General features: G+C 43.4%; 9 protein-coding genes and 8 long non-coding RNA genes across 23 annotated transcripts; 9 read left to right on the plus strand and 8 right to left on the minus strand.

Annotated features, from left to right (window-relative positions):
• Nucleotides 1-323: 323 nt before the first annotated feature.
• On the plus strand, nt 324-51,055 carry LOC127590289 (uncharacterized). The gene is made up of 2 exons (XR_007959574.1): nt 324-955; nt 50,998-51,055. It is a non-coding gene; the product is annotated as an uncharacterized LOC127590289 (long non-coding RNA).
• Nucleotides 1,676-51,055, plus strand: mettl22 (methyltransferase 22, Kin17 lysine). Of its 2 annotated transcripts, none has more exons than XM_052049745.1 (12): nt 1,676-1,818; nt 8,053-8,216; nt 11,130-11,310; nt 11,476-11,618; nt 12,185-12,225; nt 18,451-18,595; nt 22,891-22,962; nt 23,870-23,923; nt 24,674-24,754; nt 27,771-27,873; nt 41,709-41,877; nt 50,391-51,055. In XM_052049745.1, the coding sequence occupies exons 2-12, from the start codon at nt 8,111-8,113 to the stop codon at nt 50,394-50,396; spliced, it is 1,101 nt and encodes a 366-aa protein (XP_051905705.1). In that variant the 5' UTR covers nt 1,676-1,818; nt 8,053-8,110; the 3' UTR covers nt 50,397-51,055. The 2 variants fall into 2 exon arrangements, with proteins under 2 accessions (XP_051905705.1, XP_051905704.1); XM_052049744.1 differs by having other exon boundaries at nt 45,789-50,471.
• An 8,153-nt stretch (nt 51,056-59,208) lies between these two features.
• LOC127590313 (uncharacterized) lies at nt 59,209-60,288 on the minus strand. Its single transcript, XR_007959596.1, has 2 exons — nt 59,690-60,288; nt 59,209-59,613 (listed from the first exon to the last, which is right to left on the minus strand). It is a non-coding gene; the product is annotated as an uncharacterized LOC127590313 (long non-coding RNA).
• Nucleotides 60,289-60,296: 8 nt separating this feature from the next.
• On the minus strand, nt 60,297-61,313 carry LOC127590312 (uncharacterized). Its single transcript, XR_007959595.1, has 2 exons — nt 61,055-61,313; nt 60,297-60,565 (listed from the first exon to the last, which is right to left on the minus strand). It is a non-coding gene; the product is annotated as an uncharacterized LOC127590312 (long non-coding RNA).
• Nucleotides 61,314-65,460: 4,147 nt separating this feature from the next.
• abat (4-aminobutyrate aminotransferase) lies at nt 65,461-103,592 on the plus strand. Its single transcript, XM_052049679.1, has 16 exons — nt 65,461-65,762; nt 68,907-69,044; nt 72,686-72,783; nt 72,913-72,942; nt 80,744-80,861; nt 84,618-84,667; nt 84,790-84,870; nt 85,052-85,144; nt 85,565-85,627; nt 85,741-85,804; nt 87,812-87,960; nt 89,158-89,295; nt 90,213-90,380; nt 95,356-95,502; nt 96,322-96,433; nt 101,252-103,592. The coding sequence occupies exons 2-16, from the start codon at nt 68,975-68,977 to the stop codon at nt 101,371-101,373; spliced, it is 1,503 nt and encodes a 500-aa protein (XP_051905639.1). The 5' UTR covers nt 65,461-65,762; nt 68,907-68,974; the 3' UTR covers nt 101,374-103,592.
• Nucleotides 103,593-104,287: 695 nt separating this feature from the next.
• On the plus strand, nt 104,288-111,170 carry rcn3 (reticulocalbin 3, EF-hand calcium binding domain). The gene is made up of 8 exons (XM_052049758.1): nt 104,288-104,414; nt 105,251-105,484; nt 106,107-106,300; nt 106,371-106,543; nt 106,835-106,895; nt 106,981-107,072; nt 109,889-109,996; nt 110,421-111,170. Exons 2-8 carry the CDS (start codon nt 105,270-105,272, stop codon nt 110,526-110,528), a joined length of 951 nt encoding a protein of 316 aa, XP_051905718.1. The 5' UTR covers nt 104,288-104,414; nt 105,251-105,269; the 3' UTR covers nt 110,529-111,170.
• Nucleotides 111,171-112,448: 1,278 nt separating this feature from the next.
• On the minus strand, nt 112,449-136,991 carry nosip (nitric oxide synthase interacting protein). Its single transcript, XM_052049761.1, has 9 exons — nt 136,600-136,991; nt 134,549-134,654; nt 133,965-134,046; nt 133,229-133,364; nt 132,968-133,119; nt 117,378-117,494; nt 113,912-113,982; nt 113,715-113,823; nt 112,449-112,759 (listed from the first exon to the last, which is right to left on the minus strand). The coding sequence occupies exons 1-9, from the start codon at nt 136,667-136,669 to the stop codon at nt 112,688-112,690; spliced, it is 915 nt and encodes a 304-aa protein (XP_051905721.1). The 5' UTR covers nt 136,670-136,991; the 3' UTR covers nt 112,449-112,687.
• LOC127590317 (uncharacterized) lies at nt 117,965-119,400 on the plus strand. The gene is made up of 2 exons (XR_007959600.1): nt 117,965-118,214; nt 119,268-119,400. It is a non-coding gene; the product is annotated as an uncharacterized LOC127590317 (long non-coding RNA).
• On the minus strand, nt 123,907-131,116 carry LOC127590296 (uncharacterized). Its single transcript, XR_007959581.1, has 2 exons — nt 127,801-131,116; nt 123,907-124,036 (listed from the first exon to the last, which is right to left on the minus strand). It is a non-coding gene; the product is annotated as an uncharacterized LOC127590296 (long non-coding RNA).
• Nucleotides 136,992-157,604: 20,613 nt separating the features above from the next.
• Nucleotides 157,605-181,460, plus strand: bcl2l12 (BCL2 like 12). The gene is made up of 8 exons (XM_052049748.1): nt 157,605-157,731; nt 159,751-159,916; nt 164,395-164,602; nt 169,979-170,219; nt 170,603-170,710; nt 175,279-175,355; nt 177,444-177,707; nt 179,175-181,460. The coding sequence occupies exons 2-8, from the start codon at nt 159,753-159,755 to the stop codon at nt 179,214-179,216; spliced, it is 1,104 nt and encodes a 367-aa protein (XP_051905708.1). The 5' UTR covers nt 157,605-157,731; nt 159,751-159,752; the 3' UTR covers nt 179,217-181,460.
• LOC127590305 (uncharacterized) lies at nt 159,938-161,896 on the plus strand. The gene is made up of 2 exons (XR_007959589.1): nt 159,938-160,410; nt 161,319-161,896. It is a non-coding gene; the product is annotated as an uncharacterized LOC127590305 (long non-coding RNA).
• Nucleotides 181,461-185,936: 4,476 nt separating the features above from the next.
• Nucleotides 185,937-210,693, minus strand: tspan4b (tetraspanin 4b). The gene is made up of 8 exons (XM_052049795.1): nt 210,403-210,693; nt 204,708-204,777; nt 204,425-204,616; nt 204,224-204,298; nt 199,037-199,132; nt 193,331-193,444; nt 186,887-186,970; nt 185,937-186,412 (listed from the first exon to the last, which is right to left on the minus strand). Exons 2-8 carry the CDS (start codon nt 204,774-204,776, stop codon nt 186,344-186,346), a joined length of 699 nt encoding a protein of 232 aa, XP_051905755.1. The 5' UTR covers nt 204,777; nt 210,403-210,693; the 3' UTR covers nt 185,937-186,343.
• Nucleotides 210,694-215,910: 5,217 nt separating this feature from the next.
• On the minus strand, nt 215,911-251,231 carry LOC127590228 (oocyte zinc finger protein XlCOF6.1-like). 5 transcript variants are annotated; one of them, XR_007959564.1, is made up of 3 exons: nt 250,793-251,231; nt 245,366-248,731; nt 245,054-245,270 (listed from the first exon to the last, which is right to left on the minus strand). XR_007959564.1 is itself a non-coding variant. In XM_052049736.1 (2 exons), exons 1-2 carry the CDS (start codon nt 250,821-250,823, stop codon nt 217,190-217,192), a joined length of 903 nt encoding a protein of 300 aa, XP_051905696.1. In that variant the 5' UTR covers nt 250,824-251,231; the 3' UTR covers nt 215,911-217,189. The 5 variants fall into 5 exon arrangements, 2 of the variants coding, with proteins under 2 accessions (XP_051905696.1, XP_051905695.1); XR_007959563.1 differs by having other exon boundaries at nt 245,366-248,788; XR_007959565.1 differs by lacking the exons at nt 245,054-245,270; nt 245,366-248,731; nt 250,793-251,231 and adding exons at nt 215,911-218,061; nt 233,649-234,645.
• Nucleotides 234,981-236,286, plus strand: LOC127590290 (uncharacterized). Its single transcript, XR_007959575.1, has 3 exons — nt 234,981-235,114; nt 235,947-236,100; nt 236,195-236,286. It is a non-coding gene; the product is annotated as an uncharacterized LOC127590290 (long non-coding RNA).
• On the minus strand, nt 245,054-248,194 carry LOC127590273 (uncharacterized). Of its 2 annotated transcripts, XM_052049804.1 has the most exons (3): nt 248,053-248,194; nt 247,113-247,556; nt 245,054-245,221 (listed from the first exon to the last, which is right to left on the minus strand). In XM_052049804.1, coding segments are annotated over exons 1-3 (588 nt in total). In that variant the 3' UTR covers nt 245,054-245,219. The 2 variants fall into 2 exon arrangements, with proteins under 2 accessions (XP_051905764.1, XP_051905763.1); XM_052049803.1 differs by lacking the exon at nt 245,054-245,221 and having other exon boundaries at nt 247,093-247,556.
• A 222-nt stretch (nt 251,232-251,453) lies between the features above and the next one.
• Nucleotides 251,454-254,668, plus strand: LOC127590297 (uncharacterized). The gene is made up of 2 exons (XR_007959582.1): nt 251,454-251,782; nt 254,079-254,668. It is a non-coding gene; the product is annotated as an uncharacterized LOC127590297 (long non-coding RNA).
• A 5,168-nt stretch (nt 254,669-259,836) lies between these two features.
• LOC127590215 (zinc finger protein OZF-like) lies at nt 259,837-273,770 on the minus strand. The gene is made up of 2 exons (XM_052049708.1): nt 273,361-273,770; nt 259,837-262,384 (listed from the first exon to the last, which is right to left on the minus strand). The coding sequence occupies exons 1-2, from the start codon at nt 273,461-273,463 to the stop codon at nt 261,081-261,083; spliced, it is 1,407 nt and encodes a 468-aa protein (XP_051905668.1). The 5' UTR covers nt 273,464-273,770; the 3' UTR covers nt 259,837-261,080.
• Between the last annotated feature and the right edge of the window lie 14,588 nt (nt 273,771-288,358).

A 288,358-nucleotide genomic window follows, 5' to 3' on the forward strand; every position in this document is an offset into this window, starting at 1 on the left:
CGCCCAATTAATGTACAAAGCACACAATAACCTGTTCTGCCAAAACATTCAGAAGTTTTTTGAAATTCGAGAAAGCAACTATGAATTAAGAGGTACCAACTTATTCAAAAAACTCAAAACAAGAACAAACATCAAGCAACGAAGTGTATCTAGCAAAGTTGTTAATCTGTGGAATAATCTCGAAACGGACCTAAAAATGAGTAAATCGCTTGCTGAGTTCAAAAACAAATTCCAAAAAATAGTACAAACAACCTACATCAATCAGAGTTGAAATGATAAATTCTAAACATTAAATATAATGATAAATCAGAACTAAGTTGATAAATAGAGAAAGGTATTGCAATATCCATTATGAATACAAGAGAAAATTGACACAAGAGTGTCAGGGTGAGGATGTGTTGGATTTATTATTTTTTAGTACTCATTCATTCGCGTATTATTCGATTGATTCTCGCGTCGTCAATTTATGCTTGCAAAGAAGAATGCTTCTGCCTGTCATGATAGTTTGATTTTGCTTGCAAAGAAGAACGCTTATGCTTGCAATCATTAGTTGGCTTTGCCTGCAATGAAGAACGCTTATGCTTTCAATAAAGATATATCCTTTATTATTTACTCACATCTATAATCATTATATATTCTTCATTATATGCTCACTTTTGCTTGCTGTACTGTGTGAAAGGTTAGGGTCGCAACCACCTTTCCGAGGACGTGGTTGGGAAGAGATAATTGTTAAGACTAAACAGTGAGCAAGGGTGAACAGTGAATGGAGACATCAACACCAGCTGCAACGTGATGTTTATGTGACATTTGCACACATGTACGTAATTTGCACTCACATACACACACATAATCAAACAAGTTCAGTGTGTGTTCAACAGCCCCCACCCTTTAGGTTGGACACACCTATGTAGTAGCTTTCCCAATAAATGAGGAGGTGAAGGGGGAGATCGTTAGGGTTACGTGCCGAGAACTGAAACCGAATGCTTCTCCTTGTTCCCTCCTGGTACCAGAATCGAGTCTCCTTTCTCCTCCTTTTGGTTATTCCTGAGTGTCAAATTGGACCAACCTGACAGGATGTATATAATCCCGATACAAACCAAAAGTTGTAAAAATATCACGGTTAAGGGTAAAGTATGAGCCTTAATGGAGACTTCTTCTTACTTTTTCTTTTCGATTTGATATAAAAAATGATTTAGTAGATATAAATACATAACGGGGTAGGACTAGATAAGTTTTTTACTTCATCCTACTCCCTTGAACATAATAACTGTGTTGAATGAAGACTGATTTCTTTCTTTTTACTTTTTTATCTACCTTATTTTCTGTCAAATTATTACTGTATATGTTTTATGTTCAATAAACAATAAACAAAACAAAACAAACTTAGGTTAGTTTGACATTTAACAGCGATTTTTTTTGCCGCGATGGCCCTTTTTTTTCTCCATTTCATTGTTGATAATTCTGACAACCTGATGCAGGCGAATCTTTGCGTAGCACTCAAAGATATAACTTGGGTAAGAGAATTCCAAAGTTTTAATTACATTTTTAAATATTCACGTAGTGGTTCTCCCAGACATATTGGTACCACCCTACGCTTACACGAAGGAAATTTTTGACGTAGAGACAGAAAATAACTTAAACAACGTATTCATATAAGGCGGCTGCGCAAGTGGCAATGTCAGATGGCTGCTCGTGGCTTCACTTTCATGACGGCCCGTAAACGAAGGAGTGTTTTGTTTAGTCCGGACAAGTTACGATGGTACATCATGCTGTGGACCATCATGAAAATGTGTGTCGCCTGCCAGTCACTGCTCAGAGGTAGGTAATGTTCACGTTTTAAAAATTGTATTATGCTTGTTTTTATTTTTTGGTATGACAAAACGTATTCGAGACAACTTTGTCGTCCGCACATTTAATGACGACATCCGGTTTTGTTGTTGAGGCGCGAGATTGTCGCGTCTCAAGACGGTTCTCATCAGGTGCAAAGTTTGAGATGTTTAGAAAAAAATGGCAACACTCAAAGCTCAGAATGTTTTTGAAAAAGAAGTGCAACGCTTTAATTTATTTATAAATTCTAAAGAGCCATTTTTTACTCACACAAGACATCACAGACTTCTATTTTGTTACTTCTTAATCTCTTGAATATGGATTTTGAGATGACAATGTGTATAATTGACTCTAAATGAACAGCATTAAAAAAAACAGAAATGGGTACTTAGCCTTGTTTTAACGGTCCGCTCTCTGTCCGCGACCGGGGTACCCTTCATAAAATAATCGTCCTCTGTCTGCGTCTGCGCCCGTCCTCGTGCTTTGAAAACTCCTGCGTCCCAGTACCCCCGACAGACCCCCGAAAAAATGTGTGTGTTGTGCACGAGGAGCGATGCAAGAAGTGGTTGAATTATGAGAAAATGAGGCAATACGTTTCTTTCTCTCCATTTCATGGAGATGCCCAGAAAGCGACATCACATAACGGAGACATCGAGGAACTATGATGTAGACCAGTGGTCCTCAACTAGAAATGCTGTCGGTCCACTTTTTTTTTTTTTTTTTTATAAGACCAAGGTCCAGTCCCATGCACGGTGGTCATGGGGAGAAGGGCTATATGTCCATTTAGTATGGTCAAGCCAAGCTTATACAAATCAACACTCCTCACAACCAACCAATAATGGGGTGCATGAAAATAACAATTATTCACTTTGCCAGTACACAGCAAATAATGAGAGGTATTGTGTTGAGGCAGAGGAACTCTTTTATTTTGTTAAGTTGTGCCTGCTTAATAATAGAAATAGCCCTTTTAGGGAAATAAGACATTTTTTACTTTAACTTTGTTAAACAGTAGTTGTCTTTTTTTCCCTTAATTTATCCATCCATCCATCCATCATCTACCGCTTATCCGGGGCCGGGTCGCGGGGGCAACAGCTTTAGCAGGGAAGCCCAGACTTCCCTCTCCCTAGCTACTTCTTCCAGCTCTCCCCGGGGGATTCCGAGGCGTTCCCAAGCCAGCTGGGTGACGTAGTCTCTCCAGCGTGTCCTGGGTCTTCCTCGGGGTCTCCTCCCGGTGGGACATGACCGGAACACCTCACCGGGGAGGCGCTCAGGAGGCATCCGAATCAGATGCCCAAGCCACCTCATCTGGCTCCTCTCGATGTGGAGGAGAAGCGGCTCGACTCTGAGCCCCTCCCGGATGACCGAGCTTCTCACCTTATCTCTAAGGGAGAGCCCGGACACCCTGCGGAGAAAACTCATTTCGGCCGCTTGTATCCGGGATCTCGTTCTTTCGGTCACGACCCATAGCTCGTGGCCATAGATGAGGGTTGGGACGTAGATCGACCGGTAAATTGAGAGCTTCGCCCTTTGGCTCAGCTCCTTCTTTACCACGACAGACCGATACAACGTCCGCATCACAGCAGACGCTGCACCGATCCGCCTGTCGATCTCTCGCTCCCTCCTGCCCTCACTCGTGAACAAGACCCCAAGATACTTAAACTCCTCCACTTGGGGTAATATCTCCTCCCCGACCCGGAGGGGGCAATCCACCCTTTTCCGACTGAGGACCATGGTTTCAGATTTGGAGGTGCTGATTTTCATCCCAACCGCTTCACACTCGGCTGCGAAACGCTCCAGTGAGAGTTGTAGAGCCCCGTTTGAAGGAGCCAACAGCACCACATCATCTGCAAAAAGCAGGGATGTAATACTGAGGCCCCCAAAACAGACTCCCTCAACGCTTCGGCTGCGCCTAGAAATTCTGTCCATAAAGGTTATGAACAGAATCGGCGACAAAGGGCAGCCTTGGCGGAGTCCTACCCCCACTGGAAACGGTTCTGACTTACTGCCGGCAATGCGAACCAAACTCTGACATCGGTGGTATAGTGACCGAACAGCCCGTATCAGGGGGTTCGGTACGCCATACCCACGAAGCACCCCCCACAGAACTCCCCGAGGGACACGGTCAAACGCCTTCTCCAAGTCCACAAAACACATGTAGACTGGTTGGGCGAATTCCCACATACCCTCAAGGACCCTGCTAAGGGTGTAGAGCTGGTCCACTGTTCCACGGCCGGGACGAAAACCACATTGCTCCTCCTCAATCTGAGGCTCGACTTCCTGACGGACCCTCCTCTCCAGCACCCCTGAATAGACCTTACCAGGGAGGCTGAGGAGTGTGATCCCTCTGTAGTTGGAACACACCCTCCGGTCCCCCTTTTTAAAAAGAGGGACTACCACCCCGGTCTGCCAATCCAGAGGCACTCTCCCTGTTGACCACGCGATGTTGTAGAGGCGTGTCAACCAGGACAGCCCCACAACATCCAGAGCCTTGAGGAACTCCGGGCGGATCTCATCCACCCCTGGGGCCTTGCCACCGAGGAGCTTTTTAACCACATCGGTGACTTCAACCACAGAGATAGGAGAGCCCACCTCAGAGTCCCCAGGCTCTGCTTCCTCAAAGGAAGGCGTGTTGGTGGAGTTGAGGAGGTCTTCGAAGTACTCTGCCCACCGGTTCACAACGTCCCGAGTCGAAGTCAGCAGCGCCCCATCCCCACTGTACACAGTGTTAGTGGTGCACTGCTTCCCCCTCCTGAGACGTCGGATGGTGGACCAGAATTTCCTCGAAGCCGTCCGGAAGTCGGCTTCCATGGCCTCACCGAACTCTTCCCACGCTCGGGTTTTTGCCTCGGCGACCACCGAAGCCGCGGTCCGCTTGGCCAGTCGATACCCGTCAGCTGCCTCTGGGGTCCCACAGGCCATAAAGGCTCGATAGGACTCCTTCTTCAGCTTGACGGCATCCCTTACTGCTGGTGTCCACCAGCGAGTACGAGGATTGCCGCCACGACAGGCACCAACCACCTTACGGCCACAACTCAGATTGGCCGCCTCAACAATAGAGGCACGGAACATGGTCCACTCGGACTCAATGTCCCCCGTCTCCCCCGGAACATGGGAAAAGCTCTGTCGGAGGTGGGAGTTGAAACTCCTTCTGACAGGGGATTCCGCCAGACGCTCCCAACAAACCCTCACTATACGTTTGGGTCTGCCAGGACGGACCGGCATCTTCCCCCACCATCGGAGCCTACTCACCACCAGGTGGTGATCAGTTGACAGCTCCGCCCCTCTCTTCACCCGAGTGTCCAGAACATGCGGCCGCAAATCCGATGATACAACTACAAAGTCGATCATCGAACTGCGGCCTAGGGTGTCCTGGTGCCAAGTGCACATATGGACACCCTTATGTTTGAACAAGGTGTTCGTTATGGACAATCCGTGGCGAGCACAGAAGTCCAATAACAAAACACCACTCGGGTTTTGATCGGGGGGGCCGTTCCTCCCAATCACGCCCCTCCAGGTATCACTGTCATTGCCCACGTGAGCATTGAAGTCCCCCAGCAGAACAATGGAGTCCCCAGCAGGAGTACTCTCCAGCACACCCTCCAAGGACTCCAAAAAGGGTGGGTATGCTGAGCTGCTGTTTGGTGCATATGCACAAACAACAGTCAGGACCCGTCCACCCACCCGAAGGCGGAGGGAGGCAACCCTCTCGTCTACCGGTGTGAACCCCAATGTACAGGCACTGAGCCGGGGGGCAATGAGTATGCCCACACCTGCTCTGCGCCTCTCACCGTGAGCAACTCCAGAGTGGAATAGAGTCCAACCCCTCTCGAGAGTACTGGTACCAGAACCCAGGCTGTGTGTGGAGGCAAGTCCGACTATATCCAGTCGGAAATTCTCTGCCTCACACACCAGCTCGGGCTCCTTCCCTGCCAGAGAGGTGACATTCCATGTCCCAAGAGCTAGCTTCTGCAGCCGAGGATCGGACCGCCAGGGTCCCCGCCTTTGGCTGCCGCCCAGCTCACATTGCACCCGACCCCTTTGGCCCCTCTCATGGGTGGTGAGCCCATGGGAAGGGGGACCCACGTTGCCTCTTCGGGCTGTGCCCGGCCGGGCCCCATGGGTGTAAGCCCGGCCACCAGGCGCCTGCCAACGAGCCCCACCTCCAGGCCTGGCTCCAGAGGGGGGCCCCGGTGACCCGCGTCCGGGCAAGGGAAACTGAGATCCATTTATTTTTGTCGTCATTGGGGTCTTTTGAGCTGTGCTTTGTCTGGCCCCTCACCTAGAACCTGTTTGCCATGGGTGACCCTGCCAGGGGCATAAAGCCCCAGACAACTTAGCTTCTAGGATCATTGGGACACACAAACCCCTCCACCACGGTAAGGTGACGACTCACGGAGGGGTCCCTTAATTTAACAAAAGCAAAACAAAATACTCATTTTACCAAAATAAATACTAAAAATGAAAACAAAAATATTATTTTCATTTGTACAATTCCCCTTTTCACATCCCCTCTGAAATCATTGAAAAATATATCAGAAGAGGAGTTAAGAACCATTTTAAATACGGACACAAGGGAGCACAGGAATGTACAGTGCTGTTCTTCCACTAAAGGTGAATGCAATGTCTGAGGCATGCAAATAGTATTTGCGGACGCCATTGGGATGTTCATTTAACATGTTGCGGTGTTCTGCTGTTAAACAGCTGCAAAGATCCCCGGGTAGACGGGAGCAAAACTGCACACAATCGAAACGTCCCACGATTTGTCTTGTCTAATTAGGGCCGTTCACACGGCACACATTTGGTCCGGCGCTGCACCGATATAGAGGAGGTCGGCGGTCCGGTCGTGGATCGCGGTCCGCCAGTTGAGGAAGAGGGATGTAGACAAACAATGCTAACTATGATGTCATGTAATTGCCGCACATAATAAATTGTCAGTTACAATATTCAACCATCCATCCATTTTCCCGATCCGCTGTTGCGGGGCGTGCTTCAGCCTACACCAGCTGTCTTCGGGTGGTTGGCGGGCTACACCCTGAACTATGGTTGCCAGCCAATCGCAGGGCACACATCTAAAACCAATCGCGCTCACACTCGCGCTGAGAGACAATTTAGAGTGTTGATCATCCTGCCATGCATGTTTTTGGAATGTGGGAGGAAACCGGAGCACCCGGAGAAAACACACGCAGGCCCGGGGAGAACATGCAAACTCCACACAGCGAGGTCTGAGCTGGAATTGAACATTGGCACTGTGAGGTCAACGTGCTAACCAGTGGACCATCGGGCCGCCCGAATGAATAATGTGTCCATTGTAATCGCTTAGAGCAGGGGTGTCCAAACATTTTGCCAAGGGGCCAAGATTTTATGTGGTAAAATGTCGGGGGGCCGACCTTGGGTGACATTCTTTACATTGAACAACAATATTGTTCAACAAATTTTAGTAAGCCAGTCTGTTTCACATTTCCATTTTTATTTTAATTTCAACAATCTTAAGAATTTCTTTTGGTTCATTTGAAACGGGTATATCACACGCAACTGCTTATTCACTTGACTTTTTCTTAAACAGAAGTCTCCTGAGTGCAAATTGATTGATTTGAAATGTAAAATGTATTACCATGACTTTTCAATAGTCACAAAACCTTTGACTCGAACAACAGGGAAATGAACAAGCAGTACATATATCCACAACTGCAAGGATCATTTGAAATATGACATATCAGTCAATATAAGCACGGAGTGATGTCTTGTTAACTCGTGAGTGATGCCCTCTAGTGTCTAAATGCTATTACTCATTTAGTGAATGCTATTAATCATTCAGCCACTAGAGGGAAGCAGTACTCTATGAAACATCACTCACCAGTCTACGAGACCTCAGTCAATGCAACACGTGTTCCATTGCGCCCAACCTGCGGGCCCGACGGCACTGATTTTATGACAGGGGCCGAGGGCCGGATGAAATTCGACCGCAGGCCAGATTTGGCCAACGGGCCGGACTTTGGACATGCCTGGCTTAGAGTGTCCAGTTGTACAGATAACCGGCATATAAATCTGTTGCATTTTGAATAGAATTCTTTCCCCCGTGGAAAATTAACTTTCAAGCAGTGGAATTAGGATTTGCTATCAGCAGAATCAATCTTTTTCTCCCTGGAATTACAGCACTTTTTCAGTACAGTCAGTCAGTTACAGTATTGTAAATGACTATCAATTTTTACTCTCACAATTCCCCAGACATTTGAAAGCAGATGACTCAGAGGTTCTACTGTTCTCGGACCATGATTGAAAAGCCATGAACCAGATCGTCTTTCAACATGATAGCGTGCTATCAGATGTCCACATGTTCCTACCCAATGCCCGCCACCTAATGACACGCCTTAACAATGTGGGACAGCCAGGTATGTTGAAGGCAAATATATTTACTTTTTGAATGCAATGCAATGAAATTACAAGGAGTCAAATACAATTCTTGACAGTTGATCTTGTTGCTTTTTATGTGTACTTTCCGTAAGCATCGGCCTGATATTTGACACTGTGACATGGTTATTAATATATTTGAGTGACTGAGTGTATTTTTGTTTCTAGCTCCAACACCTCCTGCATCGTCCTAAATTATCACAAAATTGAGCGAGTCGATCAAGACCATTAAACATATGAGAACAGCAAAATGTCTTTTGACCATCATGATCACACTAAACTAGGATAATCTAAAATTGAGTATTGTTGAGTGGCTTGATGTCAACCCAGTCCAGTAGCGTTTCCCGACTTGTACTGAGCCAAGGCAGCCATTTCACGTAAAAAAATTCGCATGAAATTACTATATATATAAAATAAAATTCCTCGTCTCACCCCTCGGGTGGTGTCTGTCCTCCATTCAGCTCGGGTCCTCTACCAGAGGCCAGGAAGCTTGAGGGTTCTGCGCAGTATCCTTGCTGTTCCCAGCACTGCACTTTTCTGGACTGAGATGTCCAATGTTGTTCCTGGGATCTGTTGCAACCACTCATCTAGTTTGGTGGTCACTGCCCTGAGTGCTCCGACCACCACTGGCACGACTGTCACCTTTACCTTCCAGGGTCTCTCCAGCTCCTCTGAGCCCTTGGTATTTCTCGAGTTTCTCGTGTTCCTTCTTACTGATGTATCCATCACTTGGGACCGCTACATCCACTACAACGGCTTTCCTCTGCCTTTATCTATGATCACGATATCTGGTTGGTTCGCCATTACCATCTTGTCAGTCTGGATCTGGAAGTCCCACAGGATCTTTGCTCTGTCATTGTCCACCACCTTCGGAGGTGTTTCCCATTTTGACCTTGGGGTTTCCAGTCCATACTCCGCACAGATGTTTCGGTAGACTATGCCAGCGACTTGGTTATGGCGTTCCATGTAGGCTTTCCGTGCCAGCATCTTACATCCTGCAGTTATGTGTTGGATCGTCTTAGGTGCCTCTTTGCACAACCTACACCTTGGGTCTCGTCTGGTGTGGGTATATCTGGGCCTCAATGGCTCTGGTGCTCAGGGCTTGCTCTTGAGCAGGCAGGATGACTGCCTTTTTTTAATATATACACACTAAGATAAGATATACTTCATTTGTCCGACACTGGGGGAATTTACAGTCTACAGCAGCAAAATTGGGGGATAGAAAGAGGAAAAAAAACAAAAGTGTTTGCATGCACAAAAATAAATGTTTCAGAAGAGGGTTGTACACAGTTCAATATAAGTTCGATATAGATATGTATATGCATTTTTACAACTGGTATAAGGTGGCTGTGCTATTTACAATTGTTACTGGTTTTTCACGCATTTTATTTTTTATTCAGCAGCCTGACAGCAATCGGTAGGAACTAGCGGCGGCATCTCTCCTCGCAGCGCGAGTGTAACAGTCTCTGGCTAAAGGAGCTACCCAGTGCTGTCAGGGCGGGCTGGATGGGGTGGGAGGGACTGTCCATCATAGCTTTTAGCTTAGTTAGCATCTTCCTGTTGCCCACCTCCTCCAGAGTGTCCAGAGAACAGCCCAGGACAGAACTGGCACTCCTGACCAGTCGCTCCAGTCTCTTTCTGTCCCGGGCCGAGATGCTGCTTGACCAGCAGACACTGCCTTAATGGATGGCCAAAGCCTCCATTTTTGAATTGAATTGAATAAAATACAACTTTATTGTCAAATGTGCTGTATGTATGTGTAACATACAGCACAGATGAAATTTCTTCCCTCTCAAAATAAAACAAGAGGAGCCGCTGCGGGTGTCCGCGCCGCCATCAAAAGAAAGTTTTTTTTTTAAATGACAAAATAATGCAAGACAACACATGAGACTAAGAAAACCTTTATTAGTCTCGCAATGGAGAAATTCCAGATTCACAGCAGCAAAGTTATGAAAGGAAGAAGTAGAACAACAAAAAAAATAGGAGCTGCTGGAAAGGCAGCCACTCTCGCGGCGCCATTTTGAAGTCAAAATAACAAGAATTACACAAGACAACACATAGGACAGAGACAGTCGTGCAATCTTCACCACTTTTCTGCATACACTTTGTTGTCTGAAGCAGTTATAGATGAAAGAGGAGAGGATCAAAGTGTCCTTTCACCAGTGGATCAGCGCTTACAAATGTGATGTATTATTATTATTATTATTATCATGCTGAAAATGTGCACACGTCTGCTACAAGCAAAGTTTTGAAAGCAAACACGAAACTGTAGCGTCCATTGACGAAAAGAGATTAGACACAGACAATCGTGCAATCTTAACTTCTTTCCTGCATACACTTTGTTGTCTGAAGCAGTTATCGATGAAAGCAACCAAATAGCTAAATACTCGTATTTTCATGACTATAAGGCGCCATTAAAAGTCTTACATTTTCCCAAACTTTTTGGATGGAAGATCTACTTTTCGATCAACATATGGTCAGGTCCACAAAGGACCAGCGTGTGAAGGCGGCTACAGTAAAAGCCTGACAAAAGCATCTCCACGAAAGCAACTCTGAATTTTAAAATGTCGATGGGCTGCATATTTCAGATTTCAAAGGATTTTTGTCAAAATGATTTTTTTGGCGAGCTTCAGCAAAATTCCTCAAAATGGAGATATCCTGCATTAAATCTCAATATGGTAGTTAACTTTTTTTTTTGTGCGATGACAATGATTTTGTTTGTTTGTTTCTTATCATTTTCTTTAATTAAAACTAAAAGTCTTTGTGGGTCAGATTTATTAAATCCATGGTAATGGTAAAAAAATAAATTTATATTTCTGAACCTCCATCATTCCTATACTGCATGTATACAGTATTGTCTTTTTTAATATTTATTCTTTTATTTGTTCATCCAGTTTTCATCTCCAAATTCAAGTTTTTGTCCAATGCGGAAAAGCAGGAGAGGAACGATGAGGCCACAAGGGAAAACGGTGACAGCAAAACACATCTTCTACGTGCGAAAGATGACGAGGAGGGGAGTGACAGAAACGAAGAACCAGCTTTGGATGAGGACGGAGATCTCGACGTCGTACATCGGTAGTGTCCCTGTTACCTGTTCTTCCAAAATATATGGTTTGGTCTTTGCCCTTCATTTACATAGCGTTGTTCATATTTGACAATACTTTTGTTAGTTTGTGCCATTCATTCGGCCAGGTAAAATGTGATATTGGATATTTACAGTCCTGTTTTGCTTTTCTTAAGACCGAGGAATAATCCCACAGAGGAGCGCAGCAGGGAAGTCGTCTGCCCCGTCATTCTCAAACAATCACAGAATGCCACACTACAAGACGAAGAAAATACAGACGATGGAGCGGATGATTGCTTTGATGATCACATTCGGATCGGTAAGTAGCAACCCCTTTTGGTGCTGTTGTATCTGGTGTCGTTATATTTGGTTTTCTTTCGTCATTATTTGTCAGTGTTTAGAATGTTGATGCAATTAACATTTGAAAAGAAAATGTGAAAGTGATGATATTGTATTTTAATAATATTGGCTCACTCCAGGTATGCTTATTTTAAGGGCTCTTGGTCCACTTAAGCCTCCTTGATATACTGCATAACATATGACGACGACTACTCCTACTAATAATTCAATGTTTAGAAGTAAGGCATCATCTGCACAGTTTAGCTAAACTTAAATTGCCACATTTGATTAATTGTTTGATTCATGTACTTCTTGATAGAAATAGGGTTACCATGTTTTATTAAGTTCTTGCTAGAAACACCTACTATTTTAACAGAACATCACGGTTTGCTTGAACTGTATAATCATGCACAAATACAGTATGAAGCCCATACTGAGACAGATTGTGTACAGTTTTCATTAAAATTGTGATAAAATAGGCAGGCTAAACATTTAATTGGGGGACATTAAAAGAGATTTTTCTTTTTTTTGAATGTATGATTGCAGAACATACTATGTCAACACCCTTGGAAGATGTTGGCAAACAGGTTAGTAAAATTTGACTCATTCATTTTGTAGATTTGTGGCAACTCCAGGCCACAATCTGTTTTTTATGAGTGGTTTGTGATTTAAAAGGCAAAAGCAAACGTTTATATGACATTATATAAGCCTTCTGGTTTTATACTCTCCCTCTCCTCCATTTACTGTTAATCTCCAATAGAGGGCAGTATGCAAAATGGGAACTCAACTCAACTCAAATGTATTTGGAGAGCACTTTCAAACAGCCATCGCTGCACACAAAGTGCTGTACATGGAGCAACTAACATACACAACAGTAAAGCAAAACAATACATCAGTATCAATGACAGTAGAGAGCACGAAACAGTATTACTAAGATCATAACTTCGGTCATGCTGAGTTAAACGCCAAAGAATACAAGTGAGTTTTCAGGTGGGTTTTACAGATGGGCAGTGAGGAGGCTTGCGAATGTCAAGTGGGAGGTCATTCCATAGAGAGGGACCAGCAACGGAAAAGGCTCGATCCCGTCTGAGCCTCAGTTTAGTTACTTCTAATTATTACTTCTAATAATGTTTGTTCCGCAGACCTGAGGCGCTGGGCAGTTGTGTAGGGGTGGATGAGCTCAGAGAGCTAAGGTGGCGCGAGGACATTTTGAGATTTGAAAACAAATAATCAGATCTTGAAAATAACTCTAAAATGTATAGGGAGCCAGTGAAGGGATGCCAAAGTAGGAGTTATGTGCTCCCTCTTATGAGTACCAGTCAAGACGCGAGCAGAGGAATTCTGGACCAGCTGGAAGCGCTTAATGTAGGACTGGCTGATTCCAAAGTAAAGGACATTGCAGTCATTGATCCGGGATGTGACGAAGGCATGAATTACTGTTTCAAAGTGTTCTTGAGAGAGGAGAGGCTTTACGTTGGCCAGCTGTCTAAGATGAAAGAAGCTGGATTTAACAACGGCACCAATTTGACGGTCAAGTTTAAAATCACTGTCCAGTTTAAGACCCAAGTTTGAGACTGTTGACTTAAGATAAGGAGACAGAGGGCGCAAGTTTTGATTTCTTCCGGGCAGGATAAAAGTGGCCTTAATGAGAAATGACTTTTTTTTGTTCAGTGGGACATAGTTCTGACAGTCATCTGTATAGCAGTGGAAGGAAATACAATGTTTCCTTAAGATAGAACCCAATGGGAGCAGATACAGTGAGAATAGCAGAGGCCGCAGAATTGAGCCCTTTGGAAACACCACATGACAGAGGAGCAGTACGTGACTCAGAGCAGCCAATGCTGACACAAAAGGTTCTATCAGTTAAATAGGACTGAAACCACTCAAGAGCGCTTGGGGGTTGGGGGAAGATGCTCATTTTTCAATTCAAATAAGAATGCACTAAATATCTAAAATGTCTGAAAAATCATTGAGTTAAGATGGCAGACTTTCAGATTGCATACCAGAAATATATGTGTTGATAATGAGAGACTCTTCTATTCTTTTAGCACTCAAAGCCTCCTCCTCTTCACTTTTCTTTCATTCCCACAAAATAAGCCTTTTCATGAAAATCACTTGGAATGAAAAAAAATACATTTGTAGGTTGATGCAGTGTTTTTTAATGCTGTTGGATTAGAGGTAAAACATGTTTGGAATTGCACGTGGCTCAACTGCAACACATTGAAGGAAGGTTTGGCTTGTGGCTTCCCTTCCCTTCCCTTGGTAAGAATTTTCACAAGTTAATCACACCTGGCCTGCTCTGTCCATTCAAGTGACGAAGTATGCGTCATGTTCTGCGAGGTGGTAGTTGGAGGACCCCAAAAAGCAGGGAGTCAGGGAGGAGCAGGTCACCTGCTGGAGTTGGGCTGACCAAAATGTATTTCACAAAAATGCAAACAGGAATTTATTGGAGAAACTCAAAAATTCACTCAAATAAAGTCCAGCAAAATCACAAGAAATCAAAGTAGCAAAAAAACTAAGACAAAAACCAAAACATGACACGTGCACACAGCAACAATGACCCGACACTGAGTGGTCGGGCATCAAGTCTTTTAAAGTGGCAACTAATGAAACAATGACCAACAGGTGTGCAGTTACAGGCGGAGTCCTGCAGTGCCACCTGTTGGTCACAAACAGATGCATGACAGTATGCGTTCCATCCGTGTTTCAAGAAGTACCCATTTTTGTCACCACAGCATCTTTATGTAGCAGCCTGTGTGTTCCTTGAATGTCATCGCTGACTGTGCGGCAGCCCTAAAAAAGAAACTTTGTATTTGTAGAAACACGATGCTCTATCTCATTCACTTAAATTTATCCGGTGACATATGTGCCACTCGTGAACATTTTTACCACAAGCATCAGTATTTCATCCCCAGTTGCATTTGATATTGTAAATATAATTACCATATTTTCACGACCATTCGGCGCACCGTATTGTTGGGCGCAGTCTCAATAACGAGTGCTATTTCTGTATTTGACACATACACAAAACGCACTGTATTATTGGGCGCAGCCAGGCATGGTAAAACAGAGGCCATCTTAAACATACGGCATGTTAGGGGCGTGCCTTTAGCGTCCTCTTACACACTCACCCATCACTCATTGGCTACTGGTACCTGCTAGGGGCGTGCCTTTAGTGTCCTCTTACACGCCCACCCTTCACTCATTGGCGACTGGTACCTGCTAGGGACGTGCCTTTAGCGTCCTCGTACATGCCCACCCTTCAGTCATTGGCGGACTTCCGCATGCCTTTCGCCTTTTCTCTGTATAAACAGCGTGTCGGCCAGAAGTGCTCTCACTCAGGCTTTGGAACTCGGCGCATACACTCGACGCTCCATATTATAAGACGTCCTGTCCATTATGGAGAAAATGTAAGACTTTTAATGGCGCCTTATAGTCGTGAAAATACGGTAAGTATTATTGTAAAACAAATATTTGTGGACTGTATTCAATGTATTTTTATGATTTGGCTGCGGCCAGCTGTCTCTTGCTTGATTAAAACCAGAAAATGGGAGTGTGCAGTCAACTTCTTTGCCAATCAGACGACATTGACATCATGATCATGATCATGATCATGATCTAGCACTGGAGCCCTACAGGGATGTGTCCTCTCTCCACTGCTCTTCTCTCTCTATACAAACAATTGCACCTCAACAAATCCAGCTATCAAACTCATAAAGTTCGCAGATGACACCACGGTCATCGGTCTCATCAAAGACGGCGACGAGTCTGCGTACCGACAACAAGTGGAGCAGCTGGAGCTCTGGTGCAGCCGAGACAACCTCGGGCTGAACACGCTCAAGACTGTAGAGATGATCGTGGACTTCAAGAAACATCCTTCTCCACAGTTGCCCCTCACACTATCCAACTGCCCTGTGTCAACCGTCAAGACCTTCAAGTTCCTGGGAATCACAGTATCCAAGGATGTGAAGTGGGAAGTCAACACCATCTCCATCCTGAAAAGGGTCCAGCAGAGTATGTACTTCCTGAGGCTGCTGAGGAAGCATGGCCTGCCACAGGAGGTGCTACGTTAGTTCTACACGGCAGTCATCGAATCAATCCTGTGTTCTTCCATCACAGTTTGGTTTGGGGCCGCCACAAAAAAGGACAAAATCCAACTTCAACGGACAGTTAGGACGGCGGAAAAAATAATTGGCACACTGCAAGAATCAAGACAAGTGCATGGAAAATCCTACTGGATCCCCCGCACTCTGCCCACCACCTTTTCCAGCTAATCTCCTCAGGCAGGCGCTACTGATCCATGCGTACAAAATCCAGCAGACACGTAAAGAGCTTCTTCCCTCTCACCATTAACTCCCTAAACAGTCACTGACATAGTCACTCTTCTTATACAACAAATACTGCTACTGGTCACTCTAAAATGGTTCAATGATTGTCTGCACCAACTGTACAAACTGTCATAGTATTGTATTCTACCACTGATCACTTTAGCTCTGCTTGATACTTTGCACATTCTCACAGTTGCCACTGGGTGGTGCCACCGCACTACGGTTCACTTGCATGTCCTTCCATACCTATTTGTCATGTCCTTGTTTACGATGATACTAATGCAGCGTTTTACCTGAGACAAATTCCTTGTGTGTTTTACATACTTGGCCAAAAAGATGACTCTGATTCAGATTTAACCAGTGTATTTATAAAGAGACCTAAAATCTCTTTAGATCTACTTTTCGATCAACCAACCTCCCGGGATCGCCCCTTACCGCACACGCACTCACACACACACGCAAATACACGCGCGCACGCCTTGATGAGAAACCAAACACAGAAGCAAGCGATGCACTTTTGCAGCCTGTTGACTATCGTAGCACTGATTGGATGATTACGATGATTAGGGTGCAGTGTACATTAACACAAAAAAATATATTACTAACATGTGCAAAGACACAAAAATGTTTTTTTGTTTTTTTCTCCTCTACACCTTTTGGATCTAATTGGGACGAGTCCAAGATCTACCGGTCGATCAGGATCAAAGTAATGGGCACCCCTGCTGTAGTGTATGCGCCGAGTTCCAAAGCCTGACTGAGTACTTCTGGCCGACACGCTGTTTATACAGAGAAAAAGCGGACATGAGACAGGCAGGCATGCGGAGGTCCGCCAATGAGTGAAGGGTGGGCGTGTAAGAGGACGCTCAAGGCACGTCCCTAACAGGTACCGGTCACGAATGAGTGAAGGGTGGGCATGTAAGATGACGCTAAAGGCACGCCCTTAGCAGGTACCAGTTGCCAATGCCGTATGTTTAAAATGGCATATGTTTTACCATGCCTGGCTGCGCCCAATAATGCAGTGCGTTTTGTGTATGTGTCAAATACAGAAATAGCACCCCGTTACTGAGACTGCGCCCAACAATACGGTGTACCGAATGGTCGTGAAAATACGGTATATTCGGACAAATCAATAATAAATGCTGCTCTTAAAAAAGAGGGCAATTAAGATAATAAACTTTGCAGATTATCTTGCATCCACGAATAATTCATCCATCCGTCTATTTTCTGCTGCGCTTATCCTCACAAGGGGCGCAGGGTGTGCTGGAGCCTATCCCAGCGTTCCCAGTGTTCTACATACTTGGCCAAAAGAGATGATTCTGATTCTGATGATCCTCCTCGGCCTGTGATTTAAAACCAGGTTGGAAGACGTTCTGAGGAAAGGTTCCATTGTAACTACCTAACCTCAAAGAAGTATAGAGTAAATATTCTCTAGTACAGACTCGTGTTTGCACTGTCCAACTTGTCCTTATAACAGAAATTCCTCATTTGGGAAATGTGCATGGTACATGTCCTTTATGAACCTGCAAGTATGTTGACAAAATGCATGTGTAACAACACAATCAACAAAATACAAAAATATACTGTCCAAAAACTGTTTATATAACAAGAACTGAAATACAGGTGTATCCCCAAAAAAATCACAACAGTAAAATACATACAGTATTTTAATGTTTATTTTTTTCTGTCTTGGGGAAAAAAAATTGTATTTTGGATTGTTTTGTTGGATGCATTCTTATGCTTCTTTATGACAATGTTTGCCTGCGTGTCATACAGTTTTCTTGCTAGTTGCAAATAACAGTCCCGTTGATCACTGATGTCTGGTAATTCTTGTGCATACTGAAGGATTTTTGTTGCCATTTGCATTGCTTCCTTGCTGGATGGTGGCTTGTCATCAGGATTTGAATCAATGCCTTGTTTTTTAAAGTTTCGTAAATTTGCACCTTTCTGACTCCAAGTGTCTGCTGGATCTTTTTAACTTTGTGTCCAGCCTCGCTCAAACGGATGCATTTCACTCGCTCCGCTCCAGTCGTTAACAGTTCTTCATGCTATGATCTACACGACGTAAGTGAATAAAGTTAAAATCATTCACAATTACAGTAAAACGCACAGCAATTAAAAACTAACTTACATGTCGTCGTTTAGAATCTGATTATCGAAAAACGCGAAGTGAAAACTTGTTTCAGCATCAGTCTTTTCCGTTGCATCGGGTAGGCGTTGCGTGTATTTAAGCTCCCGCGGCATTACACCTCCATCCGGGTTACGGGTAGTGGAATTTCCACTTACGCAACTTCCGGTAACACGCAATATCGTAGTCAAAATGTTAATGCATAGGTTTTTATTCCGGGTGAAGGATATTCCTTTCCATAGAATTCCGGGGATGGGAATATTTACTGTAATGGACAAATTCATGATGGCTTAATGGGCGGACCGGTTGGAATGAAAAATGCGTCAAAGCACCTTTTTTTTTTTTTCTCCTCCCGCCAGGTTTGGAGAGGAGCGTTAGTCTTGGCTGACTTCATCCTCTCAAATCCACTCATGTTCAAAGGGGCAACAGTTGTGGAACTAGGAGCTGGTTCCGGTTTAACCAGCATCATCATGGCTACTTTAGCCAAACGAGTGTACTGCACAGGTATTGGGCCTTGAAGCTATGCTTATGCTAATTCATTGTTTTATTAACAACTCAATCGGGAATACAGAGTGACCCAAAAAAAAAAATGGGCCCCAACTCTTATTCGGCCCCGTTTCTTAGTGTTTTGTCCAAATGAAATGAAACTTTGGCCATAACTAGTTTATTAATTTCAAAACATCACATCAAAACACTAGGGTCTTGGCCCTTCTTTTGTCCGTTCTACGGCATATGTTCTAGATGGCCTCTATTTAGCTCCGTGCATTTCTTGAGGCGCAACACGAAGTTGTCCATGACGTTCTTACAGACTGAATTGGTAATGGCTCTCATCTCCTTACTGATGGCTTTCTTGAGTTCCGTGATGGTTCTGGGTTTGTCAGAGATTTTCTCGGACAACGTTAAAGAAATGACTCGGCACACAGGAAAATTGTCTTCAATATCGGCGGGAGCGGCTCTCTGAGAGCGAACGACGGTTTAGTTGCCCCGATGATACACACTCGGCTCCCTCTCCGCCTGAACTTTTTTTGCAAAATACAAGAAAGACACTGCCCCAGAGTATTGCATACCTCGCCCCCCGGTCTGGCCCCTCGGTAGTGATCTGATCTTCCCGAATACACAAGTCACAGACTTTGCTAATGACAAATGTCCACCGGGGCGTGGCAGCTGTCCCCAAACTCTTTTGGTATTCAACAACTCTTTGTTCCCAATTTGTTTATTCCCACTCTGTGATTGAATCTAGTCTTCGCCCCCCTTGCTTTGACGTGATTACTCAAAAAAGGCCCTCCGCCCAAACGGCCAACACCTCTGCGCTGAGTATGTCCAGACATGCCCAAATTAACCAAAACTTTAAACATGATACAATTTTCTTCATAGATTTCTCTATCAGTTTCCCTGCGTAGACTCTGTCCTTAAGATAGCCCCAAAGAAAAAAAATCTTGGGGGGCTTAGGTCCAGGGTTTGGGATGCCCACTCAAAATCAGGCTTGAGACTGATCACTCGGCCTCCGAAGTTCACTTTCAGCCAATCTCGGAACAGGTTTGAGGTGTGAGATATTGCTGGAACCAGAACTTGCTCATGAGCGACGGGTAGATGGTCTGGAGCTCATTCTTGAAGGTTTTGAGGACCTCCACATACCGCTCCTTGGTGACTGTCACTGCTGCGCCAGATTCTTCGATGAAGATTGGTCCAATGATGCCTCTGGCCGAGATTTCTGGTTCCAGCAAGACAGAGCAAGTTCTCACACCTCAAACTTGTCCCGAGATTGGCTGAAAGAGAACTTCGGAGGCCGAGTGATCAGTCTCAAGACTGATTTTGAGTGGGCACCCCATAGCCCGGACCTAAGCCCCCCAGATTTTTTTCTTTGGGGCTATTTTCACTGGAGCAACCCCCTCAATCCGTCACATTTTACTGAATTTTGACTGATTTGCAGGTCCCACAGAATTTTCTGTTCTGTGCCTATATATACATGTAACCTGTCAAAAGAAAGGAGAGACTCGTCTTTCGGCAGAAAAAAAGTTTGTTTCTATCTTTCTCCGTTCGTTGGCAATCAGCATTAGTAAACTGCTAAGTTTTATGGGGAAGGCCGATTTCCATATCCAAATCCAGAGAAAATGAGCTTTTTGTAAAAGCATGCATTTCAAGCATCATTTCAAGTTTTCCACTATTTTTTGCTTTTGTGACAGCTCAAATACCTAAATAATGTGTTCCTACAAAAGAACATTACAAATAATGTTTTTGTAGCAAAATAATTTATTTGCACACAACAAAACTATTGAACTATGAACTAAAGTGCAAATTGAACAATGAACGAAAGTGCAGCTGTGGAGAGGATAGTTTTTGGCTTCCATCCAGTTTGTTACCACATCGATTCATCCCACCACATCCAGATGCACGACCTATAAATTATAGAAACAAAGAGTTGCAAATATATCTTGCTGCAGAGTGAGGTACAATAATTTTATTTACCTTTATTTCCACCACCAAAACAAGGAGTCGTCATCTTTTGGCTTCTGGTTGGTCTGTAATCTATAGAAGTATGTACAATTACCACACTTTTATTTTTAATGTTTTTTTATTGTGTCTTTCCACTTACATTTCAACATCTCTCACACACATACATGCTCGCACACTGCTATTTACACCATTCATTCCACGTTGCTCAGCATCCAATTAGAAATGAAATGGAATATGAATTTAACACTAGTGGTTTTAGCAGAGCTGAGCGGACCAAATGTGTCCTGTTTTTTTTTTTGTTTTTTTTTTAAAACCGATGGCGACATGCAAGTCAGCACATTTACGACGCATGTTTTCATCCTCATCTACGAGATGCATCAACCGTACATAAATCATGAGTGTTACTGGCAACTTTATAATATAGTGGGGAATGTAGCAATGCATAAAAGTGACTGATGAGGCATAAGAAGTGATGAAGTTTTGAATGGGAACTTGCGAGCTAGTCAGCAGTTACCTCCTCGTTCCAGCGGCTCTGGCAAGAACTCTCAGCTGCTTTCCGTTATGTCCGAAGGCACGTATTCGTCCGACAGATCGGGATCCAAATCGCTCTCCAATTCATCGTTTTCGCCGTCGTCATTATGAGATGATTCCAGCCAATCGCTGACGTGTGCCCGGCGTCGGCCATGCGAAGCAATGCAGCCTCTTTGCCGTCGTCGCTGGAAGTCGCTGGAGAGACGATTTGTGGGCGATGTGCCCCACGGGAGGCACAATATGTTCTGCCAAGCAATGGTCCCTGACGTGGAGCATGTTCATCTTCATCAGATGAACTCGAAACTCGGCGTGAGCTATGCAGGCCACGTGCAGCACGCCATCTTTGCACAGGCTGACGTTCGTTTGACGGGTGCTGCTTTCGATTACGTGACCTCAAGCGTCATCTTCGCTTCCACACAAACACCATCTCCTTTGTTGTTTTGTTTCGAGGACACTTTTATACCGAAAAAAACCTATCCTTTTTAGTTGGTTGTTTGCTTATCACCATCGTTGCTAGTTGCTAATGTTCCAATCCACTATCCACATACGCCCCTCCTCCACTATACGCCCTTTCTACTACTTCTGCGGTTAATGGGAGGAGAGATTGACTAATAATGAGATCCTCACCCGGGCTGGCCTCACGAGTATCGAGGCCATGATCACCTTGGCCCAACTGCGGTGGGCCGGCCACGTGCAGCGGATGAGCGACAACCGTCTCCCGAAGCAGCTCCTCTACGCGGAGTTGCTGCAGGGCACCCGTCCCCGCGGAGCCCCGAAAAGATGTTTCAAAGACCAGCTAAAGGGTCATCTTCAGCGGTGCTGGATTCCCCGGCACAGTGGGCTGACCTGGCCGCGGATCAGGTGGCCTGGCGTGGGGCTGTGCGGGGCGGGGTCCAGGTCTTCGAGACTCGACGCGTCGCGGAGGAGGAGGACCAGCGAGCGCGGAGGAAGGAGAGGGCCCTGCAACCGCCCGGCCCCACAACCCACTTCTGTCAATCCTGCGGGCGGGGTTTTCGGGGAAGACTGGGCCTCCACAGTCATCGGAGACGCAAGCACCAGGAGCCGTCGCCCTGTCCTGGGGGCCGCATTCCTCGATAACGAGGGCCTTCACCGATCCGACTACTTCTGCGGTTAATACTGGTGGATTTTTGCACCACTGACACCTGATGGCCATTTTTTTGCTATTTAACATTGCCACCAAGCCTAATCCTTTGGTGAAAAAAAAAAACTTGATTGACACATTAATACGTCATGGGGAGGGAGCGGCTATGCGCTAATTGACGTATTTATACGTCAAAGGATGTAAATGAGTTAAGGACAGAGTCTACGCAGGGAAACCCAGAACCATCACGGAACTCAAGAAAGCCATGAGGGAGGAGATGAGAGCAATTACCAATTCAGTCTGTAAGAACGTCATGGAAAATTTCGTGCTGCGCCTCAAGAAATGCACGGAGCTAAATGGAGGCCATCTAGAACATATGCTGTAGAACGGAGAAAAAAAGGCCAAAGACCCTAGTGTTTTGATGTGATGTTTTGAATATAATAAACGAGTTATGGCCAAAGTTTCATTTCATTCGGACAAAACACTAAGAAACTGGGTCTAATTAGAGTTGGGGCCCGTTTTTTTTGGGGGGGGGGGTCACCCTGTATAAAGGGAATGTTAACATCATATACAAGGCGCATCGCATTATCGGGGCACTGTCAGCTTTTGAGAAAACGGAATGCTTTGAGGTGCGCCTTATAGTGCGTAAAATACGTCTTTTATGTCTTTTTCTTGTTTAGTATAGGTATAACCATCAAATGTTGTGTTTCAGATGTCGGAGAGGACCTTCTAGGCATGTGCCAGAGGAATATAACTTTAAATGAACACATGATTGAGCGTGCCGGTGAGGAATTTGCAAAATCTCAAATTACCTATGGTGGGCTAAACTCTGAAATGAAATACTGTGGTCACTGTGGGTGTAGGTCTATGTCTGTTTCCATGCAGTAAATCTTGTGGACTTTGTCAGCTTTGTCAGCATCTATAAACGACAGATGAACTTTGGAAGGCTATGGAAACTCATGTAATGAATTAAACCTTTAGACAAAATCAGAAACAGTTTTCAATTGAACGTAGTTGCTTGCAATATAACGCTGTGTTTCCCTTTTGTATGCACATGGTGAGAACAAATGTTGCAACATCAAAACACATTTCTGATTAATTTTAAGACTAATGAGAACCATTTACAATCTGTACTTGACATTGTACCTATCATACGCAATATGTGTCTTGATATATTATTATATACGTCTTTCTCTTCCTTGGTGAAGTCTGGGTTTACCCTTGTTGCTACATTTGTGCAGGAAATGTGAGTCAGTTTTTAGCACTGACAGATCCAGGCAAGTCCTAAAATAAATTGCTTTGAACAAGACTCTGAAAGCTTAATTATCCCTGATGCCAAAATCAGCGCAAATTGGTTACAATTGCTCAAATTAGCTTTCTATGATCATGGGCACCACTATTTACTACCGGTATTTTGGAGGTGAAAATGAAGCATACTTTGTATCCGTAGCTCCCTTACACTTTTGGTGTTTGTGAAACCTGTCTTGTATTTTTCAATGTTATGCTGGAGGCAGCTTGATAGACAAGTGAGACTTTTTTTTCATTACCAATATATGCAGAACAATCGCAACACAAATCATGACATCCATAGATTTTCTATTATGTTTGTCCTTTCTTCATACATCCCATCTTTAAAAAAAAAAGAAAGATGTATTGTTTAATTCGTCTGTTTCTTTATCTCTAACCATCAGGTGGTGATGTGAAAGTAAGACTGTTGGATTGGCTCCGTTCTGACCTTTGTACAGGTAATTAATTATATTAAATAAAGTCATCGAACAGAAATAAAGTGATCAGTGATTTGATACTGACAATACTATGATGGTTGTGCAGTTGGTGCAGCTAATTGTAGCACCCTTTTTTAAGTGACCAGTCGCGGTAATTGTAGTACAACTTTAGGGGGGCAATTATGCTGAGAACAGCTCCTAGGGTGTTTGCTTTTGTCGGCTTTTTACAATCCTTTGAAAATGTCCAAGGCAAACATCAGCATAGAGTGATTGCCGGACTGGTGAACACTTTTTCTGGGTGATTCACATTTACGTAAAACTATTGGGACGTCTCAGGGCCCGAGGGGCGAATAACGAGGATGCTGCATGGACACAGAATTCCGCAATTGTACCATAGAAACCATTGCTTTGAAAGGAAAATAGCTCTGAAAATCCTCTCCACCGTAGTAATCCCAATGCACTGGAAGGTTTTAAAATGGCACAAGATAAAAGGTAACCCTGATTCGTGTCACAATTTGCGAACTTGACACCGAGTCTGTTCTTTTTGTGAGCTGTCTATACTAATGATTGTGTTGTGGATGAGTTACATGTTTTAATTGCAGCCTTTTTCCATATTGTTCATGACAAATGCCCCCTCAGGGAAGTTTATCCTTGATCCTTACCGGTAATAAAAAAGTGGTCTTAGAAAACTATGTTGCAGCGTGCCCTTTTGTAGACTGCAGTTATATGTTTCTTATTCAAATACAATTTGTCCATTTTTCTCACCTGTAGATCCTGATGTGGAGTTTAGCTGGACAGAGGAGGAGATTGCTGATATACACGACAATGCCAGCGCCATTCTTGCTGCTGATGGTTGGTCAATAACAATTTTAACGAACTGACTGCTAGTTGGATTTTTTGTTATCATTCCCAAATTTGCAGTTCCTGTTTTGTTCTGTCTTTAAGATAAGATAAGATAAGATATCTTTTATCTGTTCCACACTGGGGAAATTTACAGCCTCCAGCAGCAAGAATGTGGATAGAAAGAAGAAAAAACAAACGAACACCGTTCAATTAAGTGCAATATAAATACAAAATGGATAAATCGCAGTGCTATTTACAATTGTTTTTCACATCACACACATCACATCATTTAATTATTATTATTATTGTTGTTATTTACCAGCTAATAGTTCAAAGCACACATTGCAATCGATTACCAAGGGATTAAGTTGTATGGAAAAATTACCATATTTTCCTCACGATAAGGCACACATAAATGCATTAATTTTTCACTGATGCGCCTTATATATGGATCAATATTCAGATTTCTTGGATGGAGTATTTTATATGTTCTGTAAAGTGCTTTGTCACAGCCGCAGCAGTTGAAAACTCTATATCAGGGGTGCCCAAACTTTTTGGATCGAAGATCTACTTTTTGATCAACTAACCTCACGGGATCTACCCTTACCGGCGCGCGCGCACACACACACACACACACACAAATTTAAGATTTCCCTGCTTTATTTTATTTTTTAAATATTTTTTTTGTGAAAATGAGACTGATTAGTGTGCAGTGTATATTAACACAAAAAATATATTACTAACATGTACAAAGACACACAAATGGTTGTTTGTTTTTTTTCTTCTTGACACTCCTCGGATCTACATGGGACCTGTCTTAGATCTACCGGTAGGTCAGGATCTACCTAATGGGCACCCCTGCTCTATATCAATAAAGCTGCATCGTATTGTATTCCCTTTAACATAGCTCCATCTCGTAAGGGGGTTGGCAACCCACGGCTCCAGAGCCGCAGGCGGCTCTTTAGTGCTGCCCTAGTGGATCTCTGGAGCTTTTTCAAAAATGTTCGAAAATGGAAAAAGATGGGGGAGGGAAATATATATATATATATATACAGTGCACTCCGCTTAATAGAACACCGGTTAATAGAGTAATCCGCTTAATAGAGCAAAAGGCTCTGGAACCGATTTGCCTAATGCAATTTCCTATAAAGATACTCCGCTTAGTAGAACAGATCTCCGCTTAATAGAACAGGCCGTAAGCAATGAACATTGTAAACTAGTGGTTTTCGAAGTGTAGCTATCGCGATACTGTACCACTATCGCGAGAAAACGCGGTAGTTCTAGCCGTATACAGTAACAGGTAGCACGCGTCACTCCACACATAGACACACGCACGTCACAATGGCTTCAACTTCATTCAAGAGACGAGAGGGAGACAAAGTGTAGCTATCGCGATACTGTACCACTATCGCGAGAAAACGCGGTAGTTCTAGCCGTATACAGTAACAGGTAGCACGCGTCACTCCACACATAGACACACGCACGTCACAATGGCTTCAACTTCATGCAAGAGACGAGGGCTATCACCTGCGGATAAGAAGGACATACTCAGACGATACGATGCATTGCCGGATTCTCAGAAGGGACGCCCGCGGTTTACAGGACTTCCCTCTTATCCAGCGCATTGAGAGGGAAGTCAACCGCAAAATTACGGACTCCTGTTTCCAGACAAAAGTAACGAATTTTTTCTTCTGAAGGTGTACCTAATAAAGTGTCTCCTGTTAATAGAAACCCCGCTTAGTAGAACAGAAGCGCTTCGGCCCAATGGTGTTCTATTAAGCGGAGTGCACTGTATATATATATATATATATATATATATATTATATATACACACATTTGTTTTAATGTGGTTTCTGTTTGAGGAAAAACATGACGCATTCTTCACGTTTTCCAATGCTGTAAAAATATGTAGAATAAATATTCAATTTCAACGTTTCTGTCAACGAAGAATTGTGTCATAGCCTGAGACAGATGTTTCTCTGAGCAGAGCGGGATGCCAGGCAGGTGGATGTTGCAAAAAAAAAAAATCAGCATTTCATGTTCAATTCACCAAGGGTAGTGGCAAAGAATGAGAATGTGGAGGCCCGAGAGAAGCATTTTAAAATGGCACACGTGAGTTACGAAAAGTACAAAAGTGCATGCCATGCCTCCGCGTCAGGTCTCTATGGAGGATGTAGTGCAGGGAAAAAAAACATTTCATCATGAAGTCAAATCAAGTCAACTGTATTTATAGAGTTGATGAAGTTAATGAAGTCTCATTAGTGTATTTGTAGCCAAATTACTCATTTTGATAGGCTAATATAGCTCACATAGATACAGCATGTTTCCTTCGTTATAAGGCCTTTATTTATTATTTATTTTGCGGCTCCAGACAGATTTTTTTGTGTTTTTTTGGGGGGGGGGTCTCTTTCAACATTCTGGGTTGCTGACCCCTGATCTAGTGGATGCATAACGCGACGTGAGCCACAATCGTGGCTTCTATTCTATGCGCCATATAATGCGGTGCACCCTATACAGGATATGAAAACACTTTTTAAAATAGGCCATTCATTGAAGGTGCGCCTTATACGCCTAAATGCCTGATAGTGCAGAAAATATGATATACTTGTATATAAGTTTAGTTGTTGAATTATTACTTCCAAAGATAATTACCACAGAAATTTCACATTAATTTGTCAGATAAATTTTTGTTTTAGTATCTTTTGATCATGCAATTTGATCCGACCTGCCATGTTTTACAGCAGACCGGCATTCATGTGTGCATATATTTGTATTTTCACATTTAATTAAATTAGAAATGAAGTCGAGAAAAATACGAACGGTCCGTCTTCAATTCAAGGTGAAGTTGTTGTTTGTTAATTACATGACGATTTTTTTTCCATCACATAACTCTTTCTATACCTAGTAATACAAAAAATATGAAAATTTTGTCAACATTTCCCCTTGATCCTGTATATTTCAGTTTTGAATAATACCAGCCTCTGGTACTGATGAAAAACACAGAATATTTATTTTGTGTCACCAGTTTGCTATGATGATGAGCTGACAGATGGCTTCTTTCGAACCCTCTACCGACTGTGCAGTAACTTTGCTCATGCCTGCAACATCTTTATTTCCATTGAAAAAAGGTATGGACATCACCATCCCATCCTTTTACTTAATACAGTCCAGAATCACTGAGCATTCCATCATTTGACTCCACTTGCAACAACATTCAACTCATCGTTTTTGGGAACATGGCACACACATCAAATAATTTCTGATCATTTAAAGCTGGGGTGTCAGACTCATTTCTGTCTTTGGAGCACTGTTACAACAGGGAAACAGAATAAAGGTTTAATATTCAGTCAACTATATATATATATATTGCGCGTCGTCCCGCACGCAGTCTGTCCTTCCGTCTGTCCCTTTTCAAAACGTACCTACTTCACCGCGCCGCCACTGCGCCGCTCAGCCAGTGGCTCACTACGATCGCGCGGGCATCTTAGCGAAAAAATGTTGTCTACCCACAAGCATTGCAATGAAATTGTTAGTTATTTAGTAGAGCTAAACATCTCTTTATTTTGCGATAAGCAATGAAGACAACACTTTTGTGGGCCGTAGGCCCACCTTACCAGCCTTCCGCAGGAACTAGCTGATAAGCCGCCCGGAGGGCGGCGAGCCACCATAATTTAATGCGCGTTTTTATCGGCATTAAATTAAATGAATTTTAACGAAATAATTTTTTTTTCTCGCGAGATTAACGCGGCACACGTCACAAGCGGATGTTACGTTGCTCTATAAATACACCAGAACAAAACAACAAGCGCGCTGCAGAAGTCCATGCCCATGTCTGTTTTGCCAGCCACGGCAGGACGAGACACCGAAAACGGATACTTAAAGAGTTTATGAATGGAAAGATTACTTTTAAAAAGTTGCCTGATTGCTCCACTGACAAGACCAAAGTTATCACAGGTATACGATGTATGCCACTGACACGATTGTTACTTGTTTGGAACTATTGTGTGTGGAAGGTTACAGTGTTCTGCGTCCACATAAATAGAGCGGGTGGAGCTTCTCTGTGTTTGTCTGACAGTGGTAGCGACCTAGCGAAAATAAAACGTCTCCAGTGTTGTCATCGAACCAAGTGTAGTCATTCGAAATGAGGTCTACACAAAAACCGTAGAGAGACTTCCGCACAAGAAGGATCAGCACAATCAACATAGCCTGACTGTGTTAGGGGGAGTGATCCCCCCCCCCCCCTTTCAGAATGGTTTGCCCCAGCAGCACCGGGGAAGTGCGTGCACTTTTTTGTACGGCAGACAGTTTTGAATACAGCGGCACATTATGAACACTGGTGTCTGGTGTCTCGTTATTCTTCAACAAACATACAGAAACAGACTGCTGTGTTCAAAGCAAACTTGAAAAAAACGAAGTATGCAACCATGGTTTAAATGCACTATAGGCCGAGTACTAGTTTACCTTAGATGTGCACTTTATAATGTTATATTGCTCTGTTTTGATTTTATAAAGAAGCTGTTAAAGCAGCTGTTTTGTGACAAAATATTGTTTTCACTGTTGTTGATGGAGAGTAATATTGTGTGAGAGATTATGTGTGAATAACTGCTCCAAGTGAAAAATGTTCATGTAAAATTGAAAATCGAAATTGTTATTTCGGTAAATATTTGCATTTGGCACATAGAAAACTGATTCATGATTCCATGTTGATGAGAGCATTAAAGTGGGGGAAAATGGGACAAAAAATATATAAAAGGAAATTCAGACACAAGCAAAAATGCGTGAGTAATTTAACGATATTTTTTTTTAGTGAATTTGAGTTAATTGTGACAGTTGCATTTTTTATTAGATTAAATATTTTAATCGTTTGACAGCTCTAATATATATAAAAATTCTCATCTCACCCCTCGGGTGGTGTCCGTCCCTCATTCAGCTCGGGTCCTCTACCAGAGGCCAGGAAGCTTGAGGGTTCTGCGCAGTATCCTCGCTGTTCCCAGCACTGCACATTTCTGGACTGAAATGTCCGATGTTAATCCCGGGATCTTTTGCAACCACTCATCGAGTTTGCGGGTCACTGCCCCGAGTGCTCCGACGACCACAGGCACTACTGTCACCTTTACGTTCCAGGCTCTCTCCAGCTCTTCTCTGAGCCCTTGGCATTTCTCGAGTTTCTCGTGTTCCTTCTTTCTGATGTTTCCATCACTTGGAACAACTATATCCACTACAACGGCTTTCCTCTGCCCTTTGTCTATGATCACAATATCTGGTTGGTTCGCCATTACCATCTTGTCAGTCTGGATCTGGAAATCCCACAGGATCTTCGCTCGGTCATTCTCCACCACCTTCGGAGGTGTTTCCCATTTTGACCTTGGGGTTTCCAGTCCTTACTCCGCACAGATGTTTCGGTAGACTATGCCAGCCACCTGGTTATGGCGTTCCATGTAGGCTTTCCCTGCCAGCATCTTACACCCTGCAGTTATGTGTTGGATCGTCTCAGGTACCTCTTTGCACAACTTACACCTTGGGTCTTGTCTGGTGTGGTATATCTGGGCCTCTATGGGTCTGGTGCTCAGGGCCTGCTCCTGAGCAGCCAGGATGAGTGCCTCTGTGATGTCCTTCAGGCCAACCCTCTCTAGCCACTGATAGGACTTCTTGAGATCGTCCACTTCAGTTATGGTCCGGTGGTACATCCCGTGTAGGGGCTTGTCCTCTAGTGATGCGTCGTTCGCGAACGAGCCGGCTCCCGGGGCCGGCTCCCGGAGCCGGCTCTTTGAAGTGAACGATGGGAGCCGGAGGGGGAGGGTTACACACACACGCACACCACACACACAAACACACACACATGCGCGCGCTGCAGATCCCGTTAGAGAAGGCGTTAGAGAAGGGGGAGGGGTTAGAGAAGAGACACACACAGCAGCACACTGAGCAACACGCGAACAAGACAGACGAGGAGACGAGAGAGCTAGTTAGTGAAAAAAAAACAACACGGTGGAAAGTGGAAAGGTGAGAAAATGGATTGGACACACAGTGAAATATGGACTCATTTCAATATAATTGATAGTTCAAAGGCAGCGTGTAGACTGTGCAAGGTTAAAATATCCCATAGATCAGGCTCCACAAATAACCTGCACAGGCACATCAGAAATGTCCACCCATCAGTACAATTTGAAGAGAAAAGACAAGCAAGGGAACCAGCTATTAATGAAGGTGCTAGTGTGTCTGCAACTGTTGCTGCTGCTGCAATGTCACAACTGCCTAGATGTACAGCCCAGAGCTCTATGAGCCACTTTATGCAAAAAGCTATAAAACCAGCAAAACAGAACACAATTGACGAGAAACTGGGTAAAATGATTGCAAGGGATTTTCATCCATTTGGTGTTGGCTGTGTGTTGTCGCAACATCTGTCCCCTCAGAGAGAATCTTCTCCAATACAATACAATACAATACAATACATGCTGATTTATATAGCGCTTTCACAACAGCGGCAGCGCAACTATTAACAGAGAGGAGAAACAGGATCAACCCCTCAAAGCTGAGGCACTTGGTTTTTCTTCATGCCAATCTTCGCTAAAGACAAGCTAAGACCTTTACCTGGATGCTGCTTTTTTTCTTTTTGTTTTACAAATGTTAATTTATAATTTGTTGCGTCGTATTCAAAGCTTACTTTTATTTGTAACTGTACTGTAAATAGTTAAAAGCTTATAAATATACACATTCAGAGATTGGAACTTTTTGACGACCTTGTTTTGAGATGGGTCTTTGTACTTTGTTTTTATTTTTGTAGCACTCCATGTTGAGTATGTTCAGAAGAATATAAATAAAGCCATATAAATAATAAATATTTGATATCATGTCTATTTTTTGCATTAGTACTTCATTTTACACATAATATTACGTTATTTTTGGTATTAATTTAAGCAACAAAAAACTGAGGAGCCATTTGGGAGCCGAAACAGCCGGCTCTTTTTAGTGAGCCGATCCAAAAGAGCCGGCTCTCTAAAAGGAGCCGGAATTCCCATCACTATTGTCCTCCCATGATGGTCCCTCTTCCAGCGCCTCATCTTCTGTTCCCCATTGTCTGAGACATTCTCTTAGTACGTCATCCGTTGGAGCCATCTCCTAGATGTATTCATGGAGCTTGGATGTTTCATCCTGGACAGTGGCTCTCACACTCACTAGTCCACGGCCTCCTTCCTTTCGGCTTGCATACAGTCTCAGGGTGCTGGATTTGTGATGGAACCCTCCATGCATGGTTAGGAGCTTTCGGGTCTTAACGTCCTTGGTCTGAATCTCTTCCTTTGGCCACCTTATTATTCCTGCAGGGTATCTGATCTCTGGCAGGGCATAGCTGTTCATTGCCCGGGTCTTATTCTTGCCATTGAGCTGGCTTCTTAGGACTTGCCTCCCTCGCTGGAGGTATTTGGCCGTAGCCGCTTTCCTTGTTGCCAGTTCGAGGTTGCCATTGGCTTGTGGTATACAGAGGTACTTGTAGCTGGCCTCAATGTCTACTATTGTTCCTTCAGGAAGTGAGACCCCTTCAGTGCGGACTACCTTTCCTCTCTTAGTCACCATCCGACTACATTTCTCAAGCCCGAATGACATCCCCATGTAGCTGCTGTATATCCTGGTTGTGTGGATCAGGGAGTTTATGTCCCTTTCGCTCTTAGCATACAGCTTTATGTCATCCATGTAGAGGAGGTGACTGATCGTAGCTCCATTTCTGAGGCGGTATCCATAGCCTGTCTTGGTGATTACTTGGCTTAGGGAAGGGGTGCCCATTAGGTAGATCCTGATCTACCGGTAGATCTAAGACAGGTCCCAAGTAGATCCGAGCATTGTCGAGGAAAAAAAACCAGACATTTGTGTGTCTTTGTACATGTTAGTAATATATTTTTGTTAATGCACGCGCTGGTAAGGGTAGATCCCGGGAGATTAGTTGGTCGAAAAGTAGATTTCGATCCAAAAAGTTTGGGCACCCCTGGCTTAGGGGGTTCAGTCCTATCCAGAACAGCAGTGGGGAGAGTGCATCACCTTGGTATATGCCACATTTGATGGACACTTGGGTAAGTGGCTTGCCATTGGCTTCAAGTGTGGTTTTCCACATCCTCGTCGAGTTCGCAACAAAGGCTCTTAGGTCCTGTTCACCTTATACAACTCCAAGCATTCAGTGTTCCATGTATGTGGCATCGAGTCATAGGCTTTCTTGTAATCAATCCAGGCTGTGCACAGCTTGGTACGTTGGGACCTGCAGTCTTGTGCGACTGTTCTGTCAACCAGGAGCTGATGTTTGGCTCCTCTGGTATCTCTACCAATGTCCTTCTGTGCTTATTGGCCGATAGTTGGATGGGACTGCACCCTTTGAGGGATCCTTCATGATCAGGGTCGTTCGCCCTTCGGTTAGCCGTCCGGGGTGAGTCCCATCCCTCAGCAGCTGGTTCATTTGTGCTGCTAGGCGCTCATGGAGTGCTGTGGGTTTCTTTAGCCAGTAGGTGTGGACCATGTCCGGGCCTGGTGCTGTCCAGTTCTTCATATCTGAGACTCTTTCCTGTATGTCTGCCAATGTTATGGTCACTGGGTTCTCTTCAGGGAGGTTGGTGTGCTCCTCTTTCAGGGTCACCAGCCATTGTTCACTGCTGTTATGTGCAACCTCCTTCTCCCATATGCCTTTCCAGTACCTTTCAGTTTCCAGTCTTGGTGGGTCAGCTCTGTTGTTATGACCCTGCCACTGAGCGTACACTTTCGCAGGTTGTGTTGCGAACAGCCTGTTTATTCGTCTGGCCTCATTCTCTTTCGTGTACCACTTTAGGCGGCTGGACAAGGCATGGAGCCTTTGTTTGGCAGTTTCGAGTGCTTCAGGTATGGTCATCTGGATGTACCTCTCGGGTATAGGCCTTTTCATCACAGGTCTCTGGGTCTCCGTCAATTGACTCACATCTTTCCGAGCCGCCTTGATCTGAGCCTCCAACCTTCTTTTCCATGGTGGGTAACGTATCTCATGGCTTCCATGGTTGCTTTTATAGCCAAGCATCTCAAGGCAGCCTTGAGTCCGTGGCTTGTGTCTCTCAAATGGTGTCGATTAGCCAAATCCGCGATTTCTTTCAATACTTGAAATTTTATATACTGTATATACTTTGATTCTCTCCTCTTTCATTTCAAACTGCTTCAAACAACAAAGCGTGTGACAGAAAAGTGGTTAGGCCTGCGCAACTGTTTTATGTTCGTTTTATGTCCGTGTTTTATGTTATGTGTTGTGTTTATTATTTTACTTTATTTTAACTGTTTTGTTAAGCGCTTTGTTACAGCTGCCGCTGTTTTGAAAGCGCTAAAAATAAATCGGCTTGTATTGTATTGTATCACTGATGCTGAAGCGTGTATCAGCTCATTGGTTTCTGTGATTGTTACGGTAGGGATCGCCTTCAGTGCTGCATTCACACTTTCCATGAGACTTTCAGGTGGTACTTCACATAGCCGTTGTAATCGGTTTCTAGGTTGCCCAGCTTTCATTCTCGCCATGATCTTAGCTTTCAGGTCAGTTGCTGCCTCGCTCAGCATTTCATTCATTCGGGCTGGCCTCCCAATCTCATCATCTGCATTCATTGGGGCTTGCCTCCCAATCTCTGGTATGACCTCCTCCTCTGATCTGGCAGCCTGGGGCCCTTCACCATGGATTCTGCGTTGTACCTCATCAATCTCAAGTTGTGACAGCGGTTGCCGTTTGTGGATGTTGGAACACTGAGTTCCTAGTATTTTCGTGGTCAACCGTGACTGTGGGTTTCGAAGTAAACTTTCAGCCCACATTCTCTGCATGTAACCCCTCTGACTAGGGTTGCTTGAATAGTAGCATTCCAACAGAGCCATGTTATCGCATCTCGCCCATCTCCGCTTTGTTCCAGTAGCCCATTTTTCATCAAGTACCAGTCGCCCGGCCAAACAAGGTCTGTGTCAGGTGCTGAGGAACCAGAGCACCTTGGGGCAGAGATCCCCAAACTAGATGAGTGGTTGCAACAGATCGGATAACATCGGACATCTCAGTCCAGAAATGTGCAGTGCTGGGAACAGCAAAGATACTGCGCAGAACCCTCAAGCTTCCTGGCCTCTGGCAGAGGACCCGAGCTGAATGAGGGACGGACACCACCCGAGGGGGGGTGAGATGAGGATTATTTTTTATATATATATATATATACTAGCTGGTTCGCCGCCCTCCAGGCAGCTCATCAGCTAGTTCCTGCGGAAGGCTGGTAAGGTGGGCCTTCGGCCCACAAAAGTGTTGTTGCTTGGTTCAACTTTTTGTTCATCTTCATTGCTTATCGCGAAAATAAAGATGTTTAGCTCTACTAAATAACTAACAATTTTATTGCAATGCTTGTGGGTAGACAACATTTTTTCGCTAAGATGCCCGCGCGATCGTCGTGAGCCACTGCCTGAACGGCGCAGTGGCGGCGCGGTGAAGTAGGTACGTTTTGAAAAGGCACAGACGGAAGGACAGACCGCGTGCGGGACGACGCGCAATATATATATATATATAGATATATACATATATCTATATATATACACGCACACCTCCGTGAGCCGTCACCTTATCGTGGTGGAGGGGTTTGTGTGTCCCAATGATCCTAGGAGCTAAGTTGTCTGGGGTTTTATGCCCCTGGCAGGGTCACCCATGGCAAAACAGGTCCTAGGTGAGGGACCAGACGAAGCATGGCTCACAAGCCCCTTATGATAAATAAAATCAATGGCACTCAGTTTCCCTTGCCCGCCCGCGGGTCACCGGGGCCTCCCTCTGGAGCCAGGCCTGGAGGTGAGGCACATTGGCAAGCGCCTGTTGGCCGGGCCTACACCCATGGGGCCCGGCTGGGCTCAGCCCGAAGAGGCAACGTGGATCCCCCTTCTCATGGTCTCACCACCCATATGAAGGGTCAAGTGGGTCAGGTGCAATGTGAGCTGGGCGGCAGCCAAAGGCGGGGAGCCTGGCGGTCCGATCTTCGGCTGCATTCCATGTCTAGCTCTTGAGACATGGAATGTCATCTCTCTGGCAGGGAAGGAGCATATGCACCAAACAGCAGCTCAGCATACCCACCCTTTTTGGAGTCCTTGGAAGGTGTGCTGGAGAGTACTCCTGCTGGGGACTCCCTTGTTCTGCTGGGGGACGTCAATGCTCACGTGGGCAATGACAGTGAGACCTGGAAGGGCGTGATTGGGAGGAACGCCCCCCCTCCCACCCCCCGATCAGAACTCTCATGGTGTTTTGTTATTGGACTTCTGTGCTCGTCACGGATTGTCCATAACGAACACCTTGTTCAAACATAAGGTTGTCCATATGTGCACTTGGCAACAGGACACCCTAGGCCGCAGTTCGATGATCGACTTTGTGATTGTATCATCGGATTTGCGGCCACATGTTTTGGATCCTCGGGTGACGAGAGGGGCGGAGCTGTCAACTGATCACCACCTGGTGGTGAGTGGACTCCGCTGGTGGGGGAAGATGCCGGTCCATCCTGGCAGACCCAAACGTATTGTGAGGGTTTGTTGGGAGCATCTGGCGGAATCCCCTGTCAGAAGGAGTTTCAACTCCCACCTCCAGCAGAGCTTTTCCTATGTCCCCAGGGATGCGGGGGACATTGAGTCCGAATGGACCATGTTCCTTGCCTCTATTGTTGAGGCGGCCAATCTGAGTTGTGGCCGTAAGGTGGTTGGTGCCTGTCGTGGCGGCAACCCCCGTACTCACTGGTGGACACCAGCAGTAAGGGATGCCGTCATGGTGAAGGAGTCCTATCGAGCCTTTATGGCCTGTGGTACCCAAGAGGCAGCTGACGGGTATCGACTGGCCAAGTGGAACGCAGCTTCGGTGGTCGCCGAGGCAAAAACCCGAGCGTGGGAATAGTTCGGTGAGGCCATGGAAGCCGACTTCCAGACGGCTTCGAGGAAATTCTGGTCCACCGTCCGACGTCTCAGGAGGGGGAAGCAGTGCACCACTCACACTGTGTACAGTGGGGATGGGGCGCTGCTGACTTCGACTCGGGACGTTGTGAACCGGTGGGCAGAGTACTTCGAAGACCTCAACTCCACCAACACGTCGTCCTTGGTGGAAGCAGAGCCTGGGGACCCTGAGGTGGGCTCTCCTATCTCTGTGGTTGAAGTCACCGATGTGGTTAAAAAGCTCCTCAGTGGCAAGGCCCCAGCGGTGGATGAGATCCGCCTGGAGTTCCTCAAGGCTCTGGATGTTGTGGGGCTGTCCTGGTTGACACGCCTCTGCAGCATCGCGTGGTCAACAGGGAGAGTGCCTCTGGATTCGCAGACCAGGGTTGTAGTCGCTCTTTTGAAAAAGGGGAACTGGAGGGTGTGTTCCAACTACAGAGGGATCAAACTCCTCAGCCTCCCTGTTAAGGTCTATTCAGGGGTGCTGGAGAGGAGGGTCCGTCAGGAAGTCGAGCCTCAGATTGAGGAGGAGCAGTGTTGTTTTCGTCCCGGCCGTGGAACAGTGGACCAGATCTACACCCTTAGCAGGGTCCTCGAGGGTATGTGGGAATTCGCCCAACCAGTCTACATGTGTTTTGTGGACTTAGAGAAGGCGTTTGACCGTGTCCCTCGAGGAGTTCTGTGGGGGGTGCTTCGAGGGTATGGGGTACCGAATCCCCTGATACGGGCTGTTCGGTCACTATACCACCGATGTCAGAGTTTGGTTCGCATTGCCGGCAGTAAGTCGGAATCGTTTCCAGTGAGGGTAGGACTCCGCCAAGGCTGCCCTTTGTCGTCGATTCTGTTCATAACCTTGATGGACAGAATTTCTAGGAGCGGCCGAAGCGTTGAGGGGGTCCGTTATTGTGGCCTCAGTATTGCATCCCTGCTTTTTGCAAATGATGTGGTGCTGTTGGCTCCTTCAAACAGGGCTCTCCAACTCTCACTGGAGCGTTTCACAGCCGAGTGTGAAGCGGTTGGGATGAAGCTCAGCACCTCCAAATCTGAAACCATGGTCCTCAGTCGGAAAAGGGTGGAGTGGCCCCTCAGGGTCGGGGAGGAGATCTTGCCCCAAGTGGAGGAGTTCAAGTATCTTGGGGTCTTGTTCACGAGTGCGGGCAGGAGGGACCGGTAGATCGACAGGCGGATCGGTGCAGCGTCTGCTGTGATGCAGACCCCGAGGAAGACCCAAGACACGCTGGAGAGACTATGACACCCAGCTTACCTGGGAACGACTCGGGATCCCCCGGGGAGAGCTCGAAGAAGTAGCTAGGGAGAGGGAAGTCTGGGCTTCCCTGCTAAAGCTGTTGCCCCCGCGACCCGGCCCCGGATAAGCGGTAGAAGATGGATGGATGGATGGATGGAGTGTGAACGCCTTAAAACTATTGCAAAACCTCACTACAAATGACAATTTGACATTTTGGTTCAGATTTTAGCGACGATCAAGTTGACAAACTTGATTTGCTTTCGCAGACCACATGAAATTATGTGGCGGGCTGGATCTGGCCCCCAGGCCTTGATTTTGACACCTGTGATTTAAAGGTTCTCACATCACTCTGGTAAATACAGTCAAACCTCGGTTTTCGAGCGTGTCTGTTCTCGACCAAATCGGTTTTCAACCAAAAACCTCAAATTTTTTTTAATGCCTCAGATTATAACAAAAATTCGGTTCTCGACCAAACTGAGCGCCCTTGAATGCGCCACTTGACTTCTCTCGACTTCCTTACACGAGGAAGTGACGCCTCCGCTGTGAGCAGACGTGTTCAATAAAGATTTTGAAAAAAGAGCGTCCATTGTGAGCAGACGTGTTCAAAGATTTTTTTTAAAAAGAGCGTCCATTGTGCATCCGTTGAGCAGACATGTTCAAAGATGGAAAAAAAAAAAACAAGAGCATCAATTGGCTGTGCATTGTGATGAGACGTGTTCAATAAACTGCTTAACCCTCGTAGTGCACCGCTTGCGATAAATGTAAAATGATGTCTTTGAATCAAAGGCAAAGGCATTCAGAAAAACACGAGAGAGCTGAAACTTATGGAGGGGTTCTAAAATGGCCTAAATTTCATGACGTCACCGGCTGATAATTGTCAGGCATTGCAGCAATAATAAAAAAACGTTTTGATACCTTAATCTTCACAATTTACATATTTTGCACCATAGAGACCCATTATAATACATATTTTTGGATGCATCGTAAACCTAATGTGTAAACATGCATTTCACGCGATTTTTACGTCAATCGCTTTGTTTTCGCTTGGACAGACGTATGCATGCCACATTGTTGGGTTGAGGTCATTCCAATTGTGCAACTTTTAGGTGGCGCCAGAGGATCGCAAATGAGTTTGCCTTTTTGCAGGAGGCTTCAAACCAATGCATTTACATGAACACGTCTGGTCGGGATTGTTAGTAGGGCTTGGTTGGGACCTCCAGAAACAATTTTTTTTTCCTTCTGCAAAAAATAAAGAATAAAAAATCCCAAAGAACTAATAAAAATATATATATATATATGTATGGATAGCACAGATGCCTCTGAACATTTTGAATGTTTGAAAAAAAAAGAATGTTTTTATAACACAAAATACATCATTACAAAAATTGTAAAATGCGTAACTTCAGGCCTTTTTAATTTGGAGCACACAAGGGTTAAAAAAAGCAGACGTGTTTGTTAAGAGCCACGCAAATTGGACTGTTATTTCTGCATTGCACCAAAGAAAGCAAGTGGAAGTAGTAAAGCTTCTGAAAACAGAGGAAAATAGTGCGCAAACCTATTGAATTTAAGCAAGATTTGATCGTGAAATATGAATCAGGTGTGCATGTGTCTGTGTTGGCTCAGGAGTTCGGCATGCCGAAATCAGCAGCATCCTAAAAAAGAAAGACCATCATAAAGTCAGTGTTGTGGCTAAAGGATCTTGTGTGTTTAGTGAACAAAGGCCATAAATATTTGAGAGAGTGGAGAAACATTTGCTTATTTTCATAAATGAGAAACAGCTAGCAGGGGACAGTCTTAGCCAAGATACGATTTGTGGCAAAACAAAACAAAAAAATGTGTGGCTTTTCTGCTTGGCTCTCGACGAAGGCGGACGCTTTTTTGCACAGCTCCTGCCCTCTCCCCCACCCTCTCCTTGCTTGCCACTTAGTCTTTGTGCTGTCTTTGTCTAACTTTTCCTAGCCTCCTACCGTATTTTCATCCGAAGAACTAACCATGGAATTAGTTGGCTGGTCTCTCGATGTAATCGACAAAATTTTTTTGACGAAAAGAGCAGGCAGTGGGGAGCCTGCTCGCCCTCCGGGGACATTTGCTGCCGGATACGCCGGATCCATGGAGAAAGTGAAGACCGGTGTGCGTGGCAATACTTTCCGTGGAGGATGTGGAAGACATCTACATTATTGGCCTTTTGATAACAGGAATGCTGCTGTTTGGTTTGGCAGCTTTCTGTTCTATCGCAAAATTCAACCGACGGGAGCGGCTTTATTGAAAGTGAAGAAGCTGCCGGTCATTCTGGATGGTTTGGCGCGAATGTCCAACACTCAGACTCAAGCGGTGACTGAGCTCAAAGGCAATATTGATGCGGTTTTGGAGCGACTCCGCGCGATCGACAACATCATGGAGAAGTTGGAATCTGCGCTGCGGAAAGAGTTTTCGGATACGGCTAATCGGCGGCAGTGAAGAGATACATGCCACAGATTCAAGGCTGTCTGAAATTGTTGGTGGCCGTCCATCCAAAACAAACAACGCTATCTGGCCTTTCCTCTGGATGGAAGTGTACGCATGGAATCTAGGGCCCCCACCATCACCCCCCTCCTTCTCGGCCACGGACTGATAAGCCGGGACTGTCTTTATGATGAGCAGACCTCGACGAAGCAGCTATGACCTGTACACGCATACACATACACAACTGGACAACCACACGCGCATGAACATCCTTGTTATCACCGTCTTCATCGCTCCGATTCTTTTTTTCCCCCCGTGACCGCGGTTCGACATGTGAGCGCTCGTGTGTCCGTGCAGCTGGTCATTTTCGGCCGCGTCGCGGTCACCCCCCCCCTTCCCCTTCCCATTCATCCTTCCCCTTATTACATGTTATGTCTTGTGACTTGTTGTAACTGTCATATGCTTATTTATGTGCTAGGGTCTTTTTTTATCCTGGACTTAAATTATCCTCAGAAGAGGATAGTTCGAGCGTGTGTTTTTTTTCCTCTCCTTACCCAGCGTTTTCCTTTCTGAATTCTGATTGTAATTTCCCCATTGCGGGACAAATAAAGGATATCTTATGGAGGGTTGTTACCTCGTAACGTAGGATACGATTGCAGACAGAGCGTCCATAGTTATAGCCATTACTTTCGGGTTTATAAATTCAAGGTGTAAAAGAATGCAATCTACAATTGTCACGATGAGAGAGAGAGAGATTCAGAGATTTTCAATTTTTATGTTACAATGTCAATGTTTTTGTTAACATTGCTCAAAATAAAACATACAAAATGTTTGTAGTTTGTTGTTACTTGCTCTCTTATTACACATGTATACAGTTTATGGTGTAAAATAGTTTAAAAAATGTTTTAAAAAAAGTTGTTTTCTAGACTTGAATGCATTAATTTTTTTTACATTGATTCTAATGGGAAACTTGATGTCGGTTTTCGAACAGCCTTCTGGAATGGATTATGGTCGAAAACCGAGGTTTGACTCTTCTGGACCCTTGATCACATTTGGTGCATAAAAACCAGAACTGAAACAGGATGGGCCCATGTTTGGTCCTCATTCATTGCTGATAATTCAGGCACAATCATTTCAGTCTGAAGATTGACAACATTTTTTTCTTGCAGCCTTCCAAACATGTCATAGTGAGTGTATTGACCTATCAAAATTAATTTAACCCTTTCATGCACCCCGAAACCTGATCACATGATAAGCTGTCCACTCTAGTAACCACTGCCCCTGAAAGCGTTAACATGGGTTGTTATTTTATAAGAATCTATGGAAAGCAGAGTGACTAAGTAGTAATCTGGTGTTCTTAAGGTTCAACTTCACCCTGCGACAAATGGATGTATCCTGTGACGCCTACAATCATTTTCAACATTGCCTGTCCCAGCTTGAGGACCTGGAGGATGGACAGCGCAGCTACACAGTAGAACAGCTCCCTTGTACATTCCCACAGTTTCTTCAGTACGAACGCATTGATCATCTGGTAAGAAACACACTTGGCTTCTACCTTCTTCTAGCGTATGAGGCAGCTTTGCGGTGTTAAATGTCCAGACGTTGCAGCCATTGGACAGTACATTAATTAGGTGCTGTGAGGTTCAAGTTGCCATCTGGTGGTCGATGAATGGGACAGTAGTAGAGGAGATGTTCTGCAGTTTGGAGTTCTGGTCCACAGTCGCAGAATGGTGATTCGACGAGACCCCATCGGAACATGTTGTCATTGAAACGGCCTACCCTAGTTCTTAGGCGGTTGAGTCGTACCCAGACTTTCCGGGGTAGCGTTGAGCCAGGTGGGGGTTCGGTGTTGGGTTGGACCATGAACTGGTTGGGTCTTGCAGTTTTATCCCAACTACTTCTCCACATTTCCAGGATGTTAAAGTTGGAATCATGGAGTTCTGCAGCATGATGAGAAAAAGGGTGGCGAGATTTTAGCCTTTGGCGCTTTCCAGGTTGTACCTCGGCGATCAACTGGTTTAGGGCATGGATTTTGTCCAGCACAGCATGTTAAGCAAGGCAGTGGGTAGCTTTTTCTCTACGTAAGCTGGCTGGGGCAATGCCTGCCATAACTGGTAGGAACTCCGTGGGGGTGGGTCGCAGACATCCGGTGATTATCCTCAAGGCAACATCAATCTTCTTTGAATGGGTACTTCGGCACCACACTGGTGTTGCGTATTCAGCTGTGCTGTAAGTAAGCGCAAGAGCACTTGTACGGAGTGTGTGAGTGCTTCCGCCCCAGGATGAGCCAGCTAGGCGTTTCAGCAGATTGTTTCGAGCTGTTACTTTGCCCATCTTTAAAGCCCTCCTCAAAACTCACTTGTATTCTTTGGTGTTCAACTCAGCATGACTTAGATTTGTTCTTGATTTTACTTCTTGGTGCTTTCTACCGCCTTTATTACGGATTCGTCTTACTGTTTATTGTGTATGTTAAATCGCTCTATGTACAGCACTTTGTATGCAGCGATGGCTGTTTGAAAGTGCTCTATAAATACTGTTGACTTGACTTGACAAAGAGCATCTATGTGCTGTTCATATGTGAGCTGTCGGTCGAGCTTCACTCCTAGGTACGTGGGGGATGGGTTATGTGGGAGTGGAGTCCCATGCAGGTAGACAGTGAGTTGGCGCTTGGATTCCATGTTGTTTAGGTGGAAAGGTGTGGTGGTAGTCTTTGCCAAGCTCAATTTAAGTCTCCACGTTCTCAAGTATTCCGCTATCAATGCCATATTAGCAGTTAGTGATTCTTCCACCATGCACCAGCTTTTGTGGGAGTAGCTTGGTGCAAGATCGTCAGCATATCCATAATGATGAGACTTGGTTTTGGGCATATCGCTGATATAGATGTTAAAGAGCATAGACGAGAGGCATGATCCCTGTGGTACATTTCTCAAGCGGCGGGGTCGGCTGCGTTGTCCGTCGCTGGTCTTGAGCACAAAGCTTCGGTTTGCCAGAATATTGCTCAGGAAGCAAACTATTTGCTTGTCCGGAATCATCTGGAGAAGCTTCAGTATCAGGCCTTGATGCCATACAGTGTCATATGCTGCAGTTAGGTCAACCAAGATAACTCCAGCCTTATTTCCCTTCTCGAAGCTAACTTCAATAGTACTTGTCAGCTTGATTATTTGCTGGGTGGTAGAGTGTCCATGTCGGAAGCCAGCTTGTTCTTTAGGCAGCTGGGGGTCAACCACTGAGTCAAGTCTGGTCAGGAGAAGACGTTCCAAGATCTTACACGGAACACATAGCAGTGAGATAGGGGGCAAGCTCCTTGGGTCATTGGGATGTTTATGTGGTTTCAGCAGGGAAACCACAGTAGCTTTCCGCCAGATCTTCGGTATAGACTGGTGCTTCATACAGGCTGAGCGATATTTGCATAGCCAGTTCATGCATTTTGGGCCACAGTATTTCAAGAACTCAGATGGAATATTATCAGGGCCCTGGGCTTTGCCAGTCTTGATCTGTTTGATGACAGAGGTTAGCTCTTTGGTGGAAAAGGGAGCTGAGAGGAAGCTATCAACGCTTGGAGCATTCCATAATCTGGTGCATTCTTGTTTCACTCGGAGGTCATGGACTTTGTCTGCCTCTTTATACTTTCCATTAGCTAATAGCAGGTGTGCAATCGAGTTGGCAGTGACAGGGCAGCGTTTGGGTTGAGAGCACCGTCCTGTGAGGCGATTGAAGGTCTTCCAAGCTACTCTGCTGGAGTGAGTGAAGTCTATGCTTTGGACCGTGTCTTCCCAACGTTTCTTACGGTTCGTGTCGAGGCAATACACTAGGTCGGTGGAGGTCTTGGTTGCTTCTTCACTGGTTGTGGCAGACAGGAAGTCTTTGTAGTGGCTGTCACACTCCTCGTCCCATGTTGGTATGAGTTGGTGATGGTAACCGCGTGGGATTGTTCTTTTTGCGGCTTTTTATAGGGCTTTACAGAACGACATATAAGACGTATTCAGGTCTGCTGATGTTGGGTCTGGTAGGTGACAGATATTGTTATCAGCTAAGCGCCTGAATTTAGGCCAGTTGGCTTTTCGAAAGTTCCATCTCCTCACAGATTTGCTTGGAGTTGGCCTGATTGGATTAGCCGGGAGTATGAGTGATGGTCTATGCTGTGACTTGGGAAACGGACTGGGGATCAGCCGCTCTGGAATGGGTCCATTAATGTTGGCAGATGGCCAAGTCCGGGTTAGTTGTTGTGTTCCATCTTCTGGAGTGGAAGCTGTCCGGTTCTTTTGGATCGTAGAGCAGTTGCAAGCCAGCGGCCGAGGCCCAGCTTTCAAGTGTTTGACCATCTGGATTAGTGGTTTGGTAGCCCCATTTGGTGCTATGGGAATTGAAATCTCCGCTGTATATACAAGGAGAGGCAAAGCGAGAGGAGAGGCCTTGCAGTTTTGTGCTTTGTGGTTATACACATTTACTACGGTGGTGCCTCCAATTTCCGTTGCCGTCCATTCCACATTTCACTTTGTGATGAGTTGATCGGCTTCTAGGTGGCAGAGTTCTTCACAAAAGTGGCTATTCCATGTATGCTGCTGTTGGTGCAAGCAGCCAGGTTGTAACCGGAGATCTTGAGTTTGGAATGATCCAGTGAGTGGGTTTCTTGCAGGAGGATTGCTGTTGCATTGTGCTTTTCCATAAGGTGTTCTATGATTGCACATTTTGCTATAGTAAGGCCTTCCACATTTAGCTGCATTATTGTCACTCCGACCCATGTAACAGATGGATTTGCATGCCCTGATAGGGGCACGTGCTCTGGTCCGGTTCTTCTCACAGCTCTCCGAGGGTTTATCCTTTTACCACCCCGAAGGGGGTTGCTGTCTCTGATTGTTGACATTCACTCTACAGATTTGTAGATTACCAGGGCTCACCACGTGGTGGTTGTCAACGTGAACCCCGGCTTCTACCTAAGTAATTTACCACTATTCTGCTAGTTAAATCGAATAGTTCAATATAAGACCTAGAAAGATGCGGAGATACAGACCAAGGACTCAAGGCTGTCTGGAATTGTTGGCGGCCGTCCCTCCAAAACAAACAACGCTATCTGGCCTTTCCCCTGGATGGAAGTACGCATGGAGTCTAGTGGGCCCCCACCACCACCCCGCTCTTTCTCGGCCATGGACTGAGAAGCCGGGACTGTCTTCATGATGAGCAGACCTTGACGAAGAAGCTATGACCTCTACACGCATACACATACACAACTGGACAACCACACGCGCATAAATATCCTTGTTATCACCGTCTTCATCGCTCCGATTCTTTTTCCCCCGTAACGTGGTTCGATATGCGGAGCGCAACGGTGACCGTGCAGCTGGTCATTTCGGCCGCATCGCGGTTACCCCCCTCTTTGACTTGACCCAGCCCATTTCCAAGTTTGTTGAATGGATTCCTATCATCATTATGTTTCAATTTCAGGAGATATGGAAGGTGACTGCTAAGAGAGTTCCGTTTGACCAAGCCCAGTCCAATTCTGAGCAGGCTACATCTTGACATGCTGTTTTCATCACCACCATCAACCTATTTCCTGCCAATAACTTCTCAAATCTTCACGTTTCAGTTTCCTGTTGGGTATGTGTCTCTGAAAAGTGATTACAATAATTATAATACGGGTGTAGTTTGAGGGTTTGTAGTTCTGAACCAATTTTGCTCACATTCAAGTGCGCAATTCAAGCATTGGAGTAAAAGAAATGATTTTTTTTTATTGTTTTATATTTATGGATTAGAAGTGTTCTTCAACATATAGTTATTAGGGGTTTTCACACGCAACATTTGTCCGGCTGCCCCAGTAGAACGTTCACACGTGCAAAGTTATTCCGATGTCGCCCCTGAAAACCGCTTAAACCGGAGCATATTTAACCACGCACGCTCAAGGAGGTGGTTTAAAAATTTGCTCCGGAACAAATGCTCGTTTGCGGGGGGAGTTGCCTCGCTACACATGAGAAGAGTTGATTACATACGGCTAGAATGCGTTACTTTCGTGCTCTGTTGTACTTCCGTCATCTTTCCTTTTGTAAGAGACGGTTTGTGTAGTTTGTTCCTCTGTTGTGTGTTCACAACACCCCCATAGAATTTATTTTGTAATTTCCTCTCTTGATTTCTGTTTGCTTTTCTGAGTGTCATTGAAGTCATCGTTGATTTACATTTTCGGGGGCGGTCATTGAACACCTCTCGAAGGCACGGAGACCGAGAAGGAGAAGGACGTGCTTGAGTTGTGTATGTTTTAAAAAGAACCAACACGACATCGTTTTGCACCGCTGCAGAAACTGCCGTGTGAACGCAAGTGGGGCTGCACCGGGGTTAACACGCTTCTCTTTAGTCAGCGGCTTTGTACGTGTGAACGCGCCACAAAATTTGCTCCGGTGTAAGATATATCGCAATAGAATACATCGGTGCAGCACCGAAGCAAATTTGTGCCGTGTGAACACCCCTATTGTAATTATGACGTTTCTACTGCGAGTTTGCATCGGCTACTGAGAGAAATATGTGTGCTTTCTGAAGTACAAATTGTGTCGTCGCAACGGAACTCGTAATTCAAGGCTCCCATGTAAATTGCAACTTGAAAAAAATGACAGAAACCATTTTATGTTATGTGTTGTGTTTATTATTTTACTTTATGTTAACTGTTTTGTTAAGCGCTTTGTTACAGCTGCCACTGTTGTGAAAGCGCTATATAAATCAGCATGTATTGTATTGTATTGTATTGTATTGTATTTGATGTCTGGGTGGATAGATAAACAAAAATTGAATATTTTAGACAGGGAAAGTTAAAAACTGTTGAGCAAGGGTGAATCCGCTTAAAATTGGGGGTGTAACTGTTCAGAATTAACAAAACACACTCAAACTCATGTTAATGAGTAGCAGGTGTGTGTGTGTTTATTCTCATGTAACACAAGTTAATGAATTAATGAATCACAAATTAATGTGATTTATTAATTTGAAAAACAGCCAAATCTTCAGTTATAGAACAGTCTGCACACACCTCTGCAATACTGGCTCCGTTGTTTATTTTTACTTCCCCTTTCTGAAATGCTGACTTATTAATGGTGGAAATTATTTCTATTCTCCTTCCACCGAGCATTTAAACAGGGTTATGTGTATACTTTTTAGATCCACTCTAATGACAGCAATAGTACTTTCAAACTATTCATTTTAGAACAGAATCAATTTTACTAGACGATTGTACAAGCACACTTATATTTACAAGCTTGAGTGATATTACCACAAACACTATTTGGGGTCTTCAGAAATTGAAACAGAATTGTTTCTGACAGGGTATTATTTGGGCAGCATGGAGTAAATACAGAATTTTATGATCTCTGAATTAAACGTGTTCTGTTCTTTTTAGTCAAAGAATGAAATGTGGGGCAAGACATTTTGGGAAATGGATTCCTTTTCAGACTTGGGTGTTTGTCAGGTTTTAATCAGACCCTGAAAACCATCTTTAAAAAACATCAGAGAGACAAAGAGGCAAGCAGAGTTGTCTTTCTTGCGAGGAGTGTGTGCTGAGACGTCTCAGTTCACAATCTCGAAACAGCTCTGCAGCTAACCAGGATGTGTAAACTCTTACCGTCCCTGGACAGCTCTAAAAAAACATGCCTGTCTCCTTTCTTTTATCCCGCCTGGATTACTTAAATGCACTTTACTTTGGAGTCAGCCAATCCTCCATGAAGCATCTCCAGTTGGTCCAGAATGCCGCTGCTCACCTCTTTACTGGTACTTGTCAGAGGGAGCACATAACTCCTACTCTGGCATCCCTTCACTGGCTCCCTTTACATTTTTTGAATTATTTTTAAGATTCTATTATTTTTTTTAAATCTTTAAATGGTCTCGCTCCACCTTACCTCTCTGAGCTCATCCGCCCCTATGGACCTGCCCAGTGCCACATGATTGCGGACCAGACATCATCAGAGGTACCAAGAACTAAACGGAGGCTCAGAGGGGATAGAGCCTTTTCCGTTGCTGGTCCCTCTCTTTGGAATGACCTCCTACTGAACATTCGGCAAGTCCCCTCCCTCTCTGCCCATCTTTAAAACTCGCCTCAAAACTCATTTTTATTCTTTGGCTTTTGACTCATCATGACTCACTTGATTTTAGATTTACCGGTACTCTTTTTGTGCTTTCTACTGTCTTTATTAATTTGGTTTATTGTTTATTATTGCATAAATGACATTTGCTCCATGTACAGCACTTTGTATACAGCAGTGTTTTAAAGTGCTCTCTATATACAGCTGAGTTGAGTTTATGAAAGATGTCCCTGACACACAATCTTCTAAAGAGGTGTGGGGAGTGTTCAGAACAACAATGAATTCTCCAAGTGGGGCATTCAATCATAACACCCAATGCATTCCTGAGGTGATTAGAAGGTTCACGCAGGAGGTCGGTGCCCCGTGATAGCAGATGTTGACGTACCACAGATGGGACGTCCTGGGGTTGATGTTCACGAAAGGTTGTGAACACCATTTGAGGGTGTTAACTTTAAGGCTGTGAACAGGAACCTACTGGTTTCTCCCAAACCAACAAACCACGCATAGTAAACGTATCTCATCGTAAATTGTTTTTGCAAGGTCACACTCCTGAACAAATATTTTGTGATTTCAATAAGAGTAAATATGGGATCATCTATGTACCGCATTTTCGGGCACACCAAAAAGTCTTCAATTTTCTTAAAAAAGCTCACAGAGCACCTTAAAATCCGGTGCGTCTTTTGTATGGTCATTACAGTAATACGTCGACTCCAAGATGGCTCATTCCTGGAGACATGCTTCCAATGTTATAACTTGCTGTTGGTTCAGTGAACTGTGTCGCTGCTTTATTAAATAAGTATATGTTGAAGCTCCGAAAAAAGGAGAGCTCTGGTGTTAATTTTCTCAACAAATACAGGTACGTCTTTGTCTATGTCCGTGCTTTCTTCCGTTCGACTCGAGAGGCGTTAAAGACCGCCACCAAAAAACGTATACTAACGATTACTTGAATGAAACTCCAAAAATTGAAAATAATACATCCAAACTGAAAAGCAAGTCAGGATATAACAAAATAAATACTCTCCCCCCTACAGAATTTATATTGCGATTTCATCATTTGTGAATACACAACAAAGGAATAAGTAAGTAACTACGACTGACATCTTGTTGTGTTATTTGGACTTCAAGATGGCGCCGCGAGACTGGCTGCCTTTCCAGCAGCTCCTATTTATTTTGTTCTTCTACTTCTTCCTCTCATACCTTTGCTGCTGTGAAATGGGAATTTCTCCATTGTGAGACTATTAAAGGTTTTCTTATTTTATCTTATCTGATTGTACTCTTGGAGCTACGATAAAGGAAATGCCAATGAGTTTTTCGGAGGCGGTCATGAACGCCTCTCAAGTTGACCGGAAGAAAAGAAGGGAAGGAGACGGACAAAGACACACCTGAGCTTGTTGAAAAAATGAGAGCTGTGGTTGTGGATTTATTTTTCTAAACGTAGACTTTATTAATGGTTTTCACAGTCTCAGCAAGTCCAGGTACGTCTTTGTCTGTCTCTGTGCTTTCTTCTGTTCCACTCGAGAAGCGTTCAAGGCCGCCTACGAAAAACGTAAATTAATTCTTACTCTTAAGAAACCATGAATAAACTCTTATGAAATCCAGCGAGGAAATCACAAAATAAATTCTGTAGGGGGATATAGAATTTATTTTGTGATTTCCTCACTTGATTTTCTGTTTTAATGCATTATTTTCGATTTTCGTAGTTTCATTTAAGTACAGTAATAGTTAATTTACATTTTTCAGAGGTGGTCATTAACGGCTCTCAAGTTGAACGGATGCCTCTCGAGTTGAATGGAAGGAGTGTAGCACCATCTAGTAGACGCATTGTAGATTCCGCCTTTTAGTGCGAGGCGTCTAATGTATGAAAAAAATTACAAACTAGCCATTCATTGAAGGTGTGCCTCATAATCCAGTGTGTCTTTTTGTGTGGAAAATACGGTACATATATTCTAACTGGTATCAATTACCTCCAGCTTTCCTCTCGTTTCTTCCCAAGATCTAACCATGAAATTGGTTAGCTGGTTGACATTTTCTTGATGAGGAGAACTGGAAGAAGGGAACCTTCCTATCCCCAAGGTACATTTGCTGTTGGGTTCACCCCGGATTCCTTGAAGAAATCGAAGATGGTGTGCCTCTCTGTTCTGTCCATTGAAGACGTTGACGACATCTACGATATTGGAATGATGACAACAAGTGTCAAGCAATTTCCCAATTTATCACAAATTTCAGAAGACCGAAGGATCTCTATTGGAAGTGAACAAGCTTACCAGTCTTTTTGGACGGTGTGGTACGAGCAATCAACATTCGGACTCAGGCAACAAGTTAGGTCAATTGCGACTCTTGAAACATTGCGCAAGGTGTGAAAAAATGTGAAGATTTTGGCGAGCTATCTTGAAGTATTGATTGTGAATCCGCTGAATTGATACACCCCGGGAGTCTCAGTAAACACTAGCTGACCAAAATTATTGTCGGTGTGTTCTCAAAACAATCCTTACCTGGACTTTCTCATTGATGTGATGTTGCCGGGCACTTATCCCTTTCTCCCTCATTCTCCTGTGCTTCATGTTTCCCGATTGGACCAGCCAAGGCTGTCTCCTCATTAGGGTGACGTGCGGAGAACTGAAACCGAACGCTTCTCCTCGTTCCCTCATGGTACCAGAATTGAGTCTCCTGTCTCCTCCTTGTGTTTTATTCCTGAATGTCAAATTGGACCAACCTGACAATCCCTCTTCATCCTTCATCTTCCCTCTTCAGCCCTCCTAGGCGTCCCTCCTCAACCAACATCACCCTATTGTTTGTATTTCTCCATTTTCATTTTAACACCCCCCGCCCTCCAGTAAAGAATATTGAAACACCCCCTGGAATTCCTGTCTCTTCCTACCTGTGCTCTGCTGTGCACACCATCTTGTCTATAGTTATCTCCTTAAACGAATCAGTCCTATTGCCTCCCCAACACTAAAGAGCATGAAAAAATAAATTATTTATTAAATTTGACAAAGTAATCATTTTACCAAAGTGAGATCCTGACAAGCACCAAATCCGGAAGTGTGACTTCACTTCAAGACAATAATGGGGCTCACGCTGGAAGGTGTACAAACCCAGTCAGAAATCTATTCAAAAAGCAAAGTTTCAAACTTCAATGAGGGGATCCTCAACGCCCGGACATGGAGTAAAGACGAAACCCATCGAGATTGGAAGAACTGTAAGCTATACAGCTGTACAGCACTTTGTATGTGCCGTGGCTGTTTGAAAGTGCTCTATAAATACAGTTGACTTGACTTGCACAGATGTGAAACTCAAAACAGAGGTCTTCTAAGTGCTTGTAACAAAGAATGCTCGCTGACACCAGTGTGAAATTAATTTGCTTTGCGAGAATAAAACTGTATCGTTCCAATTTTCTGAGCCATTAATATGCCCTATTTTTTTTTGCCTGAATGTGAACATCGCCACACACGCTGAGATATTTGGCAAAATAGCATGATAACAACAGCAAAGAGCAGTTAAAGAGACAAAGCAAAGAGACAGCACCAAAAATGCATTACAATAGCCGACTGGCGACATGGCATTCTGTTTATGACATCACTCACCTGAGATTGCTGAACAAGAGCATTTTCATTCTTAAGCACGTTGCTATGGGTCAAAGTATGTTCATACATTTGGGAGGGTTGCATTTAAAAAAACTAAAGTATGATCAAAATACTTTGTCTTACTCAAAAGATGGTTGGCCGAGGTTACGGTACTTTACACCTGACCGTTGAGCTTACCTCGGTATGCTTTTTCAAGTTTGAGAATGAATTTGTGAAATCCATTCGCCGGTGGCACTTTGGTTCAGTTTGCAAAGTTTGCAGCGGATTCAGAATGAGGTCTTTTTCAAAAACACCAATGACCAGGGATATGGGATGGTCGGCTGTTTTTTCTGACCATGAACGTCCTCGCTGCTGGTTTACTCGATTGGGACAAAGCGATACGTTTGCACTAGTTTGAGTGGGCCATGTTGTCATGTGCGGGTGCAATGCATCATGTACAAACTAAAAAGTCCAGTCCTCGAGAGCTCCTATCCAAATGTATTTTATGTCTCCCTCCTCCAACACGTCTGATTCAAATGATAAGCTCATCAGCAATCTTTGCAGAAGCTTGAAAACGATCCTGATCATTTGAATCAGATGTGTTGGAGGTGGCCGGCATCTAAAACAGGGTCCATCGGGGCTGTCCGAGGACTGGACTTGGTCAGCCCTGTAATAGGATGTCGAAATGGTATATCTTTAAAATTCTCATCCAACCACAATCAAAATCACTCAATCTATCATACTGTGATTTATCCAGAGTGGTGGTTTCTGAGCAATGAGTAACTGAAACGAACACAATCCAGAATGAAATAGTTCTGAGGCTTTTTTTCTGTGTAAGGATTCTAAAGTATATATATTGGTGTAAAAATATCAGATATACATGCACAGAATGTCTACTTAAGTCAAGTCACGTAAAACTTGATTCGCAACATACAGCACAGATGAAATTTCCTCCCTCTCAACCAGACAAGACAACAAGAGGAGCCGCTGCGGGTGCCCGCGTCGCCATCAAAAGAACAATTAACACAAAATAATACAACACAACACAGACAGTCGTGCAATCTTAAACAATTTTCCTACATACACTTTGTTGTTTGAAGCAGTTATAGATGAAAAAGGAGCTAATCAAAGTGTCCTTTTCACCAATGTATCAAGACGTTATTGATTTGTTAAGAATTTTTGCTTAACAAACAGTGCTGAATGGTGTTTAATAAACACACTGTTGAAACTCGCTGTTTCACTCTTGTTGATTCCACCCTATTAATACCTCAAAATAAGTAGATCAAATAAAATAACATACCAAATATATTGAATTAGTTGCAAATTTTCATTTTACTTGCAGATCTGAATGAAGATTAACTGCATTCTTTTTAAAAAAAAAAACAATTTACTATTATTAACCCTTTTGGATGAATAAGGTACAATTTTGCGGCCGTCCTCAACCCTGCATGAAAATTGGAGTTTGCAATTCTCTTTCTTTATTATTTAAAAATTAAATTATTTAAATGCTAGTCGCTGATAGTGTAGTGCTACCCTTTGTGTACGGCCAGCGTGGGGTCGGTTCCTACGTAGCCCCTAAGGCAGGCATGTCCAAAGTCCGGCCCGCGGTCGAATTTCATCCGGCCCTCGGCCCCTGTCATAAAATCAGTGCCGTCTGGCCCGCAGGTTGGACGCAATGGAACACGTGTTGCATTGACTGAGGTCTCGTAGACTGATGAGTGATGTTTCATAGAGTACTGCTTCCCTCTAGTGGCTAAATGAGTAATAGCATTCACTAAATGAGTAATAGCATTTAGACACTAGAGGGCATCACTCACGAGTTAAGAAGACATCACTCCGTGTTTATATTGACTGATATGTCATATTTCAAATGATCCTTGTAGTTGTGGATATGTGTATTGCTTGTTCATTTCCCTGTTGTTCGAGTCAAAGGTTTTGTGACTATTGAAAAGTCATGGTGATACATTTTATGTTTCAAATCAATCAATTTGCACTCAGGAGACTTCTGTTTAAGAAAAAGTCAAGTGAATAAGCAGTTGCATGTGATATACCTGTTTCAAATGAACCAAAAGAAATTCTTAAGATTGTTGAAATTAAAATAAAAATGGAAATGTGAAACAGACTGAACAACAATATTGTTCAACACATTTTAGTAAGCCAATGTAAAGAATGTCTGCCAAGGTCGGCCCCCCGACATTTTACCACATAAAATCTGCCCCCCTTGGCAAAAAGTTTGGACACCCCTGCCCTAAGGGGACATGGAAGGGGAAAAAAAACTGTGAGATCTCGCAATCTTTATCTTTTCATGCGCGTTGATCTTCTTCCGGGTCAGCTTGGCGAATGTTGACTGTCGTGCGCGGCTAATTTGAGAGACGACACGACTTCGGAGGAGGAGAGAATCACTTGCGCAGCCTCCAAACTCCTTGGCTTACTCGCAGTTGGAGGGTTCCCCCCGAATGGTGGGACAAATCAAGGAACCAATCCCTGCACCCCGAACGGGGTGCCCTTACGGCCGTTTTTTTTTTTCGGCTAACCGCCCCCTGAACCTGGCAGGGTGGCGGGCGGACCTTTTGCTCCAGGCGGGGGACATAGAGACAAATCCGGGGCCCACACAGACACTCTCACGCGCGCAACAAACACACACACAACAAACTGGACATGCGACATTTGCACACAACAGATTACAAGAAGACAGACATCCTTCAGATGCAACCACCACACACCACACTGGGTACACAAACATTGCACAAACATAAACACTAGACAATACAACATAACATGGAAATGCAGACTACATCCCAAAACACCACCACGAACAACAACACCTCGTAGGACACCAACAGGCAGCAGAGCACAAACAGACCAAAACAACACACTCGCCTCACCAACACTACCCTCAAACGCAACACGGACAGACAACTCCAACAGAGACACAACAAACACAAGACCACCCCCCCAAACCTGGACCTGCAATAGCTGCAATAGAATCATCACACGCAGACAAACCTCACTCAGATGCAACTCAACACACCCACACTGGATACACAGACATTGCTCCGGCATCACCACCCGCCAATACACGAACACGTGGACATGCAGAACACACACGCAAACAACAAACACCCCAACACCACAACCCCCGAACAACCCACAAAGAACAACACCCACCAACAAAAACAACAAACACACACTGACCATACTACAAATAAACATCAACGGCATCCAAAACAAGAAAACAGAACTAGAAGAACTCGCCTTACAACAGCACGCAGACATCATCACCACACAAGAAACCAAACTAGAAAAACAACACAACACACCTCGTCTCACCAACTACACCAGCATTAGGAAAGACAGAGAACACAAGGGAGGAGGAGGACTGCTCACATACATTCACAAATCAGTCACATTCACTCCCATGAACATCCCCAACAACATCAACACCAACACTACAGAAATTCAAACCGTAAAGATTCACATAACCAACCACAAAAGACTACACATATGCAACATGTATATACCCCCCAGAGATACCACCCGACCAGACCACGCCACAGAAGACACAGACATCACCAACACCTTCCAATACATAAACTCGCTGAACAACACCGTTCTAACCGCAGACATCAACGCTCACTCAACACAATGGCACTCTCCCTACGACGACCACAGAGGCACCCACATTGCAGACATACTACAGAACTCCCAACAACTCACTCTAAACACAAACACACCCACCAGAAAACCTACAAACATCAACCAACAACCAACATCACCGGACATCACAACAGCCAGCAACAGCATCACAAACAGAACAACATGGACCACAATACACGCACTCAGTTCAGACCACCTTCCTATCAAAATCACACACAACACGCGTGCTCCTTTCCGCCTACAACAACACCTTCAAACTTACACAAATTACAGGAAAGCAGACTGGGAAGGATACACCTCTGAAATAGAATCAGCACTGGAGAACATAACCATACCTGACAACATCCACACAGCCAACACCATGCTCACAAACCTCATACTTACAGCAGACAAACACCACATACCCCACGGAAAAATGAAAAGCAAATCACTTCTCCTACCACAACACATCAGAACACTCATCAGCCAAAGAAACGATATCAGACAACAAAACCACCAAGATCCACGCATCACAGACCTAAACAAAGAAATAGACACACAAATCCAAAAACACAAACAAGAGCTATGGAAAGAACACTTAACGGATGCATGGAACCACAGACACAAACAATACATACTCTGGAACACAGTAACAAGACTATCAAACAAAGAATAAAAAGCACCAGAAAACACCACAATACAGTTCGGACAACACACGGCAATATCCAACAAACAGAAAGCACGAGCATTCAACAAACAATTCACCAACATAATACAACACAAAACCAACAGAACATACAGACAACTACAACGCAAAATACGAAAACTCAACACCACGCCCATAACCATCACAGAACAACAAGTCAAACAAGCACTACAACGCTCCAAAAACAACAACTCCACAGGCCCAGACAACATAAACATCAGACATCTGAAACACCTAGGCCCCAAAGCAATAACACTACTCACACACACTTACAACACATCACTCAACACCAACACCATCCCCGCAATATGGACGACTGCAAAAATAATCCCAATACCAAAACCCAACAAAAACCACGCACTCGGCCCATCTTACAGACCAATAGCACTACTCAGCCCAATAGCCAAAACAATAGAAAAGGTAATACTACCCTTCATTACCAACAACACTCAACTACCCTCTCACCAACACGGCTTCCGAAAACAACACTCCACAACCACAGCACTACACCACATACACAACATCATAGCCACAGGTTTCAATCAACAAAAACCACCACAACGAACAGTTGCCATAGCCCTAGACATGTCCAAAGCCTTTGACGCGGTAAACCTACACACACTCACAAACAAACTCAACAACACTAACACCCCAAACATCATCATCAAATACATCTTCAACTACATAAGGGGACGCAGACAATACACTCAATACCGGGGGGAAACATCAGAACATAGAAACACGAAAACGGGGGTACCACAGGGGGGAGTACTTTCACCAACACTATTCAACATATACATGGCAGACTTACCACAACCACCTCCAAATGTACACACAGTTACATATGCAGACGACATCACCATTCTATCCACACGTCAAACCACAACAGGCACAACAACAAGTACAAAAATATCTCCACGACATATACAACTGGACAAAACAGAACCAACTCACACTCAACGCAGACAAAACCACCACCACTCTGTTCACACCGGATCCGGCAGAATACAGCAACAGGCTCACTTTACAAATAGATAACACCACCCTACCCACAGTCCGCGAACCCAAAATACTGGGATTAACATGGGACCCCAAACTCACCTTCTCAAAACACACACAACACACTCTAACCCGCGCCAAGCAATCAAACAAAATACTTAAAGCCTTAACAACCACTCACTGGGGAAAATCCAAAGAAACTACACTCACCACATACAAAGCAACCACACTCACACGCCTCGAATACGCAAACACTATATGGTCACCAACACTATCGGACACAAACAAGACAAAACTCCAGACCACACAGAACACAGCACTCAGAATAGCAACAGGATGCACACAAGACACAAACATACAACACTTGCATGAGGAAACAAAAACTCTCCCACTGAACACCCATCTAAAACTACACGCATCGCAAATCAGACAAAAAGCCCAACACCCAACCCACCCACTACACCCACTCACTCAACAACCACCACCACCCAGACAAAAGAAACAAACAATCTTCCACAACAACTACACACACAACAAAGACACAGCACCACAGGACACCAACAACGACACCATAAAACAGAACATGAAAGACATACACACCCACTTTGTACAAACACACTTGGACACCAGACAACACAACAAAGTAATACATGCACCAGCACCAGAAATAGACCCATCAGAGCAAGACCTACCACACAGAACCAGACAACTCCTAGCACAACTCCGAACCAACAAATCACCAGCCCTCCACTCCTACCTACACAACATTACACCGGACACACACCCAACACCACTCTGTGCGCTATGCGGCACGCAAGTGCACGACACACAACACCTGTTCACCTGCACAAACATACCCACCACACTGACTCCGGAGGACCTCTGGCGAAACCCAAGCGGAGTGGCGGCCCTGCTCGCCCGCTGGGCGGAGGAGGGGGGTCTGGGGATCCGGGAGACGGAGTGAGGGCCCGGTCCCCCAATGTCGGGGCACGGGTGGGGTCGACAACAACAACAACAACATCACTTGCGCGGCTCATTTGAGAGACACTACCTCGGGTGTTAATCATGGAGGAGGACTTGGAACAAACGTTTGTAGAAACAAACGTTGCATTGTTTGCCGTTTTTATAGTTACTGTATATAGAAATAACTTGCATTTGGTGTTATATTACAGTAATATACAGTTCTGGGGTTTTATATACAAAAAGGCCAAATAAGTTATACATAACCATTGGATGGTTGTTTCAACAGCTATACTGTATTATTTAGGTCCATGCTTCTATCATTAAAAGAATTTATTTTGTTCAATAAACTTACTCTTCATTCACAATGTTTTTCTGTCCACACATGAATGTTGACGGTTAATATACTTGTGTGCAACGGTGAATGGTTTAATAACATTTTACAGATATTTCCTAATGGCTGTGAGGCACGTCGGCAGAGGTGCAGGATTCGAATCTGGTTCCGGCCTTCCTGTGTGGAGTCTCCGGCTTCACCGCATCCTCCCACATTCCAAAAACATGCGGGGCAGGTTAATGGAACACTCCAAATAATTGTCCGTGATTGTGAGGGCAGATGGTTGTTCATCTGTCTGCACTGCGATTTGCTGGCAACCTGTTCAGGGTGTCCCCCCCCCCCCTACTGCCCAACAACTGCTGGGACAGGCTGCACAGCATATCTCGTGACCCTTGTGAGGATAAAGCGGATCAGAAAAAGTGTGGAGATGTTTTCTATCAATATTAACAATAAGACAGCCATCCACTTTTGACCCACATATCCTCCAGGGTCACGGGACATGCTGGAGCCATGGCACTGTTGTTTAAAATAAATGTTTCAGAAAGGGCAAGTCCGTGTACTTCCAGCCCACTGCTGAAAAGAGTGCAATCTGGAGAAGTCAAAAAACAACTGGTTTATGGAGCAAATTTGAAGCTTCATTTTCCCAAAATTGCATCAGTACATACTGTATGTCAAATAGACTTCAGTAATTCCTCTCTCAACTTAACATACAAGTCACTTGCATCCAATGGATCTGATGGCGCATGCCATTCATTTTCCTCCATAAGCAAACAACACAATTCAAATAGTTTCATCACAAGGAAAATTGCCTTTTGTAGTGCACTCTTCCATACATGTAGTGACCTCTTCCGTTCCAACAGGTTTTAATTGATCCTCGGCACTGTGCATCGCAGGGAATGAATACATGACGACTGGTCGACCTGAAGCTGTATCATGTGCACCATGATACAGCTTCAATCTTCAATCTTGGTCTTCTTTTGTGTGCGTTCCACGTGTTCACAACTTCATCCAGCTCATCCTGAACACAAAGCAGCATAGTTAAGTCTTATATTTTCATTCGTCCAAAAACAATTTGTCCAGAAAAATTATTCTACCTGCACAAGATTAAGAAAACGGAACCGGATAAGACTTTTATCCAGAAAATCTCCTGAAAAGTGGCCATCATCTTGAAGAGTTTGAAATAAATTAATCCAAAACTGTGCACTCTGTTTGCGAAGGGTGGACCACCACCCTTCAATACGCTGATTGGCTGTACTTCTTCCGTAAAGGAAACTTTTCTCCGCAGCAAAATTGTCTGAGTGGTTTCTACGCAAAAACATCTGCATCTGTTCAACACAAACATTTTCTGTGCCCCTGTCTGCACGGATCCTCTCTGGACACCCACCAATGCGTGAAACTGTTTTTATAAAATAACTTGCAACCACCTTAGGGTCACTGTATGTGGTATAGGCTTCCGCCCATAACACATACCGGCTAAAGCCATCAATACAGCCATTGATGCCAATCCCGTAGGGCTTTAATTTGTCATAGCCATCCAGGTGCCAAAGAGCATTTGGCCCCCGACAGTTGTATTGGCGCCTTCTTAGGCGTCGTGCTCTTCTTACTCCCACACCTACAGGGTCAACAAATTGTATAATTTGTTTTATTGTATCTTGTGACACAACAAATCCTTTTTGAATGGCACGCAGATGAAGCCACCAATAACCTTGCATCTGTCCACTAGTCATGATCTCGTGCTGGACAAAAGCCAACACGTCTCCCAGGTCTGACTGGTTCTTTCTTCGAAAAAGACCAAGTCTTTTGCATATCCTTTTCAGAGTCCGAATACTTAAAATAGTTTCAGCATTATGTGCTAAAATTGCAAGTATTTCCTTATTGCTAAATCCAAGTCTAAAACATAGCTTGATCATGTCATCCAAATCTGGATTTCCAGCCACTGTTTGAGTTGCATCCTCCATCAGTCACTTTATCTGCACAAGAAGAGAGACAACAATTACAATCTGACAAACAACGGTGGACATTTTGAAAACATGACTGCATGACCGTATGCTTGTTAAAGTTTTTTAATAATGTTCTCGCTCATGGTACCGTGTTAGTTCAAACTCAAGTATACTCATATTCAGTAAATAGTCTAAAAGTAAATAGAGGTGGGTGTGCACAAATTTCCTACGACACGACCGCGTGATCAGTGTTGTTCAGTTCACGGCAATTAGGCTGCAACGATGCTCCAGACGGCCACTGTCATCCACACAAAGGGGTTCGATGTCGAGAGTGGTGTTGTTTTTAACAAGGTTATGTGGCGTCACAGGAACGTACCCATTTAAATTGGTTACGTTCTACTTATTCACGAATGTAAACTGGGTGCATCCATTCATGACATTCGGACTAGCAACGGAGCTACAAGCTTCATGGAGCACGTTAACTCCAAATGAAACAAACACGACGCACTGTTTACTCACCCTCTGCTCCACCAAAAGTGAAAGGATGTCCTCCGACACTCCTCGGCCACGCAAAAAGTCGCTGGGTGATGACATGATGTACTTTCTTTCAAGTCACGCCACACGCTGACGGTCCCCCCACAATTCATAGCTCCACGAACGTCACAAAGTCAGAATTCTGAGATTAAAGTCAGAATTCTGACTTTAAAGTGAGAATTCTGAGATTAAAGTCAGAATCTTGTCAACCTTATTTTTTCTTTCTTCATTGGCCCTAATCCTCTTCCGTTTCTTTCCCTACTGTTAGTTTTCTGTTTTGTAAATATGCTACTGTAGTGCAAACCGTTTGATTCTTTTGAGAAGTAAAAGCATTACATAAATGTTATTATTATTAATCATAGTAGTAATTGGTCATGCAGACCTCCAAATACAGAGAGAAACTAACTTGGCGGGGAAAGTGAAGCTAGCATTTCTATCTACTCTACCTGTATTGTTGATGTTCTTAGTTCTTACAATAATGACTTTATGTAACACAATTTAAAAAAATACATCACTGTTAGTAAACGTGCTGCTGCTTCCTGATGTATTATTATTATTATTATATTATGTAATATTGAATACAAATAATGATGACTGCTCTGTACCATCACTCATGTTACATTTGTTAGAAATTATTAATTAAATCAAAATTTCAAGTATTCATTTTCACAATTTATCTTTGCAGGTTGACATGGCAGTAATCATGCATCTGGCATAGTTAACCACGTGAAGGGCAGTCTGCAATTGTTTTCCATTTGTGTACTGTGCATTATTACAATGCAATCGATTCCATGTTAATTCTCCATTCCTTCCATTTTCTGCACCACTTATTCTCATGATGGTTTCAGGCAAGATGGGAGTTTTCAGTTTTACCCAAAGGTCTGAAGTTTTATATTCCATTTAAAATGTTGAGATTGATGTTTGTAAGAATTTGTCAAGGTGAATAAAATTTGTTCCAAATCATTAAGTTTTTTTAAACACAAGAAACCACCTGCTGACAAAAGTGAGGAGTGACAATTACGTAGTCGTCATTTACAGGCAGGTGAAAATTCAATTGGGATGATGTACAATTATGCAGGAATACTCCTCAGCATCCACATTGGTTAAGTATTTGTGGATAAAGTCAGTAACCAAGAAAGAATGTTTATTTACACCAATAATGCTTTGACAAACAACCATTTTATATTGTAGATCAAATGTGTTGTCCTTATACAGGTAGAAAAACGGCAGATAAAAAATGCTTTTAATTATGATGGCTATATATTATTTGTAAACAAAAGTGTTTCAATTATCCTTTGAAGGTGAAGTGATAAAAGAAATGACAATGGTCAAATTCAGGCTTCAGTAAATAAGATAAGATATCCTTTATTTGTCCCAAACTGGGGAAATTTACAGCCTCCAGCAGCAAGAATGTAGGTAGAAAGAAGAAAAAAAACAACAAACACCGTTCAATTAAGTGCAATATAAACACAAAATGGATAAATCGCAGTGCTATTTACAATTGTCTTTCACATCATTTCATTATTATTATTGTTGTTATTTTTATTCAGCAGCCTGACGGCAGTCGGTAGGAACGAGCGTCGGTATCTCTCCTAAATGTTACTAATGTAAATGTTACTTCTCACACCAGTTGAGGGAGCCGTAATATAGTTTGGTCCAAACACCAAGCAAAACATAGATGGCTGTCATTTATAAAGTGTATGCAGAAAATTGGTGAAGATTGCACGGCTGTCTGTCCTATGTGTTGTGTTATTTTGACTTCAAAATGGCGCCGCGAGAGTGGCTGCCTTTCCAGCAGCTCCTATATTTTGTATATTTTATATTCTTCCTTTCATAAATTTGCTGCTGTGAATTGGGAATTTCTCCATTGCAAGACTAATAAAGGTGTTCTTAGCTTATCTTAAAGAGTAGCGTTGAGGGCCTCTCTGAGGTGTAAATACAAGTTCACAGCCTGAAATGGCTCTTTTGGTGGCATTAGATCGGACTGGGCCATTAAAAAAGCACACAATGCAAATACATCTGGATCACAAGGCATGATTAAACGAAAGACACACTGGCTTTTGCACAGTTGAACTTGTTCATTGTCAACTGGGGAGAGGAGGAAGTCCCTTGTAACATAAAGTTCAGGTAACGTATACATCACGTTGGGCCGACCACTGGGGACATTCATGTTCTTTGAGGGCCTGATGAGATGGCTGTTCCAAACTAGGGCCGTGTCATCCAACTCATCCTGTTGAAAATAATATACAGACAGATTAAGAGTTGCAGTCATATCAGCTTTTATGACCAAGAAATTTTAGCATGAAGCTGCTTTTTTTGTCTCACTCCTCCCCTCTCATGTGTACCACATCTCACCACTCCCCACTTTTCCTTCACCTTCACCACACACCATTATCTTCTTGGGTGTCTCTGTCCACTTTCCCATCAACTCACTCTCACATACAAAAATACACATTTAATTAATGAGTCTATCAGAATGTATGAACTCACCTGAATAAGTCCCATGCAACAAAATTGTAGGATGTTTTTGTCCAGAAATCCACCATCAAAGAAGCCATTGTCTCTGAGGTCTGTGAAGAGGGATAACCAGAACTCCATGCACTGGCTGCAAAGAAACCGCCACCAATATTAAATTCTTTGATTGGCGGTGCTGGCTCCATCCAAGTAACTGTCAAGAGTGCTGCCTGGCGGTATTGGCACCAGGAAATGCTGAAAGCCTTTAACGTGACCATTTTCAGTCCCAAGATCAGCTCGAACGATTCGAGGACAACCCCCCAAACGGTGCACAACGTCGATGTAGTAACCCCCAATCAACTTCGGGTCACTACTTGTTATGTAGGCATTGAGACACATTATTTTCCTTGAAAACCCATCAATAGCCCCATTGATACAAATTCCAAATGGTTTCAGTAAAATTTGGCCCTTTGGAGAAGTAGTTTCGCCGTCTCAGACGTCTTGCTTGCCGTAACGACACTCCTCTCGGATCCAACTCTTTCAGGACCAGACGAACGTCCTCTTTCCTGACAAGAAGTCTATATTCTCTGCACTTACTGTACATCCACCTGTAACCGTGTAGTTGTCCGGAATGCTGCAATTGGTTGCGAATGAAGTCAACCAAGACTGCCAAGTCATTGAACGTTTTCTGACGAAATAGTCCTCTTTGGTTCAGCACTCGCTTCAAATGTCTTTCACTTATTTGGAAACCGTACTTAACATCCAGAACATATTTAATGTCTTTGTATTTCAAGCCAATTTCAAAGTAAAATTCTATTAAACTCACGAACGGTTGAACACGCTCCATAACTGTTGTCTGCGCTTACACGTATGATGACCCGGAAGCACGTCAACGACCATTAAAAATAAATAAAGTATTGTGAGATCTCGCAAAGTTTTTTGTCCCCTTAGGGCAGGGGTGCTCAAACTTTTTGGATCGAAGATCTACTTTTCGATCAACTAACCACCCTGGATCTACCCTTACCGGAACGCGCACGCACGCACACACACACGCACGCGCGCGCCTTGATGAGAAACAGCCTGAAACTGAGACATGCGACGCACTTTTGCAGCTTGTTAACTATCGTAGCTCACACGTACCGTTTTAAAGTGCTTCCCTGGGCCCTCCTAGATTACTATTCTTTGCTCATGCCCTCGGTGAATTGTACACGAAGCAAACTCTGAATGAGAATAATGACGATAAAAGAAAGTGCAACCGTTCTGATCACAAGCTGCAATTGCAGACTGCTGACTTCAAGCTGAGAGCTAACAACTTCCGGTGACGCAATCACGCGCCACCATAAATTCAAGATTTACCTGCTTTATTTTATTTTTAAATATTTTTGGGGTAAAAATGAGACTGATAAGATGATTAGGGTGCAGTGTACATTAACACAAAAAAATATATTATTAACATGGTTGTTTGTTTTTTTTCTCCTCGGATCTACTTGGGACCTGTCTTAGATCTACCGGTAGATCAGGATCTACTTAATGATCTCCCCTGCCTTAGGGGCTGCGTAGGTTCCCACTTAGTGACAGTGTGGATGTGGGCGTAAATGGTTGTCTCCATGTGCCACCTGCACTCCTCCCTGCGTTCCTGGCCAGGACAAGTGGTGTTGAAAATGGATGGATGTTTAAGCTCTAAGTTCCTGAAGGTTAAACATGTCATTTACCGGACGTTATTATAAAAACTGTATTTTTTTTCTTCCATTTTTGTTCTACAAAGGCTAGATCACTGAAGTTACCAATAGCCAGGAATGGCCCATTTAAAATTACTCGAGCACCCCCAAAAGTCTCCTGTCATTTACAGTCGAAATCGCTGAAAAGTGGCTTGAGAATGTGCTGACCACTAGAGGGCCATACGGATGGAAAATGGGTCTGCAGCCAATCATACGCGGGTCGACTAGGGTGGGGGTGGGGGGTACAATTCTGCATGGGGGAAAACGTATCTCGGCACCATAGAACGCAATCATCAAACCGCATTTGAAACGGCGTAATCGAACGGAACTATTTCTCCAGACTAGCTGGCACCGGAGACGCACAAGTTTGTCAGCCCGACCACCAGGAGGTAACCACAAAGACGAGAAACAAGAAGCTCCTTCTTCCCGAAGCGACCAGCGCGGCTGCTGACGAGACTGCGCGCTGCAGTCGAGCCCTCTGCACCAGACGCTCAACCCCCGATCCAAACGTCCGATCAGCGGTGAGTGTTTGAACCGTGCATGCGCCGTTGGCTTCTGCGGCGACGCGGTGCTGCAGCAGCTCGCCGTGTGCGTCACGCCTCCGAGTCGAGGTTGAGGAGGTGACTGCAACGTCCATGTCAGAAGTACAGCAGATGATGAGCAGCCTGCAGGATAACGGTAACCTATTGCAAGAACCTTGGCAACTGACCGATATTCTCTAATCATTCATAACAGCTCATGTGTGAGCCAGTCAGATCCAGTTGGAACCAGATTTTAATGAGGACCACTTCGGAATAGTTACCCAAAAAATAGAAACTCTTGAAAACAAGTTATAAAGGCATTAATCATCACACACTTTATGTGTGTGTGTGTGTGTGTGTGTATTTATATATTTATTAATGTGTGTGTGTGTGTGTGTATACTGTATATATTGTATACAGTACTGTGACATCTTTGCAAAACCATGAAGAGGGAGCAGTCTATCAGCTCTGCTGTTTGGTAACGCCACACTGCAGCCAGGATTACACAACAGTACACTTGTCAATGCACTTTCAGGTCACAGGACTGCCCACTGATTTGATTGGCCCAGGCCAAAAGAGTAATATGCTACTGTACTGTGTGTAAAATCCTGAGTCCGTAGTGTGGTCTATTGCGACCTGATATATTTACATTTGGGTCTTTTTTTTCATTGAATGATTGCTCACTTTTAAAACAATGTTCTTTTTTTATTATAATGTCTACATCCAGTTCTGAATGTTGATGAAACACAAATTTGTCATCCATTTGGGCGAGTAATGTGGATAGGTGCAGTTTGCCATTGGCAGGTTATCTCACTTAACACTGCTGAATAACTGGAGCAAGCAAAATAAACATGGCAGCTGTAGGATTGTTGTGGGAATTTGTACTCAGTCAATCATTTTCTAGAGTACTGATTTCTTTTACAAAGGTGAAGGTACTTTCTTTATCACGCCTATACAATGTACAGCGAAATTTGTACATTGCAAAATGTGGGGGTGTAAAAAGAGTTAGGGAGAGAGCCATGTCTTAGTGTATAGATTAACCTGAACCAACCTAAAAGTGCACTATAATTTGATGTCAACAACATCAAGTATGTAAATAATTTACACACCACAAAGTTCCAAACATTGATTAATCCTTTTTTCCTGTGGTTTGAAGTAACATTAAACTCAGTCTTGCAATCGCAAACTGCTTCTCCTCTTGTGCTTCTAACTGATCACAGTTCATAGCTCAAGAGGAAATGATATTCCAGCAATATTTTCAACAGTAAACAAAATATATACATGCCCGCTTTGTGAATCGAATCAATTTTTGGAGAAAGTCAAACGTGTTACGTTTGTCTTCATCTGGGGATTATTGTGAGTCTTAAACGTAGATGGCCAAAACGTGCCTAATTCAAATTAAACTACACTAATAAACTAACCACCAGAGGATGTTTAAACTGCATAAATTAAAAATAAAGTAGCCTATTTCACAGATGTAGTGCTTTTTATATGATGACAATGATATTGATATTTTAATATGGCGATATTGCCATTATCATTACATCTCTATTAATTACTGTGTTGTTAGCACCAAGCCATGTGATTTATTTGCTCTCCAACAGGATTCCCTTTGTGCATGAGAAATTGTGTTCTATATTCAGTGCAAAAGCGTGGACAATGGATGCTTCGGGATAGAAAGCTCAGAAAAAAATATGTTTGCTCAAGTTCAAAGTCTGAAGTGCAATTTTATGTACAAAAAAAACAGAAGGCTTTCACTTCAAAAACACCTCAAACATTAGAATCAAAATGCACTTTGACTTCGCACTCCCACCTCCAATATTTAATCAGGCATCTCTGAATTCGTCTCATCCTCGATTTTATAACTCTGGCTTAATCCAGTTCCAACTTGCTGTGTGCCATCACTCAGATTATGTTTTTGGCACTAGCGTGACACCCACATATCATAATGATAAAATAATAATAATAATAATACATTTTATTTATAAGCGCCTTTCAAGACACCCAAGGACACTTTACAATAACAAAAAACACACAACAAAAATCAACTCGGTAACTCAATTTAAATCGCAACAGCAAGCAACCTTTTTGGCTTGCTTCCATTTCAGATTTTATTGGATCAAATTGCTTTCTTCTCCTTTTCATCTTTAGTGCGCGATTGTATTGTTTTAGTGATCAGCTTGTATCTTTAGCTTTAAAAGGTGTTAAAGAATGTTTCTGATATTATTCCCTCATCCTACAGCTCTTATTTTTTTCCCGCGCCACACATCAAAAACATTGCTCTTCCCAAGCATACGAAGATGCAGTCTTGTGTAACACTCTCTAAACCAGTTTCATCCAGTTCACGAGGTGTTGCCAAGTAACCGGCTGTGTGATGTGTGCGATAATCGGGGTGTCCACCGTGTGAAAGCAGAAAGCTGGAGTTTTCCCCTATTTTCTGGCCAGTATTACATAAGGATCCCAGGGATAAGAAACAACACACACACACACACACGCACACGCACACGCACACGCACACACACACACACACACACACACACACACACACACACACACACACACACACACACACACACTCTTTTCTCATCTGTTTTATTTCGATTTTTAAATATAAACCAGCTTTTCCTTGTTCATCTCAGTGTCACAGTGCAGTTGACACTTGGAGCTCCGCACACCCTTGTCTAATCCATACTGCATATTGTTCACAGTTTACAAATAAAACACAAATCGAGTCAAACCCACATGAGAGAAAGCAGGCTTTGTAGACTTCAAAAATGCACGACAAAGTTCATCGTACAAAGACAAATGGGGAAATAATATAAATACATTCCATGGCAGGCATACAGGATATGATATTCTCAATGACCTGTTTGAAATGGGGTCTGATTGACCTCACTTTTTCCTCACACTGTCATTATTCCTCAGCGCAACCTGAAAAAATGACTTTTTTTTTTCCAGTGGCATAGAAGCATATCACGTGTCGTTAACCAGAGTTCCTGTTTTCACACGTCAAGCATGGAATGTCAACATTGGTCAAGTGACTGAATTTAGATATTGTTGGACTGGGCAGGTTTACCGCTTGCCAAATTGAATCCATATATGTTCATGCCCTTCCCTCCCTCTCCCATCTTCTCCTACCATCAGGTGACCTGGTTGGAGAAGATAAGATAAAGGCAGCCGCTGCCTCTCTCAGATTTTGTCTGACTCCTGTCATGGCATACTCTGTGATCAGTCGTCGTCTTGCGCTGACCCTCAACACAAACCTACGACTCACTACTTCAGGTAAAATGAGACAAACCAAAAATTAAATGTCATGTTGTCACAGAAGTCCTATTCTCTATGAAATTAATATTTCATCGAAAATATACCTGTATTATATTGACAGTGAACTATATTCAGCTAACAACATTGATGGAAGGTCAATTTTAGGTCAAGAATTTTAGCCTCTCCTCCAGGGCTGTTCAAACTCAATCCTGGAAGGGCCGCTGTCCTACCAGTTTTTCATCTCTCCCAGCTGCAACACACGAGATAATTTGAAACATTCGATTCAAATCATCAGGTGTTTTGCAGCTGAGAGAGATGGAATACAGGCAGGACAGAGGCCGTCCAGGCCCGGAGGTGCACATGTCTACTCTGTGACACAAAATAAGACCAAAATTACAAATACTGATGGCATTTATATCAAATTTTAACCCTTTGTCAGGAAAGAATCATGATTTTTATTTTTTTATTTTTAGCCCAAGTAATGAAGAAATAATCATGAAACATTTCAAGGAAATGTTTCCTACTGATAATTATTGGAACTTAATAACAATATTAATAACAATGATGATGATGATGTACGCTAATATTTGACAAATTTTTGAGATTTTTGACTGTCCAAATATTTCAGTAAGTGCTCTCAGAATTAGATACATTGGATTTTTGACGAGTCTCAGCGTGGACACAATGAAAGTGGTTGAAGAGGTTATGTAATGAGTTTGACTCACCTATGTAGAATGGAGGACTGCAAAAGATCAACAATGTGTAGGAGAAAATGTTTGTTGGTCCCAAATATATTTACCTTTTGAAAGAGTTGGACCATGGACTGTATGTGAATAGGAAAACTCCGGAACAGTTGTATAAGACAATATTGCTAAGTACTATGCTGAAGCAAAACCAACCGGTGTTTTCAGTTAGGTAAACATTCTCGAAGATGAGGCATCCGTTGATTAACTACTTCAGCAATATTTTTTACAATATTTTTCACACCAGTTGTTCTGAATAATGATGTGAAAATCCAACTCCAATAACTGATATGCAGTAAAGCAGGGGTGAACTTGAAATTGCAAAAATGAACACTGTGGCGGTATTTTTTTTTAATTAATAAAATGAATATTACCTTTCTTAAACTGCTACTGCCATACGCTAGCTTCTGTTCGAACAGTGACTCATTTTTGTCAGTTATAAAAAAAAAAAAGCCCTCTGCTTGGGGAAGGGCCTCGGTGACAAAAGGGCTGTTCACACGGCAAGATTTGGTCCGGTGCTGCGCCAGGGCTGCCCCAGTAGAGCGTTCACACGTGCAAATTAGCTCCGGCATAGTGCAGAAAAGAGTTTATACCGGACCAAATTTGACCCACCTCAGGGAGGTGGGTCAAATATTTGCTCCGGAGCAAATGCTCGTTTGCGAAGCAGCACCGGTGTAAATTTGCACGTGTGAACGCAACAAGGTTAAATTTGCTCCAGAGAAAATGCTTGTGAAGAGTACGTATGGCAAGAATGCGTTGCTTTCGTGCTCTGTCGGACTTCCGTAATATGTTTGTTTCATAACGACACAAGACTTGGCTAGTAAAATCTTTCCTTTTGTAGGAGACTGGACTGTCTCGGAGTTGTTTGTTCCTTTGTTGTTTGTTCACAACCCCCCGCCCCCATAGAATTTATTTTGTGATTTCCTCTCTTGATTTTCTGTTTGGCGCATTAGTGTTTGCTTTTCTGAGTGTCATTGAAGTCATCGTTCATTTACGTTTTCTTCGGCGGTCACTCTCGAGCAGAAGGCACGGAGACCGAGAAGGAGAAGGACGTGCCGGTCCAGTAGTCGCTTGAGTTGTGTATATACAGTACGTTTTAAAAAGAACCAACACGACAGCTCGTTTGTTTTCTGTCGTTTTGCTCCGCTGCAGAAACTGCCGTGTGAACGCAAGTGGGCAGCGGCTTTGTACGTGTGAACGCTCCACACAATTTGCTGTGGTGCAAAATATATCGGTGCAGCGCCGGAGCAAATGTGTGCATTCATAAGACCTTACAAGTAAACATTAAAACTCAACACTCACATTGTTGACGGATTAGATCAGATTAAATTAGATTACATTAGATTAAACACACAAAATATTTTGTATGTTGAATTTGTGTAATGGACATCTTGGACAAATATCTTCTCTTACATTAAGATATCCTTTATTTGTCCCGCAATAGGGAAATTACAATCAGACTTCAGAAAGGAAAAACGCCGGGTAGGGAGAGGGGAAAAAAAACACGCTCGAACTATCCTCTTCTGAAGATAATTTAAGTCCAGGATAAAAAAAAGACCCTAGCACATAAATAAGCATATGACAGTTACAACAAGTCACAAGACATAACATGTGATAAGGGGGAGGATGAATGGGAAGGGGGGGAGGGGGGGGGGGGGCTCTGCAGATCGAACCACGTCACGGGGGAAAAATAATCGGAGCGATGAAGATGGTGATAACAAGGATGTGTATGCGCGTGTGGTTGTCCAGTTGTGTATGTGTATGCGTGTACAGGTCATAGCTGCTTCGTCGAGGTCTGCTCATCATGAAGACAGTCCCGGCTTATCAGTCCATGGCCGAGTAGGAGGGGGGTGATGGTGGGGGCCCTAGATTCCATGCGTACTTCCATCCAGGGGAAAGGCCAGATAGCGTTGTTTGTTTTGGAGGGACGGCCGCCAACAATTTCAGACAGCCTTGAGTCCGTGGTCTGTATCTCTTCACTGGCGCCGATCAGCCCGAATCCGAAAACTATTTCCGCAGCGCGGATTCCAACTTCTCCATGTTGTTGTCGATCACGCGGAGTCGCTCCAAAACCGCAACAAAACAGTGTTTCGTTTTCTTAATCCACTTTTGCTCGTGAAACATGGCCAATTTCCACCTTGTGGTACAAATAAAGATTACAGTAGGTAATCACATCATATAAATATACAGTACATTATATAATTATAATACATTTAACCTCATAGTTACCTTATGTGGTGAGATAGTAATTCATTTCGTGTCTCATGTTGCTGTGTAACATTATTTGAGATTATTTTCTCTCCAGACACTTATTAACTTGCCTGTTATTTTGCTGTTCAACGTTGGTTAACTCTCCACAATAAAGTGATTCCAGCCAGACCCATTTGACAAGTGTACTGTATCACCAAAGCACTTACCGGTCTTTGTTTTTTTTTTTTTTGCATCGACAGGTCTGTTATGATAGCTTAGCAATTAGCATGGCTTCTATGTCCTCGTTTTGTGACGATATTAGCCAGAAGTGGTGCTTATTCGCTGCAACGTAAGTGATGATGAGGGAATGGTGCTTTGTTGACACTGGAACTTAAATCCCGGATATGTTTAATCTGGCAAGAATGAGGTGGTGCTCAGTGATTTCCATCACAAAAAAGGAAAATGTGTAACATTTGATAGCCCTGCTGAATATCAAAGTTTGACCAGTTAGCCAAACTGTTATTTTCAACTTTTTAAAAATATTCATGTCAACTTTTTCAACCAATAATAAGAACATTCTGGTATGCTAAAAGAGAGTGAGGGTCAACTTTCATCTAACCAGCATGCTTTTTTTCTGATAAATCTATAAAGTTTCTATCAATCCTTTAAAATCGCTTTAAAATGTAAGATATTATCCGTTTTTGAAGTTGTTCTATGTGTTTTCAGGATGCCGATATGCAAGCAAAGCAGCAGCAAAGGCCCAGTTGGACTTTGACTATGATGGACCTTCCATGAAAACTGAAGTTCCTGGGCCAAGATCCCAGGTAAGGCATGTGCACATAAACTTGCATAGCTAAATTTGCAGAAACCAGTGGATAGATGGCAATATAATACATAGTGTATGTGTAATATATAATAATATGACCATCACTCTCTTTTATTTCCATCTTTAGGAACTGACAAAACAGCTGGGAGAAATTCAGGTAAATTAAGGTGTGTGTTTGTGCTCATGTGTGTGCATGCATGCACATGTGTTGTGGTCCGCAAGGTACAGTTTTTCATTCAAGCAGCAACACCATTAAAATTCCTGGCATATTAGGAGTTAAACACATGCTAGTGCCCATCAGTAAAGACAAGTTGTCTGTTCATGTCCTGTTCTAAAAAATAGCTCACTGCGGAGGTGATCAGTTGAAAATTTTTTAAAAGGTTCATAGAAATATAGTGTTGCATATTGATATGTAACTTTTTCCCACCGTGTCAAATCATTGTGAAAAATTACTGTCAGAAGTCACGAACAACGATCAATGCTTTAACCTACATGAATATAGTAAATGTTTAACATAGAGGTATCATTCTAATTCATTTGAGCAAATTTGTTTTTTCAGAAGTGTGGATGAAACTGCTAGCCCTTTGCATTAATCAGTCCCCGAAATAGCTCTCAGTTTCAAGGTTTGTGACCCCTGGTCTACACACTCCTTCACAAATCTGAGATTTTTGTGACATTAAAAAAATAATAAAGAAGAGACACCAGGATAAATCAAGTGGAACTTCAAGTTTCGAATAAACCTTTTTACAAACTTTTCAAGTTATGTACACAATTTTGAAAATATGTCTCATAGTTGCAAACTTGTTTCATTATGCAAACTGTCCCTGCGCTTCTTGCACTCTTTAAAGTTAGGAAAATACCAAATGAAATATGTTTTATGTGACAAGTAATTAAACAAAATACATTAATGAAAGCAAGAAAAAATAATCTGCGATGGGCTGGCAACCGGTTGAGGGTGTCCCCCACCTACTGTCCCAAGACAGCTGGGATAGGCTCCAGCATGCCCAGTGACCCTTGTGAAAATAAAGCAGATCATAAAATGGATGGATGGATCAATGAAAAAAATAATATCTACATTGTAAATTTCACAAAGTAATCGTTTTCACAAAGTGAGATCCTGGCGAACAAAAAAACGGGATATGTGATGTCATTTCAAGGACAACAAAAGCAGGGCTCGATATGGAAAATGTACAAACCCTGTCAGAAATCGATTCGGAAAGCAACGTTTCAAACTTAGATGATCGGATCCAGGTGTTTGAAGAGTTGGAAGAAGAGGACATTGTTGGCAAGATATATATGTATGTTGGACCATACATGTATGAGCCAGATGGTCAGAATGTAGAAAATGTTGTGCCCGAACGGCTGGAAATGGAAACCATTCAAAGATTGGAAGAACAGTAAGCTATATGAGCTGCGATTATTAGCCTAGCATTATTGTTTTCAATTTGATACTGTGCCATGCTTTAAATTGCTTACAATGAGATTCCCTACTTGGTTCATGTACCGGTATTCCCGCAAGCACTGAGAGCATGCGTGGGTTGGTGTACTACATTGTCATTGCTCAGGTAGTTCTGTTGTGTCCCAGACAAGTCCGCGCATTATATTGGCAGCATTGTTGGTTGAACCCCATTATAGAGGATTCCATTCATCGTCGTCTGATTGTTTTTGTTCAGGATTCCAACCATGTACACCAGGGGTGTCCTTAGTCGGTCCTCAAGGGCCGCTGTCCTGCCTGTTTTCCAGCTGTCCAAGGAGCAACACACCTGATTCAAATCATCAGGATCGTTCTAATGCTGCTTCATAGCTGGCTGATGAGCTGATCATCTGAATCAGGTGTGTTGCAGGCGGGAGAGCTGGAAAACGGGCAGGACAGTGGCCCTCCAGGCCCACAGCTGGACATGTCTGATGTACACATATCATATTTTGAATCGCATATTATCGTAAACAACAGCCAGTTATTGATTAATTATTTATTAATTAATTAATTAGTGAGTAAATAATACTTATTAATTAATTAATTAATTAATTATTACCACACCGGCCTTCTTGCAAACCCTTGAGAAAGCAGAGGTCTTCGAAGTGCTTTGAACAAAAAGCGCTCGTTGAATTTCATTCGAACAAAACCATGTCGATCCAATTTTCTGGTCCATTTACTTTTCTTTTCTTTTCTTTTGGCCACTCAAACAGCTGTTTACCTGAATGTGAACAGTACTTCGCCACACAGCGCTGAGGCATTTCGCCGAATAACTCGATAACAATGGTGAAGAGCAGTTAACGGAACAATCAACAATGCATTACAATGTCTGACTGGTGACTTAGCATTCTGTAAATGACGTCACTTCCCGGTGATTACCGAAAAAAATAATTTTCTTGCCAAGCACGTTATTATAATATATAATGTAATAAATTCCTCATATATATAGTATATCAGAAAGAAGGAACATGAGAAACTCGAGAAAACCAAGGGCTCAGAGAGGAGCTAGAGAGAGCCTGGAAGGTAAAGGTGACAGTCGTGCCTGTGGTGGTCGGAGCACTCGGGGCAGTGACCCCCAAACTAGATGAGTGGTTGCAACAGAGGTGCACCATTCATCACTGTATCTTTAGTGTTCTTTTGCTGATGAGCAGTGTTTTGTTTGCACCAGACATCCCTTTTGGAATTATGGCCAAAACTTGGTTTCATTGGACACTAGCACATTTTCCACACATGTGAGATTTCACTGGAAAATAAATATAGCGTCTTGTCACCCCAGTTACACAGCCCAGAAAAATAATGAAGAAGAGAAATACTTGTCACGTGGCAGTATACAGCCAGTGCTTGCCAGAAATTTCTGCAGTTCCTTCGATGTTGCGCACAGCTTTCTTGGCAGCCTCCCTGATCTGTTATCTTCTCTGGTTTTCATTAATTTTGGAAACACATCCAGTTCTTGGCACTGCCGATCTTTTGCCTTACTTTCTCCACGTGGTGAAGACTGCCAAGATATATTTATTCATTCATTCATTCATTCATGCATTTCATGAAAAAAATGAAAGATATATTTCATTCCTTGGAAATTGTATTGTATACTTCTCCTGACTAATACCTTTGAACAAGGACGCTGTCAAAGCTGTCATTAACATACCGGTAATTTTGAATGTGATGGTTTAATGGTGAGCACAGCTCCATCCCCAGTAATAACAGGATGTTCACAGTTATGTCACCAGTTTATCTTAGTTTTTTAAAATTGGTTGTCAAATATTTATTCGGCATCAAGTTATCCCTTTTTTTCAAATGTGTTTTTTTCTGCCTATTTTTTTATATTTCACTAAACCTTGACATTTGAAGAGGGGTGTGTCGGTTTTTATAGCCACTTCATGCGTGTGTATATGAGTGTCTGGGGCGAAATGGCATCTTCAATTGTATCTGCCCAGTGAACTAGTTAAATACAGCCTGTGGCGCAAATGTTGTTCCTGTTGTTAGACCGTGACACTTTGTCCTCTTTTCCTTTTGCAGTGCTGTTGCACATGTGATCTGTGTATCATTTCATAAGCAAATTATTGAAAGTTTTATTTGCTAAATGTTTTGGATGTGAAGCAGTCTCATTTACATGTGACATATTGACATTACAAGGTGGATTTACCTCTCCGTGAGCCGTCACCTTACCGTGGTGGAGGGGTTTGTGTGTCCCAATGATCCTAGGAGCTAAGTTGTCTGGGGCTTTATGCCCCTGGCAGGGTCACCCATGGCAAACAGGTCCTAGGTGAGGGACCAGACAAAGCACGGCTCACAAAGCCCCTTATGAAAAATAAAATCGATCCTACTCAGTTTCCCTTGTCCGGACGCGGGTCACCGGGGCCCCCCTCTGGAGCCAGGCCTGGAGGTGGGGCTCGTTGGCGAGCGCCTGGTGGCCGGGCCTACACCCATGGGGCCCGGCCGGGCTCAGCCCGAAGAGGCAACGTGGGTCCCCCTTCTCATGGTCTCACTACCCGTGCGAGCTGGGCGGCAGCCAAAGGCGGGGACCCTGGCGGTCCGATCCTCGGCTGCAGAAGCTAGCTCTTGGGACATGGAATGTCACCTCTCTGGCAGGGAAGGAGCCCAAACTGGTGTGTGAGGCAGAGAAGTTCCGACTGGATATAGTCGGACTTGCCTCCACACACAGCCTAGGTTCTGGTACCAGTCCTCTCGAGAGGGGTTGGACTCTCTTTCACTCTGGAGTTGCTCACGGTGAGAGGCGCAGAGCAGGTGTGGGCATACTCATTGCCCCCCGGCTCAGTGCCTGTACATTGGGGTTCACACCGGTGGACGAGAGGGTTGCATCCCTCCGCCTGCGGGTGGGGGGACGGGTCCTGACTGTTGTTTGTGCATATGCACCAAACAGCAGCTCAGCATACCCACCCTTTTTGGAGTCCTTGGAGGGTGTGCTGGAGAGTACTCCTGCTGGGGACTCCCTTGTTCTGCTGGGGGACTTCAATGCTCACGTGGGCAATGACAGTGAGACCTGGAGGGGCGTGATTGGGAGGAACCACCCCCCCCCCCCCCCCCCGATCAGAACCCGAGTGGTGTTTTGTTATTGGACTTCTGTGCTCGTCACGGATTGTCCATAACGAACACCTTGTTCAAGCATAAGGGTGTCCATGTGTGCACTTGGCACCAGGACACCCTAGGCCGCAATTCGATGATCGACTTTGTAGTTGTATCATCGGATTTGCAGCCGCATGTTCTGGACACTCGGGTGAAGAGAGGGGCGGAGCTGTCAACTGATCACCACCTGGTGGTGAGTAGGCTCCGATGGTGGGGGAAGATGCCGGTCCGTCCTGGCAGACCCAAACGTATTGTGAGGGTTTGTTGGGAGCGTCTGGCGGAATCCCCTGTCAGAAGGAGTTTCAACTCCTACCTCCGACAGAGCTTTTCCCATGTTCCGGGGGAGACGGGGGACATTGAGTCCGAGTGGACCATGTTCCGTGCCTCTATAGCTGAGGCGGCCAATCTGAGTTGTGGCCGTAAGGTGGTTGGTGCCTGTCGTGGCGGCAACCCTCGTACTCGCTGGTGGACACCAGCAGTAAGGGATGCCGTCAAGCTGAAGAAGGAGTCCTATCGAGCCTTTATGGCCTGTAGGACCCCAGAGGAAGCTGACGGGTATCTACTGGTCAAGTGGAACGCAGCTTTGGTGGTCGCCGAGGCAAAAACCCGAGCATGGGAAAAGTTCGGTGAGGCCATGGAAGCCGACTTCCGGACGGCTTCGAGGAAATTCTGGTCCACCATCCGACGTCTCAGGAGGGGGAAGCAGTGCACCACTAACACTGTGTACAGTGGGGATGGGGCGCTGCTGACTTCGACTCGGGACGTTGTGAACCGGTGGGCAGAGTACTTCGAAGACCTCCTCAACTCCACCAACACGCCTTCCTTGGAGGAAGCAGAGCCTGGGGACTCTGAGGTGGGCTCTCCTATCTCTGTGGTTGAAGTCACCGATGTGGTTAAAAAGCTCCTCGGTGGCAAGGCCCCAGGGGTGGATGAGATCCGCCCGGAGTTCCTCAAGGTTCTTTGGATGTTGTGGGGCTGTCCTGGTTAACACGCCTCTGCAACATCGCGTGGTCAACGCGGAGAGTGCCTCTGGATTGGCAGACCGGGGTGGTAGTCCCTCTTTTTAAAAAGGGGGACCGGAGGGTGTGTTCCAACTACAGAGGGATCACACTCCTCAGCCTCCCTGGTAAGGTCTATTCAGGGGTGCTGGAGAGGAGGGTCCGTCAGGAAGTCGAGCCTCAGATTGAGGAGGAGCAGTGTGGTTTTCGTCCCGGCCGTGGAACAGTGGACCAGCTCTACACCCTTAGCAGGGTTCTCGAGGGTATGTGGGAATTCGCCCAACCAGTCTACATGTGTTTTGTTGACTTGGAGAAGGCGTTTGAACGTGTACCTCGGGGAGTTCTGTGGGCGGTGCTTTGTGGGTATGGAGCACCGAAACCCCTGATACGGGCTGTTCGGTCACTATACCACCGATGTCAGAGTTTGGTTCGCATTGCCGGCAGTAAGTCGGAATCGTTTCCAGTGAGGGTAGGACTCCGCCAAGGCTGCCCTTTGTCACCGATTCTGTTCATAACCTTTATGGACAGAATCTCTTGGCGCAGCCGAAGCGTTGAGGGGGTCCGTTTTGGTGGCCTCAGTATTGCATCCCTGCTTTTTGCAGATGATGTGGTGCTGTTGGCTCCTTCAAACAGGGCTCTCCAACTCTCACTGGAGCGTTTCGCAGCCAAGTGTGATGCGGTTGGGATGAAAATTAGCACCTCCAAATCTGAAACCATGGTCCTCAGTCGGAAAAGGGTGGAGTGCCCCCTCCGGGTCGGGGGGGAGATCTTACCCCAAGTGGAGGAGTTCAAGTATCTTGGGGTCTTGTTCACGAGTGAGGGCAGGAGGGCGCGAGAGATCGACAGGCGGATCGGTGCAGCGTCTGCTGTGATGCGGACGTTGTATCGGTCTGTCGTGGTGAAGAAGGAGCTGAGCCAAAGGGCGAAGCTCTCAATTTACCGGTCGATCTACGTTCCAACCCTCATCTATGGTCACGAGCTATGGGTCGTGACCGAAAGAACGAGATCCCGGATACAAGCGGCCAAAATGAGTTTTCTCAGCAGGGTGTCCGGGCTCTCCCTTAGAAATAAGGTGAGAAGCTCGGTCATCCGGGAGGGGCTCCGAGTCGAGCCGCTTCTCCTCCACATCGAGAGGAGCCTGGGCTTCCCTGCTAAAGCTGTTGCCCCCGCGACCCGGCCCCGGATAAGCGGTAGAAGATGGATGGATGGATGGAGGTGGATTTAACAATACAGTAATTGACAGGGTCACTTTATTAGCCTTTTGAGAAGACGCGTTTAAACACCGTGACCACATTCCCTTCCACTGCCAATATTGCCGTAATTGAGTTTAGATCCATGGATTTTTGTAGACCTCATTGAATAGAGTGGTGTGGCTAACACCACTCTATTCAATATCCAAGCAAATAATAATAGTAATAATAAATACAACTATGACCAATGGATCCAATAGATTTCTGAGTTTGAAAGCACTGATGTCAAAATCAGAGCCCTGGGGCCATTTTATGTGCCCCCATGAAAGCAAATAATTTACTTAAACTTCATGTTTCTTACAAAATACCAACATTGTATTTTTGTTTTCACGTTTTTACTGCTGTATATCCATCCATTCATTTTCCGATCCGCTTTATCCTCACAAGACCAAATATTGTCTTTTTAGAGTAAAATGCACTCCACAAAATTTACTGTGTACATATAGCAATAAATTAAACTTAGAAAAAATTGACTGAAATCTGAGTCCTTACATTCTTGACATTTCTTGATAGTAAACATTAAATGCAGTGGCGTTCTGTCAGGGCCAGCAATGCCTTCTCTGCTGGCCTAAACATTCTCAGAAAAGTAACATTAATAAATGTACTTTTCTAAGAATAACATAAATTTAATTTAGATTATTTTCATAAATATGTCAACAAAATGATTCTCTGTATTCTTTACATCAGATTATTTTCACTTAGTCGAGTGGTCGATAAATAACTTATTTATTATGGTAGAGTTTTTAACCAATCATATTTCAGCTAGCTTGTGTTGCCGGGTAAACTAACCTACTGGCACTGTGAAGGAGAGAGGGCACACATGGGAGCACTCTGCTTGGCATTTGAATGTGACCACAAGGCCCAGGGGCTAAATAGTAATGGACCACGATAACAAAATGAACCTGAAAAATAACTCATTCATGGGAAGTGAGAGGAGACTAATAAGACATATGCACAAGCTAACTGCCATCTGGTGTTAGTGAAGTCCACATTTCTCTCTCTCTCTCTCTCTCTCTCTCTCTCTCTCTCTCTCTCTCTCTCTCTCTCAAAAATGTTCCGGTTTGTTTTTGTACTGTTTGTCCTCAACCGAGGAATTAAACTGGCATCAATCTTGTATGTTTGTTTTGAAATAGAAAACATGTGTCTTCCCAGAATGTTGCCGCCGTCAACTTCTTCTGTAACTACGAAGAGAGCAGGGGAAATTACCTGGTGGATGTGGACGGCAACCGGATGCTGGACATCTACACTCAGATCTCCTCCATTCCTATTGGTTCGTAACAACACAGTTTAAAGATACGTAAACCCTCGCGGGTGAGTTATAGACCACAGTCCACTGGTCTCAGTGACATATTAACAATAATTCCTTTTTGAAAAGGGTTTCAACACGGTTTGTAGGTCGATTGTAAATCTTTTTATCACATTTATGTATGGATTAGATAATAATACTGTTGATGCATTGGTCAGCCTTGTGATGGGGTGGGGGCATTAAAACCAGACTACACTCCTGGAATATGCCAGCTTGTTTTATTGACCCTCGTATTACTGAGTTGTGGCCATGTCCACAATAAAGCAATCACATTCAAACTTGCGTTGAATGAGAGCCAACATTTAATGTGCCTCTGATCAACCCCACATAAATGCCCCCATAAATTTGTGGACTTGTAAAGATTAACCTTGAATGGTTTGTTGGTTGCAACACTGACATTCCATGTAAAACAATTATTTTATGTTATATATTGCTTACATAACTAACATCAGTCTCCTTTATGAAAACATTGTTTTCTTGGTTTTCTTGGTGAAATTGAAACGAAACTTACTCTGGTCTGCTTGCAATATATTCTTCATGATCATCATTATTTTTAAGCCTTAGTGTGAGGATCCAGGCTTCAGGCAACTTCCAAAAAGGGGGTTTTGTTCTTGCCAGGGACTTACACATTCATTAATTCAGTAGCTTAAAGGCTAACTGCTGTGTCTATTGCGTTTCACAAGTTATACAACCAGGACCAACCTGCTCAATATGCATCTAGATCTAATCTAGTTGATTGAAATGCCTGGCCCACTGTTTTCTCAAATGAATAAAACGTTCACGGTGGTCTTTGAACAAACTCGCCACATGAATAGCAATGGCACTTCTAATCTTACAAAAGAGAGACAAAAAAAGCAGGTACATTACAGTAGGCCATGTTTGGATGTGTGTGTCTTTGGGGGTAGGGGTGGAGGACTTGTTTTAATGGTCCATATTTAAATCATTAACAGGCTTATTAATATATATATATTTCTACATATGATTTTTTTTATCTTAAACATAAACGCCAGTCTCATATTCCACTACTTCCTTCTTCCTCAGACATTACATGAACAAAATTAAGTCATGTCTGAAGTCTTGTGGGATCCTCCAATGTCGCATGTTCATTTTGTTGTCTAAAAATAATCAGCTCTGAGACGCAAACGAAGAATGAAAACATGAATGTGAATGTCATTGTTGTACTTCACTGCGCTCTGCTGGTTAGAAGTGGGAGACAACTTCAATTTATGTAAGGCAGCGGATCACTTTACATAAAAAAGAAACATTCAAAGCTGTATTGTGTAATTGGAATAGATCAGAACCGAAGCTTGAGTTATTCGATTGCTTTTTGAAACTATATCATTGTTTGATGGTGTTAACTGTACAAACTGTCACCATGCCCATATTTGCGATTTGTTTCTTAATACTACTAACGCATATCATTATGGATTTTTTTGTTAAAAAGTGTTTTAAAATTGTTTTGAATGGTACGCTGCTTTTCAAATTCCTGTCATTAACTCAGTGGTACATCAAATAAATAAATAAATACTTTGCTTTGTAAGTACCATTTAAATGTGGTCGCCTTGTAGACGTATATCAAAAGCAAGGCCGGGTTTTTACTTTAGGGCCAATTCACAGATGTACACCATTTGCAACTTTAAAAATTTAATATTTTGCCGATTCTTAATTTGATAACCTATATTTTTCATCTATATTTCTCAACTCAACTGTATTTATAGAGCACTTTCAAACAGCCATCGCTGCATATAAAGTGATGTACATGGAGCGATTTAACATATACTGTAAAACAAACAGTAAAGCAAATCGATAATATTGATATTTTATATTATTCATCTATATTTCAACCTAAATAGGTTGACTGCACAACGATGTATACAAACATTTATCCATTCATCCAGCCATCCATTGCTTATTCTGAACAGGTTTGTGGATGGTGCTTGAGCCTATAGCAGCTGACTTCAGGCAGAAGGCAGACTATCCCCTGAACTGGTCGACAGCCAGTCGCAAGGCACATATAGAGACAAATGACCATTCAAGCCCGCATCCACACTGAGTGGGAACCAATCCCACCCTGCCCGCAAACAAGTCAGGCGGGTGTACCACTACACCATCAGCAATTTATGCACAAACACTGACTAGAATTCATCACCAGGTATAGCGTTAATCCTGAAATAATGAAGCCATATCATTTCCAGTCAGGAATATAAAATAAGTCTTATAAGTGAGATTTCATTGGAAATATTATGCCTTCCTACCTTGTGTGCATGATGAACAGAGTGCTGCTTTGGTCCAGTGTCTGAGTGGCTTAATTTACGAGCATGGACTTCACATTCTGGAACGGGGGTGGCGATCCTCCCTCAGGCAGTTCAGCTCAGCTCTGGCCTCTCGCTTGTTATGAATACTTGGCATGGCATTAGTTTCTTCATACATATCAAGTATCAATTCATTTTACAGTATTTTCCACATCGTAAGGTGCCACCTAAAAGCATTCAATTTTCTCAAAAGCCGACAGTGCGCCTTCCATATGATCAATATTCTGATTTCTTGGGCGTTGTGTTTTCAATATTCTATCAAACGCTTTGTTACAGCTGCAGCTTTTGCAAAAGTTCTCTATAAATAAAGCTGTATTGTAATGTATTGTATTGATTCCCTTTACAGTGGCTCTATCTAGTGGATGCATGCCGCAACTGCAGCCACTATTGTAGCTTGTATTCTATGCACCTTCTAATGTGGTGCGCCCTACATATGAAAACAAATTTAAAATTGGCCATTCATTGTAGGTGTACCTAATACGGTAATTTAGATAACTATATCTGAAAGATAATAAAACCCCCAAATTCACTATCTCAGAAAATTAGCATATTGTGAAAATTCTATGTGAGACATGGGTTTTAGCCATTGCATTCCTTGTGCCAAGCCACTCTTGAACAACAAACAGCGTCAGAAGCCTGGGCGAAAGACAAAAATGACTGGACTGCTGCTGAGTTGTCCAAAGTCATGTTCTCTGATGAAAGCAAATTTAGCATTTCCTTCAAGAACCAGGGTCCCTTAGTCTGAGGGGAGCGAGGGGAGTCACAGAATCCATGCTGCTTGAGGTTGAGTGTCAAATTTCCTCAGTCAGTCATGGTTTGGGGTGTTATGTCATCTGCTGCCTTAGTGTTTCCTGATTGCCAAGGTCGATGCGGCCGTCTACCAGAAAATTTTAGAGTACTTCATGCTTTCTGCTACTGACCAGTTTTTTTGAGATGCAGATTTCACTTTCCAACAGGACTAGCTATCAGTACTTAGTGTAAGGACCATGGTTTTTCTGTTCTTGACTGGCCAGCAAACTCGCCTGACCTAGAAAATCTCTTGGGTATTGTGAAGAAGACAACGCAATGTGCGAGACCCAGCAATGCAGAAGAGCTGAAGGCCACTATCAGAGCAACGTGCGCTCTCATAACACCGGGCATTGATCGACGACCATGTCTCGTCGGATTGCTGCACTAATTCAGGCAAATGGAGCCCCAATTAACCATGGAGTGCTGGACGTGTACATACGTTTCATTGTTTATACATTTCAGTTGGCCAACATTTCCAAAGGTCCTTTCTTTGTATAGTCTTAAGTATTAGTCTAATCTTCTGAGAAATTGTGTGTTTTATTAGTTTTGTGTACCTGCACCCTGGATGCATTGGGTGTCAACTTTATCCAAACCCAGCCCTCTTTCTGGCCTCTTTCAGGATACAATCACCCTGCTCTCCTCAAACTAATGTCCAACCCGAACAATCTGGTAGGTCCGTTTCTCAATCTCGTTGGATGCAATGATGCATTTGTTGCTCTACTATGTATATGTATATAGCTAATGATGTTGTTGAATTAACATCACATCACTGATTCCCTGTCCTGTTTCAGAGTACAGTTGTGAACCGACCCGCCCTTGGAATCTTGCCACCTGAGAATTTTCCGGACAAAATCACAGAAAGTCTTCTTTCTGTGAGTTATTTGTAAATAAACATGCTCTACTACATTCAATCGAGTATCGATACTGTAATTGACCTCCTCTATAAAACATGTATCATACGAGTACAATATAATGTGCAATATTTTGTCTTATCTAGGTAAGTAGCAGCACCGCAATGTGTTGTTTTCTTTCTCTTCTCTTCCCCTTGTTCAGGTGGCTCCAAGTGGAATGACTCGTGTGCAGACAATGGCTTGTGGCTCATGCTCCAATGAGAATGCTTACAAGGCCATGTTTATCTGGTACAGGGTGAGTGAATTCCCTGCGGCAAAAAATATGTATTGTCGTGTTTTGTTCTGTTGATTATGATTATGACTACGATGCTGGTTTGCTAACTGCGCTAACTGATAATCTTGATACACGTAAAAGCTTTGTTGGCTTAAGCAGACAGTATAAATGACAGAGAGGATGTTTCGGGGTGAAGGGGCCATCATGGGAAATCCACCTTCTATCCCGGCATTACGTTTCTTAACTAATAGATTAAGGACAAGCATTCGCTACTCCTGACTGGAGGCCTTATCAAAATTCAAGGTTATTGGTCGTTTGCTTTATGCAAATGTGAATCTTTAATCACTGTTCTGGCAAGTACAAATTCAAGTAAAATGTTATGTCGTATTGAATCAAATGTTCATGCAACTGGATTTCAAATGTGTTTGGTTCTTGGTGCAGAATAAAGAGCGTGGCCACACCTCACCATCCGATGAAGAGCTCCGTACCTCCATGATAAACCAGGTGAAAAAAACACTTCCCAGTTGATTTTCGTTTATATTCTGTATTGTTCTGGGTCTGGTGAACAAATCTTTGATCGTTATAGTTTTCATCCTTTGATTTTCCGTTTTTCTCAGGGCCCAGGTTGTCCAGACTTGAGTATTTTGTCTTTCATGGGGGGTTTCCATGGTAGAACTCTGGGTAAGTGTCGTGGGCAAAGTGAGTAACTTTAATCTACACAGTGCTTCAACTACTGTGAATTTCAATGTCATGTTTTGTCTGCCTATCTCAGTGGTGTCAAACATACGGCCCGCAAGGAGGTTCAATCAGGCCCACAGAATAATTTAAAAGTGAAAAAATGCATAAAAGACACGGAATGAATATTTTTAATAAGGTGCATTTCGGGGAGTATCCGCTCGGGGGACACACTGTTTTGATCAGAGAAGAAGACAACGTCACTGAGACAGACCCAACACTGCAGACGCTATCAAGGACATGTGAATACTTTATTCTTTACACATTTAATAGCACTCTCCTTAGTTTGTATGTCAAGTGTAGGCGAGGATTACATTTAGATTTTATATGCACATGACTAATGTTTGAAAAATACCTTTCTTTATAAATCTCATTTAATCTTCAAGGTGCATGACTACCGGTAATAGGAATGTGAATCTCAGCACTGAGGACGATTCGATACACATCTCGATGCACTACCAGCGATGCGATACTTAAACGATACATGGAATTTTCTGGCGACGCGATGTGATACGTTTCACCGTTTTCACGATGTGATATGACGCGATACACATTTAGTTCAAATCAATGCAATCCGATACGATACAGTGCAATTTGTTGTGATATTGTGCAATTAAACATGATGCAAATACGCAAATAAAAAAAGTAAAAAAAAAAAGATGGAATTCAGTATGGTATTGCAAAAAGTATACCACTTTATTCCTTATAAACAGTAGAACGTGTAAAACAGGTGTCACCAACATTTTTGAGGGTGAGAGCAACTTCATGTGTACCGATTGTGTGAAGGGCTACCAAATTGATACACGTCTGAAATAACATATTTGTCCAAAATACCTTCAATAATATGAGGATGGGTTATTTTTAATACTTGATGATTTAAATTGTCAGACTTTGATCGTGTTTCGAAATGTCTCACAGTACTGCCAATGTTTGCATTTTTAAATCATAATTTCTACTAGCAAATCACAATGTCCAGGCACTGGCGGGCTACTCAAGTGGTCTTCACGGGTTACCTGGTGCCCGCGGGCACCATGTTGGTGACCACTGGTGTAAAACAACTTATTTAAGCCCTTTCACAATTGGTTTTTGTGCAAAGAAATTTATCAATTTCAATTTAATTTATCAATCTTTCCGTCTTTCTTTTCCAAGGCGTAGTATTTCCAAACATGAGATCTGAATGTTGCGGGAGCATTAAATACAGTAGTTTCCTCGCTGCTGCTTGCGCGAACTCCACAATGTATCGCTAGTTGTGTACTGCACTGTATGTGACTCACGGCTTCCGTCCGTATTCAACACAAAATAATGATGGTGCATTCACAGCGCCTAGGAAAGGGCAGAAAGGTGACCGATACCCACCAATGCATCGTGATGAATCTTGATTTCACCCGCCACCGCGTCATACCCAGTGAATGAGCCCATGCACTCGCGTCGCGCACGTGCATCGATTAATATCGATTCTTTTCCACACCCTTATATTTTTCAATAGCAATTACTTGTTAAAGTTGTGTGCCTTTGTGCAATCAGTGGGATCAGTGCAATGCATATATGTGAATGAACAAAGTAAATTGCACATTTGTCTGAAAAAAATCTAAAGAGCTTCATGAAATGTTTTGTAAAAGATCTGTTAATTAAATTTCAACATTTTCCGAATGTTCTTATGCTTCTTTAGACCAAAACAAATGAAATACATTATTTTGGTTATTGATAGCAGAGTATAGTATCATTTTAATGGTCTGGTCCACTTGACATCTACCGAGGCCATATGTGGCCCACAATGTGAAATGAGTTTGACACCCCTGGCCTATCTCCTCAAATCAAAATTGATTGAACGACTACTTTTATCTATCCGAGCCATGAGTGACACAGCCTTAAGTCATCACACCAAGGCGTTCAATTCTAAATATATTGACGTTTTTATTTTTACTACATGGTTTTTAACTTTGTCTTTCCCAGGGTGCTTGGCGACGACACACTCCAAAGCAATACATAAGTTGGATGTGCCCGCTTTTGATTGGCCTATCGCCCCATTCCCCAAACTGCAGTATCCATTGGAGGAGTACAGCAGAGAGAATGCACAGGAGGAGGCTCGCTGTTTGGAGCAGGTCAGCTCTCCACATGTGTTCTAATAAGGACAACCTAGATGTAAACAAAATGATAATAAGAACAGCCCGAATGTTTTGACTGACTGTAAATTTCAATGGCTCATGCTTGGCTACTAAATTGTGTACAATAGAGATAGACCGATTCGTAGTCAGGCCGAGTACACTGGTCGACAACGTTTTAATCAGAGATGGCTAACATATTTTTGATGCTGATTTCAAAAATGTCAATACGTTTTTCCTTGTACATCAGGTTTTTGAGATATTTTCATTTTTTTTGTTTTTTAAGTTTGACCTGTAAAAACTTGCTTCATATGGATTTTACCGTGCGTTGTAATTTCTAGCTATAACGTTTCAGAAAAAAATCACCTAAACCCTTAATTCATAAATATTTAGTAATATTTGAAAAATGATATAATATGAAATGTAGTAATATATTTCATAAATAAATGATTCTATTACATGTTATATTATCCATCCATCCATTTTCTGATCCGCTTATCAGAAAATGAGTATAATAGTGTTGCGGGGTGTACTGGAGCCTATCCCAGCTGTCTTCCGGCAGTAGGCGAGGGACAACCTGAACTGGTTGCCAGCCAATCGCCGGGCACACAGAGACAAACAACCATCCGCACCCCTTCTCACACCTAGGGACAATTTAAGATGAGATAAGAAATCCTTTATTAGTGTCTCAATGGAGAAATTCCCAATTCACAGCAGCAATGTTTTAAAGTACTCCATTAACCTGCCATGCATGTTTTTGGAATGTGGGAGGAAACTGGAGAACACAACGCAGGCAAGGGGAAGCTTGGTGCATGTTCTTTGGGTTTCACCCTTAGAGATACTGTGAGAAGCTCAACCATCCAGAAGGGGCTCTAAGTAGAGCCGCTGCTCCTTCATTTTGCGAGAGCCGGAAGAGGTGACTCAGCGTCTCTTTAGGATGCCTCCTGGATGCTCCCCTAGGCCCCGGGACAACCCAGGATGCGCTGGAGAGACTGTGTCTCTCAGCTGGTCTGGGAACACCTCGGGATTCCCCCGCAAAAGCTGGATGAAGTGACTTTGGAGAGGGAAGTCTCTTCTTCCCTGCTTAAACTAATGTCCCTGTGACCCTTCCCCCGATAAGCGGAAGAAAATGGATGGATGGATGTTTTTGTACACATTTATAAAACTGTCCATCTTGCATCTTGGATGTGTCTTCAGGTAGAGGACCTGATCGGAAAGTGGAGGCAGAAGGGTAAGCCTGTTGCCGGGATTGTAATCGAACCCATTCAAGCTGAGGGAGGAGATAATCACGCCTCTGCGGAATTCTTCAGGAGCCTCCGCAAAATTGCCAGCAAGGTAACAGTAACGGCAACAGTAACAGCAATTGGGTCTTTTACAAGTGTGTCACGTGCCACAGTATCAATCTGTAATGGATTCTGGTGTCCAACGGCATTCAACATTGTTAGGGATCTGCTCCGTTTGTCCAATGTCGCACCTGTTGATGAGCATATCATTAGCTCTTTTCTGGCAAAAGAACTAATACTTACGGTCAAATTGTGCAACTGTCACGTGTTTTTATTTGTTTCATATTTTGAGTTGTCTGATTTTTCAGGACTTTTTTGTGTTATTAATTTTGTTTTTCCAGTGTGCCCCTGTAAGTGTTCATGTTAATATAATTTTGTTCAGTGCGTCTTGCTTCTCATGCCTCTCTGCCTTTTTGTTCATTTACCATCACACTACATGACAAACGTAGACCATTTTTACATAATGAATTAGTGACTACGGTACTTAGAGTGTAGAGTTACACTCATTCTTTATAAGTTTTATTTGTGTGTGTTCTTCAAAATATGGAAAGGTCTGGTTGCAGCAAGTAGGTTTTATGGGTACAACCAGTGTTTCATTCTGGGATAGTCAAGTGTTACAAATCCCGTGCAGGCTTATACTGTATTGTAATGAGTCACTTTTGAAGTTCTACAGGGGACAAGTGTCTTTCCCATTTTATACTGCATCATTCTAGCTAACAAGCAATCTAACTTGAAGATGTTTGTTTGATTTGTTTGTTTGAGATTCGTGTTTTGATGTAGAAAATAAAGTAAAGAATAGATATTAAATGTGGCGTATGTGAAGGGATAATTAATTCTCCATCACTGTAGTGGCCTTTTTATGAAATTGAAGAGCCAACTGAATTGAGATTGTAATGGTCAGGTTGTTTTACTTTGCAGTGTTTTCTCAAGTATCATGTATCAATCCATTGGTCTGTTTTCTCCATGCAGCATGGCTGTGCGTTCCATGTGGATGAGGTACAAACCGGAGGAGGGTGCACAGGAAAGTTCTGGGCCCACGAGCACTGGGGCATGGACGACCCCGCTGACATTGTCTCCTTCAGCAAGAAGCTTCTGACTGGTGGCTTCTACTACAAGGATGCATTTCAGGCTGATCAGGTTTGCCATTTTCCAGATTTACTCAAATAAAGACCAAAGCCTTTATCTAATCCTAATAAATCAAAATTAAAAGTGTCAAACGATTAAAATATTTAATCTAATTAAAAATGCAAATGTCATAATTAACTCAAATTCACTAAATATTAATCGTGATTACGCTCACGGTTTCTGAATTTACTTTTATATTTTTTGTCCTATTTTTCCCCCATTTTAATGCCCTCATCAACATGGAATCATGAATCAGTTTTTTTATGTGCAAACTGCAAATATTTACTGAAATAACAATTTCGATTTTCAGTTGGAGCAGTTATTCATACATAATCTCTCACACAATATTACTGTCTATCAACAACAGTGAAAAAAATATTTTGTCACACAACAGCTGCTTTTACAGCTCTTTTTATGGAATCAAAACAGAGCAATATAACATTATAAAGTGCGCATCTAAGGTAAACTAGAACTCAGCCTATAGTGGATTTAAGCCATGGTTGCATACTTGTTTTTTCTCAAGTTTGCCTTGAACACAGCAGTCAGGCTATGTTGATTCTGTTGGTCCTTCTTGCGCGGAAGTTTCTCTATGGTTTTGTGTCGACATCATTTCGATGACGACACTGGAGACATTTTATTTTCGCTAGGGCTACCACTGCACCGCTGAACTCTCGACGTGCCTCAGCACACCGTCACTGTCAGACGAACACATAGAAGCTCCACCCGTTATATTTACATGGACACGGAACACTGTAACCTTCCACACAAAAGAGTTCCAAACAAGTAACGTATTTTCACGACCATTCGGCGCACCGTGTTGTTGGGCACAGTCTCAGTAAGCAAATACTATTTCTGTATTTGACACATACACAAAACGCACTGTATTATTGGGCGCAGCCAGGCATGGTAAAACATACGCCAGCTTAAACATACGGCATGTTTGTTTGTTTGTTTGTTTGTTGAACATAAAACATATACAGTAACAATTTGACAGAAAATAAATTAAAATAGTAAAAGTAAAAAGAAAGAAATCAGTCTTCATTCAACACAGTTATTATGTTCAAGGGAGAAGGAAGAAGTAAAAAACGTATCTAGTCCTACCCTGTTATGTGTTTATATCTAATAAATCATTTTATATTAATCAGAAAAGAAAAAAGTAAGAAGAAAAACGTCTCCATTAAGGCTCATACTTTACCCTTAACCGTGATATTTTTACAATTTTTGGTTTGTATGGGGATTATATACATCCACACCCTGGCACTCTTGTGTCAATTTTCTCTTGTATTCATAATGGATATTTCAATACCTTTCTCTATTTATCAACTTAATTCTGATTTATCATTATATTTAATATTTAGAATTGATCATTTTAACTCTGATTGATGTAGGTTGTTTGTACTATTTTTTTGAATTTATTTTTTAACTCAGCAGGCGATTTACTCATTTTCAGGTCCGTTTCGAGATTATTCACAGATTAACACCTTTGATGGATACACTTCTTTGCTTGATGTTTGTTCTTGTTTTGAGTTTTTTGTATAAGATGGTACCTCTTGAATCATAGCTGCTTTCTCGAATTTCGTAAAACTTCTGAATGTTTTGGCAGAGCAGGTTATTGTGTGCTTTGTACATTAATTTGGTGATTTTTTTTGGTCATAAAATTTCATCGTATTTAATTTGATAAATAGTGGATTTGTGGGTTCCGTATATTTTGATCTAGTAATAATTCGAATAGCTTTTTTTGTAGTTTTAGAATAGGGAGTGTGTTTGTTTTGCAGGCATTTCCCCATATTTCCACACAGTAGGTCATATATGATAATAATAATTAACTGTATAATGTGTACAAAGATCTCTTATTTAGCACTTCCTTGGTTTTGCTAGGGGCCTGTCTTTAGCGTCCTCATATTAAGGGTGTGGAAAATAATCGATATTAATCGATACATCGATGCGCACCTCCGCGATCCGAGTGCATCGGCTCATTCACTGGGTACGACGCGATTGACGGGTGAAATCGCGATTCATCACGATGCATTGATGGGTATCGGTGAAATCGCGATTCATCACGATGCATTGATGGGTATCGGTAAAATCCGATTCAATCGCCGTTTTATTCATGTTAAACGTCACATATCTGCCCTTTCCTAGGCGCAATGAATGCACCATCATTGCTTTGCGTTTTGTGTTGAATACGGACGGTAGCCGTGCGTCACATACAGTCCAGTACACAACGAGCGAAACATTATGGAAGTTAGCGCACGCAGCAGCAAGGAAACTACTATATTTAATGCAGCCGCAACATTCAAATCTTATGTTTGGAAATACTACGGCTTCGAAAAGAAAGACGGAAAGCTTGATAAAACCTCCGTAATTTGCAAGGAATGTCGCACTAAGAAGCCATACAACGCCAGCACCACAAATATGCAGACCCACTTAAACCGATGGCACCAGATCACCGACAAGTCTCCCTCCCGCTTCCCCGCCCAGTTCCTCGTCGGACACCGGAGAAACTCTTGGTAAACCAGGTCAGGATCAGAAAAAAATTGCCTCTTATTTTGGGAGTCCCCTTGCAACTCACTGCGACCGCGCAATGGCTATAACTAAGGCCACTGCTTATTTCATATGCAAAGACCTCCAGCCTTAGCGTGGTGGACAACGAGGGTTTCAGACAGCTCGTGCACGTTTTGGAACCCAGGTATAAAATACCAGACAGGTCTGTGTTCACTTACAAACATATTCCTGATGTGTACAACAAAGTGAGAAGTGAGATTACTGTGTCGCTGAACAGTGCGCAAAGAGTTGCACTTACAGTGGATGGGTGGACATCTTGCGCTATAGATTCATATATATATATATATATATATATATATATATATATATATATATATATATATATATATATATATATGAATATTTCATATAAGACACTCAGTGAGAGTCTGTTTGTGTTTACACTATAGCAACAGCTGTGAGTCTCAGGTGCCAAATTGTTTACATTTTCTTTGCACAAAACCCAATTGTGAAAGGGCTTAAATAAGTTGTTTTACAAGTTCTACTCTTTATAAGGAATAAAGTGGTATCCTTTTTGTAATACCATACTGAATTCCATCTTTTTAAAAGCTTTTTTTCTTTGCTTATTTGCATCATGTTTAATTGCACAATATCGCAACAAATTGCATTGTATCGTATCGGATCGCATTGATTTGAACTTAATGTATATCGAATCGTAGCGCATCGTGACGACGGTGAAACGTATCGCATCGTATCGCCAGAAAATTCCATGTATCGTTTAAGTATCGCATCGCTGGCAGTGGATCGTGATGTGTATCGAATCGTCCTCAGTGCTGAGATTCACATCCCTACCTCATACACGCCCACCCTTCACTCATTGGCGGACTTCCGCATGCCTGTCGTCAGTCACTCCGCCTTTCTTTATATAAACAGCGTGTCGGCCCGAGGTGCTCTCAGTCAGGCTTTGGAACTTGGCGCATACACTAGCCCAGGGGTGCCCAAACTTTTTGGACCGAAGATCTACTTTTCGATCAACTAACCTCCCGGGATCTACCCTTACCGGCACGCACGTGCACACACACACACATGCACACACACATGCAGGCACGCCATGATGACAGCCTGAAACTGAGGGATGCGATGCACTTTTGCAGCCTGTTAACTATCGTAGCTCACACGTACCGTTTTAAAGCGCTTCCCTGGGCCCTCCTAGATTCCTATTCTTTGCCCGTGCCCTTGGTGAATTGTACACGAAGCAAACTCTTTAATGAGAATAATGACGATAACTGATAGAGCGCAACAGCTCTGATCACAAGCTGCAATTGCAAACTGTTGAGCGCTAACAACTTCCGCTGACGTAGGGCATGCTAGGTTAAAGATTTACCTCCTTTATTTTATTTTTAAATATTTTTTTGTGAAAATGAGACTGATAGGATGATTAGGGTGCAGCGTACGTTAAAACAAAAAATATATATTTCTAACTCCTTGACACTCCTCGGATCTACTTGGGACGTATCTTAGATCTACCGGTAGATCAGGATCGACGTAATGGGCATCCCTGCACTAGACGCTCTGCATTATAAGGCGTCTTTTCCATTTTGGAGAAAATTTAAGACTTTTAATGGCGCCTTATAGTCGTGAAAATACGGTAACAATCGCGTCAGTGGCATACATCGCATTCGACAGGTTACCTGCTCTTTATTCACCAGAGGCTCATCAACCTGATCTCTTATTTCTCTCCCGAAACAGTATCTTCTCCCGCTTGGTGTACCTTAGCCTTCTCCACTACATACAGTCTCTGTACACAGCTTGTAATGGAGGCTCTCGCTGGCAATCCGTAGTGGAGTCATTAGATGCGATGTGAATGATTTCAGCTTGAGTCGAGCTCTGGACAATGTTGACAGGCTTGCATGCCGTAGCCATACATTTAGCTATGGCTTCAGCAAATTTGTTCTTCGTTGTGTTCTTCATCCATTTTCTTCGCTTTGAAATGATCCATAGCTGTCTGTCTGAAATGAGGGGGCGGAGTACTGACGTCAGCTGTGTGCTTGGCCATTAGGTGGTATTTTAGACTCGACGTGCTATGATGATAGCTCAGTTTACGACTGCAAAACACAGGTAACTTTGGTCTTGTCAGTGGAACAATCTGGCAACTTTTTAAAAGTAAACTTTCCATTCATAAACTCTTTAAGTATCCATTTTTGGTGCCTCACGCATGCGTGGACCTATTTAGCGCGCTTGTTGTTTTGTTTCTGGTTTATTTATAGAGCAACGTAACATCCGCTGTGACGTGTGTTGTGCTCATCTTGCGAGAAAAAATGTAATCCAGTTAAAATTAATTTAAATTAATGCCAATAAAAACACGCTAAACTGACGGGCTCGAATCAAAATATATGTATTTATTTTTGCAGTCTTTGAATCCCCCTCACTGTCATAGCTGTGTCACATTGTATTCTTTTACACGTTGCTTGCCTGTTGTCAGCCCTACCGCATCTTTAACACATGGATGGGAGACCCTACAAAGAACTTGTTGCTTTCTGAGGTCCTCAGCGTGATTCGCAGAGAAAACCTCTTGGTGGAGGTGAACCGTTCAGGAAAAGCCTTGATGAACGGCCTGAATGAGTTACAGGTAATGTGTTTCTGTGTTGATTTCTGTGTGTTATTGAATGTCAAATGATTCTGTGTAGCTTGCCTGAAGTGTTGTAGTTGTTTATTTACACAAGATTTGTATTCATTATTTCAAGCATTTGTAATCGTATTTATATTGGCTGCACTGACCAAGTAAAGGATCCCAAAGTGTGTTATACAATATATTTGTATATTCTATATTTGTGTTAGGCTTATTTTAAGACTAGCACAGGACCCACAGTCAGACACAATGAACTCAGTACTGGTTTATTGGGAAGAAAAGGGACAGGTCAAGGAGGCAGGAACCAAAGGCAGTCAGAGAAATCAAACGCAGGTGTACAGGAAGGCTGAGCGTAACAGCTAAGAAGCAGCAAGTACGGCAGAGAAGACAGCTAACGAACTGGCAATGGGTGTGGCTGACGAGGTGAAGACTGGCAGATGTGTCGTGAGACAGGTGCGATGATTGGAGAGACTGAATTAAGGGAAAGGTAACAAAAAACAACAGAGGGAGGGGCCACACAGTGGAACACTAAGGACAGACAATGTGTTCTAACAATTTATGTTTGAACTTCTCCATACTGTCCGTTCCGTCCGTCCGTTATCCGAGCCACTTATCCTCATAAGGGTCGCGGGCGTGCTGGAGCCTATCCCAGCCGTCTTTGGGCAGTAGGTGGGTTACACCCTGGACTGGTTGCCAGTCAATTGCAGTTCTCCATACTGGACTTTACTTATTTTTCCAATTCACGGTTCAGAACATGAACAATGCTGCTCACGAGCTCTTGCTCGGTTAGAGTATGACCTAGATGCCTCTTCTTCTCAGGCTCAGTACGTCGGCATCTTGAGTCGAGCTCGAGGGCAAGGAACTTTCTGTGCCATTGATGTCTGTGATGATGCAACACGCAATAACATCCTTCAGAAGGCCCGGAACAAGGGTATGTAATGTGTCACTTTTCATTTATTTCATTCTTGACTCTTGTATTTGCTTCATTCTTGATCATGATGGAAACAAAAGGGCCATGCAAACTAAGTCGACATCTACCTTATCTTCTCACTACTCTGCGGTCACATGCGACACACACGCACGCACACACACACAGACACACAGACACAATCTATGCCACAGCAGGGAGATGGTGCCTTACTCAGAATGTATACTGGCATTTGTCATCCACACTTGGGTCTCAAGCTAGATATAAAAATTGGCACACTATTTCCAAAACTTACTTTTGAAACATTCTGTTGATTTGAATCAAACTGAAATCTAGTACATTAAACATGTCAGACCATTAAAATTTGTAATTGTAATAATCACGTGATTTCTGTGGTTTAAGTATTGGAACAGCAAGATCCATTTCATTGTCCTTGGTGTAGACTGAATATATTTGGGTGTCAGATTGAAAAATTAATAAGCGACAGAATTTCAAAATGACAGCTTTTGTTTGATGGTATTTTAATATTTTAATATATTTTTAAATATTTTATTTAATTTTAATTTTAATTAATTCAAATTGTAAAAATGTAAAATGTAATTTAATTTTAAATTTAAATTTAATGTAATACATTTTAATCTCGATGTATTAAACGACTCAGCACAGAGCACCTTTTGTTTGAAGCCATTAACTTTTTAAATGAGCAAATGTATTTAAACTAGAGCTGTCAGTTGAGCGCGTTTTTATTGGCATTAATTTAAATGAATTTTAACGGGATTCAATTTTTTCTCGCGAGATTAACGCGACACACGTCACAAGCGGATGTTACGTTGCTCTATCAATAAACCAGAAACAAAACAACAAGCATGCTGCAGAAGTCCACGCACATGTCTGTTTTGCCAGCCACAGCAGCACCAGACACCGAAAAACGGATACTTAAAGAGTTTCTGAATGGAAAGTTTACTTTTAAAAAGTTGCCAGAGTTGCTCCACTGACAAGACCAAAGTTACCTGTATCATACAGGTATACGATGTATGCCACTGACACGATTGTTACTTGTTTGGAACTATTTTGTGGAAGGTTACAGTGTTCCGTGAACATATAAATAGAGCAGGTGGAGCTTCTCTGTGTTCGTCTGACAGTGACGGTGCGCTGCAGTGGTAGCCTTAGCGAAAATAAAACGTCTCCAGTGTTGTCTTCGAACCAAGTGTAGACGAAACCGTAGAGAGACTTGCGCGCAAGAAGGACCAAGAGACTCAACATAGCCTGACTGCTGTGTTCAAAGCAAACTTGAGAAAAAACGAAGTATGCAACCATGGCTTAAATCCACTATAGGCTGAGTACGAGTTTACCTTAGATGTGCACTTTATAATGTTATATTGCTCTGTTTTGATTCCATAAAAAGAACTGTTAAAGAGGCTGTTGTGTGACAGTAATATTGTGTGAGAGATTATGTATGAATAACTGCTCCAAGTGAAAAACGTTCATGTAAAATTGAAAATCGAAATTGTTATTTAAGTAAATATTTGCATTTTGCACGTAGAAAACTGATTCATGATTCCATGTTGATGAGAGCATTAAAATGGGGAAAATAGGAAAAAAAATATAAAAGGAAATTCAAAAACGATAAAAAATGTGTGAGTAATCACGATTAATTTTTCAAAAATTCAATCAAAGGTGTGTATCAGTAATAGGTGTCAATCTATGGAATAAGCTTGAAACGGACCTGAAAATGAGCAAATCGTTGGAGGAGTTCAAAAACAAATTCAAAAGATTAGTACAAAAAAACTACATGAATTAGAATTAAAATAGATAAATTTGATATACTTATAAAATATACTAATATAACTGTTTGTTCTTGTTTTGGATTTTCATCAACTTAACAATTGTATTCAAGAAATGCTAATTATAATGAAGATCAGAAAATTGAAACACAAAAGAAGAATAACAATATACATACAAACCAAAAGGTCTATAAATAGAATAGTCGTATTTGATGATAGGTAGATTTTTCATTTCTTCTTTGTAGTGAAAAATGATCAATTCAGCTACATAATAAGGGGTAGGACTAGATAAGTTATTTACTTCTTCCTACTCCTTTGAGCATACAACTGTGATGATGGTGTGTGTTACGTTCCAAAAAGAACAAAAAGAAGAAGTGATAGGTGAAATCCGTGAAGTAGTGAGCTTTATTTTTTTAGTTATTATACAATCCTGAACTATGTATACAATGAAACCAAAGACCAAAACCTGTTTCAGGCCCAAGCACAAAAAAACAAATGTTTTCGACAAATAACTATAATAGTTTTTGGAAATACTGTACTGTAAAATATTATTGCTTGAGTGTGTCCTCGGGTGCCTTTGCCGGTGCAGAATGTTTCGTCGACATTGTGGGTGTATGTATGTACAAAGACGAGGTCCGGAGACTGTTCACGTTGGTGAGTGCCTTAGCCAATCCGGATGCAGCATGCAATTCACTTTTTAAAAACATTTTAAAAACTGCACAAAAAAAAAAATCAGTGAAACAGCGAAGCCACGGAAAGTGAACCGCGTTAGAGTGAGGGATCACTGTTTTGCATGATGAAGCTTCTCCCCATTAGTTTGAATGGATTTTTCTGTAAATTGGTGGGATCACTGTTTTGCATGATGAAGCTTCTCCCCATTAGTTTGAATGGATTTTTCTGTAAATTGCCCGACAAATTGGTTTTGTAGACTTTATTCTACTGCTCCTGTCATGAGTTACATCCTCAATAAAGACTACTGAGCCAGTTTCGGAAGCAGCCATGCAAGCACAAGCATGACATTACTTACAAATGAGACCATACAAATGAGCTTTTATGTTTTGGAATCTTAACTCTTTTATTATCCATGACGTATAAATATGTCTTGAAAACTCACTATGGCTGCGTACCCATGACGTATTTTTAGGTCTTTTGCGTTTTTTTGCGTCAGAGTGTCCAGAAGGGTTTGACGCAGCCTGTGACTCAGGATCTGGCTTGTTTGCTTTGTAAATCATTTAAAATCTGTCCAGCAGGTGGCAGCCAGTGTAAGGGATAAGCCACGATCATGCTGCAGAAGAAGTAGAAGTAAGATAAGACAAGATAAGATAACCTTTATTTATTCCAGACTGGGGAATTTTGTAGGCTACAGCGGCAAAATTGGGGGGAAGAAAAAGTGTTTCATTGCACAAAATAAATGTTTCAGAAAGAACTGTATACAGTTCAAGAAAAATGCAATGTAAAATATAGCAGTAGCAATACACTATATGTGTAGAATAAATATAATAAATTAGCAGTAAAATAGAAAACACAGCATAAGGTGGCTGTGCTATTTACAATGGTTACAGGTTTTCATGTATGTTTATTCAGCAGCCTGACAGCAGTCGGTAGGAAAGAGTGGCAGTATCCCTCCTTCTTGCAGCGCGGGTGTAACAGTCTCTGGCTGAAGTAGCTACTCAGTGTGGTCAGGGCGGGCTGGAAGGGGTGGGAGGGACTGTCCATAGCTTTTAGGTTAGCGAGCATCCTCCTGTTGCCCACCTCCTCCAGAGTGTTCAGGGAGCAGCCCAGGACAGAACTGGAGGGGGAGGGATGCATGGGAGGATTTGTGGAGTAGCTTGGAGTCCTGTGGAGTTACGTAGTAGAGAGTGCATTTGATCCAGTGGCAATGGAGAAATCAAAACAATTAACCCTTGCGGATTGCTTTTGGAGAAGAAAAGGATTCAGCGGCCATCAAAAGAAGCTGTAAGTGCTAGAACACTGTGGCGTACGGCTAGTGCAGCGAAGGTGCTGGGTCTACCTTTGCAAAGGCAAGTAAAGTGAAACTAAAATGTGCTGTATATAGATAGTGTGTGCCCTTGCATCAGGGCAATTGCCCCATTTTATATCACAACCCAAAAAATTATGCAAGAATAGCAGGGTGGAGGGGGAAACACACATGCACGTACGTGCTGTCACCACATGCAAACATGCACTTGCACAAACTCACTGAACTCAATGGTTCACTTCTGCTTATAGTTCATTTTAGCAGTTCAATCAAGTGCAAATAAATATTTTTTAAGATCAATGCCCTTTTTACGGTGTTTTTTTCTGGAAGGAAAGTCTTCTTTAGATATATGAGCTCTCAAAAAAGCAACCAAAAAAAGTAGTGATACTTGAAATACATGTTTTTTACTAAAAGGTATTTTTATCAATTTTTTCGCCTCTGAAACTGGAAATCTGATGGAATTTTGCTGTTTTCGAATGCTAATAGCTAAATAATAGAAAAAGATTCTATGTATGCTAAATAATAGAAAAAGATTCTATTATTTAGCTAAAAAAGCACTTGCAAACTTTTTTTCAGCTAAAAGAGAATCTCATCTTTCTTTTGGGCCAGCTTGCCCAAAATTGTGCCAAAAAAAAGAACTAAAAAATCTGATTGATTTCTTCCCCTAGACAGTTCTCTGGTATTCATGTTTGCTTAAGAACAAATGCAGTTTTCACAAGCGAATTCAAAATCCAAAACCAATCACTATTTAAAGTTTAAGCAATCTAAGAGGTAACACCCGAGGAACTAAAAACACCCATCAGTCACATGTTCCAATACTTTTGCTCACTTGTCAAGTCGGTGGGTTCAAGCAAACGGTTCACAAATTTCTTCAGTATACAACAAAAAAAAAAAGAAATTGACCTTGACGTTCCAATGCTTTTGGAGGGGACTGTATATGTACACATTTATTTGTTGTTAATTTAAATAGATGAGTTTTGTCTCAACAAAATGTGATCTGCACTTTGACACGACAGGAACTCTGTGAACATGGATGTCGTCACTGTATTTTGTCAATAGGTATCCTCTTGGGAGCCTGCGGGGACCGGTCAATCCGTTTCCGTCCAGCGCTGGTCTTCAAGGAGTACCATGTGCACATGTTCCTCAACCTCTTCAATGACGTATTGGCCCAGATCAAATGAACAAATGACAGGCAAAACAACAACATTCCGAGACAGAATTCTGAATAGAGGGAAGGAAACTTCCTTACCGTCCATGACAAGAAATGCACAAATCACACAAAAAAACTTTGACAGGGCCAAGGTCAGTTGAGTTTACCCAAGCCACAACAATGATAACAATGTCTCCGTACATGTGATGTCATCAAGCTGTAAATTCATTTTGTATTTCAAATCATTGTCATAATTCTATAAATGTGTGGGAATGACACCATAATGAAGCAGAGTAAAATCTGTCACATTTGGGTAGATGCTAGTGGTGAGTGGGTGAAATAAGAACGCAAAGCCCATCACCAAATTCTTCAACAGCATCACTCCTCTTGAAACGAGCTTTTCTCCAGGTATACTTTCGTTAAGATATCATACACTAACTTTCACAAACACAACCTGATGCGTCATCTGTCGTATGTGCACAATATTCCACTCAATAACTCCAATGAATGTGGTGGAATCTGATATCATCACATGAAAACATAGTAAAGCAACTTATTTTGAGTTAAAAGTCAGCACTAGCTAATCTCTCTAATGTAGGGCCTTTTCTCACTGCACTTGGGGCAGCAAAAGGACGGTAAAGGCTTACCCATATTTGGAAGCGCTTGCATCAGTAAAGTAACAGGGAGGCTTATTCTATGAGCACTCTGAAATCACTCTGCCAACCAGTTTACGCATGGATGCGCCGCCTGACGTCGCCGCGGCATCGCTCTGGAATTGAACATTTTTCATTCACAATTAATGGGTTCGTTGCTGAGTGCAGTTTGAAAAGCCCTTTACTTGTCAGAGCCTTGACAAGAAGTGTTAGGCCCGCGTTGACTTCTAACAAACAGTGCAATTAATTTTGTCCACAATTTGTGGAGGGTTTTTTTTCTTTAGTTCTGAATGACTTGTGAAACAGGCAAGAACAGCGCAACACCATCCCTTTTAAAACTAGCCATCTTAAAAGTGTCAGACTGTTATTTTAGACAACATTAACGACATGGAAATTATGCCAATTAATATTCCGACCTCCAACTATCTGCTCAGAGCAACATACAATTCATTTTAGCACTCATACACTGATAGGCCATCCAATCACTAAAGTTAGCGCGAATGCTTTTTTTGAGATGGCAAATAGTCATTCATGATGCAGGAGTTTAGTGTTAGTGGTGAGTACAATGCCAGGCTGCATGTCAGTGTCCCACTTGAAATGTCCATGCCATGATTCTGCCTGTTATCTTGCTACCTGTATTAATAGAAATGACTCCGCTTGAAATGTTGTTGCCCAGATAAATGCCAACCTTAAATTGACCAGGAAAATGTCTCAAGATATTTAGTGCCTGCATGATATTTGGTATATATACATATTTTTTCAGTATTACTTTTGTATACTCGAGCATCAATTGCGGCTAGTCATGAACACCCTTTCACATTTGTTTCGATGAATGGAACAGACTGCATTTCACAGCTAGCACTCTGTAGTGCTTATTTCAGAAATAACATGTTTAACGAATAAAGTAAATAAAGACAAAGCCCACATGTAGTTTACTAGCTACGGCTAAACTTGTCAATGATATGTAATCCAATTGCAAAGTATTTGGTTTTTTTTTTACACAAACCTTGAAGGATAATGATGCTCTTTTGTAAACATGGACTTTTTCTGTGCTCAAAGATTCTACCGGTGCAAATTTAAACCAAGTGGAATAAAGTTATTGAACTTAAGAAAGTTGTTCGTGGGTGTGTATGAAAACGTGATTTTGACAAAGATGTAGCACATAATGTCTAACAGCTTTATAGTACGGGCATACATAAATGTTGGTGTAATGTCAAAAGATGCAGGAAATGTGTTTTAAAGATTGCTACATGTCAAACCATCTTTCATGCAATCTTTTGAGCAAGTGTCAGAAATGTGTATCCAGTAAGATAACATCTGTCTTGTATGAATTATCTTAACTAAGTGTATGTTGAAATCTCCGGAGAAGCCGTTTGGTTGCTTAACACTGAGGAATATTATGGTAATAATACTGCTCCACTCCTAAGTCAGGATCATAAAGAGGAAAGGGATGCAGATAAGCTTCTTTAAGCATTTTGCACTCATGATCTGATCTAGATGATTATTGATGTAATTATTTTAGATGGCTATAACTGTTGTCTCTAATCTATACACTGTCAATGTACTGTGACAAATAAATGACATTTTGGCTAACTTATCTCTTGTTTTTTTTAACTTATTTGTGTTCATTGGAATAATATTCAATTTGATATGAGTATTCCATTCAGTTGATTGTACTGTTGACTGTATTTTTGTGGTAACTGTTAAAAAAAACTTCTCATATGTCGAGCATAGCCCATGGGCACGTGGTCACGAATTTCAAGTACTTTTACAGTGTTTCATCACTTTTCTTGTGATCCTTCTTGGCCTACGTCAGAATAAGCGTAACACTCGAATAACAGTAGAAACAAGCTTACACGCCAAGTTCCATATCCACAAATCCAGATGGAGTGATTCAAAACCTATTTTCTTATTTTTTGAAGCAGAAACAAAGCATTACCTGAGTTCTATTATGGATTCCAAAAACAAGAAAGCTGTTAAGACTCTGGCTATATGCTCCTTATTTGATTTTTTTGTTTAAAAATCCCCTGGCTTCTTTTTTGTTGAAATGTTTGTAATATATGTATGTATTAATAACATGTTCGTTTTGTTTTCTGTTTACTGAGAATTGTATTCTGACTTGTTCAATAAAGATTCTTTTAAAAAAAAGAAAACAGTAGAAAGCTAGGAGTAAAAGTCAAGCACAAGGATGTTCGCGTTGCGTGACAACGTGGCGCTTCACACCCAATAAGAATGAGCAGATTCAATGTCGTTAGTGTGATTGGTTAAAAATCTTCCTTTTGGCTGTTTCATTGGTTACTTAAACAACAAATCCCGCCTCCTTGACAATGAATTTAAAAGGTACAGAGTGCCAACGCGGACAGTTTTCTCTGAAGCGCTTAATATTAACGAGGTGCCGTAAGCTGCTCGCAAGAAGGCGGTAAGTGATTCAGAAAATTGGTCTTTTGCTTCACGAGATAAACTCAATTAGGCAAACGCTGCCTTTGTTTTTTAATCTTAAAGTTTGCGTAGTCTACTTTTTTTTTGCACCGCTCTGAAGTGACGAAGTTTGTAGTGGTGGGAGTCATACGATGGTCCTGAGGATAAGAGAAGGATGCGAATGCTTTGCGAAACATTGTTTTTCTTTTTTAGAAACCAAAGCATGCAATTCAAATGACAGACGATGTTTATGTTAGTTTACGATTAATTAAACATGTTCCTTGTTGTCACTGATACAGGAATGCTGGGTAAAGTTAAATACTGACCAAGCGTACGGTCCTTCGATATTCTAATTTGCAAATTATCAACTGGTAGTGTGGAATATCTTCCTTGGATGTTACTGAGCATAAAAGGAAAAAAAAGGGTGACTCTCGCCAAAGTATATATGGGGATCATTCAACTCGTGTCTGATTTGATGCAGTTGGCTTATCAATGATATCTAAATTAACATTCTGATTCAGTTGAATGACATGTTCCATGTTTTCTGTCCTGACTTTCCTACTACTGCACTGGGTGTGTCCCTTCTCTTCCAATGACCCATTCAAAGTAACCAACTGAGCGGCAAATCTCATTTTGTTCCTTTTGCTTATGGTCTTTGTTTTGGGATGCATTAAAAAAATTGTGGTTGCAAACAGCAATAAATAAGATTGAAACAATAGCTGTAAAGTTAATCATGGTCAATTTTGAATTACATAAACATTCCCCTGCTGTAAAATTCCCTTAAAATAGCTAGTTTGCTCAGAAACTATTACTTTTTATTACCATTTCCATCCTCAGTTGCTGACAGCTAACCACAATGCTGCTGCAGTCCCTCGCATCCGTCTACCTCCTGGTTGCTGCCACCTTGGCAGTTCCCGCTCAGGAGAAACGCGTCCATCACCATGCCGACCTGAGCGACCACGCCCACAACGACGCTCACGACTTTCAGTACGACCACGAGGCTTTCCTGGGCAAAGAGGAGGCGAAGACCTTCGACCAGCTGACCCCGGAGGAGAGTAAAGACAGACTGGCGTAAGTTATGCTTGACTAGGCCTAACACAAGGTGTCACGCGTTGTATCTCAACAGAAATTTGGACTTCTGTTTTTGTGTCATGTTCCTTGTTACCTAAACAAGAGGTTTGATAAAGTTTCAGACAAGGATAAAGCAATAGTTTTATAGCAGTGCTTTGACCGAATTACAAAATGAGCGAATTTTTCAGCAAAAACGAAATCTGCAAATTCGTTCGTAGCAAATCGCAAATACAGTACAAGATGTAGGGAAACACTGAACAGTGTTTTGCTATTGCTAATTGATACGTCCCCTTAAAAATGTTTACAATTGCCTATATGTGCCACAATAGGGTAGCAAAGCACTCTTGGAACGAAGAAGCCACAAGAACTACAAATACTTTTGCTTTGGCTGCAGAACAACAACAAAAGGTCTTTTTTCGGCGAATAACAAAGAATAGACCCCCCACACACCCTACAAAAAATGTGAATAGGTGAATTCACTGTACAGAATTCTCCATGAAATACAAGGGTTGTTAATGGTGATTTCCAAGATCAAATGGAAATTACAAAAAGTTCTGGTCAGGAAAATAAAGTACAGGTACTAATTTCCGACCTGATCCCTCTTTGTTCCTCCCTCCCCCAGGAAAATTGTGGACCGCATTGACACAGACAAGGACGGCTTCATCAACCACGCAGAGCTGCATTATTGGATCAAACACAGACAGAGGAGGTACATTGAGGAGAACGTGAACAAACACTGGAGGGATTATGACAAGAATGAAGATGACAAAATAGCATGGGGGGAGTACAAGAACACGACCTATGGATTCTATCTTGGTACGTCACTCACTCACGTCCACCTCTCTCAATACCTGTATCGGTCTAACTTCTCTGTCTGCCCTCTCAGAAGAGGAGTTTGATGACGTGGAGGACAAGGCCACCTACAAATCCATGCTAACCCGAGATGAAAGACGCTTCAAGACCGCCGATCGTGACGGCGACGGGATCGCCACGCGCGAGGAGTTCACTGCCTTCCTCCACCCAGAGGAGTTTGATTACATGAAAGACTTGGTTGTACAGGTACAGATTTGTAGCTTAAAAGTGGATGTGGATTTGATATCTGTTCTTGTATGTTGTTGTTATTCGTGGCTTTCAATAGTCAAGCGTCACATTTTGGTGAATTACATTACACAAGAGTGATTCCAGTATACTCAGAACAAGAGTGACTGGAAATGTGTTAATATTTGTCTGGTGTCTTTCTGCATCACATGTATTGGTCTGAACTGTTCACATATGGGGAGGTGGAAAAATCTGCCTGAACCCACAACATTAGTAAACATTTTTCAAAGTAAAAATAAAATTGTCTTGTAGGAAACAATTGAGGACATTGATAAAAATGGGGACGGCAAGATCAGCTTAGACGAATACATTGGTAAGTGACCTGCGTTTTGAACCCCTCTCAATTTGGATGCTGAATGTAATTTTGGGTGCGTGCGCTGCGAATTGAATGTCTATAGGTGACATGTACACACCGGAGGAGGGGGAGAGTGAGCCTGAGTGGGTCCAGACTGAGAAGAAGCATTTTACTGATTTCAGGGATGCCAACAAGGTATTTATCGTAAGAGCTTGAGCTATATCCATTTTATTGTTTGAATTAAGAAAAAAATTCAACATTAAGTGCAGCTCCCAATAGAAACCAAGATGTATCTTTGTAAAAGCAAATTTCTAAGACCGCATCTAAAGAAGTATTCAATTCCAGTTACCGTATTTTCACGACTATTCGACGCATCGTACTAATGGCCGCAGTCTCATTAATGCGTGACATTTCTGTATTTTACACATACACAGGACGCATCGTACGAATAGCCGCAGTTTTACAGTGGTAAAACATACGCCAGCTTAAACATACGGCATGCATGCGCGCACTCTAACACGTTAGCTTGAAGCATACGGTAGCATGCCAAGACATACAGATAAGATAAAAACACGTTTTTAAAAAGGCAACGAAAGCAGAACTGAGTTCGGGTGTATTTTATTTAGCCATTGTACAATGTTCTCACGTTTTCGATCAATCATCACCCAGAAATCCATCAAAGTCCTCATCCTCTGTATCAGAAGCAGAGGACTGCACATCCCAGTTGTCATTGAACGCATCACATGCTAGTGTGAGTTGCTGCATTGCCGAGCGGAAAGAAGGAGTAGCAACAGCAAAGTCAACATTTCTCTCGTGTGAAGCTTTCCCACATTTGAAAGTAAAGAACAGAGCGAAACATGGTGGCAGCGCGTGTGTGTGTAGAAAGAATTGAACAATTGTGCAAGTACCGTAATCCATCAAAAACGCCGCGTTCCCTCTCGTTGTTGCGTATTGTGGCGTAACTCGCCCAGCGCTGCCTCTCACTCTTTGTAAAGTTGTTTGCCATCGACCATTGTTCCCATGCTGTTCGCAACTTTACTTTGAACGCCCGGTTGATGCCAATGTCCAGCGGTTGGAGTTCTTTAGTCAAGCCTCCGGGAATAACGGCAAGCTCAGAGTTCATTTGCTTGACTTGATTTTTCACCGCTGCTGTGAGATGGTCACGCATGCCAAAAGCATAACCGGTGGCTTTAAGTTTTAACTGAGCTTCGTAGGCATGTCTCTTTGTCGAATTTATTTTCAGGGGTTCTTAGAAACCAAAACCGGAGTTGTTTTGCAACAATGCACATTGCCACACGCTATACAAGTGTTGGTACTGGCTTGAGGCGTCCACTTACACGCCCACCCTTCACCATTGGCGGACTAGCTTGTCTGTCCTCTCTCTCCCTCTCTCTCTCTCTCCCCCTCTCCATATATGTATATATACACGCCCACCCTTCCCTGATTGGCCGACTTCTTTCACAGTCACTTCCGCCTTTTCTCTATATAAACAGCGTGTCGGCTGTCAGTCAGATTTTGGAACTCAGCCCATATAAAGGACGCTCCGCACCATAAGGCGCCCTGTCCATTTTGGAGAAAATTTAAGACTTTTAATGGCGCCTTATAGTCGTGAAAATACGGTACTTACTTTTAAAGGATAAAACATGTCCAGACCAATTACACAGCTCAACACATTTTATTATATTTTTTTAAAATCAGAGATGCAAGTAAATTCCTAGATTTTTTTGTTTTTTTGCGCCAATTCCCAATATGGCAATGTGTGTTTCTCTCGAGGACATCAGGTTTTCACAACTACATTTAATGTATTTAGTAACTTTTTTTTTTTTTTTTTTGAAACGTCACGCTATAAATGACTTCACATGGTAAAATCTGTATTGGCGCCTGCTTAAAAAAACTTTAAAAAATACATCAAAAACATCATTCTCGGAGAAAAGAAAAATATACATTTTTTGATATTGGTGTCAAAAATCAGTTTACAGACACATAAAACCATCGCTGATTTAAAATTTGCTGTTGACGAGTGTTATTGTCGCACAAGTCAACAGATGCATCACTAATGGTGTTCATTAAATGCACTAAACCGAAACCCGCAAGCTTGTAAACAGTGAGAGATGTGAGTTATGACTGCAACATAAGCTACAGGTTTATCAGAAATAAGAAAAAAAAAACCTTTATTAGTCTAGCAATGGAGAAATTCCCAATTCACAGCAGCAAAGCAGTTATAGATAAAAGAGGAGAGGATTAAAGCGTCCTTTCACCAGTGGGTCAGAGAAGTCATGCTGAAAATGTGCACACGCCTGGTACAAGCTAAGTTTTGAAAGCAAACACAAAGCTGTAGCGTCCATTGACGAAAAGAGATGAGTTCCTTTCTCCTGTCCCACGTAATCCGCTTCAAACTCCAAATCGCGACTCCCAGTTCCAAATCCGCATCGGCGCTGCGCGCTAACGCTCCTTCTCATCGTCGGCTCCTCAAGCCTTATATCCATCCAGCCGCAGACCATTCAACAGCACCGATCTCTCTGCTGAACAAAGCGGGGCTGTGAAAAATACTGCCCATTCCAGGCGCAAGACACAAGCGCCCCGGACTGTCCAGCAACGACAGTCAAATGGCGCTGACATTCCTCCCAGTCAAAAACAGTGCTGGTATACCCATGCTGCCGAGAAGGCGCAACTACCAAGCACAGAGTCTCCTCCTTGAATGTCGTGGCCAAAAAATGCTGAAAAAAGTCAACATCAGGTCCACACGACGCAACAACAAACAAAACAAAACAAACACAAAAACAACAAAAAAAGCAAGGCTCATGAGAGCACTTGCCGATGGCTGCCTACTCGGGCGCCATCTTGACTTCAAAGTCGAGACAACAAATTAGACAATCTTCCTTCAGAAAAATAGAGAATGGAACACTACGGTAATTCCCTAAGTCAACTAGTATACAATCATGGAAGCAGGATTGAACCTGGACCAATGCCCGCTTGTTTCTTCATACTGAGGCAAGTCGCGTGTCACACAGGATGGGTACATGGATTTTGGTGAGGTGGCTCAGTGGATTCTGCCTGGAGAAGTCGACCACGCCGACAATGAAGCCAAACACTTGATCCACGAGACAGACGGCAACAAGGTAACACTGTTGCATCCAAACACACATATACACTACGGCATGACAAAATACACACTTGTGTTCTTGGCAACTGATGTCTGATGTCATGATGATTGACATGGACGTAAAATGCATGAAGAAGCCTACAGTAAATATCAGTCAAAGGTTGATACGGTTACTGGATGAACAGATGATAGAGATACATCTACATGGATAGATACCAGGATGCAATAAAATAGGTAAAAATGATACAATAGGTACTGTAGGTAGATTCATCACCGATGGCATAATTACAGCAATAATTCATTTAATTTAATTCACACTTATTGCCTGTCTTCTCTCTGTCTTCATTTCCTCTTTCTTTTCATGACTTTATGCGTCTCCTCCATCTCCTTCCATGTCAATCACACGAATGTCTGATGCAATGTGGACGATCAATCGTCAGGACGAGAAAATAACCAAACGGGAAATCCTTGCCAACTGGAACATGTTCGTGGGCAGCCAGGCCACCAATTACGGAGAAGATTTAACAAGGAGTCACGACGAACTTTGAGCTGTCGCCGTTCCATACAGAGCTTGTCCGGGTCCAATTTAATTTCACGAGGTTTGCTCACGTGGGGTCTGTGCGTGATGGTCGCCGGTGACACGACAAGATCACTCTTGCAGAAACGATTCCACATTGCAGTCACATACTGTGTATGTGGTTACAGGTGATTTCTTACCCCCGATAACAAAGCATTACTGTAGTCAGCCGAACACAGTCCAAAAAAATGTAGATGGAGGAAGGGTTGGGGGTGGAGGGGGAACTGTGGATATCGTCCGACGTGCACTGATATTAAACTGAAACTGTGTTTTGAGTTGGTGCTTAGAATGTAGTCGCAACATTTCTGAATATCAGAGACCGTCACGGTGACACACACTCCACTGACAGACTGCTTCATCGTTTATGCGCGCCGCTATACTTGAAATATTTTCAGTGCTGCATGTTACTTATTTTCAACCATCCCATGTATGGAAATTGATTTTAAAACATTTCAAATGAAAGATTTGTTGCCGTTATTTTGGATTGAGTTGTAACAATGTTATCAAATGTAGGTCAGAGGCATGTTAATGTTGGCTACGAGAGTTAACTGAAAGAAGTTTGCCATTAAAGAACTGTGTTACGGTTGATTGGACAAATAAATTGACTTTTCTATTTGGTGTTTCATTTTTTGTTTTTTGCATTGAGTATGCATCATATTGCAGTTTAATGTACAGTGGTACCTCTACTTACGAACGTCTTTTCATACGAAATTTTCAAGATACGAAACGTCTCAACAGGAAAATATTGCCTCGTTACGAAAGAAATTTCAAGATGTGAGATCCTGAACGCAACATACTTATAGCTGTTCTGCCAATGGCTATTACCGAGCATCTTCCTGGCATCCCTTTAGCTAAGAAGGACCTCTACCAGATGTGTCTGTGTGTAGATAGATATGTGTCTATGCAGCGTCCTTGTCATTTGCACCTCGAGCCTGATAGTTTTACGTAAATGTGAATCACCCAGAAAAAGTGTTCTCCAGTCGGGCGATCACTCACTATGCTGATGTTTGCCATGGACATTGTCAAAGGATTGTTAAAAGGCTGCAAAAGCCAACGTCCTTGGATCAGTTCTTTACAAAACGGCAGGCAAAAACCACTTGAAAGAGAACATGAACTGCAGACGGCAAAAAAAAACCGATGAGTTAAAAGTTAAATGATCATCAGTTTTATTCTTTACTCAATTCCTTGTTTTTTACATGATGCACAACTCTCATTTATTGTGCAATAATCTCCTTGTAAAATTTTGTTACATATTTTGATGCATTTTTAGGCTTTAGGAAACATGTCTGAATTTTTTGGGGAGGGGGGCTTGGAACAAATTAGAGCATTTACATGGAAAACGCATCGACTGACAACATTTTGAAAGAAATTTCTTCCTCAACCAATTAATTTCATAAGTGGAGGTACCACTGTACTGATGAAAGCAACTAAATTCTGATATTTTTGCTCCTTGCCTCCCTGTACAGTTAATATTAGAAGCAATTCAGCATTTTCCAATACATCATCTTCACACAAGAAAAATGAGGGGCAGACAACTGCAATAAAGTCCTGTACTACAATAATGGAATCATACATACTTAAGGACTTATCTGCCTCTCTGAATGTTATTCAGAGGATTTCCATCCTTAGTCGATTGAGACACATCTGTTCCTTTTTACTGTTGCTTTTTGTTTTCCCACCTTCCCTGTTTTGTGCATGTCAGGATGGGCTTGTGACACTGTCTGAGATGCTCGACAAACTTGACTTCATCAAGATCAGCACCATCACAGATTATGGAGCCATGAAAGACGACGGCCATGACGAACTGTGAATATCAATCACACAGAATTATGACCGATGTTTGATGTGTGTTTGAGAAATATTTCTCAATCCAAATACAATCAGCAAGACGTTTGGGAGAGCACATTTATTCAACTGAACAATAAGCAGGCGAATATGCGGGTTCAGTAAGAAAAATAAAAGTACTCTTCAAATGGTATGAACAGTCTGCTGAAGATTTCGAAGAATAGAATAACAGACAAAAATACGGTCAATATATCAGATGCCAAAGAAACAAATGGCATGTTTTGGCTGTTTGCAATCTTCAAAAAAAAATTTAGAGACCATAATACTAATGACCAGAGTCATCTTTCACACTTGCATCACTGGACGAGCTTCTTTGGCCTTAAGCTCGACACCTGCACCTGCAAAGCCTGTTCCTCCCTGTCAAAAGAAACACCAAATTCAAGGTCATCTTAACAGAGGGAAACTAAACACTTTCATTTACAGATCTCCACTCACACTGCCTCTCATTTGTTAAAAAAAAAAAAGGGGGGGGGGTGGGGGGAAACGCACCCACACCAAAACGCTAAAATTTTAAAGCACAGGTAGAAAGGACTATTTGTATCGTCGTTTACCAGTGCCCTGGGCTTGAAAAAAGGCGTACCGTATTTTCATGGCCATACGGCGCACCGTATTGAAAGGCGCAGTGTCAGTTACGGGTGCGATTTCGGTATTTAACATAAACACAAGGCACATTGTATTTCTGCTATGTTATAGATGAATAGATAGTTATTATTTTAGCTGTCCACCACGAATCCTGAGGGTCTCGCGAAACAGATTTTTCACAAAGCAGGTCGGGGGCAAGGAACAAGGTAACGATCATCAATAAAAACATTTTTAAAAAATGTCATGTCATGTTTTGTATGAAAGTGCGATCCCCAAGTGGCAAGAAGTAATTTCCAAAGCAAGTCTTTTCTGCCACATCGGCATTTCACAATGTTCTTGCCACTCCATCGTTATCGACGCATATCCAGGACAATGAGCTGTTCCTTGATTATGTGAGATCACGTGTGATAATACGAGAGGATTTCGTCTCACACCAGAAAGTGTCAGATCTCTGATGAAGGCAGGAGTGGTAACAGCCAAAACGGGTTAGCAAGGAAATAATTTTTTGGGGGGAGGGGCGGGGGTTAACACAACGAAACCCAATATACCTAATTATATTTCATATATAAATAATACTTTTACTAATACTAATTTTTGAGCGTGGATACCAGCAAATCGGGGGAAGCGTGTAATACATGGTTGACAAAGAAAAATTTGTTCTGATGGGTAATTTTAGGGGTGTGTGGTGTTCTCGAGAATTGACGGTACATTCTGTTGACCGCGCACATACCCTCTGCAGTGGTATGATGTCATTGTCAGAGAGCTTATCTCCACTCACAGGATCCATCATGTCCAACTTGATGAGTCTCTCCACGCACTCCTGTGTCACCACGCACCCCCTGGTTATAGCATGGAGAGAAGTGAGTGGAATTTTTCCATTCAAACATGCTGCCAACTGTAGAAAGACACACTGGTTAAGCAACTCACGAAGGTCGTAGGACGGCACAGGGAACGCTGTTGCCCAGGACGTCTTTGGTTACTGCACAGACGTATCTGTCCTGTTGGGAAAGAATTGCTATTTAATAATATACAAATAAATGTAGGAACCGGCGACTGGGTGAACAAGTGGTTAGCGTGTCGACCTCACAGTGCAGATGTCATGGGTTCGATCCAGCCTTCTTGTGTGGAGTTTGCATGTTCTCTGTGTGGGTTTTCTCCAGGTACTCAGTTACCTCCCACATTCCAAAAACATGCATGGTAGGCTGATTGAACACTCTAAATTGCCTAGGTGTGATCGTGATCGTGAATGAGTGGTCGTCTGTATGTGCCCTGTGATTGGCTGCCAACCGTTTCAGGGTGCCCCCCGCCTACTGCCCAAAGACAGCTGGAATGGGCTCCAGCACCCCCAGCGACACTTGTGAAGATAAAGTAGAAGGGAAAATGGATGGATGTAGGAACTGCAACAATATATTTCTGTTGTAAGAAGAAAAAAACTGCAATAAATGATCACTGCGTTCTTAATAGGAACACTGCATGAAGGCATGAACAGTGAGAACACAGCTGTGGTACCCAAGGCTAGTTGGCGATTGTCGTAGGTTGATTTATCGTTGCTTCAAATATGGCCCCGCTTTCAGGCACAGTCAATTAAAATTGCACTTTATTGTAATCAGTGTTGTGTCCGAGGACCGGCAACCGGAGCCCAAGGCCAAGGACTTGACTCCGAGGCCAAGGCCAAGGACTTGAATTTTTCCAAGGCCAATGACCAAGGACTTGCCTCCGAGGCCAAGGCCAATGACCAAGGACTGATTTTGAATACTAAGAGGAGTCAAGTGAAAAGTCTGCTTTCAAAAAATACGCAGATAAGCATGTCATACACAGCAATCGAAAAAAAATATTTTCATAATGATCACGTAAATAAAGCAATAGCTGCGATAAAAGTAATACACTGGGCGAAATAACCGTATTAATATACACGGCGATCAAAGAAATTATATTTTCGTTAAGTAAAGCAAGAGTAGCGATAAAAGTCATTTCTTGGGCGATAAAATAGCCAAACATGATGTATCACTTGTAGGTGAAAAAAATGTGTAATTTTATATGTGATCATTATTTCTGTTTTCACTCCCCTCTGAATAGGGTTTGTCAGTTGGCATGGAAGGATTACTCACTCTGTCCGTTTTTGATCATTTATTGAAGCAGATGGTAGTTGCAGAAACAGTAGAATGATATCAGAAGCAGTAGCAGATAGTATAAGTAGATGCAGTAGCAGATGCAGGATAAGTAGCAGTAGCAGGTAATCTAAAGTAAACAAATGTAATTTAATGAATATATCTACCTTAGGCATCACAATGTAAATGTGTATAGCAGTGATAATTTTACAGTTTACTGCCAGTGAGTCCCAGGGACTCGCTGATCAGAAAAGTATGAGTCCCATGATGCATTTAGACCAGGGGTGTCCAAACTTTTTGCCAAGGAGGCCAGATTTTATGTGGTAAAATGTCGGGGGCCGACCTTGGCTGACATTCTTTACATTGAACAACAATATTGTTCAACAAATTTTAGTAAGCCAGTCTGTTTCACATTTCCATTTTTATTTTAATTTCAACAATCTTAAGAATTTCTTTGCGATTGGCTGGCAAACGATTCAGGGTGTCCCCTGCCTACTGCCCGAAGACAGCTGGGATAGGCTCCAGCACCGCCCGCGACCCTAGTGAGGATCAAGCGGCTCGGAAGATGAATGAAATGAATGAATGAATAAGAATTTCTTTTGGTTAATTTGAAACAGTTATATCACATGCAACTGCTTATTCACTTGACTTTTTCTTAAACAGAAGTCTCCTGAGTGCAAATTGATTGATTTGAAACATAAAATGTATAGTCACAAAACCTTTGACTCGAACAACAGGGAAATGAACAAGCAATACACATATCCACAACTGCAAGGATCATTTGAAATATGACATATCTCACTCTCCCTCTCCATATATGCATATATACACGCCCACCCTTCATTGATTGGCCGAGTTTTTTGCCGCATGCCTGTCCACAGTCACTTCCGCCTTTTCTCTATATAAACAGCGTGTCGGCTGTCAGTCAGATTTTGGAACTCAGCGCATACACAAGACGCTCCGCATCATAAGGCGTCCTGTCCATTTTGGAGAAAATTCAAGACTTTTAATGGCGCCTTATAGTCATGAAAATACGGTAAGTATTGATGTGGCTTGACGTCCTCTTCCCAAGACGATGCATGTGCAATCTACTATCAATTTGACGAAAGAATCGAACCATGTCATCATTAGTTCTACCAACAGTTAACATTAGCATTGCTTCACCTTGGGACAAATGTTTTCTTCATAAAGTTACCATGCTACAACCAGTAAATTATAGAATAATCAAGACTGTTTCATCATATTTTTCATAGCGATTAGCTTATAGATCTAATGACCAATTTGCCTTGTAATCATGCCTCGCGTCGTATCTCGCTCTCGTGTTCTGTGCATACGTCACAGGTGAGTTTAGTGATGCACCCTTCGGACGATTCATACGAAAAATCAGACTGGCATTCCCATTTATTAAATGTCGTAATTAGTAAACCTCTGAGTTTTTTTCGCCGCCATCTCAAACTTTCATCCGCGAGATTCCACATTTTGCGGGCTAAAATAGCAAGCTGCGGGCTAAAATAGCAACCCGCATGCGCACATAATAGTGATGTGTCGTTCGCGAACGAACCGGCTCTTCGAAGTGAACGACAAGAGCCGGCTCCTAATAGGGAGCTGATCAAAATAGGAGCCGAGGAGGGCAAATGGTTGAATGTCATTTTCTTTGTCTTATTTTGCATTGTTACCAAAAAATAAATAAATAAACCCTGCAAAAGAATGGACAGGTGGTCAGTCATCTGATTTTTAAAAGGGGCTTTAATATTGGCCTAAGAATTAGTCAGGTCCTACCACGAGATGTGAAAGTAACCAAGTAGGCAAGTACTTTAATCTGTTTTGATATGCATATTTTCTGACAGTGTGTCTGTGAGTAAGCCGTTCTGTCCTCCCGCCCAACAGATCTGTGAAGTTGTCGACACCGCATTTTTGGGGGGTGAGGGGGGGCCTTGTCCATGAACCATACAGGTACAGTGGAGCGAATGAACTGCTGCCCTCTTGGGAGAAAATATTTGTTATTGTTTTGAAGGACACTTTGGGCTCTTCCCCCCCAAACTGCTTGCTTGCCTTTTTAGCTTTTGCTCCACACCTGTCAGCATGGTAACAATATCTAAACTTGCCATTGCTACAGCAGCATACAGTAGACTGTAATGTCTAGTTGCTCACTGTGCGAATGGGCCAATTTCAGCAAGACGGGATGGAATATGGTACGTAATTTATGTTAATTCTTGATATGATGATGAAGTCACTTTTAAATTGGTTGGGTTTTAAATTGTGACAATATGCTCCTTTAGACTAACCTGGCGATTGATGAGGGCCACTCGGTCCAGACTCGGGTCTACCGGGGTGAAGCGCACGGTGATCAGCTCGTTCATCTTAATTGGTTGGCCTGACATCGGACACAACACAGTCTTACTCTGAAAAGACATTAGGAAAAACGAAATGAGAGCAAACTATTAAAAAGAAATTACACAATTTCTAAACACACTGCTGAATTTCAAGAGCCACAGATGAGCTTTGGATTCAGAGGTCAACTTGTCTCCATCCGCATACAAATACGCAAAATAAACAAAGGTCATCATGACATACAACCTGAAGACAAACTGCCGTTGACATCACACAACAAGCAGGCAGGTCATAAAAAAGCTGCAAAGTTTCGTTCAATAAGGTAGCAAAAAGGCATCTTGCTGGCACGAGGAATATTTTCAGTCGTGATCTTTTTAGAGCAGGGAACCATATTTGATTCTCTAAACTGCAATTGAAACAACCCTGTATCCCTAGCTATTAAAAAAAGACGATTCCGCTGCAGACCACAAATGAGAGAAAACGAGGGTTGAAAATAACCAATTTAAAAGTACATATATTACACAACACCAATAAAGATTAAACATACTCAAAAAGAAAATGTAAGCACTATAATAATAATTGACAGATATGCTGAGTTGTTCTAATGACAAGAAAACACGAATAATATGTGGTGACTTTAACATTGACTTATTAAACCCTAATAGACACAAAAAACCCCAACAGATTTCATAAATACAATGTATAGCAACAGTCTTTTCCCAGTCATTCTGAAACCCAGCAGAATAACAGTTGATACGGCCACATTAATAGATAATATATTTATTAGAGCTGTCAGTTTAGCGCGTTTTTATTGGCATTAATTTAAATGAATTTTAACGGGATTAAATTTTTCTCGCGAGATTAACGTGGCACACGTCACAAGCAGATGTTACGTTGCTATATAAATACACCAGAAACAAAACAAGTGCGCTGCAGAAGTCCACGCCCATGTCTGTTTTGCCAGCCACCGAAAAACTGATACTTAAAGAGTTTATGAATGAAAAGTTTACTTTTAAAAAGTTGCCGGACTGCTCCACTGACAAGACCAAAGTTACCTGTATCATACAGGTATACGATGTATGCCACCGACGCGATTGTTCCTTGTTTGGAACCAATTTGTGTGGAAGGTTACAGTGTTCCGTGTCCATATAAATAGAGCGGGTGGAGCTTCTCTGTGTTCGTCTGACAGTGACGGTGCGCTGCAGTGGTAGCCCTAGCGAAAATAAAACGTCCCCAGTGTTGTCATCGAACCAAGTGTAGTCATCGGAAATTATGTCTACACAAAACCGTAGAGACTTCCGCGCAAGAAGGACCAACAGAATCAACATAGCCTGACTGCTGTGTTCAAAGCAAACTTGAGAAAAACGAGGTATGCAACCATCGCTTAAATCCACTATAGGTTGAGTTCTAGTTTACCTTAGATGTGCACTTTATAATGTTATAATTGCTCTGTTTTGATCCCATAAAAAGAGGTGTTAAAGCAGCTTTTGTGTGACAAAATATTTTTTTCATTGTTGTTGATGGACAGTAATATTGTGTGAGAGATTATGTGTGAATAACTGCTCCAAGTGAAAAATGTTCATGTAAAATTGAAAATCGAAATTGTTATTTCAGTAAATATTTGCATTTTGCACATAGAAAACTGATTCATAATTTCATGTTGATGAGAGCATTAAAATTGGGAAAAATAGGAAAACAAAAATATAAAAGGAAATTCAGAAATGATAAAAAATGTGTGAGAAATCACGATTATTTTTTAGTGAATTTGAATTAATTATGACAGTTGCATTTTTAATTAGATTAAATATTTTAATCGTTTGACAGCTCTAATATTTATAAATAAGATTGATCATAAAAAGGAAAGTGGACTTCTCATAACTGATATAAGTGACCATCGACCGGTCTTTGCAGTCTTTCATAATTACTTTGATAGAAAAACTAAATCAATAACCCACATATTGGAAATAAGACTCAGAACCCAACATTGCATCGCAGCTTTTAAGCTCGACCTAGACAAACAAAATTGGTCTCAGGTCTACTCCAATGAAGATCCAAATACTGCGTTTGACGAATTTTCGTCAACCATAACCTCCTTATATGATAAGCATTTCCCAGTAATTAAGGTCTGCAGAAAGTACAAAGACCAAAATAAGCCATTGATAACAAAAGGCATAGAAAGTGCATGTAAAAAGAAAAACAATATATATATCATATATAAATCATTTCTAAAATTTAGAACCGAAGAAGCTGAAACAAAATATAAGACTTATAAAAACAAATTAGTAAATATAAGAACCAGTAAGAGAGACCATTTTCATTCATTATTAGAGCAAAATAAAAGCAACACTCAAGAAATATGGAAAATATTAATAAAAAAGCACATTATCCGGAGTACTTTATGAAAGATAAAGATAAAAATACCATTATTGAGGAAACTGCAGAAATAGCAAAATAATTTAATGAGTATTTTGTTAATATCGGCAGTAACTTAGCAAAACAAATTCCTGATCCAATAAATTATTTTGAAATAGATAAATACATAGAAAAAAAACTCTTCCACAATGTTTCTTACTGCTGTGAATAATAATGAAATATTAAATATTGTAAAAACATATAAAAGTAAAAAGTCAACTGACTGTTTTAATATTGATATGACAATAGTAAAACAGATTATGAATTTGTAGTGCGACCTTTTACACACATATGCAACCTGTCATTCAAAGCTGGTGTTTTTCCATCAAAAATGAAAACAGCTAAAGTGATTACAATTTTTAAAAGTGGAGAAAGACAATTCTTTACAAATTATAGACCAATATCATTGCTACCACAATTCTCAAAAATATTAGAAAAACTATTTTCTCACAGACTTGATAGCTTTATACAAAAGCATGTGCTGTTAAGTGAGAATCAATATGGCTTCAGAGAAAAACGGACCACCTCAATGGCAGTAATGGAGTTTGTGGAAGCAATAGCCACTAATATAGATAAATAATTCACTGTTGGGATTTTTCTAGATCTAAAAAAGCTTTTGATACAATAGATCATACTATATTATTGAATAAATTGGAGAGATATGGTATCAGAGGCATAGCACATAAATTGATTGAAAGTTATTTAGAAAACCGATATCAGTATGTGCAGTTCAACAACAAAAAAATCTAACTTACTGAAGATTACCCATGGAGTTCCTCAGGGATCAGTGCTTGGACCAAAACTATTCATCTTATATATAAATGATATCTGCAGTGTTTCAAAACAATTCAAATGCTTCCTATTTGCCGATGATACAACCTTTTACTGCTCTGGAGAAAATATGAAACAACTCCTGAAAACTGTGGAAAATGAATTAAACAAAATAAAAAATTGGTTCGACAGAAATAAACTATCTTTAAATTTGACATAATTTAAGTGAGTGGTTTTTGGCACGAGACTAATCAAACACCAAGTTAAAATAAAGATAAATTCAACTGAAATAGAACGAGTTTATGAAAATAAGTTACTTGGACTAGTAATAGATACCAAGCTATCCTGGAAGCCACACATAGATAACGTTAAAAGAAAAATATCCAAAACTATCGGGATCCTCCACAAAACTAAAGATGTGTTGAAAAAGAGTTCTTTGTACACATTATATTACTCATTATTACTCTCATATATGACCTACTGTGTGGAAATATGAGGGAGCGCCTGTAAAACAAACACACTCCCTGTCTTAAAACTACAAAAAAAGCAATCAGAATAATCAATAGGTCTAAATATATACACCCCTCCGTGAGCCGTCACCTTACCGTGGTGGAGGGGTTTGCGTGTCCCAATGATCCTAGGAGCTAAGTTGTCTGGGGCTTTATGCCCCTGGCAGGGTCATCTATGGTCACGAGCTATGGGTCGTGACCGAAAGAACGAGATCCCGGTTACAAGCGGCCGAAATGAGTTTTCTCCGCAGGGTGTCCGGGCTCTCCCTTAGAGATAAGGTGAGAAGCTCGGTCATCCGGGAGGGGCTCAGAGTCGAGCCACTTCTCCTCCACATCGAGAGGAGCCAGATGAGGTGGCTTGGGCATCTGATTCGGATGCCTCCTGAGCGCCTCCCCGGTGAGGTGTTCCGGTCATGCCCCACCGGGAGGAGACCCCGAGGAAGACCCAGAACACGCTGGAGAGACCATGTCACCCAGCTTGCCTGGGAACAACTCGGGATCCCCCGGGGAGAGCTGGACGAAGTAGCTACGGAGACGGAAGTCTGGGCTTCCCTGCTAAAGTTGTTGTCCCCGCGACCCGGCCCCGGATAAGCGGTAGATCCCTCGCTACTTACTGTTTGTTTATCGCGGGTTCAGTGCATCGCTGATTTTTTCAAACATATTAAAAAATATATATTAGTACAGGACTGTATATGTTGCTCTATGTGACTCGCTGTTGTTTTGCAGCTTCTCGCGGACCGTTTTGCGGACATTAATTTCTTTTCCACCCTGTTTATGTTAATTGGACGCTACTTCGCGGATTTTCATTTATCGCGGGTGGTTTTGGTCCCCATTAACCGCGATAAACGAGGGATTACTGTAGTTGTTATGATCCAAGGCAGGGGTGCTCAAACTTTTTGGATCGAAGATCTACTTTTCGATCTTACCGGCGCGCGCGCACACGCACACACACAGACATAAACGCACACACGCGCGCGTGCACGCCATGATGAGAAACAGCCTGAAACTGAGGCATGCGACACACTTTTGCAGCCTGTTAACTATCGTAGCTCACACGTACCGTTTTAAAGTGCTTCCCTCGGCCCTCCTAGATTCCTATTCTTTGCTCGTGCCTTTGGTGAATTGTACACGAAGCAAACTCTGAATGAGAATCATGACGATAAAAGATAGAGCGCAACAGCTCTGATCACAAGCTGCATTTGCAAACTGCTGAGCACTAACAACTTCCGGTGACGTAATCACGCGCCACCGTAAATTTAAGATTTACCTCCTTTATTTTATTTTTTAATTTTTTTTTTTGTGAAAATGAGACTGATAATATGATTAGTGTGCAGTGTATATTAACACAAAAATATATTAATAACATGTACAAAGACACAAATGGTTGTTTGTTTTTTTTTCTTCTCGACACGCCTCGGATCTACTTGGTAGAGTAGATCTACCGGTAGATCAGGATCTACCTAATGGGCACCCCTGATCTAAGGGGTACTAATCAATACAAAAAAATCCAAAACAAGAACAAACATCAAGCAAAGGTGTGTATGAGAAATAGGTGTCAATCTGTGGAATAAGTTTGAAACGGGCCTGAAAATGAGTAAATAGCTGGATGAGTTTAAAAAATTCAAAATTATTAGTACAAAAAAACTACATAAATCAGAGTTAAGAAGATAAATTTGATTCTTATAAAATCTAGTAATACAACAGAAATACATTGATCAACTTATTAAATGTATTAAACTAATGCAGTATATTGATGATTGAACATGTAACGGTGATGATTTTTGTTTTTTTTCCTTTTATACTTTTTGCTTTCCTTCACTTTTGTCAATCTGTTATTGTATGGTCAATAAACAATAAAAAACAAACAAATAAACAATTAAGTGCCGCAACTCAATGAGTGAAATGTGGTCAATACAGGATAACATTTATATAATTCATATCTACATATTTTTAGCCACGCGGTTTCATGGCTCAGACTGACCCACTTGAGTTCTCATCGTTTTAATGAAGAAATATAATTTGAGCCTTCTAAGAGTATTACCATAATTTCCGGACTATAGAGCCCAACTGATTATAAGCCGCACCCACTACATTTTTAAAAGGAAAACCCACTTTTTACACACACAAGCCGCACCTGTCTATAAGCCGCAGGTGCCCACATGAGATATTTGCAAAGAAAGATGGTACACAGAAATAGGTTTCAACATTTAAAAACTTAACCTTAACTTGTCTTTGCCTGTTAACGCTGGGAGGGAGACAGTGATGGATGGATGAATGGCTGACACTGGTCCCTGCTGTAACGCTCAGTCAATCATTCCTTCATTAGGTTCTACCATCCACGCTTTCAAGATAATCTCTTTCGGGAGGTTTTCTTTTGGCATATGCAACCAGGTGAACAATACTATAACTGTTGTAGCGAATGCTGCCTCATTTCATCAATGAATCACCCTCACTTTAAAAGGAGCGTTGTATAATATTGTGGCAAATCTCGTAAGACTTGGACCACAAAGTGAAGGGAGACGACGCTGACTGGGGACAGGCATGCAGCAAAGAAGTCGGCCAATCAGGGAAGGGTGGAAGAGAGAGAGAGAGAGAGAGAGAGAGAGAGAGAGAGAGAGAGAGAGAGAGAGAGAGAGAGAGAGAGAGAGAGAGAGAGAGAGAGAGAGAGAATGGGTGAAGGGTGGGCGTGTAAGTGGACGCTAAAGGGTCGCCCCCAAGCAGGTATTAACACCTGTATGGAGTGTGGCAATGTGCATTGTTGCAAAACAACTTCGGTTTTGGTTTCTAAGAACCCACGAAAATAAATTCTACAAAGAGACACGCCTACGAAGCTCAGTTCAAACTTCAAGCCATCGGTTATGCTTTTGGCATGCGTGCCCATCTCACAGCAGCGGTGAAAAACCAAGTCAAGCAAATGAACTCTGAGCTTGCCGTTATTCCCGGAGGCTTGACTCAAGAACTCCAACCGCTGGACATCGGCATCAACCGGGCGTTCAAAGTAAAGTTGCGACCGGGCGTTCAAAGTAAAGTTGCGAACGGCATGGGAACAATGAATGATCGATGGCAAACACAACTTTACAAAGAGGTGAGAGGAAGCCCTGGGCGAGTTACGCCACAATTTGCGAATGGATTGTGGCTGCTTGGACGAACGCGTCTCCTTGCACTTTTGTTCGAGTTTTTGGCAAAGCCGGCACATTTCTGTGGAGCCACATGGCAATGAGAGTGACTCTGATAACGAGAGGGAACACGCCATTTTTGATGGATTACCGGTACTTGCACAATTGTTCGATTCTGATACAGAGGATGAGGACTTTGGATTTCTGGGTGATGACTGATCGAAAAACGTGAGTACATTGTACGATGGCTAAATAAAATACAACGGAACTCAGTTTTGCTTCCGTTGCCTTTTTAAAAACGTGTTTTTAGCTTGTATCTGTATGTCTTGACATGCTACCGTATGCTTCAAGCTAACGTGTTTTTAGCGTGCGCGCATGCATGCCATATGTTTATGCAGGCGTATGTTTTACCAATTTAAAACTGCGGCCAATAATACAGTGCGTTTTGTCTATGTGTAAAATACAGAAATAGCACGCATTAATGAGACTGCGCCCAACCATACGGTGCGCTGAATGGTCGTGAAAATACGGTAGTTGTTTTCTGTGTGTTTTGACCGCTGATAGACAAACTCGGTTATCATGTTTAAAAGTTTCTTTTTTTTTGCTTGATTGACCTCAAACATGTGTGTTCAGAGCCAGTGGCGATTGCTCTGGGACTGCAAGGGCAGCTCGGCTTCCCCTAAAATGTCAAAGAATAAGTGATCAAATATATGAATGTACATTTCCTTGTATGTACATGTCAATGACTAAATATGTGCTACAATGTGCTCAACTTTTGTTCCGAGTCAGCTTCTTCTTAATGGTTACGACGCGACTCCCTTCTCATTCATTCCCGTAGCTTCACTGTGCTTTAAACAGTGGACACTGAGCGTCTGCAGAACGTCTCGAGAGTTCAGGGTAGGTTGTCCCAATGCGTTGAACGGAGACTAGTCATTGGATACAAGCTGGTTTTGTCCCGCCCACGGACGCTCGGCGTCTCTGGGACTGGATAGCAGTGGGAGGGTACCGGACGCCAGGCTTTTCTGCATCAGATTGGATGATCTGTCTGAGCCTGTGTGCCAATTTGATTGACATCGAAATGAGCCAATCACCGACCTTTTAGTGTAGGCGTCGGTGTGAACAATTTTTCAATTCGCATTCTGTTCTGAGTTGAGCTGGAGACTTTTCCTTATCATCTTAGCGACACTCTTTGTTGTAAATAACTCGCGACAAATTAATCTTTTATTTCTGGTGGGTTTTATTGTAGTTCCTGTAGTTGTAGGACACTAATTAAGTCCCTGGAAAAGACAAGCCTTGTTGGTATGACGGGGTCACAGATCATTTTCTTGAAAAGGAACGGAGAGTAGGATTCACGTATAAATAAACGGACACATTTTATGATGTCGGCCAAAATTGAGCTTCCCCTCTTTGACAGACCAGCATCCGCCACTGTTTAGAGCACACAGGAAAAAGGGCCTACTTGAGCTGGATGAAACTGAGGCCTTGTTCACTAATTGTACAAACAGGAATGTTCAACTTCGGGTGGTCAGCACGATAAGATGTCCTTGAGTTTGTTCCTCGCTGCCCATCTTCCAAGCCCTCCTCAAAACTCACTTGTATTCTTTGGCATTCGACTCAGCAGGACTCAGATTTGTTCTTGGTTTTACTGTTTGGTGCTTTCGACTGCCTTTATCACTGATTTGTCTTACTGTTTATTGTGCATGTTAAATTGCTCCAAGTACAGCACTTTGTATGCAGCGATGGCTGTTTGAAAGTGCTCTATAAATACTGTTGACTTGACTTTCATAACCTTGCTGCTGTGAATTGGGAATTTCTCCATTGCGAGACTAATAAATGTTTTCGTTTCTTTTCGTATCGTATTGTTTGTACCGAGAGATGTTTTGGCCTCTAAGGGGCGTATCGGTCGGCTGGGCTGAGAGGCATGACATGTAAATGATGAAGGGAGTGTTTTTTCTCATATACCACTTGTAATTTGCATGCACGAGTAATAAAAAACCAGCAGAGGCTGCAGAGGTGAGGTGTCAGTTGGTAAGCGCACACGGAGTGGCTTCGTAGAAAACTGCGCCTCCTTCCCGGCAGAAAAGACAATCTCTTCCTTTGTTCAACTGTCCGAGCGAACATCTCTGACAGGCGCATACAACATGGCGGAAAGTGCTCATAAGCCCCTACTGTTGTCCATTTTTCTCTTTGTTAATCCCATTTGACATACCTCAATCTTTTATTTTATTAATGCTGTAGATTTTGTATGTCGGTCGGGAATAAAGCCTTCATAAAATTTATTTTGTGTTTGGTCAAGTCTGTCATAGACTCAGCCACACAGTTTTCGGATTGCAATTCAGCTGAAAACACATGGCCTGTTGTTTTCACTGAGACACATGATAGCATTTCATTGGTAAGCGCACACGGAGTGGCTTCGTAGAAAACTGCGCCTCCTTCCCGGCAGAAAAGACAATCTCTTCCTTTGTTCAACTGTCCGAGCGAACATCTCTGACAGGCGCATACAACATGGCGGAAAGTGCTCATAAGCCCCTACTGTTGTCCATTTTTCTCTTTGTTAATCCCATTTGACATACCTCAATCTTTTATTTTATTAATGCTGTACATTTTGTATGTCGGTCGGGAATAAAGCCTTCATAAAATTTAATTTGTGTTTGGTCAAGTCTGTCATAGACTCAGCCACACAGCTTTCGGATTGCAATTCAGCTGAAAACACATGGCCTGTTGGTTTCACTGAGACACATGATAGCATTTCATTCTTATCTTTTCTGATCGAGCGCTTCCTGGCGGCTGTTGGAAAAATCTTTGAACAGGCTGCTTCATTCAATAAGTGGCAGGGTTGAAAGTGTGTGACAAAAGTCACGGTTTATAGTCCAGAAATTACAGTAGTCGAAAATCGATTAGCGTTCCCTCCAATAATATTCATATTGCATTTGATTAAAAATCTAATTTGCAAGTGACTGTGCTTAGGATCACAATCAGTTTATATGACCAAGTATGAGAACATAAATACCGTATTTTCACGACTATAAGGCGCCATTAAAAGTCTTAAATTTTCTCCAAAATGGACAGTACGCCTTATGGTGCGGAGCGTCCTTTATATGCGCTGAGTTCCAAAATCTGACTGACTGCCGACACGCTGTTTATATAGAGAAAAGGCGGAAGTGACTGTGAAAGAAGTCGGCCAATCAGGGAAGGGTGGGCGTGTATACATACATATATGGAGAGGGAGAGAGAGAGAGAGAGAGAGAGAGAGAGAGAGAGAGAGAGAGAGAGAGAGAGAGAGAGAGAGAGAGAGGGAGAGAGAGGACAGACAAGCTAGTCCGCCAATGGTGAAGGGTGGGCGTGTAAGTGGACGCCTCAAGCCAGTACCAACACTTGTATAGAGTGTGGCAATGTGCTTTGTTGCAAAACAACTCCGGTTTTGGTTTCTAAGAACCCCTGAAAATAAATTCGACAAAAAGACACGCACGCCTACGAAGCTCAGTTCAAACTTAAAGCCACCGGTTATGCTTTTGGCATGCGTGCCCATCTCACAGCAGCGGTGAAAAAAAAAAGTCAAGCAAATGAACTCTGAGCTTGCCGTTATTCCCGGAGGCTTGACTAAAGAACTCCAACCGCTGGACATTGGCATCAACCGGGCGTTCAAAGTAAAGTTGCAAACGGCATGGGAACAATGGATGATCGGTGGCAAACACAACTTTACAAAGAGTGAGAGGCAGCGCTTGGCGAGTTACGCCACAATACGCAACAACGAGAGGGAACGCGGCGTTTTTGATGGATTACGGTACTTGCACAATTGTTCAATTCTTTCTACACACACACGCGCTGCCACCATGTTTCGCTCTGTTCTTTACTTTCAAATGTGGGAAAGCTTCACACGAGAGAAATGTTGACTTTGCTGTTGCTACTCCTTCTTTCCGCTCGGCAATGCGTAGCAACTCACACTAGCATGTGATGCATTCAATGACAACTGAGATGTGCAGTCCTCTGCTTCTGATACAGAGGATGAGGACTTTGATGGATTTCTAGGTGATGATTGATTGAAAAACGTGAGAACATTGTACGATGGCTAAATAAAATACACCCGAACTCAGTTCTGCTTTCGTTGCCTTTTTAAAAACGTGTTTTTATCTTATTTGTATGTTTTGGCATGCTACCGTATGCTTCAAGCTAACGTGTTAGAGTGCGCGCATGCATGCCGTATGTTTAAGCTGGCGTATGTTTTACCACTGTAAAACTGCGGCTATTCGTACGATGCGTCCTGTGTATGTGTAAAATACAGAAATGTCACGCATTAATGAGACTGCGGCCATTAGTACGATGCGTCGAATAGTCGTGAAAATACGGTAGTTAAAATGGCTAAAAGTATATGTAGCATTAGGGAAGACAGAGTGATCATTTCTCATCCCAGAGATTGGTGGTTCAAACCCCTGCCATCGCGACCATGTCAATGTGTCCTTGAGGAAGCTAATAAATCCCTGGTTACTCCTGATGCTGCGTCATCAGTAGGTGAATGAGTTAACAGTGTGTAGCGCTTTGAGTGCCCGAGGTAGAAAAGTGACAGCCCATTGACCAATTAAGTCAGCCAACACTGCACTTCCTCTTGATGCTTATACCCCTTTCCCACTGAAATTAGTGGGTAGTAGTGATCCGTGGCGACCAGTGGCGGACCCTCAGGGCCAGCAAGGCCTTCTCTGCTGGCCTAAACATTCATACAATAACATAAATTGAATTCATGTTATTTTATTTTCATAAATATGTAAACAAAATTATTCTCTGTATTCTTTACGTCATATTCTTTACGTTGCATTCTGGGACTTCCGGGTAGAGTGAACGCTGGCGCGTTTTGGCTGCCGCTGCTCTCCCACAGACTTTTGTGTTTTACGGTGTTTTTACGCTCGATTGTTTTACTGTTTTACAGAGTTTTACCAAACTCTGGAACTCACTTCCTCCCAACATTCGTAATATTGACTCTCTTTCTTTATTCAAAACCCAGCTCAAAACCCACCTATTCAGACTTGCCTACCCGCCTTAAATCTTTCTTTATTTATTATTTTATCTGTGTTTTACTATTGGTCTTGGCTGTACAGTGTCCTTGAGTGTTGTGTAAGGCGCTTACAAATGTGATGTATTATTATTATATATTATTTCCACTTAGTCAAGTGGCTTTCAATGTTATTTAAATAACACTGAAAGCCACTCGATAAATAACTTATTATGGTTGAGATTTTAACCAATCATATTTCAGTTAGCTTGTGTTGCCAGGTAAATTAAACTTGCTCCGGCCTTCAGATTAAGCAGAGCAGGCCCCTGTGCGCTGTAAATGAACGGGCACAGTCAGGTTGCAATAGCCAACCAGATCACGAGTCTGCGCACCGGGGCCAGCGAGAATGCCTTAGTCGAGACTGGACGTGCGCGTTCGGTGATTGGATTAGCGCCTGCTAAGAAGAAGACGTTGATCTGGTTGCAGAACTACTTTGCACACAATTTTCAAGACGGACCTTCCAAGAAAAGCTGGATATTGTGTGAAGAGGTCACCTAACTCCTGCGCTGGCTAGCCTTTCCCAGCACGGAAAAGGGGTTGTCCGTCATTTTCAGACGAGCAATTATGAACGGTACCCATGGCTCACAGCCTCTGAGAAATGCTGCAAATTGTACTAGTGGGAATGCCTATTGGTTGCAACAGACCGATTTGGTGTTTGGAGCCACACTGGATTTACCCATTCAAGTTGTTTTACCAAGGCAGCAAGGAAACATCAGAGCACAGCTGGGCACTTACAAACTACGGTGCGTTTAAAAACGTTTGGGGACACTCGCGTAGATGTGCAGCTCAGTGAATAGGCACTACATTGGTGAGTAAATGAATTTTATTTTACATTTCTTGTCATTTTATTTCGTTAGTGTTAAATTAATGGTAACGAAATAAAATGACAAAGATACAAAAATGTATCAAATAAATCTGCTCACCTGCAATTTATAATGGCGAATTGTAGTCACCTTCGTGCACGAAAATTAATTCAATCTCAACTGCTCAACATTTTCAGTGATTTGCTCTTGTATCACTGATTTTCAAAATGCAAATGATCCGTTAACTTTATTTTCAAAGAATAGTTTGTTATTATTTGGTTGGTGTCTTATATGAAACTGCGACATTGCGCAATTTATTGGACAGACTTGTTTAAGATCACACAGCGTAATTTGGGTGGCATTTTATTTAGTATTTTTAAATCATCTTTTTTTTTTTGGCAATATCTATACATTTAGTTTCCTGCTCTTAATAGTGAATGCATACTTGATGGTTTTAACTGCTCCTGAAATTAAGTGCTGCTTGACTAGCCTATACTGTATTGTTTTAATGTATGTTGAATCATTGAAGGCCTAAGGTTGAAATGCACGGCCCGCCACTCGTGGCGACACACAACCAATTGTCAAGTCAACAGTATTTATAGAGCACTTTCAAACAGCCATCGCTGCATACAAAGTGCTGTACATGGAGCGATTTAACATACACAATAAACAGTACGACGAATCGGTAATAAAATAAAATCAATTGGCATATTGTTCCTTTTGCATTGACCAACAGAAGGCAATTCTGCGCCCCCGCCACCCCCCACCACCACTTTGCGTCTGGGTACGTCACCACGCTGTGATTGCATAGATAGTGCGACAGATTTCTTGGTGGTAAACAAAGCAACATGGAAGCGAGTGTTCTTTCTTTTATCATGCTTTTTACCGTCCTCAAAATGGTCAAAAAGCAGTGGAGGATCTACTCTTTGCTACAACTGAGACAACAGCTTAAGGGGCGATCTCTTAGCTTTGTTGTGGGGGCGTGCCATATACGAGGCCAATGGCGTGGGATGTTATGACGCATCACGCACCGGCCCTACATCGTCCCGTAATTACCAGGAAGTCCCGTGTTAGGCTTTCAAACTGCAAGCTAAGGCGATCACAAGCCGCCTCCCATGGCGTGCTGGTGGACACGAATTGGCACTGGCCAGTGAGCTTTTCCCACTTCCCCAAAAAGCGTGTTTACGGGTGGTTTTGCGGCAGTGGGAAAGGGGTATTATTTTGAAACCTGTTCACACCACTTCCGGTACACTACTTTGTTGACCTACACTAGGTTTTGGATAGCAACAGTAATCAAAGGAAGCTTCACCATCATGCTTTGTTTACATTGCAAATACAGAGAATCATTAGCCCCACCATGAAAATGTCATTTTTATATTATTTCCCAAGTGCTGTTAAAGACAGCAATGCACTTTTTAACACAGCTTTTCCAAGCATGTTTCATTTTGGACGCTTCCACAATTTTTTTTTGTGCACAGAAAGTTACTTCACAAAAAACATAATTAGAAGATTTTTTATTAGCCCAATGCTAATTGGCAATCGGATGTCCTTTTTGCTGCATTACAGCTTGCAATTTATTGTTCCAGTTTTCCACAAGTCTCACATAGATTTGAGCAATCCCAGCCCATTCTTCTTGAACAAATCTCCCAGGCTCCCCCAATTTGAGGGTATTTTGTCATAAATCTTGGCCTGCAACTAAACCTTAAGATTCTCGACGGGATTTTAATCAAGGCATTGTGCAGGCCATTCAATAACATTCACTCTAGCCTTCTCAATAACATTCACTCTAGCCTTCTGGAGATTGTATGTCACTCCTGGTGAAGAACTATTTAGGATCGTTATCATGTTGGAAGACAAATCCCGAAGAAAGATATTTGAAGATGTTGGAGGAAAAACCTCCAACAGTCAGCAGTAAAACCGGATATAGGTCACCACTTTGTCTTCCAACATAATGGCCCAAAAATTACGTCATTCCTTGTGAAGAACTACCTTCAGAAAGCCACCCCATCACCCTGTCTCTGTTGACACATTTGTACAACAAGGTGAAAGTTGGATTCAAGGGTTGTGGAATTTTTATGTTTTCTGATTCTAATGTATAAATTCTATGTACAGCACTTTGTATGCAGTGATGCTTGTTTTTAGTATTAAAGTAATCCATAATTAAAGTTGTGATTTCAAGGGCTTTCAAGGAGTTGCAGCAGGTCCCAGCAGGTCCCAGTAGGAACTCACCAGAATGTCCAGATTAGTCACACTGGGCCTATGCACAGGTGAGCTGGTGTCTATCCCTTCTGATTTTGGGAGAGAGGTGGAGTACACCTTGGACATCAGCACATGACATGTAAACAACCATTCACATCTACTGTATTGGCAACTTTGCTGCTGTAGACTGCAAATTTCCCCAGTGTGGGACAAATAACGGTTATCCTATCTTATTAATTCAACATGACGCTACGACGGACACAGTTGAACTGTGGAATTACTAGATTGTATTTGTTTCCAACAGTTGGCAGCAACGAGCAGAGGGCGCAAGTAAACCAGTTGTACAATTCTTCCAACAACACTAACTCTTCTATGTAATGCTTCAAAATAATAATAAAGTAATAATGTTTGCCCATTTTAGTAGACACCCATTTAAAGTAGAGAAGGTGTGTGTGTGTGTGTGTGTGTGTGTGTGTGTGTGTGTGTGTGTGTGTGTGTGTGTGTGTGTGTGTGTGTGTGTGTGTGTGTGTGTGTAATGTTGTATTTATTAGGAAGTACATTGAACTTAGTTTACAGTCCCAGGATTTACGACGGAAAATGAAATGATGAAATAAATTTCAATATGCCCAATCCGTAAATTGGAAAACAAACAATCTCTGAAGCAAATTTTCGTCTCCAATAGCCGCTCACCGGTTTCTTGAGAAGATTGGGCTTTGCTTCAGGAGTCAGCGACGGAACCCAGAAGCTGGGCAGACTCTGGCTGGAGGAGGCCACTGAATCAGTGGAGGAGGATGCTAATGAGCTGCTGTCTGTCCTGATTTTCTCACCTATTTTGCTTTCCCCTTGAAGGAAAAACACAATTGAACAAGTCCATGCATTTGTCAACAATAAATAAACAATAAATAAACAACAATAAATACGACAGTCACTGCAGTATCTGGACACACGCACCGGAAATGAAAGGGTTGATGGGTTTGGATACGATGCTGTTCTCTCTGGTTTTAAACTTCTCCACTTTCTCCCTTTCTGCTGACTTGGACTCAAGCTGACTGTCATTCTTCTGAGCTTGTTTTTGCTTCTCATATGCCTGCAGGAAAGTCCAGTAAATTTCAAATACAAAACATTTGAATCATTTATATTTTGACGGGAAAGAAAAATATGTAAAAAGCCATTCATTCATTCATTCATCCATTTTCAATACTGTTTATCCTTTTAAGGGCTGGAACCTATCCCAGGTGACTTTGGATGAAATGGTGGCTAATAATTCATAGGACAGACACATTTAGGGACAATCATTCAATTTCAGATTCACGCCATCGCTGAATAAGTATAAATCCCACTCTGCCTGAGCAGAAGTCAAATGAATGAACCAAAATTAAATAAAGAGACATAAATACAAAAATAACAAATGTCAGAATCAGAATCAACTTTATTGGCCAAGTATGTAGAACACACAAGGAATTTGTCTCCGGTATAACACGCTGCACTAGTATCATGATAAACAACAAAATCATTGAACCATTTTAGAGTAACTAGTAGTTTTGTAGTACCATTTTGTAGTACAAGAAGAGTGACTACGTCAGTGACTGTTTAAGGAGTTAATGGCTAGAGGGAAGAAGCTGTTTAAGTGTCTACTGGATTTGATGCGCATGGATCTGTAGCGTCTGCCTGAGGTAGCGTAACGTACCTTCATTTTCCGGGCAATTTCAGTCTTCTGATGCAGAATGTACTCCAGGATAGCCTGCTTTTCATACAAAAATCCATCTGGACTGAAAACAATGTAAGAAACGTGATCTTTACATCCATGTTTATTTTTGTCAATTAAACAAAATAAAATGACTCTTCCAATTATATGTACAGAAATAGAAACTGTAGCCTGTAATCAAGGTCTGCAGAATGAATGGATATGTGACAGTAATTGAATCCATAGACCTTGAACTCTTCCAAATTTTTGACGTGGTGTAATATTGAGAAGTGTAAAGAAAATGTACCATGTAATCTTATGTACCAGTAAAGAGAGCTAAAATGTTGGCAACCCACTGTTTTCAGATTTGCATTTTTTTTATGTGAAAACCATGAATAATTCCTGACCATAATTATTTCTTGCACTGCTAAGTATGCATCACTATGTTTTGTTGCATCACACAGAATCCCAATGAAGTACATACACATTAGTGATTGGCATGTGATAAAACGAGGACAATTTCAAGGAGTATGAATGCCTTTGAAAGCCACCGTATGTTTTAGCGTAGTGTGAGGTGAGAAACATACGTGACGACAGGAGTCTGACAGGGTTGCAGGGACAAACAGCAGCAGTCAAAGTCTTTGATGGCATCTTTACCCAGGCGAATGCTCTGCGTGCCATAACCGGATGCCGCTGTGCGGGACAAAAGCATAAAAATAAGCTCAGACAGTTGCTTTAAATAAGATTGAATGTGCTCCAATGCGTGACACAGGAGCTACCGCCATCACGCTGAACATAAAGGGCCTGAGCAGCCAGGATGAGTGCTTCTGTGCTGTCCTTCAGGCCAGCCCTCTCTAGCCACTGATAGGACTTTCTTGAGATCAGCCACTTCAGTTATGGTCCGGTGGTACATCCCGTGTAGGGGCTTGTCCTCCCATGATGGTCCCTCTTCCAGCGCCTCATCTTCTGTTTCCCATTGTCTGAGACATTCTCTGAGTACGTCATCCGTTGGAGCCTTCTCCTTGATGTATTCATGGAGCTTGGATGTTTCATCCTGGACAGTGGCTCTCACACTCACTAGTCCCTGGCCTCCTTCCTTTCGGCTTGCGTACAGTCTCAGGGTGCTGGATTTGGGATGGAACCCTCCATGCATGGTTAGGAGCTTTTGGGTCTTAACGTCAGTGGTCGGAATCTCTTCCTTTGGCCACCTTATTATCCCTGCAGGGTATCTGATCACTGGCAAGGCATAGCTGTTTATTCCCCGGGTCTTATTCTTGCCATTGAGCTGGCTTCTTAGGACTTGCCTCAGTCGCCGGAGGTATTTGGCCATAGCCGCTTTCCTTGTTGCCAGTTCGAGGTTGCAACACGATATATATGTATGTATGTATATATACCTGTATATATACAATGTGGGCGGCCCGGTAGTCTGGTGGTTAGCACGTCGGCTTCACAGTGCAGAGGTACCGGGTTCGGTTCCAGCTACGGCCTCCCTGGAGTTTGCATGTTCTCCCGGGGCCTGCGTGGGTTTTCTCTGGGTGCTCCGGTTTCCTCCCACATTCCAAAAACATGCATGGCAGGCTGATTGGACGCTCTAAATTGTCCATAGGTGTGTGTGTGCGCGTGTGGATGGTTGTTCGTCTCTGTGTGCCCTGCGATTGGCTGGAATCTGATTCAGGGTGTCCCCCGCCTCCTGCCCGGAGACGGCTGGGATAGGCAGGCACAAAGTTAAAAAGATCCAGCAGACACTTGGAGTCGGAAAGACGCAAATCTACGAAACTTAAAAAAACAAGGCATCGATTCAACTCCTAATGACAAGCCACCATGCAGCAAGGAAGCAATGCAAATGGCAACAAAAATCCTTCAGTATACACAAGAATGACCAGACATCGGTGATCAACCGGACAGTTACTTGCAACTAGCAAGAAAACTGTATGACACGCAGCCAAACATTGTCATAAACCAAAGAATGCATCCAACAAAACAATGCAAAATACACATTTTTTCCCCAAGACAGAAAAAATAAACATTAAATACTGTACGTATTTTACTGTTGTGATTTTTTTGCAGTTTTTGGACAGTATATTTTTGTATTTTATTGATTGTGTTGTTACACGTGCATTTTGTCAACATATTTGCAGGTTCATAAAGGACATGTCCGATGCTCATTTCCCAAATGAGGAATTTCTGTTATCAGGACAAATTGGACAGCGCAAACACGAGTCCGTACCAGAGAATATTTACTGTACATATATATATCCTGTATGTATGATAATAATAATGACAATTAAACAATTATTAGTGAGGATAAGCGTTTCGGAAAACGGATACATAGTACCAAATCTGAAATGAATGGCATTGTTGATGCAGTATGAACTCAACACACACGCACGCGCACGCACACAACAACAAGATTTGTGTTTTTCTATAAAAAGCAAAACAACACGAATTGGGTCAGATGTAAAACTGTACGCAATACGCTTAATAAACATCGTGAATTACTGGCACTAACCCTAATTCAAACGTGTGCTGTTTCTCAACCACACCAAATTAACATTACTACTTCTTGTCGTAATGTGATGAGAAGAATATGAATGTTCAGCTAACAGGTTAGCTGAATCAATCACGACAGATTTCTCACCTGTATCTTTCTTTTTCTCGTGGTATGTGTAGACGGCTCCAGCTGTGCAATTCTTGCCGTGACGAGTCATTATAGTCTTGAATTAGGCCAGTTTAAAAAGAAAACGGTTGCGGGTTTGGCGCAATGCTGGTTTTAGTTTTATCTTGTAATCAGCTCGGAGCTCCTTGCTAACGCGGAAAGCTATTCCGGTCAGAGATTAAGACACGACACGAGCTATGTTCTGAATTTGGCACTTCTGCCCTATTTTCTAATCACGACAGAGGACGAACGAATGGCTTTTTATGTAGTGGACTCTTTTGTTCACTTATTAATCAAGAGAAATGTGTTTTCACACGAATCGGGCGAGGCGCAAAAAACGTCATTGCTGTCGCATAAATTCGACGTATGAGAGGAACGTGGTGGTGGACTTTCCGCTGAGTTTGTTGCAACTCGTGATGGGAATTCCGGCTCCTTTGAGAGAGCTGGGTCTTATGGATCGGCTCCCTAAAAAGAGCCGCTCTTTCGGCTCCCAAATGGCTCCCTAGTTTTTTTTGTTACTTAAATTAATTTAATACCAAAAATAACGTAATATGTGTAAAATGAAGTACTAATTCAACAAATAGACATTATATCAAATATTTATTATTTATATGGCTTTATTTATATTCTTCTGAACATACTCAACATGGAGTGCTACAAAAATAAAAACAAAGTACAAAGACCCATCTCAAAACAAGGTCGTCAAAAAGTTCCAGTCTGAATGTGTATATTTATAAGCTTTTAACTATTGACAGTAAAACAACATAAGTAAGCTTTGAATACCACACAACAAATTATAAATTAAAATTTGTAAAACAAAAAAAGCAGCATCCAGGTAAAGGTTTTAGCTTGTCTTTAGCGAAGATTGACATGAAGAAAAACCAAGTGCCTCAGCTTTGAGGGGTTGATCCTCTTTATCCTCTCTGTTAATATATGCCCTGTTTTGGAGAAGATTCTCTCTGAGGGGACAGATGTTGCGACAACACACAGCCAACACAAAATGGATGAAAATCCCTTGCAATCATTTTACCCAGTTCCTCATCAATTGTGTTCTGTTTTGCTGGTTGTATAGCTTTTTGCATAAAGTGGCTCATAGAGCTCTGGGTTGTACATCTAGGCACTTGTGACATTGCAGCAGCAGCAACAGTTGCAGACACACTAGCACCTTCATTAATAGCTGGTTCCCTTGCTTGTCTTTTCTCTTCAAATTGTACTGATGGGTGGATATTTCTGATGTGCCTGTGCAGGTCATTTGTGGAGCCTGATCTATGGGATATTTTAACCTTGCACAGTCTACACACTGCCTTTGAACTATCAATTAAATTGAAATGAATCCATATTTCACTGCGTTTCCTATCCATTTTCTCACCTTTCCACTTTCCACCGTGTTGTTTTTTTTCACTAACTAGCTCTCTCGTCTCCTCGTCTGTCTTGGCTCCTCAAGTCTTACATCCATCCAGCCGCAGACCGTTCAACAGCACCGATCTCTCCGCTGAACAAAGTGGGGCTGTGAAAAAGGCTGCCCATAACAGGCACAAGACACAAGCGCCCCGGGACTGTCCAGCAACGACAGTCAAATGGCGCAGACATTCCTCCCAGTCAAAAACAGTGCTGGAATACCCATGCTGCCGAGAAGGCGCAACTACCAAGCACAGAGTTTCCTCATTGATGAATGTCGTTGCCATAATCAAAGCTTTACAAATAGTACTATGTTAAATTGGTGGAATTTACGTTATGTTTTATGACTAAATTGTACTTCCATCCATCCATCCATCCATTTTCTAATCCGCTTATCCTCACATGGGTCGCACATGGGTGTGCCGGAGCCTATCTCAGCTGTCTTCGGGCAGTAAGTGGGGTGCACCCAGATCTGGTTGACAGGAAATCATTAATTGAAGATCAACAACAAGTACATGAGGAAATGTGGGACTTCTACAATCATTTGTACAAATCTATGTTCCAAGAAAGAAAATGTGATTTGATGACAAAATTAAGAAAATAAGTGCAGCAGGAAAAGACATACCGGGTAAGTTAAGCATATCAGACTTGCTATCTAATGCCTTCAGGGAATGTGTAGAAAAAGGTTCCTTATCCTCTCATGAAAACGAGATTCTTCTGCCCTAACCATGCGTTTGAGATGAGAGCACGGCGTAGACAGCGAGCTAAACAATCCTCCAATAAAAATACGAAGATGAGAATCCACCGTTTGTTATTTTTATGGAGTCTTGTAAAACTGTACACAAATAGAAACACAATACAAATGTTTGTATAGCATCTAATTATAATATGGAATGATATTCGACACTCTTGTAACAGCCCTATTCTCTAACTTATTCAACAAAGCTATGGTAAATATCTACAAAGATTAATTGATGAAATACTTACATAGGACAATAAATAACTTGTACAGCAAAAGTGTGGTATATACAACTATGTAAATGTACTTACAGATTGTGCCTGAATGTGTCAAAAGGAGGAAGATGGAAGTGCATGTTATTATACCTTTCCACTGTTTCATTCTTATGAATTAAAATGGCTACCTCACTAACTACGGGTGGTTCTAACTACTTCCACCACTAGAGGCATGGTACTGAACTGTAATACAATTACTGGGGTCAGAATAGAGATTGATAACATTTTGGCCTAAAAACCAAATAAGGATCGATTGAAATTCAATCATTGGAGGCCTTTAACGTTATTATGCAATGACTATAAGATACTAGCACTGGTGTTTTCAAATCAACTCAAACATGTTTTGGCTAAATTAGTCAGTGAATATCAATCAACTTTTGTTGAAGGCCGAGATACTCATCACAATGTTACGTTAATACGAGAAATTCTGCACTTTCAATCTTCCTTTGAAGATAAGCCTTTTATTCTGTTCATTGGTTTCCTTAAAGCCTTTGATTCTATAAAACAGCAATTTTTAATCAACACACAAATTTGGGTTTGAAGCTAGATTCTGCAAGGTCATTAAAATGTTTTACAATGACATCGAGAACGACATCTCTCTCAATCCAGGAATTATCCTGAGAACAAATATTAGACAAGACTGTCCGGTATCACCAAAAATGTTCAGTTTGTGTCCCCAAATATTGGAATATTTCATCATTAATCACTCTGCAATTAATGCGATTAACTTTGGGGTTATTATTTTATTTTTAAAAAGACAAATCGACAGTTGTAAAGGCTTGAAAAGTGATCTCCATTTTCTCCAGAACATCTGGTTCAAATTTCAACTGATTAAATGTGAAATTCTCTCATTGTCTCATTGTGATGAAATCCAAGTAATGTCTCTTCCTGTTAAAAAAGAAGTAAAATATTTGGATTTATATATGTACAGTAATAGCAAATAATAAATTGAGGAAAAGTAACAATTCCAAAGACAAGTTGAAAGCTATGGAAAAGACTCAAAATCACTGGCAAACTTTAGACCTCTCTATTTTTGGATGGAACAGATTATGCAAGGTCAAATCTGGCCTGTCCATGTCTGTCTGAAATTTATTGTTCACCAATATTGCTCACCAAAACATTAAGAAAGCCATCTTACTTACATATAATTTAATATTATGAAACAAAACACACTATGTAAGACAGTCAAAATTAGTCAAAAATGTAAAAAATAAATAAATAAAATTTAAAAAGCAGGTTTCTGAATACAGCGCACTTTGAATCAATGATAGGAATGTTTCGGATGGATTTGATAAAAGACTTTCTCTCGGAAACTGTATCCACATGGTTCCATATTGCTCAAAGTAATTTTAAGAAAGCTTGAGGTTTGGACTTTTTGCTGAAATGTGAATATGACATCATAAAATTGCCCATGAAATTATCTGTCTTTCATAAGCAAGTGTTACAAAACTGGAAAATGGCATTTACCTACAACCTTAGTCCACATGGTTGCACCCAACTGAACAACAGAACAATAACGATACATCAAAGCACTCTGCTCGAGCAAATGTGGTTTGACTAGGGTATATTTGTAGCTGACCTTATGGATAGTTCTGGATCAATTATGCCGTTTGACTCTTTTGATGATAAATTTGGCAAACTGTGTTCTTATAGAGAATACGGAAAAATATGTCACACTATTCCAACTCCCTTAGCTCAACAAATTAAAAGCACACTTTCACATTCAGAAGTGAAGATAACTTTACCAGACATTCAAATTGGTCAATATAGAGTTGGAGATTAAAAGTGGAGTCATAGTAATTCAAAGAAATCTCCTTTATTGATCTGGTAAAAGCTATTAACTTAAAAACTAACGTAATTAACTCAAGAATCTCAAATAAACATGTAAAATATATGAAATGGCCAAGCCCTCCCAAAGCTAAAGAATTGCAATTCAAGATTATCCGGAATTATTATGCAGCTGCTGATAAATTATGAAAGAGATTTGGTTTTGAGGTGGAGCCATGTGGTTTCTGTCACACACAGTGAAACTACTGAACTTCATTTTTTACTTATGTGGAGTCGTCACACTATTTTGAAAGTCTTTGTTTGATTGGCAAAAAAAAAAACATTGATACTATCACTCCCTTTAACAAAAAAACAGCTTATTCTATTAAAGGATGAGTCCCCTTTTTTGTCAAAATTTATAAATATGATTATACTGGGGGCGGCCCGGTGGTCCAGTGGTTAGCGCGTCAACCTCACAGTGCGGAGGTTCAATTCCAGCTCTGGCCTCCCTGTATGGAGTTTGCATGTTCTCTCCGGGCCTGCGTGGGTTTTCTTCAGGTACTCCGGTTTCCTCCCACATTCCAAAAACATGCATGACAGGCTGATTGAACATTCACATTTGTCCCTACGTGTGAGTGTGAGTGCAGAAGGTTCATCTCTGTGTGCTGCGATTGGCTGGCAACCGGTTCAGGGTGCCCCCCGCCTACTGCCCAAAGACAGCTGGGATAGGCTCCAGCAACCCCGCGACCATTGTGAGGATAAAGTGGATCATAAAATGGATTGATGGATGGATGTTACGTTCCGTATTGAAAATATATGGGAGGCGGTTTGTTCCGTATTTTCCTCATTGTATGCATCTGTCACATACAAAGGTGAACACTGAATTTCACAATAATGAACAAAATAAAAGACAGCAACGTGGTATGGGCGGGAGGTACGCTTTTCAGTGGCACATTTTGTGTTTTTTGTTGTCGTTTGTTTTTGTGCATTATTTTTCTATTCTGAATCATCGTGTCAATTTAGGAACCTCGTCATCATTACCGTATTTTCACGACTATTCGACGCATCGTACTAATGGCCGCAGTCTCATTAATGGGTGACATTTCTGTATTTTACACATACACAGGACGCATCGTACTAATGGCCGCAGTTTTACAGTGGTAAAACATACGCCAGCTTAAACATACGGCATGCATGCGCGCACTCTAACACGTTAGCTTGAAGCATACGGTAGCATGCCAAGACATACAGATAAGATAAAAACACGTTTTTAAAAAGGCAACGAAAGCAGAACTGAGTTTGAGTGTATTTTATTTAGCCATCGTACAATGTTCTCACGTTTTTCGATCAATCATCACCCAGAAATCCATCAAAGTCCTCATCCTCTGTATCAGAAGCAGAGGACTGCACATCTCAGTTGTCATTGAATGCATCACATGCTAGTGTGAGTTGCTACGCATTGCCGAGCGGAAAGAAGGAGTAGCAACAGCAAAGTCAACATTTCTCTCGTGTGAAGCTTTCCCACATTTGAAAGTAAAGAACACAGCGAAACATGGTGGCAGTGTTGTGTCCGAAAAACGTGAGGACACGACTTGCTTTTTCAACGGTCTTTTATTCCACTGATGTCACAGGTCTCAGTTGTCACCCAACCCACCAATGCTTTGCGACACTGCCGTAACATCGTGTAGCAGTATGGTAAACGGCCATATGCTACATTTACCCCCTCCCTTGATGGAATCTGGAAAACTTCTCAAATCACAAACAACTAGACAAGGGACAGAACAAAGCCCTTCCTGAGCTGAGCAAACCGGGTAGACTGCCGGTTTACCCGCTTAGCCTTGTGGGTATTCTACCACGCAACAGGCTAAGCACTAGCTAGAACTCAGTCACGTAGTCGTCTAAATAACGAGGTCGGAGGCGGACCCGAGCTGGACGAGGCCCCGGTCCCTCGGGCACAGCTGGTTCCCCATGTTCTTGAAGGCGCCTCACCGGTGTCCCAGGACAAGCAGTAGGAAAATCGTAGTCCCTCTCGGAGAGGTCCAGATCTGCTACAGGTCTTTCATTCAAAGGAGTAGGTGATGCCACTCTCCTGAGGCGGCTGGCATGCCAACGTGACCCGTCGGCCAGACGGAAGGTGGCTGGTCCAAGTTGAGCAGTAATCTGGACAGGCGCTGTCCAGAATGAGTCCAGTTTGTGTGAACGGCCTGGCCGGCGAATGCGGACCCAATCTGACACCGTAAGTGCGGGTTGCTTTGCCCGGTGCTTCTCATCAAATCGCCGCCTCATCCGCTGCTGCTCATTGGCCACCCTGCTGGCTGGAGAGACTGCTGATGCTGGAGTGGCTCTTGTTGGAGGACGGAGGCGATCAAGGGGCAGCTGCAATTCGCGTCCCAGCATAAGGGAAGCTGGGGAGGTGCCAGTCGTGGCATGAGGTGTTGCTCTGTAATGCAACAGAGTGCCCTGTAGTGCGGAAGAGAAAGGAAGGCCATCCGCCAGGTGTGCTCTTAGTCCATTCTTGAGGGTTTGGTTGAATCTCTCTACGCCCCCGTTGGCCTGGGGGTGATACAAGGCGGTCCTGATATGCTTTATCCCCCTCGCTCCCGTGAAAGCTGCGAAGTCGGCTGAGATGAACTGAGGCCCATTATCCGTCGTGATAATGTCAGGCACGCCCCATCGTGCAAAAAGAGAGGATAGGAAGCCCGTGACGACCTCGGTTGTGATAGACCCAGCAGCCAGAACCTCGGGCCATTTTGAGTGGAGGTCGTATGCCACCAGGAGGAAACGCTGGTGATGAGGCACGGCATGGAGTTCACCGCAAATGTCGACTTGGATATGAGTCCACGGGCCGGCCGGCCACGCCACGGGTTGCAGAGGGGGGGGAGGGGTGTGGCCAGTCTTGCCACTTGTGAGGCACGCTGAACAGTCCTTGACCATGGTCTCCACATCGTTGTCAATACCTGGCCACCAGACCAGGCCCCTGCAGCGTTGCTTGACCCTCACGATGCCCAGATGACCCTCGTGAACCATGGTCAGGATGCGCGGCCTCAAGGTGACAGGAACTACAGTGCAGAGCCCCCTAGCCACACAGACATCGTTCCAACAAGAAAGCTCACCCTTCACCCGGTGAAAAGGTGCAAGTTCCTCTGAGATCTTTGCGGGCCAGCCCTCACGGATGAAGGTCCGGAGCTTGGTTAGTGTTGGGTCTACGGCGGACGCTGCCTGAAGGTCTTGCAGTGAGACGGCGGCTTGGAGGGGTGTGTGGAGATGGAGGATCAAACCTTGTTCCAAGGTGTCATGGTCTGTGTTCGGTGCGGGACTGGGCGTGGCCCGGGAAAGCAAATCCGCCACCACGTTGTCCCTACCTGGTGTGAACTGGGTGGTGAAATTGTAAGCTTGTAACCTCTCAGTCCACCTATACAACCGCAGCGGCTTGTGCCCTGACCCGGTTGTAGCTAATAAGGCTGTGAGAGCCTTATGGTCGGTGCGGAGTGTAAAGTGTCGGCCATACAGGTACATGTGCCACCTCTCACATGCCCAAACACAAGCCAGGGCCTCCCTCTCCCCAACAGAGTACTTCTGCTCAGCAGAAGTGAGTGACCTTGACGCAAAGGCTACCGGGCGCTCCGTCCCGTGATGGAGCTGAGACAGCACAGCCCCAACCGCAGTGTTGGATGCGTCACAGGTCACGAACGTTGGGCTTTCCAAGTCAAAATGGGCGAGTACTGGTGGGGAGGTGAGCTGTGCCTTGAGCCGGCGAACGGCTGCTGAGCATACCGGCGTCCACGACCACAAGGCGTCCTGCTTTAGGAGGGCACGCAGTGGCGCCGTCGTATCAGAGTAGTTGGGGAGAAAGCGCAAGTAAAAAGCCGTCATGCCCAGAAAGGTGGACAGTTCTGCGGGGCACGAGGGCTCTGGTAGGCGCAATACTGCATCGACGTTGGAGTGTAGTGGACTCAGGCCATCAGCAGTCAGGCGAAATCCCACAAACTCAATAGCCGATGCCGAAAAGATGCATTTCTCCCCATTCAGGGTGAGGTTGTGGCTCGCCAGCACATCGAGCACCTTGGAGAGGCGGTCATCATGCAGGTCACACGTCGCACCGTGTACTACAATGTCATCCAGGTAAACAACCACCCCCGGGATGCTTGCGAAGATGGTGGCCATGATCTTTTGAAAACAGCTGGGGGCAGAGCTGAGGCCGAAGGGCATGCGGGTGTAGCGGAAAACTCCCATGTGGGTCACATAGGCTGTAAGGTTACGACTGTCAGGGTGCAGGGGAACCTGTAGATAGCCTTGGCGCAGGTCCAGTTTTGTGAACACCGTAGACCCATAGAACTTGGCAGCCAACTCCTCCGCTGTGGGCAGTGGGTATTTGTCAGGAATCACTGCCTTGTTAGCCATTCTGAGGTCAACGCAGGGTCGCAGACCACCCGTCTTTTTCTTTGCTGCCACCAGGTTGGAGATCCAAGGGGACGCGTCAATCCGCTCAATGATGCCAGCATCAAGGAGTTTCTGTAGTTCGGCCGAGATGTCATCACGCAGGGCGAGGGGCAGTCGGCGAAGAGGCTGGATCACGGGGGGCACAGTAGGATCAATGAGTGGCTGATGGTTGAAGGCAGTGAGACAGCCCAAACCTGTAAAGAGCGATGGCCAACGGTGCTGCCAGGATGTAGTCACCGTCAGAATTGCGGCGCCTACGTTGTCCGTGATGGAAAATCCGAGTGCGCAAAACAAGTCGAAGCCCAAGAGGTTGGCGCCATGACGGGAGACTTGGAAGGTGAATGCAGGGAGAGTTTTACAGCCATAGCGCACGGTGAAAGTGGCGGTGCCCACCATGCCAATTTTAACGTGGCCATAGCCAAACAAGTCTTCGGCGTTGGCCTTAATCGAGAGCCGGGGAAATAGGCGTCTAACTGTGGACACGTTCAACAGAGACCTGGAGGCTGCAGTGTCAAGTAGAAGTGGCAAACTCACGCCGTCCAGTTGCACTGTGCACCACTTGAATGGCTTGGCACCGGAGCCCACGGAGTGAATGGTGGTCAGGCCTGACCGGACAGGTGAGCGGGATGAGGGGTTTGTCGGTGTGGGGGCAGAGCGGCACATCCTGGAGAAGTGGTTCATCTTCCCGCAGCGCTGGCATCTTTGTCCGGTGGCCTTGCAAGATGGCGCACGCGTGGGGTGTGAGGCTGAGCCACAGTTGGCACAAGGTCCGCGTGTGGCGGCCCCTTGACGTCCGGCCACATTTACCTCGGCACCGTCGTAGGTGGAGGCGGAGTCTGAGGGCTGAGCGGTCGGAGCGACAATCTGAGCCAGAGCAGGAGAGCGTGAAGCGGTGGGTGTGTCTGGATTCGCGAGCCGTGCTGCCAAGTGTGCTGCATTCTCGAGTTGGAACGCCATTTCCACAGCCTTCGACAGCGGGAGGTCGTCCGGCGACAGTAACAGTTTCTCCCGGAGCTTGGGATCAATCGTGTGCTCCGCTAATTGGTCCCGAATCATCTCCTCCTCCAAGCGGCCGAATTTGCAGAGGCCCGCTAAGCACCGCAAATCGGCAATGTAGTGGTGCACCGGCTCGCCCGTGTGTTGCCGTCGTTGGCGAAAGGTAATGCGCCGTACTATCACACTCTGCGGAGCAGCGAAATGTCCCGCCAATAAAGAGACACAATCTGCATAAGTCCGTGCGGGTCCGAGAGTACGGAAAATGCGCTGCCCCTCGATGCCCAAGCTGTGCACTAGCATAGCCGTTAGCCGTGCGTCGCTTGCCTCGTTTAGTCCGATCGCCGTCAGATATGTTGTAAAAGAGTCATACCAGCGGGACCACGGGACTGGTGGCTCACCGGGGAGCGTAAGGAACGAGGGGAGGGGAGCTGCGTTAAAGTCCATCTTCGTCGCCAAAATGTTGTGTCCGAAAAACGTGAGGACACGACTTGCTTTTTCAACGGTCTTTTATTCCACTGATGTCACAGGTCTCAGTTGTCACCCAACCCACCAATGCTTTGCGACACTGCCGTAACATCGTGTAGCAGTATGGTAAACGGCCATATGCTACAGGCAGCGCGTGTGTGTGTAGAAAGAATTGAACAATTGTGCAAGTACCGTAATCCATCAAAAACGCCGCGTTCCCTCTCGTTGTTGCGTATTGTGGCGTAACTCGCCAAGCGCTGCCTCTCACTCTTTGTAAAGTTGTGTTTGCCACCGATCATCCATTGTTCCCATGCCGTTTGCAACTTTACTTTGAACGCCCGGTTGATGCCAATGTCCAGCGGTTGGAGTTCTTTAGTCAACCCTCCGGGAATAACGGCAAGCTCAGAGTTCATTTGCTTGACTTGTTTTTTTCACCGCTGCTGTGAGATGGGCACGCATGCCAAAAGCGTAACCGGTGGCTTTAAGTTTGAACTGAGCTTCGTAGGCGTGTCTTTTTGTCGAATTTATTTTCAGGGGTTCTTAGAAACCAAAACCGGAGTTGTTTTGCAACAATACACATTGCCACACTCTATACAAGTGTTGGTACTGGCTTGAGGCGGCGTCCCTTTAGCACTTACACGCCCACCCTTCACCATTGGCGGGCTAGCTTGCCTGTCCTCTCTCTCCCTCTCTCTCTCTCTCCCTCTCCATATATGTATATATACACGCCCACCCTTCCCTGATTGGCCGACTTCTTCCCGCATGCCTGGCCACAGTCACTTCCGCCTTTTCTCTATATAAACAGCTGGTCGGCTGTCAGTCAGATTTTGGAACTCAGCGCATATAAAGGACGCTCCGCACCATAAGGCGTCCTGTCCATTTTGGAGAAAATTTAAGACTTTTAATGGCGCCTTATAGTCGTGAAAATACGGTACTCTTGTTGTGATGCCATAGCAATGGTCAGAATGCAGACTGTGTTCCAATTAACTTTCATTGTTTTCCTAATTAAAAATGTTTGTTCAAATGCACTGCGCCAAAGATGAAGCCACTGTATTTGGGATCACAGATTATGCCTAAAAAAACAGCACATCATGGATTTATAAATCATTTATTTTCAGCAATCCTTAAACATGGGACAAAACAGGCCAGACTTCAGTTTTGTGTCTGTAAAGAAAATTTAAAACTCTTGAATGCTGTGCTGCTGAGTGCCTTCGAAAATGTGTTTATTCGTGTCAGGCTTTCAACAGCAGCATTTCTTGCCTACGTTACTGTGAATTTCTTGTATCACCCACACCCTTTGCATAGATCAACATCTAACAGACAGGTATAAATAGTATAAATTTAAGATAACTTATTATTATTGTCCCAAGTCGATTGCAAGGGCTTTCGAGGAAAAATAAACCCAACCGAAAACATTTGTGTGTTTGTACTGAGGGCAACTTTGCCCAAAACGCCTATGGAAAGGTGCACCCAAAGTAAATTTGGAGCTCTTCTTGAACCATTTGGAGTATCAGCATAGATTTGGTCTCTGTTTGAAATATTCAAAATTTTATCATTATGAATATTTCTCCCATACAATAAGAATCTGTGTAAGTGATCCAGTCACTGAACTATGGATGTTCGACAACAGAAAAAAGGCGAATCTTATGTTTTCCCACTTTCTTTTCACAAAATCTACCTTGAAAATGTATTTAGAATGTTGATTAGGACTTGAAAACAGTATAGAATCAAAGCTTGAGGTCTCCCCAAGTTCCGGTTCAAATTCGACAATTGTAACATGTAGGGTACGATTCAAATCTCCAGAAACTCAGCTTTTAAAAGATGTATAACATGTTCACACATGTACTCAGCTGATGACGTGCATTAGCGATTTGTTTGGACAGATGACGGATGGCCCTTCGATGGGCCCTCCTAACTTTGGGTTTAATTATATATTTTTGGGTTAGTGCACACTGCACCCTAATCATCCGATAGTCTCACTTTCACAAAAAGTATTTAAAATAAATAAATAAATAAAATACTGCAGGTCACCTTTAACTTGTGGTGGTGGGTGACCTGCATCACCGGAAGTTGTTAGCGGTCAGCAGAACTGTTGCACTATATATTTTATTATTATTCTTATTCTCATTCGAGGTTTATTTCATATCCAATTCACAGAGGGAAAAGAATGGATATCTGGAGGGCCGGGAGAAGCATTTACAAATGGAACACGTGAGCTACGATAGTTAAGACGCTGAAAAGTCCTTCCCATGCCTCTGCGTCTGGCCTCCACAAAGGTAGGTAGTGATTTCCTTTTCGCAAACCCACAAACTCTTGGTTCAACTTTATTTTTCTGTTTCGTTCATCTTTGGGGTCGCTATGGCTGTTGCTCATCATGGCATGTGTGAGTAAGTGCGTGCGTATGCGCGTGTGTGTGGTTGATTGAAAAGTAGATCTTCGGTCAAAAAGATTAGGCACCGCTGGTCTAGCTGAGGGCAGCCCGGTAGCCCAGTGGTTAGCACGTCGGCTTCACAGTGCAGAGGTACCGGGTTCGATTCCAGCTCTGGCCTCCCTGTGTGGAGTTTGCATGTTCTCCCCGGGCCTGCGTGGGTTTTCTCCGGGTGCTCCGGTTTCCTCCCACATTCCAAAAACATGCGTGGCAGGCTGATTGGACGCTCTAAATTGTCCCTAGGTGTGAATGTGAGCGTGGATGCTTGTTCGTCTCTGTGTGGCCTGTGATTGGCTGGCAACCGATTCAGGGTGTCCCCCGCCTACTGCCCGAAGACAGCTGGGATAGGCTCCAGCACCCCCCGCGACCCTAGTGAGGATCAAGCGGCTTGGAAGATGAATGAATGAATGGTCTAGCTGAACCCACAAAGAACAAATCCTGAGATACCAAACCAAAAGCGCAGAGAACAATGGGAAGTTGGATGACTTTGTGCTGATAGGGTGCAAGCAGGACATTTCAAATGCGAGGTCTGCATACATTATATGTTTCTCGTGGGTCTTCTCAATCACACTGCTGTCAGATGGGACAGAGCATTAAATAATTTAATTGGCTCTATCAAACAGAACAAGATCAGGCTTGTTAGCTTCCGTCGTATTAAGGCTGTATAAGGGCGTATTCCGTAAAGGTTTGAAGCTATCATTTTCCATGATGCCATGAACATGTACTGGGTCATACCAAGACAGAACATCAGGGATGATAATAAAATGAACGAACCACTCCATCATGTCTCTTTTAAATAAAGTGTTTGTGCCAAAGCAGGACAACCACTACAACATGTTGGACAACCTTATTATTATTATTATTATTATTATTATTATTATTATTATTATTATTATTATTATTATTATTATTATTATCATTATTAGTAGTAGTTAGTCTTTTGCAGCCAACAATCATTCATCTTCCGAGCCGCTTGATCCTCACTAGGGTCGCGGGGGGCGCTAGAGCCTATCCCAGCTGTCTTCGGGCAGCAGGCGGGGGACACCCTGAATTGGTTGCAAGCCAATCACAGGGCACACAGAGACGAACAACCATTCACGCTCACCTAGGGGCAATTTAGAGTGTCCAATCAGCCTGCCATGCATGTTTTTGGAATGTGGGAGGAAACCGGAGCACCCGGAGAAAACCCACACAGGCCCGGGGAATCGAACCCGGTACCTCTGCACTGTGAAGCCGACGTGCTAACCACTGGACTACCCGGGCCGCCAGCCAAGAATCAATTGTGTGAAAAAAAGCACACGACAGGGCCAATGATGAGCATTATCACGAGTCAATCTGTCATTGCTGTACATATACGAAATAGAATACTGTTCAAAAACCTGTTGACCCTTTCTTCATATTTAATGTCAGACCTCGTCCAATATTGTTATGGCTAGGCATATTCAAATAGTTGTGTTACTATGGTAACACAATAAAAGCAATGAAGAGTTAATTATGTACTGACAGTCCTTGAGGATGCAATGCAAGATAAACAAAAGTGACTAAACCTCCTTCATAAACAACAATCCCCCATGGAGAGCCCACCCTGCAGTTAACGAGAGTGTTTATCTGTACTCCTTGAGCTTGTCAAGCATACTGTATCACTGCATCAGCACCCTGCCCATTTGCCAGCAATCTTTTCCGATCCTGATGCATGCTGCTCATTCTCTCCGCATTTAGTGTCAACACACCCTTCAGTAAATGTTTCAGGCACTATCATCTGCTCACATTTGGTCAAATGCTTCAGAACTCATTTGACATTCACAGTGTAGACGGACAATGACCTGAAGGATACTGTGCAACCAACCAAAGGGTTTTTTGAGGCAAAGAAGGGAATCTTATGCAATAGCCAAGTCAAATCACCCGATCTTATCCCGATTCAGAATGCAATTCACTTGCTGAAAACAAGGCTGAAGCCAAAATGGCTCAAGAATAAGCAACAACCGAAGATGGTTGCAGTTGTTATGTTTGTTTGGTTGATTTGGTTTGGTTTTGTTCCCTCATGTACCCTTTTTGTCGCCACCTGTTCTCATCATCAGTGTCCCTTGTGTTTAACCCGGGGGTCAGCAACACGCGGCTCGCGAGCCACATGCGGCTCTTGTGCGTGCTAACCTTCGTATCAGACTTAAAGTTAATTGCCCTCCAAAACACACCACGTGGATTGATGTCGCGAAACTGAAGCTGCATGGGGGGAAGAATTTTCAAGCAGAGGTCCAAAACCACTTAGCTCAACTACAACCGGCTTCCAATGAGCCGGAGCAGGAGTGGCGGGAACTCAAATCTACCATCGTTGCACCTGCGCGCGCACACCTCAGCTCCACCAAACGCCAGAACCGCGACTGGATCACTGCAAACACTCTGGCCCTTGCAGAACGATCTAGGCTTGCGCGAGTAACGGGAGCAGCCAACTTCCGCGAACTACGGCGACTTACCACTCGGGCGATCCGGGCAGATTGAAATGCCTATGCGTCGCACCCTGGAGCAGCAAATCAGAAACCTTCGAGGTGCAGTCGGGCGTCCGACAAGGCTTCACGCTCTCGCCAACCTTATTCAACTATGCCATTGATCACATCCTCAACACTGCTCTCCATGGCTGTTTGTATTTTTGTTAAATACATCTTGGTCAGGGAGGGATCAGACTCCTCAGCCTCCCTGGTAAGGTCTATTCAGGGGTGCTGGAGAGGAGGGTCCGTCAGGAAGTCGAGCCTCAGATTGAGGAGGAGCAGTGTGGTTTTCGTCCCGGCCGTGGAACAGTGGACCAGCTCTACACCCTTAGTAGGGTTCTCGAGGGTATGTGGGAATTCGCCCAACCAGTCTACATGTGTTTTGTAGACTTGGAGAAGGCGTTTGACCGTGTCCCTCGGGGAGTTCTGTGGGGGATGCTTCGTGGGTATGGAGTACCGAACCCCCTGATACGGGCTGTTCGGTCACTATACCACCGATGTCAGAGTTTGGTTCGCATTGCCGGCAGTAAGTCGGAATCGTTTCCAGTGAGGGTAGGACTCCGCCAAGGCTACCCTTTGTCACCGATTCTGTTCATAACCTTTATGGACAGAATCTCTAGGCGCAGCCGAAGCGTTGAGGGGGTCCATTTTGGTGGCCTCAGTATTGCATCCCTGCTTTTTGCAGATGATGTGGTGCTGTTGGCTCCTTCAAACAGGGCTCTCCAACTCTCACTGGAGCGTTTCGCAGCCGAGTGTGAAGCGGTTGGGATGAAAATCAGCACCTCCAAATCTGAAACCATGGTCCTCAGTCAGAAAAGGGTGGAGTGCCCCCTCCGGGTCGGGGGGGGGGGAGATCTTGCCCCAAGTGGAGGAGTTTAAGTATCTTGGGGTCTTGTTCACGAGTGAGGGCAGGAGGGAGCGAGAGATCGACAGGCGGATCGGTGCAGCGTCTGCTGTGATGCGGACGTTGTATCGGTCTGTCGTGGTGAAGAAGGAGCTGAGCCAAAGGGCGAAGCTCTCAATTTACCGGTCGATCTACGTTCCAACCCTCATCTATGGTCACGAGCTATGGGTCGTGACCAAAAGAACGAGATCCCTGATACAAGCGGCCGAAATGAGTTTTCTCCACAGGGTGTCCGGGCTCTCCCTTAGAGATAAGGTGAGAAGCTCGGTCATCCGGGAGGGGCTCCGAGTCGAGCCGCTTCTCCTCCACATCGAGAGGAGCCAGATGAGGTGGCTTGGGCATCTGATTCGGATGCCTCCTGAACGCCTCCCTGGTGAGGTGTTCCGGGCATGTCCCACTGTCACCCAGCTGGCCTGGGAACACCTCGGGATACCCCGGGGAGAGCTGGAAGAAGTAGCTAGGGAGAGGGAAGTCTGGGCTTCCCTGCTAAAGCTGTTGCCCCCGCGACCCGGCCCCGGATAAGCGGTAGAAGATGGATGGATGGACATCTTGGTCAGTTCCACCTTGCCTCCCTGCTTTTTGGGGTCGTCCAACGACTCCACCATTATGCAAACGTGACAGCAGTGGAGGACTTGATGCCCAGGGATGAAATCCAGCGTCTGGTGGGGATGATGCGTTCCAAAATACATGCTGAAATTGACTGCAATGGATTTGCAAAAAAGTCTTCAAAAGTGAATGTTTGATTTATGATTGTTAATATTTTCCATTAGTATTTGTTCCCTTTACACAACCTGTTAAACTCCCTTTTCCATTCACTAAATTTGGATGTAAACACTCAAATTAAAGCTGCAAGTCTGGAGTTTGAAGCCTGTTCTGTTCATTTTATTTCAAAACAATGGTAGTGTTTGCAGCCCAAAGCAATACTTATGGACCTGACTCAAACAGTCGTTCAACCATCCAGACAGGGATTGAACAATGCCAGTGTTAAATGTCCGTGTTGACCTTTTCCTGGCCGCGAGAGCCTCAGAGGCATCAAACATCTGCATCTCTTTATCTCCATCTCTCATTACCTTCACCCCTCTTCACCCTCCATGGTCTCTGGATGTTTGTTGTTTGCTTCCTGTCACAGAGGAAGTGCCTCACCCTGCCACCTCGCTCGCTATTGGTCCCTTCTCTGATCAACTGTGATTTTGACCCAGTGAGGGGGGGCTTACAAGATTGAAAAGGGTTTGAAAAGGCAGAACGAGGCTGCACTGAATACTTCTCGGCTTTACTGCCTGTCGGGCTTGGAGGTAAGAAGGCCATTTGTAACTTTCCCCACTAGAAAACTCGCTGTGAACTCTGTTTCTAATGTTTAATGCCGATAGATCAGCTGAAACATACTTGTGAAATTGTGTCATACCATCTGCTGCATATGTGTAATTATGTATGTTTGCTCAAGTTCATTTTACAGAAAATGTGTGGTTAACCTCTATTTGTCATACATACCTAGTGTGGACATAACGTACATACTGTACAGGTACTGATTGGTTTAGTTTTCTTTTTAAAAAAAAACACTTTACCGGTAGTTTTACAAATGCAGAATGGCAACTGATTGACCTCCCAGTGTGGAACAGTCTCGTTTTATAATGTGCTGTTTGTTTGTAATACATGTGTGTGTGTGTGTGTGTGTGTGTGTGTGTGTGTGTGTGTATATATATATATATATATATATATATATATATATATATATATATAATGAATAATTGCAATCCCTTACCTGATGTGTTCTAGCATAGGAGTCTTCAGATTTCTTGGTGTGGCTACTCCCAATCCTTGTACCAGTGTCTTGATTCCACACGGACGCTGGACTGGTTTGGGGGGAGTTGTTCCAAGTAATAACGGCTGGAAATTTATTGCTCCGTTCCTTAAAAACTATATCCGTTACGTGGCCAAAATTATGTTTTAGTCTTGGTTTTATGTTGCAAGTGAATGGAGTGGAAGTAAATAAACAAAAGAGGAATGTGAAGACAAAATATGTTCCTTTTGCGAGGTGGATGTCTCTTTTCTCATATATGTGAACAATGTCAAATACAGGGAGCCTATTATTCTTGATCAAATTGAATTGAACAAGCACATTTTTGATGGGAAATGTGAGTGAGCAATAAAAACATTCTATTTTTCGTGTGTATGGTGAGTTTTCATTGCAGAAACTGCATTAAATGTGTTGATTCTCAACCCAGTAATTTCAAAACCCTTGCTTTGAGCTTGACAAAAAAAAGGCTGACAAATCTGCATTAAAATGCACATGTTCATGCACTTTGATTCTCTCCTCTTTCATCTCAAACTGCTTCAAACAACAAAGCGTGTGATGGAAAAGTGGTTAGAACTACATGTCTGTGTTTTGTTATGTGTTGTGTTTATTATTTTACTTTATGTTAACCGTTTTGTTAAGCGCTTTGTTACAGCTGCCGCTGTTGTGAAAGCGCTATATAAATCAGAATGTATTGTAAGTTTTGGGGGCCAAAGTCAAATAAAAATGTATATTATTTATACATTAATTTTGGATCTACAGTGTTGTTAATGTGGGTTTTAGTTCCTTCCCAGTGAAAGTGAGAATCTGAGTCTAAATAGCTGTATGCCTACGTATGTGCACTGATTGAATGCCGACCGATGTGGGCAACCAAGCCTTTTTTCAAGCCAGCTCAAATGTTTTTGCAGGTACAAAGATAAAGAGCGAGCGTTGGAGTCAGGAAAAGACAAAGGGCTGTAAAGAAGGATGCCAGAACTAATAAGGAATCTTAAACAAATAGTAGAGCATTTCAAAGAGGACGAGTGACTGACCATTAGTCCAGGTTCGCTCAAAGTCAGCTGGGAAAGGCTCCTGCTCCCTGTGACATTGAACAGATTAAATGGATAGAAATTGAATTGATACCATTGAGGTGTGAATGAAATGGAAGGCCAACATTTTATTCACATAAAAAAACATTCATTGTGAATCATTGATGGGGGGGGGGGGCAGTGCCTCCTTTTTATATGAAAATATATATTAAAAAATCATCCATCCTTCCATTTTCTAATGAACTTTTCCTCACAAGGGTCACGGGTGTGCTGGAGCCTATCCCAGTTGACCTCAGGCAGTAGGTGGGGTCCACACTCAACTGGTGGCCAGCCAGTCGCAGAGCATGTAAACTCCACACAAGAAAGTTGGAGCCAGAATCGAACCATGCACTTCTACACTGTGAGGCGGATGTGCTAACTGTGCCAATTTATGTAAAAAATATTTACAATAATCATTTAATAATCAATTTAAGGAACTTGAATTTGCCCAGACTGTGTGGTAGCCTAAACATACACACACACACACACACACACAAATCAATCAGCGCTTGAATTGACTTTTCAGTCACTGGCCGATGGCCACAACACAGCCCAACATGACTGCATGAGATGTGATGCAAAATATATAAACTTCATCCCAAATTATGCCTGGAGTTGGATTATTTTTTCTCTCCTTCACCTCTCACCCTCATGAAATTTAAAAGAATATATACCTAAAATACAGAAACAACCACTTGATGTGTAGATTATTGGTGTGCTGAGCCAGATGTAACTGCAGATGTTGCCAAAGTAATTCCTAAATATCATTTGAAAATACCTCCTGAACACTCTCTAAAATGATTATCTTATATGTGGAATACTACAGATCACATAAGTTTTAGATCATTATTTTTGTATGATTTTGTTGATGACTTCCTTGGAATTGTTCAACTATATATATATATTTAGTGTATAATATATATATATATATATATATATATTTAACAGACATTTTAAACAGTAGGTATTATACTTATGTTATAGGTTGTGTCTCTCACAGGTAGTGAACCCTGTTGCTAAAACATTTTTAGATATTCTAATCAAGAAGAAAAGAAAAAAGGTAAGCTACATGGCTTAGGCGAAACGGCATCATAAATGTAATGACTCAGACCTGTGGTACAGAAAGTCATTGCTTCTGCTTTTTTTAACACTGTTGGTCCATATTAGAAAAACACACCAATATCAAACTTTTAAATATATATCTATATATCTATAGATATATATATATCTATAGATATATAGATATAGATATATCTAACATTCACATTGATTTACACCCGTTACTTGCAACCTGCAGAGTAATACTAAAATACAAATTGTACTGTACTCCAATGAAATTTGAAGGATGTATTCAACAATATTTTTTTAAATTCATAGCATCCCATATGTTTTTCTGTATGAGGGGTGTGTCAAACATAGCAATGGATATAGCATGACACATCTCCCAAAAATGTGTACCATTTATGGTGGAGATTAATGAATCTAATGATATGGGTTATTACCTGTTTATTTTGGAATTATAACAACGAACTATCAAGCAAAAGGTCAACTTTTTCCAAAAATGTTGGTGCCTAAATTGTCCTCCAATTCTGGAATGACGTAAGTACATTTCAGAGTGTCTTTTTCACGTTCACTGATGTCAAATGAGTTATATCTATTCTTCTCCTTTGATAAAGGTTTATTATAATAATTTCCTGATAAATATACACATGTTTATTTTGCCGCATCTATCATCTTGTAAATCAGGGGTCACCACCGTGGTGCCCACGGGCATGAGTAGTCTGTGGGCCTATCCAAAAATAGCTCGCCGGTGATGACTCCCCAGGAATATTGGAGAAGCGATCATTTCAAAATGTGAACACTGGCAGATATTTTTCATAAAGTGTGGCCAATTGATACTTAGGTTATGTGTGTTATTGTGAGAAATCGCTAATGTGATCAGTGTATTCTCAGAAATGAATATTATTAATCATTAATTATAACATATGAGGGTTCAAGCAAATTTATTTCTAAAGTGTATACTCTCAAACTGGTAGCCCTCCTCAATAATCAGATGCCGAGAAGGAACTCTTCGTTTCAAAAAGGTTGGTGACACCTGTTGAAAAGTGTGGCCGAGTGCCTGCCCACGAAATGTAAGGAGAGCCAAGGAGGACATCCAGTGGCACACCGGGACAACTACATCGACAGAGTAGCATGGAACTCATTGGTACAAGTTGTAGGACTATTGGGTGGGACGCTTCACTCCAGGCCCCGCCCCTCGCGGTTCGGCGTACACTACTATCAAAACTGTAAGCACTGGTAAGTAGCGAGTATTGACCCCTGAAATCTCTACCACGATTCAGGATCACCGACTCACGAAGGTACGAATACTCACACGTCTGACGCATGTTTATTCTGCCCATCACTTCAACAGTTACAGAGACGTTTAGTAAATTCTATGTCGACTTTAAAATGTCACCCGGGTAGCTTGTATGGTAAAATGCGCGCTGTGTACGGTGAGAGGTTGTATTTCCATTCAGACTGAAAGGTAGTTATATCCAGCGTTGGGAAGATTTTTAAAATCGTTTAGTCATTATACAATTTAACGATGGTAAACTTTGATTTCGTTTTACTTGGGGGCGTCACATCGGTTCCCTCCGGGAGCTTTTCTCGCAAGACCGCGCTCGACCGAAACCGGCATTTTAAAATGTTACATTGTCGTTTATTACATTTTATAAAAGTCATTGAGTTATCTCAAGTTGCCAGACGTGGTTATTTGATTTTGATTAAGTTGAATAATATACGGTGTATGTGCGCTACTCATAGAGGGGCATTTTAGAGGAGAGATCAAAAATACCGACAGACAAGACAACGACAGTGGCCCCGAGCATTCAACGTGGTTATTTGATTTTGATTAAGTTGAATAATATACGGTGTATGTGCGCTACTCATAGAGGGGCATTTTACAGGAGAGAGCAAAAATACCGACAGACAAGACAACGACAGTTAAGAGACTCGTTGGTAACACAGATATCAAACAAACGGAGAGAACGAGAATGAAAGGGTGGGGTGATGCATTGTGGGAATCCCCAAGAGTTTCGTTTAAGCCAGTTTTTCTCAAAAATTAAGAAGACATATCACATATTTTACATTTGAAAAATCTCATGGCACACACCACCACATAAAAATGTTTCCCAAAGGAGGACTATATCTCGTGCAGTTAAGATGATCGATTCTGAATGTACTCACTGGCAACTAGGTAAGGGTGTATCCCGCCTACTGCTGGAAGAACAGCTGGGATAGGCTCCCGGACGCCTGTGAGAATAAGCGGGATCGAAAATGTCTGGATGGATGGATGTTCCTTACTTGGTGTGAAATCCGACCCAGTTTAGTTGGATACAAAGTTATTACAGTGGTACCTTGTCTTGCAAGAAAAATTCCTTCAGTGACTAGGCTTGTTACTAAATTCACTCATACTGTAGCCTATGTTAAAGTCATAGTACATTGAAATGTATTCAAACGGCAATTAATCTGTTTCAGTCCCCCAAAGAATACCACAATTCTTTTCATGGCATTTTTAAGAAAAAAAAGACTTGTCGCTTTAAAATTGTAGAATTTCGGGCACTTATTATTATTATTTTTATTACTTATAAATCAAGGTACAGTACCACCGTATGCTGTTTAATGAAAGTTAACAGGTGGATACACAGGCTAATAGTATCCTCTACAACAGGGGTCACCAACTTTTTTGAGAGTGACAGCTACTACATGTGTCCTGATTATGTGAAGGGCTACTAAATTGATACACGTCTGAAATAACATCTGTACAAATTACATTTAATAATATTAGAATGTGTTATTTTTCATACTTAATTATTTTAATTTTCAGGCTTTGATCATCTTAAAGATGTCTCAAAATACAGCCATTGTTTGCATTTTTAAATCATAATTTCGACAAGCAAATCACAATCCTAGGACTGGCGGGCTATTGGTGTGGTCCTCACGGGTTACCAGGTGCCCGCGGGCACTACGTTGGTGACCCCTGCTCTACAATCTATTGGAAGAGGATTTAGCTGTTATTGCCTGCCACTCTACTTTACGGGAATACAAAGATGGACAAAGAGGGAAAGATGGACAAAGAGAGATTATTTGTTATTAATAAAAAATAATTATTCCAATTAAGTGAAACACCTACCTACACACAAACACATTTTTTTCACATTCAGGTTTAATTTTTTTCCATTGCCTTGCAAGTTTTATGCATGTCAGAAATATGCAGTTTTTGTACAAATTCAGAGGTGTACTTTCACCCCAAAATCTCCTGCCTTGTACCTCTCATTCAAGTAACACAGAAGGAATATACATTTTCTAATTCACTTTTCTGTCTTACTTCATATTAGCTATGTCTATGAATCGCTCTTCCTCCGTGACCTCCATCTCTCTGCTTGAGATTAAAGCTGAGAGTCGTCTTGTTCTCCAAGCTTTCCTCCATCGAACACTGTCTGTCCCATTTCTGGAGCGGCCAGGCAGAGTAGGAGGTGCTTACAAGGATGACAACAAGTACAGGTAATTTACTTGTCACTCAAGGTTACAATAGTACGAGGTTTGGTGTTGTTCCTTTGTCATTCGTGACAAAATACTAGGAGAAGATAGTATAACACATTTCTGTGCATATTGTGCCGCCATAAAATTGCCCTTGAAAAGATGATTTTTGTTTGTAGTGTTGTACTATCCGCTCCGCCCTACTTTATGTTTCTTGACCTTCTCTGTTAGTAGCAAGAATTTAGGGCCGCAATCCGGGGCGGGGTAGACTGACTGCTGCATTTGGTTGCTAACTTGCTTCTCTTAGTCTGGTGTCCAAAAAGGTGCGCAAGTACAAATAAAATAGACGTAATATGTCGTCACACTCATTTAACTGGAGGCTTTATTCCATCCTCCAGCTTCATAAGTAATGTATGAGTGGCCCTTCCTTCGACATACAAATGTGAGGTGTCACATATGCAAGGTGGTGGTGGGCCCCAAAAAGCAGGCAGAAGGAAGGAGCAGGGTGTACATCAGTGGTCCCCAAACTTTTTCCTGTGAGGGCCACATAACTTTTCGCTTCTCTGATGGGGGCCGGGGTCAGTTTGTAACAGCAAAAGTGTGACTGCAAGAGTACCTAGAAGTAAAAAATTATTGTTTCCCAGAAACCCACACAAAATCAAATAACTTCTTTTGATACACTCGCGGTATTAAAGACGTCTTTCTTCTCGGGACACACCACCTCCGCGACAGCATTCATGCATTTCTTGACAAACTCTCCTTTCCGCTGCTTGCTATCAGTTGAGCAAACCGAAAGCTTGCCCGAACAGATGGCTGGTTCAGCTGCGCTTGGCGTACAAATGTATTTTGCTGAGCTAACGTTCCTCTTTTTAGCGTTGACAGTTTGTCTGCTCTCATTTGCCCATGCAAAAAATCATACTTGTTGTCGTGACGGGATTTGTAGTGTCTCTGCAGATTGTATTCTTTGAATACTGCCACCGACAGATGAGAAAGACGATCTTTTCTTTGCATTGAAAAAAAAAATGTTTCTTCATTTTGGGTTAAATGTATTGTATTCTGAATTCTGTATTCTGAATAATTTTTTCTCTTACCTCACCTTTTCGCCATGATTTCGTTTTCTTTGAGAGGGACGGGTTTAGGATTTTTTTTCTGGGGTTGCCAGATAACGGCACAGACCGCAGAAGGATGGAACAAATGTCACGTTATATGTGTTTATGAAATTGTTACGAGCTAATAGTTAATCATGAAAATAGTTCATAACTAAGGAATATTTTACTGCAAAAGCCGAATTTTATGATAAAATACAAATATACATAGATGAAAAATAAATCAAAAGACTCACTGGCATTGGGGCCGGACCAAATGTGGAGGCGGGCCGGATCCGGCCCGCGGGCCGTAGTTTGGTGACCACTGGTGTACATGAAAGATTGTATTAAAACTCAGAAAACTAAATCCAAAACAAACTCCAAAGTATCAAACAAAACACATGACTGAAGATAACACTTTACAATGACTGACTGAAACAAACATGACGGCAGCCAACAAACAGCCACAAATAATGACCTGACCATGAGTGGTCGAGCGGGAGTCCTTTTATATTACTAATTACATAATGTCCAACAGGTGTGCAGTTGCAGGGGGAGCCCTACAGTGCCACCTGTTGTTCACAAACAGAATCATGACATGAGGGTACATTTGTCAAAGTATCATCGAGATTAGGGGTCACCAACGTGGTGCCTGTGGGCACCAGGTAGCCCGTGAGGACCACACCAATAGCCCGCCAGTCCTAGGATTGTGATTTGCGAGTAGAAATTATGATTTAAAAATGCAAACACTGGCAGAATTGTGAGACATCTTTAAGATGATCAGAGCCTGAAAATTTACATGAATCATTAAGTATTAAAAATAACACATTTTAATATTATTAAATGTAATTTGTACAGATGTTATTTCAGACGTGTATCAATTTGGTAGCCCTTCACACAATCAGTATACATGAAGTAGTTCTAAATCTCAAAAAGGTCGGTGACCCCTGATCTAGATAGTAATTTTATTAGGTGTTTAAAGTTCTCTGAAGTACGGTAAACCAGAAAGGCCTAGCTTTGTGCATGCACCAAACAAAAATGAAAACAGAAAATGCTTGCCTTGCTCTGTTGCTGGTACTATTGTGTATGGAAGAGTAAGCCTTTAGTCTTGGGAATTTTAATTGTGGAAGGTAGATTACAAAATCACAGATGGGCCTGTCTGCTATTTAGTAAATTAAGATGCCAAAAATTTCAAACAGATGCGGTATCAAATCATATGATATGAAATGATGACACATATCAATATGGCGGTACCCGCAAAGCTGTGTGATTCACGGGAGGAGTGAAAATTATGTTATGTATAAATTTGTAATTACATCATATTATTAGGTGTTGGTTTAGACGTCTCTGATCCACTGGTGAAAGGACACTTTTATCCTCTCCTCTTTCATCTATAACTGGTTCAGACAACAAAGTGTATGCAGAAAAGTGGTGAAGATTGTACGACTGTCTGTGTCCTATGTGTTGTGTTGTGTTATTTTTGTTATTTTGACTTCAAAATGGCGCCACAAGAGTGCCTGCCTTTCCAGCAGCTCCTATATTTTGTTGTTCTACTTCTTCCTTTCATAAGTTTGCTGCTGTGAATTGGGAATGTCTCCATTGCGAGACTAATTTTCTTATCTTATAACATGATGATATACTTATGACTTTGAAGTCAAGATGGCGTCTGAGTAGGGAGCCGTCGGCAAGTGCTCTGATTAGCCCTGCTTTTTTTTTTTGTGTGTGTTTGTTTTGTCACTTTGTGTTTGTTATGTCGTGTGGACCTGATGTGGACTTTTTTCAGCATTTTTTGGCCACGACATTCATCAAGGAGGAGACTCTGTGCTTGGTGGTTGCGCCTTCTCGGCAGCATGGGTATACCAGTTCTGTTTTTGACTGGGAGGAATGTCGGTGCCATTTGACTGTCGTTGCTGGACAGTCCGCGCTTGTGTCTTGGGCCTGGAATGGGCAGCATTTTTCACAGCCCCGCTTTGTTCAGCAGAGAGATCGGTGCTGTTGAACGGTCTGCGGCTGGATGGATTTAAGGCTTGAGGAGCCATCGATGAGAAGAAAGGCGCGTTAGCGCGCAGCGCCGATGCGGATTTGGAACTGGGAGTCGCGGCTTGGAGTTTGAAGCAGATTACGTGGGTCAGGGGAAGTGAACTAATCTCTTTTCGTCAATGGACGCGACAGCTTCGTGTTTGCTTTCAAAACTTAGCTTGTAGCAGACGTGTGCACATTTTCAGCATGGCGTCTCTGATCCACTGGTGAAAGGACACTTTGATCCTCTCGTCTTTCATCTATAACTGCTTCAGACAACAAAGTGTATGCAGAAAAGTGGTGAAGATTGTACGACTGTGTCCTATGTGTTGTGTTGTGTTATTTTTGTTATTTTGACTTCAAAATGGCGCCGCGTGAGTGGCTGCCTTTCCAGCAGCTCCTATATTTTGTTGTTCTACTTCTTCCTTTCATAACTTTGCTGCTGTGAATCTAGAATTTCTCCGTTGCGAGACTAATAAAGGTTTTCTTATCTTATATGATTTTTTTTCTCGAAAAGATTGCAATTTAATCTTTTTTTTTTTTTTTAGGTGTACCACAGGGGTGCCTATTACCGGTAGATCTAGGACTCGTCCCAATTAGATCCGAAAGGTGTAGAGGAGAAAAAACAAAACGTGTCTTTGTACATGTTAGTAATATATTTTTTGTGTTAATGTACACTGCACCCTAATCATCCTATGAGTCTCATTTCCCCCCAAAAATATTTTAAAAATGAACTAAAATAAAGCAGGTAAATCTTTAACCTACGGTGGCACGTGACCTATATCAGCGGAAGTTGTTTGCGCTCAGCAGTCTGCAATTGCAGCTTGTGATCAGAGCTGTAGCGCTATATCTTTGATCGTCATTATTCTCATTCAGAGTTTGCTTTGTGTACAATTCACCAAGGGCATAGGCAAAGTATAGGAATCTAGAGGGCTGAGGGAAGCACTTTAAAATGGTATGTGTGAGCTACGATAGTAGGCTGCAAAAGTGCATTGCTTGCTTCCGTGTTTGGCTTCTCATCATGCACACGCGCTTGTGTGTGTGTGTGTGTGTGTGTGTGTGTGTGTGTGTGTGTGTGTGTGTGTGTGTGTGTGTGTGTGTGTGTGTGTGTGTGTGTGTGTGTGTGTGTGTGTGTGTGTGTGTGTGTGTGTGCGTGCGTGCCTGTGTGTGTGCGCGTGTGTGTGCGTGTGGAGGTTGGTTGAACGAAAAGTCGATCTTCGGTCCAAAAAGTATGGGCACCCATGAGGGAAGTCTGGCCTTCGGTGAGAATGTAGTTAGTTACACAATGCAATGGGCATGGAGCTTTGTACTATGCATCGAAATGATGGGACGCTTTTGTGGACTGTGCCATCATAGCCCTGTTTTTCATTATTGTTCACGCTGTTACTTCGTTCACAGTGCTATCGTCAATCCAGAACCAAAAGTAAAAGACGGATGGGATTCTCAAGCAGAAGATCAATGCGCAGGAGACGAGAAGAAGGGATTTAAGGACTTCCTAAAGCAGCTGCCTCGGCGCAATACTGTGCGCACTTCTGCAAAAGATGGGAAAGGTTCTTTTGAAAAGGACAGCAAGCCCATACCACCAAACATCAAAGAGCTATCAGAGGTAAGCAAATTATCTCAAGACTCCAAACGTCAGTTGATGTGCAAACAAAACGCAGCAATAAAAATCTGCTCTTTGGGTTTCTCCTATATGGGATTGCCACATTGAGTTACAGTATACGTTTGCGGCATTACAGTAGTTCGGAATGGGGTTGACTGATTTTGAAAAAGTCATTTAACATTTCCCCTCCCCCACAATATTTTTAATATAATATATAATAAATATTTCCTTTACGATTATTTTTAAAGGTCCTCTTCCCATGTAGTTTTTAACAAGAACAAGCAATAAATAAATATGCATTACAATAAACAATATCACTTTCATAATACATGTTTTGTCAGAAAATGGATGGATGGATGTTACAGACATATTTTGGTTTGATAGGTTAGGTTTATGCTAAAAGGCAGATGAGCCATGAAATAATATGAAAGACAGCTTATCAGTCTACTTCAGTCAATTATTAATTTACTAAAAAGTAGCATTCTTTTAAGCATTCATGTCAACAACTTTACAAAATTCTACCAAACAAGTTTGGCAGAAACGAAAGACAGGAATTCATAAAATGACAACCAGATTGAAAACAAATCTGTGACTTTGTCACTTCATTTTTTGAGGAAGCAATTGTCTGTGTGTACATGGGTAAATATGTATTAAAATGTACTTTTTAACGTATAATTTATACACACACACTATATAACCATAAAGGTTATGTGTGTGTGTGTGTGTGTGTGTGTGTGTGTGTGTCTGTATGTATGTATATATATATATTAAAAATGCAACTGTCATAATTAACTCAAATGAACAAAAAAATTAATCGTGATTACTCACACATTTTTTATCTGAATTTCCTTTTACATTTTTTGTCCAATTTCTCCCCATTTTAATGCTCTCATCAACATGGAATAATGAATTAATTTTTATGTGCCAAATGCAAATATTTACTGAAATAACAATTTCGATTTTCAATTTTACATGAATATTTTTCACTTGGAGCAGTTATTCACACATAATCTTTCACACAATATTGCTGTCCATCAACAACAGTGAAACAAAATATTTTGTCACACAACAGCTGCTATAACAGCTTTTTTAATGAAATCAAAACAGAGCAATATAACATTATAAAGTGCACATCTAAGGTAAACTAGTGCTCAGCCTATAGTGGATTCAAACCATGGTTGCTGACTTCATTTTTCCCAAGTTTGTTTCTATATGTTTGTTGAAGAATAATGAGACACCGGACACCAGCATTCGTTATGTGCCCTGTATTCAAAACTGCCGGCCGTACAAACAAGAGCACGCACTTCCCCCGTGCTGCTGGGGCAAACCATTCTGAAAGAGGGGAGTTTCACTCCCCCTAACACAGTCGGGCTATGTTGATTGTGTTTGTTCTTCTTGTCTCTCTATGTCTCTCTATGGTTTTGTGTAGACCTCATTTCGGATGACTACACTTGGTTCAATAACAACACTGGAGACGTTTTATTTTCGCTAGGTCGCTACCACTACAGCGCGCTGTCACTGTCAGATGAACACAGAGAAGCTCAGAACACTGTAACCTTCCACACAAAATAGTTCCAAACAAGTAACAATCGCGTCAGTGGCATACATCGTGTACCTGTATGATATATATATAGAGAGAAGAACAGGTAACTTTGGTCTTGTCAGTGGAGCAATCTGGCAACTTTTTAAAAGTAAACTTTCCATTCATAAACTCTTTAAGTTTCCGTTTTTGGTGTCTCGAGCTGCCGTGGCTCGTAAATAAGACATGGGCGAGGACTTATGCAGCGCGCTTGTTGTTTTGTTTCTGGTGTATTTATAGAGCAACGTAACATCCGCTTGTGACATGTGCCGCGTTAATCTCGTGAGAAACATTTTAATCCCGTTAAAATTCATTTAAATTAATGCCAATATATATTAGAGCTGTCAGTTTAGTGCGTTTTTATTGGCATTAATTTAAATCAATTTTAACGGGATTACAAATTTTCTCGCGAGATTAACGTGGCCCACGTCACAAGCGGATGTTACCACATCCACATGGTTTAAATCCACTATAGGCTGAGTACTAGTTTACCTTAGATGTGCACTTTATAATGTTATATTGCTCTGTTTTGATTTTATAAAAAAGCTGTTAAAGCAGCTGTTGTGTGACAATTTTTTTTTCACTGTTGTTGATGGACAGTAATATTGTGTGAGAGATTATGTGTGAACAACTGCTCCATGTGACAAATGTTCATGTAAAATTGAAAATTGAAATTGTTATTTCAGTAAATATTTGCATTTGGCACATAGAAAACTGATTCATGATTCCAAGTTGATGAGAGCATTAAAATGGGGAAAAATAGGACAAAATGTAAAAGGAAAATTCAGAAAAGATAAAAAATGTGTGGGTAATCACGATTAATTTTTTAGTTCATTTGAGTTAATTATGACAGTTGCATTTTTAATTAGATTAATTAGATGGGTGTTTCCCATTTTGACCTTGGGGTTTCCAGTCCATACTCCGCACAGATGTTTCGGTAGACTATGCCAGCCACCTGGTTATCGCGTTCCCAGTAGGCTTTCCCTGCCAGCATCTTACACCCTGCAGTTAGGTATTGGATTGTCGCAGGTGCCTCTTTGCACAACCTACACCTTGGGTCTTGTCTGGTGTAGTATTTCTGGGCCTCAATGGCTCTGGTGCTCAAGGCCTGCTCCTGAGCAGCCAGGATGAGTGCCTCTGTGCTGTCCTTCAGGCCAGCCCTCTCTAGCCACTGATAGGACTTCTTGAGATCAGCCACTTCAGTTATGGTCCGGTGGTACATCCCGTGTAGGGGCTTGTCCTCCCATGATGGTCCCTCTTCCAGCGCCTCATCTTCTGTTCCCCATTGTCTGAGACATTCTCTGAGTAAGTCTCAGACAATGGATGGGACTGGACACGTGGATCAATACATGAGCGAAGCACAGAAGCGCATAGATAGATAGATAGATAGATAGAGCTGTCAAACGATTAACATATTTAATCTAATTAAAAATGCAACTGTCATAATTAACTCAAATGAACTAAAAAATTAATGTGATTACTCACACATTTTTTATCGTTTCTGAATTTCCTTTTATAGTTTTTTCGTCCTATTTTTCCCCATTTTAACGCGCTCATCAACATGGAATCATGAATCAGTTTTCTATGTACAAAATGCAAATATTTACTGAAATAACAATTTCAATTTTACATCACATTTATATGGACACGGAACACTGTAACCTTCCACACAAAATAGTTCCAAACAAGTAACAGTGGCATACATCGATACCTGTATGGTAGAGGTAACTTTGGTATTTTCAGTGGAACAATCTGGCAACTTTTTAAAACCAAACTTTCCATTCATAAACTCTTTAAGTATCCGTTTTCGGTGTCTCGCGCTGCCGTGGCTGGCAAAACAAACGTGAGTGGACTTGTGCAGCTTGTTGTTTTGTTTCTGATTTATTTATAGAGCAACGTAACATCCGCTGTGACGTGTGCAGCGTTAATCTCGCAAGAAAAAATGTAATCCCGTTAAAATTTATTTAAATTAATGCTAATATATACACACACACACACACACGTATAATTATAATTAAATTATATATATATATTAATTATTATATTAAATATCAAGATGGGCGGCCCGGTAGTCCAGTGGTTAGCACGTCGGCTTCACAGTGCAGAGGTACTGGGTTCGATTCCAGCTCCGGCCTCCCTCTGTGGAGTTTGCATGTTCTGCCCGGGCCTGCGTGGGTTTTCTCCGGGTGCTCCGGTTTCCTCCCATGTTCCATAAACATGCGTGGCAGGCTGATTGAACACTCTAAATTGTCCCTAGGTGTGAGTGTGAGTGTGAATGGTTGTTCGTTTCTGTGTGCCCTGCGATTGGCTGGCAACCGATTCAGGGTGTCCCCCGCCTACTGCCCGAAGACAGCTGGGATAGGCTCCAGCACCCCCCGCGACCCTAGTGAGGATCAAGCGGCTCGGAAGATGAATGAATATCAAGATGTACAGTATATTTAAAAAAAAAAGAAAAATTAATTTACTCCAAAATTAAGGTGAGTTTTTTTTGTTGCTGTTGTTTTCGTATTTCAGATTTTGCAGTTTAAAAACTTGAATTTACTACAGCTCAATATCGATTTAATTTGCCCTAATTCGGAACCAAACACACATTTACAATTGATCTAATGATTGGAATAAATTAAAAAAAAATCTAATAATGTACTGTATATCTACAATTCAGTAATATTTTATCACACAATGTGTTTCAAATTATATATTCAGCATTTAAGTTCAATAAACACTTAGGTTTTTGTTTTCATGGGGAGGTGTGGTCAAATCTTATTTTCTTCTCTTGTTAGATGACTGGTACAAATCTCATACCAGATAACTGGTTTTCTTACGTGAATCTAATTAAAGTAAAATTGTCCAGGGTGTGCCACATTATAAAGCATGGTTATTATCCCTGGGGGGGGGGGAAGGAAATGGCAATCCATTCATCTATCCATTTTCTAATCTTCTTATTCTCACGAGCGTCGCGGGCGTGCTAGAGCCTGTCCAAGCTGTCTTCGGGCAGTAGGCGGGGGACACCCTGAACCGGTTGCCATCAAATCGCAGGGCACACAGAGACGAACAAACATCCGCGCTCACAATTACATTTATTGACAATTTGGAATGTTCCATTTGCCTGCTGTGCATGTTTTTGGAATGTGGGAGGAAACCGGAGTACTTGGAGAAAACCCACGAAGGCACGGGGAGAACATGGAAACTCCACATAGCAAGGCCGGAGCCTGAACCAAACCCTGCACCACTGCACTGTGAGGCATACATGCTCGCCAGTAAACCAAGAAAATGGCAATTTACACTGCATAAAAAATCCTTGAAACTTTAACTGCCACGGGGAAAAAAAGTAGTTATGATGCGGCCACCATCATCCCCTTACCCAAACCCTATTAAGAAGCTATGGAAGGCAGTGAGAGATTCCATCCATCCATACATCCATCCAGTATCTGAACTGCTTTATCCTCACAAGGGTCGCAGGCGTGCTGGAGCCTATCCCAGCCATCTTCGGGTAGCAGGGAGGGTCAACCCTGAACTGGTTGCCAGCCAATCGCAGGGCAGACAGAGACAAACAACCATTCACACTCACAATCTAACCTATACAGTACTTAGTCAATTGTCGTGTCAAAGAATATGATTCATTTTTTGTTGTTGTCTGAAATTTATTTTGAAAGAAGTGTTAAATTTCATGTAATTTCCCTAAGGGAATGGGGGGGCTATAATTAAAACTAAATATTGTGATCATTGTGCTCATTCTCATGAAATTTATCCATCAGCATTCTTGCACCCTAAATGTTGACCAAAAAACCTTTTTCGCGCAGGAAGATCTTTTGTCTCCTTCCTCGACATCTGAAGAGGATGACAGTGACAGGAAACAGAGCAAGAAATTGGACAAAAAGAAGATCAAAAAGAGCATTTCCAAAATGTTCAAGCTTAAGAGTAAGGAAAGTTGGGAGAAAGAGAGGGAGAAGAAGAAAGAGAAACCTGTATCTCAACCTCAGAGGCCTTCCACATTGCCATTTGACAAAACCACTGAGCCAGAACCAAGCCTTGTTTCTCCAAGTAAGCTTCTCAATTTCAAACCGGAATTAAACAAACCAGCTTTGGGAACCACAATGATACAAAGAGGTTGGCACCACTGCAATGTGGTACCAAGCTCCTACCTTTTGAGTTGTTGCTATCGATAGTCCGATCTTGTAATGGATTAAAGAAAAGTTTTCACTTTTTTTGGCAGTGTTGTCTTGCCCAAGGTTTCGGTCAAACACATTATAGCTCCAGGTTCAATTGAAAAAGGAACAATTGCGCTTCAGCCATATTTAAATACGGTGAACAGTTGCAGGAGATACATTAGCAACTCCTTCAGTTCCACCAGGGTGTCTGTAAAATGACTTGTCGCAGGCGTGACCCGAGCGTAACCCTTGTGTTGTTGTTTCCCGGGCATGTAGATCATCCTCCTGCGTTCTATCATGAAGTGGCAGAGAAGTTGGAAAAAATTGCCCAGAGGTCTGCCAGTACAAAGAGGCTGAGCCCCACTCCACCGCAGGCTCCCTCAGGTAATACACCAGTACACTCATATACATACAAACCCCACAAGGAAATACCCAACTCATACAATCAAGTGGAAAGTCAAAACCTGTTCCTCGGGCTTGCCCCACATTCTACCTCACCACTATGTAAACTACATTTATGCCCTCATCACTGTATTGCTTCTTCTTACTTGTTAACCATGACTGTGTCAGAGTGACTGTGTCATCTTGTAGACTTCACACCTACTTCCGGGTGTTGCAAAAACTTGACCCTAGATGTCATTTGACCAAGGCAGAGCAATTGATAAAGCAGGCTAAATATTCTGAATGTGTATTTTAATCTTTGGCCGTACTTTGAATGTGTGATGCATCAGTTGAAAAGATGATGTGGGGCAAACTGCAAGGAAGACCAGGACAGCGCGTGCAAATTACAATCCACGTGGACGAAATCTTTGGGACCCCTCTGTTAATGAAATAAAAAAACCACAGCAGTCACGAAATATCTTGGCTTTGACAAAAGTTCTAAATACTAAATAAAAATTGAAGGAAAATTAACGAGACAGTATGGTGGATCACTACCGAGCACATCAGCCTTACAGTGCAGAGGACATGGGTTTGAAAAAAAAAACTACCGTATTTTCACGACTATTCGACGCATCGTACTAATGGCCGCAGTCTCATTAATGCGTGACATTTCTGTATTTTACACATACACAGGACGCATCGTACGAATAGCCGCAGTTTTACAGTGGTAAAACATACGCCAGCTTAAACATACGGCATGGATGCGCGCACTCTAACACGTTAGCTTGAAGCATACGGTAGGTAGCATGCCAAGACATACAGATAAGATAAAAACACGTTTTTAAAAAGGAAACGAAAGCAGAACTGAGTTCGGGTGTATTTTATTTAGCCATCGTACAATGTTCTCACGTTTTTCGATCAATCATCACCCAGAAATCCATCAAAGTCCTCATCCTCTGTATCAGAAGCAGAGGACTGCACATCTCAGTTGTCATTGAATGCATCACATGCTAGTGTGAGTTGCTACGCATTGCCGAGCGGAAAGAAGGAGTAGCAACAGCAAAGTCAACATTTCTCTCGTGTGAAGCTTTCCCACATTTGAAAGTAAAGAACAGAGCGAAACATGGTGGCAGCGCGTATGTGTGTAGAAAGAATTGAACAATTGTGCAAGTACCGTAATCCATCAAAAACGCCGTGTTCCCTCTCGTTGTTGCGTATTGTGGCGTAACTCGCCAAGCGCTGCCTCTCACTCTTTGTAAAGTTGTGTTTGCCACCGATCATCCATTGTTCCCATGCCGTTTGCAACTTTACTTTGAACGCCCGGTTGATGCCAATGTCCAGCGGTTGGAGTTCTTTAGTCAAGCCTCCGGGAATAACGGCAAGCTCAGAGTTCATTTGCTTGACTTTTTTTTTTCACCGCTGCTGTGAGATGGGCACGCATGCCAAAAGCATAACCGGTGGCTTTAAGTTTGAACTGAGCTTCGTAGGCGTGCGTGTCTTTTTGTCGAATTTATTTTCAGGGGTTCTTAGAAACCAAAACCGGAGTTGTTTTGCAACAATGCACATTGCCACACGCTATACAAGTGTTGGTACTGGCTTGAGGCGTCCACTTACACGCCCACCCTTCACCATTGGCGGACTAGCTTGTCTGTCCTCTCTCTCCCTCTCTCTCTCTCTCTCTCCCTCTCCATATATGTATATATACACGCCCACCCTTCCCTGATTGGCCGACTTCTTTCACAGTCACTTCCGCCTTTTCTCTATATAAACAGCGTGTCGGCTGTCAGTCAGATTTTGGAACTCCGCGCATATAAAGGACGCTCCGCACCATAAGGCGTCCTGTCCATTTGGGAGAAAATTTAAGACTTTTAATGGCGCCTTATAGTCGTGAAAATACGGTAATCAGCATAATTTGTATTTTTTACATTTTAGTGTATTGGAAATTGAGTTCATGATGTTGAGCAATTTTTGTATTTAAAATTTCTTGATTTTATGACATTGTATTTGTCAGTGTCATGTAGTTCAATAAGCCAGTCAAAAATGTTTGCACGTAAACAACAAATTCAATTTTGATTTGAATTTCAGACAAACAGATTTCCTTTCAATCTTTTGTTACAGAAAATAAGGCAGGGTGTGAAACATACGGCCCGCGGGCTTATTATTATTATGATTGTTATTTTTTATTCATCAGCCTGACAGCAGTCGGTAGGAACGAGCGTCGGTATCTCTCCTTCTTGCAGCGCGGGTGTAACAGTCTCTGGCTGAAGGAGCTACCAAGTGCTGTCAGGGCGGGCTGGAGGGGGTGGGAGGGACTGGCCATCATAGCTTTTAGCTTAGTTAGCATCCTTCTGTTGCCCACCTCCTCCAGAGTGTCAAGGGAGCAACCCAGGACAGAACTGGCCTTCCTGACCAGTCGCTCGAGTCTCTTTCTGTCCCGGGCTGAGATGCTGCCTGACCAGCAGACAATGCCATAATGGATGGGCGAGGCCACCACCGAGTTATAGAATGTCTTAAGGAGTGACCCCTGAACCCCAAAAGACCTCAGTTTCCTGAGTAGGAAGAGTCGGCTCTGTCCTTTCCTAATCAGGGTGTCCGTGTTTGTAGACCAGTCCAGTTTGTCGTTCAGAAGAACACCAAGGTACTTGTAGGAGGTCACCCTCTCTATGTCCATACCCTGGATGTTCATCGGTGCTGGTGAGGACTTTTTCCTGCAGAAATCCACAACCAACTCCTTAGTTTTCCTAGGGTTGATCTGGAGGAGATTCTGCTGGCACCAGTCAACAAAGTCCTTTGTCAGTGCCCTGTACTCCCGATCGTCCCCTTCTGTAATGAGGCCAACAATCGCAGAGTCATCGGAGAACTTCTGAAGGTGGCAGTTTGGAGTGTCGTGTCTGAAGTCCGAGGTGTAGAGGATGAACAGGAATGGAGCCAGAACAGTCCCCTGCGGCGCTCCAGTGCTGCAGAGAAGCCGGTCCGACTCACAGCTCTGCAATCTCACGTACTGCGGCCGATTTGTGAGGTAGTCTATGATCCATGCTGTGAGATGGTGGTCCACTCCGGCGTTCTGCAGTTTGCCTCACAGCAAATTGGGCTGGATACTATAGATGAGAAAATTTCGGACCTATCTGCAGATTTAGATTGAAACAGAGTCAAGTCATTTTATCAAATATAAAAGATATGTTCATTAAATGTAAAGATTAATTTTAATTGTCCGGCCCACTTGACATCTACCGAGGCGGTATGTGGCCCACAATGTGAAATGAGTTTGACACCCCTGCTATAAGCGGTTCGGATAATGAATAGATGGATAATTAACTAAAAGTATTTAAAGTCGGGCGGCCCGGTAGTCCAGTGGTTAGCACGTTGGTTTCACAGTGCGGAGGTACCGGGTTCGATTCCAGCTCCGGCCTCCCTGTGTGGAGGTTGCATGTTCTCCACATGCGTGGGTTTTCTCCGGGTGCTCCGGTTTCCTCCCACATTCCAAAAACATGCGTGGCAGGCTGATTGAACACTCTAAATTGTCCCTAGGTGTGAGTGTGAGTGCGAATGGTTGTTCGTTTCTGTGTGCCCTGCGATTGGCTGGCAACCGATTCAGGGTGTCCCCCGCCTACTGCCCGAAGACAGCTGGGATAGGCTCCAGCACCCCCCGCGACCCTAGTGAGGATCAAGCGGCTCGGAAGATGAATGAATGAATGAATATTTAAAGTCGCGGTGGAGAGTTGGAGGGCCGCGAACGGTTTTCGTTTTCCTCGGAGAGTCATAACAGAAAATAATTGAGTATCTGATGCATCAGTTTAAATAATCAAGCTATAGTGGTGGTAGGAAGTTTATTTTTAATTCTTTTAGGTGCCATATAAACCTCTTACACCGTAAGAGTTAGAAAATAAGACAAAAATGACGCCATGAGTAGCGCTTATCTACTCACTTGTAAAGATGAATTAAACATATTCTTATCACAAACATAAATCGTTTTCCTCGGAGAGTCATAACAGAAAATAATAGAATAGCACTGCAATAGGGACATGTTGAACCAAGATGTATCCTTTAACACAGGGTTCCCCAAACCTTTTTACCTCCCGGACCGGTTTAATCTCAGACAGTATTTTCAAAGGCCGGCCGGATAAATACAACAAAATAATATGACCGGCATGAAAACTGTGGTATTTTCAAAAAATAAAAATTTGGCCTGGGGGTTGAGGACCTCTGCTTTAACTAGCAACACAGTGTCTTCAAACGTATAATCAGTCAGTCGGTCTATTAGAAGGCTGACAAATAGTCACTGTGCTGTTTGGTTACATATTGTGTGCTACACTTAACACGGACCGGAGGAAGCAAAGGACAGCGCCGTCTCAGGAGATTCTAAAGAAAACAATGAGAAAGATTATGAAGAGGTCTATAACTCCCTCAGAAAAGCTGCATTGTTGAGTGCTAAATCTGAATGTGGCCCTTTTACTATGTACTGTACTTGTGTTGATTGTGTGGTACATTAGCAGTGTATATAATTTTGGATAATTTTGGATTGGCTCTGTACATGGCTGCCTGATGACAAAAGAATTCCCTTTTTCCTAAAGTTACGGATGACAAAGAGCAAGTGGTGAAGCAGCTTGTTCAAGTGCTGTCTGCCGAGGCAGATTCTATCAACAATAAGGTACCGTATTTTCACGACCATTCGACGCACCATACGGTTGGGCGCAGTCTCATTAATGGGTGCCATTTCTGTATTTTACACATAACAAACCACACTGTATTATTGGGCGCAGTTTTACAGTGGTAAAACCTACGCCAGCTTAAACATACGGCATGCATGCGCGCACGCTAACACGTTAGCTTGAAGCATACGGTAGCATGCCAAGACATACGGATACACGCTAAAACACGTTTTTAAAAAGGCAACGAAAGCAGAACTGAGTTCGGGTGTATTTTATTTAGCCATCGTACAATGTTCTCACGTTTTTCGATCAATCATCACACAGAAATCCAAATCAAAGTCCTCATCCTATGTATCAGAAGCAGAGGACTGCACATCCCAGTTCTCATTGAACGCATCACATGGTAAAGTGTGAGTTGCTACGCATTGCCGAGCGGAAAGAAGGAGCAGCAACAGCAATGTCAACATTTCTCTCGTGTGAAGCTTTCCCACATTTGAAAGTAAAGAACAGAGCGAAACATGGTGGCAGCGCGTATGTGTGTAGAAAGAATTGAACAATTGTGCAAGTACCGTATTTTCACGACTATTCGACGCATCGTATAATGGCCGCAGTCTCATTAATGGGTGACATTTCTGTATTTTACACATACACAGGACGCATCGTACTAATGGCCGCAGTTTTACAGTGGTAAAACATACGCCAGCTTAACGCCACTCTAACACGTTAGCTTGAAGCATACGGTAGCATGCCTAGACATACAGATAAGATAAAAACACGTTTTTAAAAAGGCAACGAAAGCAGAACTGAGTTCGGGTGTATTTTATTTAGCCATCGTACAATGTTCTCACGTTTATCGATCAATCATCACCCAGAAATCCATCAAAGTCCTCATCCTCTGTATCAGAAGCAGAGGACTGCACATCTCAGTTGTCATTGAATGCATCACATGCTAGTGTGAGTTGCTACGCATTGCCGAGCGGAAAGAAGGAGTAGCAACAGCAAAGTCAACATTTCTCTCGTGTGAAGCTTTCCCACATTTGAAAGTAAAGAACAGAGCGAAACATGGTGGCAGCGCGTGTGTGTGTAGAAAGAATTGAACAATTGTGCAAGTACCGTAATCCATCAAAAACGCCGCGTTCCCTCTCGTTGTTGCGTATTGTGGCGTAACTCGCCAAGCGCTGCCTCTCACTCTTTGTAAAGTTGTGTTTGCCACCGATCATCCATTGTTCCCATGCCGTTTGCAACTTTACTTTGAACGCCCGGTTGATGCCAATGTCCAGCGGTTGGAGTTCTTTAGTCAACCCTCCGGGAATAACGGCAAGCTCAGAGTTCATTTGCTTGACTTGTTTTTTTTACCACTGCTGTGAGATGGGCACGCATGCAAAAAGTTTAAACTGAGCTTCGTAGGCGTGTCTCTTTGTCGAATTTATTTTCGGGTTTACTTAGAAACCAAAACCGAAGTTGTTTTGCAACAATGCACATTGCCACACTCTATACAGGTGTTGGTACCTGCTTGAGGCGTCCCTTTAGTGTCCGCTTACACGCTCACCCTTCACCCATTGGCGGACTGCTCCCCAGCATGCCTGTCCTCTTTCACGTCTGCCTTCTCTCTCTCTCTCTCTCTCTCTCTCTCTCTCTCCCTCTCCATATATGTATATATACACGCCCACCCTTCCCTGATTGGCCGACTTCTTTCCCGCATGCCTGGCCACAGTCACTTCCGCCTTTTCTCTATATAAACAGCGTGTCGGCTGTCAGTATTCGGAACTCAGCGCATACAAAAGACGCTGCGCATCATAAGGCGTCCTGTCCATTTTGGAGAAAATTTAAGACTTTTAATGGCGCCTTATAGTCGTGAAAATACGGTATGTAAAAATTGTAACGTAATAATGTAATGATCATTTTAGGACCAATAAAGCTTCATTTTTGTATTTCTACGCCACATAATTCACCATTCATTTGCCATCAGGGCATGAGTTTCTCATGTGATTGGGGCATCCATCTCTTCTCATCATTCTGACCTGTTCAAATGTGATCTGCAAGGATTTTCTTCGGGATCAATGAATTGTTTCTCTGGTCTTGCACAGATCGAAATGGACCCATTTCTGCGCTCCAGTTTGTCTCGCCTATCATACACGTCTTATGTCAGGCTTCTTGACACTGTCAGCAGCACTCAGTTATCGCAAGTTCCACTCCTCCTGCCGACTGCGAGCCCAACGTTACGCCGCATGGCCGTCACCATGGAGGTGTCGAGGCGGATAGTGACGGCTACTGGTGTGCATCGCATGCAAGGGTACGCAGAGTGCTACATGGAGACGTTTGCCCACTGGTTAAAGAGCCAAGGGGGATGGGTGAGTGATTGTTCTCTGTCTCCTGATATATTCCATTTAAAAGCCAGTACAGTAAATCCCAGAGGGATGGGGGCCGAGCCTTCCTGCAAATTGCAAGGGGAAAAAACGTAATTCCAAAAAAACAAAAAAAAAACAAAACCTTGAACTTTCTTGAATCTAACCCAGAAAACGTGTACACCGGTCGGGCGATCGCTCACTAAGATGATGTTTGGCTTGGCCATTTTCGAAGGATTGTCTAAAGCCAACAAAAGCAAATGTCCTTGGATCAGTTCTTGATAAAACGTCAGGCAAAAACTTCTGAGAGAAAACATGAACTAAAGAGGGCAATAACCAATGAGGACGCAATTAAAAGTTAAATGATGTATTCTTTATTCTTTGTTTTTTACAATATGCACAACTCTCATTTATTGTGCAATAATCTAATTGGAACACGTATTTGTTACAGATTTTGATACATTTTTATTTTAAACATTTCTGTCTGAATTTTTGTGGTGGCTCGTCACGGATTAGGGCATTAACATGGAAAACTCGTCTCTACTTACAACATTTTCTTGTTAAGAAAATCTCCTTCCAGAACCAATTAATTTCGTAATTGGTAGAGGTACCACTGTATCTTTAAACTGTTAATTTATTTCTATCTGCAATCCGTGTGACCTCCTTTGAATCGTTTCGATATATACACTATCAAATCAGCTGTTATCCCTTTCCGCATTCTTTCAAAATAAGACTTGAGTGTCACAGGAAGCCAGCATAAAAGGTCCGATATTGCAGACACTTTGGCAAATAAACCCATAGTTCTTTCCGGTACCTGTTGACACTTTTTAAACTTTTGAACTGTGTGAACACAAAAATCAAGCAATGCCTGATTTTCAGTTGTCAATTTGCGGTCCATTTAAAAAATGTATCATTGCTTATTTTGGTTTCAAGTTATTTCAAGGAACATTTCGTTCTACAATTTTGTCAATGGGTGTAGCGGACGCGTACACAATGTGCCATCCTCATTGATTTTTATATAATCATGTAGCACATGGGTGGCCAACCCGCGGCTCGGGAGCTGCTTTGGCTGGTTCAATGCGGCTTTCACACGACAAGTGTCGAAAACACCATGGCAGTGGTGATGCCATTCAAACGAAGGCGGTAAATACACAGAACATACTACATCAATCACGTTACTTGACTGACATTGTGTGTGTGTGTGTGTGTGTGTGTGTGTGTGTGTGTGTGTGTGTGTGTGTGTGTGTGTGTGTGTGTGCGTGTGTGTGTGTGTGTGTGCGTGTGTGTGTGTGTGTGTGTGTGAGTGTGTGTGTGTGTGTGTGCGCGCGCGAGAAAGGGTATGATGTGGCTCTTTGCAGTAACACAGTAAAAAAAATTGGCTCTTCGTCTCTCACTAGTTGGCCACCCCTGGTGTAGCATAATGCCTGTGGTTTGAGCGTTACTAACATTTTATATTTTTTGTTTCATCCTCAGGAGAGTGTGGTAGATATGAAGGATCCTGTGGAATACGACTGAAGAGAAGTGTTTCCCTTTTTTTTTTATTTTACTGAAGATGACTGTGCCATGGAGTGTCTTGAAGAAGTCTCATTACATCATTTTATCCATCTAAGTTATTGCTTTTTACTGTCAACATTTACTCCACAACTTGGTTTTATTGTTGAATGAGACTGAAAATGTTTGAGGAATTATGGAATTACATAAGTCGCTGATGGTGTGTTGGCACACTCACCTGACTTATGTGCGGGCAGCGTAGGATTGGTTTCCGCTCAATGACGGAGTGTATGGTTGTTCGTCCCAACATGTGCCCTGTGGCTGACTGCCGACCAGTTCAGGGGTTATTCCGCCTTTCCTCCAAAGTCAGCTGGGATAGGCTCCAGCAATTCCCGTGACGCTCTTCAGGATAATCGGTGTTGAAAATGGATGGATGGTATTACATATGTTCCTGCTGACAACCGACAGTGAATGACTGTTTAAATTCAAAGGCCGTTCTGGAACCTGGAAAGGAAAAGTGCCAATAAGTTACAGGATCTAATGCGGTGGTCGGCAACACGCGGGTCTTTAGCGACATTTAATGGCTCCCTGGGCCTTTATAAAAAATGTTTGAAAATTGAAAAAGATTTTGATTGTTGGCTAATATAGCTCAAATAGATATACAGTAGACACATGTTGCGGCTCAGAAAACGGAGAGCTGTGGTGTTGGTTTTTTTTAAAAACGTACACTTTATTTATGCTTTTAACAGTTTCGACAAACACAGTCACGTCTGCGTTTGACTCCGTGCCTTCTCTCTTCTCGTTCAACTCGAGAGGCGTTCAAAGACAGCCACTGAAAAACGGGAATTCATGATGACTTCACTGACACTAAGAAAAGTGAAAAAAATGCGCCAAAATGAAAAATCAAGAGAGGAAATCACAAAATAAATTGTATGGGGGTGTTTGTGAACACACAACAAAGGAATGAATAACATTAACAATTCTGAGACAGTCCAGTCTCCTACATACATACAGCATGTGTTAAGATAAAGAAAACCTTTATTAGTCTCGCAATGGAGAAATTCCAGATTCACAGCAGCAAAGTTATGAAAGGAAGAAGTAGAACAACAAAAAATAGGAGCTGCTGGAAAGGCAGCCACTCTCGCGGCGCCATTTTGAAGTCAAAATAACAAAAATAACACAAGACAACACATAGGACAGAGACAGTCGTGCAATCTTCACCACATTTCTGCATACACTTTGTTGTCTGAAGCAGTTATAGATTAAAGAGGAGAGGATCAAAGTGTCCTTTCACCAGTGGATCAGAGACATCATGCTGAAAATGTGCACACGTCTGCTACAAGCAAAGTTTTGAAAGCAAACACGAAGCTGTAGCGTCCATTGACGAAAAGAGATTAGTTCACTTCTCCTGTCCCACATAATCCGCTTCAAACTCCAAGCCGCGACTCCCAGCTCCAAATCCGCATTGGCACTCCGCGCCAACGCTCCTTTCTTCTCATCGTCGGCTCCTCAAGACCTCCATCCATCCAGCCGCAGACCGTTCAACAGCACCGATCTCTCCGCTGAACAAAGCGGGGCTGTGAAAAATGCTGCCCATTACAGGCGCAAGACACAAGCGCCCCGTGACTTGTGTTTCCTTCAGCTACGTTTTATAGAAGGCTTTTCTTTTTGTCCTATATTGCTCTTTCAACATTTTGGGTTGCCGACCCAGGATCTAATGAAACTACATTTTTTGGGCGGGCATCAAGTGTTGAGTGAGTTTTCTTTTGATGATGCGCACAAACTATTTGCAACTGCTTTATTTAACCGTAACACCTTCATGAAGAGCAAAATGCTGAATACTACCTCCATCGAGTGTGTGACTATTTAAAGATGCGAGCTAAGCAAAAGTTTACGGTTGACTCTGTTCCCATCTGTACAAACACTCAGGCAATTAATGTTTTTTTTTTTTATGTAGCTTCAATGGATGTTTTCAGAACATCAAACCCTTGTATGTATTGAATCATGCATCGCTGTGCACCAAAGTTTTTCTATTGTATAGGATTAGTTTTGAAAATGTTAATATGTGAAATAAGTTAATCAATGTCTATCTTTGGCTCCTCTGGGATCAGAGGATTTTATTGTTACGTTGTTACTTTGAATATTTGTGGGTAGAATTTTCCACATACAACAAATTCTGTTGTCCACTACAAATGGGAAGTTCTCTGAAATGAATACTGGATGTGGTTACTGTGTTTATATTTGCAATATTGCAAAAGGGGGGGGGGGGGGGGTTCAATCAATATAAAACATACATATATTTATTTATAGTCTGAAGAAATAACTACATCTAAGAATGTAAAAGGGAAAACAATGGATTGACCGACAAGCATCAGCGCTGGTTGAGTGTACAGTCAGTGCAAGTCTATCAATAAAGAAGAATTGACAGATGAGGGCCAAAATATTTGATGGCTCGAGGAGCTTTATTATGAACTTGCAATTTTTGAACTGTAGAAACTAAGAGCGGATAGAGGGTAGGGAATAGAATTCCACTTGATTGCATGTAAACAAGAACTATGTCTGTAAAAAACAAAAAAAAATTGATGAAAATTAAACTGTCGACTGGAAGGATTCGTGTGGAATGTATTTTGTTGCATTTCAGCTCGGATCTGCAATATTCTCCTCGAGTTAATATAGTGCAGCGAAATATGAGTCATACACAAAACAAAAGAGGGAGAGTGTTCTGGAGAATGAAAGTAAAGGTGGGAGTGGGTACAAAAGCCAATGGGAGACAGTTGACAGGAGGTTAAAGGCAATGTTTAATAAGAGTCTGATGATCCAACATTTATATGTACAGTGATCCCTTGCGACTTCACGATTCATTGGTGCGGGTTGAGTGCATCACGGATTTTTCAAAAATATTCATTAAAAGACAATTGCGAAAATGCCGCAAAAGGTCTGCGAGAGGCAGTGAAGGTTAGCAAAACAACGAGTCACATAGAGCAACATATACAGTACTACATGTATATTTCATGTTTATGTTTACTGTATTTTATTTATCGACTAATCTAACCTAACTTATATACAAACACACACACACACAAAAATCCTTATCTCACCCCTCGGGTTGTGTCCGTCCCTCATTCAGCTCGGGTCCTCTACCAGAGGCCAGGAAGCTTGAGGGTTCTGGGCAGTATCCTTGCTGTTCCCAGCACTGCACATTTCTGGACTGAGATGTCCGATGTTGTTCCCGGGATCTGTTGCAACCACTCATCTAGTTTGGGGGTCACTGCCCCGAGTGCTCCGACCGCCACAGGCACGACTGTCACCTTTACCTTCCAGGCTCTCTCCAGCTCCTCTCTGAGCCCTTGGTATTTCTCGAGTTTCTCATGTTCCTTCTTCCTGATGTTTCCATCACTTGGGACCGCTACATCCACTACAACGGCTTTCCTCTGCCCTTTATCTATGATCACGATATCTGGTTGGTTCGCCATTACCATCTTGTCAGTCTGGATCTGGAACTCCCACAGGATCTTCGCTCTGTCATTCTCCACCACCTTCGGAGGCGTTTCCCATTTTGACCTTGGGGTTTCCAGTCCATACTCCGCACAGATGTTTCGGTAGACTATGCCAGCCACCTGGTTATGGTGTTCCATGTAGGCTTTCCCTGCCAGCATCTTACACCCTGCAGTTATGTGTTGGATCGTCGTAGGTGCCTCTTTGCACAACCTACACCTTGGGTCTTGTCTGGTGTGGTATAGCTGGGCCTCGATGGCTCTGGTGCTCAAGGCCTGCTCCTGAGCAGCCAGGATGAGTGGCTCTGTGCTGTCCTTCAGGCCAGCCCTCTCTAGCCACTGATAGGACTTCTTGAGATCAGCCACTTCAGTTATGGTCCGGTGGTACATCCCGTGTAGGGGCTTGTCCTCCCATGATGGTCCCTCTTCCAGCGCCTCATCTTCTGTTCCCCATTGTCTGAGACATTCTCTGAGTACGTCATCCGTTGGAGCCTTCTCCTTGATGTATTCATGGAGCTTGGATGTTTCATCCTGGACAGTGGCTCTCACACTCACTAGTCCTCGGCCTCCTTCCTTTCGGCTTGCGTACAGTCTCATGGTGCTGGATTTGGGATGGAACCCTCCATGCATGGTTAGGAGCTTTCGGGTCTTAACGTCCGTGGTCTGAATCTCTTCCTTTGGCCACCTTATTATTCCTTCAGGGTATATGATCACTGGCAGGGCATAGCTGTTTATTGCCCGGGTCTTATTCTTGCCATTGAGCTGGCTTCTTAGGACTTGCCTCACTCGCTGGAGGTATTTGGCCGTAGCCGCTTTCCTTGTTGCCAGTTCGAGGTTGCCATTGGCTTGTGGTATACCAAGGTACTTGTAGCTGTCCTCAATGTCTGCAATTGTTCCTTCAGGGAGTGAGACCCCTTCAGTGCGGACTACCTTTCCTCTCTGAGTCACCATCCGACTACATTTCTCAAGCCCGAATGACATCCCGATGTCGCTGCTGTAGATCCTGGTTGTGTGGATCAGGGAATCTACAGTATGTCCCTTTCGCTCTTAGCATACAGCTTTATGTCATCCATGTAGAGGAGGTGGCTGATTGTAGCTCATTTCTGAGGCGGTATCCATAGCCTGTCTTGGTGATTACTTGGCTTAGGGGGTTCAGTCCTATGCAGAACAGCAGTGGGGAGAGTGCATCACCTTGGTATATGCCACATTTGATGGACACTTGGGTAAGTAGCTTGCCATTGGCTTCAAGTGTGGTTTTCCACATCCTCATCGAGTTCGCAACGAAGGCTCTAAGGGTCCTGTTCACCTTATACAACTCCAAGCATTCAGTGATCCATGTATGTGGCATCGAGTCATAGGCTTTCTTGTAATCAAGCCAACTTGTGCACAGGTTGGTACGTCGGGACCTGCAGTCTTGTGCGACTGTTCTGTCAACCAGGAGCTGATGTTTGGCTCCTCTGGTATCCCTACCAATGCCTTTCTGCGCTTCGTTCATGTATTGATTCATGTGTCCACTTATCTTAGCCGCAATGATGCCTGACATGAGCTTCCATGTTGTGGAGAGACAGGTTATTGGCCGATAGTTGGATGGGGCTGCACCCTTCGAGGGATCCTTCATGATCAGGATCATTCGCCCTTCGGTTAGCCATTCTGGGTGAGTCCCATCCCTCAGCAGCTGGTTCATTTGTACTGCTAGGCGCTCATGGAGTGCTGTGAGTCTCTTTAGCCAGTAGGTGTGGACCATGTGGGCCTGGTGCTGTCCAGTTCTTCATATCTGAGACTCTTTCCTGTATGTCTGCCACTGTTATGGTAACTGGGTTCTGTTCAGGGAGGTTGCCGTGCTCCTCTCTCAGGGTCACCAGCCATTGTGCACTGCTGTTATGTGCAACCTCCTTCTCCCATATGCCTTTCCAGTACCTTTCAGTTTCCAGTCTTGGTGGGTCAGCTCTGTTGTTAGGACCCTGCCACTGAGTGTACACTTTCGCAGGTTTTGTTGCGAACAGCCTGTTTATTCGTCTGGCCTCATTCTCTTTCGTGTACCGCTTTAGGCAACTGGACAAGGCTTGGAGCCTTTGTTTGGCAGTTTCGAGTGCTTCAGGTATGGTCATCTGGATGTACCTCTCGGCTATCGGCCCTTTCATCACACCTCTCTGGGCCTCCGTCAATTGGCTCACATCTTTCCGGGCCGCCTTGATCTTAGCTTCCAACCGTCTTTTCCATGGTGGGTAACGTATCTCATGGCTTCCATGGTTGCTCTTATAGCCCAGAGTCTCCAGGATCACTGATGCTGAAGCGTATATCAGCTCATTGGTTTCTGTAATTGTTACGGTAGGGATCACCCTCAGTGCTGCATTCACACTTTCTATGAGACTTTCAGATGGTACTTCACATAGCCGTTGTAATCGGTTTCTAGGTTGCCCAGCTTTCATTCTCGCCATGATCTTAGCTTTCAGGTCAGTTGCTGCCTCGCTCAGCATTTCATTCATTGGGGCTGGCCACCCAATCTCATCATCTGCATTCATTGGGGCTTGCCTCCCAATCTCTTGTATGACCTCCTCCTCTGATCTGGCAGCCTGGTGCCCTTCACCATGTAACCTGCGTTGTACCTCATCAATCTCAAGTTGTGACAGCAGTTGCCGTTTGTGGATGTTGGAACACTGAGCTACTTGTTGTTTCGTGGTCAACCGTGACTGTGGGTTTCGAAGTAACCATTTAGCCCATATTCTCTGCATGTAACCCCTCTGACTAGGGTTGCTTGAGTAGTAGCATTCCAACAGAGCCATGTTATCGCATCTCGCCCATCTCCGCTTTGTTCCAGTAACCCATTTTTCATCAAGGTGCTCTGGTTCCCCAGCACCTGACGCAGACCTTGTTTGGCCGGGCGACGTCCGGCATGTCATTCGTTTTATTGTCTCTCATCATTGTATGAGGTAGGCATTAGCGTGAAGGATCTTGCCCAAGGTCCATCCAGGATCTTGCCTGGATGGTGTTATGTGCTCATTTTTGCCCCAAGCAGGATTCGAACCACCGTCTCCCGTATGCCAAACCGATGCCTTACCAACTGCGCTATCCAGCCGCTATATATATATATATATCACTGAAATAAATTTCCAAATATTTAGCTTTTATGCTCTCTTATAGTCAAAAAGGTTCCCGACCCCTGCTCTAGCGTCAGGACGAATGAAGTTTCTGTTCTACAGTCTAGACCAGAAACTTCATGCAGAGCATTCATGCAAAGAACTCAGAACTCTTTACTTTTTTCCACAATTTATTGTTCTAGCCTTATTCAAAATCTGAATAAATGATTTTTCCGCTAAAAAGGAAACACAAAAAAAAAAACTAATTTAAAAAGAACCCAAAATTTGGATATATTTGTTCCTTTATACAACAATGCCGCAACATAAAACTTGAAAAAAAAGCACACCAAGTTTTCATTACAGTCCTAGTGGTAAAACAAACTGGCATTTAAAAATGTGGATAACTGACTTCATTCTTGTGAGTTTGCTTTTGTGGAAAATGAAATGACTTGCCCCCCCCCCAAGTCATTTTCCAATAACAGGGCACAATGTTACTACTACTGCCGCGTGTGTCAGTTTGGCAGTGGAACCGTAATTTGGCATTTTGAATGGTGCCCCACCATTATCAGCAATCCCACACTCAGTCCAAATACTTCTCAGCACACATGATTTGGCAGTACATCAGCATGGAGAACACCAGGGCCAAGATCTGATGGGAGAAGAGAGTTTGGTATGGTGAAAAAAACGTGATCAAGGCTTTCTTTCAAAATCATAATCTTTTACTTTAAGGCATTAAAATATCCAAGAAGGATAAAATTAAATGTAAACAAATGAGCGAAAACAAAGTAAGTCATAACTATCAGCCACACACTCTAAACCGATTCGCGAATAAACCCGGTCATAATAACATGCTAACATAATTACTTTTCAGAATAGTTCCAAGTAATAAACTTTTCATCCATCTCAGGGTGCTTTGACATTCTACCACCCTTTGATGTCGACTTGAATTGACGTCAAAGTGCCCTCGGGCTTGCATTGTGAACATCACGTGACCAAACCCAAAAACAGGTGAGCTGTGACGTCAACCTGTTTAGACACATGGAACATATTGCAAAGAAAATGTTGGACTTGACTTGTACTTTAAAATTCTCTGCTGTGGAAAAATATGTTTGTCAAGAACTACCTGCACGACGCCAATACACACGCCAAACACCAGAACCGATGGAATGTTATCCAGAAGCCACTGCCTGGCCTTTTGGTAACAAGGCTGCAAAAAAGACACAGGTATGGGACAAGAAGAGAACGTCGTTTAACTCAAGATGTTAAAAACATGTATTTTTAAACAGAACACGTTGTGCTTCTGGAACTGCGGAATGTGTCTGGAATCATTAAAAAAAAGAGTTGTAATGTGAACTTAAAATATTTCCTTATGCAGTACTGCATTGTGTTCTAATTTTGTATTTCATGCCTTTATGACTACAAAGTAAAATGTCAGAACAAACATCACATCTAGTGTATGTAAATTTACAATAAAATAATTTCCTGTAATTTTTTTGCTTTTATCTTTGCCACTTAAGTGTTGTTTGAACTGCAATTGGTGTGACCTCCTCAAGTTTCTTGACCGTCATGTTAATAACGTGTCCACTGGTCCATTTGTACACCAAATTATTTAAGGTATTGTTCATTGTTGCATACAGTTTATGATATTTGCTCCATGTCCTGTAGACTTGGGCCCCCTGTCTCCTTATCTTAAGTCAATAGTCTCAAACTTGGGCCTTAAACTGCACTGTGATTTCAAACTTGACCGGCAAATTGGTGCCGTTGTTAAATCCAGCTTCTTTCACCTTAGACAGCTGGCCAAAGCAAAACGTCTCCTCTCTCATGAACACTTTGAGACAGTAATCCATGCCTTTGTCACATCCCGGCTCAATCACTGCAATTCCCTTTATTTTGGAGTCAGCCAGTCCTCCATTAAGCGCCTTCAGCTGGTCCAGAATGCCCCTGCTCGCCTCTTCACTGGTACTCGTAAGAGGGAGCACATAACTCCTACTCTGGCATCCCTTCACTGGCTCCCCATTCATTTTAGAGTTATTTTCAAGATCCTCCTCTTTGTTTTCAAATCTCTGAATAATCTCGTGCCACCTTACCTCTCTGAGCTCATCCGCCCCTACAGACCTGCCCGGCGCCTCAGGTCTGTGGACCAGTCTTTGCTAGAAGTACCAAGAACTAAACTGAGGCTCAGAGGGGATCGAGCCTTTTCTGTTGCTGGTCGATCTTGGTTTTACTGTTCTGTGCTTTCTACTGTACTGCGATTTATCCATTTGTGTTCATATTGTATTTAATTGAAAGATGGTTGTTGTTTTTTTTTCTCTTTCTCCTTTCTTCTTTCTACATACATTCTTGCTGCTGGAGGCTGTAAATTTCCCCATTGTGGGACGAATAAAGGATATCTTATCTTATCTTATCTACCGTCTTTGTTACCGATTTGTTTTACTGTTTATTGTATATGTTAAATTGCTCCATGTCATCATTGGCATTTCAATCACAGTGTGATCATCTGTTTGTGCCTGACTGGGAGCACCATCTGATATGGCTAAAGAGGCCGATCCAGGAGTGACAGTCCCTTTTGCAGTGGATGCACCTGAACACACAGTTGGAGGGGGGGCGCTTGTTTGTCCTGGCTGTTCTTTCTCTTGACTCTCTTCTGCCGATGCTCTCATCTTCTCCTCCCCTTGGCACAGACCACGTGCCAGTTCTTGTTTCCAGTTTGGGCGGTTCTGGGCCAGTCACTCCCATCCCTTCACATCTACAGTAACTCAACAGCCTTCAAGTCCCTCTTGCAAACATCTTTGAAACGAAGCTGTGGGCGGCCCTGTGTTCTCTTTCCAACTGCGAGTTCTCCATAGAGCAGATCTTTGGGGATCCTACCATCCTCCATCCTGCGGACGTGGCCGAGCCACCGAAGGCAATGCTGACGGAGGAGGGCGTACATGCTGGGGATGTTGGCACGTTCTAAGACGTCTTTGTTGGTGATGAAGTCGGACAACTTGATACCAAGGATTTGCCTGAGGTTTTGCATGTGAAAGCTGTTGAGCCTCTTTTCTTGGCGTGCATACAGGGTCCAGGACTCGCTGCCATACAGTAGGGTGCTCAGAACAAAGGCCCTGAAGACTGCCATCCTGGTGTTGGTCGTCAACTTGCTGTTCTCCCACACGCGTTTGGTGAGCCGGGCAAGAGTTGTGGTGGCTCGGCCGATCCTTCTGTTCAGTTCAGGGTCCAAGTCAAGAGAGTCCGTCATTGTGGAGCCAAGGTAAGTAAACTCCTTGACCACATCCAGCTGGTAGTTGTTAATGGAGATGGTGGGTTGGCTCTCTGTGTCCTGACTCAAGATGTTGGTCTTCCTGAGACTGAGCTTTCTTGAGCTTTCAGAGTTCCCGAAAGCGTGCTTGAGCATGACAACGAAGTAGATGCTGAAGAGGGTCGGAGCAAGTACACATCCCTGCTTAACACCGCTTTTCACTTTGAAAGAGGAAGATGTTACGCCGTCAAACTGGACGACACCCTTCATTCCGGAGTGGAAGGAACGAATGATGCTCAGCAGCCTCCCTGGGCAACCAATCCTGTCAAGGACTTTGAAGAGGCCGTCGCGGCTCACAAGGTCAAAGGCCTTGGTCAGGTCAATGAAGGCAACATACAATGACTGGTTCTGCTCTCTGCATTTCTCCTGGAGCTGGCAGAGCGAGAAAATCATGACAATGGTGGATCGTTCCGACCTGAAGCCACACTGTGATTCGGGGTACACCCTGTCAGCGAGCTTCTGGAGTCTGTTCAGGACCACTCGGGCAAAGAGTTTCCCCATGATGCTCAGTAAGGAGATGCCTCTGTAGTTGTTGCAGTCACTGTTGCGGTCACCTTTGTTCTTGTAGAGGGTGATGATGTTACAGTCACGCATGTCTTCTTGAGGTATCTCACCGTCTTCCCAGCACTGGCCGTGTAGGTTGTGTAAGTGGTGCAGCAGAGGTTCTTTGCCGGTCTTGATCACCTCTGCTGGGATACCGTCAAGGCCAGGAGCTTTCCCGATGGGCAGGCTGTCGATGGCTTTGCTGAGCTCCACAAGGCTTGGTAACTCGTCTAGCTCCTCCATGACGGGCAGTTGCTAAACAGACTCTAGGGTGGCATCGGAGATGGTGGTTTCTTTGCTGTAGAGGTCTGAGGAGTGCTCTACCCACCGCTCCATCTGCTTGCTCTTGTCTGTGATAGTCTCGCCTGTCTTTGTCTTGAGGGGGGCTGTCTTGCTGTGTGGAGGACCTATGGCTTTCTTGATCCCGTCATAGACGCCTCTGATGTTGCTGTTGTCTGCAGCTCGTTGGATGCCATCACAGAGACCCATCCAGTACTTGTTGGCCCAGTGCCTCGCTGTAGCCTGGACTTGACTTCTGGTAGCTCGGAGAGTCCGCACTGTGGATTGGGAGGGATGCTGGTGATGCAAGTGCAGTGCTGTGTGCTTCGCTTCCATCATGTTTGCCTCAAACCAGTCCTGGCTTTTCCTTGTTCTCTTGCCAAAGATGGAATAGGCAATGTCATGGATGGTGTTGCGGAGGAGGTCCCACCTCTGTTCCGCGTTTCCTTCTGGTGGTTTCTTCTCCAGGGCGTCTTTCAGGTGCCGGGGGAGTGCCTCCACCATGTCCACATGGTTTGCCTTGGCTGTGTCAATGCGGGGCTTGCTTGGTGGCTTGGGCAGCTTCTTGGGCTGGAGTCGGATCTTGCAGCAGACCAAAGAGTGGTCTGTGTCGCAGTCAGCGCTGTGGTAGGAGCGTGTGGTGAGAATGCTGCTTAGCTGCTTGCGGCGGGTCAAAATGAGGTCCAGTTGGTGCCAGCGCTGTGAGCGGGGGTGGCGCCACGACATCTTATGCTGCGGTTTGCTCTGGAAGAAGCTGTTGGTGACACACAGGTCTTGAAGTGTGCACAGTTCCAGGAGACGTTGTCTGTTATTTTTCATGTCCCCAAGGGCCGAGGCAACTGGCCCATGATGTGTGGTCGGATCCAATGCGGACGTTGAAGTCCCCAAGAAGAACAAGTTGGTCGGTGGTTGGAACTTTCTGGATGGCTGCCAACAGCTGTTCATAAAACGTGTTTTTCGCCTCCTGCGTGGAGTATAGAGTAGGGGCGTAGATGCTGAACAGGGTGACAGTGCCGACTACTAGTGTGAAGTCGCAAGGTGAGAATCCTCTCAGTCCCTTCTCCACCAGCTCTGTCATGCTCAGCAGGGAGTTCTTGACAGCGAAACCAACGCCGAGCTCTTTGGTCTCATCGGCAGCTTTCCCGCACCAGTAGAAGGTGTAGTCTTTCTCCCAGAGAGATCCAGTTTCAGCGAGGCGGGTTTCATGCAGCGCAGCAATGTCAATGCTGAGTCTCAGCAACTCGTTGTTGATCACTGCTGTCTTGCGGGCATCGCTGATGTCCATTAGGTCTGACGTCAGACCGGTTGTCATTGTCCTGACATTCCATTTTGCAAGTTTTAAAAAGGGCTTGCTCCTTGTTGTGTTTCTTTTGTTGTTTCCTGGTGCATCGGTTTTACAGTCATTTTGAGCTAGCGCATTTAAATGTGCAACTAGAGTTAAGTATAATTTGATAACACGGGTGAAAGGGGGAGGGGGGTTGGGGAGATGGGTGTCTGTTCCGTTGCAATTTTATGCTGATTAAATCTGATAAAAGAAGAAGAAGAAGAAAACCTTTATTAGTCTCACAATGGAGAAATTCACAATTCACAGCAGCAAAGTTATGAAAGTAAGAAGTAGAACAACAAAATATAAGAGCTGCTGGAAAGGCAGCCACTCTCGCGGCGCCATTTTGAAGTCAAAATAACAGAAATAACACAAGACAACACATAGGACACAGACAGTCGTTCAATCTTCACCAATTTTCTGCATACACTTTGTTGTCTGAAGCAGTTCTAGATGAAAGAGGAGAGGATCAAAGTGTCCTTTCTCCAGTGGATCATAGACGTCATGCTGAAAATGTGCACACATCTGCTACAAGCTAAGTTTTGAAAGCAAACACAAAGCTGTAGCATCCATTGACGAAAAGAGATTAGTTCACTTCTCCTGTCCCACGTAATCCGCTTCAAACTCCAAGCCGCAACTCCCAGCTCCAAATCCGCATGCTGATTCTAACATTTCAATGTTTTTTTTTCCCGAGCATGTCGTTTTTCTCTCCACATCATACCAGAAAAGCAACATTCCACAAATTAGCTGTAGTAAGACTTGCTATCTTATCACGATTAGACACTGTACATCCTAGTGACAACTTGTTTGTGCAGTTACAATTGAGTTGAGTGCAATGAGAGGTGTGTGCAGCTTCCAATAGGTCAGTGCTGTCAATACTGTATGTGCTTACAGAAAAGTAACATAGTAGGAATTAGGAGGATTAGTCTCCTCTTCTCTTAACCATGTACAGAGCCCCTAAAGTGACATGGAAGGGAAAAAAAACTTTGCGTTCCCTCGCAAAGATTGCAAGATAATGCAGACGCTCTTTTAAAAATGCGCGTTTGTGTACGTCCAGGTCAGTTTGGCTAACATAGACACTCATGCACGGATTATTGAAGGACAACAAGACTTCAGGGAAAGATTATCATGGAGGAGGACTTGGAAACCGTATTTAAACTCATGAACAGATTTTATGTCTTTGTATTTCAAGCCAATTTCAAAGTAAAAATCCATTAAACTGGCCAATGGGTGAAAACGCTGCATATTTGTTGTTTTCAGTTACCCAGAAGATGACTCCTTGCAAAAAAAAAAAAGAATAAAGTTTGCGTTATCTCGCAATCTTTACAAAGGAACGTAATTTTTTTTCTTCCGTGTCACCTGAGGTTCTTTGGGGCTCCGTACCATTGGCATCTCGTTGTAACTTCTATTTCGTTTTATGCTCTTAGGGTTTTATTTGCATCCATACATATTCATTTTTTATTTTTGAAGAAAACTTAGAGATCAAAATCTTTACATGACAGAGAAATACTGAGATAAATTGTGGATTTCCACATTCCACAAATTTGTTAAAAACAGCTGTCAGACCGAACTCAACAAAAAAATGTGTTCCATAATGTGATTGTAGCAAGAACACGCCAACTCACAGCATACAGCAGTTTTATAGATTTTGAAAGTTCTATTGATCTGTGTTAATAATCCCAAGTAGGAAAGTAAAAATGTCTTGCACAACAGTGAGACATTACAGCAGAACTAAACAGACGTACAATTTGAAGCCTCAGGCATGGCTATAGAATGGATGAATTCCATTAATCCCTTTGATAGAAGTGAGATTTGAACAAAACAGATGTTGACCACCTTCTTGGAATGGATTGTGTTCAACTTTATAGGTTTGACTGGATTGTTCTGTGTTTTAGTTACAGAATGAACATTTTGTTGTGCTAAAGAAGACCACGACTATAAACTATTTGGAAAATACCAACTCAAAGGGTCATTTGGAATGATCTTTTATGCGGTCTAACGGCTGATTGACGGCAAGTTGAAGGCATAGCGTATTCTGTTCAACCAGCACAATGCATTTTATTGACACTATACTAAACTTGTTAGGCTCCACTGCCGTGTAAATGAGCAAGCATGAAACTAACCTCACTCCATCCATCAGTGCATTGGTCAATCCCGACGGAGCAGCAGGACGAAGGCAGGGTTCCATTGAGTACTTCATACCAGTCGGTTTTATTCGTCACGCCGCAACATTTGAACTGGGAGAGGAGTAGAATAACGCTCAAAAACATGACTCATGTGTATCGAGTGGTACCTTGTGGTTTAAAAGGTTCAAAAGTTTGACAACTTGGAAACAAATGTTGAAAAATATGGCGCTAGAATCGTCATCATACATGACCTGATACCAAGCCAACCAGTGCAGCAAAAGACTAGGCTTATTTTAAAATAAAGGCACATCTTTTTGTAAAGAGAGTGTACCGTAATTGCTTTTGAGTGATAAATGATAGAATGATTGAAGTGAATGTGAAAACTTTATTTCACTTTTGGCCAGTACAGTTTTATGATGGGTGCAGTTATGGGTCTATTAATATAAGTGATCTCAATGGTAAATTTTATATTGAAATATGATTTAATCGTAGCTCAACTAGCATTATGTACTTTGAAGTATCACTTCTATCTACTTTTCAAAGGTATACAGTGATCCATCGCTACTTTGTGATTCACTTACTGCGGAATCAGTGCAGCACGAATTTTTCACAAATATTTATTTTTTTTAAAAAGCGAAAATGCCGCAAAAGGTCTGTGAGAGGCAACAAAAGTTAGCAAAACAACAGCGATACATACAACATGTATATTTCATGTTTATGTTGACTGTATTTTGTTATTTTACACTAACCTAACCAAACAAACATCTTATACATGTTATACATATACATATATACAGTATACACATATACATATATATACAGATACATATACATGTAAATTTCCTCAGTGTGGGACAAATGAAATGAAATCTTATCTTATATTAGTATATAGCATAAAGGATGTTAACATTTACTTCTACATGCATGTATACCATTAAATTCAGCCGTATAAATATATATACCGGTACTCATACACGTGTACATCTGCCTGTACAGGGAGGGGTACCTATTCACGGATTTTCCTCTTTCACGGGGGGTTCTGGTCCCCATTAACTGCGATAAGCGAAGGATCACTGTATTGGGGACATCAGAAATCCGTCAAGAAAATAGCTGTGAACAAGAATTTGGTCATACTACGCCAACATAAACTTACATCGCATGAGTTAAACTAAGTGAGGACTGGTGAGGGACTTAAGCAGGTAACTTCATTGTAATTTTTGTCCCGATGAAATTGACCAGGTTTTGGGGTACAGCAACTTGATCAACAGTCTTGGTTATTTAATGTGACAAGGAAATAAAACTCTCATTCAGACTGATGATGTAATCTGATGGAGGGTAACCTTCGCCAGAAGTGTATCAACACATTTCTTGATATTAGCCATGGATTTTGTGCCAGGACTTAAAGTCAACTCCAACATTTTCTAAACAATATGTTCTTTGCACTTTCACGAGTCTAAAAACTGCATTCTGGTTGTTATTGCACTCATAGAATATGAGTTCAGCAGCAAAATCCACTAGTTTTTATCCATCTCAAGGGGCAGCCATTTTGCCACTGTAATTGACTGAAAAATGACCTCACAGTTGCTCAGGGCTCCAATAATGACCAATCGTGGTTCACCTGTTTTCTGAAGCTGAGCCATGATTGATCGTCACCTGAACCCTTAGATGTCATTTTCAGTTGACAGAGAATGGCAAAAATGCCCCCCCCCCCCAACCAAGATGGACAAAAACAGGTGGATTCTACTGCGCAACTCATATATTCCACAAACACAACGTGAATCACAGTGCTGTGTTTACACCAGTGGGACTTCAAAGAACATATTTTTGTCAAGAAATGTTTGGGGTTGATTTTCGCTTCAAAGAGCAACAGCTGGACTCAGACGACGAGTACAACAACTGAGTTTGATGTGACAGAATGAGAGAACATGATTTTATGACTTACCGGTATATGGGAACAATAGTTCCAAAATTAAATAAACAGTGAAATAATTCAAGAGCAAAATAATTGCCTGTACAGGTACAGTATATTGAAATAAACAAACAAACAAACAAACAAATAATAACTAAATATATGTATTAAAATAATTACAAATAATAATTACAGTCCGAGGATGAAGCGGTTCTGAAGATGAATGAATGAACTACAGTCTACATGTTGAAATATAAAAAAAATCCTCATCTCACCCTTCGGGTGGTGTCCGTCCCTCATTCAGCTCGGGTCCTCTACCAGAGGCCAGGAAGCTTGAGGGTTCTGCGCAGTATCCTTGCTGTTCCCAGCACTGCACATTTCTGGACTGAGATGTCCGATGTTGTTCCCGGGATCTGTTGCAACCACTCATCTAGTTTGGGGGTCACTGCCCCGAGTGCTCCGACCACCACAGGCACGACTGTCACCTTTACCTTCCAGGCTCTCTCCAGCTCCTCTCTGAGCCCTTGGTATTTCTCGAGTTTCTCATGTTCCTTCTTCCTGATGTTTCCATCACTTGGGACTGCTACATCCACTACAACGGCTTTCCTCTGCCCTTTATCTATGATCACGATATCTGGTTGGTTCGCCATTACCATCTTGTCAGTCTGGATCTGGAAGTCCCACAGGATCTTCGCTCTGTCATTCTCCACCACCTTCGGAGGTGTTTCCCATTTTGACCTTGGGGTTTCCAGTCCATACTCCGCACAGATGTTTCGGTAGACTATGCCAGCCACCTGGTTATGGCGTTCCATGTAGGCTTTCCCTGCCAGCATCTTACACCCTGCAGTTATGTGTTGGATCGTCTCAGGTGCCTCTTTGCACAACGAGCGGAGATGGGCGAGATGCGATAACATTATATATATATATATATATATATATATAGCGGCTGGATAGCTCAGTTGGTAAGGCATACGGGAGACGGTGGTTCGAATCCTGCTTGGGGCAAAAATGAGCACATAACACCATCCAGTGTGGGTCCTTGGGCAAGATCCTTCACGCTAATGCCTACCTCATACAATGATGAGAGACCATAAAACGAATGACATGCCGGCTCAGACGTCGCCCGGCCAAACAAGGTCTGCGTCAGGTGCTGGGGAACCAGAGCACCTTGATGAAAAATGGGCTACTGGAACAAAGCGGAGATGGGCGAGAGGCGATAACATGGCTCTGTTGGAATGCTACTACTCAAGCAACCCTTGTCAGAGGGGTTACATGCAGAGAATGTGGGCTAAATGGTTACTTCGAAACCCACAGTCACGGTTGACCACGAAACAACTAGTAGCTCAGTGTTCCAACATCCACAAACGGCAACTGCTGTCACAACTTGAGATTGATGAGGTACAACGCAGGTTCCATGCCGAAGTGCCCCAGGATGCCAGATCAGAGGAGGAGGTCATACAAGAGATTGGGAGGCAAGCCCCAATGAATGCAGATGATGAGATTGGGTGGCCAGCCACAATGAATGAAATGCTGAGCGAGGCAGCAACTGACCTGAAAGCTAAGATCATGGCGAGAATGAAAGCTGGGCAACCTAGAAACCGATTACAACGGCTATGTGAAGTACCATCTGAAAGTCTCATAGAAAGTGTGAATGCAGCACTGAGGGCGATCCCTACCGTAACGATCACAGAAACCAATGAGCTGATATACGCTTCAGCATCAGTGATCCTGGAGACTCTGGGCTATAAGAGCAACCATGGAAGCCATGAGATACGTTACCCACCATGGAAAAGACGGTTGGAGGCTAAGATCAAGGCGGCCCGGAAAGATGTGAGTCAATTGACGGAGGCCCAGAGAGGTGTGATGAAAAGGCCGATACCCGAGAGGTACATCCAGATGACCATACCTGAAGCACTCGAAACTGCCAAACAAAGGCTCCAAGCCTTGTCCAGTCGCCTAAAGCGGTACACGAAAGAGAATGAGGCCAGACGAACAAACAGGCTGTTCGCAACACAAACTGCGAAAGTGTACGCTCAGTGGCAGGGTCCTACCAACAGAGCCGACCCACCAAGACTGGAAACTGAAAGGTACTGGAAAGGCATATGGGAGAAGGAGGTTGCACAATGGCTGGTGACCCTGAGAGAGGAGCACAGCAACCTCCCTGAACAGAACCCAGTTTCCATAACAGTGGCAGACATACAGGAAAGAGTCTCAGATATGAAGAACTGGACACCAGGCCCAGACATGGTCCACACCTACTGGCTAAAGACACTCACAGCACTCCATGAGCGCCTAGCAGCACAAATGAACCAGCTGCTGAGCGATGGGACTCACCCTGGATGGCTAACCGAAGGGCAAACGATCCTGATCATGAAGGATCCCTCAAAGCATGCAGTCCCATCCAACATCCCAGTCCCATCCAAGACTGCAGGTCCCGACATACCAACCTGTGCACAGCCTGGATTGATTACAAGAAAGCCTATGATTCGATGCCAAATACATGGATCACTGAATGCTTGGAGTTAAAGGTAAACAGGACCCTAAGAGCCTTTGTTGCGAACTCGATGAGGATGTGAAAAACCACACTTGAAGCCAATGGCAAGCCACTTACCCAAGTGTCCATGAAATGTGGCATATACCAAGGTGATGCACTCTCCCCACTGCTGTTCTGTATAGGACTGAACCCTCTAAGGCAAGTAATCACCAAGACAGGCTCGTGAGTGTGAGAGCCACTGTCCAGGATGAAACATCCAAGCTCAATGAATACATCAAGGAGAAAGCTCCAACGGATGACGTACTCAGGGAATGTCTCAGACAATCGGGAACAGAGGATGAGGCGCTGGAAGAGGGACCATCATGGGAGGACAACTCCTACACGGGATGTACCACCGGACCATAACTGAAGTGGCTGATCTTAAGAAGTCCTATCAGTGGCTAGAGAGGGCTAGCCTGAAGGACAGCACAGAGGCACTCATCCTGGCTGCTCAGGAGCAGGCCCTGAGTACCAGAGCCATTGAGGCCCAGATATACCACACCAGATAAGACCCAAGGTGTAGGTTGTGGAAAGAGGCACCTGAGACGATCCAACAAATAACTGCAGGGTGTAAGATGCTGGCAAGGAAAGCCTACATGGAACGCCATAACCAGGTGGCTGGCATCGTCTACCGAAAAATCTGTGGGGAGTATGGATTGGAAACCCCAAGGTCAAAATGGGAAACACCTCCGAAGGTGGTGGAGAATGACAGAGCAAAGATCCTGTGGGACTTGAAGATCCAGACTGACAAGAGGATAATGGCGAACCAGCCAGATATCGTGATCATAGATAAAGGAGCCTGGAAGGTAAAAGTGACAGTCGTGCCTGTGGTGGTCGTAGCACTCGAGGCAGTGACCCCCAAACTAGATGAGTGGTTGCAACAGATCCCGGGAACCACATCGGACATCTCAGTCCAGAAATGCGCAGTGCTGGGAACAGCAAGGATACTGCGCAGAACCCTCAAGCTACCTGGCCTCTGGTAGGGGACCCGAGCTGAATGAGGGACGGACACCACCCAAGGGGTGAGACGAGGATTTTTTTTTTTATAGAGAGAGACAGAGAGAGAGAGAGAGAGAGAGAAAGTTAAAAAAAAATACAGAAATAAATTAATGATGATTTATTTAACCATGACCTAACCATAACCATTTATTTATTTAATTTAGGCACAATTGGGACACACTCCTGCTTCTTCTGTAATGTTAATAGAACGGTAGCGTTTTTTTTTTTTTTTTTTTTTGGTTTGCTTGTTTTCTATACTTACCATTTTTTGGACATTATCCCAAGATTTTTTCAACCCAACTTCTGATTCATAACTTTTCATCCCCTCCTTTAATTCACCTTGTGCTTTGGAATCCAGCTGAAAAAAGCAGAGGGAAAGGGATCAAATGTATTTATTCATTCATTCATTTATCTTTTTTTTTTTTTTTTTTTTACTGTGGTTCATAAACAAACCACAAAACGGTGGGTGAGAAAAGATATTGTATGCCTACAATATCTACACAGGATAATTCCCTCCAGGGTCACTGTAAAAAGAACCCGGTCTCAAGTTAATTATACGCAGTCAACAGTTAGAGCCAAAACAATCTCAAGTCAGCCGCACTAAAATCAGCCATGTGAACTGCTATAAATAACTGTACAGAGGGACAACTCTCCTTGGATCTGATCAACCTTTCCAAATAAATGTTGATTAACCCTTTCATGCACCCTGAAACCTGATAACATGATAAGCTGTCCACTGTAGTAACCGCTGTCCTTGAAAGGGTTAAATTATTCTTACTTTGTCCACCAAAAATGTCAATTAGTCATGAGATGTTACTTCGACCTTATTCTCTTTGCTGAAAATGAAGTTAGGATTCCTTGAACTCCATGATTTCTGGACTAAAAATCCAATTATTAAAAGGAAGTGATGAAACAAAACACACATTTCACGTTTTTTTAAAATATTGTTTATGTGACTTGCATTTTGTGATTGTAAAATATGAGCAATGGGGACAAGAATGTACATTAGAGAATACATTTGTATGAGGCTGTTTGACAATCGAGAAGAGATCAAGCAATATTTGTGTTACACAAATATTTAATGGGTTTGCTGTATTTTGCAATCAAAAATGCAAACAAAAACAACAACATAAACCTTTCTGTCTAAGTATCTATTCAAGGAAAAAAAAGCAAAGAAATGTCCTCCAAGTTGTCAAGTGAGACAACAAATGCATCTCAGAGGCTTTACAATATCAGGATTTTGGAGCTCATTGTCATGATCTGATTTCGGTTGATTTTGGTTTTGATACGATTTTAGTTAAAAAAAAATCATATTTTGATTTTTGTGTTCTTTGTCCAAAGTCTGCCTCATTACGTATTGTGTCCACTTGTGCTTGTCATCCTGGTCTTTTGGGTTTTTTTTCCCAGTCAGCTCATTGAGCTACTTGTGTCTTGTCTAGGGGCCTCTTCTGAAAGTCCAATCTCCTAACGTTTATGCCACTTGTCCTTCATGATTTTTTGGATTACATCATCAGGTCAAGGAGAGATGAAAAGGGGATTCCTTTCCAATTTAGGAAAGGAGAACACTGCTTCAAATAAACTACTGACGTAAGTCTCGAACTTGCGGGCTTCAGGTGCAAAATACTGGCTGAACAACATAATGAAAAAGATAGTTACTAATTGTTGTTTCGGTGAAGGATCACTCATGATGTTTTTCATTGATTTTGGTATTGCCCATTCTCTAACAATGCAAAAAACAAAAACTTTTCTTACCTTTTTTTGGGGGGAAAATATGACATTCAACATTCAATACATGGAAAATGGGAAGGGGCGGTGATTGGTGTAAGGCCCCCACACCCAACATCTCCCTCAATATTGGGAATTTATTTATTTATTCTTTAATGCTGAGAAACCTTGGATAAAAACCTGCCGTGAATAAAATTGTGCATGTGTGTTTGAAAATAAACAACAATGGATAGTGTAGCACAGATATATCCATCCATTTTCCGAACCACTTGATCCTCACTAGGGTTGCGGGGGCTGCTGGAGCCTATCCCAGCTGTCTTCGGGCAGTAGGCGGGGGACACCCTGAATCGGTTGCCAGCCAATTGCAGGGCACACAGAGACGAGCAACCATCCACGCTCACGTTCACACTTAGGGACAATTTAAAGTGTTCAATCAGCCTGCCATGCACGTTTTTGGAATGTGGGAGGAAACCGGAGTACCCAGAGAAAATCCACACAGAACCAGGGAGAACATGCAAACTCCACACAGGGAGCTGCAATTGAACCTCTGAACATATATACCTCTGCACTGTGAAGTCGATGTGCTAACCACTGGACCACCGGGACGCCTTTTTTTCGATATACATATATAGATATAAAAAAACAAATCCTCGTCTCACCCCTCGGGTGGTGTCTGTCCCTCATTCAGCTCGGGTCCTCTACCAGAGGCCAGGAAGCTTGAGGGTTCTGCGCAGTATCCTTGCTGTTCCCAGCACAGCACATTTCTGGACTGAGATGTCCGATGTTGTTCCCGGGATCAGTTGCAACCACTCATCTAGTTTGGGGATCACTGCCCCGAGTGCTCCGACCACTACAGGCACGACGGTCACCTTTACCTTCCAGGCTCTCTCCAGCTCCTCTCTGAGCCCTTGGTATTATATATATATAATATTCCTCGTCTCACCCCTCGGATGGTGGCCGTCCCTTATTCAGCTCGGGTCCTCTACCAGAGGCCTCTACCACACTCCATGTTGTGGAGAGACAGGTTATTGGCCGATAGTTGAATGGGACTGCACCCTTTGAGGGATCCTTCATGATCAGGATCGTTCGCCCTTCGGTTAGCCATCCTGGGTGAGTCCCATCCCTCAGCAGCTGGTTCATTTGTGCTGCTAGGCGCTCATGGAGTGCTGTGAGTTTCTTTAGCCAGTAGGTGTGGACCATGTCCGGTCCTGGTGCTGTCCAGTTCTTCATATCTGAGACTCTTTCCTGTATGTCTGCCACTGTAATGGTAACTCGGTTCTGTTCAGGGAGGTTTCTGTGCTCCTCTCTCAGGGTCACCAGCTATTGTGCACTGCTGTTATGTGCAACCTCCTTCTCCCATATGCCTTTCCAGTACCTTTTAGTTTGCAGTCTTGGTGGGTCAGCTCTGTTGTTAGGACCCTGCCACTGAGCGTACACTTTTGCAGGTTGTGTTGCGAACAGCCTGTTTATTCGTCTGGGCTCATTCTCTTTCGTGTACCGCTTTAGGCGGCTGGACAAGGCTTGGAGCCTTTGTTTGGGAGTTTCGAGTGCTTCAGGTATGGTCATCTGGATGTACCTTTCGGATATCGGCCTTTTCATCACACCTCTCTGGGCCTACGTCAATTGGCTCACATCTTTTCGAGCTGCCTTTACAAACTGAGCTATCCAGCCGCTATATATATATATATCAAATCAAGAAGTCCTATCAGTGGTTAGAGAGGGCTGGCCTGAAGGACAGCACAGAGGCACTCATCCTGGCTGCTCAGGAGCAGGCCTTGAGCACCAGAGCCATCGAGGCCCAAATATACCACACCAGACAAGACCCAAGGTGTAGGTTGTGCAAAGAGGCACCTGAGACGATCCAACACATAACTGCAGGGTGTAAGATGCTGGCAGGGAAAGCCTACATGGAACGCCATAACCAGGTGGCTGGCATAGTCTACCGAAACATCTGTGCGGAGTACGGACTGGAAACCCCAAGGTCAAAATGGGAAACACCTCCGAAGGTGGTGGAGAATGACAGAGCGAAGATCCTGTGGGACTTCCAGATCCAGACTGACAAGATGGTAATGGCGAACCAACCAGATATCATGATCATAGATAAAGGGCAGAGGAAAGCCGTTGTAGTGGATGTAGCGGTCCCAAGTGATGGAAACATCAGGAAGAAGGAACATGAGAAACTCGAGAAATACCAAGGGCTCAGAGAGGAGCTGGAGAGAGCCTGGAAGGTAAAGGTGACAGTCGTGCCTGTGGTGGTCGGAGCACTCGGGGCAGTGACCCCCAAACTAGATGAATGGTTGCAACAGATCCCTGGAACAACATCGGACATCTCAGTCCAGAAATGTGCAGTGCTGGGAACAGCAAGGATACTGCGCAGAACCCTCAAGCTTCCTGGCCTCTGGTAGAGGACCCGAGCTGAATGAGGGACGGACACCACCCGAGGGGGTGAGATGAGGATTTTATATATATATATATATATATATATATATATATATATATATATATATATATATATATATATATATATATTCATTCATTCATTCATTCATATTCCTAACCGCTTGATCCTCATTAGGGTCGCGGGGGGTGCTGGAGCCTATCCCAGCTGTCTCCGGGCAGTAGGCGGGGGACACCCTGAATCGGTTGCCAGCCAATCGCAGGGCACACAGAGACGAACAACCATTCGCACTCACACTCACACCTCGGGACAATTTAGAGTGTTCAATCAGCCTGCCATGCATATTTTTGGAATGTGGGAGGAAACCGGAGCACCCGGAGAAAACCCACGCAGGCCCGGGGAGAACATGCAAACTCCACACAGGGAGGCCGGAGCTGGAATCGAACCCGGTACCTCTGCACTGTGAAGCCGACGTGCTAACCACTGGACTACCGGGCCGCCCTATATATATATATATATATATATATATATATATATATATATATATATATATATATATATATATATATACACACACACACACACACACACACACACTCACACCGGTATGTTGGAGAATGACAGAGCGAAGATCCTGTGGGACTTCCAGATCCAGACTGACAAGATGGTAATGGCGAACCAACCAGATATCGTGATCATAGATAAAGGGCAGAGGAAAGCCGTTGTAGTGGATGTAGCGGTCCCAAATGATGGAAACATCAGAAAGAAGGAACACGAGAAACTCGAGAAATACCAGGGGCTCAGAGAGGAGCTGGAGAGAGCCTGAAAGGTAAAGGTGACAGTCGTGCCTGTGGTGGTCGGAGCATTCGGGGCAGTAACCCCCAAACTTAATGAGTGGTTGCAACAGACCCCGGGAACAACATCGGACATCTCAGTCCAGAAATGTGCAGTGCTGGGAACAGGAAGGATACTGCGAAGAACCCTCAAGCTTCCTGGCCTCTGGTAGAGGACCCGAGCTGAATGAGGGACGGACACCACCCGATGGGGGGTGAGACGATGATTTTTTTTATATATCGGTATGTAAACACATTTAAAACATAATTATATTTGAATGAATCGATCACTAAATCTAACCAAACAATTATCATTACAGAAGTTGCTCGTCATTTGTGTAAATAACTGTTTCAATGTTCAACTCCTTACTTTTTTAAGAACACTTTTTCCTCACTCCATTTCCTACTGACTGCCAATGCAAACAGCCAGTCCCTCAGTCTACTGGACAGTGTCAGTAAAAACTGAAAAAAGTGTGTGTGAAAGTGAGCTCACCTGATCTCGAAAGATATGTATGACCAGTATGAGAGCAACTTCTGTCAGGACAAGGATCAACAGGATCACAAAGAACTGCAATAAAGGAGAGGCGTTCAGTTAGAAACCCATTTCATTATAATAAATCGCATCAGCATACTGACATTGTCAGCATGACCATGAGGGAGTGGGACAGTGCTGAAACTGCATATGTGGTCCTACCACGAACAACAGCCAGCGTTGCTCCTTAAGAGCCCCGAGACAGCCGAGAAAGCCCGTTACCATGGTGATTCCGCCAGCGACCAGCAGCAAGTTGGCTGCCGAGAGTGACGGGAAGGATAGAGGAAGAGATGAAAACTCGGACTGGGTGAAGGACAGCCAGACTCCAACACCAAACAATCCACATCCTCCCAGCTGTTTCAAAGATACAGTAGCATCAACTGTGCAATCTAAGTAGATTCCGTTGAAATAGTACTATCAGGGATTCAGATCTCCTCAAACTCACCCAGAAGATGAGGTTAAAAACAAACATCACATATTTGATGCAGCACAAACATTTGCGAGATGCTGACATCCTGCAGAAAGAAAATAAGAGTCAACAGAAGAACCAAAATCTTATCATCTCCAATACCACCTATTTTACTCGCGGGAAAGATTTTTCAACTCAGATGAACTGAAATTGCTCTAAATGCTCTTGAGGGTCAGTCAAGTGAAGGGAAGGACAGTGTCTTTTACACCTTTTGCATGCTGTGGTATGATTGATTTTATATATATGTGTGTGTGTGCGTGTGCGTGTGTGTGTGCGTGTGAAAATGAGTAACTTTTCTGAAACATTGTAAAGTGTAGCTTTGAAATTTAATGATATTGTAAAAGAAAATACAATACAATAAAATTAAAATACAATAGAATAAAATTATCATAGGTGTCAAACTCAGGTCCTGGAGGGCCGCTGTCCTGCATGTTTTCCAAGTCTCCCTGTTGCAGCACACCTCATTCAAATGATCAGATCGTCAGCAAGCTCTGCGGAAGCCTGACATTCAACCTGTTCATTTGAATCTGGTGTGCTTCAACAGGGAGACTTGGAAAACATGCAGGACAGTGGCCTTCCAGGACCTGAGTTTGACACCCATGCGTTAAATAGTCTGCAATTGCAGCTTGCGATCAGAGCTGTTGCAATGTAGCTTTTATTTTATTTCATTGTTAATATTATTTTTATTATTATATCAGTCAAAGTTCATTTTGTGTACTGTTCACCGATGGCACTCGCAAAGAATGGCAATCTGGAGGGCCAAGTGAAGCATTTTAAAACGTGAGCTACGAGAGTTAACACATTGCAAAAGTGTCTCCGAGTCAGGTCTCGATGAAGGTGGGCAGTGATTACCTTTTTACAAACTCAAAATCCCTTGTGTCTACTTTATTTTTCTGTTTCATTCATCTTATGGGCCGTAATGGCTGTTGCTCATCATGGCATGCGTGTGTTAAGTGTGTGCATATGCGCGCATGCGTGGTAACGCGTCAATCTCGGGAGGCTGGTTGATCGAAAAGTAGATCTTAGGTCAAAAAAGTTTGGGCACCCCTACAATAGAGGCACTCAAGTAGAGTTATTTTATGTTTTGTTTCCTAAAGGTTTTTTTTTGTTTGTATTTAGTTCTCTTTTTTAGTTTGCATTAATTTAAATTTGTTTTTTAGTTCCTTTTGTTTTTTGTTTTTTTTTTCCATTTTTTTAGTTCCAATGAACCATGAACATACTAAATTATATTCTTTCTGTACAATTTGCATTGACAATGTAACGGAAAATAGAACACATCTCAATGGCAGTTGAGAAAATAATGGTTATGAATATCCATCCATTCATTTTCCGAACCGCTTGATCCTCACTAGCGTCGCGGAGGGTGCTGGACCCTATCCCAGCCGTCTTCGGGCAGTAGACGGGGGACACCCGGAATCAGTTGCCAGCCAATCGCAGGGCACACAGAGACGAACAACCATCCACACCCACACTCACACCTAAGGACAATTTAGAGTGTCCAATCAGCCTGCCAAGCATCTTTTTGGAATGTGGGAGGAAACCGGAGCACCCGGAGAAAACCCACTCAAGCCCGGGGAGAACATGCAAACTCCACACAGGGAGGCCGGAGCGGGAATCGAACCTGGTACCTCTGCACTGCGAAGCCGACGTGCTAACCACTGGAGTACCGGGCCGCCCTGGTCACGAATACGAGGTACCAATTCAGTTTCATTATTTTTGTGAATTTGTTCCTCACACCCCCCTTTCGTGGAACGAGAGGACTAGGCCACCTGTGAGTGCCCTGGAAAAGGGGAGAGGCTGACGGAAACACCCGCTGAATGTCAAGAACAATAAGAACGATACATGGTTTCACATCAGAGTCTTCAATAATACCAGAATAAGTTGCTCGATTTGTCGCCCATCGCTTTTTTAAGAGTCGCTAGAGGGGTCTGAAAAATCGCTAAAAATAGCGAGAAAGTCTCTAATTGTGTTTCCTTGACATGGTTACATAGTGAGACATTTCCTTATCTTCACGAGATGGTTTGTACAGCCCCACCACAGAGCAACAACCTCGTGCCAGGATGAAGATGTGCACAGCTTTTGTCCATGCATCCGTTTGTTTGTGAATGTGAACCTGAAAGGTCTTCAGTCTGATGACTGACCTCATACAGGAAGTCAAATTGCTGACAGGAAGGAAGCTCCCTTCCCTCCTCAATAGACCTAATTATACTACTGCGGGCATTTCCCGTGGCCGCACCAAACCTGTGACACAGAGGAGTGCCCATCAGCTAACAATTACTGGTGCATAGTAACAACATGACATAATTTGTGCTCTGTTTGTTTCAACAGCAATACGCTGCTTTGTTCATAAGGTATCACAATCACATCCCAATTTGTATTTTGAAATGTGTTTGTTGAATCAGTTTATTGTAGGTTTCAAATATATGCAAGATTCTTTATGAAAAAATCGTTCCATAATCCATCCTTTTTACGATCCGCTTTTTCCTCACAAGGGTCGTGGGGCGTGCTGGCTTCAGGCAGTAGGTGGGGGACACCCTGAACCAGTTGCCAGCCAATCGCAGGGCACACAGAAACAATCAACCATCTGCACGCACACTCACACCCAGGGACAATTTTGAGCGTTCACTCAGACTGCCATGCATGTTTTTGGAATGTGGGAGGAAAGTCACTGACTACACTGAAAAACAATGAGCTACTAGTTGTTTCGTGGTCAACCGTGACTGTGGGTTTCGAAGTAACCATTTATCCCACATTCTCTGCATGTAACCCCTATGACTAGGGTTGCTTGAGTAGTAGCATTCCAACAGAGCCATGTTATCGCCCATTTTTCATCAAGGTGCTCTGGTTCCCCAGCACCTGACGCAGACCTTGTTTGGCCGGGCAACGTCTGAGCTGGCATGTCATTCACTTATATATATATACTAGCTGGTTCGCCGCCCTCCGGGCGGCTCATCAGCTAGTTCCTGCGGAAGGCTGGTAAGGTGGTGGTTCGCCGCCCTCTGGATGGCTCATCAGCTAGTTCCTGCGGAAGGCTGGTAAGGTGGGCCTTCGGCCCACAAAAGTGTTGTTGCTTGGTTCAACTTTTTGTTCATCTTCATTGCTTATCGCGAAAATAAAGAGATGTTTAGCTCTACTAAATAACTAACAATTTCATTGCAATGCTTGTGGGTAGACAACATTTTTTCGCTAAGATGCCCGCGCGATCGTAGTGAGCCACTGCCTGAGCGGCGCATTGGCGGCGCGCAGCGGCGGGGTGAAGTAGGTACGTTTTGAAAAGGGACAGACGGAAGGACAGACCGCGTGCGGGACGACGCGCAATATATATATATATATAGATAGATATATAGGGCAAGATCCTTCACGCTAATGCCTACCTCATACAATGATGAGAGACAATAAAGTGAATGCCATGCCAGCCATATGCCATATATATATATATATATATATATATATATATATCCATCCATTATCTACCGCTTATCCGGGGCCGGGTCGCGGGGGCAACAGCTTTAGCAGGGAAGCCCAGACTTCCCTCTCCCTAGCTACTTCTTCCAGCTCTCCCCGGGGGATCCCGAGTCGTTCCCAGGCAAGCTGGGTGACATAGTCTCTCCAGCGTGTCCTGGGTCTTCCTCAGGGTCTCCTCCCGGTGGGACATGACCGGAACACCTCACCGGAGAGGCGCTCAGGAGGCATCCGAATCAGATGCCCAAGCCACCTCATCTGGCTTCTCTCGATGTGGAGGAGAAGCGGCTCGACTCTGATCCCCTCCCGGATGACTGAGCTTCTCACCTTATCTCTAAGGGAGAGCCCGGACACCCTGCGGAGAAAACTCATTTCAGCCGCTTGTATCCGGGATCTCGTTCTTTCGGTCACGACCCATAGCTCGTGACCATAGGTGAGGGTTGGGATGTAGATCGACCGATAAATTGAGAGCTTCGCCCTTTGGCTCAGCTCCTTCTTCACCACGACAGACCGATACAACGTCCGCATCACAGCAGACGCTGCACCGATCCGCCTGTCGATCTCTCGCTCCCTCCTGCCCTCACTCGTGAACAAGACCCCAAGATACTTAAACTCCTCCACTTGGGGCAAGATCTCCCCCCCCCCGACCCGGAGGGGGCACTCCACCCTTTTCCGACTAAGGACCATGGTTTCAGATTTGGAGGTGCTGATCTTCATCCCAACCGCTTCACACTCGGCTGCGAAACGCTCCAGTGAGAGTTGGAGAGCCCCGTTTGAAGGAGCCAACAGCACCACATCATCTGCAAAAAGCAGGGATGTAATACTGAGGCCCCCAAAACGGACCCCCTCAACGCTTCGGCTGCGCCTAGAAATTCTGTCCATAAAGGTTATGAACAGAATCGGCGACAAAGGACAGCCTTGGCGGAGTCCTAACCCCACTGGAAACGATTCCGACTTACTGCCGGCAATGCGAACCAAACTCTGACATCGGTGGTATAGTGACCGAACAGCCCGTATCAGGGGGTTCTGTACCCCATACCCACGAAGCACCCCCCACAGAACTCCCCGAGGGACACGGTCAAACGCCTTCTCCAAGTCCACAAAACACATGTAGACTGGTTGGGCGAATTCCCACATACCCTCAAGGACCCTGCTAAGGGTGTAGAGCTGGTCCACTGTTCCACGGCCGGGACGAAAACCACACTGCTCCTCCTCAATCTGAGGCTCGACTTCCTGACGGATCCTCCTCTCCAGCACCCCTGAATAGACCTTACCAGGGAGGCTGAGGAGTGTGATCCCTCTGTAGTTGGAACACACCCTCCGGTCCCCCTTTTTAAAAAGAGGGACTACCACCCCGGTCTGCCAATCCAGAGGCACTCTCCCTGTTGACCACGCGATGTTGCAGAGGCGTGTCAATCAGGACAGCCCCACAACATCCAGAGCCTTGAGGAACTCCAGGCTATATATATATATATATATATAAGCGGCACACACATTTGATTTGAAATAGAACATGATCAGGCAATACGTGATGTGTTTGTTTTAGTAACTGTCTTTATATTTTCTATCCTTTTAAATACACAATAATGGCTAATTTGGTTGTGCCTGGTTCCATGCCTCGGCCACCACATTTATCTCAATTCTGCTTTATAGCTAAGAAGGAATGGGCACAAATGTCCACACAACAAACTTTAATGCATTGCAAATCAGAAACCTTTTATTCAAAGATGTTGTTGAACATGTAGGCGTTATTGATTGCATGTAACAAAAAGGCTGGGAAATACAAAAATAATTAACAGTAGTAAAGAAAGATATAACATTTCAAGCTATTTTTTGGGAGGGGGGACTTTTCCAGAACTCAAACTTACTTAATCATTTATTAAAATGAAATAATACTTCTTTTTTTTGATAGGTATTTTGTACTAATTTAAACGCCTACGGTTCCAGAGCCACTGCTTCCCTTATGACGTTTCATTTTAAAACTTTATTGTGATGAATTCATTTCAGGGGTGCTGTTGAATGTATAAAAGACACAGTTGAAACACTTGACATTTGTGTAAATTATGTGACCATAGTTATGGTGAACATAATTATGGTGCACAACTTTTTCAGTGTCAGTGAAAAAAAAATGGTGTTCATGCTATTTTCATGATATGCGATTAAAAAATGCTGAACAGATTTAGAATCTGTGCAGTACATCTGAGTTTACCTTGAGGATGTGTTTCCGTCCTGCCTGTTGTTGCTGTTATGGTCCGTTTTGTATTCCCAAACTTGCAAATCCCTTTGTTTTCCTCTTCCTTTCCAGGTCCTCTTCAGGAGGAGAATCGTTTCAACATTTCAAGAAGCCTTCTTCACTGTTCTCCGCTGTGCTTCTCTTCCCCCATTTTGGTTGTCTTCTTTCCTGATTCTCAACCTTTTGACTTCATGTATTTTTCCATCTGGGAAACTTAACTCTAGTTTCAAAAGTTTCCAGATGTCTGAGTTTGGTCCGTCCCATAGGTGCTCCTCCCCTCTCCATTCTTTCCATGTTGCAACCCCCTGCTCCCCCCCAACCCCTTTCAGGCCACTACATCCGCATTTTCTTTGTTCCATTTTAGCGATCACTCTGATAAAATGTTAATTTTAATTCTGTTAATGCAGTTGCACTTGAAACTATTCAACAGTCAATGTTAATTAGTTTTTATTTGTAAAATGTACAAACTTTCAATAGCTGGCCATTTGAATAAGTAGTAAAAAAAATATTGTGCTCCTGAGAATATTGTTTCGTTCCTTCATTGCAATTTCACACACACACACACACACACACACACACACACACACACACACACACACACACACACACACACACACAGTAGCTGAGCGAGGAAGGCTGTTGTCAGCATATTCTACCCATGCCAAATGGGACTCCTTGTAGAGGGCTCCTTCTCAGCCATGCAGCGGAGGAAGTTCATTCTCAAACACTTGGTTAGCCCTCTCCGTCTGACCATTGGACTGAGGGTGATACCCAGAAGACAGACTGGCCCCCGATCCAATAGATTTTCCAAAAGTCCTCCACACCCATAATATGAACTGGGGACGCTGGTCTGAGATGATGTTGAGGGGGTGGCCATGTGGCCTAAATACCTGGTGGACTAAATGTTTGGCCGTTTCCAAAGCCGAGGGGAGTTTAGTGAGGGAAGCAAAATGAGCCGCTTTGGAAAAGCGGTCTTCAACACTCATAATAGTGGTCTTAATTTGGAATGGAGGCAAGCCAGTGACAAAGTCTAGTGCGATGTGGGACCAGGGTCTGTTGGGGTTAGGCAAGGGGTAGAGTAATCCAGCTGCGGCCTGATGGGATGCCTTTCTGCGGGCACAAGTAGCAACGAACGCCCGGGTGTCCTTCTCCATGCTACCAAAACTGTCTCTTGAGCACGGTTAGGTTGTGGTTGGCAGGCAAACTTCGAGGTGTGGGCCCATAAGAGAAGTTGGGAACGGACGGAGTTTCGAACAAAAAGGTTGCTATTAGGACCTGTTCCAGGATTGGTTGCTGACGCTGTGCTGTCTTTAATCTCCCATGTCAGGGCAGTGACAACACATCAAGAGATAATGATGGTCTGGGGGTGTTCAGTAAGCTTCTCGGGGGAGAAGGCGTCAGGCTTCGTGTTCGTATGTGAGCATGACGATGATAAATAATAATGATAATAATAATAATAATAATAATGACCTGTACTAGTTTAACTGCGAGTAACTCCCGCTCGCCTACATCATAATTGCGTTCAGTGGGAGACAAACGATGGGAAGAGATGGCACAAGGATTCAAGTGTTCTCCGGAACCTCACCGCTGGGATGGTACCGCTCCAACCCCAGAATCGGAGGTGTCAACCTCTACGAACCTCTACGACTAGGACAGGGGTTGTGGTGATTAAGTATTAAGTTGGTTAAAGGCCTTGTCTGCCTTCGCCCAGAAGAATGGCACAGAAGAGGACATGAGTCTGTTAGTGGTGAGTCAACCCTACTGTCCTGAATAAAGCACCGGTAGAAGTTTGCGAACCCCAGGAAGTGTTGACTTTTTTCCGTGAGCTGGGGACTGGCCACTCCTCCACGGACCGAATCTTGTCTGGGCCGGCTCGAACTCATCTCTCCTGGATGACACGCCCCCCAAAAAACAAGCCACTGTACTCACATTTCTCAACTTTGACAAAAACGCTGTTTTCCAGTAACCTCACATGGGGAGATATGTAACTCTGGGTCTCGGGAAAAATTTAATTTAATCCAACTTTGTGAAGTTCCTTGCACATTGTAGGAGCTTGAAAGTCGAGTTCATTCAAGGCAGGGGGTATTTGTTCTTCATCATAATGCTGTTCAAACCTCTGAAAGCTATACAGGGACTGCAGACAAATGAAGTGACAATGTCTGCTCCAACCAACGATCTTGTAAGGACCAATCACTATGAGGGTTATGTAACTGCAGTCAGGGGTAGTCAAGCACGAGAGCAAGCAGCCCACGTGTACAATACATGTTGATTTACCGGTATATAGCGCTTTCACAACAGCGGCAGCTGTAACAAAGCGCTTAACAAAACAGTTAACATAAAGTAAAATAATAAACACAACACATAACATAAAACACGGACAGTCGTGCAGTCCTAACCACTTTTAGCACTGCTCTCCAAGTTGTCCGGCCTCCAGTGACTTCCTCATTCATCTTTTAAAGGGAGTTCACTTGAGCTTCAGGCCAATCAGGTCCAAGCCACAATTGGCCCTTCCCAGGTGGTTGCAATTACCTCATCTGAAACAATCAGTGTTCTAAAACAGTTTGGAATGGAAAGAAATGTGCACCTTTCTTCCATCCAAAAAGAAACAGAATTTTTAATATTTGTCTTTCTACATCATGACATCGCTCACCCCCTCTCCCCCAGGTTCCGACAACCTCGACAAATAATCATCAATAACGTTTTTCTTACCCTGGCAATGCTCAATGGTGAACTGGTATGGCTGAAGGGCAAGACACCACCGCAGTATCCTGGCATTTTGGTGTTGCATGGAGTGCATCCACTTCAGAGCGCGATGGTCAGTCTGCAATCTGAATTTTCTTCCAAGGAGGTAGTAACGAAGAGAGTCCACAGCCCATTTGATGGCCAGAGCTTCCTTCTCAATGGTTGAGTATCTCTTCTCCCGTTCAAAGTTTCCTACTCAGGAACAGAATAGGTCTCTCCTCACCAGCACTACCTTGCACCAGCACCGCACTAAGACCAACATCCGAAGCATCCACTTGCACGAGAAACTCCTTTGAAAAATCTGGACTCTGCAACACAGGAGCTTGACAGATGAAGAACTTTAAGGCCTTAAAAGCTCGTTCACAGTCTGCTGTCCACAGTAGAGGAGATTTAATGTTCTTCCTTGTGAGATCTGTTAAGGGAGCTTCTAATGTGGCAAAATGTTTCTCCTCTCTGTTAATATTTGCCCTGTTTTGGAGAAGATTCTCTCTGAGGGGACAGATGTTGCTACAACACACAGCCAACACAAAATGGCTGAAAATCCATTGCAATCATTTTATAAGATATAAGATATCCTTTATTTGTCCCACACTGGGGAAATTTACAGTTCCTCATCAATTGTGTTCTGTTTTGCTGGTTTTATAGCTTTTTGCATAAAGTGGCTCATAGAGCTCTGGGTTGTACATCTAGGCAGTTGTGACATTGCAGCAGCAGCAACAGTTGCAGACACACTAGCACCTTCATTAATAGCTGGTTCCCTTGCTTGTCTTTTCTCTTCAAATTGTACTGGTGGGTGGACTTTTCTGATCTGTGGAGCCTGATCTATGGGATATTTTAACCTTGCACAGTCTACACGCTGCCTTTGAACTATCAATTAAATTGAAATGAGTCCATATTTCACTGCGTTTCCAATCCATTTTCTCACCTTTCCGCTTTCCACCGTGTTGTTTTTTTTCCACTAACTAGCTCTCTCGTCTCGTCTGTCTTGTTCGCGTGCTGCTCAGTGTGCTGCTGTGTGTGTCTCTTCTCTAACCCCTCCCACTTCTCTAAAGTGTAGTGTGTGTGTGTGTGTGTGTGTGTGTGTGTGTGTGTGTGTGTGTGTGTGTGTGTGTGTGTGTGTGTGTGTGTGTGTGTGTGTAACCCTCCCCTTCCGGCTCCCAGTGAGGAGCCGGCTCCCATCGTTGACTTCAAAGAGCCGGATCTGGGAGCCGGCTAGTTCGCGAACGACACATTACTATTGGCTTCAATGTGACTGCGGTGGCAGATTGATGTGCTTACTGTGTCTAAAAATGTTGGTAGCGGACAGCTTCACAGCATGATGGCAAATAAATTAAGGCGTCACTTAAAGACATTACACCCCAATCACGCTGATAAGCTGCTTGAGTTTTTTTCAGCGAAAACGTGCCGAATATTGCCAACAATCATGCTGCTTTGTGACTGCTACTTCAGTAAACTAAAATACAGGTCCCGGCTAAACATTGAGCAGGAGCCGAGAGTTGCTGCGTCCTGCTTCAAACCTCGCTTTGAAAAGCTCTGCAGTGCAAAACGTGCTCATTGTAGCCATTAATCCAGACGTCATCTTTGATTTGTAAAAAAAGCACAAACTATTTGATATATTTTTGTTTTGCTGGTTAAAGTTTATTTAATATTGTGCTCCTGAGATAATGTTGGTGATTAGTTTGAATGCATTATTAGTTATTGATTTTATGTAATTTTATTTTTCAGTATCGTATGGTTTGACATGGTCAGTCAAAAAATATTTATTGTTAAATTAAGGATTTAATGTTATTTTTGAATTTCAGATGCACTTTAAATCTTTTCTGTTCCAGTTACTATTCTTTGTTGTAAGTTGGTCCATAAAGTTGGTCCATATTTCCTTCTTTTCTTATTCTCTAATATGTTAATAAGGATACAGTGTTATGCAAAAGTGTACTTAATAAGTACACCTATAAAATTTACCACTGAACTATCAATGTAAAATTTTCATATGTATTTAAGTTCACGTTTGAAAAAACTAAACAGGCTGAAGTAGAGTTTATTTTTTATTTTTTTATAGAAGTAATAAATGCTAATGGGTGAATCTAAAGAAATATGATTGATATCGGTGATACATGGGCTGGCTCACAGCTGAGTAAAAATTTTGGAATGGATCTATTTTCAGGACCTTTGAACGAATACGCTTTGTCGAATCATTTTGTAGGATTATATTTGCCTGTGAAGATGTCATGCGGAAAGTAATCCCACTGATATCAACACATTGTCCAATTTTCATCATTTCAATTAGACAATCTACACATACAGAAAAAATAAAGGGCATTTACCCTGTACTAAGTCAAACTGAATGTGAATTAAGAGCAGTTTTATGCTATTTTTGCCAGAGCAAAATCCTACTTATACAACTGCTGTTGAAAATGTCAATTTCATCTACATTTTGATTAATAGAAAATTGTTGTTGTACATACTTGAGTTCATGCGCACATGTTAAAATATTTTTGGTGGCTAACTGGCATTGCAGACAAATACCAGTTTCATCATGTATGATTTATTGTTCCACCGGGGGTGTCCAACCTGTTTTGGATCTGGCAGCCGAATACAGCTTAATCTGATCTCAAGCGGGCAGGGCCATAAACTCAGTGAATAATTACATAGAACTAACATTCACTGCACGTTTTTCTTTGTATTAGTGCAAAGAAGAAGTCAATTATGAAAACATTAATATTAATTCTTTCATGCACCCTGTAACATGATAACATGATAAACTGTCCACTGGACGAACCACTGTCCCTGTAAGGGTTAAATGAATTTTCATTTATATTATGAACAATTTAAGAGCTGAAAAAAAAACAGTATGTGCCATTTCAACACTTTCACTCAGTTTAAGATTTATTTAACTGCGTGAAAATTAATCACAGGAATTATTACAATGTTTTCCACATTTAGTCACAGCTTTGTGGAATAAAAAAAACAGTTCCTTCAACATCTGGGAAGCAATCTGAACAAATGAATGAATTTTTTCATTGCAATTACTCGTCCTGCCTAGTTTTTGCCCCTGAAACTTGGCATTGTTTACCCTGCAGAAGTGAATCAATATTAGTCATCATGTCCTGAGTAGCATCTAATTTTTAGAATCTCATTATGTGTGAGCTTTGAGTGCAGCTTTGTTTTATTAATGTACAATAGTGAGAAAACTTGCTCACAACAGGTAGGTAGTCCTGTGGGACTGTGGGACATGGGCAATATTTTTGCAGCCAGTGCTGTCAATGTAGGATTGGAGGTATGGTTTTGGAATGTGGGAGGAAACCGGAGTACCCAGAGTAAACCCACACAGGCACGAGGTGAACATGCAAACTCCACGCAGGAAGTTTGGAGACGGAATCCTCTGCTCCAGCACACTGTAAAACAATGATTTCAAGTTGTATGTCAATGGGGAAATCAGAAGCTTTGACTGCGAATGGTGAGTGCAAAACCGCCAATTCTGTCTCGAGTTGGCTCAAAACTTGAAATCGTTTTTCAAACTCCCTCAGCAACCCGGAAATCTCGTCTTTGTACCGTTGTCACGTCACAATTACTGCTTTCTACATCAAAATGAGCAAAGTCGCCGCTTGCTATCTGCGTCTTCCATAACCTGAGCATTAACTTTAATGCACGTTTGCTGTCATAATAAAAAAATCCTTGGGACATTTTCTGAAGATTATTCAAGTGCTCTCTGATGTCAACCTTGAATACAAGGTCCTGCAGCCCAAGTGGGCACTGTAATTCCTGAATCGGTTTACCCTTTTTTCCTCCATGAATTGTCCGATTTCATCATGTACATCAAAGAAGCACTTCATTCAGCACAGCACCTTTGCTTTACTGTCATACTTCTGTGTAGAATGGCTCACCATGTGCAACGTTGCAGTCACTGCCAGGACAGGCTTCCGTCTGAACATCCTTCTTTCAAAAACGATTTTTATTCAGTCTAAAACGAATGTATTCATGAAAACAAAACTTATGAAAATAAAAAACAACTAAAGAAACTTAGTCACACAAAAGACTTCCGAGAGAATCTTTGGCCACAAACTGAGCAGGCAAAAGGTTTCTCGCCAGTGTGTGTTCTAGTGTGTATTTTTAAGCTTGTCTTGAGAGAGAATCTTTGGCCACAAACTAGACAGGCAAAATGTTTCTCTCCAGTGTGGGTTCTTGTGTGTATTTTTACATTTGTCTTTTGAGAGAAGCTTTGACCACAGACTGAGCAGGAAAAAGGTTTCTCGACGGTGTGGATTCGTGTATGGATTTTTAAATTTCTGTTATGAGAAAATCTTTGACTACAAACAGAGCAGGCAAAGGGTTTCTCACTATTGTGGGTCCTTGTGTGCCTTGTCAAGCTTCCCTTCTTAGAGAATCTTTGGGCACAATCTGAGCAGGCAAAAGGTTTCTCTCCAGTGTGTATTCTCACGTGTTGCTTCAAACGGCTCTTAAAAGAAAAAGCATTCCCACACTGAAAGCATTTCCAGCATTTGTTGTCAGTGTGGCCTGCCAAATCACCTTCAGACTGTTCATCATCATCAGTGTGATGAGCATGTGACAACACGCCATCACAGTCTGATAGTGGAGCTAAGAGGCCATCTGCTTGACATCCTCCATCACCTTTGGTTGTAATGTGTTCCCATGAGCTGCTGCTTGGAGGCTCCACCACTCTGCTCGCATTCCATCTATCCTCCTCCTCCACTTTGATGTCGGGGAGCTCTAGTCGCACCTCTTTCCTGCAAGGACTCTCTGGCTCCTTCTCTTTTTTTAAATAAGAGGGCTGCTGCTTCTCTTCCTCTTTGAAGTGGAGGAACTCTTCACACGCCTCTTCTTTAATTTGAGATGGCGCTGGTTCCTGCCACTCATCCTGAACATCTTCATTGATGTCTATGGGACACAAGAAGACAAGCAGACATGGTTAGAGATGTCAGTTTAGTGCGTGATTATCGGAATTAATTTAAATGAATTTGAACGTGATTAAATGTTTTCAGAAATTGTAGGTAGCGGAGAAGGCTAAGGTACACCAAGCGGGACAAGACACCGTTTTGGGAGAGAAATAAGAGACTAGGTTGATGAGCCTCTGGTGAATAAAGAGCAGGTAGCCTGTTGAGTACGATGTATGCCACTGACACGATTGTTACTTGTTTGGAACTATTTTGCGTGGAAGGTTACCATTTTTCGTGTCCATATAAATAAAAGGGGTGGAGCTTCTCTGTGTTCGTCAGACAGTGACAGTGCGCTGAGGCATGTCGAGAGTTCAGCAGTGCAGTCGAAGCGACCACACTGAAAATAAAACGTCTCCAGTGTTGTCTCGAACCAAGTGTAGTCATCCAAAATGATGTCTACATAAAAGCATAGAGAGACTTCCGTGCAAGAAGGACCAACAGAATCAACACTTTCCTGAGTGTTGTGTTCAAAGCAAACTTGAGAAAAATGAAATATACAACCATGGCTGAAATCCACTACAGGATGAGTATAGTTTACCTTAGATGTGCACTTTATAATTTTATATTGCTCTGTTTTGAATTGACTTGAACTGAATTCAACTTTATTGTCAAATGTGCTAACATACAGCACAGATGAAATTTCTTCCCTCCCAACATAAAACAAGAGAAGCCGTTTTGATTCCCTTAAAAGAGCTGTGAAAAGAGCTATTGTGTGGCAAAATATTTTTCACTGTTGTTGATAGTGTGAGAGATTATGTGTGAAATACTGCTCCAAGTGAAAAATGTTCGTGTAAAATTGAAAATTGAAACTCTTGTTTCAGTAAATATTTGCATTTTGCACATAGAAATCTGATTTATGATTCCATGTTGATGAGAGCATTAAAACGGGAAAAAATAGAACAAAAACATATAAAAGGAAATTCAGAAATGATAAAAAACGTTAAAGAAATTACGAATAATTATGAGATGTGTTTGTGTTTAGAATGAAAGTTATGAGGAGAGCCAAATGAGTTAAGATAACTACTTGATGTTTGGCAATGGTGAATTCACTTACTGTTGGATTTTTAAGCGGCAAAGGCTCGTGAGTGTTAGCGAATGGAGCAAATGTTTTTCTAGTCTGGGTTTGTTCAAGGTCGCAACCGGATTGTCTTGTCGCAAAGAAATTTTGAACACAAGCCTGCCAAACTGGACGTACCGGTACTCTGCATCCATAAAATCTTCAGTGATTCAATTTTCCCACATATTCTTGTTCGAACCTCATCCCAATAGATAGAATAAACTCAGAATGCCTTTGTACATTACGGCATTGATTTTTCTGAAGACAAAAAGGAACCATATTGTTGGATTTATTATTGTTTAGTAATTTTGAAGGCAAATTATGGTTATCGCGGGCGAGAGTTTTTCATTTTCTGGTGTCTGCGCATTGCTATCACTGCTTTTGCCAGTAACTGTGTTTCCATCAACAGCGGAGGATATACAGGGGGCTGCGTTATCGTCGATGACGGGGAGTAGCCTTCTCCGGTTCCGGCGTGACGCCTCCTGGGGGGGATGGCGATCCCACCTATATAGACGCAATTGGGGTTCCTCGTGGCGTGCCAGATGAGTATAAGTTGGTTAACCAGGTTGCTGCCGGTTGGGAATCCCTTTTCATTTGGGTTACCCCTAATAAGAATGTTGACAGGATCAACTACCTCCACTACAACGTCCAGAGGCTCGGAAATTTTACTGAAGAAGCCGTCTTGGCTATAAAAGAGCAATTGGGGGCCACCTCCCTGATGGCGTTTCAGAACCGCATCGCGGTTGATATGCTCTTGGCAGAGACCAATGGAGTATGTGCGATGTTTGGTGACCAGTGTTGTACGTTCATACCTAACAACACCGCGCCTGATGGCGCCCTCGCCAAGGCCATTGGAGGCCTCCGCACCCTGACTCGCCAAATAAGGGCCCATTCCGGCGTGAATACGTCCTTCTGGGCGGAGTGGTGGCATAAGGTCTTCGGAGAGTACAAGGTTTTGGTGTTTTATGTACTAATCTCTTTTGCTCTTTTTGCAGCTGTCTTGACGTTGTGTGGATGCTGTTGCATTCCCTCTATCAGAGTGCTGCTTGTCCGGCTTATTACTACGGCTGTCTCGCCCACGACGTCTAAAGTGAATGAGATGTATCCTCTGTTGTTGTTTGATGGCAGTGGTTCTGAGGTTGATTATGCCTCTTCGGATGATGACGTGATTTCGCTTCGGCATCAGGGGGTCATGGATGGTTTTTAGTCGTTTTGCTCCCTGCCCCTAGGTGTAACTATGTTTGCGTGTGCGGCATGACTCCACTGAATAAAGGCCGTCGGGAAGGGTCTGTGTGATGATACGTGCAAATGTAGGATGAACAGGGGGGAATGTTGGATTTATTATTGTTTAGTAATCATACATTCACGTATTATTCGGTTGATTCTCGTGTCGTCATTTTATGCTCGCAATGAAGAATGCTTCCGCCTGTCAGTATAGTTTGATTTTGCTTGCAAAGGAGAACGCTTATGCTCTCAATAAAGATATATCCTTTATTATTTACTCACATCTATAATCATTATATATTCTTCATTATGTGCTCACTTTTGATTGCTGTACTGTGTGAGAAGTTAGGGTCGCAACCACCTTTTCGAGGACGTGGCTGGGAAGAGATAACTGTTAAGACTAAACAGCGAGCAAGGCTGAACCGTGAATGGAGACATCAACACCAGCTGCAACGGGATGTTTATGTCTATTTGCACACATGTACGTAAATTGCACTCACATACACACACATAGTCAAACAAGTTCAGTGTGTGTTCAACAGCCCCCACCCTTTAGGTTGGACACACCTATGTAGTTGCTTTTCCCAATAAATGAGGAGGTGAAGGGGGAGATCGTTAGGGTTACGTGTGGAGAACTGAAACCGAACGCTTCTCCTCGTTCCCTCCTGGTACCAGAATCGAGTCTACTGTCTCCTCCTTTAGGTTATTCTTGAGTGTCAATTTGGACCAACCTGACACATATTATCATTTACTTTGAACATGAATTGTGCAATTAAGTCCTCCAGGCCCCCCCGTGAGCTGTCACCTTACCGTGGTGGAGGGGTTTGCGTGTCCCAATGATCCTAGGAGCTAAGTTGTCTGGGGCTTGATACCCCTGGCAGGGTCACCCATGGCAAACAGGTCCTAGGTGAGGGACCAGACAAAACATGGCTCAAAAGATCCCTTACGATGAGTAAAATAAATTGATTCAAGTTTCCTTTGCCCGGACGCGAGTCACCAGGGCCTCCCTTTGGAGCAGGGGTGGGCAAACTTTTTGGCTCGGGGGCTGCATTGACTTTTAAAATATGACAGAAGGGCTATGGTACATTAAAAAATGCATTTGTTGAAAGTCCATATCAAACATCAAAAGAACAAAAGCTTGAAAGTACTGTACGGTACTATACTTTTTAAAAAATGACAACAGTGTTGTTGATGACCTATTTTAAACTGTGCATTGCTGCAGATGGGTTGTGATCAGACCAGTAGAAGTAGAGCGATACAGAGGTGGTCGAAAAGGCACCCCCCCACCCATGATCTGCAACGTCAAGTCAATGCGCCACCTGGTGGTGAAATTCCTGTCATTACAAGTCCAATTGAAATTAATGCAATCATTCACATCGAACTTTAATTGTGGACCAACCTTCAGTGGGCCGGATTAAAAAGACCAACGGGCCGGATTCGGCCCGCGGGCCATAGTTTGCCCACCTCTGCTCTGGAGCCAGGCCTGGAGGTGGGGCTTGTTGGCGAGCGCCTGGTGGTCGGACCTATACCCAAGGGTATAGGTCCGGCTCAGCCCGAAGAGATAACGTGGGTCCCCCTTCTCATGGGCTCACCCCCAAGGGAGGGCCCAAAGGGGTCGGGTGCAGTGCAAGCTGGGCAGCAGCCAAAGGAGGGGACCCTAGCGGTCCGATCCTCGACTACAGAAGCTAGGGACATGGAACATCACCTCTCTTGCAGGGAAGGAGCCCAAGCTGATGTGCGAGGTAGAGAAGTTCCGACTGGATATATTCGGACTTACCTCAACACACAGCCTGGGTTCTGGTACTAGTTTTCTCGAGAGGGGTTGGACTCTCTTCCACTCTGGAGTTGCCCACGGTGAGTGGCGCAAAGCATACTCATTGCCCCCCATCTCAGTGACATTGGGGTACTGTACATTGGGGTTTACACCGGTAAACGAGAGGGTTGCCTATCTCTGCCTTCGGGTGGGGGGACGGGTCCTGACTGTTGTTTGTGCATATGCACCAAACAGCAGCTCAGCGCACCCACCTTTTTTGGAGTCCTTGGAGGGTGTGCTGGAGAGTACTCCTGCTGGGGACTCCCTTTTTCTGCTCGGGGACTTCAATGCTCACTTGGGCAATGACAGTGAGACCTGGAGGGGCGTGATTGGGAGGAACGGCCCACCTGATCAGAACTCGAGTGGTGTTTTGTTATTGGACTTCTGTGCTCTCCACGGATTGTCCATAACGAACACCTTGTTCAAACATAAGGGCCGAGGCAAAAACCCGAGCGTGGGAAGAGTTTGGTGAGGCCATGGAAGCCGACTTCCGGACGGCTTCGAGGAAATTCTGGTCCACCATACGACGTCTCAGGAGGGGGAAGCAGTGCACCACTAACACTGTGTACAGTGGGGATGGGGCGCTGCTGACTTCGACTCGGGACGTTGTGAACCGGTGGGCAGAGTACTTCGAAGACCTCCTCAACTCCACCAACACGTCTTCCTTGGAGGAAGCAGAGCCCGGGGACTCTGAGGTGGGCTCTCCTATCTCTGTGGCTGAAGTCACCGATGTGGTTAAAAAGCTTCCTCAAGGCTCTGGATGTTGTGGGGCTGTCCTGGTTGACACGCCTCTGCAACATCGCGTGGTCAACAGGGAGAGTGCCTCTGGATTGGCAGACCGGGTTGGTAGTCCCTCTTTTTAAAAAGGGGGACCGGAGGGTGTATTCCAACTACAGAGGGATCACACTCCTCAGCCTCCCTGGTAAGGTCTATTCAGGGGTGCTGGAGAGGAGGGTCCGTCAGGAAGTCGAGCCTCAGATTGAGGAGGAGCAGTGTGGTTTTCGTCCCGGCCGTGGAACAGTGGACCAGCTCTACAGCCTTAGCAGGGTCCTCGAGGGTATGTGGGAATTCGCCCAACCAGTCTAGATGTGTTTTGTGGACTTGGAGAAGGCGTTTGACCGTGTCCCTCGGGGAGTTCTGTGGGGGGTGCTTCGAGGGTATGGGGTACCGAACCCCCTGATACGGGCTGTTCGGTCACTATACCACCGATGTCAGAGTTTGGTTTGCATTGCCGGCATTAAGTCGGAATCGTTTCCAGTGGGGGCAGGACTCCGCCAGGGCTGCCCTTTGTCGCCGATTCTGTTCATAACCTTTATGGACAGAATTTCTAGGCGCAGCCGAAGCGTTGAGGGGGTCCGTTTTGGGGGCCTCAGTATTGCATCCCTGCTTTTTGCAGATGAAGTGGTGCTGTTGGCGCCTTCAAACGGGGCTCTCCAACTCTCACTGGAGCGTTTCGCAGCCGAGTGTGAAGCGGTTGGGATGAAGATCAGCACCTCCAAATCTGAAACCATGGTCCTCAGTCGGAAAAGGGTGGCGTGCCCCCTCCGGGTCGGGGAGGAGATCTTGCCCCAAGTGGAGGAGTTCAAGTATCTTGGGGTCTTGTTCACGAGTGGGGGCAGGAGGGAGCGGGAGATCGACAGGCGGATCGGTGCAGCGTCTGCTGTGATGCGGACGTTGTATCGGTCTGTCGTGGTGAAGAAGGAGCTGAGCCAAAGGGCGAAGCTCTCAATTTACCGGTCGATCTACGTTCCAACCCTCAGCTATGGTCACGAGCTATGGGTCGTGACCGAAAGAACGAGATCCCGATTACAAGCGGCCGAAATGAGTTTTCTCCGCAGGGTGTCCGGGCTCTCCCTTAGAGATAAGGTGAGAAGCTCGGTCATCCGGGAGGGGCTCAGAGTCGAGCCGCTTCTCCTCCATATCGAGAGGAGCCAGATGAGGTGGCTTGGGCATCTGATTCGGATGCCTCCTGAGCGCCTCCCCGGTGAGGTGGTGCCGCACCGGGAGGAGACCCCGAGGAAGACCCAGGACACGCTGGAGAGACTATGTCACCCAGCTTGCCTGGGAACGACTCGGGATCCCCCGGGGAGAGCTGGACGAAGTAGCTAGGGAGAGGGAAGTCTGGGCTTCCCTGCTAAAGCTGTTGCCCCCGCGACCCGGCGCCGGATAAGCGGTAGATGATGGATGGATGGATGGCTGTATCAACATGTAGTGGGTTTGTTGGGTGGAGTTTTGCGAAATTATGAATCGTTCAAAGACGTTTTACCCAGTGTAAAAAAAATTGATCTTGGCAAATTTTTTTTTTCCTTTGAGCATTGTTTACTGTTCGATAAATTTATTTTTAACGGTGGCGCATTGCACCGACTTTATCAGTTTATCAAGTGAATGACAAATGATAGTCAGTTAAAGAGCCTTAGAGTTGCTTCATTCATTTTATCTTATAATTGCGAGATCCTCCATAATTGAAGTCCAACGCTGCCTGCCATAAGCAAACACACCCAGAAACCAAGACCCTTTACAATATTAGAAATAGAACCAGAACACATACCCACATCTGCATCAACTTTCATTTACAACTCTGCTCTATTTTCTGAGGTTGGGGAGCTGGTGTCTAAGAGGAGAAATCGCCTTGGAGCAAAGACACTCCAAAAACTTTTGTTCCACAAGAAAAATTCATAAACTAATCAGTTTTTTGTCTTTTATTTCACATGATTTAACAAAAAGAAATTCAACATACAGGTAAGTTAAAAATCTGAATTGTAACTCAAATTTGCTATATTTTACATTTTTCTTTACCTACAATGACTTTATAACTACTGCAGGGGTCACTATTGTGTGACCAACACAGTGTCAATACAGTGCTGACACAGTTTGTGAAGTGAGTCAATACACTCCTTGAGGTATCATCGTCCCATCACCCTACCCACTGGGCAGAGTACTTTGAAGACCTCCTCAACTCCACCAGCACGCCTTCCTTGGAAGAAGCAGAGTCTGCGGACTCTGAGGTGGGCTCTCCTCTCTGTGGTTGAAGTCACCGATGTGGTTAAGAAGCTCCTCCAGAGCAGGGCCCCAGGGGTGAATGAGATCTGTGTGGAGTTCCTCAAGGCTCTGGATGTTGTGGGGCTGTCCTGGTTGATACGCCTCTGCAACATCGCATGGTCATCAGGGAGAGTGCCTCTGGATTGGCAGACCAGGGTGGTTGTTCTTCTGTTCAAAAAATGGGGACCGAGAGTGTGTGTTCCAACTACAGAGGGATCACACTCCTCAGCCTCCCTGGTAAGGTCTATTCAGGGGTGCTGGAGAGGAGGGTCTGTCAGGAAGTCGAGTCTCAGATTGAGGAGGAGCAGTGTGGTTTTCGCCCCGGTGTCGAACAGTGGACCAGCTCTACACAATTAGCAGGGTCCTCGAGGCACATACTCTCGAGATTCCTTCGTCGAGCTCCAATCTCTTTCAGGTACAGCGGTTACTACAGTGGACATCTTATCATGTTATCAGGTCTCAGGGTGCATGAAAAAGGGTTAATCAGCATTTATTTGGAAAAGTTGATCAGATCCAAGAAGAGTTGTTGTCCCTCTGTACAGCCATTTATAGCAGTTCACATGGCTGATTTTTTTTGCGGCTGACTTGAGATTGTTTTGGCTCTAACTGTTGACTGCGAAATCAACTCTGTCTAAGTCCTAAGAAGCCAGCTCAATGGCCAGAATAAGACCCGGGCAATAAACAGCTATGCCCTGCCAGTGATCAGATACCCTGCAGGAATAATAAAGTGGCCAAAGGAAGAGATTCAGACCACGGACGTTAAGACCCGAAAGCTCCTAACCATGCATGGAGGGTCCATCCCAAATCCAGCACCCTGAGACTGTACACAAGCCGAAAGGAAGGAGGCCGGGGACTAGTGAGTGTGAGAGCCACTATCCAGGATAAAACATCCTAGGTCCATGAATACATCAAGGAGAAGGCCCCATCGGGTGACATACTCAGAGAATGTCTCAGACAATGGGGAACAGAAGATGAGGCGCTGGAAGAGGGATCATCATGGGAGGACAAGCCCCTACACGGGATGTACCACCGGACCATAATTGAAGTGGCCGATCTGAATAAGTCCTATCAGTGGCTCGAGAGGGCTGGCCTGAAGGACAGCACAGAGGCACTCATCCTGGCTGCTCAAGAGCAGGCCCTGAGGACCAAAGCCATTGAGGACCAGACAAGACCCAAGGTGTAGGTTGTGCAAAGAGGCACCTGAGACGATCCAGCACATAACTGCAGGGTGTAAGATGCTGGCAGGGAAAGCCTATATGGAAGGCCATAACCAGGTGGCAGACCGTTCTCTGCCGCAATTAAGAGGGGGCGTACGTGAGCAAACAGGTACATTGCGCTGTTCTTCTGCGCAGAGGCGCCAGGCGAGTCAAGGGCGATCGTGTGCATACGTCACATGAAACTGGTCTCTTGGCTGGCAACCAGTTCAGGATGTGCCCCGTCTACTGCCAGAAGACAGCTGGGATAGGCTCCAGCACACCCTGCGCCCCTTGTGAGGATAAGCACAGCAGAAAATAGACGGATGGATGAATTATTCGTGGATGCAAGATAATCTGCAAAGTTTATTATCTTAATTGCCCTCTTTTTTAAGAGCAGCATTTATTATTGATTTGTCAGAATATACCGTATTTTCACGACCATTCGGTGCACCGTATTGTTGGGCGCAGTCTCAGTAACGGGGTGCTATTTCTGTATTTGACACATACACAAAACACACTGCATTATTGGGCGCAGCCAGGCATGGTAAAACATATGCCATTTTAAACATACAGCATTGGCAACTGGTACCTGCTAAGGGCGTGCCTTTAGCGTCATCTTACATGCCCACCCTTCACTCATTGGCGGACCTCCGCATGCCTGCCTGTCTCATGTCCGCTTTTTCTCTGTATAAACAGCGTGTCGGATAGAAGTACTCAGTCAGGCTTTGGAACTCGACGCATACACTACAGCAGGGGTGCCCATTACTTTGATCCTGATCGACCGGTAGATCTTGGACTCGTCCCAATTAGATCCAAAAGGTGTAGAGGAGAAAAAAACAAAAAAACATTTTTGTGTCTTTGCACATGTTAGTAATATATTTTTTTGTGTTAATGTACACTGCACCCTAATCATCGTAATCATCCAATCAGTGCTACAATAGTCAACAGGCTGCAAAAGTGCATCGCTTGCTTCTGTGTTTGGTTTCTCATCAAGGCATGCGCGCGTGTATTTGCGTGTGTGTGTGTGTGTGTGTGTGAGTGCGTGTGCGGTAAGGGGCGATCCCGGGAGGTTGGTTGATCGAAAAGTAGATCTAAAGAGATTTTAGGTCTCTTTATAAATACACTGGTTAAATCTGAATCCGAGTCATCTTTTTTGGCCAAGTATGTAAAACACACAAGGAATTTGTCTCCGGTATAACACGCTGCATTAGTATCATCGTAAACAAGGACATGACAAATAGGTATGCTAGGACATTTCGTAATGTAAGTGAACCGTAGTGTGGTGGTACCATCCAGTGACAACTGCGAGACAATGTGCAAAGTATCAAGCAGGGCTTAAGTGAACAGTGGTAGAATACAATACTATGACAGTTTGTACAGTTGGTGCCGAAAATCATTGAACCATTTTAGAGTGACCAGTAGCAGTATTTATAGTACAACAATCAGTGACTGTTTGGGGAGTTAATGGCTAGAGGGAAGAAGCTGATTAAGTGTCTACTGGATTTGGTGCGCATGGATCTGTAGCGCCTGCCTAAGGGGAGTAGGTGGAAAAGGTGGTGGGCAGGTTGCGGGGGATACAGGAAGATTTTCCGTGCCCTTGTCTTGATTCTTGCAGTGTGCAAGTCCTCAAGAGTGGGTAGGGTGGTGGCAATGATTTTTTACGCCGTCCTAACTGTCCGTTGAAGTCGAATTTTGTCCTTTTTTGTGGTGGCCCCGAACCAAACCGTGATGGAAGAACACAGGATTGATTCGATGACTGCTGTGTAGAATTGTCGTAGTACCTCCTGTGGCAGGCCATGCATCTTCAGCAGCCTCAGGAAGTATATCCTGTGCTGGGCCCTTTTCAGGATGGAGATGGTGTTGACTTCCCACTTCATGTCCTGGGAGACTGTGATTCCCAGGAACTTGAAGGTCTCGACGGTTGACACAGGGCAGTTGGTTAGTGTGAGGGGCAACTATGGAGAAGAATGTTTCCTGAAGTCCACGATCATCTCTACAGTCTTGAGCGTGTTCAGCCCGATGTTGTGTCGGCTGCACCAGAGCTCCAGCTGCTCCACTTGTTGGCGGTACGCAGACTCGTCGCCGTCTTTGATGAGACCGATGACCGTGGTGTCGTCTGCGAAAATTATGAGTTTGACAGCTGGATTTGTTGAGGTGCAATCGTTTGTGTAGAGGGAGAAGAGCAGTGGAGAGAGGACACATCCCTGTGGGGCTCCAGTGCTGGCGGTGCGTGTTGATGATGTTGTTGCTACCAGTCTCACCTGTTGTGTCCGTTCGTTCAGGAATCTGAGGATCCACTGGCAGATCGTAGGGGACACACCGAGGTGGAGAAGTTTGGGGATGAGGAGTTCCGGGATGATGGTGTTGAACGCAGAGCTGGAATCCACAAACGGAATCCTTGCGTAGGTCCCTGTGCTGTCGAGGTGCTCGAGGATGTAGTGCAGACCTATGTTGACTGCATCTTCCACAGACCTGTTTGCCCGGTAGGCAAACTGGAGAGGGTCCAGCAGAGGTCCGGTGACGTTCTTTAGGTGGTTCAGCACAAGGCGTTCAAAGAGCTTCATGACCACAGATGTCAGGGCGACAGAACTATCGTCGTTCAGTTCCGATGTTGCCAATTTCTTGAGAACTGGGATGATGGTAGACTGTTTGAAGCAGGATGGGACCTCACACAGCTCCAGGGATCTGTTGAAGATTTGTGTGAAGACCGGAGCTAGCTGGTCAGCGTAGACTTTCAGGCAGGAGGGAGACACTTTGTCGGGCCCCGCAGCTTTCTTGATCTGCTGCTTGAAGAGCCGTCTCACGTCCTGTTCGTGGATCTGTAGTGGAGAAGAAGAGGGTGGGGGGGGGGGGGGGGGGGGGTTAGATAGAGTAGTTTCTGGTAGAGGTGGGTGTGTGTCGGAAATGGGGGTGTCCTTTTCAAATCGGCAGAAAAACATGTTTAGTTCATTAGCAAGACCCATATTGTTCATTGTTTAGGGGGATGGCATTCTATAGTTAGTGATGGCTTTCAGGCCATTCCATACAGATGCAGAGTCCTTAGCAGAGAACAGTTTTTTCAGCCTCTCTGCATAGCTTCTCTTAGCGATGTCAATTTCCTTTGTCAATTGGTTTCGGGCGTGTTTGTACAGTGCCCGATCTCCACTTCTAAATGCGGCCTCTTTCGCTTTCCTGAGTTGCCTGAGTTTGGTAGTAAACCATGGCTTGTTATTGTTGAAGGAGCAGAAGGACTTTGTTGGCACACACATGTCCTGACAGAAACTGATGTATGATGTTACAGTGTCTGTGTATTCATCCAGTGTGCCTGTTGAAGTTTCATAGACGCCCCAATCAGTGCAGTCTAAGCATTCTTGTAAAGCTAGCTTTGCTTCATCTTTCCATTTTTTCACAGTCTTAACAACCGGTTTAGCACATTTGAGTTTCTGTCTGCATGTAGGTATTAAGTGGATTAAATTGTGGTCAGAAAGACCCAATGCTGCACGGGCGACCGATCGGTATGAATTTTTGATTGTTGCATAGCAGTGGTCTAGACTGCTGCCTTCTCTGGTGAAACTGTCGATGTGCTGCTTATATCTGGGAAGTTCACGGTTAAGATGTGCTCTATTAAAATCGCCCAAAATGATCAGGGGGTCACTCGGGGTATTTTAGTTCGAGTTTTTTACTTCGGCTAGCGTTTGTATCAACGTGTTAGCGTTAGCTTGTGGCGCAATGTAAACACCGACGAGTAAAAAGGAGGTGAACTCACGTGGCGAGTAGAATGGCTTGCAGTTTAAAGACAGCGACTCCAGGTCCGGGCTGCAGTGTGCGTCGAGCTTTGTGACATCAGTGCACCATTCTTCGTTGATATAGAAGCAAATCCCACCACCTTTCGATTTCCCTGATAGCTCCGTGTCGCGGTCGGCTCGGAGAAGGCGGAAGCGGGGTAGATGTAGCGTGGAATCCGGGTGGCGGTCACTAAGCCAGGTTTCAGTGAAGCAGAGCGCAGCAGAACGTGCAAAGGTTTTGTTGGTCTTTGTGAGGAGAAGAAGTTCATCTATCTTGTTTGGGAGAGATCGTAGATTAGCAAAATGGATTGATGGGAGCAGGGTTCGAAATCCACCGCTGCCGGAGCTTGACGAGCACGCCGGCTCGCTTCCCCCTCCTCCGGCGCCGTTTCCATGCTCCGTACAGCGCAGCCGCTCCACTCGCGATTAGCTCCGAAAAACCTTGTGGATTTTCATGTGCTGGTGAAAAAAGACAGAGCGTAGACTCCCCAATGCGCAGCAACATTTCCCTCGTGTAAGTAAGCCACTCAGGGTCGCCAAAAACTAACGAAAATGACACTTGGGAGCGTGTGACCGAGGCTGCCATACCTGTCGGTGCCTGATGACAGGCCCAGTAGGACGAGAGAAAAAAAGACGTGGACAGGACAGCTATTGTCGGTATAAAAATATATATTTGGATAGAAAAGAGGGAAAAAGTAAAAACATACAGATTACGAAAGAGCATGTCCGTCCGACCTCGAGCGTGGTGTCATCTCAACTCTTCTAGCTTAGCTGTTCATGGTGGCTAAACTAGCAGAGCTGTTCAAAGAGATCAAAGCTCTTTGATGTGTGATGCCCTTTGCGTCAGCGCTGATTGGTTGAACGTGTGTGCGTGCTCGCGTCGCTACAGATCTTGGGTCCAAAATGTTTGGGCACCCCTGCAATAGACGCTCCGCATTGTAAGGCGTCCTGCCCATTATGGAGAAAATTTGAGACTTTTAATGGCGCCTTATAGTTGTGAAAATATGGTACTCAGACATCCACACAATAACTCATATAAGGGATTAAGAAACAACTGAAGAACAGCTGTAAGAAATTCTGGTTAAAAAATATTTTTTACTATATGTAATAATCCTGGGCCATTGGATCATTTTCTTTCGACCATTTGGCTATCATCCGCAAAAAAAGTATATATTGTGTAGCTTTGATACCAACAATGATGTTAAACCAACCGCAAATCAATGCTAGCTAATTTACTAGCTTGTACCATGTAGTGAGAATATCCACTTGATATAATTGTGAGTGAAGTTGAATTAGTGCTAACTGGATACGTTTCACGTCATACGTTAGTTGGATTAGAAGTTTAGTTCAAGCGGACAGAAGTAAGAGCTAATTGAGCAGCTGCAAGACAACTATAGGAAACACAAATTACCTGGGCAGATGTAAACTAAAACAAACAGAAACAGCTAATCTCAATAAAATAAAATAATATGCCACAGATAATTAAAAACAACTTCAACCTACAATTGTCCTGACTAAAACTTGACTGAAAGGTGGACAGTTTTTGAAAACCAAAACTAGTCGAATAAAATTACATTTTCACGGACTAAATTAAAGACTGGAATGCTTGACTTATACTTGAATAAAAATTGACAAAAAAAATGTGGTTGACTAGTTTCGAACGAGTTATAAACTAACGTGTGATTGAAACTGGACTAAAACAGAGACCAAGGCTATTCCAAAATTAAATACATTTTGTCCATGATGGGTCATATTATCTAAACTGTATTCCATAAATCCTGCAAGTGTTTTTAAACATATATATATATATATACACTTCTGTAAATCCACATGTCTGTTCGGATTTCTTGAAATTATTTGATTGGAACTTTCCATTTCTATCTGCATATTTTTTTATCTGACAATGTTTTTATTTTAATATTTTGTGGTTGTTTTTGATTGAACTGATTTTGAAGCGCGAGGAGGCCGTAATGGCCATCGTCCATTTGGTAATAGTACTTTGAACCCTGGAGAACCCAAGAACCCTTTTCTTCTCTGGAAAATTATGAATTATACATTAAGTAGTGTCACGATGCAAGGTGGTGGTGGACCCCAGAAAGCAGGCAGGAGGGAGGAGCAGGGTGTACTTGACAAATTAAACAGAGAAAATTAAATCCAAAACAAAGTCCAAAGTAACAAACAAAAACCATGACTGAAACAAAAACTCTCAATAACCAAAACACTCCCAGAACAAACATGACAGCAGCAAAGGAACAGCAACAAACGAACATGACAGTAGCAAAGAGCACCAATGACCCGACAATGAGTGTTCGGGCGGGAGTCCTTTTATAGAACTAATTACCTAATGACCAACAGGTGTGCAGCTGCAGGGGGGGGAACCCTACAAGGGGTGCCGGGTTCGATTCCGGCTCCGGCCTCCCTGTGTGGAGTTTGCATGTTCGCCTGCGTGGGTTTTCTCCGGGTACTCCGGTTTCCTCCCACATTCCAAAAACATGCGTGGCAGGCTGATTGAACACTCTAAATCAGGGGTGTCCAAACTTTTTGCCAAGGGGGCCAGATTTTATGTTGTACAATGTCAGGGGGGGCCGACCTTGGCTGACATTCTTTACATTGAACAATATTGTTCAACAAATTTTAGTAAGCCAGTCTGTTTCACATTTCCATTTTTATTTTAATTTCAACAATCTTAAGAATTTATTTTGGTTCATTTGAAACAGGTATATCACATGCAACTGCTTATTCACTTGACTTTTTCTTAAACAGAAGTCTCCTGAGTGCAAATTGATTGATTTGAAACATAAAATGTATCACCATGACTTTTCAATAGTCACACAACCTTTGACTCGAACAACAGGGAAATGAACAAGCAATACACATATCCACAACTGCAAGGATCATTTGAAATATGACATATCAGTCAATATAAACACAGAGTGATGTCTTGTTAACTCGTGAGTGATGCCCTCTAGTGTCTAAATGCTATTACTGATTTAGTGAATGCTATTACTCATTTAGCCACTAGAGGGAAGCAGTCCTCTATGAAACATCACTCACCAGTCTACGAGACCTCAGTCAATGCAACACGTGTTCCATTGCGCCCAACCTGCGGGCCAGACGGCACTGATTTTATGACAGGGGCCGAGGGCCGGATGAAATTCGACCGCGGGCCGGATTTGGCTCCCGGGCCGGACTTTGGACATGCCTGCTCTAAATCGTCCCTAGGTTGAGTGCGAGCGTGGATGGTTGTTCGTCTCTGTGTGCCCTGCGATTGGCTGGCAACCGATTCAGGGTGTCCCCCGCCTACTGCCCGGAGACAGCTGGGATAGGCTCCAGCACCCCCCGCGACCCTACTGAGGATCAAGCGGTTCGGAAGATGAATGAATGATATAAAAGTAGCTCGTACACATCCTGTCCAAGAACGAGAAGTGACCAAACCTGCTTGGCATGAGCCAACTTGAGTCTTCCTGAAAATAGCGTCGTTGCACCACAAAGTTCGTTCTCGTATTCCACTGTGTTTCTTGCACACATTTTCACACGACAGTTACGACACGTAACGCTCACATCCCTGATCCCTGCTAAGCGACGAAACGCGACTCTTTGATAGTAACAACCAAACTAAGCTAAATAGGCAGGCCAAGTGAGGCCCAGATGCTTGAACGAGTGATGTGATAGTCCCAAAAGTACCAATGGGCGTTCTGCGTTGAGGCTTTTGCGTTTTAGTTGTAATACAAGAATACAGGTTCGTTCTTTTAATCGTTATTATTATTGGTGAAGCTCCTGTTGTCGTTTTTCATGCGGCGGTTAGGCTCCAGCAGACAATGTACGGCGAATCCTTTAGGACAAATTCGTTGTGGACATTTTGAAACTACACGAACCATTCATAATAATGATCATTAAAAAACAACATTGCAATAATATGACCTTTGATAAATTATTTCTGGGTGTATTACTTTCATACACGACAGTAAGCATCATGGGGTCAAAGTCAAATCGCGCATACAAAAAAGTGTTCAGTAGCATACCGTAAATTTGTATCGTACTTTACGTCAAATTTTAGTGTCAGATTAAAGTTGACTCAGTGCTCATTGGAGAAATTATGTTTTGAAGATACTGTATGACATTCCCCCATATATATATATATAGAGAGAGAGAGAGAGAGAGAGAGAGAGAGAGAGAGAGAGAGAGAGCGAGAGAGAGAGAGAGCGAGAGAGAGAGCGAGAGAGAGAGAGAGAGAGAGAGAGAGAGAGAGAGAGAGAGAGAGAGAGAGAGAGAGAGAGATATGCATGCTCAAGCACGTTGGTCCTCGTGGTATCTTGTCCTTTTGGGGTTTTTTTCCGTCCTTCAATTATCAGAGCCTTGCACGCAATGTTTATAGGTGCATGTCGCCACCTACTGTAACATGAGCGTATGACACTTGTTACGCTGAGTGTGTTCTCACACTCCATTTCACCCTCGCTCCAACTTGAACTTTCCACAGTGCATAAACAGATGGTCCACCTTTTCTTTAACACCAACACTCTCACCCTTCTCAGAATCCCTTTCCCACGTACATACACTATCACTCAGTCTCGTGTTTTAAATCAGTTTTTCTTTACTGTGATTTATGTTTGACAAGCTAAAAATAGTAAAAATCAAACAATGCAAAATTGAAACGTAATATTTTCATGACAAAAAGACAGTACATCCCCTTTTGCTGAAAAAAATGTTTTTTATCAAGTTGCTAGGTTGGAGGAAAATGCTTTGGGGTTGGAGGGTGAACTCGGAAACATTACAGGTACGTGTAGTCACACAATAGACATGCCACTGTCATTTCTGATTTGGAATGAGAGAAACATGTTCATGCGATGTGTCTGTGTTAATATGAAAGCCACTCGTAGTCCACCCGAGGTGTGCATTTGTGTGTGCATGCAGGGGTTCCGACATCTACCGTTGTGAATCGGTACTGCGCATCGTAGTTAGCTATTGCAGTTTTTCTCAGCCGCTTTGCTGCATTTCTAACATCAAAATGGAATTTAGCAGAACACATTATGCATTTCTCAAAGCAACTCATGCAAATAGCAGAACATCATGTTTCACCTTCTTCAAAATTCTTGTGTCATTGAGGGATATCAGTGCATGAAGATCAACAAGTGTTTGTGTCATTGTGTGTGGATCAGGATGTTCTGATGTAATGTATGCTTGCCTGCCTGCCTGTCTTTCTATACTGTATGAAGTCGAACCAAACTTTAGCGTTGCTAAATGTATGAAAATGACAACCAGTCACCACCAAAATGCATATGCACTGTTGTCCAGTTCAACCTGTAAAAATAAATAAATAAATAATCAGCACAATATATTTTTTTATTTTGTGGCGGTGATAGCGGTTTTTGCTCACCGGAGCTCGGATTTAATGTCAATAATTTCCAAATATTGTGTAAATCATTTTTATATTTCCATGACAAGAGTAGAAATGTGCATATGAATTTTGGTCACGATTGGTCACCATCTCAAACACACAATGATGAGTGAACATGACAGTCAGTAAAAAACAATGCTTGCCTCCCTTTAATGCCTGCCTGCAATGCATTGTGGGAGATGTTGGAAATGGGCAAATCCCTCAAAAAAATTACTGTCAAATGCTGTAACTGTTGCCTTTTGACAAGATGTGGCAGTTAATTTTTCTGTAGTATTGCTATTGTCACAATAATAAAAGATTGAACATTTACACTAACAGATATGATTTGCTCCAACCAGAGTCAAATCAAATTCCCAAAAAAAGATGCTATATGCATGACAGGGAAATTCTAATATATATAACTGCTGTTATTTTAAATGTCAATTTAATGTAAATTGTACATAAATGTATTGATTGAGTTGTTTATACTTGACTTCAAACACAAATGTTAAAGTAATATTTGGTGGGAGATGGGAATTTGAAATATTTTAATTGTGTGATTTACTGTTTATACATTTCTATGAGGGATTTTACAATGGATTTTTAGTGGGTTTTGTTGTTTTTTCACACAAACACACACAAACAGTGGGGAAACACGAAACATTCGTTCTGCAAAAACACAACGTTTCGAGCCATATATTTTGTTTGAAAAAACGTTTGTGTTCAACATTTTTTCCCCCGGTCCGAATCCATGTGCTTGTTCCCACGTTTTGTGACTCATTAAGGGAAAATATCCTCCCTGAGTGTGTACGAATGCACAGTTTGATAGGTCCAATATTTTTTTATTTGTAATTTTCAGCTTTTGTGCACATGTACATTTTTGTCAGAATCCAACACAATCTTTCATAAATGAGGTCCCACGACACCGGTGTCTGTTGACCATAATCTTCTGAGAGAATCTGTCTCCACACACTGAGCAGGCAAAAGGTTTCTCGCTGCTGTGCATCGTTCTTGTGTGTTGAGTCAAATTACTTCTTTGAGAGAATCTTTTATCACAAACTGAGCAGGCAAAAGGTTTATCACCGGAGTGGGTTCTTGCGTGACTTATTAAGTATCCCTTGCAAGAGAATTTTTGACCACAAACAGAACAGGCAAAGAGTTTCTCTTCCAAGTGTATATATGTGTGAATGTTTAAGTTTCCCTTCTGAGTGAACCTTTGACTACAAACTGTGCAGGCAAAAGGTTTTTCACCAGTGTGTGTCCTTGAATGCCTTTTTAAGGTGACGTTCCGAGAGAACCTTTGACTACAAAGTGAACAGGCAAAAGGTTTCTCTCCAGTGTGTATTCTTGTGTGTGAAGTTAAGCTTGCCTTCAAAGTGAATCTTTGGCCACAAACTGAACAGACAAAAGGTTTCTCCCCAGTGTGGGTTCTGGCGTGACGTTTTATGGTTGCCTTCTGAGAGAATCTTTGGCCACAAACTGAGCAAACAAAAGGTTTTTCGCCAGTGTGGGTTTTGATGTGTCTTTTTAAGTTACGCGTTTGTGAGAATCTTTGACCACAAACTGAGCAGGCAAAAGGCTTCTCTCCGGTGTGTGTTGTCATGTGTTGTTTCAAACGGCTCTTAAAAGTAAACGTTTTCCCACACTGAGAACATTTCCAGTCTTTGTTGTCCGTGTAATATGTCATATCACCTTCAGGTTCATTGACAGGAAAATTATCATCATTTTCAGCATCACTGTCAGATATTGGTGGGAGGAGGCTGTGTGCTTGTGATCCTTCACAGCCGTCTGCATCACCTTCTGTAGACATTTGTTGACTGGAATTGCTGCTTAGAGGCACCACTGCTTTGCGAGCTTCACTTTGACCTTCATCTTCACTCTTCAAAATCATACCCGTTGCGTGCATTTTGCTGATTTCACTCTCCTGCTTTTCCTCTTTAATATCATGGGTCTCTCCTTCCTCTTTTTTAAGATAAGGGGTTTTCTGCTCCTCTTCTTCTAATTGAGGGACCTTTTCATCCTCCTCTTCCTCTTTCACGCCAGGTTGCTCTGGGTAATGCCATGCAGGACCAACATCTTCACTGATGTCTGCAAGACCCAAGAAGACAAAAACATGTGTTATTCTGGTTTAGATTTATAATAAAGATCCACAGGAGAGCCAGATGAGTTACTGCTTATTGTTTAGTATGAGCAAATTCAAGTACTGATGCATTTTCGGGGGAGCCTATCCTTTATGTCCTGGATTATACATTACCGTATTTTCACGACTATTCGACGCATCGTACTAATGGCCGCAGTCTCATTAATGCGTGACATTTCTGTATTTTACACACACAGGACGCATCGTACGAATGGCCGCAGTTTTACAGTGGTAAAACATACGGCAGCTTAAACATACGGCATGCATGCGCGCACTCTAACACGTTAGCTTGAAGCATACGGTAGCATGCCAAGACATACAGATAAGCTAAAAACACGTTTTTAAAAAGGCAACGAAAGCAGAACTGAGTTCGGGTGTATTTTATTTAGCCATCGTACAATCTTCTCACATTTTTCGATCAATCATCACCCAGAAATCCATCAAAGTCCTCATCCTCTGTATCAGAAGCAGAAGACTGCACATCTCAGTTGTCATTGAACGCATCACATGCTAGTGTGAGTTGCTACGCATTGCCGAGCGGAAAGAAGGAGTAGCAACAGCAAAGTCAACATTTCTCTCGTGTGAAGCTTTCCCACATTTGAAAGTAAAGAACAGAGCGAAACATGGTGGCAGCGCGTGTGTGTGTAGAAAGAATTGAACAATTGTGCAAGTACCGTAATCCATCAAAAACGCTGCGTTCCCTCTCGTTGTTGCGTAACTCGCCAAGCGCTGCCTCTCACTCTTTGTAAAGTTGTGTTTGCCACCGATCATCCATTGTTCCCATGCCGTTTGCAACTTTACTTTGAACGCCCGGTTGATGCCAATGTCCAGCGGTTGGAGTTTTTTAGTCAAGCCTCCGGGAATAACGGCAAGCTCAGAGTTCATTTGCTTGACTTGTTTTTTCACCGCTGCTGTGAGATGGGCACGCATGCCAAAAGCATAACCGGTGGCTTTAAGTTTGAAATGAGCTTCGTATGCGTGTCTTTTTGTCGAATTTATTTTCAGAGGTTCTTAGAAACCAAAACCGGAGTTGTTTTGCAACACTGCACATTGCCACACTCTATACAAGTGTTGGTACTGGCTTGAGGCGTCCACTTACACGCCCACCCTTCACCATTGGCGCACTAGCTTGCCTGTCCTCTCTCTCCCTCTTTCTCTCTCTCTCTCTCTCTCTCCCTCTCCACATATGTATATATACACGCCCACCCTTCCCTGATTGGCCGACTTCTCTCCCGCATGCCTGGCCACAGTCACTTCCGCCTTTTCTCTATACTGTATAAACAGCGTGTCGGCTGTCAGTCAGATTTTGGAACTCAGCGCATATAAAGGACGCTCCGCACCATAAGGCGTCCTGTCCATTTTGGAGAAAATCTAAGACTTTTAATGGCGCCTTATAGTCGTGAAAATACGGTAAATTGATCTGATTGTGAGCCTCTCCTCTGGAATAGAGAGGCCTGGGGGAAACATGGAATAACCCCTTGAACACCAACTAGCTTCTAACCGGGATGGGAATGACTGCTGAGGGTCCCAGTTGTGCGTCGGATAGCATCCACTGCCTTGCGGGTGGCTTAGAATATCCCATGGCTAAGTGAGTCAACTTCAAAAAGAAAATCCATAGAGGTAGCTCCCTCGGCAGTCTGGTCCCCATTTTGAAACCCTGTTCAAACATTTTAATACATTTTTTGGGACCCATACACTAAATGTGCTCAGAGCTGTATGGCGATGAAAACCTTGCCTAAACAAAAGCCCTTGACAAGATTGACAGCCTGTCTGTGATTCCTGAACTGGATGTCACTGCCACCAATTGAGAATTTTCTAATGCCACCAAAGGCATGTCCTTGGGAAAAGCACCAGGTAAGGTTGGCATCGCAGCTGAGGTTTTTCATTGTGGCAGGGAGCAGCAGTTCAGGTCTCTCCGCCAACTCCTGTGCAAGTGCTCGGAGGAGGGAGCTGTTCCACAAGAGAGAGACTGTCATTACAACCATATACAAGAACAAAGGGAGTAATTGCAACAACTCCCTAAAAAGAGAATTTTTAGAAGAAGAAAAAAAAAAAAGACTTCTCTGCACTTTTTTAAATGATGGCGCCCCCTGAGTGGCTGCCTCTCCAGCAGCGCATATCCCTGTTTGAGTTTGGGGGTGTTCGGGGGGGTAGGGGCAGCTTCATTTCTGCTCATCTCCTTTATTGCTTTAATCTTTTTACGTATCCTGTGAACAGAGATCCCGATAGCACACGCAACTCCATTGTTTACAGTAAGGACCAGCTGTTAGCATGGCGGGCTAACAGCGGGCTACTGGCCGCTGACAAACCGGATAACCCACGCGAGTTGAAGAGGAGGACACGAGAGTGTCGAGCCGGGAAGGAACGTCGCACAAGGAGGAGAAAGTACAGATATGTCCTCCCGTCCGTCATCATGGGGAATGTAAGATCGCTCCCTAACAAGATGGATGAGCTGGCGGCGCTAACGCGACATCAAAGGGCGTACCACGAGGCTAGCCTAATGCTACTCACGGAGTAGTGGCTAACAGCGATCACTCCAGACACACATGCCGAGTTGGAAGGCTTTAAATTCATACGTGCGGACAGGAATGAAGGGAGTGTAAAGAGAAAAGGTGGGGGACTGGCTGTTTTTGTGAAGGATAAATGGTGCAATCCGGGGCATATCACGATCGAAGACAAACTCTGCAGCCGGGACATTGAGCTGCTAGCCATTAGCCTCAGGCCCCATTATCTCCCGAGGGAATTCTCACACGTCATAGCTGTGACAGTGTACATCCCCCCCGTCGGCTAATGGAGACGCAGCGTGTGATGCCCTGATGACTGTCGTGAGCAGGCTGCAAACACAGTGCCCCAACGCCCTGCTGATCATCTCTGGGGACTTCAACCATGTCTCTCTGTTGTCCTCCTTTTCAACCTTCACGCAATATGTAACCTGTGCCACTAGAGACAATAAAATTTTGGACTTGTTTTATGCCAATACCAAGGAGGCATATAAACCCCTCCCCCATCTTGGAAGAGCAGACCACAACTTGGTATTTCTCGAGCCTGTGTACAAACCCCTGGTGCATAGGCAGCCAACTGTGACCAGAATGGTCAGGAAATGGTCAACGGAAGCTGAAGATGCTCTGCGGGACTGCTTCGAGACAACCAGGTGGGAACTCTTCAGCGAGGTTCATGGGGAGGACATTGATGCACTGACTGACACCATCACGGACTACATAAACTTCTGTGAGGAGAACACCGTACCCACCAGAACTGTGCGGTGTTTTTCCAACAACAAACCATGGATTAATCCCTGGATGGATTAAGGCCCTCCTGAAGGAGAAGAAGAGAGCTTTTATGTAGAGAAACAGAGGAGCTGAAGGCCGTGCAGATTCGGCTGAGAAGAAAGATCAGGGAGGGGAAGAAGATATACAGGATGAAATTGGAGGACCAGTTACAGGCCAGCAATGTTACTAGTGTCTGGAAGGGCCTGAAAACAATCTCAGGCCATGACAGCCCAAAGACATTGACTGAGAAGGACAAGGACTGGGCAGATGGACTGAACCGTTTTTTTCAACCGTTTCGACCAGTCGTCTGTCCCTTCCCCCAACCACCAACTGCAACCACTCTCACTGAGCACTTCTTCTCCTCCCCCTCCTCTTTCGACCAGCTCTCATCAACCCAGTCTGTGACCTGGTTCCTGCCTGTCCGTCACAACAGAGCAGGTGAGGAACCAACTGAGGAAGATGAATGTGAGGAAGGCAGCAGGTCCAGACAAGATTAGTTCCCGACTCCTCAGGACCTGCTCTGACCAGCTGTGTGACATTGTCCAGCACATGTTCAACCTGAGCCTGAAGCTGGGCAGAGCTCCACAGCTGTGGAAAACTTCGTGCCTGGTCCCAGTGCCCAAGACCCCCCACCCTAAGGAGCTGAACAGCTACAGACCGGTGGCGCTGACGTCTCACCTGATGAAGACGCTGGAGAGACTTGTCCTTGCCCACCATGACCCACTGGACCCGCTGCAGTTTGCCTATCAGCCTGGCATCGGCGTGGAAGACGCCATTATCTACCTCCTCCACTCAGTGCGGTCACACTTGGAGAAGGCTGGGAGCACTGTGAGAATCATGTTCTTTGATTTCTCCAGTGCCTTCAACACCATCCAGCCCAACTTAATGGGAGGCAAACTGCAGAACGCCGGTGTGGGCCACCATTTCACAGCATCGATCATAGACTACTTTACAAATCGGCCGCAGTATGTGAGGTTGCAGAGCTGTGAGTCGGACAGGCTTCTCTGCAGCACTGGAGCTCCGCAGGGGACTGTTCTGGCTCCATTCCTGTTCATCCTCTACACCTCGGACTTCAGACACGCCACTCCAAACTGCCACCTTCAGAAGTTCTCCAATGACTCTGCGATTGTTGGCCTCATTACAGAGGGGGACGATCGGGGGTACAGGGGCCTGACAAAAGACTTTGTGGACTGGGGCCAGCAGAATCTCCTCCAGATCAACCCTAGCAAAACTAAGGAGTCGGTTGTGGATTTCTGCAGGAAACAGTCCTCACCAGCACCGATGAACATCCATGGTATGGACATAGAGAGGGTGACCTCCTACAAGTACTTAGGTGTTCTTCTGAACAACAAACTGGACTGGTCTACAAACAAAGACACCATGATTAGGAAAGGACAGAGCGAACTCTTCCTACTCAGGAAACTGAGGTCTTTTGGGGTTCAGGGGTTGCTCCTTAAGACTTTCTATAACTTGGTGGTGGCCTCGGCCATCCATTATGGCATTGTCTGCTGGTCAGGAAGCATCTCAGCCCGGGACAGAAAGAGACTGGAGGGACTGGTCAGGAAGGCCAGTTCTGTCCTGGGCTGCTCCCTTGACACTCTGGAGGAGGTGGGCAACAGAAGGATGCTAACCAAGCTAAAAGCTATGATGGACAGTCCCTCCCACCCTTTCCAGCCCGCCCTGACAGCACTCGGTAGCTCCTTCAGCCAGAGACTGTTACACCCGCGCTGTAAGAAGAAGCGATACCAACGCTCATTCCTACCGACTGCTGTCAGGCTGCTGAATAAAAATAAAAAAAATAATAATATTATTATTATTATTATTTATAATAATAATAATTAAATGATGTGATGTGAAAAACAATTGTAAATAGCACTGCGATTTATCCATTTTGTATTTATATTGCACTTAATTGAACGGTGTTTGTTTTTTTCTTCTTTCTTCTTTCAACCCACATTCTTGCTGCTGGAGGCTGTAAATTTCCCCAGTGTGGGACAAATAAAAGATATCTTATCTTATCTTTAAAGCTAAAAGCTTTCCTCTGCCTTCCTGGCAAGCTGTTCATCTTCTCCTTCCCCAATAACATGCACGGTATGGTCAAATTTGACGGTGATGTATCTGATGCTTTTAACATTCGGAGCGTTGTCACACAGGGCTCAGTCTTGACTGCACCAATTTTGTTGGTTATTATGCTCGCTTGTCTCTCAAGGCAGCAAATTATGGTATCGTTTAGATTTCAGTTGCACAGCTGACTCCATTATTGAAATGAAAAAAAAAATACATGGCCTGATAACCCTCTGCAATATTGGGACGAGCAACATGCAGGAGGGTTATTTTGAGATTCTCTCTCTCTTTCTTTCTCTCAAAAAAAGCCCAAAAACTGTTAAAAAAATTGTTTTTGAATAAAAATGAATAAGATTCTCTTTTTTAAATTTCCTTCAACAAAACAGACCCAATTTACTGCATTTTCCTCCACCATTTCCAAGTCAATTTCATGTCAGAATGAATGGAATCCTAATCAAAATTTTGCACAAGAAAACCTCTTCCTTGCATGCTGTGATGTCCACTTGGTGGTGCCAGAAAGGATTGAACCACATTTAAAGCTTCGACACACGAGTAAAACCAATTGCACCACTAAAACTCAAGAGATTCCAGTGTTCCCTCACTTTTCACAGGTCATAAATTCTAATCACCCCTGCAATCAAAGAATTTCAGCAACATAGGGGTTCATTTTTTTTTTATGCCGTTCCGAACCCCCAACACACATACACAAACGGTTCCTACCCTTTTAAAATACAAACCTAACTTTTAAAATGCAACCCAAAGAATGAATACCAAACTGGAGGCTGTCAGCTGAGCATGCTCTGCCCGGTCATGAGCAAACGAGGATGATTTAACGTTGGCTTATAACTATATTAAAAGTTTTTATTTTGATCCTAAAATGGCTTAGCGTAACCAGAATCCTGCATCACACTGTAGCCAAAGGTACAATCCTGTTGGATTAATGTGCCATCTACGTCCTCGTTGTTTTGCAAAGCAAAATTTAGTGGCCATTGCTGCTGTTTCTTTACTCCATCGTTTTATTCTGCGCGGCAATTTGAATATCCCGATTTAAATGGTAACGCACGGACTGACGCTATTTCCACTTGCAGAGATGAGAGTTGACTTTGCCGAAAATCCCTGAAATTTTTTTAAAATAATTTTTAAAAATGTGTGTGTGTGTGTGTGTGTGTATACAGTATCTCCTTCCTAACCGCTTGATCCTCACTAGGGTCGCGGGGGGTGCTGGAGCCCATCCCAGCTGTCTCCGGGCAGTAGGCGGGGGACACCCTGAATCGGTTGCCAGCCAATCGCAGGGCACACAGAGACGAACAACCATTCGCACTCACACTCACAACTAGGGACAATTTAGAGCAGGGGTGTCCAAACTTTTTGCCAAGGGGGCCAGATTTTATGTGGTAAAATGTCGGGGGGCCGACCTTGGCTGACATTCTTTACATTGAACAACAATATTGTTCAACAAATTTTAGTAAGCCAGTCTGTTTCTGTGATGCCCTCTATGCATATAGGCATCTACTCATTTAGTGAATGCTATTACTCATTTAGCCACTAGAGGGAAGCAGTACTCTATGAAACATCACTCACCAGTCTACGAGACCTCAGTCAATGCAACACGTGTTCCATTGGGCCCAACCAGCGGGCCAGACGGCACCGATTTTATGACAGGGGCCGAGGGCCGGATGAAATTCGACCGCGGGCCTGATTTGGCCCGCGGGCCGGAGTTTGGACATGGCTGATTTAGAGTGTTCAATCAGCCTGCCATGCATATTTTTGGAATGTGGGAGGAAACCGGAGCACCCGGAGAAAACCCACGCAGGCCCGGGGAGAACATGCAAACTCCACACAGGGAGGCCGGAGCTGGAATCGAACCCGGTACCTCTGCACTGTGAAGCCGACGTGCTAACCACTGGACTACCGGGCCGCCCTATATTATATATATAATTTAATTTATGGATGGCTGTGGTGCATTCTGGTGATATCAAAATTCAGACAAAAATTGAAAGTAGATTTTCCACTTTTTATTTCTTACTCTGATAATAATGGAGAGTAATACCTCAATAATAAATCGCTTATTTCAGTTCTGTGATTTAAACATGTTTTGAGTTTTTTGCATTTCTCTTTGAAGATCCACTGCAGTCACACTCGGCTCATTTCCTTTTCCTCTGTTGTGAACGCTTCAATATAGTCTTCTTAGCTCATTGATGAACAGTCACCTTTGAGATCCATTGCAGTCACACTCGGCTCATTTCCTTTTCCTCTGTTGTGAACGCTTCAATATAGTCTTCTTAGCTAATTGATGAACAGTCACCTTTGAGGAAGGATTCCGCTGTGTTGTGTGAGTCACTTTCACTTCTTCAGCTTTCCTTTCTTTCTTTCATTTTCAGCATGCAGTCTCTTTTAGTATCTTCCATAAGCTGTCTGCAAATGATACACCATACTCTTCTTGTCCACTGTATATCATCTCGGTGGAAATCCCTTAAGGCTGTTGTATTTCTTGCCTTCAGGTCATATTTGACGGTTTGTATGGCTGAATATGTCCTGCTAGCTAGCTAGCCTATTTGACTTAGGGTCGATAATATCATTCATGACACTGAATGACTGCTCTATTCGTGGCCCAGAAAAGATGCTGAAATAAGGCCTTCACTACTTTACCCTGGGTTGGATAGTGTGGCATTACCTCAGCCCACCAGTGGTCTAGACGCTTGACCTTTGACTCTCCATCGACTTCTGTGCCACAATCTGGAAGGGTAAGTCAACTTGTATTCTTAAAATTTCCCTGAGATACAGATCTGTGTCACTGCTGGAGCTCATAAGAGTGGGGAAATACTTCACAAGCTTCTTGAGATGACTGTGTGTCATAGTGTGCCCTTGTGCTTCAGGATCAATTGCTGACAAACACTTCAAAAGTGGATTGCTGAGAGGAAGCTTTCCCTGGAGATAGTGCGCTGCAGCAACAAATGCTTCTCTGACCCTCTTTCTAAATTCTTGACGCAAGCTGTTGTGTCTTGACAATCTTTTCAGAATCTTTTCTGAAGGATCTCCTATGAAAATGTCCTTTGCGGGCATATGCATGGATGCATTGCTGACGTCTATTTTTTGCAACTGAGAAGCAGAAATGTCCCGCACCTTCTCTTGTAGAATGAAACAGGCAAATCTGTGTGCTCGTCGTGAAACTTGTGCACCATTGGTTCCTTCTGTTCAAACATCAGGACAAAAGACTTGAATATGGGTAGGACAGATACGTACATGTTCATGGTCAAAATTGTTTTGTCTCTTTGGTAGAACAGTTGTCCACAATTCTGAGTTTTCTTTTTCTCCCATCATCAGTGACCTTTGTTCGCACATTGCATTTGTATGGCCTTGATTCTTTTTACAGACTGTTTGGACAGCTTTTCCAGAAGCTGGTCAGTGTAGATGGCATAAGCTGACTGAAGATCTTTAGGAATCCAGGAAGCATACAGCAACGTTAGTGGCTCAATGATGAATAGATTCCCCTCTGTTACATACAGACAGACAGCGGTGTGATATTCTCTGTGGCGGCGTCAGGTACTGTACTCCTAATATCATCCAAAGCTCTTGGAGATACTCTTTGATATCAGTGCTGCACTTTGTGTCAGTGAAAAGATCATCACAAAGTTTTTCCACTTGAGATTCAAAACCACTGCAGAATTTCCTGACAGCATTCTGAATGTAGTGACCGATGTCTCCATCGATATCCAGCAGGTGTGGCGCACTAGATCGCAGAAGAGTTTCAACACCTCCCTTCTTGCCCCTCATATAATTGGCAGAATCCGACAGATAAGAAATCAAGTTCTCCAGTGGTATGGAATCTCTCTCAAAATTTTCCAATATGGTTGATTCGATAATGGCTGCACTAACTACAGTTAATGTTGTTGAAAGGTAATGTTGCACAACACACTCATTCTGTGCATCTCTGTAGTAACTCACCAAAACACTCAATACTTGTTGTTTGCGCAAGTGCATTCATCCATGTTCATTGAAAACTTGTGATTCTCCAAATCTTTGATGAGTCGTTTATGCAAAACTTCTGTAAGACTGTCTGAGCTTATATGAAGCTGTGGTCCTCTCCATTTGTATTCGTTTGCTATCTCTACCAAACTCCTGTGCAAAATTGGTGAGTCGAGGTGTTAAACTCAGTGGCAGTGAGTGTTCTGCGATGAATGACAGTGTCATCGCTTCTAAGTGAGCTTTTCTGTCCACCATACTGACGTAGGGACGTGGTGGCTGAACCAGCTCAGGGCAGCTGCTACTGTCAAGTATATTAGGTGCAGCTCCGTATGGCAGACTGGATGAAGCCTTGGAAGTTGTTCCTTCATTCAGGGCTTTGGTTGCACTGAACACTGCAGGAAGGGACTGGTTTGTTTGCATGGATTTCCTCACAGCATCGTGCTTCACTTTCTTTGAGTGGGTTTTTAAATCCTTCTTCCCTGATGATCCGTACCTAAGGGTATCGTTGCACCAAATGCAGATAGCAAGCCCTGAAAGAATATGATAAGAATGAATGAAAAATTAATGCACATTTTATTTCAGAAATGAAATCACACAGACACATAAAATTAAATATAAATACAATAAGTTTTAAGACTACAGTAAGATAGAGATACGTCTGCACCATATCATTCATTGTAACTTGATATAGAAATCTGAATAGTATAATGAGTTGCCTTTAATATACACACACACACACATACAAATGACACATTGGCAAAAGCCGTGGCACGGCATCCAATTCTCCGGCAAGAAAGAGCCAGAAAGACAGTCCTAATAAACCAGGTGCATAATCAAGACAGATTGGCAGCAGGTGTGCAGCCAGCAAGAATGCTCAGCCCGCCACCTGCTGCCAAAACCGGAACATGACATTAACAGAGTAAAATAATGAACAGCACATTACAAAACACGGACAGTCTTCTCCCTAGTACGCTTTGTTGTTTAAAGCCTTTTGAGATGAAAGAGGAGAGAATCAAAATTACTTACCTGGTTTGTCGACCTTCCGAATAGAGTCAGACGAAAAATCTCCGTTCATGTCCTTTTCTTTGAGCCATGACCACTTGAACGAGTTCCTCACACTCACGTCTATCGCGCGTAAGTCTGCTTGTCCGTCTACCTGCTTGAACATTACGCACGAATAACTTTACATATAGCGCTCAAATACTCAATATTCAATTATTTATCTGAACTTTGGGGCTTCCGCCGTCGCCGAAATTTCGAAAGTCCAAGGTAGGGGACTGGTGGTTTGTTGTTGCTTGTGTTTGCAGTTGTCGGAGCTTCTTCGATATCTGACGTCTGTTGCGTCGGCGCTGATTGGTTGAAACCAAAATGACGTTCGCATGCATAAATGTTCGTGCTGACGCACGTACAGCAGAGACCAACCGAGTGCTGTGGCGCGCTTCGCTCGAGTGGTGTCACTACGAGCAAAACAACAAACTCAAACGCGTGTTCATTCATGTTGTCAATGAATACCCGGATTCATTTTAGGCAATTAAATTTACCGGTGGAAAATTGAGGACAATTTTAAAAACCCGGAATTCCAGGAAAATTCAGAGGACTTTCATCTCTGCACTTGTTACTTTCTACTGTCAATAAAACACCAGTGGTGATGTCACTCACCACTGGAATGAAGCAGTTGGCTTCCGCTACAGGCTCCAAAGGTGTTCTGCTCAGCTGCGTCCAAGTTTCGCCGTGATTGTTTACCACTGTTTGTGTATTCCCGCTACGGATGGGAAGATCGATACCAAAATACTTTTTCAATCTAGAGTGCTATATTTTAAGTATCGATCCTCAAGATAAATTATCAATATCTGGAATTCCTCTATTTTGTGGATCTTTATTTTTGAGTGTATATTTTTCTGCAACAAACTATTTTTTCCAACTGCTGCACATAAGCACCGGCGTCTCCTCACACCCATTCTTAAGGGGTGTTCACACGGCAAGATTTGGTCCGGTGCTACGCCGGGGCTGCCCCAGTAGAGCGTTCGTTCACACGTGCAAATTAGCTCCGGCGTAGCCCCGGAAAAAGGCTTACACCGGACCAAATTTGATCCACCTCAGTGAGGTGGTTTAAAAATTTGCTCCCGAGCAAATGCTCGTTTGCGAAGCAGCACCGATGTAAATTTGCATTTGCGGTCACTCTCGAGCAGAAGGCACGGAGACCGAGAAGGAGAAGGACGTTCCCTGTCCAGTAGTCGCTTGAGTTGTGTATACGTTTTAAAAAGAACCAACACGACAGCTCATTTGTTTTCTGTCGTTTTGCTCTGCTGCAGAAACTGTGCCGTGTGAACGCAAGTGGGGCTGCACTGACGCTGTCACGCTCAGCGGCTTTGTACATGTGAACGCTCCATACAATTTGCTGCGGTGGAAAACATATCGCAACAAAATACATCGGTGCAGCGCCGGAGAAAATGTGTGCCGTGAGAACACCCCAAGTCTCAAACCCACACCAAGCATGCTCTTCCTCTCCCCTCCCCCAACATAAACAAACATGGAAGCATGCCGGTGCACTTGACAATGGCAGCTCTCTATAGAGAGACAGACTCTGAATGGCAAAACACACTTTGTGATGAGAAACATATTCACCTATCGCTAGCTTTAATTTTTTTATTACATTGATTTAGCTATTTGACACCAGGCCATGTAACACAATGTGGCTTGAACTGTCTGCGATGATATGCCGCTGGCGCAGCGCTTGAAATTAAATGATGATATGAAGGAAATGCTTTGAAGATCTTTGCCGTTTACGTTCACCTCGAACGCTTTGAGGTCGGAGCTGGGACAATTGGAGTGGAAAAAAATCCAACTTTCCACCTTCCACGAATGAAGCACAAGCAAATCAGCGCTGGTGCTAGTAGATAACCAATATGTCATCTTACAAATCCTAATCCAATGGGGCAGCCCCAATTAGTAAACTACGTATAAGCAAAGACACCCCAGTTGGTATTTAGAGTAAAACTAAACACACAACAACAGGAATTTCATGTGGTGCGTATTTAAATACAACAGATGCTTCATTTTGAAAACATCAGTAGCGCTAATGTTAAAGTCAATAGTGAAAGCTGTTCAAATGTTAATGCTAAGGAAAGACATTTCTCTCAGTCTTTCTGACAAATTTCTCCTGGCCAGTTAAGTACAACAAGTACTACAAGTATGTGTCAAACTCAAGGCCGGCGAGCCAGATCCGACCCGCCACTTTATGTGGCCAATCTGTATCGACTTCATCATTCTCATCACAATACCAAAATCGCAAATGTTTTTCGTTTTTAAAATGCCATTTACCGTTATTTTGCAGGGAATCGCGAGAAAAGTACAAGTACAAATACTGCGCACGTTAAAATGTGCCAGCTCATGGCGAAGTGCGTGGAGCTGTCGTTCCCAAGGTGCTGCTTTATTGGTTAGCATCACGAAGTCTACCAATAGGAGCTGTCTACGGCAAAATAACGCTCGAAGGAGAGTTGCCGGTAGCGGCAAAATAACCAATGCCATTTTCAAACCACTGGACAATGTGGCATGTGACAAACGTGAGTCTGACGCTCCTTGTACAATGAATTGCTGAAATTATGTCTTTTAGTTTTGGTGTGCCATCCAAAGGATTTATGTGGCCTCATCTGGCCACCCATATTTAAGGAAAATCTGGTGGTGCCACAGAGACAGACGACATATAAATACTGTTAAAAACATACTGAAAGCCCATCCTGACCAAAGTGAGAGTAAGTGACCAAACCTGCTCCGTGTTGAACAATTCCTGGCTGCATTTTGACAACAGTGTCCAGTAGTTGACGTGGTCGATCGTTCTCCACTTTTACGACACGAAGTTTCACTCGTACTCTCCTGCACTTGTTGCGCAAATGTTCAAACGACAATCATGTCTCGTGTCCACTGAGCAATCTGGTGATTTCAAACGCGTTCTGGTTAGCCTGTAGCAAGCTAAGCTAATCAAGGCCGAGAAGCTCAAACGTGCACCGAGACGATTTAACAAGACTCGAATGTTTAACGTAAGATGCGTAGTCCATAAAAGCAACGACAGACGCCTTCTGTTGAGGCTTGAGTATCTTTGAGACAAATTCAAGAAAACGCAGTGCTACGCGTGGAAGCGCGTCGTGGTACTGCGGTCAAGACAGCCTCCACTAGCAAAATTTAAAGCCAGTGAGCCACCACCACTGTAGTGATGTGTCGTTCGCGAACGAGCCGGCTCTTAGTAGTGATTAGTGATGTGTCGTTCGCGAACGAGCCGGCTCCGAGAGCCGGCACTTTGAAGTGAACGATGGTAGCCGGCTCCCACCTCATTGGGAGCCGGCTCCTCATTGGGGAGCCGGAAGTGGAGGGTTACACACGCACGCACGCACGCACGCACACACACACAAACACACACGCGCTGCAGTTTAGAGAAGGGGGAGGGGTTAAAGAAGAGACACACACACAGCAGCACACCGAGCAGCACGCGAACAAGACAGACGAGGAGACGAGAGAGCTAGTTAGTGAAAAAAACAACACGGTGGAAAGTGGAAAGGTGAGAAACTGGATAGGAAACGCAGTGAAATATGGACTCATTTCAATTTAATTGATAATTCAAAGGCAGCGTGTAGACTGTGCAAGGTTAAAATATCCCATAGATCAGGCTCCACAAATAACCTGCACAGGCACATCAGAAATATCCACCCATCAGTACAATTTGAAGAGAAAGAACAAGCAAGGGAACCAGCTATTAATGAAGGTGCTAGTGTGTCTGCAACTGTTGCTCCTACTGCAATGTCACAACTGTCTAGATGTACAACCCAGAGCTCTATGAGCCACTTTATGCAAAAAGATATAAAACCAGCAAAACAGAACACAATTGATGAGGAACTGGGTAAAATGATTGCAAGGGATTTTCATCCATTTTGTGTTGGCTGTGTGTTGTCGCAACATCTGTCCCCTCAGAGAGAATCTTCTCCAAAACAGGGCAAATATTAACAGAGAGGAGAAAGAGGATCAACCCCTCAAAGCTGAGGCACTTGGTTTTTCCTCATGCCAATCTTCGCTAAAGACAAGCTAAAACCTTTACCTGGATGCTGCTTTTTTTTCTTTTTGTTTTACAAATTTTAATTTATAATTTCATTCATTCATCTTCCGAACCGCTTGATCGTCACTAGGGTCGCGGGGGGGGGGGGGGGGTGCTGGAGCCTATCCCAGCTGTCTTCGGACAGTAGGCGGAGGACACCCTGAATCAGTTGCCAGCCAATCGCAGGGCACACAGAAACGAACAACCGTTCGCACACACTCACACCTAGGGACAATTTAGAGTGTTCAATGAGCCTGCCACGCATGTTTTTGGAATATAGGAGGAAACCGGAGCACCCGGAGAAAACCCACGCAGGCCCAGGGAGAACATGCAAACTCCACACAGGGAGGCCAGAGCTGGAATCGAACCCCATACCTCTGCATTGTGAAGCCGACGTGCTAACCACTGGGCTACTGGGCCGCCCACTGGGCTACTGGGCCGCCTAAATTTATAATTTGTGTGGTATTCAAAGCTTACTTATGCTGTTTGACTGTAAATAGTTAAAAGCTTATAAATATACACATTCAGAGATTGGAACTTTTTGACGACCTTGTACTTTGTAACTTGTAATTTTTGTAGCACTCCATGTTGAGAATATAAATAAAGCCATATAAATAATAAATATTTGATATAATGTCTATTTTTTGCATTAGTACTTCATTTTACACATAATATTACGTTATTTTTGGTATTTAATTAATTTAAGCAACAAAAAAACAGAGGAGCCATTTGGGAGCTGAAAGATGACCGGATCCTCCCTTTAGGGAGCCGATCCAAAAGAGACGGCTCTCTGAAAGGAGCCGGAATTCCCATCACTAGCTCTTAGAAGTGAACGATAGGAGCCGGCTCCTCATTGGGAGCCGGAAGGGGAGGGTTACACACACACACACACACACACACACACACACACACACACACACACACACACACACACACACACACACACACACACACACACACACACACACACACACACACACACACACACACACACACACACACACACACACACACACACACACACACACACACACACACACACACACACACACACACACACACACACACACACACACACACACACACACACACACACACACACACACACACACACACACACACACACACACACACACACACACACACACACACACACACACACACACACACACACACACACACACACACACACACACACACACACACACACACACACACACACACACACACACACACACACACACACACACACACACACACACACACACACACACACACACACACACACACACACACACACACACACACACACACACACACACACACACACACACACACACACACACACACACACACACACACACACACACACACACACACACACACACACACACACACACACACACACACACACACACACACACACACACACACACACACACACACACACACACACACACACACACACACACACACACACACACACACACACACACACACACACACACACACACACACACACACACACACACACACACACACACACACACACACACACACACACACACACACACACACACACGCGCGCACACGCGCACACACACACACACACACACACACACACACACACCCTGCAGTTTAGAGAAGGGTGAGGGGTTACAGAAGAGACACACACAGCAGCACACTGAGCAGCACGCGAACAAGACAGACGAGGAGACGAGAGAGCTAGTTAATGGAAAAAAAACAACACGGTGGAAAGTGGAAAGGTGAGAAAATGGATAGGAAACGCAGTGAAATATGGACTCATTTCAATTTAATTGATAGTTCAAGGCAGCATGTAGACTGTGCAAGGTTAAAATATCCAATAGATCAGGCTCCACAAATAACCTACAGAGGCACATCAGAAAAGTCCACGCATCAGTACAATTTAAAGAGAAAAGACAAGCAAGGGAACCAGCTATTAATGGAGGTGCTAGTGTGTCTGCAACTGTTGCTGCTGCTGCAATGTCACAACTGCCTAGATGTACAACCCAGAGCTCTATGAGCCACTTTATGCAAAAAGCTATAAAACCAGCAAAACAGAACACAATTGACGAGGAACTGTAAATTTCCCCAGTGTGGGACAAATAAAAGATATCTTATATCTTATAAAATGATTGCAATGGATTTTCAGCCATTTTGTGTTGGCTGTGTGTTGTAGCAACATCTGTCCCCCAGAGAGGAGAAACAGGATCAACCCCTCAAAGCTGAGGCACTTGGTTTTTCTTCAAGCCAATCTTCGCTAAAGACAAGCTAAAACATTTAGCTGGATGCTGTTTTTTCTTTTTGTTTTACAAATTTTAATTTATAATTTGTTGTGTGGTATTCAACGCTTACTTATGTTGTTTTACTATAAATAGTTAAACGCTTATAAATATACACATTCAGAGATTGGAACTTTTTGACGACCTTGTTTTGAGATGGGTCTTTGTACTTTGTTTTTATTTTTGTAGCACTCCATGTTGTACTCCATGTTGAGTATGTTCAGAAGAATATAAATAAAGCCATATAAATAATAAATATTTGATATAATGTCTATTTTTTGCATTAGTAATTCATTTTACACATAATATTACGTTATTTTTGGTATTAAATTTATTTAAGCAACAAAAAAACTGAGGAGCCATTTGGGAGCCGAAAAGCCGGCTCTTTTTAACGAGCCGAGCCAAAAGAGCCGGCTCTCTAAAAGGAGCCGGAATTCCCATCACTAGACTGTTGCAAAACCAGAACAAATGTGTGAGATTTGCACTCGGGGCATGTTTACTCAAACAAGAAGTAGAGAACCAGACATAAAGGCAAAACTTGAGCTTGTTCACACTGACTTGACAGGTCCAATGAAAACCACAAGTTTAGAAGGATACAAGTATGCACAGACATTGACAGATGATTACTCTGGTGCAATACTAGGATATTTTCTAAAGTCAAAAAGTGATACAGTTTTAGCTACAGAAAAGTTTTTAGATGATGTAGCACCCTAGGGAGAAGTCAAGTGCATTCATTCCGACAATGGCACGGAGTTTACAAATGGAGACTTTCGATCGATTCTGACAAAGAATAAAATTCAGACACGAAACATCTGCACCCTATTTGCCACACCAGAATGGCACTGCTGAGCGAGGTTGGCGAACGTTGTTTGACATGGCTAAATGTTTACTTTTGGAGAGCAAATTACCAAACACTTTATGGAACTATGCTATTCAAACAGCAACTCACATAAGAAACAGATGTTACAACACGAGAACTCAGAAAACAGCTTTCAAACTACTGACAGGAAAGCTACATTGAAAATGTATTATTGTTCTTATTATTACCCAATGTGTCTCAAATGAAAAAGTTTGGATCAGTTTGTTTCAGTTAAACAAAAAAAGGGAAAACTAGATTCTAGATGTGAAGAAGGCATTTTTGTAGGTTACTTAAAAACATCTAGTTTACTACCCAGAGATAGAAAAGGTCCAAAAGCACAGGCTAGTGAAGATCGCAAACAAAGCAAGGTTGAAAAACAAACTCAAACAAGTGCAGGATTTGAAACTACGAATAGGGACTATGTTAGTTGTGAATCAAAAGAGGAAGTAACACAAAGAGAAAGTCCTGTAAGAAATAAAGACATTTTAAATTAGCGGGTTGAAGCTGGACGAGAAGTAACTAATGTTGAAAATGAGGTCAGGAGAAACCCACCCAGAGCTAAACAATAGCCAGCTTACCTCCAACATTTTGAAACTGAAGATACAATGGATAGGTTACACACATTTATTGATTTCTATTATCGAGCAGTGTGTGACTACCAAAGACTTACCTGGATGCTGTAACATCATCCAAGTCCAGGCAGTGGAAAAGTGCAATGGACGAGGAGATGCATTCACTGGAGGAGAATAAGACTTTTGAACTAATGCCACTCCTTAAAGGTAATGCACTTGGTGGCAGATGGGTTTACACACTGAAAATGGACTCCGATGGATCAAGCAAATACAAAGCTAGATATGTGGCTAATATAATCAGAAAGCAGGAATGGACTATGAAGAAACGTTTTCCCCCACAGCTGACATGACAAGTGTCAGAGTTGTCATGCAAAAGGAGGATTTGATTCTTCATCAAATGGATGTGAAAATGGCGTATTTACACGCAACCATTGACTGTGACGTTTTTATCGAACAGCCACAAGGTTATGAGAAAAAGTCAAATACTGGAAAAAACTAGTGTGTAAACTAAAGAAATCTCTGTATGGACTCAAGCAGTCAGGCAGACTGGAATACTGTGTGACACTCATATTTTTGCAAAAATGGTTTTGAGCAAAATTCTGCAGACCATTGTGTATATACAAAAGAGAAACAAGGCAAAAAACAAATCCTTATCGTATGGGTGGATGACATTATCCTAGCAGCTAACAATGAAAAAGTAATGGATGATGTAAAACATATACTCACTCAGAGATTCAAAATGAAGGACTTAGGGACATTAAAACATTTCCTAGGAATAGATTTTGAACAAATAGATGGACAAATTAAAATGTCACAGGAAAGATATGTGAAAAAGATTCTAGAAAGGTTTGAAATGCAAAACTGTAAACCAAGACAGACCCCTTGTAAACCAAAACTGGAATACACTGAAAATGCAGAAAAGCTAAAACAGCAGAGACAGTACAAGGAAGCAGTGGGAAGTTTAATATACTTATCGACATGTACAAGACCTGACATCAATTAAGTTGTCAGCAAACTATCTCAGCATTTTAGTGAACCAACTGTGGAGCATTGGAATACAGTAAAACATGTATTCAGATATCTAAGAGGTACAACAGAACAACTCAACTCAACTGTATTTATGGAGCACTTTCAAACAGCCATCGCTGCATACAAAGTGCTGTACATGGAGCAAATTAACACATACAATAAACAGTAAAACAAATCGGTAAGAAAGACGGAAGAAAGCACCAAACAGTAAAACCAAGAACAAGTCTAAGTCATGCTGAGTCGAATGCCAAAGAATACAAGTGAGTTTTGAGGAGGGTTTTGAAGATGGGCAGCAGGAGGCTTGCCAAATGTTCAGTGGGAGGTCATTCCAGAGAGAGGGACCAGCAACAGAAAAGGCTCGATCCCCTCTGAGCCTCAGTTTAGTTCTTGGTACTTCTAATAATGTCTCGTCCACAGACCTGAGGCGCGGGGCAGGTGTGTAGTTGCGGATGAGCTCAGAGAGGTAAGGTGGCGCGAGATTATTCAGAGATTTGAAAACAAATAAGAGGATCTTGAAAATAACTCTAAAATGTATGGGGAGCCAGTGAAGGGATGCCAGAGTAGGAGTTATGTGCTCCCTCTTATGAGTACCAGTCAAGAGGTGAGCAGCGGCATTCTGGACCAGCTGAAGGCACCTAATGGAGGACTGGCTGAGGAGACAGGGGGCCCAAGTCTACAGGATGGGATGTATAAGGGCCACTGGGACCAAACAATATCACCTCCGTCTTCTTTTCATTGAATTTCAAGACATTTTGTGCCATCCAGGTTTTGATTTCTTCCAGACAGGATAGGAGTGGCCTTAATGAGAAGGCGTCTTTCTTGCTCAGTGGGACATAGATCTGGCAGTCATCTGCATAACAGTGGAAGGGAATACCATGTTTCCTTAAGATGGAACCCAATGGGAGCAGAGAGAGTAAATATTCTCTAGTACGGACTCGTGTTTGCGCTGTCCAATTTGTCCTGATAACAGAAATTCCTCATTTCGGAAATGAGCATGGTACATGTCCTTTATGAACCTGCAAGTATGCTGACAAAATGCACGTGTAACAACACAATCAATAAAATACAAAAATATACTGTCTAAAAACTGTTTATATTACAAAAACTGCAATACAGGTGTATCCCAATAAAATCACAACAGTAAAATACATACAGTATTTTAGTGTTTATTTTTTTCTGTCTTGGGGAAAAAAATGTGTATTTTGGATTGTTTTATGACAATGTTTGCCTGCGTGTCATACAGTTTTCTTGCTAGTTGCAAGTAACTGTCCCGTTGATCACCGATGTCTGGTCATTCTTGTGCATACTGAAGGATTTTTGTTGCCATTTGCATTGCTTCCTTGCTGGATGGTGGCTTGTCATCAGGAGTTGAATCGATGCCTTTTGTTTTTAAAGTTTCCGACTCCAAGTCTCTGCTGGATCTTTTTAACTTTGTGTCCAGCCTCGCTCAAACGGATGCATTTCACCCGCTCTGCTACAGTCATAACAGTTCTTGGACGTTTAGATGCCATGATCTACAGGGCACAAGTGAATACGTACAGTTAAAATCTTTCGCAATTACAGTAAAACGCACGCCAATAAAAAGTCGCTAACAGGTCTTCGTTTCGAATCTGATGAATGAAAACGGCGAAGCGAACATGTTTCTTCGATCATGTCGAGTGGGTGCTGCTTTTAAGCTAGTTCTCCAGGACGTAAGTGAATAAAGTCAAGTCAAGTCAACAGTATTTATAGAGCACTTTCAAACAGCCATCGCTGCATACAAAGTGCTGTACATGGAGCGATTTAACATACACAATAAACAGTAAGACGAAATGGTAATAAAGGCGGTAGAAAGCACCAAGCAGTAAAATCATGCTGAGTCGAACGCCAAAGAATACAAGTGGGTTTTGAGGAGGGTTTTGAAGATGGGCAGCGAGGAGGCTTGCCAAATGTTCAGTGGGAGGTCATTCCAGAGAGAGGGACCAGCAACAGAAGAGGCTCGATCCCCTCTGAGCCTCAGTTTAGTTCTTGGTGCTTCTAGCAAAGACTGGTCCACAGACCTGAGGCGCCGGGCAGGTGTGTAGGGGCGGATGAGCTCAGAGAATAAATAATAAAGTTAAAATCATTCACAATTACAGTAAAATGCACGGCAATAAAAACTCATCGTCGTTTGGAATCTGATGATTGAAAAACGCGAAGTGAAAACTTGTTTCAGCTTTGTCTTTTCCATCGCATCGGGTGGGCTTCACGTGCATTTAAGCTCCCGCGGCATTACACCTCCATCCAGGTTACGGATAGTGGAATTTCCGCTTTCACAACTTCCGGTAACACGTAATATCATAGTCAAAATGTTAATGCATAGGTTTTTATTCCGGGTGAAGGATATTCCTTTCCGTAGAATTCCGGGGATGCGAATATTTACTGTACAGCGAGAACAGCAGAGGCCCCAGAATTGAGCACTGTGGAACACCACTCTGGGCATGATGACCAATTAAAGGTCATTACACCTTCCTTTTTAAAACTAAGAGCTACTGTTTAAGTACCGATTAATGCAAAAGGCTATCAATTTCATACTTCTGAATACGGCTGTACAGGTATGATATGGGTAACATTTCATATCTAAATTTTGGCCGGATATGTCAATTGCGATTTGATAAAAAAATATTACCATGGGTTCAAAATATAAATCCAAAATGATGTGGAATGTCTAGTTGTTTTTAATTAAAATTTACAGACAGCCATCACAATACACAGTCACCTATAAATAAAACTGGACTGCAACGGTGCTTTCATTTTAAAAAAATGTTACACGACAACACAAGTGGTTATGTGTGTTTGTTGTTCTGTGCCAATTTGTCCATTCATGTGTTAACTTGGGGGAGGATTGTGTGTATGTGTGTGTGTGTTTGTCAATTAAGCACTCACTCACTCTCATTGGGCGATGTGTGCGGCAGCATGGAATGCATTTTGAGGCTCCCCACACCATATGTTTCATTGTTTTTATTTTTAATCTAGAAGAAAGATAGTGGCAGTCAAGGAAGACACGCATTGCTACAAGAATAGGAAATGAACGATAATCATGAGCAAAATGTGGATATGTTGAAAGGGGAGACTCTCACCCATTCAATTGAATGGCCTGGCGAGGTGCGGACAACTTGTACCTTTTATCACAAGCACCACTATTTTATCCACTGGTAAAATATAAATACGCTCACGTAACATTGTAAAACACAATGTTCATATCTCAATGACGATACGATAGATGTATATCGCTTCGTCCAAGATCTGAAATACCAAATCCACTGCTGAGCTCTTTTTAGAACAGGCCCGCGGGCTCATCATGGGGTTCTTGGGGACAACGTGGTGCCTGTGGTAAGCCCTGACCTTTTCAGTTTCTACTCTCTTTGAACAGTTCATAATTTGATTGATTATTTTTTCTTTTGTAACTCACATACGCCAAAGAGTTAATTTTTCTTTTGGAATTTACATAGGCCACTGCTTTGGTGACATAGTGTATCTCAGGTTTATGCTTGAGCATGGAATAGGACATTTCCTGAAGTCACAGTTCATTCAATCCACTCACACAAGATTCTTCATAAAATGTGATTATTTGTCAACTAGCAAATTAAATACAGCAATGCCGAATAGCAAACACAAACATTACACAATGCGTACAATGAAAGTATGTCATATGATTCTCTTTAACGTTGCACAGATATGAATTTTCATCTTTTTTTTTTGTGCAGTGTGTTTCTTGTGGGGGTTTTTTTTTCAATTTACTTCAAGAGACTGGTTCACTGCCAGCATCTGTACTTGCAAAATTACCCGCGAGAGAATCTCCGACTGCAAATTGAGCATTTAACACAAAGCCAAATAAAAAAATAAATAAAACCGTGTTGTATACCTTTGGGTCTCACAGACCACAATCACATGTCCCATACTGTTTTTATTTCATAGACCACCACACTGTGCTCGTGTGTGTCTGTTGTTTTGAGTTATTTCTTTTTTTCCTTTATTTGGCTGTGCGTCTCTTGCACAACACATCCAAGTGATGTGGAAATTATGTTCTCAACGCCGATTGGCTGTCACCAACGAGGGATGGACTGGGCCCACATGGGTAAGCCTGAAATACTGACGGGAACTTAGTGATGAAGCGACGATACCCACCCCTGAAGTTTACCTACCTTGATACTCTTTAACCATAACCCGGTCAGGCAAAAGGCCTCTCATCAGTGTATGTTCTTGTGTTGGGTAAGGTTTGCCTTCCTTACGAACCTTTGACCGCAAACTGAGCAGGCAAAAGGTCTCTCACCAGTGTGTGTTCTTGTGTGTTTTGTCAAATTACTACTTTGAGAAAATCTTTGTCCGCAAACTGAGCAGGCAAAAGGTTTCTCACCAGTGTGTGTCCTTATGTGTCGCCTTAAGCTTCCCTTATCAGAAAATCTTTGGTCACAATCTGGACATGTAAAAGGTTTCTCGCCAGTGTGGCTTCTTGAGTGTTGTAATAAGCCACCCTTCTGAGGGAATCTCTGACCGCAAACTAAGCAGGCAAATGGTTTCTCACCAGTGTGTGTACTTAGGTGATTTTGTAAGCTTATTTTATGAGAGAATCTTTGGCCGCAGTTTGAACAAACAAAAGGTTTCTCGCCAGTATGTGTTCTTGAATGTGCTGTCAAATTACTTTTTTGAGAAAAACTTTTACCACAAACTGAGCAGGCAAACTGTTTCTCACCAGTGTGGGTTCTTATGTGACTTGCCAAACTCCCCTTCTGGGAGAATGTTTGATCACAAATCGAGCATGCAAAAGGTTTCTCTCCAGTGTGTGTTCGTGTGTGACTTGTCAAATTACTGATTTGAGTAAACATTTGACCGCAAATTGAGCAGACAAAAGGTTTCTCACCCGTGTGTGTTCGTGTGTGTACTGTCAAATGAATTATTCGAGAAAATTTTTGACCACAAACAGAACAGGCAAAAGGTTTTTCACCAGTGTGGCCAATCATGTGATTTCTCAAAAAGCTCTTATAGTCAAAGGTTTTCCCACACTGAGAACATTTCCAGGGTTTTTCAGTGCGACAGGCCAAATCACCTTCAGACTGTTCAGGATCATCATCTTCACTCTTGTGAGGACAGTGTGATGTTGTGTTGTCAATGTTTGATAGTGGGGCTAAAAGGCTGTCTACGTGTGATCCTCCACAGCGGTCTCCGTTACCGTCTGTTGTCATTTGTCGACTTGAACTGCTGCTTGGCGGCTTCAGCCCTTGGCTTGGCTCACTCTGGCCTTCATCTTCACTCTTCATAGAGATACCAGTCGATGGGAATATGTGTAGAGAATCCTCCTCTTCCTCTTTTATATGTAGGGGCTGCCATGGCGCTTCCTCTTTAATGTAGGCATTTGCCGGCTCCTGTTCGTTGAAAGGAATGGGCTCCAACTCCTTCTCTTCTTTAATGTATGGGGGCGCTTCGTTCTTCACCTCCTTCGTAACGTGTGGGGACTCGGGCTTCTGCTGTTTCGTACCAAGATTCTCACAGATGTCTGCAACACAAGAATTAAAAAAAAAACTTTATATATATATCTAAATATATAATCTTTTGTCACGTTGTGACTTTTTTTGTTTATATTACATTTATATTTGAGGTACACCATGCGAAGCAGATGAACAAGAAGAAGAGTTATTCTAAACAAAATGTGTAAAAATAAATTGCACAAAAACCCAAGCAATCAATTCCAAATTCCAAATTGTAAATGACTGTTGTCAGAAGTTCAAGAAGAGGCTCGCAGGCTGGCCCTTAATGACTACTAGACCCACCGCTTTGTTCTCACCAGGGAAAAAATACATTAACCAACAACACTGTTGCCTTCCAGTCTATACCTACAGCAATTTTCATCATGACATTCTTTTCGGGGGTAGCCAAAAAAAAACTCGTGCCGATAATGTCGCAGACGTGAACTGTCGCAAAGCGTCATTCAGGTTGGGCTGCAAGATGGCGTCTGTTGAGCAAATTGTCCAGACTGTTCACATCTGCCTCCGTCTTCAAATTTACTTGAGTGTCACGCAGTGTTCAGTTAGAAAAAACACAGTTAAAAGTTCCACAACTTTTTAGATTACTTACAGTATGCTGAACGAAATGAATCATCAAATTATTGTCATACTACAGCAGGATTGGCAACAGGAACATGCCAATCCTTGGAACCCAAATGAAATTCCATTCTGATTTGCCAGATGATTAGTAAGTTCATTCTGTTGTGTAGTTTGATTTTGTTCGACCGGGAAATGGAAGATATGGCTTAATCTGCACCGACCTCCACTCAGTCCTAACCGACCTGGAGACCATGAACTCACACGTCAGAATGCTGTTCATCGACTTCAGCTCAGCATTCAACACCATCATACCGCAGCAGCTCATCCACAAACTGGACCACTTGGGGCTCAACACCTCCCTGTGCAATTGGCTGTTGGACTTCTTGACGGAGAGACCACAGGCAGTTCGGTTCGGCGGCAACACCTCCAGCACCATCATGATGAACACAAGTGCCCCACAAGGATGTGTGCTGAGCCCCCTCCTCTTCACACTCCTGACCCACGACTGCACTCCTTCGTCCAGCTCCAATCTCTTTGTTAAGTTTGCGGATGACACGACTGTGGTGGGTCTCATCAACAACGACGATGAGACAATCTACAGGAGTGAGATGAGCAGGCTGGCCTTGTGGTGTAAAGACAACAATCTCCATCTGAATGTGGAGAGGACAAAGGAGATTGTTGTGGACTTCAGAAAGACGCACCCCCAGCATGCTCCACTGACCATTAATGGTGCCACAGTGGAGAGAGCGAGCAACACCAAGTTCCTGGGAGTGCACATCTCTGAAGACCTGTCCTGGAGCCACTATACCTCATCACTGGCCAAAAAAGCCAACCAGCACCTGCACTTCCTCCGCAAACTGAGGAGAGCAAGAGCCCCGCCCCTCATCATGCAGACATTTTATACAGGCACCATTGAGAGCACCCTGTTCAGCTGCATCACTGTGTGGTATGGTGTTTGCACTGTGTCCTGTCAAAAGACTTTGCAGCGCACCATGAGAACAGCTGAGAAAATCATTGGTGTCTCTACCCCCCCACTCGTGGACATCTACTACTCCCGTCTGACCCGCCAAGCCATCCGGATCGCACGTGACACCACCCACTCATCCCACAGCCTCTTTAGCCTGCTGCCGTCAGGAAGGAGATTGCAAAGTCTTTGTGCAAGAACCAGCAGGCTCAAAGACAGTTTCTTCCACCGGCCGGTCAGGAGACTCAACTGCCTCCTTGCTCTGCCCGCACTCCCCACCCTCTGCCTCTGCCCGACCCCTGCCTCTTGTCACAGACTATGACCCTGCCCTCATTATCTGAAATCTGCATATTGCGATTTGAGTATTGCACAATGCACTACCTCACTTTACCACAATAGCCACAAGTGCCAGTGTAGCTGCTATCTTCTCAGCTGTGTGTTTAATGCGCAGCATGTTTGCATGCATATTTGCACTGAGGATTGAGAGAAAGAAATTCAATCTATGCTGCATGTCACATGTAAGCATATTTGACAATAAAGTTGACCTTGAACCTTGACCTTGAACCTAAAACGTGATGAGTGATAATCCATCCATCCATCCATTTTCTAATCCGTTTATCCTCACGAGGGTCGCGGGCATGCCGGAACCTATCCTAAACGTAGACGGAGGACACCCTGAACAGCTTGCCAGCTAATCGCAGGGCACACAAAGGCGAACAAGCATTCACGCTAACAATCACACTGAGGGACAATTTAGGCTGTTCCATAAAGCTTCCACACAGGTTTTTGGAATGTGGGCGGAAATCCGAGTACCCATAGAAAACCCACACAAACCCAGAGTACATTAACTCCACACAAGGTCGGAGCCAGAATCGAATGCTGTCAGGCCAACGTGCTAACCAGTCAACCACCGTGCCATTCACAAGTGATCAACGACGTGTTATATCAGTTTGGGACATTTGCAAACAGATGCTTTTACATGGAGAAAATTATCCACATTCCCCTCTATTTTCTGACATGTTATAAAACAAAATAGTAACTGAATCAAAGTTTTCTGCACTGTCAACTCGAAACAATGTCCTGTTTTTGAATAACAATTTTGTTCAAATCTGATGATTAAATTAACTGAAATAAATCAACAGATTGAACAATTATTTAAAGCAGTTATAGCTCTAAAATTTTACATTGAATTATTGTGATTGGTAGCAATATCAGCCGATCGCAGTCATGGATGATCGGTCTTGGCATTTTAAAACCCTGATCGGAACACTCCAAGGTAGAACTTGACTATTCTTTAATTCTATAATGTGGGCTTCATGCACCTTTGTCATGTCTGGACGATTATGGAAAAAAATAATCTCGATTAGTTTGACTGAGATTAAAATCACGATTAAGAAAACGATTATGAATTGGTTTCAAACCTCGGTTATTATTCAACTACTCAAACTAAGTTGCTCAAAACGATCAGCGCTTCATGACCATTCATCCCTGCACAATAAAGATTTAATTTTTGAACACTCTACTTTTTGTCAAGGACAGAATTAACTTGCAAATATTGTGCAAAATTCAAGCCGCTTGCATTTTCATCAATACCCTTTTCTCTTTATCACATAGATTTTATGTATTTTCACGAGTCTTGGGATTTACTGGGTTAATCTGGGAATTTGGGGATTGGATATCAAGCCATGTCATGGAAATGTGTGCTGATATGACAAGAAAAAGTCCTTAGATTGCTGGTCCTTGAGTTTGGAGAAATTAAAAATTCCTTGAATCAATGACAACTTAACTTTAACCCTTTCAAGGACAGTGGTTACTACAGTGGACATCTTACCATGTGATCAAGTTACAGGCTGCATGAAAGGGGTCAATCTAACTTGAAAGGACAACAAGAAAATAAATTGGGAAGAAGATGGATGCCCAGGCCTCTGACAGATTACAAATGACAGACCGGCAACCTTTTGTAAGGTGTCCTCCTCTGCACGACGTATAACTCATCTTTGACACCCCACAGTGTTGAAAGGTAGCTTTCCTTTTTTGGGGTTTTTTGTTTTTGTGTTTTTTAAATATCGACATATCTCATTTCATTTTGAAGTACCGTGTTTTCACAACCATTCGGCGCACCGTATGGTTGGGCGCAGTCTCATTAATGGGTGCTATTTCTGTATTTTACACATAGACAAAACGCACTGTATTATTGGCCGCAGTTTTAAAGTGGTAAAACATACGCCAGCTTAAACATACGGCATGCATGCGTGCATGCTAAAAACACGTTAGCTTGAAGGATATGGTAGCATGCCAAGACATACAGATACAAGCTAAAAATACGTTTTTAAAAAGGCAACGGAAGCAAAACTGAGTTCCGTTGTATTTTATTTAGCCATCGTACAATGTACTCACGTTTTTCGATCAATCATCGCCCAGAAATCCATCAAAGTCCTCATCCTCTGTATCAGAATTGAACAATTGTGCAAGTAAATCCATCAAAAACGCCATGTTCCCTCTCGTTGTCAGAGCCACTCTCATTGCCATGTGGCTCCCCAGAAATGATGCTGGCTTTGCCAAACACTCGAACAACAGTCCAAGCAGACACGTTCATCCAAGCAGCCACAATCCATTCGCAAACTGTGGCGTAACTCGCCCAGCGCTGCCTCTCACTCTTTGTAAAGTTGTGTTTGCCATCGATCATCCATTGTTTCCATGCCGTTCGCAACTTTACTTTGAACGCCCGGTTGATGCCGATGTCCAGCGGTTGGAGTTCTTTAGTCAAGCCTCCGGGAATAACGGCAAGCTCAGAGTTCATTTGCTTGACTTGGTTTTTCACCGCTGCTGTGAGATGGGCACGCATGCCAAAAGCATAACCGATGGCTTGAAGTTTGAACTGAGCCTCGTAGGCGTGTCTCTTTGTAGAATTTATTTTCGGGGGTTCTTAGAAATCAAAACCGAAGTTGTTTTGCAACAATGCACATAGCCACAATCTATACAGGTGTTGGTACCTGCTTGGAGCGTCCCTTTAGCGTCCACTTACACGCCCACCCTTCACTCATTGGCGGACTTCTTCCCCGCATGCCTGTCCTCACTCACGTCTGCCTTCTCTGTCTCTCTCTCCATATATATATATATATATGTATATATATATATATATGAGCGGCTGGATAGCTCAGTTGGTAAGACATCGGTTTGGCATACGGGAGACGGTGGTTCGGTGGTTCGAATCCCGCTTGGGGCAAAAATGAGCACATAACACCATCCAGTGTGGGTTCCTTGGGCAAGATCCTTCACGCTAATGCCTACCTCATACAATGATGAGAGACAATAAAACGAATGACATGCCGGCTCAGACGTCGCCCGGCCAAACAAGGTCTGCGTCAGGTGCTGGGGAACCAGAGCACCTTGATGAAAAATGGGCTACTGGAACAAAGCGGAGATGGGCGAGATGCGATAACATGGCTCTGTTGGAATGCTACTACTCAAGCAACCCTAGTCAGAGGGGTTACATGCAGAGAATGTGGGCTAAATGGTTACTTCGAAACCCACAGTCACGGTTGACCGCGAAACAACTAGTAGCTCAGTGTTCCAACATCCACAAACGGCAACTGCTGTCACAACTTGAGATTGATGAGGTACAACGCAGGTCCCATGGTGAAGGGCCCCAGGCTGCCAGATCAGAGGAGGAGGTCTTACAAGAGATTGGGAGGCAAGCCCCAATGAATGCAGATGATGAGATTGGGTGGCCAGCCCCAATGAATGAAATGCTGAGCGAGGTAGCAACTGACCTGAAAGCTAAGATCATGGCGAGAATGAAAGCTGGGCAACCTAGAAACCGATTACAACGGCTATGTGAAGTACCATCTGAAAGTTTCATAGAAAGTGTGAATGCAGCACTGAGGGCGATCCCTACCGTAACGATCACAGAAACCAATGAGCTGATATACGCTTCAGCATCAGTGATCCTGGAGACTCTGGGCTATAAGAGCAACCATGGAAGCCATGAGATACGTTACCCACCATGGAAAAGACGGTTGGAGGCTAAGATCAAGGCGGCCCGGAAAGATGTGAGTCAATTAACGGAGGCCCAGAGAGGTGTGATGAAAAGGCCGATACCCGAGAGGTACATCCAGATGACCATACCTGAAGCACTTGAAACTGCCAAACAAAGGCTCCAAGCCTTGTCCAGTCGCCTAAAGCGGTACACGAAAGCGGAGAATGAGGCCAGACGAATAAACAGGCTGTTCGCAACACAACCTGCGAAAGTGTACGCTCAGTGGCAGGGTCCTAACAACAGAGCTGACCCACCAAGACTGGAAACTGAAAGGTATATGGGAGAAGGAGGTTGCACATAACAGCAGTGCACATTGGCTGGTGACCCTGAGAGAGGAGCACAGCAACCTCCCTGAACAGAACCCGGTTACCATAACAGTGGCAGACATACAGGAAAGAGTCTCAGATATGAAGAACTGGACAGCACCAGGCCCGGACATGGTCCACACCTACTGGCTAAAGAAACTCACAGCACTCCATGAGCGCCTCGCAGTACAAATGAACCAGCTGCTGAGGGATGGGACTCACCCAGGTCCCGACGTACCAACCTGTGTACAGCCTGGATTGATTACAAGAAAGCCTATGACTCGATGCCACATACATGGATCACTGAATGCTTGGAGTTGTATAAGGTGAACAGGACCCTCAGAGCCTTCGTTGCGAACTCGATGAGGATGTGGAAAACCACACTTGAAGCCAATGGCAAGCCACTTACCCAAGTGTCCATCAAATGTGGCATATATCAAGGTGATGCACTATCCCCACTGCTGTTCTGCATAGGACTGAACCCCCTAAGCCAAGTAATCACCAAGACAGGCTATGGATACCGCCTCAGAAATGGAGCTACAATCAGTCACCTCCTCTACATGGATGACATAAAGCTGTATGCTAAGAGCGAAAGGGACATAGATTCCCTGATCCACACAACCAGGATCTACAGCAGCGACATCGGGATGTCATTCGGGCTTGAGAAATGCAGTCGGATGGTGACTAAGAGAGGAAAGGTAGTCCGCACTGAAGGGGTCTCACTCCCTGAAGGAACAATAGCAGACATTGAGGACAGCTACAAGTACCTTGGTATACCACAAGCCAATGGCAACCTCGAACTGGCAACAAGGAAAGCGGCTACGGCCAAATACCTCCAGCGAGTGAGGCAAGTCCTAAGAAGCCAGCTCAATGGCAAGAATAAGACCCGGGCAATAAACAGCTATGCCCTGCCAGTGATCAGATACCCTGCAGGAATAATAAGGTGGCCAAAGGAAGAGATTCAGACCACGGATGTTAAGACCCGAAAGCTCCTAACCATGCATGGAGGGTTCCATCCCAAATCCAGCACCCTGAGACTGTACGCAAGCCGAAAGGATGGAGGCCGGGGACGAGTGAGTGTGAGAGCCACTGTCCAGGATGAAACATCCAAGCTCCATGAATACATCAAGGAGAAGGCTCCAACGGATGACGTACTCAGAGAATGTCTCAGACAATGGGGAACAGAAGATGAGGCGCTGGAAGAGGGACCATCATGGGAGGACAAGCCCCTACACGGGATGTACCACCGGACCATAACTGAAGTGGCTGATCTCAAGAAGTCCTATCAGTGGCTAGAGAGGGCTGCCCTGAAGGACAGCACAGAGGCACTCATCCTGGCTGCTCAGGAGCAGGGCTTGAGCACCAGAGCCATCGAGGCCAAGATATACCACACCAGACAAGACCCAAGGTGTAGGTTGTGCAAAGAGGCACCTGAGACGATCCAACACATAACTGCAGGGTGTAAGATGCTGGCAGGGAAAGCCTACATGGAACGCCATAACCAGGTGGCTGGCATAGTCTACCGAAACATCTGTGCGGAGTATGGACTGGAAACCCCAAGGTCAAAATGGGAAACACCTCCGAAGGTGGTGGAGAATGACAGAGCGAAGATCCTGTCCAGACTGACAAGATGGTAATGGCGAACCAACCAGATATCGTGATCATAGATAAAGGGCAGAGGAAAGCCGTTGTAGTGGATGTAGCAGTCCCAAGTGATGGAAACATCAGGAAGAAGGAACATGAGAAACTCGAGAAATACCAAGGGCTCAGAGAGGAGCTGGAGAGAGCCTGGAAGGTAAAGGTGACAGTCGTGCCTGTGGTGGTCGGAGCACTCGGGGCAGTGACCCCCAAACTAGATGAGTGGTTGCAACAGATCCCGGGAACAACATCGGACATCTCAGTCCAGAAATGTGCAGTGCTGGGAACAGCAAGGATACTGCGCAGAACCCTCAAGCTTCCTGGCCTCTGGTAGAGGACCCGAGCTGAATAGGGACGGACACCACCCGAAGGGTGAGATGAGGATATATAATATATATATATATATATATATATATATATATATATATATATATATATACACACCCACCCTTCACTGATTGGCCGACTTCTTTGCCGCATGCCTGTCCACAGTCACTTCCGCCTTTTCTCTATATAAACAGCGTGTCGGCTGTCAGTCAATGTAAGACTTTTAATGGCGCCTTATAGTCGTGAAAATACGGTATTTGAAGTCAAACAAGCAAAGTCATCCAGACAAACACATTTTTATGTCATTCCAAATTTTCCAAGATGTCACCTTTGTTGTGCATATTTCAGTTGTGCTTCCTGCTCCGGTTGCTTGACCTAGGACATTTCTTAAAAAACTGATCACAGGCCACTGTTTTGTTGAGTTTGAAACAATGTCTCATTTTTGCCTGCTTTCTGACGTATGTCAAATGTCATTATTTCCTTACCTCTTAATTGATGGAGCTTTTTTTTTTAAGTTTGTTTTCATCCCCATCCCCGTCCTGTTGGTGTATGAATGTATGGGTCTTTGGGCACAATATGGTGTTGAGCAAACATGATATAAGTGCACTCCATTTACTATTTGTCTGAGAATAAAGGTATGCTGTCAAATGTGACCAGGAGGACCCCAAGACCCACAAAATGTGCCCTATCACACACTGGTGACATCAAATTTTTGTTTGAGCTGCTTTTGACTGAGTCCACTGTAGTAAACTTGAAAGCGACACAAAAAGACAAAGTCAGTTAGAAGTTGCTAACCCGGAACGTTACCTACACACGCATTGGTCTTTTGATGTCCTACTGGTGGATACAATTCCAAAAAAAACCTACAAACGGTTTAAGAATTGTGGAGTCTGGTCAGACTTTTTTTGGTCCAGCATGTGACTCAAAAAATCCCAAATGCCACGGGTGACTGATTTGGACAACGAGGATATAAGACCTGGCCGTTGTCAACAAGACAAATTGACAGCGACCACAGAAGTTTGGGACAAGTGTGAAGCAACTCCCACTAATTTAAAAACCAACTCCAAACTTGGGCTACACTGCCCATTCCAGCAGTTATATGCCAATCGAGCCATCCAAATATGGCATAAAGATATGGTGGAAAAGTTGTGACTTTATAGCAGCTGGTGTTCCTGAAAAGAACCCAGGGAAGCAAACAGTATTAGATATTAAATGCAGTTGGCAAGGGGCACAATGTAACATTTTCAAATCTTCACCTCTGACACTTATAATGAGGAGCTGCCCCCCCCCCCCCCCAAAAAAATTGACCATGGTGGTGACGATTATAAGGCATGAAACTGAGGAAAACACATGTGGTAGACTGGTTAACAAATATGAAGACATCCGTCTTCTTGCTTGGCTCTCGACGAAGGCGGACGCTTTTTGCTTTCTGCGCTGTGCCCCACCACACCCCACCCTTCCCTGCTCGCGACTCAGTCCTTGTGCTGTCTTATGTCTGACTTTTCCTAGCCTCCTGTCGTATTTTCATCCTAAAAACAAACATGGAATTGGTTGTCTGGTTTCTCGATGCCATCGACAACATTTTCTTGATGAGAAGAGCAGGCAGTGGGGAGCCTACTTGCCCCTCGGAGAATGGTGTGCCTGTCAACACTGTCCGTTGAGGATTTGGACGACATCTACATTTTCGGCCTTCCGATAACAGGTAGGCTGCTGTTTGGTGGGAGCAGTTTCCCGATCTATCGAAAATTCAAACGACTGGAGCGGCTCTATTGGACAGGGCTGCCGGTCTAAGGATGGCATAACGCGGATGTCCAACACTCAGACTCAGACTGCTCAACCACAAACTGTTGCGGGTTTCACAGCAGGATGGTCAACAACTTGGAGAAAACTGGAATCGGTGTTCAATTACTGACTGAAATCATGGATTTGGCTGATCGACGCCACTCAAGAGACATAAGCCACGGACTCAAGGCTGTCTTAAATTCTTGGGCAGCCTGCTACCAAAACATCTGCTAACTCGACCTTCCCCTGATGAAAATATGCACGGAAGCTAGTCCCCCACCATTACCCCCTCCCTCATACATTCCATTGATTCACCGTCTTCATTGTTTATGTATTGTGACCTGTTGTAACTGTCATGTGCTTATGCTGGAGTTTTTTTGCCTCACTCAAATTATCCTCAAAATGAGGGTAGCTCGAGTGCGGGTTTTTTCTCCCTCTCTCCCTCCCCTGTGGTTTCTTTCTGACCTTAGGGTTGAGTGAACGCTGGCGCGTTTTGGGTGCCGCTGCTCAACCCGTATTGTTTTGTGTTTTTTGTTATTGTAAAGTGTCCTTGGGTGTCTTGAAAGGCGCTTATAAATAAAATGTATTATTATTATTGTCTTGGAATATGAAAACCATGTTAAGTGCAATTTGGGGATAATTTCCTTTGTCTGCAATTAAATGGCACATGGTCACTTTTGACCGGGAACACAACATGGCTTGTTTTTTTCGTGACAAAAAAACTTCATAACTTCGACTCAAAGTGCCCTGTAACAAAGTGCCCTGTAATAATTAGTAAACCAAGTCTCATCTGATTATGCCTTTTACTAAAAATAAATAAGAAATTGTATTTTTTTTGTGCTGGCTTTTAAGTGTGTAAGATCAGAACAATGAGGCACAGGGGCTACTGAAAACATCTAGAAGTTCAAAAGTGGCATTACTCAATAAAACTTAACTTAATGAAAATATCTAACACAAGTAGTGACAATATGCAAGAAATCTGTTTTGATTGTGACTTAATGAAACGGCCATTTCTGAACACAAAATTGTTCGCAATGAATCCAACCTGAAGGTTGAAAAATATCTATATTTTTGTCACGTACCTCCGTTTTTATTTTTACTTATTACTTTGACTACTTTTATTTAAATGTCTAACTGGCTTCTCCCCCGATTGTCAGCTGGGGTCAGCTCCAATGCATCACTCCCACGACGCTCAAGAGGAAATGCGCTTCGGAGAATGACTTATGTCAAGTGAAGTCACACATGATTGGGTGTCAGTAATGTTATTGGTTATTAATGATTATACTCAGTAGGACCTTACACAGCGACCTGGTGATATTCTTGCCCTTAAAAACGAACACGGGAATAAGCAGTTCACGGGTCACGTGACCAAACCTGCAGTGCTCGAGCCAGCTGAAGACTTGTTGAAAACGGCGTCCCTGTCCTCCTTTGCTCCACCAAGGTTCTCCTCGTAGTGTGCTATCCTTCTTGCATACATTTTCTAACGACAATGACGCTCACACTTGATCTCTGATGAGCGATATGTTGCTGACAAAGGGGTCTGTTAGCGGCTAGCAAGCTAGGCTAAAATTGCTAATGTAGGCCAGAAGCTTGAGCAAATATTGTTTTTGACAAAAAGAGTCACGATTGACGTCCTGCGTTGAGGCTTAATTTTTTGGGGCTGGAATTCAAGAATTAAGGCTTGTTTGTTTGTTTTTTAGTAAGCACGTGAAGCAGTTCGGCCTCGGCTTGCGTAGGTTCAGCTAGAGCTAACAATATACGGCAAATCCTGCTGGACAAACTTCATAGCAACGCGATATATGTATTTTTAGAAAGAACACACTCATGAATTCTGTACTACCCCCTCCCCACCGCCCCAAAAACAGACACACAAACAAACAAACAATAAGAACCAAACCATATTTAAAAATGTGCTGAAGTTTTACTTATTTTTACAAAATCACACGCAGTAATGCATTTTCCTGATTTATAATAAAACGCACTTGACCCAAGCTTCAACACGACACACTGGTGAGAAGCCCTTTCCCTGTTCAGATTGTGGCCAAAGATTCTCTCTCAAGCGTCACTTAAAAATACACTCAAGAACCCACACTGGAGAAAAACTTTTTTTGCGTGCTCAGTTGGTGGTCAAAGATACTCTCATAAGGCAACTTTTAAAATACACACAAGAAAACAAAATGGTGAAAAAAACATTTTCCTGCCCTGTTTGGGGTCTGTGATTCTCTGATTCAGTGTTCATAGGACCCGCAAGGTCGGTGTGCACAAGCTCTAGAGGAGCCTTAACTCTGGTATCAGGGTTCCTGTTCCTACTCTGAGTGAACTTTCCCTGAATACACACCTCACACTCTTGTTCAGGTTTACATGCTGTACTGTAAACGTTCGGCAATTTAAGGATATCATCATAATTGCAGTGGTCTTTGAAGTCAAGATGGCTGGCGACTTTTTTCAGCATTTTTTGGCCACGACATTCATCAAGGAGGAGACTCTGCGCTTGGTGGTTGCGCCTTCTCGGCAGCATGGGTATACCAGCATTTTTTTTAACTGGGAGGAATGTCTGCGCCATTTGACTGTCGTTGCTGGACAGTCCCGGGGCGCTTGTGTCTTGCGCCTGTAATGGGCAGCATTTTTCACAGCGCCGCTTTGTTCAGCGGAGAGATCGGTGCTGTTGAAAGGTCTGTGGCTGGATGGATGTAAGGCTTGAGGAGCCGGCGATGAGAAGGAAGGAGCGTTAGCGCGGGGCGCCGATGTGGATTTGGAACTGGGAGTCGCGGCTTGGAGTTTGAAGCAGATTACATGGGACAGGAGAAGTGAACTAATCTCTTTTCGTCAATGGACGCTACAGCTTCGTGTTTGCTTCGTGTTTGCACATTTTGAGCATGACGTCTCTGACCCACTGGTGAAAGGACACTTTGATCCTCTCCTCTTTCATCTATAACGGCTTCAGACAACAAAGTGTATGCAGAAAAGTGTTGTCCTATGTGTTGTGTTATTTTTGTTATTTTGACTTCAAAATGGCGCCGCGAGAGTGGCTGCCTTTCCAGCAGCACCTATATTTTGTTGTTCTACTTCCTTTCATAACTTTGCTGCTGTGAATTGGGAATTTCTCCATTGCGAGACTAATAAAGGTTTTCTTAATATCTCGTGCCATTTCTGAATGTCGTGACATGTATTACATTTGTCATTAGCGTCACTCTCAGTGTGCAAATAATACAACCTGCCATACACATGAAGATCATATTTTGTACCTTCTTTAGTAATCAGTTCGTCTTTGCCTTCTTTAAATACATCTGTAGCTCCGCTGGTGGTCGCCTTCTTCACAGAGAAAATATCCTGGGGGTATGAAAAGATGAATAGAGCATTTCTCAGCATCGCTTTGTGTCTCAGTCCTTTACTGTCTATCAGAGAAACCTCAGCATTCTCCCTCCACTGTGCGACCCCACTGCATCGCGTGCCGTCCGCCAGCTCCACACTGTGTTTTTCCGGCCTGAACGTGCTGTCAAAATCCTTAAACATGGTCATGTCTGTGATGATGTGAGAAGTGGGCCCCGTGTCCACCATCAGCCCTCTCTCCTGGATGCCGGCGTCGACCCGGTCTCGCCGTTCCTTATCTTGAACACGTTGTCGGTGTCACCATCTTCTGAAACTTTACTGGCATCATCTCGCCTGTTCTTATTGTCCTTGTCCCTGCGCCTACATGTGTCGTCTTTGTGTGTGTCGCTTTTACAACGACTGCACCAAGTTTTCTGTCGACATTCTTTTGCTCTGTGGCCTTTGATCCCACACTTGAAACACACCATATCGGTGTCATCCTTGATCTGTTCACGGGTGTTGGTCTTTGTGGTTCGTCGCCCATTTCGACCCTGGGCCTGTGTCTTCATCACACCGTCACCTGACTCAGTGTTTAATTTCTCAGTTGCTTCATAACTTCGTAGTTTAGTCTTGAAATCTGCAAACTTGATTTGATCATCTGAATGTTCCACATGTATTGTGAATTTTTAAAACTCTCTGGTAGTACTTTTAAAACCATGGCAACTTGTCGTCCATCTCTCACAGTCTCACCTGCATTCCGCAGTGTATTGATGGCGGTCTCAGCTCTGATAATATAATCTGTAACACTTTCATCGTTCCCCTTTGGAAGCGACGTGAGCGTGGTGGACAGATTTATTATTCGTGGTGTTCCTTTCCCATAATAATACTCTCTCAGTAGCTTCAGAGACTTTCTTCCATCATCAGGCGCATCCCTCATAATTAGTGAGAGGCTTTTGTCATTTAACATTAGTATTAATTCAGCAGAAGCATTGGCATTTTTCTGTGCATCAGTCGCTCTTTCGGGGCTTGTCACCGGCTCTCCTAGCACCGTCTTCTTCAGTCCCAATAAATGAAATGTCAGAGCATTTTTGTTTACCATATTTCGTACTTAGCTTCATCTCCGTTGAATACCATTCAGAGTGGCCTGCTTGCCGCTCCTCGTTCTCGATCCATTTTGCTGTAGCGTTACTCCGCTCTTTTAGCCAGTTAGCGATAGCCATGTTAGCTCACCACTCCTCTACATTTGGACCCACTGACTTCTCTTTTATCTCCCAAACATCAGCTAAGTCTCCTGGGCTCATAAACTGTTGAGGTGTGCGCTTCGTTCGGAATGCATTTGGTAAAATAACGACGAGAGATTAATTTTCTTGCTTAACTCAAACGCGTGGCATGTTTATTTGCCGACTGCACAGAGAGCAGCCACTTATCATCACCACTGAACAGGAAGACATTTTTTGCTCCGAATACAGACCGGATATGGAGTTGTATCTTGGGTTGACAGACCCGATCAAAATAAACAAGTACCGTATTTTCACGACTATAAGGCGCCATTAAAAGTCTTAAATTTTCTCCAAAATGGACAGTACGCCTTATGGTGCGGAGCGTCCTTTATATGCTCTGAGTTCCAAAATCTGACTGACTGCCGACACGCTGTTTATATAGAGAAAAGGCGGAAGTGACTGTGAAAGAAGTCGGCCAATCAGGGAAGGGTGGGCGTGTATACATACATATATGGAGAGGGAGAGAGAGAGAGAGAGAGAGAGAGAGGGAGAGAGAGGACAGACAAGCTAGTCCGCCAATGGTGAAGGGTGGGCGTGTAAGTGGACGCCTCAAGCCAGTACCAACACTTGTATAGAGTGTGGCAATGTGCTTTGTTGCAAAACAACTCCGGTTTTGGTTTCTAAGAACCCCTGAAAATAAATTCGACAAAAAGACACGCACGCCTACGAAGCTCAGTTCAAACTTAAAGCCACCGGTTATGCTTTTGGCATGCGTGCCCATCTCACAGCAGCGGTGAAAAAAAAAAGTCAAGCAAATGAACTCTGAGCTTGCCGTTATTCCCGGAGGCTTGACTAAAGAACTCCAACCGCTGGACATTGGCATCAACCGGGCGTTCAAAGTAAAGTTGCAAACGGCATGGGAACAATGGATGATCGGTGGCAAACACAACTTTACAAAGAGTGAGAGGCAGCGCTTGGCGAGTTACGCCACAATACGCAACAACGAGAGGGAACGCGGCGTTTTTGATGGATTACGGTACTTGCACAATTGTTCAATTCTTTCTACACCCACACGCGCTGCCACCATGTTTCGCTCTGTTCTTTACTTTCAAATGTGGGAAAGCTTCACACGAGAGAAATGTTGACTTTGCTGTTGCTACTCCTTCTTTCCGCTCGGCAATGCGTAGCAACTCACACTATCATGTGATGCATTCAATGACAACTGAGATGTGCAGTCCTCTGCTTCTGATACAGAGGATGAGGACTTTGATGGATTTCTAGGTGATGATTGATCGAAAAACGTGAGAACATTGTACGATGGCTAAATAAAATACACCCGAACTCAGTTCTGCTTTCGTTGCCTTTTTAAAAACGTGTTTTTATCTTATTTGTATGTTTTGGCATGCTACCGTATGCTTCAAGCTAACGTGTTAGAGTGCGCGCATGCATGCCGTATGTTTAAGCTGGCGTATGTTTTACCACTGTAAAACTGCGGCTATTCGTACGATGCGTCCTGTGTATGTGTAAAATACAGAAATGTCACGCATTAATGAGACTGCGGCCATTAGTACGATGCGTCGAATAGTCGTGAAAATACGGTATTATGTTCCAATGACACATTTCTATCGTAAAGAACATATTTCAGCACTACAGAAATGAGGATATAAAATACTGTTTCTTAAAAACACATTGTGAAAGCTCTTTTGGCTGTCCAGTTTGTGCCCAAAGATTCTCGAAAAAGGAAAGTGTGACAATCCACAAAAGTACCCACACTTTCACAAGGGAAATTTGGTCAGGCATGCACGAGCAGGCAATATGAAGTGCAAATAAACTACCCCTCAAGACGAAGATAATGAGACAAAAGAAAGTCACCCGAAAGCTAAGACAAGTAAATATGACAAAGCTTATGTAGCAATTGGCTTTACTGTGACAACAGTGGGAGACGAGGAAGGCCAATGTGTTTACTGTGTCTCCAAATGCGGGCAGCGGACAGCATGAATCTAAATAAATTAAGGTGCAACTTAGACATATACTGTACATATATAAAAACAAAGGTCCTCGTCTCATCCCCCCTCGGGTGGTGTCCGTCCCTCATTCAGCTCGGGTCCTCTACCAGAGGCCAGGAAGCTTGAGGGTTCTGCGCAGTATCCTTGCTGTTCCCAGCACTGCACATTTCTAGACTGAGGCGTCCGATGTGGTTCCCGGGATCTGTTGCAACCACTCATCTAGTTTGGGGGTCACTGCCCCGAGTGCTCCGACCACCACAGGCACGACTGTCACCTTTACCTTCCAGGCTCTCTCCAGCTCCTCTCTGAGCCCTTGGTATTTCTCGAGTTTCTCGTGTTCCTTCTTTGTGATGTTTCCATCACTTGGGACCGCTACATCCACGACAACGGCTTTCCTCTGCCCTTTATCTATGATCACGATATCTGGTTGGTTCGCCATTACCATCTTGTCAGTCTGGATCTGGAAGTCCCACAGGATCTTCGCTCTGTCATTCTCCACCACCTTCGGAGGTGTTTCCCATTTTCACCTTGGGGTTTCCAGTCCATACTCCGCACAGATGTTTCGGTAGACTATGCCAGCCACCTGGTTATGGCGTTCCATGTAGGCTTTCCCTGCCAGCATCTTACACCCTGCAGTTATGTGTTGGATTATCTCAAGTGCCTCTTTGCACAACCTAACCTTGGGTCTTGTCTGGTGTGGTATATCTGGGCCTCAATGGCTCTGGTGCTCAGGGCCTGCCCCTGAGTAGCCAGGATGAGTGCCTCTGTGCTGTCCTTCAGGCCGGCCCTCTCTAGCCACTGATAGGACTTCTTCAGATCGGCCATTTCAGTTATGGTCCTGTGGTACATCCCGTGTAGGGGCTTGTCCTCCCATGATGGTCCCTCTTCCAGCGCCTCTTCTTCTGTTCCCCATTGTCTGAGACATTCTCTGAGTACGTCATCCGTTGGAGCCTTCTCCTTGATGTATTCATGGAGCTTGGATGTTTCATCCTGGACAGTGGCTCTCACACTCACTAGTCCCCGGCCTCCTTCCTTTCGGCTTGCGTACAGTCACAGAGTGCTGGATTTGGGATGGAACCCTCCATGCATGGTTCGGAACTTTCGGGTCTTAATGTCCGTGGTCTGAATCTCTTCCTTTGGCCACCTTATTATTCCTGTAGGGTATCTGATCAAAGGGCATAGCGGTTTATTGCCCGGGTCTTATTCTTGCCATTGAGCTGGCTTCTTAGGACTTGCCTCACTCGCTGGAGGTATTTGGCCGTAGCCGCTTTCCTTGTTGCCAGTTCGAGGTTACCATCGGCTTGTGGTATACCGAGGTACTTGTAGCTGTCCTTCAATGTCTGCTATTGTTCCTTCTGGGAGTGAGACCCTTCAGTGCGGACTACCTTGCCTCTCTTAGTCACCATCCGACTACATTTCTCAAGCCCGAATGACATACCGATGTCCCTGCTGTAGATCCCGGTTGTGTGGATCAGAGAGTCTATGTCCCTTTTGCTCTTAGCATACAGCTTTTTGTCATCCATGTAGAGGAGGTGACAGATCGTAGCTCCATTTCTGAGGCGGTATCCATAGCCTGTCTTGGTGATTACTTGGCTTATGGGGGTTCAGTCCTATGCAGAACAGCAGTGGGGAGAGCGGATCCTTGGTATGTGCCACATTTGATGGACACTTGGGTAAGTGGCTCGCCATTGTCTTCAAGTGTGGTTTTCCACATCCTCATCGAGTTCACTACGAAGGCTCTTAGGGTCCTGTTCACCTTATACAACTCCAAGCATTCAGTGATCCATGTATGTGGCATCGAGTCATAGGCTTTCTTGTAATCAATCCAGGCTGTGCACAGGTTGTTATGTCGGGACCTGCAGTTTTGTGCGACTGTTATGTCAACCAGAAGCTGATGTTTGGCTCCTCTTGGATCTCTACCAATGGCCTTCTGTGCTTCGCTCATGTATTGATCCATGTGTCCACTTATCTTAGCCGCAATGATGCCTGACATGAGCTTCCATGTTGTGGAGAGACAGGTTGTTGGCCGATAGTTGGATGGGAATACACCCTTTGAGGGATCCTTCATGATCAGGATCTTTTGCCCTTCGGTTAGCCATCCTGGGTGAGTCCCATCCCTCAGCAGCTGGTTCATTTGTGCTGCTAGGCGCTCATGCAGTGCTGTGAGTTTCTTTAGCCAGTCGGTGTGGACCATGTCCGGGCCTCGTACTGTCCAGTTCTTCATATCTGAGACTCTTTCCTGTATATCTCCCACTGTTATGGTAACTGGGTTCTGTTCAGGGAGGTTGCTGTGCTCCTCTCAGGGTCACCAGCCATTGTGCACTGATGTTATGCGCAACCTCCTTCTCCCATATGCCTTTCCAGTACCTCTCAGTTTCCAGTCTTGGTGGGTCAGCTCTGTTGTTCGGACCCTGCCACTGAGCATACACTTTCGCAGGTTGTGTTGCGAACAGCCTGTTTATTCGTCTGGCCTCATTCTCTTTCGTGTACCACTTTAGGCGGCTGGACAAGGCTTGGACCCTTTGTTTGGCAGTTTCGAGTGTTTCAGGTGTGGTCATCTGGATGTACCTCTTGGGTATCGGCCTTTTCATCACACCTCTCTGAGCCTCCATCATTTGACTCACATCTTTCCGAGTCGCATTGATCTTAGCCTCCAACCTTCTTTTTCATGGTGGGTAACGTATCTCAAGGCTTCCTCTTATAGCCAAGCATCTCTAGGATCACGGATGCTGAAGCGTATATCAGCTCATTGGTTTCCGTGATCGTTACGGTAGGGATCGCCCTCAGTGCTGCATTCACACTTTCCATGAGACTTTCAGGTGGTACTTCACATAGCCGTTGTAATCGGTTTCTAGGTTGCCCAGCTTTCATTCTCGCATTCAGATTGTGGCCAAAGATTCTCTTTTAAGGCAACCTTAAAAGATCACACAATAACCCGCATTGCTGATAATAATTTTTACTGCTCAGTTTATGGCCAAAGATTCTCTTACAAACAAACCTTAGTAAGTCACGCAAGAACACATACTTGTGAGAAGCCTTTTTCCTGTTCAGAGTGTGGCCAAAGATTCTCTCATTAGGGAAACTTGACCAAGCACGCAAGAACACACACTGGTTAGAAACCTTTTACCTGCTCAGTTTGTGGCCAAAGATTCTCTCAAAAGGGAAGCCTAAAAATACACAGAAGAATACACACTTGTGAGAAACCTTTTCCCTGCTCAGTTTGTGGAGAAAAGTTCTTAAATAAGGGAACCTTAATTGGTCACAAGAGAACCCACACTGGTGAGAAACCTTTTGCTTGCTTGGGTTGTGGTCAGAGCTTTTCTGAGAAAGGAAGTTTAAGAAGGCATACAAGAACACACACTGGTACGAAACCTTTCTTCTGCACAGTTTATGGTCAAAGATTCTGTCGAAAGGGAAGCTTAAGAACTCACACAATAACACACACTGGTGAGTAATCATTGAGCTGCCCAGTTTGTGGCCAAAGATTCATCCAAAAGTGACAATTACCGTATTTTCACGACTATAAGGCACCATTACAAATGTGATGTATTATTATTATTATTATTATTAAAAGTCTTAAATTTTCTCCAAAATGGACAGGACGCCTTATGATGCTGAGCGTCTTGTGTATGCGCTGAGTTCCAAAACCTGACTGTCAGCCGAAACGCTGTTTATATAGAGAAAAGGCAGAAGTGACTGTGGACAGGCATGCGGCAAAGAAGTCGGCCAATCAGTGAAGGGTGGGTGTGTATATATACATATAAGGAGAGAGAGAGATAGAGAGAGAGAGAGAGAGAAGGCAGACGTGAGTGAGGACAGGCATGCGGAGAAGAAGTCCGCCAATGAGTGAAGGGTGGGCGTGTAAGTGGACGCTAAAGGGATGCTCCAAGCAGGTACCAACACCTGTATAGATTGTGGCTATGTGCATTGTTGCAAAACAACTTCGGTTTTGGTTTCTACGAACCCCCGAAAATAAATTCTACAAAGAGACACGCCTACGAAGCTCAGTTCAAACTTCAAACCATCGGTTATGCTTTTGGCATGCGTGCCCATCTCACAGCAGCGGTGAAAAACCAAGACGAGCAAATTAACTCTGAGCTTGCCGTTATTCCCAGCTTGACTAAAGAATTCCAACCGCTGGACATTGGCATCAACCGGGCGTTCAAAGTAAAGTTGCGACCGGGCGTTCAAAGTAAAGTTGCGAACGGCATGGGAACAACGGCTGCGATGGCATACACAACTTTACAAAGAGTGAGAGGCAGCGCTGGGCGAGTTACGCCACTATGTGCGAATGGATTGTGGCTGCTCGGACGAACGTGTCTCCTTGCACTGTTTGAGTTTTTGGCATCATTTCTGTGGAGCCACATGGCAATGAGAGTGACTCTAACAACGAGAGGGAAGGCAGCGTTTTTGATGGATTACCGGTACTTGCACAATTGTTCAATTCTGATACAGAGGATGCAGACTTTGATGGATTTCTGGGTGATGATTGATCGAAAAACGTGAGTACATTGTACGATGGGTAAATAAACTACAACGGAACCCAGTTTTGCATCCGTTGCCTTTTTAAAAACGTGTTTTTAGCTTGTATCTGTATGTCTTGGCATGCTACCGTATGCTTCAAGCTAACGTGTTTTTAGCGTGCACGCATGCATCCCGTATGTTTAAAGCACAAATGTGAAGTAAAGTTGGCCAACCATGTTTTTGAATAATATCAATGGCTGAACAACTCTCAGCATATTTCCGTTATTTTCTTAACGTAACCCTTTCAGATTCTTTGTTTAACCCTTAGCGAAATCTTCGGAAATGACGTCACTTGGTGAACTGCGAGGGAAGTCTGCTTTTGAACAGCATTGTTGCATTGCTTGTTGTTAAGATGCCATGGCGGTGCGTGGCGATGTATTGTTCGCAATGGAAAGAGAAGTTGTACCAGTGGCCGAAGGATAGCAGGGCATGTAAATGGACATCTTTTATTCGCACGAAGCGAATGAATTTCACACCATCATCGATGAGTGTTCTCTGCTATCTCCACTTCAAAGATGACTGCTTTCTCAACCGGTCTGCTTATAATCAAGGATTTGCAAAAAAGTAAGTGTGATTTTTGGATAAATGATGATGATTTTGTCAAAGCATAGCTGCCAACTCTTGTGGAATGAACAGGAGAAGCTAGCGATGTTAGTTTTCGGCTCGAGGCAAACCCCGATCGATGCTATTCATATAAGCGATGAGTAATAATGGCAGTCAGACAAATTGTTCTGGAAGTACATTTCAATAGGTTAGCAGCGCTGCTTGTTGGAGAATGAACATGACATGTCCTCTTGGAAAACTGCCAATCATTTGTCACGCCTACTGCATTTTATGATTTATTTAATAGTTAAATATCTGGTAAGACGGGTTAGAAAATATATGATAGTATTTCTTTTTTTAGGTTTTATGGGTTTCATGGGTTTGTCCAATTTGACACTCAGGAATAAACAAAAGGAGGAGACAGGAGACTCGATTCTGGTACCAGCAGGGAACGAGGAGAAGCGTTCGGTTTCGGTTCTCGACACGTAACCCTAACGATCTCTTAGCCTCCACATTTATTGGGAAAGCTACTACATAAGTGTGTCCAACCTAAAGGGTGGGGGCTGTTGAACACACACTGAACTTGTTTGACTATGTGTGTGTATGTGAGTGCAAATTACGTATGTTAAGGACTCGGATAAACCGAGTTTGGGGGGATACAAAAAACGTAGACAGAAACAAGGTCTCCGAAGTAAAGACAATTTAATGTCTTAATCGCACCGAAAATAAGGCGAGAACATAAAGCGCTGGTCCACAATGAGGACCAGGAGGTAAATCCAAACGAATAACAAAAGGTGCTTGCACAAAAGAGCAAGAAAGGAAAGTAAAGCCCGCAAACTATGAACGAAAAACAATGTAACACTTTGTACATGCACAAAAAGCCAGATCATCAAAATCAAACAGTACTTACACAAAACTTGGTACCGAGAACTATACGCGAAATCACGACGAGGTCAAAAGCCACTAAGTCAATGAACAGTGAGGATAGCAATGCCATAAACAACACTCCCACAACAGGTGTAGGACGGTGGAGTCCTTAAATAGTGCATCTATAGATTACCGATTGCCAGCAGGTGCGCTAGGAAGACCGCTCATGCCACCTGCTGGCCAGACCACAAAACCGAAACGTGACAACTTACATGTGTGCAATTGTCACAAAAACATCGCGCCACAGCTGGTGTTGATGGCTCCATTCACTGTTCACCCTTGCTCACTGTTTAGTATTAACACTAAACCACGTCCCAACCACGTCCTCAGAAAGGTTTTTGCGTCCCTAAACTTCCACACAGTGCACCAAGCATTCTTAATTATAAAAGTGAGTATATAATGGATAAATTGTGAGTACATAAATAATGTATCTTTATTAAAAGCAGAAGCGTTCTTCATTGCAGGCATAGTCAATTAAGTGTTGACTATGCCATTCATAAGTGTTCTTCTTTGCAAGCATAATCAATTTATCATGTCAGGTATAAGCGAATGTATGATGACTAAAAATAATCAACCCTACATAGTGTCTCCTCATGTTTATTCTGCAGGTTATTACTCAATGCAACTGCTGTCCCAACAATTCACCTGCTTCCACAAGACCAGCAAGTTCAATATCCACCTGTCCAGCGTGCAGTAGCTCAGCGAGACAGGAAGCGAACCAGAGCTGAGGCTATCAGCTCTGAGACGGCTGAGTGTGAGGGTCCGTTATTGCTGGATGAATCCAGTTCAAACAGCCATCAAGATGCTGAAGTTATACCACCACATAGTGTGGATAAAAGTAAGTGATGATGATGATGAGGATGGCCATTAATGCTAAACATATACATACATTGATTATAAACATCATCATTCATTCATCTTCCGAGCCGCTTGATCCTCACTAGGGTCGCGGGGGGTGCTGGAGCCTATCCCAGCTGTCTTCGGGCAGTAGGCGGGGGACACCCTGAATCGGTTGCCAGCCAATCGCAGGGCACACAGAAACGAACAACCATTCGCACTCACACTCACACCTAGGGACAATTTGGAGTGTTCAATCAGCCTGTCACGCATGTTTTTGGAATGTGGGAGGAAACCGGAGCACCCGGAGAAAACCCACGCAGGCCCGGGGAGAACATGCAAACTCCACACAGGGAGGCCGGAGCTGGAATCGAACCCGGTACCTCTGCACTGTGAAGCCGACGTGCTAACCACTGGACTACCGGGCCGCCATTATAAACATATTTATCTTTCCAATTTGTTCAGTGGTGCAGACATTGAAGTATTGTCCTCCATGCGAGAAATGTAAGATGGGAGCAAGTTACCGGTCCATTGGTAAAAATACGGTATATGTTTCTGTATTAATGTACACTGCATCCTATCAGTTTGACTTTCACGGAAAAAGTATATTTAAAAAAAATAATAATCATAAATAAAACAGGTCAAATTTAAGCTTCGTTGCTTCATGAGCTTCATCACCGGACGTTCTTAGCAGCCAGCAGCATGCAATTGCACCTTGCGGGCGGGGCTGTTGAGATGTATCTATTTCTTGTTTATTCTCATTCAACGTTTGTTTCGTCTGCAATTAACCAATGGTATTGGCAAAGAACGGAAATCTGGAGTGACGGGAGAAGCAGTGAGAAAATGCTCCACATAAGCTACAATAGTGGTGTTTCTGCACACAACACGATATGAAGGTATCCCACTAAGGTAGGCAGTGATTTCCTTTTCACAAATTCTAGTATTTATTTTATTTTTCTCTTTCAGACATGTTATGGTTCTTGTTCATCATGGCATGTGTGTTTGGTAACAGTGCTTGTGCACTTAGTAGTTGGCTGCTTGAAAAGTAGATCTTTGTTCAACAAAGGTTGGCCACCCCTAACCTCGATAAATTTAGCTGTGCTTATGAGGACCGCTTGGACTCGTATTCTCTGTCAAGCCGAAGTAACAATATCAGTTCATATACTTTATAGCATGTCCGGTGAAATTCACAGAAAAAATAATCAGTGCGGAAAACGTGATAAGAATATCAAAACTAGATTGAAAGTTAAAATGAAAGCTTTAATAGAGAAGCAGTAATGCATCCGTTACATAATTTGTGCTCACTGTCACATTGCAGTTCTTTCTTAATTGTAGCATGTCGTCCCATCCAAAGAATTATTGTTCGTCATGTGTGAAATGTAAGAAGAGGGCTCATCATGGGTCCATTGGTAAACATCGTGACTTACAGCAACCCCACCGCAAAAGGAAAAAACTGTCTTGTTTGCTCCCGGTTGACACAGATGGTCAAGAGGAGAGTGACATGGAAATGGATAGTGAGCACATCCCAGACCAAGATGTGAAATATATTCCAGGAGAGGACAGTGATGACGATAAACCAGACTCATCAGATTCTGATGAAGTGTCGTTTACAAATGTCAAGTTCAAAAAAATCGATAAGATTATCGTAATATTTTTTTCATCCTAAAATGACATTTGCATACATGAAGAAAATTCATCAGCCAAACACTGAAATTGGCAAAATTACAAGAGCATTTTGCTGTTCAGATTACAGTGCTACCTCTACTTACGAATGACTCTTCATACGAAATGTTCAAGTTACGAAACGTCTCAACAGGAAAATATTGCCTCTTGTTCCAAAGGAAATTTCAAGATACGAAAGGTAAAAATACAATATGGCCTGCGACACGCAGCTCTTGAGTTTTCTGAACGCAACATACTTATGGCTGCTCTGCCATTATGCTATTACCGAGCATCACCTTGGCATCCCATCGGCTAAGGGGGACATCTACCGTACGAGTCCGCATGTCGACAGATAGATATCTGCCTATGCAGCGACCTCGTCATTCGCCCCTCGGGCCACAAGGCTTTCCGGTAGTTTTACATCATTGCCACTGTCTTCAAGTGTGGTTTTCCACATCCTCATCGAGTTCGCAACGAAGGCTCTTAGGGTCCCTGTTCACCTTATACAACTCCAAGCATTCCGTGATCCATGTATGCGGCATAAAGTTATAGGCTTTCTTGTAATTAATCCAGGCTGTGCACAGGTTGGTATGTCGGGACCTGCAGTCTTGTGCAACTGTTCTGTCAACCAGCATCTCTAGGATCACTGATGCTAAAGCGTATATCAGCTCATTGGTTTCCGTGATCGTTACGGTAGGGATCGCCCTCAGTGCTGCATTCACACTTTCCATGAGACTTTCAGGTGGTACTTCACATAGCCGTTGTAATCGGTTTCTAGGTTGCCCAGCTTTCATTCTTGGAATGATCATCGATTTCAGGTCAGTTGCTGCCTCGCTCAGCATTTCATTCATTGGGGCTGGCCTTCCAATCTCATCATCTGCATTCATTGGGGCTTGCCTCCCAATCTCTGATCTGGCAGCCTGGGGCCCTTCACCATGGAACCTGCGTTGTACTTCATCAATTTCAAGTTGTGACAGCAGTTGCTGTTTGTGGATGTTGGAACACTGAGCTACTAGTTGTTTCGTGGTCAACCGTGACTGTGGCTTTCGAAGTAACCATTTAGCCATTTAGAAGTAACCATAGCCCACGTTCTCTGCATGTAACCTCTAGAGCTAGGGTTGCTTGAGTAGTAGCATTCCAACAGAGCCATGTAATCGCATCTCGCCTATCTCCGCTTTGTTCCAGTAGCCCATTTTTCATCAAGGTTATCTGGTTCCCCAGCACCTGACGCAGACCTTGTTTCGCCGAACAACGTATGAGCCGGCATGTCATTCGTTTTGTTCTCTCTTAATCATATTGAATAACTGAATCTGAATTGTACCATTTGCATGTGAAAAGATCTTT

This window comes from Hippocampus zosterae, chromosome 17, assembly GCF_025434085.1.
Source record: "Hippocampus zosterae strain Florida chromosome 17, ASM2543408v3, whole genome shotgun sequence".
NCBI classification, from domain to species: Eukaryota; Metazoa; Chordata; class Actinopteri; order Syngnathiformes; family Syngnathidae; genus Hippocampus; species Hippocampus zosterae.

Excerpts from the sequence above, each read along its gene's own strand:
- mettl22 (XM_052049744.1), top strand. The coding sequence starts at position 8,111 with ATGAACCAGATCGTCTTTCAACATGATAGCGTGCTATCAGATGTCCAC. Across the intron at positions 24,755-27,770 it reads CGCCATTCTTGCTGCTGATG|TTTGCTATGATGATGAGCTG; the intron begins GTTGGTCAATAA and ends TTGTGTCACCAG. Across the intron at positions 27,874-41,708 it reads TTTATTTCCATTGAAAAAAG|GTTCAACTTCACCCTGCGAC; the intron begins GTATGGACATCA and ends GGTGTTCTTAAG.
- abat (XM_052049679.1), top strand. The coding sequence starts at position 68,975 with ATGGCATACTCTGTGATCAGTCGTCGTCTTGCGCTGACCCTCAACACA. Across the intron at positions 85,628-85,740 it reads GTACCTCCATGATAAACCAG|GGCCCAGGTTGTCCAGACTT; the intron begins GTGAAAAAAACA and ends CGTTTTTCTCAG. Across the intron at positions 96,434-101,251 it reads TCAGAAGGCCCGGAACAAGG|GTATCCTCTTGGGAGCCTGC; the intron begins GTATGTAATGTG and ends TTTTGTCAATAG.
- rcn3 (XM_052049758.1), top strand. The coding sequence starts at position 105,270 with ATGCTGCTGCAGTCCCTCGCATCCGTCTACCTCCTGGTTGCTGCCACC. Across the intron at positions 105,485-106,106 it reads GAGAGTAAAGACAGACTGGC|GAAAATTGTGGACCGCATTG; the intron begins GTAAGTTATGCT and ends TCCCTCCCCCAG. Across the intron at positions 107,073-109,888 it reads ATTTCAGGGATGCCAACAAG|GATGGGTACATGGATTTTGG; the intron begins GTATTTATCGTA and ends CGTGTCACACAG.
- nosip (XM_052049761.1), bottom strand. The coding sequence starts at position 136,669 with ATGACTCGTCACGGCAAGAATTGCACAGCTGGAGCCGTCTACACATAC. Across the intron at positions 133,120-133,228 it reads CATCAACCCTTTCATTTCCG|GGGAAAGCAAAATAGGTGAG; the intron begins GTGCGTGTGTCC and ends TTTTCCTTCAAG. Across the intron at positions 112,760-113,714 it reads ACATCATACCACTGCAGAGG|GGAGGAACAGGCTTTGCAGG; the intron begins GTATGTGCGCGG and ends TTCTTTTGACAG.
- bcl2l12 (XM_052049748.1), top strand. The coding sequence starts at position 159,753 with ATGTCTATGAATCGCTCTTCCTCCGTGACCTCCATCTCTCTGCTTGAG. Across the intron at positions 164,603-169,978 it reads ACATCAAAGAGCTATCAGAG|GAAGATCTTTTGTCTCCTTC; the intron begins GTAAGCAAATTA and ends TTTTTCGCGCAG. Across the intron at positions 177,708-179,174 it reads TAAAGAGCCAAGGGGGATGG|GAGAGTGTGGTAGATATGAA; the intron begins GTGAGTGATTGT and ends TTTCATCCTCAG.
- tspan4b (XM_052049795.1), bottom strand. The coding sequence starts at position 204,776 with ATGTCAGCATCTCGCAAATGTTTGTGCTGCATCAAATATGTGATGTTT. Across the intron at positions 199,133-204,223 it reads TACATATCTTTCGAGATCAG|CTGGATTCCAAAGCACAAGG; the intron begins GTGAGCTCACTT and ends TGCTTTTTTCAG. Across the intron at positions 186,971-193,330 it reads GCACTGATGGATGGAGTGAG|CCTTGTTACCAAAAGGCCAG; the intron begins GTTAGTTTCATG and ends TCTTTTTTGCAG.
- LOC127590273 (XM_052049803.1), bottom strand. The coding sequence starts at position 248,194 with ATGTTCAAGCAGGTAGACGGACAAGCAGACTTACGCGCGATAGACGTG. Across the intron at positions 247,557-248,052 it reads TCGGAAGGTCGACAAACCAG|GGCTTGCTATCTGCATTTGG; the intron begins GTAAGTAATTTT and ends ATATTCTTTCAG.
- LOC127590228 (XM_052049735.1), bottom strand. The coding sequence starts at position 250,823 with ATGCAGCCAGGAATTGTTCAACACGGAGCAG. Across the intron at positions 237,676-250,792 it reads AATTGTTCAACACGGAGCAG|ACATCAGTGAAGATGTTGGT; the intron begins GTTTGGTCACTT and ends TGGGTCTTGCAG.
- LOC127590215 (XM_052049708.1), bottom strand. The coding sequence starts at position 273,463 with ATGTATGCAAGAAGGATAGCACACTACGAGGAGAACCTTGGTGGAGCA. Across the intron at positions 262,385-273,360 it reads AGCTGGCTCGAGCACTGCAG|ACATCTGTGAGAATCTTGGT; the intron begins GTTTGGTCACGT and ends CTTGTGTTGCAG.